We start from the raw sequence: 208859 nt of genomic DNA, 5'->3' as shown, positions 1-208859 counted from the left end.
TCAGCTGTGCTTTCTGAACTTATGCTTTATACTTGAAATACTTTCTGGCTCTCTGTTGGTTTCAGAGTCATATTTATCATCACTGACGGGATATGTCAGTCGTCTTTACCATGTTCGTATATAACTTGTTTAACATGTACGTTGCTTGTTCCATTTAAGTAAGAAACAAAACTTTTTATGATGCGCATTAAAGCAGGGTTGGCCAACACGAGAATTTCAGACCAAGCTTATAAAAAATCCACAACTTACCACATCAACGTAATCTTAAATATGCCCCTGGACACAAGGTTGATATAAAGACCACAATACAATTGTACCGTTACTGCTATAAGACAGTTTGGTGTGTACCATATAAAAATATTCTGCGAGCGCTCCTGTACGGTACGATATAACACATACCCAAATTTCAAATAACCTAAAATGGTATGCTGCTTTCGTAGCTATATACGGTGGTAGGCCGGCATGGGCATCAAATTCATATGTGTTCCCAGAAATTTGATAACCTTGAGGCATTACATAACTGTCGAATCTAATCGCGTGATCAAAATACCTTTTCAATCAAAAATAGCTTTTTTACAAAATTTGGTATTTCTGGAGAAGGGGCATCCCCCACAGTGAAGTGGCAAACACGGCGCATTCATGAACGTTAAAATTTTTCATATCGTTTACGTCACATCATTTTATGTGCTGAACATGACCGCTTTTATATGGCTGTTCTATCGGTGTCCAGCTGACCATGCCGTTTTGTCGTGACTCACAATCATCATCCGTTACAATGTTACATAACTTTTGCATTGATTGTCGGGCCTCGGGGCATCTACGAGAACGATACACTTTTTCTTTAAAGCTTTGTTATAATAGTGACCAAAAAAAGAGGATGTAATTTTTTCTACCGCCTAATATATTCTAACAGGTGAACAGGTAGCCTACCCTGATAGATAATCACAGAATGTAGTACTTGACCACGCATATGTTAGACTATAAGCTATGTCCAACTTTCGATAGCCCTTGATATGCAACAAAACAAACACAAGCTTGGTGCAGTATGTGTTTGCATGGCAATATGCAAGTCGTGTATATAAGAGAATAAAGAATCCACAATATTCACGCATAGAGATAAGGTTTACTAGCATCGAGGTTGAACCCTAACCGCCATCAACTCCATCCTTTATCTCCTTCAATAACAAAAGTGACAGATGCAGCCAAAAGTTGGCGTGTGCGTGTCGAGTGTTGGTGCAATAAGTTAAGCTTGTTCTGCTTGTGTAATAATAATAAGCATTCCTTCATTGTCATTACGCTACCAGTTCCCTGGCTATTTGTTCAGTCATGACAGTAATTTCCGGTTAAAGTTGGTGACTGATCCTGCTGATTATGTAAATATGAATAAATTTATACAAGTCAAAATAAATTAATATCATTTCAAAAAGGTTCAAATAAATAAATAGAAATAAAAGTAACGAAATTTTAAAACATTTTTAAAAATTCAAATAAATTTATTTACGTTCATGTTAATTAAGAAGAATAATAAATGTCAAAAAAATTGAAACAAATTTATAAAAACTAGAATAAAATTAATTAAGTTATGAGATAATGAATCTTTTTGCCCAACTTGTTTGAATCCTTTATTGCCAGATGAATTGCTTTCAATAGTCAGACATTGCTAGACAAACGCATTTTCATCAAAGTTATTGCGGCCTAGATTCGATTTCAGGGACCACATAGGCCTACTATGCTCTTCGAATGTGAATATCCGTTATTCATCATTTTGCTATAGCCTACTATGGCCTTCGGTACGAAAAAATTTACGATTACTCGTATCGAAGATTTTTCATTTGCACGAACATTCGGTAATTTGTACATAGATTTTTTTCTTCATACGAAGATATTTTTGTTCATATGAATGTTCGTGGATTTGCAGAAAATTTTCGTCAATCTGCCAAAATCTTCTTGAAAATTAACGATTATTCAAGACCATTCGTAACTTTTGACAAACATTTTTCCACCAGCTCCTATATAGGCTTGCAAACTCGACCATTGTGGTAAGCTTAAAAGGAAACGCTTGTGCGGTTGAGAATACGATAGGCCTACAGTGAGTACTTTGTCAATAATGGTGTTTCTGAAATTATCTTTTAATGAGGAAAGAAGCTACGAAGTTGAGGAAAGCAAAGATATTTGAGAAAAAAAAATAAATATCACTGCACGAGTTTTAGCCTATATGGGAAAGCTTGAAATATACGAAGTATGCAATCTGGTAAAACAAGAAATGCAGCCAGTTAGGAGTAGGGTGTAGATTTAACACTTGGGAAACCAACAGTTGTTCGTCAATAATGAGCAATATTCTTAACTTGTCGAAATAAGAATCGCATAACAATTCGCCGAACAAAATCATAAACACGAACGGTTTACGAATAACGAATTTTCATGTTCGTACAAAGAGCATAGATAAGCCCATGTGCCCCAGATTCGGTTTGGGTTCCATATGATGTGATGAAAAAATTGAAAACGGTGGGTTCCGGTTCGGTTTCCCAAAAACATCTGTTCAAACCAGTTTAAAGGTTCAGCTTTATTTTGTGTTCGACGCCCTGCACAGTGTCGCTTCCTGTCAATCGCCATCCTTTTTACAAAACCCGGATCTGACTCGTTACTGTACCAAAAGTTAGCGTGATTGAGTGACATGGTGTTTACGTAAAAGAAGATTGATCTAAAAAAAAAACGATAAGCAATTTTTTTTAAAAATTGTGAAATGTCGGCTTTGCGCTTCAATGTTGTTTCAATCTCGATGTTCTTTTGATCAAAGTTTGTCCGACGTGAGGTTGTCAGTTAGGCTGCACTTTGCAAGACCTAAGTAACTCGTATCGAATTTCAGCTTACCTCTTATTCGTTTTTCAATATGTTTGTAAGTATGTACCAGTGCCTACATAATAACTTTTAGCGTTTGGATACAAAGTCATTTTTTTCGCTCCCATCTGAAGCAGTTATCATCCTTTTCGTTACTAAAGAATGCCGTTCGTGGACATATTTAAGATTGCACTAAAAATGCCTAGAATCTTTATAGAGCAGAGCCCTACAACAAAATTAGGCGCCCATGTGATATGAATATTGTTTAAAATTGCTTTTCTGTTTTTTCCAATACACGGCCTGCTTTCCGTAAATCATTCCTTTAGGCCAGGGATGGGCAACATACGGCCCGCGACGGGATTTTGAGCGGCCCGCAGACAGTTTCCGGTCTTACATGATAATGTGGCCTGCGGCCACATTCTGCCGCAATCCCTGTATTGCGTCACTGAATAAGTCCAAGTTTGCCAACCTGAGAAAGATGGCCATAAATCTACTTGTTCTGTTCGGGTCTACATACATTTATGAGCAAACATTTTCGACCATGAACATTAATAAGACAAAGCTGCGTTCCAATCTATTCAGGAATCCGGCCCGCCAAGTACTTCATTTTCTCATATCAGGCCCGCCGACCAAAGAAGTTGCCCGCCCCTGCTTTAGGGCTTAGGCTGATAATACACTTCCGAAACCTGTTTAGTTTTAATTTTGGACTAGTTTTTTATATGTTAATGTCACTTAAAACTATTTTCAGAGTATTTTACTCAATGGCATTATTTGCTGACGGTTAGATCGGAGGAGAGGAGTCGGTTTCAGGTAGCGAGACGAAAAAAAAATTAATTGTGTCGTATGTCAGGTGTCAGACCAATCAGTTTTCAAAGTTCTCATAGAAAACTGCTTAACTTATGTCTTTTCTCCACTCTTTGAGTTGGGCAATTGAATTCATCACGTTAATCGATCAGAAATATTTCTCAAAACATGACGAAATAGCCTACTTCAAACATTTAAAGGTTTCACAAGTTAAACCTTGCAGGAAATTTCCCTTTGAGATGCATCAAGCTTAAATTCAGCGCCTGTCTCCAACATTGGAAAAGATAAGAAATTAAATAAGAGCCGGTAAGTTGGAGTTGCAAAGTTTTGGATTCACAGTACATTTTTTCACTTCACGCTGTGTTATTTTAGCAGTGAATTTGGTAATTAAAAAAAATGCAGCAGGTATTCACCATATCACGCTGCAAATACTGGAAAAATTTAGGCTCGAACCCAAACGTTATACTATGGCGAAGGTTAACGTTGTTAAGTTGTTCCGTTGCTGGCTACTGACTCAGAAGGCTGCTGTTTCAGTTGTCCATTAGCTTCGCTCATATATTAAAAGAAAAGAACACGACCTTCTTAATTCAAGGCTTTAATCGAACTGGCGTATTGTGCGCAAGCAGTGCAGAAAGAATAGGATGGAAAAACGGACGCTTAGTGTGGAAATTACCACGCGCGGCGACCAACGAAGAAGTACCCTACCCAACGGCCTTTAAAATACCATGAAAAATATCAAGAGTCATATGCAGTTGTGCGTGTCGTTTTTAACACATTTTATTTATTTGCGTTTCGAAACCGACAGTATTTATAGTTCAAAAACAGACTAATGTAAAGATTTGAATAAGTTGAGTTGTGTGATTTGACGATTTTATAAAAGCTAAATTTTTACTACATAAAAATGTTTTCAAAATTCGGTTTTTCATCGCATTCTGGATTTAGCAAAACATTCGACCGACTTAAATGCATATTGTCAAAAAATAACTAAACAATACACGACCAGTAAGTAAGTGTAATATATCGAAATTGGACCTTGATATCACATAAATACACTTAACATATCACAGTCATACCAAGTTTACAGATGATTAACCAAAATGGGAATACAATTTTACATATGAAACAATCATTATAATTTTGTGAAAAATTGCACGTACAAATTTATCATGTTGAACTTGTATTTGATTATTCAGTTGCACGCAATGAAAATAAACAACAATAACAATTAATTAAGAAAAGGCGTTTGTTGCAAAAATATGGAGAAATGACGATTAAAATTTAATCACCTACGCTGCAAATAAAAAGATTGCATAAAATTGAATACAACTGTCTATTTACACAAACATTTAAATACACAAAGACAAAAATTTCCATCATAAAGTCAAAAAAATTGCATAAATGGTAGTATGACTACAGCAAGAAATCAATAATCCATTTTGTGATCAAACTATATCACAGAAAAAATATACAATTAAAACAGACACTTAATCATAACTGAATTAAAATGAGTTTTTTCGAAGTGTTAGCTTTGCAGCTAGTGAATAACCAACAAATTGCTACCTCAGATATAAAAGTCCTTATAATTACCATTACATATAAGTTTAAAAGAATTTTATCACTAAATTAGCAATATCTTTATCTTCAACAGAAATAATGAAATTGAAACATTTATCTTGGCTTTGATACAAAGATACTGTGGCGATTTCTCCCAATTTAGATTCTTTTTGGATCACAATGTTGTACTTCTCCACAACTGTCTCATGTATGGGCTTGTCTAAATCAAGGGCAATACCATCTTTCAATGCACATCCAATGCATTCCAAAGGAAGTTTAACATAAAATGAGTTATTTGCATGTCCATTGTGATCTGTATCAGAAGCCACTACTTTTCTAGACCATCTATATATTTGTGCATCACTGGGAAATGCTTTCTTTGGTTTGATTTGTTGTGGAATCTCATCCAATAAACTTTTTGATGCAGAGTGCTCTTCTATGTAATTCTTAACAGCTGGAGGAAAAGGAGAAGATTTTCTAGTGGAAAGATCAACCATCACCATGTATGAAACAAATGTAGCTAACACCACATCGCTATGTTGATCTAACAGCTTGGTGCTGTATACAGCAGATGAAGTTTTGATTTTTTCCGTGGTGTGTATTAGTTTGATTGAGTATTCATGATTACTATCTCGATTCGATTTAATTTTTTCAATGAAAATTGGAAAGTTAGGTGTAAAGTAGGCCTGCTGTTGGACCAGAAATATGCTAATGCTATTTGGGAATGATTTTCCGTTTGCCTGATGGTATATAGACCCCGCTAATACATGCCGAGACAGTTCAAGAAGTTTCATCCATTTGGTCGGCATAGTTAGTTCTGTAAAACACAGTGAGCATAACATGTCTGGAAAAGAAAATGCACAAAAAACAGGATTTCTCTTCAAATGCCAACCTCTGTCAAGCAATGGATTTAGATCCATATTATGGATAATCATCTCACCAGTATTTCCACCAGTATAATGGACTTCCATGATTCAAATAAATTTGCACAAATCTGTGTAATACCAAAACTATGAACAATTAAATAAACTTTATTAAACAATGACTGCAAAACCAACACAAAGATTTGCTGTGTTCCACGCCTTATACAGGTATTATGTTGCTCTAAAACAGCAAATCTCTATATAACCTATTTAATTAATACGTCAGGAATCTGGCATCTGTTATAATGTTGAACAAATGTGAACGGAACTGCAATCAGACAGTTTTAAATGAAAATTATTACTTAAGTTAACAATTGTCCAGTGAGGAATATGCACTGCTTATCAAGTTTATGACATATTGGCATGGTAAATACATGAAACCAATAATTCAATATTTTATACAGTCTACATTATAAATTTATCTTAATCATACCAGTAGTTTAGCTTCAATGCGAAAACAATTACTGGAAAAACTCAACATGGCAAATGCACGGGACAAAAAAAAATTAAGGATGTGTCAAATAAAAAATTCATGATTTCAATGAAAAATTTAAGCTCTTAATGACATGGTATTTAAAATTCTAGACCAATCAGGGGGTTGTGTCATTGGAATTACCCTTTACTTTGAAAGTAACCGTTTCAGGTCGGGTGCAAGAAAGTTTAAAAATGCCCATGGAAACAGGTAATAAGATCAAATTTAACTAAAAGTGTTTGGTCGTAACATTAGGGTTCTGGTACAGTAGTTAGAAGTTTTGTTTATATTGCAACAAGTAACAAGCTGAAGAAGTGCCAAATTTTGAGGTAGCGTCATGTAGAATTACTGAGTATTGTAAACAGTATTCACTATACAGTTGAACAAACAAAAAAAATTGCCACATTTTTTAGGGTTCAACGGTCCACTAACAGCGCTACATAAATGTACCAAACACATATTAAACCACCAATTTAATATCACAAAGCACATTGCACGACATCTAAATGAAATAAAAACGCTTATATTTCTCTGGATAAAATATGATTGAAACACAGTAAAAAAGGCCTTATGAGTTATATAACAAATATGTTGCGGATAACCAAGAGAAATGTTTTTGCCAAAAACATTACCAACCATTAAACTAGAATGTTTTTAGCAGACACTTTTTCAGTTTATAAATTTAGCATCATGAAGTAACTCACTTCAAGTTTCGAAAAAAATTCATGCAAAGATAAGCAATATTCTTATCTTCAACAGAAATAATAAAATTAAAATATTTATCTTGGCTCTGATACATGGAAATAGTGGACATTTGTCCTAAACATGATTCTTTTTCAATGATGATATTGTATTTCTCTACAATTGCTTCATGTATAGGCTTGTCTAAATCGACTGGAATGCCATCTTTCAATGCACATCCTAGACATTCCAAACAAAAACCAAGGTAAAATGTGTGACTGGTATGTGAGGCATTCGTATCAAAAGCCACTACTTTTCTAGACCATCTATATATTTGTGCATCACTGGGAAATGCTTTCATTGGTTTGGTTTGTTGTGGAATCTCATCCAATAAACTTTTTGATGCAGAGTGCTCTTCTATGTAATTCTTAACAGCTGGAGGGAAAGGAGAAGATTTTCTAGTGGAAAGATCAACCATCACCATGTATGAAACAAATGTAGCTAACACCACATCGCTATGTTGATCTAACAGCTTGGTGCTGTATACAGCAGATGAAGTTTTGATTTTTTCCGTGGTGTGTATTAGTTTGATTGAGTATTCATGATTACTATCTCGATTCAATTTAATTTTTTCAAGAAAAATTGGAAAGTTAGACGTAAAATCTGCCTGCTGTTGGACCAGAAATATAATAAGGTCATTAGAAAATGGTCGCCCATTAGCTTGGTGGTATATGGACCCTGCTAAAAAATGCCAAGACAGCTCTGTAAGCTTCATCCACTTGGTTGGTTTAGTTAGTTCTGTAAAACATAATTTTATAAAACATAATTGAACAAATGTCCTAAATCAACGAAAAAAAGTGCATTTATGGATACAGCTTAGAAAAACTATAAATTCTACGACACTTTCAGATGTAATCTTGTACAAACAATACTAATGGCAACCTTTGTCTAGCAAGGGGTGCAGATCCATGTTATAGACAACCATCTCGGCAGTATTCCCACCAGCATAATGGATTTCCATGAGTAAAAGAAACTTGTTTTATACCAAAAAACTAAATTTCAAACGCTAGAAATCTTTAAATCCGTATTACATATATCAATTATTATTTTAGCTTAACAAACAAAACAAAAAATTTTATAGCCACCAACTCAAAACTTATTAAACTTAAAAGTTTGCTGAAAATGTGGCTGAAACTTATTAGTATTTTATAGATGCACTCTCATTTGTATTAATTTATTCCAACTTCAGAAGCTCCTAGAATTTTAAACATCGCAATAGTTTTTTGTGGGTAAGATATGCTATCAGTGCCTTTATCTTAAGACACCAAGTTTTTAATAATTTGCGGTCGCCTACGAAATCAATAAACAATAAAGAATTAACAACAAAGTGCTTTTTTACTTTTGCACGCCCATATCACTGTATCAGCGTCGAATATCGAAGAATTATTACGTCCAAATTATTTTGTACTACCTCATAACTCCTTTCCATTTCGGCCTTCAAGTTGGAGTCCAAAAGTACAAGAGATCCCAGTTTTTCGTACTCATTGATCTTGTGTACCACGGTTATACAGTAATTATACTGTGAGAAAAAACTTGGACATGCGCAGTTAAAATCTGTTTTATCTATGTCTAAGATCAAATTCGTGAGGAAAAACCTTCGAATTTTACTAACTACCAAAGTTTCGTTATTACTTTGCCTTCAGGGCTGCAACAAAGTTTACTGAAAGCCCTGAAGTTTTTCTGTCTGGCTGGCAACAGCCAACAGGCGAATACTGGAGTGCGACAAAGGGAATGTCCCTTTTAAGAAACTGATAAAGAATAAAATGAGCAAAAAGCAAAAACAGATTTCTGAAGTTACTGTATTTTTTTTCGTAAAAGAGTAAACATACAAAATTTTATCATAAATTAAATTAACTGTAATAATTCTAAAAGGGAGGTAAATTGTTTGCATAAAAAAATAGTAAAAACAGTCATGTTATAAATATCGGTAAATTGAACAATATTCTCTTATAATCTTTGTCATAAGTCCAAAATTGTTCTCAGAGAGTTAACAAGTCAAAATTGACTAAATGGAGCAATTAATAATCATTAATTTGTTTGGTCAAAACCATCTTACTTCTGATAGCCGTTATCGCTGTTTTCTATTTGTTTCGTTCAGATGGATGTTTGGTATTTAGCAAAAACCGTAAACCGTGACATTGGGGCGCTTGGTAATTGGTTGCCTCCAGCCTAAAAAACGGTAGATTGCAGCAAATATGTTAAATTTTCATATTTCTACCTGTCTTTTGGTATTTACCATCAATATGTTTAATACGCTTATACTTATTTTGTTTTTAAATCATGAATAGATATAAATATGCATCAAAATCACATTTACCTTTATATTTTCACAACTGACAGATGAGCAACAAAAGGTTGGCTCCGTGACGTCAGCAACCTACCACAAAAGTAACCACTCACAATGACAGACTTGGTTTATCAGTACACAGCTGAGAGAAAGGAAGACAAAGGGTGCACTCGGTGGAAACATTAATGGTCGGTGATACGGAGAACACGGTTAGAATTTGATGGTACCTTGCTTTCATTCTCTGAAGGAAACGTTGTCAAGGTATCCTGATTTACTACTAGGAGTACTTCATTGCAATCAACTCTTTGCAGCCTTACCCGACGATATTTTGCTTATGCTTACAAGATACAAACTCAGTGGTTGCTTTGTCATTTTCTTTAACTAGCGTAGGCCTGATTTTTAATTCTTTTCCAGCAAGCCAGACCATGGTGATATATATGTTTAGACTAAATTGTGGTTTAGCCACACTGAAATACCAGATTACGCCAGCTATATCTTTAAGTTTGCTGCTAATGCCAGCTCATGTCTTTAGGCTGTTAGGCTATAGGCTAAATTCAAAACAGATATCATCTGACTAAACGAGTAGGGTCATGGTATAGGGTAAAATAGGTCTATGCTAAAATGCAAGAAAGGAAACTTAAGAGGGGTCTCCTTTACTTTCACACTGCTATATCAGGATGAAATAGGCTAATTAAAGAATTACTCTGTCATAATTTCTTTTCTGAATTAGCTCTTAACTCCTTACCATTCAGGCAATGTACGGTTGCAAAAGTACAAGTAACCCAGACTGCAGAGTATGGTAGTTTTTGCCAAGATCTTTGGTGTGCAAAAGCAAAATTCAAGTGTGCAAGGAAACAGTCGGTGCACTGCAACCCATTGCCTAAGCACGTCCATCGTTTGTGGTGGCAAGATCTGGCTTTTTATAATAGAAAACAAAGAAAAGGATAAGTCCATTTTTTTAGTGAGAATGCTCCAAAAAATGTCAGATGTGCTACTGCTGTACTCTGCAGTGTAGCAAGAGACCGTTTAAAAGCAAAACACATAATTAACTAGTTTAGTTAAAGTAATGGTGTCTCTTTTAGGCTCTGATATTTAGATAAGTATTATATTTTTTTAGTAACATTAACTGCTTTTGCCTTTTTTGCCAGTAGTTTTGAAAGAACTTCTCTTATCCTTTGTGCTTCGGAGTATACTTAATTTGCTCAGCTAACAAAAGGTTCACTTAAAAGAATGATTTTGTTAAAACTAAGAGTGAACACTGCTCTGAATGTTCGATATCAAACATTTAACAGAAAGATATTTCATATTTAAGACAAATAATTCAAGTGAACACAAATGTTGGTTGTTTTAAAGTATATATGCTTTGTGTTAATGATTGCTTCACATTAACATTTATCTCTAGTAATTTTCTACTTCAGGTTCATTATGACATATTTGTCGATTGCCACAAATTGTTGCATGTTTAATGATTGATACAGTATCATTTGACATGTAATGATGAAGATTGGGCTTTTTAGGCCTGCTTTATGCCTTTAGGGTGGTTTTTATCAACCAGCTAACTTTTACACTGGTAGCCCCTCTATCTTTCATATTGAGTTCAGGGAAACTGGAGCCTTTATAAGTTACAATAGCATATGAATCACCATTTTTCATCAATCTTGTTATGCATTTTCTATCACTCTTTAGTTTCTCACTGGTAACTACCATCACTTGTAGATTCATAGACATAGCCATTTGGTTATGATTTTTCCTTGCAACCAAAATTCAACCTAACATAAGTAAACTGATCAATTAAGCTTGGTTGCCAGATGAAACAATCATGTCAGTTAAACTGCACAATGGCCTATTTGAACCCATTATTACTTATTTCAACAAAACACAAGTACTGAAAGGTTTAACATACTTAGCTATGTCATGTAAAAGTTTAACAAAGAAAGACTTAATTCACATTAATTCATAAAACTTGAGCTATGCCTAATCAAGCATATTTATGCCAAAACACCTTTTACTGAAGGCCACTTATCATATAGACTTCAGAAATATATTACTGAAAAGTATGGCAGTTTTTAATCAGAAAATTTGTCGACAGAGGCTCAGTTTTCAAGTGACAATATGCACTGAAGCTTTCATTTTTTACTTATTAATAATTATATATAGAATATTGTTTAAACAACCAAAATCTGATTTGTTTCTTACGAATCGGTGTGCAGATTGATCGGAAATAGGTGCACGAATCTGATTCTCATCTATCTATTATAATGGAGAACTGCAAAGTTTTTGTCAATTCATTGTCGTTAAATTTCAATGGCCAAACTACGTGCTTTTGGTTGGTGTGGAATACCCAGATGCCAGACCTCACAAAGTGTTTGGCTAGCAGAGTGTTGTGTATTCTTTTTGGGTCTTATGCAAAGGTGCACAACCAAATCAAAGCAGTAGTAACATCACAACTGGGTATCAAGGTCTTGTATAAATCACCTGGTCTTGTGTGCATTTTTACCGTAGATCCTTTTTTATAAGAGTTACGTTAATGACATTTAGCAAATTTGCTGGTAGTAGCCTCCTGATTCAAATAAGATACATTTATAATCATGATTTGCCTACTTAAATATGTTTGTGTGTGTGGATGGTGTCTTTTTGCTCGTAATGTGTGGAAATGGCTGTAACCTGTGTATGTAATTAAATTGACAAAACCAAGCCCATAATGAGCTTTCCAGTCTGGTTAAAAACAGGATGTAGGTTAACACTTGAATGCTCTAAAATCCATAAAGAAAATCTACTGTCCTGACTTAGTGTGTTAATAGGCCTCTGGGTCACATCCTGACCTCGAAGAAACAGGGAATGCATTAGAATTGACTTATGTACAAGGTCCTGCGATTTCACAAAAGACCAGGTTGTGTTATCTCACTGAATTTCTGTCTTAAACTCACCATGTTAAGTTGGGACAAATGTAATGTTGCATTAATTAAACTAGCGTTAGGTAAAACATTTTCACTCCATCATATGATTGGCAGTGTAATCTTACCTTGGAAGTTTTATTTGGTTTTGAATCTTTTTTAACCTACAAGTACAAGACAGGTGGTGACCTATGATGGTTATGATGTCAGAAAACAAGAGACTGTTTTATATTTGGCTATTGATGTTTCAATTTTGAAATATTTTATCTTGCAAATATCAATTTTGTTAGTGCTATATAAATATATATGTATGTATATTGTTTTTAACAGAATCATAATTTAGGTAATTTTGTCGATGCCTGTTTATGTGAGTGCTTGACATTCTGAACTCGTGAATAATTCCAATGAGAAAAGGTAAATTCAAAAGTTTTTTTTCATTGCTTTCTGTTGATTTTAGTATGTATTAAATTCTTATTTTGGTTAATGGGTTGTTCGCTAGTTGCTAATTAAACAGATTGGAAAATGGGAAATATATTTAAGCTGCGATCTTCAGTATATACCTGAGCAAAGCAAGTCTACAGATTTTTAGTCTTTTTCAAAATTTCAAAACGTTTCAGTATCGATAATCAAAATTTTTAAGTGTCGCATAATTTACTAAAATTAACATCCCATAGTAACCGTGTCATTTTTTTGGTCCTGCGTGAAAATGTTCATATACAGTACAGCCGACAGCTTCATTGTTTTCATTTTAGAAAGCATTTTAGTTGGTTTTCTACCTCACATGGTAAAGATGCGTTTGGTATTATTATTCTGTATATCGGTATATGTAGGAATATACATGTGAGATACCAAAATAAGAAAGCTCAAGACGCTCAAGAGTTATAGAGGAGATGGAGAATTGGGAGGCGGGTGGTGAAGGTGAGCTTAATTTTCAGCTTTATCACTTGTAGAATATTACATATACATATAATACAGTATACAATCAGGAGACAAATCGTCTCCAACATTTAAATAGAGATATTTTTTTTATGTAATTTTTTTTGAACTTTGCGTTAGTTTGCTTTCAACTGTCATAGTTGCTGCTGAAGAGGGATTTTCTTTTGAAGACAGTGATCGCTTTGACGAAGATTCTATATGCTCACTAGCAAGCGACCCGGAGAGTTTGTGTACAAACTGGCGAGGATGGAAAAGACAAACCAGTTCCATTGGTTATGCAAATGGCAAACATGATGGTATATAGGCTTAAATTCTATACTTCAAGTGACTGTCCCATAATTTTTAGAAATGCATTTATCTACAAACTTTAACAAGTTCATTTTTATTTGATTTTTACTGCTAACTTGCAATGCTTACTGTTCTGCTGTTTGGTTATAAAACACTAATAAAGTAGCAAGAAGTAATGTCACATATTGGCTTGTTTTACCAGGTGTTACCTGTAGTAGTTATTTTTTCAAATGATACACATTCTTGATTTTGTAAATGCTTAACAAAGGCAGTTAACACATTTTATCGTAATGGGTTGAATTGACTGATCACAGAAATATATATTCAAAACGAGTAGCTTACATCTGCAATGCAGTAGACTTTATAATAACATTATACCAACACTTTAATTGTATTAATAATATTATGAATCTTTCATCGCATGACCGCAGTGATTGTTTACTGTACATATGCGAGGAAATACATTATTTCCGTCTTAAACACCTTATATCATGCTTTACTGCATCCTGTTATGACATGCAGTTTAAGTCATACATTCACAAGGAGTCCCTTCTTTTGTGCTTTCCTGTTATCATTTTTTATGTTGTTGAAAGTATTCAGTTGGATTGCTGTTTTTAATACCATATATGCATACAACGTTCTACAATTTTTAGGTCAACATGTTTCATCGCTTATGGAATTGTGTTCACAAGCGGTTGCCCTCCATATTCCGTTTGAACAAGTGGAAAATATGTATCCTCCTGTCCCTGAAAATGTTCAACTTCGGATCGCATACTGGAGTTTTCCTGATAATGAAGAAGACATCAGGTGATTGGACGTCAAGCTTTTCTGTCTCTTTTTTTCCTGGAACTTGCCTCCTAGAAACACTCCCTACCTGGGAGTTTATAGCACAATTTTTTTGTGTTAAATGTCAGGCATTAATCCGCATTTCTTATAAAACGTTTTAGTTTTCTTATAAACGATCATGACTCCTTTATGGTGTGCATATTGCATTGCAAAATACTGCAATAACCTGATATCCTCTAAGTTTAATGTGTTAAAAGGTTATTTATAATATTTATCCCGCTCTTAATTTTGGGTGTTTGTTAGGCTTTATTCCTGCCTTGCCAATGGCTGCTCAGATGAATTTGCACGAGGCGAATACCTGTTGAAGGCAAAGTGTGTTTCCAATGTTTTGCAAATTGGTTTTCATCTATGTGGTAACGTCAACCCTCCTTCATCGACCATCAATAAGGTATTGGTTGCATTTGTATAAATTTCCCTATTAAATTACATGCCATTATATATGTGCTTACCATTTCCTGATGTACGAGATTGTGGATCAGAGTATATCATCAAGCGCCCATGGTTATTTCCGACCACCATCTAAAACAATAGGACAGACAGAGTTCTTAGATTCTTATGAAGGGTATAATCAAGCCATTTTGTTGATATAAAGACATGTCCCGAAATAAAGGGTCTAGTTCACTTTTAAACGTCAATATGAAGGCCTGAATGAAAAGGAGTTATAAAACACGTGGGGGAATAGCTCCCCACGCTCGATTGCGATATTAGTGAATTATACTCGAAAGTTTTTCATTGCTGTTTTACCAAGAGCTCATAGTAAATGCATTCGTAAACCTTAAAGTAATGTTATATGAAATGTCAGTGATATAAAATAAAGTTAGTTTTTTTCTTGAAATATTGATCGTTGTATAAATTTGAAATTTTTATATGGGTTATTATTAAAGCAACTGAAAGCTATGTATTAGAGAGCATATGATGGGATATTTAATGTTTGATATATTATTAAATTGGATAGTGAGATAGCCCTTTTAAAGTGATTTAAATATTTTATAACCAAGTCTCCTTGCTGTACTTCTCAGAATGCTTGCTCAGTTGCGGTGACTTTTGATCGTTGCCGAATAACATCATGCAGCTGTAACTGTGACTCAAATGCAAAGTGGTGCTCTCACGTTGTTGCATTGTGCCTTATCAGAATACAACAGGTAAGCAGATTTCATGAAAATCATTATAAGGTTGGCATTAGTTTTTTGTTAGAAATGTAATTCATTAGGAACTCATGTTATTGGTGTATCAAAGTACAATTCAAAATGCAAACCGAAATTTTTGTTCAATGTTTAACTGCTTTTCAGTTAAGCATAACTGTTCTTTCATTGCTAGTTAATGTTTAACAAAAAAAAACTTCCCCTATCTGTATTGTGTACAATTCATCGTAGTATGCCAATATGCCTAGGTAGGAATTTGTATGCGTGTCACACTGTAACACTACACCACCACCACCACCACCACCACATTTATCGGAAATTTTATGTAATAGTGGTAGTGATACATGCCAAAATGTCATTTTGGCCAAGTATAAACTTGTTTATATATATATATATATTATATATGCTTGATTTTTACGAAGTTGTCGGTTGAACCCTGAAATGCTGTGACATATTGTTTGGCAGAAGTTTTCATTTTATGTGTCTTTTATTTGAGCAATTTCTAATTTTTTTATTATCTTTTAAGCCCATGTCAGTTTGTCTGCGAGCGCCTGTCTCAGAATCGCTGTCACGGTTGAGGAGAGATCAGCTACAAAAGTTTGCTCAGTACCTCATTAGCGAGTTGCCACGAGAAATTTTACCCACGGCGCAGAGATTGTTGGATGAACTTTTATCATCGCAGTCGACCAAGATAAACACTCTTAGTGGTGCACCAGGTATATATGCATCTGATGCAAGAAATCTTCCTTAATTATACAGGCATTTGCCAGCAATCCTTTATTAAATGTAAACAATAAGGGTGGAATTGATTTCCAGCCGCATACAATTCAAACTGTTAGTAGATTGTGGCTGTGGTTACACAATCTAATTATCGCTGTTTCATGTCTCAGTTATTGGCAAGATACTGGAAGCTAAATTAATCAGTCTAGGCCACAAGACCAGTCATACCTGCAGCCAAACAAACCAAATTCTGATTTGTAAACACACAGATCCAACAGCTGGCCCCAGCTTGTCCGATAGGAGTTTATGGTTCCTTGATGAAAATGCATTGAAGGACAACATTAAGAAGATGCTAGGGAAATTTTGTGGCCCTAATCCAATTGTCTACAGTGACGTCAACTCATTATATTTATCATCAACTGAACCACCTGCAGCTGCAGAGTATTCTAGCCTTCTAAGGCCTTTGAGGTTGAGTTTACGCTGTTTTTTAATACTTTCTGCTATCTTAATTCCCATACTGGCATAATCTGAATCACTTAATGATAATCTTAAGTCTGTGCTTTTACAGCTGGTTTATTAGGTTTGATTCAGTGCTATTGATCAAATTTACCGAAGCTGTTAAAAATCCTAAAATGTCAAGAATTATTGTTAAATAAATTAATATTTATTTTATGCGATGCAGACACCTATGTAAGATTATTCTGGTGTGGGCATGTGTGCTTGCACCTTCTTGACATTTCTATAGCTTGACCAGCTGTCAACCCATCTATCTTTTTAATAACCCTAATTTTGTTTTTTTGCAGGGGGAGAGAACCCGAAGGAATATGGAATCTTCTAAGCATCGTGCGAGAAATGTTGAAAAGGAGAGACTCAAATGGCGTTCCTTTGCTTGACATTGTCACCGAGCAATGCTTGGCATATGAACAAGTGGGTTTGGTCCTTATTTTATAAAACCTGAAGTTTGTTTTATTTGAGCTTTGTACTTAAGACAATATGTAACTGAGTAGTAAGACTAAAATCAAATATTTGTGAAATTATCTTGTTGATTAACTCACTTTGTCCAAGTCGTTATGATCTTTGTTTGTATTTGTGTTCCATATTTTAACCACGTTAAAAGCTGTATTGCATCACTTGGTAAGAATGCCGTTTTCTGCTATTTTTCTTGTTGAAGTTATCGTATAATCTGTTGATATTTCCAAAGGTTCATTAAAGATATGAAAATAGATTTATACAAACTAGGCCTACTATTTGGGAAATGTAATCATAATATTGTGGTAAACGTTTTGGGCTACAAAATGTACGATAATATTATATATGTACTTGTAGGTTGCTGTTTGGTGGTATAATGTTCGAACATCATCGTCATACCTGCAAAGTGGAAGCAGTGGTTACAGCTCTCATCGACCATCGAACAATAACAGTGGTGAGATTGCTCAACATGCAGCTGCCAGCATGTGCGATGAGGTATATTGCTTGCAGAGTTTTTTTGGCAGATGTCTGCTGTACAACATACTCACTGTACATAAATATAGGAAAAAGAACTGAAGTGTCTTATTTTTAGTTCCATGGTATTATTGCTCCTTGCGTAGGAGGTGATTTTAATTATGTAAATTATGTGCTTTAAATATCTAGTTACTGGTTCATTTACAGCATTTGTTTATCTTTTGTATGTCAAACGGGTAAGTCTGGAGCCTTTAATTTTAAATTCATGGTCATGGTGATACTGTATGCCATGGTAAATTTCAACAATAAATTTTATTTATTTGGGATTTTTCAACTCATAAAAATCTATTGACAAAAAATTGAATGGTTAAGTAAAACTGTTTTATTACATTTTTCAACTGCTGTGCTGATTACATTCACACTAAATTAAAGCAACCAAGAATTGTTTGGTGTTCTTGTAAGTCACATCTTGATAAAAATAATTCCACCTTGGTTTTTTATATGAAACACTTGTTATCGATTTGTAGTGATACTTTATCGTTATTATTTTTAGTGATACAAAATATTGCTCTACCAATAGGGAAGAAAATTAACAGGCCTTAAGCTAGTTGTGACTGTTACTATAATTACAGCCTGCTAAGGTCTCCCATGAACCTTTAGATGCTTGTGGATATTACTTTGTAATGTTGTTTAGCACACCGTGGTACCTAGCAGCGAATCCCCACAAGTAAATCACATTTTATATTTGATAATGAGATAATGAGTCATCACAACTACTTTTGACAGATGACTCATCAATGATTTTACTCCTTTCTTTGTCATTCGTTCTGCTTCAGCAAGGCTCCCTGTGTTTTTAGTGGTTGATTGATGAGACCCAGCTTGAACTGTTCATCACCAATTTGTTCTTTTTTCTTCCAGATGGTAGCTTTATGGAGATTGGTGATCTTAGATCCATCACACAGTGTTGCAGCCAGAATGCATTTGAAATCCAAACTGCTTTTCTTTCACGATAAAACGCTGGAAATCATCAAACGTGGAAAGTACATCAAAAGTTTCTTTAATATTTGTGCATTCTGGAAGTGCATAAGCTGCTCTTATAGCGCTGTATACAAATAAACAAAATGTGAAAGTACCTGGCTTTTAAACTTATCGCTAATGAATGCTAACAGCTAATTTAGTGCCAAATATTACCATCTGTTTACGTAAGCCTTTCACATTTGACCAATTTTTGTTTTTAGATACAAAGAAAACCAACTTGCCTTGTTCCCTGGGTTTAAGCCCGCCATTGATGCCTGCAGCTTTGACTGGTGGTCCACTGAAATTAATATCTGCAGTCATATTGTCAGAAAGACTAAACAGACAAAGACAACTGGAAGCAGATTGTCCTTGCCTGCAAATATCAAACAAGATTCAAACATCAATTCAAATAAGAGTTTTACCGATTCTCCTGATAATTTACATGTACGTGTAACCTGTCATTGTAATAGCCAGAACACCATCAGGCGTTGCTTTGTCATTTAAAAATATTGGTGTGGTGGAATAGTTTCAAAATAACCAAATAATTAACTCTGTAAAATTCACATGGACAGAAAGCAAATTTTAGTTTTCTTGGTTTTGTTCACTATTAGGACATTTTGGGCAAAAATTTCCTCTCCACACCTGAAAGACCATCCCGCAGCAAAAACAAGAAAAACAAAAAATCGAACTCTTACTGCGTGTCACTCGCTAAGAAACAAGCGGATACCGGAAGTGCAAGTGATGATTCCTGTATAGAAAGAGACATTGAGAACTTGAATTTAGGTTTGTTTTGGGCTAACTTTATTTTAGCGTCGTCATATTTTTCAATAATAATAATTTTAACATTAATTCTAAACAAACACTTCTATCCAATTCTTCAAAAAAGTTCATTCACCACTTTCTGAATAACATTTAACATAAGGAGACTCATGTTGGGAAGTGTCAGAATCTCCGCTCGACTCCTCTGATGGTGGCTCGTCTCCATGCTCTCCAGTGCAGTTCATGACTTCATCCGATGATAATGACTCGAACCAATTCCAGGATGGCGTCACTTCCCCTTTAGGTACACTAAAAGTGCCAGATGGTTGGGGTGATTTTTCAGCATAGAATTATCTGAGCTTTTCTTGTAGAATCTAAAGGAGAAGCTCAGTCCAATGACTCATCCACTTTCAAATCAAATGTCGCAGAGCAAGCTAAAATACCTTGTCCAGGTGAAAACTTTGCTCACTTCTTTTAATGTTTTTACAGGTTATTAATTACCTGTCTAATTGTCGACATTGTCCATTATTCATTAGCAAACACTCTCATTGTGTTGTTAGATTCATTGAATCTCAGCGCATTGAACAACTCATCTCCAAGAAAAGTGAAATCGAATGATGACAAAGACTCTGAATTGACGCAGTATCGAATAGAGTTGGACTCATTGTTCACTAGGTACAGATAATTAAGCATCTTATATAACAAACAGGCATGTTGATCGTGCCGCCTGTTATGACGCAAATCATGAATTAAAATCATTTTTTCAAGGGCGGAGTCCCTTTACACTCACGGCCAAGCACGAGAGGCGTGTGATCTTGCCGTGAAGTTGGCAGAGGAAATTTTAAGTCGACCTGAACAACTTATCGATGAGCCTTTATCCCTTCAGGTTAGTTGCAGCACAGACGCCTGATATGATTTTTAGTGATCGATGCTGATCTGTGCAATCTCACACATTTTTTATTCGTTTTTCATTCATTTTTCTCTTTTCAATCAAATAATGATGATAATGATATTTTTATGGTTAGCCTTATTGGATATTAAACACACTAATGCCTGGGTATGCTGAGTCTGAATCCCATTTGCTTACAAAATTTTCTGCTCGTGTAAATTTAATTCTTTAACACTAATCTTTGTTAAGTCTACAGCTGTAGAATTGTGTGTGTTCTTGTGCAGTAAATTCAATCAATGACTTTCCTGGTTTTGAAAATTATTCAAACAAGTTTTAGAGAATTGTCCAGGAAGCATTTGAGTATATCCCAATTATATGTAAGTTAAAATACATGTTGTAACTGCTTGAACAACTCACCGTCTCATCACAGGGTAATCGAAAAGCTTGGCTACGTCTAAGTACCTCATACGCATGCAAGTCGCTGGAACGGGCCTTGTTTTTGTGCACTGTGTTATCAGAGCACCAGCGTCATCATACACTTGCCTTCCGTGTAGGACTCCAGGGTCTGGAACTAAAGCGTTTACCAGCTAGTAGCAAGACGCTTGAGGTTAGAATTATATATGGATTGATAAATTGGTATCGAGAATCTTTAGAATCAAAAGATTTGTTATAAGATTTTCGATTCCTTGAAACAACTTTTCTTTATAAATGTATGAGTTTGTAATCCAACTCAGTCTGTTGGTGTTTTAATCACAAACTACTAAAGATTTACCACACTGCCCATTATGTTAACAACCTTTCTGGGAGTAGTTGGTGTGAAAAAATGCACCCATTTTATCTATGAACGAAGTGATATATTTTTAAAAGTCAAGAATCTGAATAGGCACCAGCATTGTGTCGGATTAGCAATTTTTTATTGGTATTTTTGTCAGAGCCCTTAAAATATTTCCAATCTCATTGTAATTGGAAAAATTTCTTTTGACATTTTAGAGAAGTTAATATGTTTATTATGAACATGTATATATATATATATATTATCAATTTGTAAGAATACAACAATACGTTTCAGTCAAGCAAAACTGTCCTTACTACATTGCCACCATGTTGTTCTGCGGTTGGTTTCATTTAAGTTGTATTACCATTTACCAGTAAAGATTTTTAATGTGTGACAGAGTATGTACAGGAGACAATCGAGTAAATTATAAGACATCGCTCTAAAAATCGCTAAAATCTTAGTCTTAAACTTTTACTCATAGATCGGGTCATAAATAGCTTTTCCATGTACGTACTTGTGCTCTAATTACTGATGATTTTTGATTGATAAAATATTTATAAATAAAATAATTGTCAGGTCAAGCTTTTCTACCAACAAAATGAGCTGGCAAACTTAATGAAGCGTCTACCACTCGGATCAAGGGAAGTTGTTAAGCTGCGTGAGAAGGCTCATGCTCTTGCCTCATTGGATACAAGCTGCGAATTTCATCACATCTTACCGCTTATGTTGGCGACGTTTACTTTCGATGCTTTCTGTCATACAGGTAGATACTCCAAACCAGTACTGTATCAGCAAATAATCAAAAGTTCAAGACAGTCAAGAACTGAATTTTTTAATGTTTTTCGTTCATTTCTAATCCAGCTCTGCTTAAGTGTTCAACTCTATGTCAAATTTAAAGGTCTCAATTCTTTAGGGTCCTCATCCGGACGTAGCAGTGCCAGTTCATCGCGCAGGGATGTATCATCAGCAGATCAAGACGTTGGGTTTAGAGCAGCTGTTAATGCTTTGAGTTATAAGGTGAGCTATTGTTTAGATCTTTCTTTTCAGGGAAATATGGAAATGGTTTGCAATTGAAAAAACTGTTGTATTTTTGACTTAGTAGAAAGGTTTTATAAACTTTCCTTAAGTAACAGCATCATTCAACTTTTTAAATAGTTGGTTTTTTGTTTAATTTTTATTTGTTTTTCGTTTTATGTAGGTGCATGTGTCAGAAGCAGAACATCCTTTGCTATGTGAAGGTATGAGAAAGCAGAAAGGAGAACTTGCGATGCAAATGCTTTTGCTCTATAAAGACCAGCAGCATAAACTAAGGATGGTGGGTATTATTGGAAATGATTAACTGGTCTTTTTAAATATATAGCAGGTGTCAATTTTTGAAGTGTTTATCCTTTTAAAAGTTTATAATCTCAAACCAAAGACTTAACTCTATTATGTATTTGCACAGAAAATCTACGAATTAGACATTCTATTTAATTATCATCAAATTATAGTCATAAGTAAAATATGTTTACTAACGTTCACCATCTAACCCAGTTTCTTTAAGGCCTTTGGTTACAAATGTAGGATTTTACTTCTAGTTCACCGGCACATTTTTCTTAAAAGCGGTCATAGCTTAGTATAAAAACTATATGCACATCATGTGGCTAGTTTTGATTCGTAGGTTATTTTTTTAAGTTGTTTTACAATCAATTTCAGTTTATAAAAAGATTTGGTTGAGAAGTGCTGGTCTAACCTTTACTCATTTCCCTTAACTAGATCCTGGATAGTCTCCTGGATAAGTCACTTTCATCCAACCTCAGAGCATCATCCGCCTTTCCATCCTCCTCCAGCTCTTCAACCCGTCGACCAACGTCTGTTGCCATAGCGCCAGGCTCAAGTAAAGGGCTGCAGTCGCCATCCAGTGACCAACATAGCACCAGCGCTATGCCACCAACGGTGCGCCATTTAAAAATTTATAGTAATATTGTGTAATAATGTCTTATTATCATGTATAATAATCCCTTTTCATGATATTTAATCATGAAATGAAATTATCAGATTCACCCTTAACTATAGGGAAATCTTGAATTTTGCTATAGTATTGCATTTAATCATGAAATTCTTATCATCGGAGTAACTGTTCCCCCAATTAAATTTTAAACCCTATTTTTCTATTTTGGTTATCAGGGACATCAGCTAGGCCCAAGCTTGTCCATTGACGAAAGCACCGACGATGACGATTTGAGAAATGACAGATCACAAAACAGTGAGTTTTACTTTATGGGTGAAAGCTTTTTCACTAACATTAATGTGCCGTGTTCATCTTGTGTGCTGTTTCACTGTCCTCTGTATTTAACAACACATTCTTATCACTATTGTGCAATTAATCTAGTGCAAAGCTAGAACTAATAACATTCAATTCGGTTTTATGGCATATTATTTTATGATTTTAAATTGGCGATGTTATTAAGATATGTAAGTTCAATGGAAAACTTAAGTTTATGCTTTGGAAAAGATTGTTTTTCGGCATGAGGGTTAAGTGCTTGATATACTTATGCTTTGTTTATGAGATGATAAGTTGACAACTGTAGGAATAATTGCATTTTTACTGAAAGGCGTCAAAAATTTCAACCGATATTGTTTCTGTCCAGATTTTTACTATTTGTCATCATTTTACCCATCTCCAATTTCTCCAAACTTTGAAAAATTTCTTTTAAAATTTGGTTTGGTAAGCTGACAAAACCCATTTTTTGTGCATGGTGAAGTAACGACTTTTTCAGAAATTGCACGAAAACATTTGAAGCTATGATTGTTTTCGCTTTTACTAAATCCGGTATGCTTTGGTGCTTTGTTTTAAAATTTTGGTTTTGGGCAACCTCTTCAACATATCATTTGGGTGAAAACTGAATTTGATAGTATGATAAGAAGACTTGGTTCAAAATATTGAGGGTACTTGGAGACTTAGAAAAACATGAATGAATTTTTTACATAGTGTCGGTTTGCGCAAAATAGATTCTGGTGACTGAAACATGTTGGCAAAAATAATTTGAAATTGATCATGCCAGCAGTGGGAAAACAACTGTAGTTTTTTGAACTTATATAAATTACAGCCACTTGCTTTTGTACATACAATGAAACTATGTCCTACCATGTCGATTTTAATTATTAATGCCGCTAATCATGACAAAGTTGGTGGCGATGATATCGTCACAATGTGAAATTAAACTACAGCATTAGTGGTAGTCTGGCCAAACCATTTGGTTGAAAAATGACTCGGCTGGTGGGAAGTTGTTTATTTTCAGGATAGAAATGTTACAGGGGCAGCACATTGACCAGTGAAGCAGTTATGTGTTTTGCAATAACTGCTTAGCCACTGAATACTATTGAAAACTTCCTTTGGTGAGAGTTATTGAAATTTCTTATTTGATTTAAGACCAACTTGTATTTTTAAACTAGCCTATCAGTTTAATGCATTGGCAGTTTTAAAATAATTTTCATCAACGTTTTTGTAAATACATTAGGATTGATGTACTAAATGGATCTTTTAAAAATAATGTGATTTCATATTTTTCAAAAGACACATTCCATGGAACTTTACAATCAAATTTCAGCTACTTTCGTCACTGAATAATTTCCTCACACTGCAAGCTTTTGCTTTAAAAGTTTGTTAAAAAATGGCAATTTATTCTTTCTCAACATCCCATTTTAGCGAGAACTGAATCTGGCCATGTTTTAAGGAGATTTTGAAAAATATTTATTAACTTGGAAAGCTTTAAAAAAGATGAACGCCATCTTTTGCCTGATACAATGTTGCACAACTTTTTGTTGTGCACTGACTTTTTTGAAATATGGTAAACTTAACGCATATGACCAAAGCAAAAGTTTTGGAACTGATCCAAGTTATCACAATACTGGAAAGCTCCTGCTTTTGTCAGAAATCTATTTATGTGTAACTCATCTTTAAAAAAAATATTCAAAGGCACCATGGCACATGATTGGTATAATTAATAGACAGGAACTCTGCATGGCCATAAATTCTTGAGGTTTCATACTTTGTTTTGTTTATCAATAAAATATTACATATGATCAAATTTATTCTTCGCAAATAAGGCAGTAATGTGTGGTTATGTCTTGTGCTACATACTCTTAACTTGTTATTAACAAGTTATTACATAAATTATAACAAAATCAATAGTCGCTTGGCGTAGATTGGCGAAGACCTTGTGGTCATCAAGTCTGCTCAAGACTGTCAGATAGTTCAGACTAAGGCCTTTCAGCGCTGCAGTATTTCTTGTATATGCATATTACATATACATTTGGACGTATAGTTGGCAAAGTGATTTTGAACATCTTATAAGTGCATGTACAGTGTCAAGATTGATCATGTGACCACATAAATGAGAATTATTTTGTAGTTTTCATAAATTGTTCTACCATGGGAAGTCTTTTAATTCGGAGTTCGGATCTTATCATCAAGGTGTTCAAATGTTCAAATATACTCATACTGCTCGGAATAGCGTCTAGTACATAGGTTTGGCAAAGGAGGTATGGTGGATTAAGATCATTCGTATTGAGGTTGGCCTACCAACTGCTAGTTTATAATTAATTTGTTACTAACTCCCCGCTGCTTAACAATCATTTGTATTCTTTCACTTTACAGAGGTGGTCATCAATCTCACTTTACAATCCGTGCTAGTCTTATTTATTTTCATTTGCAGGCGCTGTTTTGCAGACTTTGTTTTGCTGCATCTACTCATGCACCGTCTTGATTGCGTTGGTTTTTCACTCACTAAGCTCGCCTCTTCATCGCAGCTAAATATTTCTGCATGCATTGCATTTCTGCGTCCCCAATATAAGGATTGGTTGCGACTTTTAGTCGAAGAGGTTTTTGGTTTTTAACAAACATATAAAGCTGTATGGTGACCTCTTGTTATTAATAGTTGTCATATCTCATTAAATTGCGGCGTGTTATACATAATAATTTTTGTAAGTTTTGCATTTGGTTCTACGGCTTTCCTTTTAGCTGATTTTAAGCCATAGCTATTGTAACGGAAATAGGTAAGAGAATCAGGATAATCACAGTTGTAGAAATTAATATTTTGCCAATGTTTTTATTTCCTTGTGCTACCTCCTTGTATTTGTACAGTTTATAACATGGAGAAGTTTTTGGTGATTACAACTCAGACTTCGCCAGTTTAAAAGCTACCTTTCAGTATGAAAATATCTGCTTAAGTACAACTTCAAACTGCTTCACTGCTATAGTAATAAACTCATCAACGTTGATGAAACGAGTCGGATGCCTTTTGACCCTGGAGTTCACATTATCTCAACTGAATTTTGCATGCGTCTTACTTTGCACCAACCATGGGTAACATCAAACACTGGAGTGGGATCCCAAATGCCCTTGAATGGTGATTGGCTCCATTGCAGAAAACCTCCAACAGTTATTAAGAAAGACCAAACGACTCGGTTCGAAAGCCTTTTCTTTTAGGACACAATACTCAATGGATGAGCCAAGATACGTGTAACTTCCCATCACTTTCCTAAAAACCGAGTAATTAAGTGGAACAACCATTGATTATATCTGTGCTGCCGGCCCAATGTCCAGTAGAATCACAAGTGCTGAAACGAAGCTCTATCTGCGGTCGTGACATGCTATAATGCTTGTGCTCATGAAAGTAACTGAGTTTTACAGCACTGTCGTGTACATGTAACACAACTCTTGTAGCTATTTGATTTGCAAGAACTGATTCACCTACTGACTTATCATCTGTATGCCCTCCAAAGGTGTATCAAGTTGGCAGGGTGCATGGTCTGGGAAACATTATACTAGATACATTTTGCCATGGAAGACCATTACAACAAAAGGAAACTCATAAGAAGGAGATACTGGTGACATGGTCTACATGCAAGACCGAGAGGGTCCTGCGAATACCTGCCGGAAATCTCACCACATAAAGAATAAAGACTTTTCAGATAGTAAAGAAGGGACCAACAGTGTATTTGAATCATTAAGGAAAAGGCCACTTTGTTCATTACAATTAGAAATGTCCTAACAGAATCATGCAATCACTGGTAGAATTAACAGGTTTTTGTAAAACAAAAAGTTCTACAAAGAACATCAGTTCAAATCAAGATGCCTCGATAGTTGGGTCAGTAACAGTTGGAGCATGTTGTCAGACAACACTGCCACAATATCAATGATGATTTGTTGACATAATATGTTAACGCTCTTGGTGATAATTTTATTGACTTTCTTTATGCATGTCTTGATACTTTGTGTTCTTTTGCACAGTTTTGTTTTTCTAATCTTGGCATTTTGGCACTTGTGTAATTCTTATTTTCACTTTTACAGCATTACTCATGCATAATATGGATTGCTTTGCTTTTTTTACTTAAATGCTCTTCCTAAAGGCCTCCACTCCGCAACTTTTAACTCTGCATGCTTCGCATTTCTGCGTCTTTGATATAAGGTTTGCTGCTGCAACTCTCGAAAGAGGTTTAGGTTTCTGAGGCAGATATAGGTACTCCATTTTGTCATACAGTAACCCCCTCCTTGTTGACATTATTAGGGATGTGCTAAGAGGAAAATTATTCGGGTTTGTGCAAACACAAATATCTTGGAAGTCGACATGAATGAATGCCAAATCTATTCGTTTCAGCAAAAAAATCAACTTTTTCCAAAAATTTCTCCAATTTGGCTTCTAATATTGTATTGTGCAAACTACTCAATTTGCTTTGTTTCAAAAATAAAACTAAGTCGCGGGTGAGAGCTGCATTCGTTTGGCAAAACTCAACTAAGCCGGCAATCAGTTGCACTAAAGGCCATAAATTCATTGTTAATGCTGCATTTGTTGGAGTCATGATTGTTGGTATTTGTGTTTGTCCAAATCTTTCATGCAAACGATATTTGGTGACTTTTTTCAAGTTTGAGTACGTATCGGCCCATTCCCATATTGTCCATTGTTAAACCTTGGTGTCTTATACTTACTGTTTTTATAACTCATATTAATATCGTGTTCGTGTTTGAAAGTTTTATGTCTATAATTATTATTGTTTTGAGTTTAGTCGACTATTTTTTTTAATTATAGTATGGTTAAATACAGCGTTTAAGTTTGGTATTCAGCGTTACGGCTTGCCATTACGATGATTTTATACTTTAGTTTTGTTGAAACAATTTGTGCTATTCTCTTAGGTGATGCAGATAACTCTCTCCCTGGTCCCCGCGGAGATGTGAAATCTTCCACTAGTTGTGATGACGATTATCCATCTTCAGCAACAGTATGCAGTCCGCCTCGTCGTGACTCCAAAGTCTCGTGGCGATCGCCAACAGTACGACCCAAACGAAAACAGCACTGTACGTATATGAACAATATTTGTTCAAGTTCCCAGTTTCTTGGTGTTTGGATATTGAGATTTTTAACATAACTTTAAAAGTATATTGTTAAAATAATTCTCTAAAACTCAGCTTTCTACAACCTGTTATGGGTGATGCTACCTTTAAATCTTTTTAACGCTTATGAAAAATTAAGCAATGTGACATTCGTTCATTGAACTCGCAAAGTCAGGGGAGACATTAAAATTTAATTTTTTTTGTTTTTGATTTTATGGCTGAATATTTTCACAGGTCTGACCAATGTGAATAGTTCAGCTTCAGAGGAAGCCATGCTTAGCGATACCTCCCCACAGCTGAGAAGACGAAACCTTGCACCGAGCACAGTTAGCAACACTTTTGCAGCATCCGGTTCAGTCTCCCAGTTGGGATCTGGTTGGGGTGGACAGAGGTACCCTTCAAGCCCCAGCAGTGACAGGTTTGTGAACAAGGTTTCTGAGCGGCTAAAATGCAAAAATTGTAACATTAATGGTAATGTTTGCAATTAAAAGTGATACATACAACACATGTGAGTACTAAACTTTTCTTGTATAATGTTTAAAAATATCCAAACACGGCAACACCTGATTAGAATGTCATAAAAAGTTTTCAAAATCCAGACCCTTCACAAACTTAACAAAAAGACTTTTCTCCTAAACTAGGCTATTCCATTTCTTTCACACAGTGTTCTCACCGTAGTAATAAATCTTGTAGTGGCAGCAGTAGCAGCAATGACTCAATTGGTCCTAGTTCTGGTGACAACAAACGTAGTTTCGAAAATAGTCGATCATCTCAGCCGACTCGTTCCCCTCCAAGACCCAACCTTGTTCCTCAAGCGCTTTCTAATAAATCCAGTTTTCCATATCGCAAGGTAAGTTACTGTCATGTCTTGTTTTTTAATAGGCTTTATGTGTTGGCAACTGTTATCATGGTTTAGCAAATTAAATTAAAATTATTAAAAGATCAAGCAGGTATGTAAAAAATTAAAAGACTTTAGAAGGATGGGGAAAATTTTTAATGCTGTAGTTACAAGTGCTATCCTCGTAATATGTTTTTTGCTCACCCCAACTAGAACAAGTTTATTAAAATACTTTGATCCAGTAATTCATGTTACTTACAACAGAATCGTGGAAGAAACTCGATCGCCGTGCCTGACATGCCAAACCAGCCATCGGAAGCGGCAGCCCATTTCTTCTTTGAGCTTGCCAAGAACGTTCTCGTGAAAGCTGGCGGCAACAGCAGCACTTCCCTCTTTATGCAGGTTCTTTGTGTTTGAAATAATAATGCAAATATATGATACCAATCATGAAATAATACTTTTGTTACTGACGTTAGTATATCATAATTGACAACTTAATTAGTATTTTGTGTCTACCCTCAGCAGCTTTGTTTGTGTTGCTAATGTGCTGAACGCAAGCGTAATCCTTCCGCATATACAGGAGAATAAAAGAAATTTGCTCTAATTTGGCTATCGTATTTTTTAGCAGCCACAAGGGAACAGCCAGCATGGAGTTCACAGAAATTTGGTTCTTGCCGCGTTTGAGATTGGCCTTTATGCTCTTGGACTGCACAACTGTGTGTCACCTAACTGGATGAGCCGAACCTATTCATCGCACGTCTCCTGGATTACCGGTAGATAGATTTAAAACCAAGACGCATAGACGCTGTGGTTACAGCTGTCTTGTCATTGACAGATATGGAATAAAAACAATTAGTGACGCTTCCGTGCTCTCAGCAACGTTGGATATTTGTTATTAACTATTGTTTCTACAATAACACAGTAGAATCATCGTAGTATGAACTAACAGTATCTGCAAGGCTGTAAATAAAGTAATAAATGGTGCACAATGCTAAATTTTGAAATGAAAAATACTTCTGATCAAAAACCATCTTCCACACCAAGGACAAGCGATGGAGATAGGAAGCGCAGCGTTGCACATCCTGGTCGATTCATGGGAGGGACATCTCACTCCTCCTGAAACAGCGTCTCTTGCTGATCGCGCATCACGAGGACGTGACAGTACGACCGTGAGAAGAGCGGCAGAGCTTGCGTTGAGTGTCCTTCCTCACGCACACGCTCTCAATCAGAATGAAATACAGAGGGCGCTGTTACAGTGCCGAGAGCAGGTAGAGAGAGCTTTGTTTCCGTCGCAAGAAACGTAGAAAATCTTTAAACAGTTTTTTTGTAAACGATTTTAATGCAGTCTCGTTAGTAATAGTTGAAATTGTAATCATGTTTAATTTGTGTGCGGTGTCAGCTATAAGCCTGTCACTTCATTTTACTCGCAGGGAGCGCCAATGTTAGAGAAAGCGTGTCATGCGGTGGAACAGGCTGGCAGGGGCGGTAATGTCTTCCCAGAAGTTCTTTTTGACGTCGCCAGGCAATGGGAATGGATACATCAGCGGGTAAAACGTCTTCATAAATCATCAGCGGTGATTGCAAAGTTAATTGCGAATACAAATCAGATTGCTAAGCTCTGTTGCCAGTACTCACGAGTAACGTTCCGTGAGTTTCATCGACAAAAGACTCCCGTATGCTCAATTGTTCATTCATGCAGGTGAACGAGGCTAGTGAAAACGATGCGCAACGGCCAGCAGCACAAGTCCAAGCTCAAACAGTAAATGTTCCTGCAACGTCTCCAGCCCCAGCAGGTAGTAGAATAAACATCACATTAAAATGATATCGCAATTATTGTTATCAGTTTGAGGAATGACTTTTTGCAAAATGTAAAATGTTAACCCTGTTATTTGACATGGATTATGTTTAAGTTATCCTGTGTTGCCATGAGTTTTCAATTTTATGTTAGCAGCCGTAGTAAATACTTCTCAACCAACCGTGGCGCATGCTGTGCAGACTCCGTCCATTCCAGTTTCAGTGAACGGTGTGGTACTACCTGGTGGTATGTTTGCTATCCAAGTAAGTTTTAAACATAGCTGACGCAAATGGTTATCCGTTGGTTTGTATTATAATTATAGTTTTTTACGCTCAATATTACCCAAATCCTCCGTCATTATTGATGTCGTTTGTTACAAACTTATTCAATGCATTTTGCAGGATCCTCGTTTCTCCATGCACCGGCCAATAATTCAAGGTTATGCCCCGGCGATGATTGACCCGCAGTTAGGTGCGGTTAACCCAGCCATTCCTGGGTTGCATCAGTACGCAGCGGTCCACTTGCACCCCGCTCCTATCAACTTGGTACGCTGACACAGATTGTGCGAAGAAAAGAGCATCTGCGCTTTTACTATTATTTCAAACCTTACCTTACTATTTCTAACAACTTACTGTGCAGGTCCCTATGGCGCCTTCCAACTTGCATGCCTTGCAGTACCATGCTACGCAAGGTGCTTTTCTACCCGACCCACATTCCTCGGCCTTACATCATCAGCAAAACGCAGCAGCTATTCCTGCTATACCAGCCATCAACATACAAGCCGCTCCTATATCAACGCAGGTATGAGGCATAGAAGGGCACGTTTTTGATCAGTTTGGTACGAGATTGAATAAAGAAATAGTTAAACTATTAACGCGACGAATCGTTTGCTTGCAGCAACTTAGAAATTCAACCCAGTTTTTTTGTTGATTCAGTTGCAAAGCGCGTTCCGAGTCGGCATGCTTGCCCTTGAACTTCTAACGAAAAGAACAGAGGACAGACCGAGCAGTAAATACGTCCGCAACCCACCCTATTCTAACGACATGAAGTGGTTACTTAAGTTCTCAATCAAGTTAGGTGAGCCGCATGCAGCTACACTCAGAGCAAATAAAGATCACATATTTGTGATTAGTAGGGTAATAAATTACACTTTACTAATTTACTCATCACGCAGGTATGCAGTACGTGCAGCAGTTCTGTCGAGCAGCGGTCGGAGGTGTTTCATCGCCATTCATTTTACAGGACATCGCTATTGAAACCGCAAAATACATGTCAGAGAAGAACAGCCAGGCTGTGAGTATGAAGTACCAACTTCGCGTACGACCCAGCACATTCTGTTTCATGTTGCATTGGCTACGGTCAGGTTTTTTGTCCAAGCTTTTCATTCAACGCTCCGCAGTTTTTATCGATAGATTAACTCGAACGCCGTATTGGGCATATTGGTGTGCAGAAGGTCTATGAAAATACTGATTGAGCGTCGTTGTTGGAACACTCGAACAACCACCTGTCATAAGTAATAAAACCGGACTAGTATTTACGTTCAATGCCGTTGTATTCGGACGCTTATTCCCACTGAAATATCTTTTTAGCTATTTGTGTCGGTTTTTGCGTAAATCGTTGCAATATTTTTTGCTAGTGCTTGAAAAGCAGTGGCTCAAAACTAAAAGGTCATGAGCTATTTTTGGGTCGATCATAGGTTTCGTGAAATGCGGTCACCCGCCATTGGCAATAATAAAATAGCTCAAACCGCAACTGGCGGAAAATAAAACACAACGTTGTCACAACTATAAATAAATTTTGATTTTGGGTTTGAATTGCGTAATAATGGGTCGTGTCGTACAACTGGCCGTTTATTCCGATACTCGATTACATAACCACAATATTCGCTTTGTTTTGGCAGCACATTTGACTAATTTTCACAAAACATATAATAGACATAACTATCTATAGACGCCGAAAATACAATAAAGTTAATCGGAGTGGTTAACGAACCAACGCTCCAGACATAGAAGTCATTGTCACAAAAAAGACTAAAAAAACATTAGTAGACCCACAACATACGGTTCATTTATCACGACAAGAATAAGCTATATGACATAACAAAATGTGTAGTTATAGTTTCAAAATTATAGGATTTCAGCTAGAAGCCTTTTTCCTTTTAGTTGGCTTTAAAGATGGTGAACATGTTTGAATGGTTATGTCGGTTTGGTTAATCCTGAAAAATTACATGCATGACTTAAATATTCCAATAGAACCAATTGTTTGGTTTGTGGTAGAGATTGTCGCTAAGATTCTTAAATGTTAAAAATTTAGGTCGCTTCAAAAACAGGCCAGACACTAACTTTGAAAAGTAATTCCAATCAGGTATGCTTGTAACTTACGTTTCAGGGAAATGTAAGAAATTTTCTGAAAGTTGTGATCAGTTGAACATCAAGTTTCTTACAAATCATTTTTTCTCTCATACTGCCGCGCTTGTCTCTCGCCGTAGTTGTTCGCGGACACATTGCAATAGTTGCAGCATCGACTGAAACGTATGAATAATTTTTTTCCATCGTTTTGGCTCTAGGTACTGCGTACCATTCGTAACTCCCAAAACTTTCAATGTGACTTTCCAAAAATACCAAGGTTTGAACATTCCTGTTGTGACGTCGCTTTTCCCACGCCCCAAATAGTTGCCTTGGAAGTGATCAGTTGTACGTTGCTGGCTTTTAATGGAACTTATTGCTCTGCCGTCTGGTAATCTGGCCATAACCCCTGTCAACTCGTCTCACATCTGCAGCTAAGGCCGTATTTTATCAACCGACATGGATCGTAGCCTAACCTCTGACGTTAATTATAACTATGGTGGTGCAGCTTCTTATATTCTCACACCACAGTACTTTCCATGTTGGCAGATAGCGATAGTGGTTTGGAACAATTTCTTGAATACTTTTTTGAATACATATACTCCCATTAAGCATGTTCTAAATGGCGAGGATAGTTCGCCGAAGGTGTTCGGTGAATTCAACCCACGGATGTTACTTGGGTCGTCCTGGGTTGGTACGTCCGTGAGTTGAATTCGCAAAGATCACATCTATACCTGTTACTAAACGGAACATTTTAAGATGTTGAAAAGGAATGAAACTCTCGACAAAAGTTGATTTTATTTCAAAGATTTGCACCAACCTCCGAGCTCCCTTCCTCCACCCGGTGGTAAGCAAGTGTCTGCAGATGTACGCGCACTTTATTCACAATCGTCTCTACCATGTCCACCACGCAAGCGATTACGATGAATTCGTCAATCTGGTGCATATGGCTCGCAACGCATTCTGCATGACTCCTGGCGGAATGCTACAATTTAATGACGTAAGAATTTATACCGTGGGAAACTTTTGTCTCCTGCACTTAGGCACGTCCCGGTGAGAAGGACAAACGAATGTTTTTCCGGAGATAGCTGCTACTTAAGCTATTTTATTGTGTCCCAACATAGTGAAATTCGGTGACTTAGAATCTGAAAACGCTCGCTGCTCAAACAGTTTACTATATTTTGGTCACAGCTCCCAGTACATTTAAACCTTGTGTGATGCAGAAATTGCGTCTTTTATTAATACGAACTAGGGTTTTCACCCTGACCACCTGGCCTCAATTGAGTCTCGGAATCTTGACTTTTAAGTCTGACAATATGATAACCAGCTTGCTTGAATAATGCTAACATTCATGTACATCGGCTTATTAGCGAATATGCCCTACACGTTACTAGACTAGAAGTTTTTTTGTACAACTAACTATATCGACTTTAAAAATAACTTAAGTAAATAAAATAAATTTAAATTTCATCAACTTTTTAAAAAGCGTTCTGAAAATTGTTTGGAGTGAAAATCTAAAAATATGGCTTCTAACACTGCTGTAACTCACAGGTACTCCAGAGTATTCGTCGTGCCAAAAGTTGTTCGAACGATCTTTGGCAGAAGATTAATGCCGGGCTCAGCGGCGTGTAAATAGTAGTTAGTTTATTTAAGAAAAAAATTTTTTCACCGATCTATGCGACTTTCTTTCGTATTGCTTGTTGTATGTATTCCACTCTATTTTTTCTATCGTTTACTTTTTTACCGTCAAGGGTAGGGCGAGCGATACGGTGATATTGCATACTACGTGCTAGCTACGAAATATTCCAAAGTTCACAGACGTTATTAATAGTATAAGTGAAATAGGTAATGCTATAACTGTATGGCTTAGCCTTATCAAGTTTTGCCTTAATCGTTATGTACGCTAACGGCTTCCTCGAAGGCGATATCGTATCCTTTAGTGAAGGTAGCGGTGGCGCATTTACTTTGTGAAGCCCATGATGTACAGTTGCCTTGTAGTTAGCTGGCATTTTAACTTGAAATGCTTTTTCGCTCAGGTCTCTAGTGATTTACATTTCTCAACTTATAACATTGCAAAGAGTTTCGCTCCGGTAGGGAAACCTGCGTTGTTGATTTATATTTCGGTTTACAAGTCAAACTTGTCGTTTTCTGTTTTATTTTTCCGCGTTTTCCGTATCACCAACTGGTGTTATAGTTTAACCAATGAATTGAACTTTGCCGCTTCATGGCGTACGCTCGAACCCTGTGATTTCGTCATCAAATTTCGAGCTCCCCGCTTACAGCTTAACCCAGTTAGTGAAGACTCTTATGAAAATGCTTAGGCAATTTTTCTAGGTTATGATTCCTGCAAAGATATTTGTATGTTGTGCTCCGTTATTTGCTGTTTGTCGTCGCTTTTGTAATATCTGTTAGGCCTTTAAAAAAAAAGCTTGATTTTTGAACACTCAAGCATTTATACATCAATGCCATACCAGAACAGTATCTTGAAGACTTAGAATCATAGGCACGCTGAAAAATTCATAAATGCACAGTGCTAGCACGAAATTGATATACAAACTGTCGCTGCTGTACAATTCTTTCCACACATTTCCCATCGGTATCTATGTACAGTTCATCATTATTTGTGTCGTTTTGTGCGCTTGTTATGTCGCTGTTATTATCGCTTTGGCTGGCAAAGGCTCGAGTAGTCTTGATCCCTGATTTTAAAATCCTACCTCCGGCTTCTATAGACTAGCAAAGGGGCACTGTGCCTGGTATGACACTTGGTTTTTCTTTTAAAGTAATTTGTGTTTTAACCTTATTTTTACAGTAAAAAAAACATTTAACTCGACCTTATACAAATGCGGCGTTTCGTTTGTCCAATGAGAATTAATTGAAATAAAATTTGGTCTACTGAAAAAGTTTTGCAGTTTGTTGTTTTTATTTCAGTGTAAATGCAACACTGCCCGTGCGTAAATGGAACGGTGCTAAACACTGTTATTATTGATATTATTAAACAGGAGCTTGTTCGTGGCCGATTAGGATTGACAGTCTTTTTTGTGTTGAGAACTAGCCCCCTACAACCCTATCATTGGTTTATTCATTCATTTTAGAACACAGAATTCAGCATTTTTCGCTTTGACAACCTCAGTTTCGGACGCAACTCGAAGCCGTTTTCTGTAAAAATGACGCGAGCTTCTGGGAAAAACCTTAGGAAGTCCAGCGCAAAATTACCTAGTGCTTAATCGACTGCTCTCGTTTGGGTAAGTTGTTCGAAAATTTTTGTCGGTGACGTAATTATCATGGCGGGAAACGTGATATGTCGAAGAAATTTCAGGCTCTGGCAAAGGCGATAGTTAGAATCACGTTTAAAGGTCGGGTGTTATTTTCGCTTGATTACCGGCTTAGACGACCTCCAGCGCGCTTTATTGAACACTTTCAATGGAAAGATCGCTAGAATTTGCCAAGAGTGACGATCGCAATGTTTTATTGCATACATTGCCTTTACTTCATGCCAAGCTTTTGTGCTTTTATTTTTGCAATGAAACAATTGGCAGATCGTGGAACACCTGCGTTCAGCTGACGTAGTTATTTACCAACCGCGGCTGTAGACAGATAAATACCGAAGCGAACCGCCATAACATTTGGTATTGTAAGTCCTCCCTTTAATGGAAACTTATCGTTCAAATAGGCTATTCATTCGATCACAACAATATTGACTTGCCACAGTTCATGGGAAAATTTGGATAACAAGCATATAGAACAGAGCTCGACCTTATTGTCCTTTTACGTCATTGGGGGCGATTGTTTATGTGGGAGGTGTGCTGTAGTGCTATAGCTTCTGTTCAAAGGGCGTTTTAAATCAATATTTTGTTAATTCTCAGCATATACAAGATTTTTTAGTTTAGTGGTGTCATTCTTCGACTTATTTACACCCAAGAAAAGGCATGAAAGAAAACTTACTATTGTAGTGTTATTAAATGTGTAATTGATTGATTGTTTTCTATTTTTACGAATATACTCGTTGACGTCACAATAACACTTGACGGACAAGACTACAAGTTTTATTTGGAAGATTTTGCGTTGCAAAATGCTCAGTCAGCTAGGGATACCGACACAGTTAGATGGTTTCACACAAATAAAAAAGGTTTGCTGTAGTAGGTCTATAAAGACTCTAAACATTACCAAAATATAGGTAAAAACACTTTGAAGAAGCAGTTACGTTACTTTTATCAACACCGCTACCATGCTAACAAAGAATATCATACAAACGTTCAAACATTTGTCATTTAAAAATAAATATTGTATTTGATACAAACTGCTACAAAAATAAACGCTTAAAAAACAACATGCACCAAAAATAATCATAAAGTTGCATATATCTTAAAGATAAATAGAGATAATGAACCACACCGAGTCATGCGGGGCATGCTTGAGAGACAGATCGCACACCGCACCTTTCATTTTTCTTTGCAACAGAATCTTGTGATTTTATTCCTGTGACAAAGGGGAAGAGCCGCTGTTTCCAGTCGGCATTCGAGCAAATTAACGCGATGAGATTGATGGCCAAGTTACAACCGTACACCGTGTGCCTGATGTAAGTCAACGACTCGTTATTGGCGATCGCGTAAATCGAGTTAAGAACATCCGACACTATGCAAATTGACGCAGTGACGAACGCTCGCTTGATTGCTGGCATCACTAATTTAGAGTCAAAGCCGTGATGGAGTGTGTTTCGTCTGTGCATTATCAACGGATAAACAAAGAGCCCTAACAGAGTGACTTGGAACACGACAGTGCTCGTAACCAGCAAGCCCCATTTGACGACTGTGTGACCCGGGTCCGGAAGCTTGACGCATCCCACCTCCTCAGTGATGTAAGGTGGTGATGTGAGAAAGGTCACGGAGTTCACGACGAACATAACTCCCAATATGATCACAGTTAGCTTGCTGATAATCCGCACGGAACGGCTGGAACCTCTTTTTATAACGGGGTGACGGTAGAAAATGGAGTAAACCCGGAACCAAAGCGCAAAGTAAACGCACGTTAGGATGATGATTGCACTAATGGTAGTAATCCGATGATTGATGACGCAATACGGCTCCTCCTGGACGTATATCAGCGGGATCTCCATAACGATGTAGAGTAGGTAGAAACATGACACAACCCAGATTAGTATATTAACCAACTTTGTTCCCTTGACAACGATCGAGCTAGTGTTTTCTTGTCTATCTGATGAATCTGCAAATAAATGTATAGCCTTGATTTATGCGGTAGCTTGGTAATAATTGAGTACATTTCAAGATATTTTATGGCCTGGTCGTAGTGGTTAAGGCGCTCGCATGGCAATCGTCAGATGCAAGTGGAATCCTACGCTGTGGACATTTCGAAAAAACCCTCTCAAAACCACCTAGGTTGATAGCATGGGTTGGTGTTTTATCGAAGGCAAAAGGCGGTCGAGAGACGAGCTATTCTCTTCTCATTAGTGCCTTTGGAATAAGAGATTGAGAACCTAAACTTCTCATCCCCCGGTGCTTGATGGCGTCGAGTATTGGACTCACCTTTTCGACACATTTTGTAGTCACTGGCCAATTCTCCCATTGTTACGACTTGTGGGTACTGTGTGATAAAGACTGAGAAACTGTAACTTGATAGCGACAGTCATAACCCACGTCATTTCTATGTTTAGAGTCTAATTGCTTTTGTATAAAGTTGCCATTTGTCTGGTTTGAAAATGTTGGTTTTGGTTTTCGTCATTAGGCTACAGTTGAAACCCAAACGAATTGAACGAATTACCTCAAATGCTTTGAACGTCATAGTACTTCTCTTGTTAGGACTACTGTAGCCTAATGTATTCGACCATAAAAACGGGATTCTCAAAACAATGAAAGAAACGTTTTAGCTGATGCGTTTATAGTGGGTGACGGTCTATCAGCAGAGGTCTTAACCTTTTTCCTCTCATTTACCCATACGCAAGTGTTCTACAGCAAGTTTACTCCCACAAAAAAGACATTTTTGCCGATTGTTTTAACCTTTCAACATTACATATTAATGATATTACACGTTTAAGAGTAGGCCTATATAAATTCGATAAAAAATGGAAACGTTTAAATGAAAGCTAATTTGATTGTTGTCTCGTTCACCAGCAGACTAATAACAAAATCCAACCACTCTAATTTATTTTTATCAAATTGAGATTATATTTTAAAAATTTTATATTTGCAACTATATTAAATTAGTAGCTTAAACTAACCCCTTGGATAGATGAAATTTACCCCAGGTCAAAAACTACTGACCTATTCTGAGCAACATCCACAAATAGGTATAAATAAAAACAAGGAAAACGACTGTTTTAGGCTTTCCCTTGTCAACAACTCACTTTTGGATGAGCAAGGTGTGTTTAGCCATGCGTGTCGCGAAGTCACAATAACAAGGTAACTGCCAACAACAGCCATTGAGACAGAAAATATGAAAGAAGTCAATCTCTGTGATTCGACTTTCTCCAAGTCCCAATCCTGGCCACCACTGCTCGTATTCTCCATTGATGTTGTGTTCGCGTCTTCATTCATTTCTACAACTGGTTATAACAATGCTCTGAGTGCTATATCTTTTCTGTTAAATCTCGCCTACTTGTGAACTTAGATGAGCATACGTTTGCTTTTCAGTCTGTTTAAAGAAATAAAATTCATATTTTACTGGTGGCAACGTTTACAATCAGAGTAGCAAAAACAAAAGCTGTTTTAATTTGATATTTTATAGTTTATTTGGAACATTTTGAAGTTAAAAATACTCTTTTCTGCCCCTTATAAAACTGTACTTCTTGCCTGAACCATTATAACAAAATTTCGGCTTTCATGAATAACCCCTTTCTTGCGAGAGCAGCAGTTTGAAATTATTTTCAGCTGCTAACAATTATCACCTTCCTAGTGGTCCTTGCTTTCACACCATGAGCGGCCTCAAAGGAACTTTTTTGCTTTTCTGAACTGGTCGGATGGACTCTTGTAACTAAGTAAACAAGCCATACCTGGATGCGTCAGTCTCAGCATACGGCCATTTGCGTTTTCAAAACGCAGGGCTTCGTCTGCGCCTTCACTTGTTGAGCGAAGTTATTTATTATGATCCATGGACTTTCTGTAGTGTTCCTTGTTTGCGTAATTTCCCTTTACGACAAAACGTCACTCGATTTGCTACTTTTGATGAATGGCCGAGTTGAGTGTTACCCATAACGCTTACAGCCCAGCAATTTGTGGGACGTAGCTTAAGTATCTAACAGCACTTCCTCTTTCTGCGACTAAATTCTTAGGTCATTAAATTTCATTTTACAGCTGAACGTTACTATATACCCGAATCTTCTGGCACAATATAAGCGACTGTAGAAAATTGATACGTAACTTTGTGCTTTCTAATAGTTAGTAAGTATCACGACTAGTGCTCATTCAGGAGAAGGAGCCATTTTCGACCCGGTTGTGTGTATTGAAATGATGGCGTAATATCCGTCCATCCATTTATAATAATACTCTGCCTTTTTCAATTTCCGTTAAAAACATTTTGGTTTGAAGCAACCACAGAAGTGCCAATGCTTTTGGTTGTTTTTTTTCTGTTTCTTGCATCACATGCACATTAGTGCCTGCTTATGACTCACAGCACGGGTATTGACTGCAGATCCAAGACATGTTTTTCTTCCAAATGACTCCATGAATACGTGATGGAACTGACGTTGAAAAGTTTTATTACCCTGAGCGTACGTGCACCCTTCGTTGCGGATCGGCATTCTTAATCTTGTACGTGCCTCAACGTTATTTTTTGTCGGTCTCGGTTGAGCGGTTTCTTGTACATTATATTTTATGAAATTTTGCAACTTGTGGTTGGGGTGGGTATTTCCAACTTTGGGCCAATTTAGGAAATACGCTTGGGTTGGCGCTGGCAAAAAACGTATCAAGCGCGTACCGTTAATCCAATTAATATATTTGTAACAGGACAAATATGTATTGAGAAACGGTTTATTGCAATGTGTTTCAAAACCTAAAGATATTCTTATATAACAGGGGTGGCCAAACTGCGGCTCTGTGAGCCTTTGGTTGCGGTCTTTAATGAATTCCAGTAGCATTGATGAATTAGACATGCATTTTCACGATCTAGAAGAGTTGTTTGATCAGATTATGAAACAATGCGTTCTACCACAACGTAGTAACAATGGATTCATTGTTAGCAATAATCAAATTACACTCCGAAAAGTACATTATTGTACAGAAGTGTGCTAACTTGTACACTGTAGTTAAGTAAACTGCCAGATTGAAGCTGTAAGTCAGGGCTGACCTAGTTTTAAGTCTTGGTTACAGTTATACTAATAATTGCAAAAAGAGTTGGTGAAGCCCAGGTGGAGACTCATAGTATCACCACGCAGCACTAATGTTAATCAATAGCTACACTTCGTTGTGAGTGAATAAATTCGTGTTTTTTATTGTGTTTGTGTTGTGGCTCTTTTAAAACTGGATTTTGTTATATGCGGCTCGAGCATGAAGCAGGTCTGGCCACCCCTGTTATATAACTTCCTGTACTCACATCAAAACCCACTCGCTCATGCTAAAAGTATAGACCTCACAGGAAAATTCGAATACAGACAAAACAGTTTCGAAAAGGACTTTTCCCGTAAGTTCATATGTTTTCGTGGTCAAAAACGTATCTTTTCATAACATTTACCTTTCACCGATACATCGGTTTCAGTTAAGTATAAACATTTTCGATTGTTGAATCATTTAAAAAAATTTAACTACTGCATACCAATCAAAACTCAGTCGATTGAAATTCCCCAATGTTGATTGAAACTTGCTGGAAAGCTAGCCATTGACAAGAACTGATACATCATATTAAAGCCTGCTGGTAAGTTAGTTATAACTCAATAAAATAATAATGTTAATTAAATGTTATTTACAGTCTTACATTGATACTCGAGGACTTGTCAAAAGGAATAAAACAATAAAAAGTTAAAAGTCACTGGTTTCCAAGAACAATATGGCTATTTTCATTGTCCGATTTCTTGAGATAAATTAACTGCAACATGCACAAGTCCTATATCTTTGTTATGTGTTATTAAAATATGTTATGTACATAATGAAGAACTATTTTTTATCCTTTATTGGTGTTTTGTGGGCTGCCTGTCCTGCTCAAACCGGTAACGAAAAGACAATCAAAACAACCCAATTGCATTTAACGCCAATTAAAGCGAAGGGTAATGCAAGTGTTTCTAATACATGTCAGACGGCGGGTCGAAAGATTAGGAAATTAGATAACGATGTCATTTCAAGTGTTTAAAATATGTTTTCATAAGGTGTATTAGCTTGAAATATCAAACGCGTCGAGCAAGAAATCCCGTACATTGAGTATGCGGCAGTAAAGCTAACATAATTACTTGCTGGAAAAGTGGAAAATACTTCATCATAAAAATATTTTCATAACCTCAGATGAGAAATCGTTCGTCGGATAAAAACTGTTCAGTTTTCGCTGCCGCTGTACTCTGCTTGTTCCGATTCAACCCGTACTGTGTGGTATCGCATTGATAGCGATACTGCGTTGACTTTTACTCAAATCCTCTGTTGCAGCATGCTGTAAGCAAAGGGCTTTTAAGCTTGTGTTCCTAAATATGCTGTTATTCCAAGCAGTATTGGGTCGTTTTTGTCAACTTTTGTCCACGTTACGTAGGTTACTTACCTACAGTATACCCAGAAAAGCCGACGGCACACGAAGTTTAGAGTGATGTAACTCTTTGATAGCGCTACCGCATTTAAAGTCTTACTGAATTAAGGAAAGAATTCATTGTTTCAATTCATATTTGTTCGATTCAATTCATCATTGTATCGAAAAATTACAAATATGTTTCTTGTAGCTTTGTAAATTTTTTAATTTGTCTATTCCATCGAAAATTTCAATGATCAAGAACCTTTTCTTTACAGTACTTGACTTGAACTCGTCCGTCTTCATCGATTTGCCATAAATATAACAAAAACGCATGCAATCGGGAACTGTTTTATTGTAAAGAGCTTTGAACGCACGATTTTTCCTGTGCAATACTGTAGTGCTACAGCCAAGATTTAAGGCCATTTTAGAAAAGGAACAACAGCAGCCTGTATCTAATCTGTGGAATGCTTCTGTAAGGCTAAATTCTACTGGTCGATTTTTTTTCTTTTCTTACGATACGGAGGCTCATTAAAACTGCGTTCAGACGTGGTCAGTAAAGTCGATAGTGAAAAGACGCAATATGTGGATTGTGGAACACTATATATAGTTTATAAAATTGCAAAGACCTTACAACGTGCTTTAATGAACAGATAAAAACTTTTCTTTATACTTTAAAGTGAAACCAATTCTTGGCGCAACTTTTTTGCGATAAAACTAATTTAGTGGTGCCATTTTTACGCGGTTCTTTATTCGTTCTACCTATACTCCTATAGGCTAACATGCAGTAAATGAAAAAACAAATATGGATAAAACAAAAAGATTTTGACTTATTTTATTAATGTTAAAACGAAGACATTTATCCGCAAAATATTGAATGAGTATGACAGCGTTTCCTTGGCGCAATATTTCAGAAGGGAACTTCTTTTCTAGAGGCACTTTTTAGAAGGCTTGTTATTTCTTCTACATACAGTACATTTTGTTTACAATAGCATTGGTAAATTAGTAGCAATGTTATCGTATTGTTAGATCTTTACTGAAACAAGAACGTTGTGTGAGCTCTACTGTATATACTCCAATTCCCTGTGTTTAAAAAAAGTCAATCCTCTGTATCTAATTTTATTTAAAATGAAAATCATGACGATATCATTCCTACTTTTTTTATTCATACTTCAAGTTTTGAGTTATTTACTCATGGTTAGACGATTCTGAAAGTTTTTCTTACATTTTTCATAGAAATGAGACGCCAGTAAACCTATTTCACAGGTAATTTAGTTAAGTTTTCTTGGTGAAATTTATGCTGAATGTCGGTTTATTGTTAACCGTGGCTTAGTGAGGTGATTAAATTTTGATTCGGATCCCAGAACGCGATGTGCGAAATACATCTTATGGCTTATAATGTTGAGCAGTTATACAAAAAAATATCTAAAAAGAAGTATTTGCCTGCTATGCAGTGGAATCCGCTTAATGTGACCACGGATATTATGACGACTGCTGTATATGACGTCAACTGCTAAACAATGACGTACTATATATGTATAGTACTCTATATGATCATTTTGGTACGGTCTCGAATTTTGCCATATAAAACTCCCCGTTTACTATGACCAGTCTTCGGATATTATCACCACTTTTTCCAATTTTTCAGATTTTTATATATCAATGTTTCGTGTCAATAATGCAACTTGACAGTGGCAATTGCGCCACTTGTATTCCCATTCATCTACTAACGTTCATTTTAATTTTAATGCTACTGTTCAACGTTATTGAAATAAATGATGAATTTGACATATTGTTATTTTACGTCATAGTCCATTGATGCTGGTGTGATTAAACAATACTGTGACAGTTTCCGTTATTGTGACGCCATTCGGACATTATGACCAAAATGGCCTGGTCCCAAGGTGGTCATGATAAGCGGCGCCTACTGTATTGGTAAGGTCTTTGCATTACTTCCTTCTTTGACTACAGTATGTGTTTTGTGCTGTTTACTTCAAAATAAAGACTTTGTGCTTATAAGCTGCAGGAGCCAAATAACGAGTTTGGACGCTTGAAAACTGTGTTATAACGTGGCAATACCTACATCTAAAAATCTCAGGTATGTCGAAATTTGCTGTTTGCTGTTACTTTTCGCATTCTTAATATTTTTCCCAATCAAAATATTAACGATGTATATGGGCCATAGGCGCCACCTTATTAAAATAACTGGACGTGCGCTGTGACGTGACGTCAAGTTTCGTGGTGACGTAACGTAAGTAACTCACCTCATGCGCAAACCAGAGCATGACATATAATATGGCATTTTGTTTGTTTAACATCAACCTACGTTTGACTCTGAAGACTAACGTTGCTTCTAACATTGGTATGAAGCAAAAACTTATTAATCTTGTGAACTGCTTTATTGTATGAAACCACTAATTAAACAGTCAACGTACTTTTAAGGTAAAGAGAAAAAACACACGTTGCGGGAATATACACGCAACGGTTCAAATGAAAATCAAGTTAAACTGAAACAGAATTTTAAAAATCATTGACAATCTTTTTGATCCAATCTTTGTAATAGTATACCTAAAAAAACAAAGTTTAAGTACTTGATTGTTTAAATTACTTGTTCAGAAAATATTTTGTAGAAATTTAATTACTTGATGCATTACCTATGCTTTTAGATATGCTGTCAAATAAATATGTTTAATGCTTATGTTCAAACAAGCATTTTATGAAGAAATATTTACATCTGTGTATACGCCGGGTAGCATAGGTCGCGCGCATCCAATTCCCCAGGAAACTATTCCAACCAATTCGTATCGTCCTTCGTCGTTTACGCCCACTAGCGGCCCTCCACTGTCGCCCTGTTTAATAAATTAAATTTGAAAAATAAGTAAGCTGAAAAATGTAAACAAGTTGCAAAAACTAAACAAATCCTTATGATTTGATTTTTCAAATTACTTTTTACCTGACAAGCGTCCTTTCCACCGTCTTCAAAACCAGCGCATATCATGCCAGCCAGGATACCGGAGAGCTTGGAAGAGCAACTCAGTCGTGTTATGATTGGTACAGACGCTTGACGAAGCACATTGGTTGAACCGGTTCCTGATCAACAATAAAAGTCTAATTAAAACTCTAATTTTAATAAACTAGTTCAACGATCTGCACGTTTTAATTCCAAGCAAACTTCAGCAATTTACACCGGTCGGAACAGTATTCACCTTGGGAAGTTCCCCAACCGGAAACAATCGTCATTTTGTTGTTAGGAGTCGGTTTGTTGGGAATACACACAGGTTGTATGAAATCGGTGAATTCTAGTGTTTCAGTAAACTTGAATAAAAATAAACAAAATTGTAAAAATAAACAAAATAGAAAATAAAATTTAACGACAATTAATGAGTGAAAAAGTATATTTCAAACAAAACGTATCTAAAGACTTAATTTTGGTCAATTTAAAATAAAAATTTGAGTCAACATTTTTCAATCAATTACTAAAGTTACCTTCATTAAAGTGATATCATTTTCTATACTGGCTGAGTTATAATCCAGATGCTTAAAAATTCTAGAAAACTCCAATCGTTTTTCCGAGTCTTCTCTCTGGTATTTTTGATGTTTTCCGACATAACCGTAGTAAGAGGATGGATTACCAGGACTACAAATGTGTAATAAAACACGAAAAGAGATAATAAACTTTAAAATCGCGTAGTTATTAAATAAAATCAACAGTAGTATCCCAAATGTAAAATGTAGCCTACGCCCGTGCATTCACTCGTACACACTATTTCACTTCACTCACTTTGAAATGCAATGGGCAGCGGTAATAATCCACCGGTTGCTGATAATCGAAGCGCCACAAAATAGAACGTTGTTGCCAGAGTAATGGAGTGCGACTTGCCACGGAAGGCTTCCCGGATAGCTCTCGATACCTGCAGAGAAAACATCAGCACACTTATGCTGTCTTCTCACAATTGGTTCTACGTTAGTACTCATTCCAACAAAATAGTTTGTGAGATTCAAGCAAGCTGCAAGTAACAAACTTGTTGCACACAGTAGGCCCAAATCAAATGACTCACCTCCGACAATTCGATAAGTTTCGTCAAGCACAATGGGTGATTTTGTTTTTCCACAATCAAGCGTTGATGGTTGAGGAGTGATATCTTTCGATTTTAAAAAAGTATTATCAATAACGGTTTAACTTAACTTCAACTCTTTAATAACTATCCAACCAAAATTTCTTGAAATTAACATTAAGATAAAAAGAAACGCGTCCTGATGATTGTTTAGCGAATCGGAGGGATTTACCCGAGCATATATCCACATGACAGAAGCTCCAGTTGATATCAGGGTTAGTGGTAAAGCACCAAGGTCTGACGTCGCCATCCGGGTTCCTGCAATAATTGTGATATCCCAGTCCCTTGCCAGGGAATCTTGACGAAGTGCTGTTACATAAGACATGGTTGAGAAAAAGTTTAAAAACTATGGTTATAGTCATAAAAAACAAAGTTATTTGTACAAACAATTTTATACTTGCATTTCGACCGCAAGTATGTCAAATCATCAAAATACTTGGAAACAAGAATATTAAACCATTTAACTTATCGCAGTAGAAAAAACATAGAATGACTTAATGAACATCACTCCTGATGGCCCTGAGCACTGACGAAAGTACTCGAGTATATTCTGGTACTAAAATATGCACTCTCTGAAGAGTGCATTTACTGTTGTAATCAGCATAGTCAGTCAGCGGTCTACGGTAAGTATGCTAGATTATTTTTCTCAAAAACAGGTTTTAACACTAAAATCCCGAAAGTTATTACTATATATGAGAATGCGGATTTTGTGAATTCCATATTTGGCACGGTATGCCATCTTCGGTTTTGTCCACAAATCCACGATAATTGGACGGATCTCGTTCATCAAAGCAATCGGTGGGACCCGTTGTTTCTGAAATAGTTGTGGTCGTCATCATCGTTGTGGTAGGGGTAGTTGTGGTGGTAATGGCTTCATGTAAAACAAAACGTTCACTTTAAAATGATAGTTACAGCATAGTAGCTTAATCGAGATAACAGAACCTTAGAACTTTGCTCAAGATAAAACAACATAAAAAACTTGAACAAGCTTGTTGCAAGTCACAAGCACCTACCGTGGCAAACTGGCACCTGGCAATACTCCCACACTGCTAATGTAGATTGTACAAAGCACCAGGGACGAGTGTCATTATCTGGACTTCTACAGAAATTGTGGTCACCCAGGCCTCCATACGGATAATACAATGGATTGCTACAAATAGAATGATATCAAGATTAAACAACGGACACAACTTGACTAAAAGTTATAATGTTCTCCGAGAATCTAAAGTGTTAGTTATGGGTGTAAGTAGCTATACCGGATTTTTGTAGTAGGTTAAGCCACAGTGTAAGGGACAATCAAGCAACACCCCATGTAATTAATGACTGAAATAAGAGTGATTTGTATGAATCAAACAAAGTTAAAACTTATAGAAGATTGGCGACAGACAACGCAAAACAAAACAACAAACGACCAACTAAAATGCAAGTTATTGACACAATGAGCAGAACGCTGTGATTAAGTCATTGTTTTTTCTCTAAGCATCCCAAAGCCAAGATAATATTTCGTTACACAAAAAAAGAACTTAAATGCCGTTTTTATGATAAAGAAAACTTACAAAATATGAATGTGAGGCTGCTGTAACAACCAGTTTTGACAGTCGTATCCCGATTGGGTATAGGAAATGAACCCCATATAAAGATTTGCGTTGTTCTTTTTGTAACATTCGACATATTCGCTCGCAACCGAGTTTGTGGTATTTGCTGGATATTCGGCATCAGTAGCGTTTGTAGTGCCACTACCTTCTATTGGGAAGCCACTGGTTTCTGCATTATTGTGTGGTGGTGGTATTGTCGTGGTATCTGCAAATAACTATTACACCATGTCTGGGCTTTAAGCACAATTTTAAGTATAAATTATTTTATATAAACATCATACCTTAAGCTTCAAACGTTTTTAATGTTAATGTATCCGTGCTCATAGATTTGTAGACTTACCACAGCTTCCAACGTCACAACTACGCACTTCCCAGGTGAGTCCACTGCATTTGCCTATCCCAGGTGTTCCTTCGGTACAGTTTCTGTATCTAGAAGTACGTTAAACCAAGAAAGTAGTCAGAACCTCAAAGCACGAAGCACCAAGTACAATCAGTATGTAGAAATAACTACGACCAAAATATGTTTCCACATACTTGTATTCTACTCCTTCGCCGCACGATTTCGAGCAAGGGGCCCAGTCCGACCATCCTGTCCACGATCCTCCCATTAAAGCCATCATCATGCTTGTAGCCTTCGTGAGGTCCAAACCTGCGATACATTTTTTATTTTTTTTAAATTTTACATTCTAACTGAAACATCCGATAGACACGCGTGGGTACACACTCACAACAGCATGATTTGTCGGCTCTGTAGCGGGGCGATTCGAGCGCTTTGCTCGTAATAATGCAGATCGTATCCTGTATCTATAAACGCGCTACTTTTGTGATGCAAACAAGGCACAGAAATGAACAGTGCTTACTCCGGTTTTGTGGTGCTGCTAAACAGCTTCGAATTCGGGCAATACAAAAAATTTAAAATCTAATCACAAAATGTGCGTGTCACTAAAACTTGCGCGGAGGCTAACTCGGTAGCCGTTCCTCAAGCGATGAAGATTCACAGCCGCGATTAAGTCGTGCAAAGACTTTCTTCAGTCCGAGAATAAAGTTTATGATACCATACCTTGCTATATCATATCAACATTTTTTTGAACCTCTTTTATTATGATATGTTTCTATTGGTAAAGCTCTTTACCTTTGTTTAACTTACTTATTATGATGATGATGAAAAGCGTTATCATAAACCGCACTCTCGTATTCCGCGCTAGGCCTGTCATGGTTATTGTCAAATTTATCCGGCGAATTGTCTTCTTTTATTAGACTGCTCTACCAAAATTTTCTGACATTTTATTTTATATATAATGAGTGGGTTAACAAAAAGAAAGTGAACACAATGCTTTGTCTGTTGTTGAAAATCTGTCTCGGGTTTCAAATAATTACTCTTTTTGTTATGGCTACTTATACTACTTTGCAAAGTGTAATCAATCAAATTTTTTAATTTGGTTAGGTAAACGCACAATTATAAACACAGATTTTGTTCATAAAAAGTCTTCAGATTTGCGAGAAGACTATAGCTACCTTCATATGTACTCGAGATGCGAATATCTGTCTAAAGTTACGATGAAATGATTTAGATAAACAAACATTTATATGGTTCATTTCATTAATGTAACGATAAAGTCACGCATATAACAACAATTGAACGCGTTTGAAAGCGTTTCCCTGGAGCAGTATTTTAGAAAGCAATATTTTCTTTCTGGTGGCACCTTTTAAACAACTTGTCATTCCGTCTACAAGCACAACATTTTGTCTGCAATGGCATTGGTATATAGATTAATAACGACATTATGACCATGTAAGATTTTTAATGAAACATTACTGTGTTTAATTGTAAACTGCAAACGAAAGTCATCTGTAAGACGATATTATTTGTAGTTGAATTTTTTCTGTTTATTTTTATTGTTTAGCAGTTGTCGTGAGATACTACAATATTATTAAAGCCTTTCTTGCGTTTTTCACCGAGAGGCAGTATTGACGTTTCGAATGTTTTCCATAACAAATAAATGTTTCTGTCGTACACTCTCGCACAAGTACACTCATAGCATATCTTTATGGTGTATATAATGGGTATAGGCAGGGTTGCCATACCGTCTTTATTTCTAAGATTTGTCCTTATTTTAAAGGTCCATGTCATAGAAAGTATGATTGTCCTTTCTTTCTAAGAAATTTCCTTATTTTCACTTGCGTCCTTAATTTCGTCTCATTTTTAGGGCAAAGGTTCGTATTTTGGGCATTTTCACACCTTTAGTATACCATGTTGTACCAAAGAGATACCAAAATTAAGAACATGCAGATAGTGTCTTGTTTTTTTTTTGTTTTTTTTTTGTTTTTTTCTAGGAACATTGGTTGCTTTCTCCTGTTGTGCACTGTTTAAGGTGGTATTCGTCTTTCGTTTCCTAGTCGTCCTTATTTTTGAGTTGAGACCGATGGCAACCCTGGGTATAGGTTTGTGAATTATTTATCATCGAAGTTGTTTTCTAATCATGTGAGTGGTTGATTTTTATCTCTTACCGTAAATCACTTGGCGCTTATCTCAAGACCCCCCTCCCAAAACATTCAGCATAAACGGCACGGAAACAGTTGTTTTAGCAAAACAAGACCAACAACAAAATATACCTAAGGTCCACAACACACCACCTGAACGTTAAAGGCATGACTTAGAGCAAGTTCACCGTCATTTAACGTTTTACCCAAATACATTGGGCCCTTGCCATCCTGGTCCTAAATTTCAAATGAACTTTTTGAGACAGGCTAGCTATTTCCAAATTCTCGCTAGCTGGGTCCAGCATAGGTCTACTACAATATAAAAAAGAGAAGTTGCCGTTGTCGTTGAATTTCTCCATTTGTTCATGAAAATTTAAAATGGTTCGCTCATTGTATAGGTGTAGATAAGTGTAAACGATTATGACATCATTAACGTACAAGCTCTACTTTTCCGAATGTCACCTTTCTCGCCGCTCTTTTTCTACTGCCACCACGCTGACTGGGGATATAACAACGCTAAAAGCGACGGAGACTGCCTGGCTTCCAGGGCAACCAACAACAACCTGAACTTTCTCTTCAACCCAAAGGATAAAGTAACATTTTTCTCTGGACGCTCGAGAACAGCAATAAACCCTGGTTTGGCATTAAGAAGGAAAATGATGCTGACAACTAACTACAAGATTGATATGTGCTTGAGAAGTTTAACCGGTTCTAACATCGACCCTTGCTGAACCACTGCTTGCGAACTCACGGCATCGGTTTCAAGCACCCCAGCGAAGGAACTTCAGAAAGGTCGACTGAAAATGCTTTAGCTTTATTTCCAACGGGTCCGCATCAGGTCTTTTATCACGTATTTCTACAAACTCGGATAAAGCTTACCAATATTTTTTAAACGTCTTACTACTTGCGCCAAGAAATGGTATCCCACGCGGCTACCGCTCTATTTACTCGCCGTGTTGGATTTCCGAGTATGAGATTTGGGTCATCAGCTCACTCGATTCATCTGTGCTTCTTCTCTGACATGTGTCTGACCTGTCAAGGGTAAAAACACTCGACGGTGAAAACATCTCAGGCGATTTTCCCCAGATGAGTTCGCGCTGTCTTCCATCAAACAAATCCAGATGAGGCTCTATGCCCAGAGAGCATCTTCTCGAAACCTATACTCAATGCTGGTCCGGCCATTGGCTGGCTGCATAGTCTTTTTTTTATTGCTTGCGCTATCACAAATTTTCAGAATTTGCAGAAGGCCCAAAGCTTCAAAAGTCACAAGAAAACCAAAACATTTATGGTTTTATATCTACTTGTGTGTCTCCTTTAAAATTTTCAAACGCTCGATTTTACGCTCCATAGCACCCACAATTAAGACCCTCTTCTCCCGGGAACAGGCGGGGTTCCGAAGTAAAAGTCAACCGTACAGCAGGTCGTAGGTCACTCATATGACCTATGACATCACGAACAGCTTAGAGGTTAAGGAAAAGGACGGCGCTGTACTGACAGACTTAGCAGCATGTAACTCCGGCTTTATCTGCAAGGTCTTCGGTCTTCGGTCTTCTCCCATAGATTACCACAGGTTATGTAGCTTGTCTATAAACGGAGCTTTACCATCACCACCGGCCACAGCCAGCGATGCAGGCAACGATGATTCAAGAATGGCGTTCGATTAGGCACAAGGATTGGTTTTGGCATTCCTCTATTTTAACATCTATGCCCATGACCTAACAGACACGATATCGTCTTAATATTTATATATACGCGAACGACTTAACGATCGTGTTCTCGGCAAGGAATCAGAGAACAGTGGAAAACACCCTTTGCCAGTACATGACTTATCGGCTTACTTACAGAAATGGAGTTATAGCTGCAAAGCCAAATCGAACTCGGCAGCCTACCAGCTTCCACCTAAACAGCAAGTAAGCAAGATAACGTGAGCTTAAAGTCAACATGAGCCTGTGCCTTTCTTTCAAGATCCGAAATACCTTGGAGTAGCCTTGGACAGATTGGTCAGGCTTTTCGACACCTCGAGTTACTACTCAAGAAACTTACGTCCCGGGCAGCCTTGATAAGAAGACTGATTGGCTCAGGCTGGTGTACTGGGGCTGCTAGTTTTCGTACAGAAGCTTTTGCTCAAGTTTACACCATTACGCACCTGTCATATGTCGTAGTACACACAGACAGAGCCATTCTCTCTTCTCCACTCAAATCTTTGTGTCTTTGCAAATGAACAAAGCCGACGACTAAAATTTAGACATTCTCAGGTACTTACGGTACTGCAGTTGCTAGAACCTGCCGAGAACTCAGGCTTCAGTGCGATTTGTTTTGGCGGACCACGTATGGAACGCGCACTGGCAGGAAAGCCACGCCAGACGTCGCAAATTCATCATCGACGACATCTCCCAGTACACCCTCATAGAGCTTTGCTGCCCAGGCTAGCTTGGTTACGGCTTATTCGCTTGTGAACCGGGTTAGGGCGCCTGTGATCAACTCTGTACAATTGAGGAGCGGCAAACTTCGGCCAACGTGAGTGTTGCGCGGGGAAGCAAACTGCAGAGACCATTTTATTCTATTACACACATTCAAAGCAGAATGCATGGCCTGCGTGTTTTGGATGACGACAGCACGATGCAGTTACTGCTCAACACGTGCCTGAAAATGTAGTCTGGGTAGCTGAATAAATCTGGCTCACACGACGACAACGATCTCACCCAGTTTTGCATGGACTTTGTACACATTACGAGATGTGTCAGTTTTAAACTTTTTTTACCCTAAGCGCTCAAAGCCGATCGAGAGCTTTATTTTTGATTGGTGGAAACAGCGAGCTCTTGACCAGGGACGACTAAGTTTGATAACTTTTATACTGCATGTCGAGTTGCGTAATTTATCGTTAAACATGGTGGTGAGTTGGTGAGTTGGTGAGTTGGTGAGTTGGTGAGTTGGTGAGTTGGTGAGTTGGTGAGTTGGTGAGTTGGTGAGTTGGTGAGTTGGTGAGTTGGTGAGTTAGTTCCAGTTTTTATCGTTGGATGCGATTTGATATTATCACGACAAAATGCATCTTACGGCTTAAAATGGCGCTATTGTAGCAAAAGTGTATAGAAAACTGAACAATAAATTTTGTGTGATATCGGCGAGAACTTTGCCATATTCATATTGGCGAGCACAATTTACTTCTTCGACTTGTGTAGTTGTATTTTGTGTAGTTTAGTCAACTTATCTACACTTATATCTTTCGCTTTAGCTTCAGCCGCCAAATGATGATATTAAATGCTTACGAGCTGTGTAATAAAGTTGCAATATTTATGTTCAAAATTTTTAAGCTATATATAGGCCTAGTGTTTGTTTTTACTGTCTGTGTTTTCAAATTTTTTCTCTCCATCTTTATTATATTATAAAATCGTTCAGAAAATGTAAAGCTGTTCTTGTTTGCTTGGCATAAATCTAATATTGTTCTTAATACCTTAACATTTGTATACAACAAAAACTTTTAATCAAACATTTGCAAGCAATGGATGTTTTATTGCAAGAAAGCACCAATTATAGGTTTCAAATGCATTTATGCGAAAGAGCACAACATACAGACATCACGCCTGCGGTCCTTAACCTTTTTCATCTTTTGTCCCATTTATGGCACCAAACCCAAATTTCATTTCTTTTATTTTTAACAGGTTTTGACCAGAGCTTCAGAAAACCTCTTTTCCACACACAATTGAATGTAACCAACCAAACACTTCAATTTAGCAGATTTGTTATAATCAAATCATTACAATTCTGATGCGTACCAAAAATGCAAATATACGCAGTTTAGTAATATATAACTCTTAAATTTTCTTAACATCAATTCAAATTTAAGTTGGCCACACCTCATAGGGATTTTTAGGCAGTGACTTAAAACTGCAGAATGCGTATTAAACAGCAGGCTAAGTCCTAGCGTATAGCCTAATATATATCATTTACGACAAAACTTCCTTTGTGGGTATGATTTATTTTTGTATACAAAAAGTAGATAGGTTAATTATTTCCTACCTGAACTTGCAAATTTTTACTGGTGGGAAATTACCTACCGGTTAAAAACCGCTGCATTACGAAAATGAACGCATCAGTGCAAATACATATGATGTTCAGTTAGAAATAGAACTAAAAACGCTGATTATGTCTTTAATCCAATTTTTGTAATAGTACACCTAGAAAAACAAAATACTCAATTGCTTAAATTACGTGTTCACAAAATGATTTAAAGAGTGTTACATTTGGAAGGATTACCTATTCTGATATAAGTATATGCTGCCAAATATAAACGTTTATTGCTTATGTTCAAACATTTATTTTATGAAGAATTATTTACATCTGTGTATACGCCAGGTAGCATAGGTCGTGCGCATCCAATTCCCCAGGAAACTATTCCAACCAATTCGTATCGTCCTTCGTCGATTACGCCCACTAGCGGCCCTCCGCCGTCGCCCTGTTTAATAAATTAAATTTGAAAAATCAGTAAGCTGAAAAATGTAAAAAAGTTGTAAAAATTAACAAAATCATTATGATTTGATTTTTCAAATTACTTTTTACCTGACAAGCGTCCTTTCCACCGTCTTCAAAACCAGCGCATATCATGCCAGCCAGGATACCGGAGAGCTTGGAAGAGCAGCTCAGTCGTGTTATGATTGGTACAGACGCTTGACGAAGCACATTGGTTGAACCGGTTCCTGATCAAATTTATCAAGAATCTTTTTTCAAGAAACTGGTCTCACGTGTTTGACTAAATTTACATTAACTTCAGGTCAGGATATTTTCCTCACCTTGGGAAGTTCCCCAACCGGAAATAATCGTCATTCTGTTGTTAGGAGACGGTTTGTTGGGAATACACACAGGTTGTATGTGGTCAGTAAATTCCAGTAGTTCAGTAAACTTAAATACAAAAAAGGGTAAAAACAAATAAAATATATAAAGCAAATCATAACATTATCAGTATATTAATAAAATTATGTTTAACGAAAATTAACTGAGAAGAAAATTTTTTATCAAAGAGCTTACTCAAAAAAACGTGAAACATCATCTGCGTAGATGATTATACATACCTCTCAGCTCAAATGTATTTTAAATATAGCAAAGGAATGACAATTACCATTATTAAAGTGATATCATTCTGTGTACTGTCTTCATTATAATCTAGGTGCTGAATAATGTAGGAAAAATCCAGTCGTTTTTCTGTGTCTTCTCTCTGGTATTTTTGATGCTTTCCAACGTAACCGTAGTAAGACGATGGATTACCAGGACTATAAAAAGTACCCAGTGAAGTATGAAAAAAGCCTCGCGAAACACTTTAAAAGCTATCAACAATAGCTTAAACGAGAGCAACGTTGATTTTGCAAACGAAGAGTGTGCTTGTGCTTGTATACACTCACGTACATTTTACTCACTTTGAAATGCAATGGGCAGCGGTAATAATCCACCGGTTGCTGATAATCGAAGCGCCACAAAATAGAACGTGGTTGCCAGAGTAATAAAGTGCGACTTGCCACGGAAGGCTTCCCGGATAGCTCTCGATACCTGCAGAGAAACAGCAGATTTACTTCAAACAAGTGCTTTATTATAATCGTTCTTATAAATGACTACATTCATAAAAGCTTTAAGTAACAAGCTTTTTGCACATCAATCAACTTACTTCCGAGAATTCGATAAGTTTCATCAAGCGCAATGGGTGATTTTGCTTTTCCACAATCAAGCGTTGATGGTTGAGGAGTGATATCTTTCGATTTTAAAAAAGTATTGTCAATAACATTTTAATTTTGCTTTGATATCTATTAATAAACTTTTAACCAATAATTGTTTCAAAATGAATTTGATAAATATTCAACCTCGTCTTGATGGCGATTTATCGCATCTACGCGATTTACCTGAACATTTATCCACGTCACAGTAAGCCCAGTCAAAGTCCGGGTTAGTGGTAAAGCACCAAGGTCTGACGTCACCATCAGGGTTCCTGCAATAATTGTGATTTCCCAGTCCCTTGCCAGGGAATCTTGACGAAGAGCTGTTGTATAACGTATTGGCAGAAAATGGTTTAATAAGTTTTGCTGCTTGCAACCTTCAGCAAGTATTAAAACGGTTACGTTTATCACAGCATAGAAGAGCATGTGATGATTTAATGAACAAAACCCCGTTGAATTACAATCTTTAGCAAGTATCGACCCCTTAAAGCTTATATAGATTACAGCAAAAACACATAAATTGATTCAGTGAGTTTACAGAATTTTTAAAAAGATTCTCAAGCCATCTGAGTACTAAAACCCTTTACTTGAGCAATATTTAAGTAAGTTACTTTACTCGAATAAAACAGTTTTGATAAGCAGCAAATGGTGTGCTCTTTAAAACCTGAAAGTGCTTACTATATATGAGAATAAGTGTTGTATAAATCCCATATTAGGCACGGTGTTCCATCTTCGGTTTTGTCCACAAACCCACGATAACTCGATGGATCTCGTTCATCAAAGCAATCGGTGGGACGCGTTGTTTCTGGAACGATTTTAATCGTCCAGTTGGTTTAACACAAAAACGATTTTTGTTAAATAGTTTTTACTTCGAATATAAAATTATAATACAAGGTGTCCAATACATAACTTTATAATTTTGGTTTCGTATTTTGTTTATATGCTCTGTAATCATTCATTTATTTATCAAAATCAAATTAAGGGGTTTGTTGTGTGTTGTGTGTTTGCAGTTAAGTATTTTAACATAATGCAAATACGCAAACCTGTTGGAGTACAGAACTCCTTGAACAGTGTATATTGTTTTGGTTCTGGTGTTCATTCTTTACAAAAACTTTTCAAAGAAAATTTAAACAAGCTTGTTGCAAGTCACAAGCACCTACCGTGACAAACTGGAACTTCACAAAACTCCCACACTACAAATTGAGATTGTACAAAGCACCAGGGACGAGTGTCATTATCTGGACTTCTACAGAAACTGTGGTCACCGAGGCCTCCATACGGATAATACGTTGGATTGCTACAAATACAACGATATCGAGGTTAAACAAAGAGCTTAACTTTAAGGCTTTGAGTGATTACAAAGTTATCTGCGAATCTAAAACTTTGACTATAATCGTGAGCATCCTATCTGTGCTCAATATGTTTCAGCAACACTATTAACTATATAATCAAGCAACAGGCAGTACCATTAATGACTGAAAATGCAAAAGAAATCAAAGAACATAAAGTATAGCTCACAAAGTATGACTATGAGGAGTCTGTGATAGCCAGTTTTGACAGGAATATCCCGACTGCGTATAAGAAGCCATCCCTCGGTAAGCAAAGGCGTTGTTCTTTTTGTAACAGTCAACATATTGGCTAGAAATCGAGTTTGTGGTATTTGTAAGAAAATCGAAATCCGTAGTGTTTGCAGTACCACTACCTTCGAGCAAGATGTTCACCATTTTCGCATTAACAATAGCTGATGATATTTTCGTGGTACCTGCAAATAATAACCACCCTCTGTCTAGGCTTTAAGAGTAATAAACTTTTAAGAATGAGATATTCTATAAACATAATGCGTTACATCTTTAAAGTCTTCATTGGTACTTGAATCCATGCTCATGATTTTGCAGACTTACCACAGCTTCCAAAGTCACAACTACGCACTTCCCAGGAAAGTCCGCTGCACCTGCCTATCCCAGGCATTCCTTGGGTGCAGTTTCTTGTTCTAGAGGTTCATCAAAGTAAGAGAAGTAACTAGAAATTTTCAGTACAAACCATCACGCATACAACGTACAAATTTTGTCGAAATGATTAATATCAAAAATTAAGCCTTATGCCTGCACTTACTTGTACTCTACTCCCTCGCCGCACGATGTCGAGCAAGGGCCCCACTCCGACCATTTAGACCACGCTCCTCTTCTTAAAGCCATCATCAACTCAGTAGCTTTCACGGTATCTAAGCCTGTGATAATAGTCTTCCGTCAAAATCGGTATATTACAAAACAATTATAACTCCCGGTAAACGCTAAAGACGTGTATGCTTATACACTTACGACAACATTCTACCAAATTTTTTCGCAACAAGATGCTCATATTGATAAAAGTTTTTAAAGTGTTTGACTTACTTATCACGATGACGATGAAAATTGTCACCATAAACCGTCGTGCATTACACACTACCTTTGCCATGACTTTCACGAATATTTCTCCAGCAGATCCTTGCACTGACGAAACTTTGTGACATTTCAATTTATACCCTGAGTTGATTGACAAAAAGTAAGCAAAATGCTTTTTCACCCGTCGAAAATCTGCGTCGTGTACAAAATAATTACTCATTTCGTTGCGGTTGCTTATACCATTCTGCTGAAACCTTTGCTAATGTATTTAAGTCATTCAATTGATACGCAGCAATTATACAGAAATTTTTGTCCATATTAGATACGATTTAATTCCGTGTGAAAATTTGATAATTTTATATATACTGAATGTTCGAACATCTGTTTTTTGTAATTATAATTATAGATTATATGAATTAAATGGATGAAAGTTTTTATGACCTATTTAAGTTAAAGTAAAAACAAAAGCATGTGTTCTAAAACTACTCATTGGTTTTAGAACAATCTCTTGCCGCTGTTTTTCAGAAATGCAATACTTTTTAGATGGCTCATTATTCCATATGTACATGCAATTGTATTACATTACGTATGTAATAGATTTTTAGCAACATTTTAGCAGTAGTGTTTGAAGGATTGCGTTAATTGGGAGAAACAATTTACAAAAGTTGGAACAAATTTAACATGCCTAAAATAAATTTTTAAAAATTGAAAGAAGTTCCAATAACATTTGAATTAATTTGTTTGAAGCCAAATAAAGTTCATGAAAAACTTGAAAAACATTTAAAAATCGTTAATATAGTAATATTTGTCATGCGAAAAAATCAGAAATTGCCCGTCAGGAAATTGTTTGTAGGTTAACAACTTTCACAATTTCTGTAGTTATTCTGTTGATCTCAGAAGCACAATTTTAGAGATGTACACTCTTCCATATCTTTTTAGAAAACGAAAGATGTAAAATCAAACAAATTTGAAACAAACCTTTATGGTCGAAAAGCAGTGGCTTTTATTGAAGCCTTACGAAACACGTATTAAAATTTGTTAATTTTTGAGTAAATTAAAAAAAGTAAATTTACTTTCGAAGTTACAAAAGACTTCAAAGGAGTAATTTAGTTATTAATTAATTATTGTGCCGCATGTTTCTGACATGTACTTGTGGTTACCTAGGTTTATTATACCTGCTACCCTGTCTAACATACCACTAGTTTAGAGTCCAGACAATTAACAACCAAAGTATATCATTGTTGAAAATTATTCGATTGACCAGAATTAATAACATGCAAAAGTTGACTTGAAGCCAACGTCAAAACAGCATCATATAGCAACGAGTTATTTTGTACGGAACTTATCAATGAATAATTTGTTCACGAGCATTGGTATTTTTAAGTTCACACAGTTTCGGAACTTATTGCATTAGGTATATTCTGGCATGTTCTCGTGTGATCGACCGTTGCTCCACCCGATTTAAACAATACATTTGATTTATTTTAAAATTGGAACATACTATGAAATCTTGTCACTATGCAACCAGTGTCGATTATTATTATATCTAAAGTACAATGCAAACGCGCAAACAAACAAACAGATGTATTCATGAGATCCGTCCTGCTACACATCCTGTTATGTGGATGTTTTATGAAGCTTATGCTTGCTGAATTACCATCTATAAATGAGTAGGTTGTACATGTTATAGCAACGTGCTTTGCAAGAAGGAATATAGAACTAGTACAGTTCAAAAGGTAAATTTAATGCTTCTGTAATTACTGTAACTATACAGTATAATGTATACCATTTTCAAATTACATCTATGTATTTTTGAAATGGTTTAGCAATTCTACAGATAAAGTTTTTTTTACTAATAAAAGCGTAAACTGTTAAGGAGAATTCACAAAATAATGACAGATAGTTAGATAGTTTCGCAAGTTAATACAAATGATAGCATCCGTCTTTGGGTTAAAAGTTGTAGCATCAAAGTTTGCTTCTAAAGTTAGCAGTTATCGTCTAGAAAAGTTGTCTGCTTTTACAATTATGCTGCGAATTCTTTTTCATCTTATTTACTCCCAGGCCGGCGTCAGTAAATTTATCACCTTTCGAACAAAATTTACATTTATTCTAATTGTTTCAAGATTGTTTAAGAGATATTTTGCATTTCGATAAAACAATGCAAGTCTATGAATAAAAACTAATCTTGTTATTGTGTCATTTAACGGCATGAATAATAACAAGCTTTCAACTCATTTCTAATTTTGGAAAGGTTATTTGTAAGAGTAGTAATATATGATATGAGGCTATAGAGACATTTTCCAGACGCAGCTTCGCAACTAACATTTATAAGCATTTTGCATCATGTAAAAATTATGAGCTATATAAAATCTTTTTAAATTTTGCAAAATATTTTATAAAATTAAGTTATGCGTCTGGAAAATATCTTTATGGCCTTATTTCATACACCGTACTCTCTTATTAAGGTTATTTGCGAGTTTCAAGTTAGTTAATTCAATCTTTGCAAAAGTAAAATTTACTTGAAGACTCAAGGATAAATTAATCCCAGGTTAAGAATTATTCCTTTAACACGAGTTACTGTTATGTGTTGTCACTGTTACGAGTCACCGTAAAGCAGCCAACGCGTTTCATATCAGCTTATTCCATATAAACTTCCGCGGGCATATTTTTCACTCCATCCTTCCCATCACTATGCGCAATGATCTCAGGACCCACAGTGAGTCATTTGCTGGTGACGCATTTCCAATTCCTATTTCTGTTTTCGCCCCACATTCGCTCTGTCCCATTTGCGCGTATTCCTGGTTTAAGCATAAGTTGCATGAAAGAGCACACAGCTAAAGACAATGTAGGAAGAAAGGTAGTTGATTTTAAATACCACGTGGCTGCAATGAAAGCAACGATTGCTGCAAAAATCATATTTATTGATAGGTTAATCTGACATGCTTGACATTTGATTGATTTTGCACCAATTATGGTATGTATGTATTTTTAAAACAACGTTCGACAAAATATGTAGGCAGCTTTAGTCAACAAAAGAGGATTTTAAACGCCAAAAAATATGCTCAAATAAATTACTGTTTTAATGAAACAAATCGACCTTAAACAAAAAAACGTATCTTTGCCCAAAATCGTTGCTTGACGCTTGCCGTTGTTTCTTTATTGTTAACATGTTGACTGCCAAGGCATGATTGGTTAATTAGGTCCAGCTGCCAAACAACTTTTGCTAAAAGTCGCTCTTTTCTATAATATGAATGTCGTTTAGAGCTTGACAGTAATTTTGGTGTGTCTTGTCTTTTTTTATCTGTTGCCACCAGTCTCTTCTCAGGGAAATCCCCTGTAAATTCTTGACTTGTTTATTTTTTGGGGTTTATTGGTAGTTCAGTTACAATACTATAAACTTAAAGACTACTACTATTTTACCGGAACAAAAAGGGCGTCGAAGCTATTTTTTATATTTTTTTGTTAACCTAACTTAAATGCTATAACATAGTAACCTAAACCTAATCTTAAATATCTTTTAATTAAAATATATCTCCAGTAAAACCTTAAATAGCTAAAATCAACTTTTTGCATACCCATTCTTCCAACCTAACCGCCTATCGTTAACAACAGGTTGCGTGACCTTTTTACGGTGAAATAGTCACTTTGTAATATAAAGCCATTTACGTATTTCTTTTACTCCTTATCATACATATATTGTATATGACGTTCTGAGTGTTTCAGCAGAAATCTGGAGAAATCTGTGTTTTACCGTGTGTATAGTAACCTTAGGATATACTAAGAGCAGCAAGAAACCCAGTATGTCATCATGATGAGGGTTAGTTAATAATCTCCGTTCAGATGCACTTAATTGCTGACAACTTTTTTAAAAACAAATGTTTTTTGGGAAAACCTTTAAATTATTCAAATGGGTGTCTGATAATTTTATGAATTGGTCGTGATACACTTGATGTTGCATTAGATAATCAACACCATAATTTGTCTTACCTTAGCTGGGAACGAAATCACGGTCAGTTTCTAAGCCGGAGATTCTGGTTTGACACTCCCGGTTCCGAGTTTAACATGCGGTAATTATTGCAAGCAGACAGTTTTATAGTTGTGGTGTCAAAAGAAAGTAAAACGAATTAAGTCGGGTTTTATCTTAAGTTAATTGAAGTTGTGAGATAGATTTGGTTTCGGTGTAAGTTAGTAGTTGATTCCTTCCTAATCAGATCAAAACTTAACTGGAAAATTCCTCTGAGTGAACAATTTTATCGCTAATATAATGGCAACTAAATTTTTTTTTAAAACTTATTATTCTATTATCCTATTTATGCTTATGAGTCATGACGTCGCATATATGACGAGGAAATAAGCTATGCTTACCACACAACATGCAATACAACAATAGACTGCTTCTTAAACTTCGGTTTCGAAAGCTTTCGTTCAATGTGTATTGTTTAGAAGATTGCAATTAACTTGAAAACTACTTAGCCACGTATGAGAAAAATAAATGTTTGACGTCATTTGCGGAACAAAGTGACTGATTTAGAAAACTATGATTTAAGTTGTTGTTATGCGAAGGACTTCGTGATGATCGGGCCTCTTCAAAGCCAGTGAGCGCACAGTGTTGCGTCACAAATCCTTTGGACGTGCCTGACGTCATGTAAGAAACGTTCATAACGAAGAAAAATATATTTTGAAACTGTTTTCAAATTTATTAGTGCTTTACATACTATTTCGGTTTTAGTTGACAGTTTAGAGATGGAAGGCAGTTTAAGTCCATTTTCAAACTATATAATCAATCTAGACAAAGATCGAATTATGTCAAAATCCATTCCACTCATCTTTTCATATACAATGTTTGAGTTTCTCTTACATAAATTTGTACGCTGAATAGAATATCGAACGCTTTATGACCAAAATTTTCTATGAAAAAATGAATTGTTCTCTGTTAACCTAGTAGTTTAACCAATGTTTAACGTCGGTGTTATGCAGCAACCAAAACAAGCTATATCAGCTTTCTGTTGCCAATAAAGGAAACTACAGTTAAGGCACGTAATCACTATTGGAGGAATGCAGGAAAAGTGTTGTTTTCACTTTATTGTCCATTTCATCTAATGAATATACTTCCCGGTTTCACTTTAGCTTTTCAGGCAATTACAAAACAAAGGGAAGCCAGTTTTATCTGAAGGTGCAATCAATTTCCTTGAATGTCGTCATAAGTTTTCGATGTGGGAAGTACTGACGCAAGAGCGGCACAGTTCTTTTTTTCCAAACAGTTTTGAACACAATCCGCTACCGTTATATACGCAGCGCCCAATGAATGGCACGAAGCAAATGAGTTGAGGCTTAGAACAAAAACATAGTGACGTATAATGAACTCAAGCTTAGCCTACTGTGCCCGGTTTTCTTCGTATGTGAAAGTGTTAGGATTAAGCGTGGAAAGATATATGTCCAACGCGTATAAAGAATAATCCAAATACTTGCCAAGTTATATTGAGAAAAGTTTTGTATCTTTCGTATATCGTCTTATTATTAAAATATTTTCTGGAATTTGCAAGGCGTTGTAGAGTTGTTAGAATATAAATAGAATAATTTGCAGTTATGTGGAGATCAACTACATCAGAGTTCATGTCGCGGCTCACGTTTGATGACGTGTGTAAGTTTCGATGACAACTTGTTTGCCGTATAGACAGATTTCAATCCAATATCAAAATACTTTGTCTGAAAATTAAAATGTCTGAAGATAGTTTGATATAATCTATAAACGTATTCTCGATTTGCGAGATATATAGGAGTAACAGAGATATTTGCTTCATAATGAGATTCTTGAATTGAACTCTTCATCGAAGTAAATTTGGGTATAAATTTAAAGGATATACGATAAGCCTGTGTTATATGCCAAATAGTTTGAATTCAGAGATGGTTGCTAAGCGCTTAATACTGAACAAATTGAAGAAGGCAAAGTTTGAAGAATAGATTATTTTTATCCAAAAGTATATTTTTTGACTTGTTTTAAAACTGTATAGTGTATAAGAAGATTGTTCGCAGTAATATCGATTCTTTCTGTCACACAGGAAAATAATTGCCGAAAAGTACACGGTACTCGGCCTGTTTGTTTTTAATAACAATTGGAAAAGATCCATAATGGAAGCTACGACACAAACAGTTGGAAATCAGACGTTTTCGAATGCAACTACATATCCTGCAGAGGACTTCGATTCAAATAAGCTGAAAACGGCGTCTCTAATATTTACATTTGTCGCTCTGGCTTTTGTATGTTATATCATCATTGCGATCTCGTATTTTGGCTTTACCAAGAAACTCATGATCGGTTGCGGAGGTAAGCAAATGAGCAAGTTGTAAACTTTAGATATTTCCGGTAGTCGTTGCGCCATACCTTACCTTGGGCCATAAACATTAGCCCTAACGTAGATTAAACTTGCTACCAATCACGTTGTTTACAATTTTTTGCCAGAACAATTACTTGTAAGAATTAATGTACAACCAAGTACCGTGCTAAGATACGAATTAACTGTGATACCAATCTATGCACATTTAATGAGCTAATACTGTAATGTAACACACATTACCGCGTCACTAAAACTGTTGCATAAAATGGTTAATCCGCATCCATAGCACAGCTTAATATTATGCATTAATGCTTAACTACAATGGTGCGTTATTTGTAAGTTGCTCACAACGATTATTGCGTTTTGCGTAACAATAACGCTAAGGCTGCTTAACGTTTTACATTCAATGTGATGATTATGTCTATCAATACTGGAATGAGGTAGTGTACGACCATATACATTTATAGTTGCAGGCTGCGGAAGTGATTTGTTTAAGAAAGATATTGATCATATCTTTACATTTCAGGGTCTCGCAGTTGGGAACAGAAGAATCGAGCACAATCAGTAGTAAACTTGATGATACTTGTGGCTGCGGTTTCTGTGCTTGTTTACGTCGGCATCGAAATACCGTTAATCGTGCCCCAAGTCGAACCGTTCTGCGCCGTTTATCACCGAATTAAGATCGTCTCTTTTGCCATAACGCTTTCGTCTGTGTATTTTGCGCTGTGGTTTCGAGTATACACCGCTTTCTACTCCAATTCTATTCTGAAGGAGATTATAAGCAGAGTGCCAAGAGTAATCAACTTTCTCACACTTGTCTTTCTTGCCCTTACGATCACCAGCAACTTTGTCTTGTTTTTCACCGCCCCTGCCTATGCGACGACGCCCAAGGGATGCTCACCAGTTCAAAACAAAGAAAACAATAAAATCAAGTGGGCTGTGTTGGTTTTGTGCACCACTGCTTTTCAAGTTATGCTTCTGTATTCCTTCATTTACCCTTTACGCGTTCAGCAACAGAAAATGCTCGCGAGAGGTTTTGACCCAAAGTCTACGATGCCCATACTGAAACGGGCTGCCATAACAGCAGTTGTGTGTGTGCTTTCGGATATTTTAAACTCGGTTTTCGCCATTCTTTACAAAAACCCAACCGTTTACATCAACCACATTGTGTTCAGTTGTAACTTGCTCATCAACTTGGTTGCCGTGGTTTTATCCGCTGCAAACTGGAAAGAGAAAATGGTTGCATGTCGGTGCTCGATTCACGTGGTGCCCGTGTCTGGACGAAAGTATTCCAGTCAAGCAACTGGGTCGACTGGTACCAGCAACCTTCATAGTCACAGCGTGGCAGCCAGTTCCCACAGCGGCCAAATTGCGTCGGTGGCGAAGGTGTAACTGTGGAAATGAAACTGCTGATTTGACTAAAATGTCGTTTTGTGTAACTTTACATTTCTTTCAATCTCACGAATAAGCAGAGTTTTGAGACACAAAATTATATGCTATTTTTCGTGCTTTATTTTATCATTGTACTTGGAAAATTTCATTATTCCACAAAAGTAAACAAAAATTAAAAAATGTTACCCTTCGTGAGAATATTACTCATTGTAAAGTTGTTTAAAATATTTTGCTTTTTAGTATCTTTAATGTCTTTTCTATGGTTGTAGTGCAACTAAGAAAAATATCTTCAGGTTGTATATTTTGCTTTACACGTTTAATAGGATTCGGTTTTTTCTTTTAACCCTAAACTTTGAGGAAAGCACGTGCAAATACAAATTTATCTCATGCCAAAAAGCACTATAACTGAATTAACTTGTATTGTTTTTGGCAAAACTTACCCCACCGCTCATTTTTTCAAATCTTTTTTCCAGCCTATTCAGTTATACTGTAGTGTTCGTTAATATGATGTGTACTTGTGTTTGCACTAGACTAGCTCAATGCATTGTGACGTCATCGTACGAAAGGCGGAAATAAAAATGCTGACTTTGTTTACAGAATGACTCAAAAGCTTTAAAAATTTTGATGTGATGATTTGCCAGCAGTGGGAAGCGAAACTTGCGTTGATTGCTTGTCCTGTTTTCATCGCATAAGTGCGCTTTTGGTAATTGAAAATTATCCGTATACTGATACCGTCTCATTCAATACCCGGTTTGCACTTAAAGTGAGGAGCAAGTTAAAAAGAAGTTAACCTAAATTTGTGGCGTACGCCGCAACCTGTCTCTTATTTTTTTACACTCTAAGATGTTTATATTCATTTGCAGTATTTATGACATAACTGGAATGCGCTTCGATCGCACATTGGAAACGACAGATTACACTGACCGCATCCGTGGTACCAACATAGGTTGCTATATATAGAACTAGTTATATATATGAACTATATATACTGTAGGCTACAAGTGATAGAAAGTGCATAAGCGGCTTTACCCGTATCAAGTCTCAGATAGTTTACACTGGTGACCCCCAAACCCGGTTAATTTCTGTTTATTTTTCACACAGCAAGATCGATTTCTTTCACTGGCTCGAATCTGGAAAGGTTCACAGCAGTTTTTTGATGAATTTAAGCAAAAAAATCTTCCAAACTCTAATTTCTTCTTGCGATCCAAGTGCCCAGTGCGCACACATATTACAAACTATGCAAGCTCAGATTTTTATTTTGCAAGAACAAGTGGAAAAACGGCCACGACTGTTTCAATTTTTACAGTGTCAAGCAGCATCGTCTGTTTCATCGTTGCGGCAACACGGAGGCTGTCAACTTTCTGCAGAAACGTTTGTTCCGCAACATCACCAACAGCACTTGCTGAACAAGCCGCCTCGCAATGGTAGTGACAAATGTCTTCAAACGCAGTGAAAAAAGCCACCCAGGAACAACCTTCTACCCACAAACGTTGCAGCCCGGAACAACGCCAGCACAAGCTTTAATTACGGTTACCACAAAACGTTGGCAAGTTGGCCAGAAAGCCTTCCCAAAGATTTTTTTTCTACCGCAACGATGAATCTTTTAACAAAAATGCAATCGTCACGGACGCCAATGTCTCGCCTTCCCACCAGTCACCTTCCAGTAAAGTTTGAAACGAAACTCACGCAAGTCATTACAGCTCTTTAAACCTGAGACAAAGATACGCAAACTGTACAACAATGTTTCTTGACGTGGGGCTTGGCAAAATGTTGGTGAAGTATGTGAATTAAAATTTAACGAAGAAATATGTAATACCTTTTTGCAACTTTCTCTTCAAAATTGAGCAAGAATGCTCCTGTACCTGTCTAATAGTTTATTTAGGAGGAGGGCCATGTCCCTACAGTCAACCCCTCATGAACCCAATTGTTTTAAATGCCCTTATGAACCTAATATTTGGGGGCCGTAGGCTTTTTCGCGTCTTTGTTCCTTTTTTGTCATCACATTCCCTTGATTGCCTTCGCTCACCATCCGGAACAACAAAAACTTTGTTTGCTTACGGGAGTCTGTTCTGAACCCTGCTGGATGTGTCTGGTGTATGTGATTACTGGATCGAAAACACTAACTGCTATTATTATCTATTACATTTTTTGCCGGCCATACACTCAAGCCAGTGTGGAAAAGGTGTGAGACGGGCCAATATTAGCCCGGGCCTACGATTTTTAACGGGGCCTGTTATTTTCTTTCAAACTTTCATTAACTTTCATTTTGCAGTGTGTAAAGAAAACAAGCTTTAACATTTGAGTGGTGGAAATTTGGCAGCAACCTGCATATACCTATAACCTGCATGATTTTACATTTATGTGGAGTCAATAGAAATGAAATTAAGAGCTAGCACCCATTTTTAATCAATTTTTTTTATTTACACCATGTTTTTAACGTCAAATGTTACAAAAACGTTTTTAAAACAAAAGTTTATAAAACTTTTACAGTAACATATTAAAATAATGCTAACAAGTTTAGTTTTCAATGAAGAAACATTGGACCTTTCGATTTTTTCTCTGATGTTAACTAGCACTGGAATAATTACGTTGTGATGAAAATCTGTATAGAGTGTAAATTGACAATGGTGACGACTAGCCGTTTATGAATTAGGCTATGCGTTTAAGATTTACGAATTTATCTCATTTTTGCAAGGATGTAGGCTCAAGGAAAAAGAACTTTCAAACACCTTTTTATGCGCTTTTTATTTTCACAATTAGATAAATATCTTGAAAACTTGACAAAGTCGAATTGCAAAAAATGCTGTCACTAAGTTTTTATCAGGTAACCTACCAATCTAAAAATTACGACAAAACCTCAATGTTTTACCGTATTTTAGTAAAATGTTGCTTTAGTTTGAGGTTATTACGGGAACTTTTGCATAAAAGCGGGTTTGCTGTAGTTTTTAATTGATTAAATTCTCAATAAGCATATTCGTGTAATACCTCAGAGAGTTTAAAAGAATGAAACACCAGTTAGTATAGATAGGCATATAATTCGTGACGTAATAACTTACAGTTGGGCTACCAATAACTAAGTCGCTTTGAAGGGTTTCAACAGTCAATTGCGTCAAACATATCTAAGGCAGTATACATTTCTCAAACGTTTCTTTACCAAAGCCTCTCAAATACGTTTTAATGGAAATATATAGAAAGGCGTATACTTACGCACGGCTCTGTACTCCACATATTTCATATCTCATGGTTTTTGGTTTATATGTAGGTTTACGACTGTATTTATGCTGAAAAATTTCAAAATAGTATTACAGTTCGCAGTGTAAATGATTTGTTGTAACTTAATTGCAATAATGACTGCATGATTCTGTAAAATATTTATTTTTCTTTTAATTTTTAATGGGAATTTGAGTTAGTGGACGTCTGTCTTTTTCGCATGCCAAGTTTTAAGCAAATTGAAAAGTGAGGCTCTGGAGCCCGTGCCCCAGTTGCCTTATTTGTCCCTTTTCGCTGCTGTCTTTACTTTCAAACGCAATGAGCACAACATTTTTCTTCTTGAAAATAATTAAAGAAATTACATTTATTCATAGATCAACGCTGTTGTCTACATTATATTTAGCTGGATACATTACGTAACATAATAGAATTAGTTGCTGAATGTTCACTTTTAAACTGGCAAAAGTGACTTTGATGTGTCTGAAATTTTAAGCTTGAGCGGCGATAACAATCCCTTTAAAATAGATCTCGTTAATTCGTGTTAGATCCTAGACTGAAAACGGTACATTGATATGACCATATACAGCATAAAAATAAAAACGCAAACAACACTCGTAACCAAATATTATTGTATAGTAAAGTAACTATGACATAAAACAAAAAATACATTTAAGTAAATCAATAAAATGATTTAAGTTTGAAAAGGAAACTTGAGTTGCAACTCCTTAATCGCCGACAAAGTTAAACAACAGCAAAGTAACTGAAATATCTGTAAAACCATACGAAGACCTTACCCTTATAACCCACATGAAATCCATGATCAGCCATTTTACGTTAATGTAAAGACATCAAAAACATTAGCAACAAAATCTGAAACGTCGAAGCAGAAGCAGCCAACATATGTCAACGAATTTGTTACTGACAGTTTAGTTCAGGTGAGAAGTAACTGGGGTGTCGTGATATTAAGATGGCGTTAAGAGGCGTCGTTACCCACAACGTTATGCAATATCAAACTACAGCGCTTTTTGCACTTCAGGAAGTTTGTTCAAAAGCTCTTCATTTATTATCGTGAGGAAGCTTGTGTATATAGTTTTCAAGAGTTATCTTTGCACTTCACTTGAAAATTACTCAAACACGCGGTTGAGGAAAAGAAACTTTTGACGTCATTGGCGGAACAAAGTGGTTGTCTTTCACAACTGTGAGTTAAGCTGCTATATACGCAAAGGACTTCGCGACGATGAAATCTCTTCTATAAAGACACTGGGCACAAGCCATTGGGTTACAAATCGTTTGAGCTTGCCGGGCGTCATGCGAAAAGAGTTCAAAACAAAGAAAAAGATATTTTGAAAAATAGTTTTAAAATTAATTTATTCTTCACCGATTATTTTGGTTTTAGCTCATCGTTAAGAGATAAGAGGCAGTTTAAGTCGGAAAAACTTAAGCCGTGAAAAGGCAAATGTTGACGCATAAATAAAAAATAAAATTCTTTGACAATTTATATTGAGGACAAATTGGACTTTGCATGTCGTCTTATGCTTAAAATATTTTCGTAAACGTTCATGGCAATGCCGGGGTCTTTTACGTATAAATAGAGTAATTACCAGTTACATATAAGTATCAATTACGTCATGGTGTATGTTGTAGCAGCTCACGTTTGATGACGTGTGTAAGTTTCGATGACAACTTGTTTGCCGTATAGACAGACTCAACCCAATATCAAAAGACTTTTTGTGAAAAGTGAAATGTCTGAAAATATTTTGATAATCTAAAAACGTATTCCCGATTTGCGAGATATATAAGAATAAAAGAGATATTTGCTTCATAATAAGACTGTCGGTTTGAGCTCTTCATCGAAGTAAATGTAAGTATAAAGGATGTATAAAGCAAGTGTTAAGGATAACACGCTTTTGTGTTCAAGGATGTTCGCATTTCTTTAAATCAAAGTCGCAACGACTAGAGTCCGTTTTTTTTAAAGACTTGATTCAATTCTTTTTCAAGAAAGTTACATAAAAGGTTTAACTCCAACCGACCATTGAAAAGACTCGACCTCGAATCGGTCTATTACGATTTTATTTTAGCATTGAGGAAATAAGAACTTCTTGATTTTTGGTCCAAACATATTAAAGTGTAACTAAAAATGAATTTATTTGTCTACGAAAGCGAACCATGCAACAAATAAAGCAAATTTTATTAAAACTCTTAACGTTCTTGTTCACAAAAATGATATTTTTTCTTTTTGTACAACTTGGTTTCTAATAACAGTCGAGTCGACTTGATTCGAGTCATTTCTTCCAAAAAGCTCGACTTAACTTGATTTTTGGAAAATAAATGACTTGACTTGATTTGCGAATCGAGTTTAACAACTTTTCTACGACTCTTTTTTTAATATTGATAAATTAACAAAATGTTTGCAAAGGTCGTGCGAAAGAGTATTCGAAGTTGTTTTAAACACAGACTGCATATGGAGATCGTTTGTAGTAATACCACTTTTTTCTGTCACACAGGAATATAATTGCCGAAACGTACACAGCACTCGGCCTGTATATTTTTAATATCAATTTAATATCTCTAATATTTACATTTGTCGCTCTGGCTTTTGTATATTACATTATCATTGCGATCTCGTATTTTGGCTTTACCAAGAAACTCATGATTGGTTGCGGAGGTAAGCAAATGAGCAAGTTGTAAACTTTAGATATTTCCGGTAGTCGTTAGGCCATACCTTAAAGCACTAAACCTGTTTACGACACATAACTATGGTGTATATCACACGAATGAAAAGTGAATCATTAGAATGAATCACTACTCTAGACTCTAGAGCATATGAGATTTAAGTTGAAGTATATTGCCTATGTATTGGATGAGGCAAAATAAGTTGGATACAGACCAATGCAGTTTGCCAAAGGTACTCCAAAGGCATCCAACTGGTCCACTATAAATATATCCGTATGCAAAAGTGTAAGACAAACAAATGACTACATATACAAAGCATTTAAAACGTGAATATATAACACTTGTTAAAACATGCATATAGAAAAATACTTAAAACACACACATGTAAATATTGCGGTATTAAGTAACAAACATAAAATGGACAATGTGTTTTAAGCAGACAAATAGGTTCACTCACAATTTAAAACAAAATAAATTATTTGCACATCCGTAAGGGACAGTAAAGGCTGTAAGAAGGAAATGCTACAAAACCACGAAGTCCTGGTTATCTAAAAATGCAAGCAGTAGATTCGAAGTTTACGATATAACGACATCAAACCAAACTTAATCTTAGAACAAATGTTTTCTCATAACAAGACATTGTTTTGTTTTGAACTGGCTATTACTGGACAGTGTCCTAACTTCTGGTCATTGCGCAACATCGCCATGGAAATAGCTTATTTTTCCAATTCCTGTCTGACATAATAACTGCAATCAAGTTTATAAGGAGGTCAGAAGTATAAATAACATAATTAACATAAGTTGTATGATGTTTGTAAAATATTGCGAAGAATGAATTTAGGATGTCCGAAAGTACACACACTCCAGCGGTAATGGCAGCTCGTTTTATGACGGATGTCGTAAACTTTACATCGAATCCTCGATCAGCCATTTTACGTTCATGTATACGTAAAGGATAAATGAAAGATATCAATAACAGAATCTGTAAGGTCAAAGTACTAGCAGCCAAAACAACCCAACGGATTTTTTGTTGACCAGTTCCTTCTGGTGAGAAGCAACCGACAGATGTCGTTACTAAGGTAGGAGATAACAAAAATATGATGCAATTCATAGGCACTATGATAAATAAAATTATTAGGGAAATGTAGTTTAAATATCTTGCTTTCTTAGCGATTATTGTTTTTATAACTGGATGGGAATAAAATACTGAATAAACTCTGTACCATAGAGTAAAATAATCTAAGAAAATTGCCATTGTAAAGCTGACAATTTTTATTTTATGATAATTGGCACAAAAAGGCTCTTTTTGAGGTACGATGAGTGGCAATTCCGAAGCGGCATAAATAAGTGGGAAAAATGCAGCAAGAAATGTTAAAAAATTGATGAGTGCTTCAGTTCCTCTTGTTTTGTCTGATACAACAACGAAAAGCATTTAGTGAACTATGTATAATTGAAGTTCGAAGAACAGAAGTGGTTTAACATCTGTCTATCAAGCAACAAATCAATAAGTAGCATTTGGGGTCGTCTCGCTTTTTCTCTTTTAGACTTACCTTTAAAACTCATTAACTTATTTTTGTGTCCGTAATATCCAATGGCAATGATTATGTAGACGAGTAGCAAGGTTGCAAAAGAAATGAATGTCATGGATGCAATCCTCTCCGTATTAGCCTCTTTTATTTCTAGTTCTGGTGAAGCGGTTCCGTTTGTAATAGGTAAAAAAGTGGACATAGATGCCAATGCAGACATAGTTGTTTCATTCGTAACCATTATAAGACTTTTACGGTTGCAAGTTGCAGGTCACACACTGAAAACTAAAAAAGACAATCTTTAACTTTCCTTTCTCACCTACACAAACTTTTAATTTGAAACATACAAAGCACAAGAGCTCTGATTTAATCTGAAAATTGTTTGTAGAGATCTCACTGCAAGCCGCATTAATTCTGAAACGCATTTTTCTCACGAAGTCTGTTAAATACTGTATATGGCAAACATCGTTGCTTTGAGAAAATCTTTGATGGCAAGCAGGTGACGATGGCACTCACGTCATCCACCTTCAGACTGCATGTGACTTTAAGACTAAAATTATGAAATTATGAAGACGTTTCAACAAACATTGGACGCCCTTCATACCTAATTTAAAGAATTAAAATCAGGATGAAAAAAGATAAAATCAGCTTCTCCGTCATGTTTAGTGATTTTATTAGGACAAACCGGTTTCATTAATTTGTTCACAGCAATTGCGCTGTCTCAGTGTATTTTTTTAATTGCAGTATATCTTAGCCATACTGACATCAAACTCCCCTAGTCTGCCGAAGGTAACTGTGAAGGATAGGCCTAATTGTTAATATCAATCCCTTACATAAACTAGCGAGCTGCTTATAATCTCAATCTTTGTGAAATGTTTTTCTAGTTTCAAAGCTTCGGACTCATTCTGGTTCAATTTGTACTTGTTTTCTAACCTTAGTGAAATTCGATTAATCACTTGATGCCTCCACAGACACGTCAATCCAGTAAATTTAACCACACATTTTGGAACACCTCCTACACTCAGCGTCGATGTGTAGGACGTGCTAATCAGTAGGCTCAAGGAAATTGTAGTTAAAATGCAGCAACCGTGAAAGCCAAGAAATTTACAGAATCTAACGTAGCCTGTCCTACCTCTTGTTTCTGTGTGGTGAACAATCAGACGAAAAAAAATTGGCAAACAGACTATTTGCAAAAATTGTTTCTTCAATGATTCTGCCAACTTTTCCAACGCTATCCTAGTACTGTCTTTTTATATACCCATCGTTGCTTTGAGGAAATCCTTGATAACACAGTATAGGCTGTGATGGCACGTCAGTATACGTCATACACCTTAATTCAGACTGCGTGTGATCTTAGGAATATAATTGCAATGAACAAACATCGGGTAAACGACTTATCTATATAATTTTTAGACATAAAACTATAGGATAGTCTTTCCGCGACGTAGTAATTTTAAAATGGCAAACCAGATTCATTGATTTGTTAATAGCAATTGCTTTGTCTCAAAATTTTTAACGTTTGCTGTATCTTAACCTTATAGGTATTATATTTGCATAATCGGTGAAGGTAACGTTTACAATTATCGTTAATATCTATAACATGCACATAACGTAAATTTTAATAATATAGTATATTTAACATCTATACACATACACTTTTTTGGGAACCCAATTTATTCCCTCAAGAGAGTTGTGGGGGCAGCAGCTTTTAGAGTTCCCTAAACATTTTTTTTTTACAAGGTTGAGTAAAGAAAAACTTGGATCGTGACCAATCCAGGTCAGTGATGTAGTTTTACCACCTAATTCTTGGGCGCTCCTTTGGTTTTTTATTGATCTGTTGGGCAAGCATGACTTGTTGACTTTTTCGCAATTCTTTCCTGAGGCATTTAAGTCTATATCAGGTAATAGAACTTTCAAACAACAAAACACAAGTTCGGGCAAGTCTTTACAAAAAACTGAACTGAGTCAGACTTTAACATAATGCATAATTTGCATTCATAAAAAATTTCATGTTTCGATCTTTCTGGAATGTTCGAACAATGACGATAGAATAAATGCTAATATTGCTCTACTGTACCGTCTGCAACATCGACCATGCGTTACTTTGTACCATGCTGAGGATAACAACCAATTAGGATTGCTGTAAATGAGATTAAGACAGTGAAAAGTGTTCAGAGTTCTGTGAGTGTTTGAAAGTGCTTAACAACATCTACGATGCAATCAGTGATAAGGACAATGTCAACTATGCCCGAGAAAAGCTTTGATCGTACCTATTTGACACATCACTACATCTAGCACTATTGGGCCATGGACCCCCTTACGAACCCAACGTTTTAGGCCGCTAATTTTTTTACGATTTAATTTTTCTTTTATCACATTTTCTTGTTTGCGACTGCTTATCAGCTATAACCTTTCGGAAAACGTATAATAGGCTTGAATACGGCATTTCAAAATTGTTGTATACAACTTTAATTAATTGTTTTACACGGCGTTTCAAAAGAGTGTATTATAAGCTAGCTGCTATTGGCCGTGTAAATATGAAAATACATTTCATTTTAGGGCATTTTAAAGCAGTTTCTGGAGCGTAAAAACCCAAAATCTTTAAGCTTAGCGTCTTTTAGGTGGGAAATAAAAACATAGAGATTTTAGACCCAGCTTTTAAAAACTTTTGCCTCCCTCATCGCAATCCTAAACACGCCACTGTATGTCACTTACGTTACACTTAAAAATTGGTATGATCAACAACCAGCTGAACTGCACAAAGTGGTAAAATCCATTCCGAAAGATTTTACGCTGATAATAATGGTAATCTATACTTGATCATTTGGAACAAGCGTTTATCCCAAACGTCACTGTATTTGTATAACATTCGCGACAGCTATTATACAGCTATACAAAGTTTCTCAAAATGCACATGTTGTCATATACGAACCCAATACATTAATGCTATATATTTTAATACATTAATATCATACATTATATACCTGATGTACAGTAGGTTATGACGTCATGAGGTTATGACGAAAGAATGACCAGATCGAATGATACAGAGAAGAATTTGGTCTTGATGAGGTCACGATTCAACATTCCAGAAAATGTACTCTGGCGCATGCCGCCATTTTTGACGCTCGCTTGTAACATTTTAGGTTGAATTGGGTATGAAGTTTAGTCAAATCAAGCAGAGTTTAGCGCGTCACTTGGTACCGCGAAAAACCGTTTTTCGCATTTCACCTTATCCAGAACTGAAAAGGTAGGACGCGACGGCGTGTGTTATCTTTTTCGATACCTGGACATATACTCAGTATGCATTTTTCGTGCACTTGAGTCGTATGTTTACATTACAATTACATGCCGTGTCGCTTGAAGCGTATGTGAGAAATATTTGACCTAGTAGTAAGTTTTAAGCACCCAAACCTTGTTATTAGATTCTTTTATGCACTACAGATGACCATATCAACTTAAATATGACAAACAATTGTGACAAAAAAGTGGTGTTAGTGCGTGTGGTTTATATTTCTGACAAACTCTTCTGTTTAAAACAATATATTCATAAGCGAAAAGGGTCATTACATTATCTTTACACATAGAAAATATCTAAAACTTTTACTACAGTAAAATACCTTGCTGATATTTCCATGAATGCTTTAGCAGTCAATCATGAAATTTGAAAACCAATATTTAGGAACTCGACTGATACAAATCCATTGAAAAAAGATTTCCCAAGCTGATAGATTAAAATCATGCCAATAAATTATTATCAATTAAATCATTAAAATCATTTACAGTATGGTGTCGTCACATGTAGCTCCTACCTGCCGGCAGACAGTGTGGTATGATAGTATGGCAACCGGCATGACCGTACGTGTGATTTAGTCAAAAACATACACACAACATTATACATACGCAAGTCACAAAGTCGGAGAGCTTCAAATACGTCTTCAGATGGTCATATCTCGCATTGTAATCGTTATATACAGAAATTATTATAAATGCTGTGTGTCACAATGTTAAACAAATGAATTAAATTTCGGTACTCATGTTCTAACACTAGCGATTGATGTTTTGATGATGATTGATGCGATGCAAAAAGAAATACTTTTCTGCAGACTTATTTGTCTTTCTGTCGTGGCACAGATAAGTGAAATGCTATGCTGTCGCAATTTAAAAACTTTTCAAGTTTGCATCATGACTTCTTTGATCGATCTTCCATGATCACAAAACGTGAAGAGCTTCCGGCCATCTGATATGGTAATTGCCATCGCCTTGCATCAACGTTTTAGCAAAAAAAAAGAGATTTTGCCATGTAGCACTGAAACATACAAAAAGAATGAGAGTAAAAGTTATTAAAAAAGTTGCAATATTAATGTTACCATGTTTAAAATCATGGAGCAGTACGGTTGACCCTCATGATATAGCAAATACGGTAAAAATACTGAAGTACATTACATAAATCTTACCCAGAATTACCGCCTTTGCAAACACGGACCGCTTTATTGTAGATTTGCATTAATTTTTCAACCAGCATAAACTTATCCAACGGTTAAAAACCACAATTCAAAACATTCAAACGACAAAATTAATTTTTATATTTCTTCAATTTCTCGAATCATTTTGAGCAATTTGTTGCTATACAGTGCTTCTTCTCGTCATCTCTATCAATATTTTTATCCACTGGCTCCACGAAGATGTTGGTCGTTTTTTTGCGATTTTCCGTGCAATAAGTTTAAGCTTTAGCATTTTTCTAAACTTTCTGACCGGTCGCCTCACCCAGCAGCAGTTATGCGCTTGCTGTTCAACCGAATATGCAATTATCCCCGAATTGGAGGAAAGTGTAATTGTAGTTGGTTTTACTATAATATTTATATACTCCCGGTGTGAAGCTTGTAAGTGTCGCTTGTCGTATATTTGTTTTTATTACGACTCGGATATCTAATCCAAATTATAATTATACGCATTATGTATGCCACAAATTTTTTATGTCATTGATTTAAACAAATCTATAAATAAATTTAATCATTTTCGGTTTAGGGCTTGAAAAAAGCGACTTACTAAAAGTTAAATGAATTTTGAATCTTTTAATTTGAAAAATTTGCAATAAGATGTACTTTTGAAGAATTTTTTATCTTTAAATTATACCGAACTAACTCTGCAAACGTAATCTTCACATAATACATAATTAGTAGGGCGACATATGAATTATAACTGCATCACGTGCGGGCTAAGTACATAAAGGAAAATTATATAGCCTAATAGCCTATAATTGAACATGGAAATTAATACAAACACGAAGGGTCATTTTCTCCTTAAAGTTTGCAAAGCAAAGCTTAACCTTCTACTGTAATTAACTGATTAAGTCACAAGCAAAAGGGGAATGAAGATAGCGCGATTATAATTGTGCCCAAGGCACAGCTGTTTATTTGTACTACTAATAAGCTATATCTTCTTTGTAAGTCCGATAATTAAGGCGATATTGTTTGCAGAAACAAACCGATCGAGATTTATATACACTCGTTGTCATATTTTCTCGTTTTGTTTATTTATCTCACGCCATAGGTATGTCAGGACACAAAAGGGTTTTAAAGTCGTTTCCATGTCCCCCAACAGTCTCAAGCGTGTAATTTGTTTCGGGGTATACAGGAGCCTTATGTAGATAAAGTTTTTCTAGTTAAAGTACAAGTTAAGGAAGGAATACGCCTGTCATACAAAGCAGTATAGAGTTGTTTGGTAATAGTCTAATCTTGTGTTTAGGCCTACCAAATAGACGTGTTTATACGATACGTAGGAAGCCAACGTATACATGTATGTATAATGTATGTGCCTCGGGTGATGACATTTCTTCTGACGAATCTGTCAAAAGATTAAAAGACGCCGCTTTTATTTACCACGGATAACATTCTCATGTTAAGGTTTACAAAGATAAACCACCATATAACCTTTTAAGCAACTTTTTCTAACTTTCAGTTAAGTTATTTGTATTTTCATGAGACAGGGTAGCTCATAATGTTATAGTTTGCACGGTTGGGAAAAGGACAACTCATTTGAAAGAAAGCAAGAATGACGTGGTCTCCACAGATCAATTGCTTTTGTTGGATTATGGTTTTTCTTTGCACTGTTATAACTGAGACCAAACAAAGTACAAGTAAGTACGATGTTTTTGTGCGATTTTAAATTGTTTAAATCTTGACAAATCTACAATGTTTGTTGTTTCTGTTGGTATAATGCAAAGCACGATCGATCGGTAATCGATTTATTAAGTTTCCAAATCTTATACTGTAGTAAACGTTAACATCACATTTCGCAAACTGTGACTGTAATTTTAACTTCTATAGTTTACTGTAGTTTACTGTAGTTTTCTATAGTTTGCTGTACTGTTTACTGTATTCTGTACTTGTTTCGAATACTGTTATTATGCGTATATCATTGTTTAAATGGTGTTAAACAAACCTATATGGAATAAGTTGTAAAGTTTTTCCTGTCGGCCACCATTTTAATGTACACAGCGAGCAAATATAATTGCTAATGATCTATATAAATATTTTGTTTTCAACCGCTCTCTTTCAACATGCAAGACTTCACGGAGATAAATAAAACGTGCAAAACCTGCATAATGTTGTGTTCCTATACAGTAATCTCACGTCAAATTATATGTATTTGTGGTATGTTAAAGGTAACGAAAAATTTTGGCAGTTCCCAAACAAAACTGAAGTATGTTACGGTGGTCGAAACGGCGAATACAAAATCCAAACCTGCTCTAACAAAGAGGTAAATATCCCCCTGGTAAATTATTGCTTTCCGCTCATCTCAAAAAGTTATGTTATGTGCAGTAATATTATCACTATCTAACGTTTTAAACAGTTAAAAATTTTGTTATGTAGCAGAGTCGTGATGTCGAGTCACTTTTTGCCAAGACTTTACTTAACTCGAGTCTCTTTCTAAAAAAGTGCGTAAAATGATTTGACTTGACTCGAGCCAATATTTGAAATGACTCTAGTCGGTTTGTTTGTAGTACGTTTCAGCAGATAAAACAAATCTCTATTTCTTGGTCTAAATACATTAAGGTGTAACTTAAAATGATTTTATTTGTCTACGAACGCGTGCGGGGCAACTAAATGACGCAAATTTTGTAATAATCTTAAACGTTTCTTGACTCGAGTTTTATTCACCAAATGACTCGAGTCAATTATACCAAAAGATTGGACTTGGCTTGAGTTTTAAAAGGTAAATGACTTGACTTGCGGCTCGAGTTTGATGACTTGCTTATGACTCTGTTATATAGTCAAAATACATGCAGTGACATTAACTAATGATAAAATTGCACTGGAAACTTTTAGGCTTAAAAAAGCACTTGGACAGCCAAAAATACAATAACCTTCTACCATTGCTTATGTATCGTTTACGATAACATTTTTACATAGGAAATGTGCATCACCACGTTCAGCATCAACAAAGGATCGACAACTATAGAAAAAGCTTGTGTTGAGGCAGAAACGTGTAGTAAGCTGGAAGGCCATAATTTGCGATTTTGCAAAAACTTTCGCACGGAAGTAAGTGGATTACTTTCAAACTAAACTTGTTAAATCCACAATGTGAAATATAAAATGTACGCAATGTAAAATTTTTTTTAAAAGGAAATTATTTTACTGCATAATCAACAAAATGTATTAAATTTAATGGATTTTTTTTAATGAATTCTTCATCGTAATACATACTTTTCTACAGTTTAATAAGACGTACTAATTGTATTTCATGGATATATGTAATAAATTTAATTTATAATAAGCAAACCATAATAAATTATAAATAGCGGGGCAAAAAGAATTTACTGTCACAATGAGACAATTTTTTTGCAAATCTTGATAGATTAATTCTTTTTGTTCTAAAGTTTCTAAAGTAACATTTTTATTTATTGTGAACGTATGCCCTGCAGGTACCATTACAACTTTACAAGCAGTGTATTTCATAAAGTACCTTTATCAACAAACAAATATGGTACAAGTTATAGGCTACCAACAAAAAATTGTTCTGTTATATAATACTATTGTATAATCAAAATTTTTTGATATGTAGGATTCAACTTGTCATTTTTGCTGTGTTGGAAATCGCTGTAATAACCTGGAAAAAATCGAAGAATTTGAACATGTTTACCAATTACTTTCAAACATTAGCTTAAAACATTAGCTTGTTTAGTTCGAACAAAAAAAACATGTGACATTTCCTAAGTTCTACTTAGCTGATTTGTCTGAGGCGTGACAAATAACTCAAAGAAATAATTCTGTTATGAGTCAACTGGCAATGCCCGAAGCTATCGTTGACTTTAGGATATAAATCTTTAGTAATCTTCTCTGCAAGTATTTGACATTTGACTTTTCGGTAATTTGATGCTTTTCCCCTTTAAGATAAGACTGATTTTTAGGCTATAGGATTATTTATATATATAGTTATATTAAGTTATCTTTTAATGAGTTTGAGGTACAAAATATTTCTAACGGTTTTATTTTTGAAAATTCAATTTTTATTAAAATGTTTTCTTGTACATAAGCTGGGTTTATTGCCGCCAATAATTTAGTTTATTCCTGTTCCATAATTTTGTGTCCTTATTTCCATGTAGGCCTACTTAAGTATTTTACGCTTTGCTTTGTGATAATAAACTCTCTCGATAATAAAACAAGTTGTGCGTATATGTCGAAGGTGTTTGAAGTACAACGCCTGAAGGGTCGCTTTGCTGTAATATATATTCGTCTGCTTGTTTGAATCAAACGAACGACGATGAAAATTTTTGTTTTGTTACGCATTTTATCAAGTAGCTATTTACTGCTTCTGTGTTACAAAATTCCTGAAAACTTTTCGTCCGCCACTGCTAAGAACAGCAAAAAGTAAAAAAATTGAAAGTGAGCTATAAGTAACTGCAAGAATGGTTGTGAAGCGAAAACAAGCTTGATACTATTTTCTTCCGAAATTATCCACTTTCTCTGTTGGTTTGCAGCTTCAGGCAACCCGTTGTTATTTGGAAGTTCGCTTTAGTGTTAAAGTTATAGAGTAAACCGCCGCATACTAGGAAGCGTAACGAAGAACTTCCACAATAACTTGCTAGTTTATGCTTATCCGCTGATCAACCTTTAATAGGACACTGAAGTTATTATACGTATTACAACGTCAATGTGTAGTGTAACATCGCCATGTTTATCTTTTTTACTTGATTGTGGTGTTTCCTGCCGGTCTCTCATTACAACACTTTTACAGATAGAGTCTTTTTATCACCGTTAGAATAAGAGAGAGAGAGAGGGGGTTTCTTCTTCTGGATTGTAGAAAAAAGTTTCATCTTGCCGACCCACTGGTTCAAAATCACTCGAGCATAACCATTTTCTCTCTTTCATTCTATGACTAACCAGTGATAAAAAGGTTTTACCACTTTTATGAGTGGTATCTATAACCACAATTCCATAGTGACGCAATAAAGTGGGAAGTGATGAGTTTGGAAGTGATTTACCTGTTCTAAATGATGAGATCAGTTGTTTGAAACTCCTCATTGCCATTTTATTTATTTATTTATTATATTGTTCGCCATTGACTGTGGGGAGCTGATAAATTTGTTACAGCAAAACAACACGAAAAGATGCTCACAGACAATCAACGAACGGGAAAATATGGCAAACCCCGAAAGCTTACAACGCGCAAGGTGTTAATTGCACAGTTGTGCTATAATGATGAGAGCACAGCCACCAAACCCAATAAATGCTTACATTGACAAAAATATTACGTAGTAACTAAAGTAAAGCAAAAAACTTTCACACACCATAACAACATCACAGAAAATCAATAGTTAAATCGAAACAAATAGAGATGATATAGGGATTGCTGATGTGCACATTGATGGTTAAAATAAAAACCACCAAAAGAAGCACCATCCTAGGGATCAGAATCCCTATTCTGTGGCCTTCAGGTGCAAAAAAAGCATGACAATAAAAATTATATTTTAAAATGTCATAATTCAACGTTCCCAAGAACACAATTCCATAAGCAAATAACAAAGTCTCAATAAATACAAAACCGAATATAATATGTTGCCATGGCAAAGTAAAAGACATTACAATGCTTTAGTTTACAGTTTTAAGCTATTTATCCTGCTAATGTATGAAAACTACCCTGTGTTCCAGGATAACTTGGTAAATGCGAATTATTTAAACGTGCGAACCCTGTATGTATTCTCTGCTTATACTTTAATGTGTGGAAAGAAACTAATGCAACTCTGTAGTGCCTACTAGTGTTCGATGCTGAGCGCCTTGTTAAAGTAAACGAAACTCCTTCGGTAATTGTACAAGCTTGTTTGCTGTCCAGGTTTGAAGTGCCTAAGACCGTTGCCAAGGTTCCCTATCATAGTCAGTAAACTCCTGTTGCACTGCTTATTAAGCGCTACGAAGTGGCTATTTCACTGTATGGAGGTCACGCGGTCTGTTGTGTTAGATAGGCGGTAAGGTTGTGAATAAATACAGCTTTTCTGCAGGATAGAACATACACATGGGGACGCCATATTCAAAACGGCCTGAAAACGCACGTTTTAATACAGTGACATTCGACATCAATATAAGTGTCACTCCACTTTCCAAAATAAAATAAATCTCTACATGCTTGAGATAATTATCCAGTCCTGCTGCCCGATAATAACATGATTTATAGTTATCACCGGGTATAGTGTAGTTTATATTATAGTATAAACTTTACACTGAACTGCAGTCCATAAGTAACTATAATTTCACGCTTTGTCTTACTATACAACCAAAGGCATCATTTTTTTTCGATGTATTACTTAGAAAATATTTATTAAAGTTGTATGTTTTACTTTTTTAATTTTTTACCTTTGCAGTCTCGTTTTTTATCGTTTGTGTGAGGTTTACGTTCTCTGGTAGACACGTTACGGGTTACGTCATAGATGCTATTTTTTATTTATATCACAGCAGTTGAGTAGCTTTGTTGCTGTTTATTTACACCTTACAGGTTCTCTTATACACTGAAAGTGATGCCATTTCTGGCAAAACTCATTCTACTACCAAATGTGAACTGTTTGATCCGACAATATTTGCATTAGTTTCTACGAGGAGAAGTCAAAAGATTTTTAAAAGTTTTGCACAGTGGTAAATCTACCGTTAACGGGAAGCTTGGAGCTTCTGCAGCATGAGTAAAAGAAAGTCCAAAATGGTGCACCACGCTTTGTTAGTCCATTGTTCGTGATATAAGTTTATGTAAATTTTTACTTTCCAGGACGACCATCAGATGTGTATTACTGACACTTTAACGTGCGATAGGCCTACATCACGATCGCAGTGAGTGAACCTTGCTCATGTCACGATATGTTTAGAGTGATCCTTTCTTTCTATTTTGCAGTTACCGCTCATTTACAAACAAAATTTGTGCCACTTTATTGTTAACCAACACACGACTTAGAGATTTCTGTCAAAATCGAAACTTTTAATTTTGTAAATTTGTCACATTGCTTTGAGGTCCTAAACTCATATCTTACTGTAAAAAGAGAACATAACAGCAAATAGAAATAGGGTATACAGTACCACATTATATTTAGCCTTCCCTTACACAACATAAAGTTACATAGCTTGGATACAGAGTCTAGACCGTGCAACGATTAACAACATAAATGTTCCAAACTAAACCCCTTAAAATAATAACCTTACACCATTAGACGATACGCAAACAAGTCAATAACTGCGGTCTGGAGAACATCAAAAGTCAAATGTGTAGAAATATAAACAAAAGTTTTGTTTGCATTTGCAATAGCAACTTCATACTCAATATAAAAGATACACAGATGTCACTGTTATGCAACATTAAAACTTGAATCGATTAATCAATCTCGTGATTTTCTGTTTGGCGAGACTATAAGTTTATAGAAAACCCGGGGCTTTGGGTCAAACACAAAAGACTTCGCTTTATCGTGCTACAGTAGTTTGCTGTAATAATGCATGATGTCAAGAAAGGAAATATTCTATCTTTTTATAACTTAGTATCGCTATGATTTTATAAGCAATCAAGCGTATATGATGTCTAGATTGTAAATTTCAGTTTTATCATAAATTTCAGTTTTGTGTCGTATGCCGAACTTTATTACTACAATTGATGTTATAAGTTATAACGCTACCCTTTTGTATTCGTTATTGCTTATGTGAACTTTTGCTCTAATGCTGTCAACTTTTACGAGAATTTTAATTTAAAAAGATTTGTTTAGGACATAGTGAGTCGGCTTTCTTTATTTTGCTTAACTACAGGATTAGCATATTTTTCTATCATCAGACGAGCAACGCGCCCAGGTTTATTACGATAAGAAAGAATTCGGTCATCTGCAAAATGCGTTGTTGTATTTTAAGCTATTGACTTGGTTGCTTTACCAGACTCCGTCGTTGAAGCCCAAACGTCACAATGTACATTATGCACATCGCAATGTGCACAACCTTATTTTTCTCTTTTGCATTTCTATCGAAAAAAAATAAATAAAATTGACGTCGTTTTAGTTTCTTAACTGTTTATACGCTCATACAAAATGCAGCAGTGAAGCAGTCATAATAAGTAATAAATGTTAAAGGAATTTATTTCGTAGTTTTGTAGGCCTGTATAACATGTCATATATGACATAAAATGCATGTGTTTCAAACTCAATACGATAAAACTTTGCAAAAATGAGATTTTAGATTAGGAACAAAGAAATCAGGTTATCCTGAAGCTTTACTATATGACTTTTATTACGTCATTTGGAGTTATATAACTCGACGTTACAGCATTGTTATTTCAGTGTGTCTGGCTTGCATATAATGCTACGTGATATACGTACCCTATTGGTATAAAATCGTTATTCTTGAAATAATGTTGGTCCAGATCTAGACAATACGCAAGATCAGCCGTCTGGAGTTCAAAGGTCAAACTTGCAAAAGACAAAACAGATTGTCTACGGAGCGTGCTTGCAGATACAACTTGGAACTGTTTTAATGCTTGTACGGTATTATAAAAAATTATAAATGCAAAACTTTAATCGCATCTTTGAATTACATGAGAGCTATCTTAACTGGTGTTGAGAATGGATTCAAAATAAAGATTTCTGCATACCTATAGATTTTTGTGTATATACATATATGTACTGTATAGTATATATATCTGTGTATAGGTATACTTGTATCTAAGTAAAGTATAGGTATATCTATATATACACACTTGTACTGAATATAGTATTGTATGCACGTATATGTTTCAATAAGAAGTGCTATCTTGTGAATGTGTGAAAAAAATATGTGAAAAAATGTGTGTTATTGTGAATTGCAAAAAACCTCATGAATCTCACTCAACGAATTTTTGTTGCTGAAACATCTCACGTTTCCACTTTTTGGGACTTGGCCCCCGACAGACAAGTGTCGATTTCTGTATTTTTTTTGTCGTGCTATTTTTAAACAAATTGCAAACACAACATAGAAAGTCTAAAAGCATATAAATATTGGGAAATTCACAAAATAAAACCACAGTCAGTCGAGGCATTAAAGTTAAGTACGGCAAGCAACTTAAGGCATTTGATCTGTGGTACACATGGTAACATGACAACACGACACCACAAATCACAGCTAAATTTACAAGAATGTAAAAGTGTTATGGGAGACACAACTGCTCTTTACTTACGTTAAGTTATTATCAGTTATTAACCATTATTGGGCAGTTTATGACCATCAGCTAAAGTCTAGAGTACAAAAGTTTTAAGAAAGTAATGAAATAATATTGCCTAATAACCTAATATGGTTTATGCTATGTTACAGTTATTAGTTTTGATAACCGAAATTTAGAAGAAGAAATAAAAATGCAAGTTTACTTTATCATGTGATCATAGCCATGTGTTTGCCACTTTACAAAAGAAGGGTTAGTTTTACTTCTTGTTTTGTATTGTAACAGGTCATAAACACTCTTTTTGTACATTAGACACTTATTTTCACAAATTATTTATAAATTCTGCCTATTTTCTGTTGGTATTTTTGAGACTGAAATAACAGTTTTGCCGAAATACTACATCCAGTGATCTAGAACCATGAAAATCAATGCAGCAAACATCACCAATGAGACTTTCTTAAACGCAACTCAAACGACGACGTTTGTTTCCGATGGCGATGCAATAATGACACTCAGAATAGTCTCATTGTCATTCAGTTTCCTCGGGCTGGCAATGACGTCATATATCATCATCGCGTTATCATATTTTGGTTTTACCAGGAAACTCATGGTCGGTTGTTTAGGTTTGTAAAACCCATACTTTGAAAGACCGGTGTCGACGTCTGTGTTTTACACATATGACTTGCATGTATTTTAGGCACAATTTTTTCATTACCTGATTCCAATGATAACGATACCTGATCGTTAACGAAAGTATCGTTTATTTCTATAATTTAAACAATTCATGTGTATAGTTATAATTGATATATGAATGAATTGATGATGATGAATTTATTGTTTTGCTTATTTTGCCTTACTATTTAATAACAAAATATTTATTTCAATACTTAGCTTCACAAAACAAGAGTAAAAAGAAATGGAGAGCATCGATGATTAACTTGATGACACTCATTGCTGCAGTTTTCGTCTTAATCTACATCGGTGTCCAAATACCACTGATAGCTCCAGTCGTTGAACCTTTTTGTGCCATTTATCTTCGAATTTTGTTTGTGTTTTATGTTTTGGCGCTTGCCGCAGTCTATATTGCTTTGTGGTTACGGGTTTACTGGTCGTTCTACTCAAACAAAGTTTTAACGAAAGTGGTTAACAAAGTAGCAAAAGTTGTTAACTGGACCACTCTGGCGTTTCTTTGCGTTTTAGTAATCAGTAACTTAACCATTTTTCTCATCACATCGCCGTATGTCACCACACCAAAAGGATGCAATGCAATGAATTCAAATTCAGAAACAGACAAAATTAAGTGGATTTTCTTAGCTGCGTCTACAACCACGTTTCAAGTTTTGCTTCTGTACACTTTCATTTACCCGTTGTGCGTTCAGCGTCGCAAAAGGCTCGAAAGAGGTTTTGATACAAAATCGACGATGCTTGTGGTAAAGCGGGCTGCTATAACCGCAGCTGTGTGCGTGCTTTCAGATATATTTTCTTCGATTTTTGCCATTCACTATGATGACCCAACAGTCGATGTTTATCACATGTTATTTAGTTTCAACTTGCTTGTCAACTTGTGTGGCGTGATTTTCTCCACGGTCGACTGGAAAAGCAAGATTGTGCCGTGGCGCTATTCCGTACCTACTCGACTAAAACGATCAGCAAATTAAGAAAACTATAGTTTATAAACATAGTTCTTCTTATTTCCATTAACTCTTTTACAATTTTTCTTTCTTCACTATTTGCATGGTAAACATTTTTATAAAAAAGTTCGCTGAATTTTAAAAGCGCTGAGTTTCCAGCATTTTGCATCGAATAAAATAATAACTAAAAGTTTTGTAATTGAAGTCACATACACATTTAAGTAAATGAGACTATAATTAGCATTTGTAAATGTAAATCTCTCAAGCCTAAATAAAAATTTTAAAAGGCATTGGTTAGGCCTAAATAGCTAAGACAATAACATTGTTAATAAAAATAATTTACATGATGAATCTTGTCATGATACGAGTTACAAAATTTTGGGCGGTATTTAAAACTTACTTTCAAATTCAAATAAAATAAAGTTAAAAATTTCTTTGTAGTTTATTATTATTTGATACTATTACGTAATTAACTTGTAATGCCAACAACAATCCTGTAAAGTGTTAAGCCCCAATTTTATTTCAGAAGTACTGAGGCAGACCGAGTCTGTTGCTCAATCATGCATGCTTCAGCGACATCTGGTTACTAAATTCATGTTAAATTCACAAAAAGCGAACAAATGGCCAAGCCCCAGAGATTTTGTTTCATCGTGTAAGTTGAAAACGTTTAAAAATAATGCCAGATTTTCCAACAAAATAAAAGAATGTGGTACCTCTCTTCATATAACTTAGTACAACAATCATTAAATTAACAACGTTATATGGCGCCTATTGTTCTCTTTAATTGCTACAGTACTAGGTCTACTACTCTACAATGTATCATGCTGTGTTTATGATTAGACAATGTTTGAGTCAAATAAACGCAGGTTTGGAAATAGAAATGCTTATTTGAATACGTAATAACTAATAAGCTAAATGCATTGGCTGCCGAAGTGCAAAAATATGCTTTGAATAAACACTCGCTTTGCTTGGAGTTTTGGACTAAAACACGTTGCAAGAATTATCTCATAAGCCTGTATTTTGCGCAAGTAAAACGAATGAAGTAATTTGGGGGCCGTTAACTATTAGAGAAAAAGCTAATTATAAGTTGTAAATGTGATTTTACTATATTAAGCAGTCAATCTTATTAGGACAACATTCAGACGTATTTCAAAAAATGCATTCATTTGTTGGTATCTTATTCTGTGATGGCAAATGTAAAGTAAAGAATAGAGACAGCGATATGGAAATTACTGTTGCAGTTGTCCAACACCAGGTGATTGTAAAAAGTGTCAAGCGACGACGTACGCTTTTGATGACATTGGCATATTTCAACACTTAGAACAGCTTTTTACTAACATTTTATGACTATATTTATATTTATATTTATATATTTATTGACTACACCAGGATACTCAAAATCTGCCGTGGCATATAAAGTATTGCTTATTTATCTTTATTAATTATTGTGCTGTTTTTTTTAACAGGAACATTATGTTGCAATTAATTGTAAAACTAAACATTTCAAATTTAATAAGTTAAGCTTATTCCATAACTCACATCGTGTGAATATTTAAACAATTTTTTATTATTTGATTATTATAATTAAGTCGGGTGCAATTTGAAAATTTGTTTAATAAATCGTGCTTTAACTTTTTAGTAGTTAGTACCATTGCTTCAACCAAAAACTTTGTCATTAAGCGTTACGCAATTGTTCATGTGCAATATCGATTGCATCCCAATTCCAAAGTTTCCAAACATATGAATTGAAGATAGGACATTGAAAAATTCATTGAGATGCTTCATACAGTTTTTGCGTGGCACTAATTATATTCCAGTTCTGGAAAGGGTTATCGACAAGCAGCGTTGCGTTACAATTATGCGGAACTTTCAAGGTATGGCGATTAGAAGATAGCTTGCTTAAACCTTTTCCGTGTAAGTGTCACGAGAATATCTTTTCACACCTGGTTCACAAGCACTGCATTTTAACGTTGTAACACCCGGTTTGTAAAGCACTAGTTTACGGTGTAAGCTGTTTATGACTACTTAGTGTTTGTTTTATATTTACTACCCCGTAAACGGTTAGGGAGTTTTTACCTTAGTGTGTGCGTGCACTGTTTTTCTGCTGCATTATATTATACAGTAATTTAGTCCAATGTGTGTGTGTCAGCCGTTTTTATAGATGCTGTTCGTTACTTCATTTATGTGTACTTGCGTATACTTGTCGGTTTTCATAACTTCTCTCGCACTGTCGCACTTCTTTACTATTTACACGTGCAGGGTTTTTTTAGCTTGTTTCTCGTTCCGCGTCACCGCACTACCCCTGTAGACCTATTTGGTAATTAACGCCCCACGCTTATTCCCTTGCTATGTGGCCAAGATTTATGCTGTGTTTTGGTTGAGTTGAGTTAGTCTACTTTTGGTTTTAATACAAGAAAGACGTTTGTTTTTATTAAAAGAAAGACTCATAAAAGATAGGAGAGCAGAAACTGGCTAAGTGACTAGCCGTTAAGCGGGAAGATTCCTGGCTAAGGAAAATCTTGGTTACATAAGCATGTTCCATATACGTGCTTCAGAACCACTTGCCATATTACGTCATGTTGTTTTTTTATGAATTGTTTTAAAATAATCCATGCCATCGTTAGACTCAACGTTTTGGCCAAAGAGTATAATGTGTCATACATCACAGCAAATAAAACTTTTTTCGTCATAAAACGTGCTCAGTATTAACGTTACCAACAATTTGCAGTAAGAGCTCATTATGAAATGCCATTGTCAAATTCTCATGTCCTGTAAATATTTCCATTAAATACACGAAATATTGTACATTAGATATTTTGATTTGTAATTTTGATTCGATTAAAAGGACTATTATAGTATTGTCTTGTTGTAATTGTATACACTGTTGTCACATTACTGTAGTCTAGTCGCATTATTGTAAATTGCTGTATACTGTATATGCGTTACATACAGGTAGAGGTAGTCAGAAAATTTCTAATTTCTATATAGCGGTAGTTAATTTTAGCATATATTATTCATAACCTTTACATTGTCAAAGTCCTGAAAATGTATTGGTTGATGACGGAGATTTTGGAATACCAAGAAATTGTTTTTTATTTAGTTTATATTATTGCACAACTATCCATATGACTCACTTAACGATTTTTTATTTACATCTCACGCTCAAGCTTTTTTAGGACTTGGCCGTCTTCACGAGACAAACTTTGACGGTTGAGCGTTTTCGTCAAAGCCATATTTGTGCAATTCAAAAATATAACATGGAGATTCAAAAAGCAAATGCTATAAATATACCACAAATAAACGAAGAAAATCACAGTCAGTGGAGGAATCAGAGTCTGACGACCGTAGGTAGGCTAAAGGGTGTTTCAGTAACTGCAGTGCAAGCTTTAAGAAGGCGACAACACAAAGAGCTGAATATTCTTTGAAAGCACGTTTACTTTTTCGTTGCAATTATGACAGATTTTGACCATTAGCTTACACGCAAAAAAGGAAAGTTTTAAGAAAGTTATAAAATGTGATGCTTGTTAAATATAACCCCTTACCTAGAGCTTACATATTTTAGTCTAATTAACGTTATCTTTCATATATTATGTTATCACTGTTGGAGTAAAATTATAAACACTGGAATAATACTGGAATTACTAAATAGATTAAAATTAACAGCTTATTAGCAAGTTAATAACTTATTAAAAAACATTGGTGAGCTTTTTTCTGTTCAGGTATAGCTTAATTATTTTAGTTATTTTGACTGTGCTCCAGTAATAAATCATACTGTTTACTGATACAATAACGTGTCTTTGTAAAAATGTGTCACGCAGGGTCTTAGCATATGATTTTAACCATATTTTGCCATCATTGCCACTGTATTTTTGTAACAAAATTTAAAAAGAGAGTTTTTTTCTTGATTTGTATTTTAACAGATCATAAAGATTTGATTGTAATATGTAGGTAGTTATTTCCACAAATAATTTTGCACAGTTTATGGTGGAATGTTTACCATATGAAATCACAGTTTTGCCGAAATACTGCAGCAATACAACCAATACCATGAATATCACTGCAGCAAACATCACCAATGAGACTTTCTTAAACGCAACTCAAGCGACGACGTTTGTTTCCGATGGCGATGCAATAATGACACTCAGAATAGTCTCATTGTCATTCAGTTTCCTCGGTCTGGCAATGACGTCATATATCATCATCGCGTTATCTTATTTTAGTTTCACAAGGAAATTGATGATCGTTTGTGTCGGTATGTTAAATTCATTCTTGCAAAAATCATTGTAAATGGTTGTGCTTTAGAAGGACCATTCTACATATCAAAATGAAGCAAATGTAACTAATGTAACTAATACAACTAATTCAATTAATGTAACTAATGTAGCTAATGCAGGTAAAAAATATCAAAATGTAGCTAACTAATGAATTTAAGTTAATGTAACTATTTATTACCAGAATGTAGCTAATGTCACTACAAATTATCATAGTTTAGCTAATGTAACAAACGTAGCTACTATTATATTTTAGGCTAAATTTATCCAACTATTTATCTATTTATGCTATTGTATTGGCTTGTATTAAAATGGTGTGTGTTTTACCGCTGCGTGAGGTACAAAAACCACAAATTCTGTCGCGAGTGTTTGAAATCGTTGCGCAAGTTAGATCCGTAGCGTCGTTTTGATCAAAATATGTTATTGGACGCGTCACATTGAGCTGTGTGGGAGATTGTGAATTAAGTTTACTTTAATGTTCTATAACCACTGTAATGCAGCAAGTGTACCACATAGCCTTGTTTTGTTTATGGTTCGTATTTCGATTTAATGATATGGATATGTTTATTATTCAAAGCTGAATAGAGTATAAGATGTCTATGTAGTAGCTTTAAATACGAATTTTGAACATTAGCTATATTAAATACAAGGTAGAAATGGTTAAGTACAGAAATTTCTGAGTTTCACCAGTTGTGCCTTTGAATTAATGTTAATATGTCTGGTTATAATGGTTACATTTTGGTATTTAATAGCTACATTAATTACATTGGCAACATTTTGGTATAAATATATATCAAAATATAGAAAGATTCTATAGAATGGTTGACTCATGTGAATTTGTTTAGTCACATCATTGTCATTGACCTTATCCAATGCGCAACTCTGTTCAAACATCTAGAACTACATGTAGGACAATACTTTGATTTTTTGATATGATTACTGATAATTTATTTTTGCTTGATTGGTGTTAATATTATAGTTTTGTTTCATTTTGTGAACATATTGTTTTTAAGTATAAAATATATGTTTCATTGTTTAGGTTCACAAAACAAGAGTAAAAAGAAATGGAGAGCATCGATCATTAACCTGATGACACTCATTGCTGCAGTTTTAGTCTTTATCTACGTCGGCATAGAAGTACCATTGATAGCTCCAGTCGTTGAACCTTTTTGTGCCATTTATCTTCGAATTTTGGTTGTTTCGTATGGTTTGTCGCTTGCCGCAGTCTATATTGTTTTGTGGTTACGGGTTTACTGGTCGTTCTACTCAAACAAAGTTTTGACGAGAGTGGTTAACAAAGTAGCAAAAGTGGTAAACTGGATCACTCTGGCGTTTCTTTGTTTTTTAGTAATAGGTAATTCAGTCACTTTTTTAACGATACCGCCGTATGTCACCACACCAAAAGGTTGCACTGCAATGAATTCAAATTCAGAAACAGACAAAATTAAGTGGATTTTCTTAGCTGCGTGTACAACCACGTTTCAAGTTTTGCTTCTGTACACTTTCATTTACCCGTTGTGCGTTCAGCGTCGCAAAAGGCTCGAAAGAGGTTTTGATACAAAATCGACGATGCTTGTGGTAAAGCGGGCTGCTATAACCGCAGCTGTGTGCGTGCTTTCAGATATATTTGCTTCGATTTTTGCCATTTTCTATGATGGCCCAACTGTCGATCTTTATCACATTTCGTGTAGTTTCAACTTGCTTGTCAACTTATTTGGTCTGGTACTTTCTACCGTTGACTGGAGAGAAAAAGTTATGCCATGGCGGCATTCTGTTAGCAATCAAGCGAATGGTCAGACTTAGTTTAGGAATAAATAACTAACTAGTAACATTTACTGCTATTTTTATTATTTTTGTCAAGTTATTACGCAAGTTTTTTCATTGTGTAGTTTTACAGTGAACATTATTGTTAACGAACCTGGCCCGGTATATTCGCAGCGCTGTGTTTCAGTCATTTTGTTTGCATTCATTTACAATAATAAAAGCATTTTATTTCAATTTATTTCCATTTAATTTTAACCTAGACACTTTAAAGTAGTTGAGAATAACTAAAATCTGTAGCTTAGTGCCAATTTGCTAAATCAGCAACCATATTTCGATCTAGCTATACTTAAAAAAGCGTTTACCTACTTGTAACACAAACACGGCACTCGCATGAAAAGTTGCACTTACAGCATTTGTATGTTAGGCATGTTAACAGTCCAACGTACTTAAAAACTGTATCATCGATCCTCGAAACGTTTTAGGAAGTCATCCTCATGAACGTCTCATACGTTTTTAAATTACATTTCAGGAAGCCGTAAGATGTCAGTGTGGTGCAACATATTGTCAAAATTAAAAATTGCTACTTCATATATATTTTAATTTGCGTTGTATCTTCAAACGTTTGGCTGATAAATATATTATGTTTGAGTACGTATTCGCTCATCACACGTTCCACAACTTATTTAATTGTGCAATTCATTTCATTACTGTCACAAGGGCCCACAGGTTGTCACTCACAGGACTAAATAAAGAGATAGAGAATTTAAGAAATACACAGTTTACTGTATACTGCCTTTCTTTTCAAACCATAACAAGCATTTTGAAAAACACTTTTTTCTTAAATGGTTAAAAACAACTATAGCTTCGTTATAAGGATTAGCTGAGTTGTCATAAAAATAACTTCACGAAATCAACTTTGTCATGAAATGAGTAATGTCGTTTTCAGCGTCATTCAGAACGTACGTCTACAGAGTAAAATCTGATTATAAAAAACGGCTTGTTTTTCATGTATAATTACCCGAAAAGATAATGGAAAACTTGTTTAGCCTTACTCCACCTCATAAACAAGAAAATATATTTGTGGTATAACTGCTTCTTTACAAAGCTCAAGTGCTGCTTTCTCGAAACTCAAGTTAAGTTTTGGGACTTCTGATTGAAAAAAAACATTGGTTCCAAAGCTTGCGTACATAAAGTAGTCATGCGATGCAAGCCTTTAATAAAAATTGAATATATAGACAGATTTTTTCCAATAATAACAGATGTTCCAACAACCCCATAACTTGATATATAACCAAAACTCGCTCAGAAAAAGGACTTGTTATACAAATGACAAGATAATATAAAAAAAAGTATACGTAAAGGTAAGATAAAGTTAACCTATACTTGATCTCAAAGTGTAAACAAAAAAGTATCAAATTATTGTATGCTAGGCTGCAAGGCGATAGTCATTCATAAAAAACTGAAGCTCATTTTAAGAATAGTTAAAAAAATAACAAACCACTGCTTATTTATATACCAGTACGTAGCCTACATTGCATGGCTAATGACATTATGTTTAACGTGAAGCAAACGATGTCTGACACAGATTGAGTCATTTTTACCAGAGATGATGCGCAATGGACTGGAATATTCATCAAAATAAAAGGTTAACCGGATGAAAAGCCATAAAGCTAACTGGTAAAGAATGCACTGAATCGAGATGTGAGCTTTTATCATCTTCAGTGCGCATTTGTGAGCAAAAAGTTAAGTGAGTTAAGTTTACTGAGTTAAGCAAAAACAACTTTACCAAGTCAGTTAAAAGGAAGAAGTACCTTCACTCTGAATCACTTTTTCAGACAATTACTCGAAACTGAGATACTTCAAATTCGAAAAAAGCTAGAATGTATGAAAACCCGAAACGAGCCTGAAACGTTCCGTTAACAAGTGCAGACTATTGGTCGTAAAACAAGATCAATTTTTATAAATTGTTCATTACGCGGTTCTTTTGTGACTATACAGATATAGTTTTGTGGATTGTGTGTATTTGTATGATTTCACCATAGACAAACATTTTTGATGAAACGTTTATTGTGTTAACATCATTAACATGTAGGCAACCCATCAAGGTTTCGCATAGAAATTTCTTTTCTAAAATGAGTTCGCAGAACAAAAAAGTTTGAAAAGTCCTGATTTAGCGTACCGTAGACTATAATGACTACTTGTGTACAACCCTGAGGTTTTTACTTTATTCTGTCGTTTCTTGACGTGAGGGATAGGCCTATATACTGAATGTGCATTATACAAATAGTTGTATTTGATTATTATGTTTGACAAATATCGTTAATCGCAATTTTCTTATATCACATAGGCGATATACTGTACAACGCAAATAAGTATTTCAATTGAATCGTCTTTATTTTCTCGAATAATTTTTTAACAGCAACGTTATTCGCCAGGTGTTCATCATTTACTGCAATTCGGATTTTTTTAAATTTTTTCATATAAATTTTCGAGATGAATTCTATCACAATGGTATAAACACTCCTTGTTTTCTTGGGCCAAGAAACAAACGTTTATGTGTGAAATAAACCTGGGAGTGAACTTCCAACCAACCAAGTTTGTATGATTAGTTGATTACATAAGATACTGATTTTCGGACACAACATTCTGGCTTGTGTCCACCTCAACCAAATCCCCGTCTGCAATCATAACAAATCTTTTAAAACACTGAACGCTAAATGTTAAAGATTTAAAGAAAGTTGTTTAAATCACTTTCGTTCTGTTTATGTTAAATAAATCTAGGAAAATTGTGCAAGTAAAGTAGAAATGATGCCAACAGAAGCAAACACACACGTTACATGGAATTCTTCAAACCAATTTAATAAAACAACTTTACCAAAATTAGATGACCAAATCAGAGCAGAGAGAAACGCTTCCTTGATATGTGCATTTCTGGGAGTGCTTGTAACCATGTACATTATTGTTTCGATGGTTTATCATGGATATAGGACGAAACGTTTGTGTAGCTGTGGAGGTAAGTTTAATTACGTTACAGGGTATTATAGGGATATGCTACTAGGTAATAATCAAATGACAACAGTATACAACTTTCCGTTTTATCCCGAGCAAATAAATGTTAATAAGGTAATAATATATGTTTTATTTACGGGTAACACGTCTTATCTATTATATATCAATCCCAGGAAAGCTCAAAAAAAGCAAATCTTCACACATCGTCTATGGCTTGATGTTGTCTCTGTCGTTCATTATGTTATTCTGTGTAACCTTGGACTTGGCATTGATCGTTTCACAACAAGAGCCTTTCTGTGAAATTTTCAACATGATGAAGGCTGTGTTATATAGCATTTCTCTCTTTCTTAACTATTTTACTCTTTGGTTTAGAGTACATTCCTTGATTTATTCGCAACCGATTTTGAAAAAAAAGATAGCTAAACCAGTATTGTACATAAACTACTTTACAATCATACTTCTCGTGGTGGTGGCTCCTATGACTTGCGTTGTATTTAATTTAGCTCCCAAACTAAGAACGATTCCATCTGTCGGTTGCATGTCTTCTGGACGAAATGAACATTATAGAACTGCATTTATTAGTTTAGTTGTTTGTACTTTCACTTTTCAGGTTTCGTTGTTATTCTGCTTTATTTATCCTCTCCACTTGCACAAACATAGAATGAACGGTCATGGTATTGATGTTGTGTCGATCAGACGTGTTATAAAACGTGCTGTTGTCACTGCTGCAGTTTGTGTAGTTACCGACATTGCCACATTAATTTTTGTTTTGATGTATAGGAATCCTACAACCTACATTATAATTATTGTATACAATTTTGACGTCATCGTCAATACCATCGCTGTTATTTCATCATCCGCTGATTGGAAAGACAAGTTTTTTCCATGGAAATGCTGCAGTGCTGGAAATGAACTAGAAGTATCCAGAAACACTACTTGATACTACTTACATTTACAGTACTTAGGTATTTTGTCCTACTTTTTTGGCTTGACCTTTGTACTGTACATAATGTATTATGCTTTGTACTGTGTATGGTTTTCTTCTCACATCTTACTTTCTACTTGCCTCACAGTATTGTAATAGCCTACTGTACGATTTGAACTCATCTGAGACAAAACCATATTGAAAATTGAATACAAAGTTTCTTTCAGACTGTCTTAAAATTCATCCTATCAACGTGTTTTAAAACCAACATTCATTAAGCAAAAGGTCGATGTATAGCCGTTCTCAGTTCCAAAATAACAGATTTGAAGTTTAAGCGATGATTTTGTGTAATATTATTTATGTCTTATCTGATAAGTTTTATGATATCACGTTGACTTAATTTTGACAAACATCATGTTTCCTGTCAGTCATTAAAACGTGACATGAATAATTAGATCTTATAGGTTATTAAGTTCTCAGCGATGTGTCCATAATGTTTGCTGCAGTAGCCTTCTGAGTCAATTTACTGTACCAGAATTATTAGTCTGAAAGTATTCCGAATTCATTTACTGTGGTACGCATACCATTAGTGGTATATGTGAGAGCTTTTCAAGCGGTAGCCTACTTGAGCAGCTTCGAGTAAAATGCAAAATTTATTATCCAATAGATTTTGGGAAGTATATTATTGCAACTTACTTGAGCTCTCTATAGTAATCGTAGGCCTAAGTAAAAGTTAGAACGTAGTTATTGTAGTATAATAGTAATTAGAAATACAATTAAGCATATTAAGTTTTACTAAAGCCAGTTGATGCACAGTGTGGTAAGAAAATCACTATGGGTGGTACGCGATGATAAAAAGGTTGAGAAACATTGAGTTAAAAAATCATGATTCTACCAGTTTTAACCATAGCTAATAGCGGGTCAGTACCACGATGTTTTAATGAATATTAATTGAAAGATAATTGTCATGTAAAAATATAACTCTATATATATTCCTCGGAGTATGCATGCAACGTCGTATACACAATGGTAAAGAAAAACATTTGTAAATTTTATGAACTTGTAAAGAGTAATATGCTGAGGATAGAAGTGGTTGATCCTTTCAAATGCTCTACAAATAATATGGTTATGAGATGTTTATTATTCAAGTTTGTGGTGAAAGTTCGACGTTATTTTATCAGTATACTTTGTAAAAAATATTATATTTCCTCTGAAGCACACTGATAAATTTCTACTGCTGTATTAAAGCATTTCATTTGCCTTCATAACAATTGAGCAGCTAATTGAGTTATGACTAGTTATGACTGCTGTTTATTTCATTGACCGCTTGTGGCTATACCGGTAATTAATAAGCATCTTTTCAACCGAAATATGATTATGTATAACTACTTGCAGCAAACGCAGCCTTCAAATAAGTAGATTGCATCGCTTCAAGAGACCAAGTACATGGCATAATTTCACGCTTCAGTGATTATTATCAAAATGTATTTTGGCATGCTGACAACTTTGTTGCTTCCTTATTGCTTTAAACCTTGTATGTAAATGTGGATAAATTTTTTTGAAAGTGACTATTTCACCGAAAGTAGGTCAAGCAGCGCGCAGTTAAAGGTAGGTGGATGGGATAAGAATGAATATGTTAAAGCTTGTGGTTTGCTATTTAAAGTTTCGTTACAGCTGGATTTGAATTAAAATGTAGGTTTAGGTAAGATATAAGTTACTATGTTATAACATTTAATTAAGTTAACAATAAATCTGTAAAAATATTTTCGAAAGAACAGTTGTTTTCGGTAACAACGTTTTTTGTGTGTGGCTGTCCAAGGTGATGACGTCATTACCATTTGTTTACCTTGAATGGAATGTAGCCAATAAGCTCGTGTCAAACACTTCATAGCAGGTTTAAAACAAGCAAATAAATCCACCGCCAACACGACAGAAAACCGCAGATTAAAGTGTAAAAGCGTGAGTTTGGCCAAGATGCCTGGTGTTTTTCAAGCGATTGTATCTGTTTATTGCAGGTGAATACATATAAATGTTGCAAGCATTCTCTTTCGTTCTGCTCGTGTTGAATAAATCTGGGAAATTGTTCAAGTAAACTAGAAACGATGCCAACAGAAGCAAACACACACATCATATGGAATTCTTCAAACCGATTTAATGAAACAACTTTACTAAAATTGGATGACCAAATCAGAGCAGAGAGAATCGCTTCCTTGATATGTGGATTTCTGGGAGTGCTTGTAACCATGTACATTATTGTTTCGATGGTTTATCACGGATATAGGACGAAACGTTTGTGTAGCTGTGGAGGTAAGTTTAATTACGTTACCGATTTTATTAACGGATACCACGTCTTATCTGTTATCACTTACAGAAAAGTCAAAGAAAAGCAAATCTTCACACATCGTCTATGGCTTGATGTTGTCTTCATCAATCAATACGCTGTTCCTTGTAATATTGGACTTGGCATTGATCGTTCCACAACAAGAGCCTTTCTGTGACGTTTTCAACAGGATGAAGACTGTATTATATAGCATTTCTCTCTTTCTTAACTATTTTACTCTTTGGTTTAGAGTACATTTCTTGATTTATTCTCAACCGATTTTTAAAAAAAAGATAGCTAAACCAGTATTGTACATAAACTACTTTACAATCATACTTCTCGTGGTTTTGGCTCCTATGACTTGCGTTGTATTTAATTTAGTTCCCAAACTAAGAACGATTCCATCGGTCGGTTGCATGTCTTCTGGACGAAATAAAGAATATAGTATTGTATTTATTGGTTTAGTTGTTTGTACTTTCATTTTTAATGTTTCATTGTTATTCTGTTTTATTTATCCTCTCCACTTGCACAAACATAGAATGGCCGGTCATGGTATCGATGTTGTGTCGATCAGGCGTGCTATAAAACGTGCTGCTGTTATTGCTGCAATTTGTATGGTTACCGACATTGCCACAGTAGTTGTTGTTTTGATGTATAGGAATCCTACAACCTACATTATATTTATTGTATACAATGCTGACGTCATGGTCAATACCATCGCTGTTATTTCATCATCCGCTGATTGGAAAGACAAGTTTTTTCCATGGAAATGCTGCAGCGCTGGAAATGAACTAGATGTATCCAGAAACACTACTTGATATACTTACATTCATAGTTCTTAGATATTTTGTTGTGATACTTTTTTGGTTTGAGCTTTGTACATATTATGCTTTCTATATGGTTTAGTTCATACGTTCATATTTGAACAACGGTTGAAAGCACAAATTTATTGCCCAAATTTGTCTTCTTTTGACAAATTTCAAGCGTTTTCTGAAATTTGTATCAGACTGAACGAATATGCCAGAAGTGCAAATTTCTGCTGCAAACTGAATTAAAGTAGTGACAAGGCACAAAAGAAAGATCCTATAGGCAGTTTACTAGGGAAACGATGGCAAGAGAAGTGTATATGAATAGCACCTAAATACTGTAGAAAGGTAACAATGTATGTGAAGCACGCACATGACAGTGGAAGTAACTTTCAACCACTACAGAATGATTTCAATAAAAGCGATTGCTACAGTTACAAAATTAGTGTATTTACAAGTGAGAAAATGCTTTGTCCCTGTTAATGGCGAAGTCATGTTTTGCCAAAGTCATGCATGAACCTATTGACTGCAACCTTCACTTGAACTCTTTTCACGACGCTATCATGCTTGGCTGGCTAGGACTCCTCTACACGTATTTCAGGATGCTTTTGTACGATTGTCATGTCTTGTGTTCTCATCGATCATCAAGACAATGCCTTCGGTCTTTGATGCTTGTTGCATCAATTTTTATATGTAATGATAATCGTAATACTGCATTATTAAATAATACTGTAATAATGCTGCAATACTCACCGGATATCCAATATCTATCGTCACAAGAACTGGTTGTCGTGGCTGCGACTTGGCAAAGCGCTACAATTTTCCGTGTCCATCAGTTTTCAGGTATTTATCCTGTGGAAAGGGCCGGTTTAAGACTCACAGCAAATATTTTTCTCTTTTCCTCTTTTCCTCTTTTCCTCTTTTCCTCTTTTCCTCTTTTCCTCTTTTCCTCTTTTCCTCTTTTCCTCTTTTTCTTTTTTTCTCTTTTTCTCTTTTTCTCTTTTTTCCTCTCTCTTTTTCTGAAACTGATTTTACAAACGGAACGAAACATTCTTTTCAAAGCTCTTTCTTGATGACTCGTCAGTGGTAGATTGAAGTTGATTTGTAACCATGTATTGGCCAAACAGTCTGTGTCGTTTTCAAGCTAGCGTTTCAGATATGACAATTGTCTTTCAGCCAAAGAACAATTGTTGCATGGCAAAATGATACTGTATCCCCTTTTTTTAGAAACGTCCCAAGTATTGGTATTGTCAACGGAATAAGCAAGATGGTTTGAGTCTTCGTTCTCGACAAAGTCGTGATTGAACATTCTTATCCTCTGTTCATGCAAGATGAAAAGAGATAAGATTGAAAAGAGTATTGCTGGCACGCACGCAGTAAAAGCCTGCCTGTGTTAGAGCGGGTTTTCTGCACTTACTCATATTAAAGCAAAGATGAGAACATGTCTTCAGTCTGAAGATAACTTGAGATAGACACTGAGCAAAATTGCACAAAATTCTGACAAAATTGTAGAAACAATACAAAATCAAGGTACATATGAACTAAATTCGGACTTTCCTGTGTATGTTAAATTGTCTTACTTGTGTGTCGTTTACTTTATTCTAAAAAAAAGTTGTGTGAAATGTAGTTTGGGAAATAGCATCGCCAAAGCTTCGTTATTAACTTACACTTAATAATTGGGTCGCCGAATGAAAAAGGTTGAGAAGGACTGCTATAAGTGAAACCTTCTGAATTGTTGTTCTTGCATAGAAACACGACATTGCATAAAAACAAACAAAGCTACGTGTTTTTCCCTGAACAGGCAGGCCTTGTAGGGTTGCCTACAAAAGCTTGAAATACCTAATCTTTGTGACGTTATTCTCGATCAATCAAAAGCTCTATATATATATTATTGTTTTTATCATGTTGTTTGAAGTATAAAAACAGCACCAATACAACACGTAATTTGTTAGAATGTCATATGATGTTCTGTGCTCTGTACAACGCCCTTAAAAACGTACAGTGTTAGTATAAGCTTACTTCACTCTAATACAGCCGCACCTCAAACCTTTTCTAGATTTGACAGATTTTACAAGCGTGGCGTGATACGAAATGTGTGGGGGTGCTTTGAGTTTTATTTCCAGTTAAGTCAGATTCCGCAGCGTGTGTTACGCACGTGATATGTAAATACATTTGTTTCAAGTATATTTATAAATTTCATCTCACTTCAATAAATATCACCAAATTACACGAACAAACGATAAATGTATTGTAATATTTTTAGCAACGCATTTATGTCAGATGTTGTAACATATGTGCCCCATAGTTCTTACCGTTATGCTGTGTATTAGGCATCCTTATCAAATTGTGTAACCTATTTGCCTTTCTGTGCGTGACTGAATATACTTTGCACAAAATAAACCTTCTCTTGAACTTACTTTTCGTCTTACTGACTTATATACTGATTGATATCTGAGAAGAAACAAAAGTATTACTAATGGAAAATAACGACTATCAAATTGTTTATATTACGTGCCTGGCTGCATGCGTTTACCAGGGCAATTATGGTCTAAAAAGTAAAATTTGGCTTATTTTACAAAAATACATGACTATATTTTATTCACCGACCATACTAGCACCATATAAGAAACAGACATTGACAAAAGAAGATAATTATTGGTAGATACAATGAAAGAAATTCAAACAATTGCCACAGTTATCGTTATCTTTGATGAGGACGACTTTTAAGTCGATGGTTAAAAAATGTCACATGTGGGTTAAAACAATATTTAGTCATTTGTATCTTTCGATTTGAAAAGGTTCAAATTTATTACTGTGTAGCTTTTCCCTTCTTGAAATAAATGTGCCGACAATAAACCGGACTTAGTTGTTATTCACTATGAAAAGTCAAAAGCAGGTAAAAAGAAGCATTGTAGAATGGCCCATGCATTAAACATAACCATCTGTGTTCTGATTGTAAAATATCTTCAAGTAAAACGTACAATCAACATAAATGATTCCGAGTACAAGATCATAAAAAATGCAATCGAAATCTCATTAAGCATGAACATAGTCATAATGCTATACATTATATATAAATGTTTTCCATTTAGTTTAAACAAGGCATGTCCACGGAAAGAGCTTCTCTTTCCAATCAGCCGCTGATAATATAACAGCTATTAAATTCATGAAAAGGTTTGTGCTGAATACTATGTGGTAAACGTGAGTTGTAGGATTTCTGTAAAGTATGGCAAACAGTGCGTTCAATATATCTGAAAACACACATACCCCCGCTGTAACAGCTGTCCTTTTTATAATAGATATCGTCACGTTCGTGTCAAAACCTCGATTTGCCATTTTTTGTTTATGTTGACGAAGCGGATAAACAAGAGAAAGCCATGATACAATCTGGACAGCTACCGTGCACACAGCAAGCATAATCCATCGGATCGTTTGGTTTTCAATTGAAACGTAAGCGAAACAGCCGCTAGACGTCGTCACCGTCGAAGGAGACAACAGAAATATAATGCAAACTGCAGGAAGCAAAGCAAGGAGTAATATTAGAGAAAGATAGCTTAAATATCTTGCTGCCTTGGCTATGCTGTATTGTAAGATAGGGCTAGAGTAAAAAACAGCATAAACTCTACACCAGAGAGTAAGATAGTTGAGGGCTATGGCTAATGCAAAAGTGATGACCCTTATTACGTCACGAACTGCACAAAATGGCGGTCGCTGTGGCACGACAAGCGGCAGCTCGGAAGCAACGTAAATGATGACGAAAAATGCAGAAACCATGGTCAGGTTATTGATGACTGAAGAAAATCCGATTTTTCGTCGTTTTCCTGTTACAGAGTTTGAATTGAAGATGATTTTTGACTTAAGGTTTCAAAAAACAATTTACTGTAAATTTACTTTTGACTTTTGGTAATAGGCCTATTAAACGTAACTTAAACATGACGTTTAACAAACTTAAAAGGTCTGATTTAGCTTTTACTTTTATGATAATCAGATGTTTGTGATATTTTACTTTATAACTTACCTTCACAAGAAAAAAGTTTGTGTTTACATCCATAACGGACCATAACAAAAAGTATGTACATGGCGACTAGTGCAGCAAGAAAAGAAAAAATTAAAGAGGCTAGCAATTCTTTTGTTATTTCATGATTCGCTGCCGGTAAACTAGATCCGTTGGTAAATTGCAAGAAAGTGGCGGAATTGGACACGGTCGTTCGCTTTGGAGCCATTAGTTTATGTGCACAGTTTCATTCAATATGAGGACAACTGTATATCACTTGTGCTAACCTGCATAGAAAAGTGTGATGTAAATTAATGAAAATGTGTATTCTTAGCTGCACAAAATTACTATTCTAGTAAACCTCTTTGAAGTGCAAATGCTGAAGTTACTAAACCAAACTGAAGTAGTTTTAATATATGCAAATAATTTTCTTTATCAGCCATCATGACAACACTCAACCACACTTTTATACTGTATAGGTTACTTGTTATACCAACGCAGTTTTCTCTCAAATGCATGATATCAATGCATTAAAACTAAGGTTGAAGACTATATATTTCTACTTATAGTTTTTGTAATGCTTGTTCTCGTTTCATGCATCATTATTTCATTGCTTCAAGTCATCGTCTCCTGATACACGAAATCAACTAACTGCGGTTAATGTTAACCTGTTTTATATAAGCGCTTTTCTTTACCTACAGACAGAATTCTTAACAGTCTACAGTAAATTTACTTACCAGAAAAGGACAGAAGTCGTGTCACGTTAATAGATCGAAAGGAACCAGTTCATGAAAGGTCGTAAAGAAAAGCTGCAAATTGTATTAGTTTAAGTTTCTGTGCATTTCCTTGTAAGGAATTCAGGTTTTATACGTCACAAATTATTGCATTTTATCGAAACAAATCTTGTGATGCACATTTCAATTCAGGTGAAATCGAATGCAGTATTGTTATTATTAAACTGCGTGATATTTTAAAATTCTTTTAGAAATATGTTTAAACAATGTAAACGTGATAACAAAATATAGGTTGAATTTCTAGTTACAACGCTTCCAGAATAATTAACCTGGCTGACGACTTATTTTTTGTCAAAACTTGGCGAGTTTTAGGGAGACCACTTGCAGCAAACGAAATTGTATAGGAACATTATATAAAATATTTACCGGTTTCGTTCTTATCTTAGAAACATTAATTCACTTTGTTATTGAAGCAATGTTAGGTTTACAAGCGTGAGTAAAATAAAACACGAAATAAACTTCACACCAAAGAACAAAGCGATTCAACAATAGTAAAAACAGACTATTTTTTGTAACTGGTACTAAAAGGTTATTTCTGAGGTGGAATTAGAGGAAATATTAAAATGTTTTAAATTTGTGGAATAAAAGTGAAAAGGATATCAAATTGGTGATGGTTATCACAATTTCTTCGCTATGTCTTGTTATGTCACATCAATTCCAAGGCTTTGCAATTTAGCGCCTAATATCACTTTTATGAGTCTACTTACGGCTTAATTGCTTCGATAGCCCTTATAAGTAACAGGTTGTGATTGATCTTCGTACAATAAAGGAATTAACATGGCCACGTCGAGAAGGTTCACAACATGAAGTTTAAGCATCAAGACAAAAAAAATATGTAATCCTTGCATTACCAAAGCATTTTGAAAAGAAAATCAGGTCAGTCACTGTCAAGATGTGCAGCGTAGGAGTGGGTTAGGTAGTTGCGTTTCTCTTGCCCCCTCAAATACGTCATCAAACTTGGGATGTTTATAGCACGTAAGCCTCAGCAATCTTATAAAATCTCAAGCTTTTATTTTGATGCGAGGTATGGTAGGCTACGATTTCCCATGTTAAAGTAGGAAGTCAGACAAACTATAGATTTTACTGTAGTTATCTGAAATATTTTTGTATTTGTTTCCAGGTGTGAAGTCTTATAGTCCAAAGTCTTATATGCAAAGCAAAGACTTCTGTTATCATCAAAAAACATTGGCAGCAATAAAGATGTGTTGCAAACACAAACGCCATGTCAAGAAATTCTCAAGACTTAAATTTTTATGCGCAGAATACCGTTTTACTTTCAAGGAGTTGAGAGTTTTAAGTGTAACGTAAATTTACCCAGTGGAAATTTTCTTCGGGACCCTTAAGTTTATGAAGGACGTTTGAGATAATAACATCGTTTTGTGACACTTAAATATTAATTTATGTTTTGAGGTATTTTCCAAAGCTTGATGCTAACAGGACCCTAACAGGCGATATTCTACTTGTTAAAATTAAATTTCGTCATGGATCCTACGGTGGAAAACTTACTTGCTGTGGTGTCACAAACATTTGTGACTCAGTAACAACCTCGCGTTAATGAGTCAGTTTACGTTAACTCCTTTGCAAAACGAATTGCTTCACTAACATTCAATTTTGCGGCGTGTTTCTTTTTAATATACTTCATGGCAGCAATTGCGTACCGTAAAAGAGTTTATTGTAATTTATGCATTGTTTTCTGTCGTTTATAAAAATTCTACCGCTTATATCAACCACATAACCACCAGTACAAATCTCGTCATAAATGTAATTGCGGTCATACTACTATCATCTACTAATTGGAAAGAGAAGCTTTGTCCATGGAGAAACTTTTCTTAAAAAACGTCACGATTATTGACAAACACTTGCTGCCCAACCCAAACTCAAAACGGACTTTAGGATTTCTGAAAGCGCAAGAATCATTTGCTTCGTGTTTATTTATCACCAAAGGTCTTGTTATGTGGTTTTTATTTTATTGGTATTTCTAACACTGGGATGCTGCGTTTTTGTATTTTCAAAGCTTGTATGTATACACTTGTGAATGTATTACCTGTTTACACAACAATTGTACTTACGAACGTTTTGCTAAAACTTTGGTCTACATATATGTGCATGCCAAATAAGCATAGTTTTATACAAAATAGGAGAGATATTTGTCTAACTAAACTCCTTATCCTTACCAGATCCGTAATCCCCCAAGCTTTGTGGCCAGCAGCATGAGAATGAATAAACTAATAAAGGAACGCTGAAGTTTTTTCAAGTTAAAATTAAGGGAGGAGAACAAAATACAGTATTAATATTTCATATATAATGCTGATCGAATCTCGAATTACAATTCGTCATTCAAGATTAGTTTTAAAACCTAACTTAATTATTTTTAGTGGCGATCTCCAATCATAATTAAATCAAAATACCTTAAATTTACCGGCCTCAAATACCTCAAATACCGGCCTGAAGGAAGGAGGAGCGCTAATAGTTGCGCAAGTGTGAAATGGCGATAAACGGACGACAGACTTTGCAGTTATATAGACTATGACACCGATGTGCGATAACTTAACTCGGTAAAGGAAAGGGCACAGCTTGAGTTTAAGACTATAAGCGAACAGCAAATGAGGATTAGTATGCGAGTACATGGTAACAAGGACAAAGTAAAATTACGGTGTTAGTTTTGTGATAAAACCCAAACTCCATTGACCGACATAAAGATTCTCACTTATACCGTGAAAACTACACGCTAACAACTAAAGCAATCTAGTTTGCGCGCGTGCAATGTTTGTGTATACTTTTCACGTGGTCATGACATGCCTCTGCGAAAAAAGCGCGAAGTTTGCTTTGTATCGGGTGATTAATACGTATATATACCGATAGCTACAGGTCATAGTGCTGTGACTTGATTCATACGTTAAACAAATCCTAGAACCGAAACAGTAGAAAAGCGTATTGTTGTACTTGTACTCATGTTTCGGTCGATGCACTACAACCATAACAGTACAAACACTTGGCGATTATTTTGCGATTGTCTTGTCATGATTTATATTCAAATTCGCGTTATACGATTTCGTGGTATAACAGTTTCACTGTGCTCTAAAATACTTTTCGGAGCATTTACTTTTAAAATAACGGCTCTGTGACGTACTGAAATATGACGTGCCTTTGCATTTGTACAAAGTCCTTTTACAACATTTAGATATAACTTAAATATTTTCTGTAACGGTAACAAAAATCTTCTTTACAATCATTTCAGGCCCAGACAAGGTTAATAATATTATTTTTCGCACACATAGCAAACACATCGTGATTCGTGAGAGCATTTAATATCGCGAAAATTACTCAACGGTAAAGTATCGCCTCGTTTTGATAGCTTTGAAGGCCGCAGAAACACGTCAATAAAGCTATCATAAAACTTCGCATACATGACAAGCTATAGCTCAAGCATATGATAATAATATTTACAGTCCAACTTCCTTGTAATAGCATCGTGAGTATAACCACGTATAAAGAGATACATTAAAATTTTCTGGCATATTTCCCATATACGTAATCACTACAACGAAACTGTCATGGCACAAGCGAAACTGGAGATCTATGGCATAAAATGCTTTTACAAATTATACGGAACTAAACTGCCTATTGATTGCAGATAATTGATGTATCAGTATCAGTTAGAGGAAGAGGTGCTTTTATACAGCAATGGTAATTTTTAATTTTCCATTGGTAGTTATGCTTTTCTTAGGACTATATAAGCTTCTCTATATAGGGTGATAGGGTCAAATATTTACCAAAATAGCTAAATATGCAAGAACGTGCCAAATGCAGCTCACAAAACTGTTGTAAGGTGCTTAATTCAGAGAGAAAGGAAAGAGGGAACAAATAGGATTTAGCCTGTTGATTAATTGAAATTGTAGTATTTCAGTAAAAGTCTCATACTTCCCAGTCACTTTAGAAGAACGTTGTGACAACAATAAATAGGCAAACCAATAACAAAGACTCAATTTGAGTTTAGACTGCATACAGGAAACGGCTTCTGGCAACTCTTCGTATTTGAACAGGTTTTAGTTGTTAGGAGACCATCAGTCTATTGATACAGCTACCATGCTGCTTGATTCTCCAGTCCTCGCGTTGAACAGCTGTTTCAAAACAACAAACAGCAACCTATGCGCCCCAAAAAACTTTGACCATTAACTGGTTTTTGATCCACAACCCATGTTGAATTATAAGAATATCTTAGCGATATGTTTTGTAGTATATAATAGAAATGGTACTGGAATAGGTCTTACAATTCCAAATTCTTGACCATCTAACATAACGCAACAAGTTTTCATGGGATGTGTGTTAAAGCTAATGTTGCAAGAAGCAGAATCGTGCAATAGCACTGGGAAAGAAAAATAAGAAAAGCAGCATCAGGCCGCCTATTAAATGTTAACTGGAATTGATTAACAGTTTCAATAAACTAAAGTTAAACATTGGGGTGCTACACTATTCTGCTTTTTCATTAAAGATAATTTGGACATGCAAAATCAAGACGACGTGTTTTTCTGCTCTTTTCAGAAATTACGGAAGTATTTTTGCGCAATTGCTAGCACTAATACTTTATTTAAGCTTTAGAAGACGGACATCCATAACTATGACCACTGAAGCAAATGTTGGGGTTACCCTTGCTTCGACAACTTATATCAACGAAACTTTGCCGTTGCAATTTACGGACGTTCAAACTGATTTCTACGCTAGCCTAGTCTTCACCACTATGTGCACAGCCATTGTAATTTACATCTGTGTTTCTATGATACTGTTTGCCTGTAGAAAGAAATTCTTCTTATGCCGACAAGGTAAAATAGACTATAACTGGTACTAAAAATTGACTAAAGACGGAAAGTAGTTTGTTGTCATAAAAATATTTTGCAAAAGGTAGCTGTATGTACAGTATACATAAGTCTAATGTACAGAATAAAAATAAAACTGATATTGAAACATGTTTGTCTTTGCTAGCATTACTCATTAATAGTTATTTTACTTAACTAACCCTCGCTCACATTCTGTTTAGAGCAACGTTTTTCAATTACAAACGAGAAAAGCAGGCGAGATGGGGCAGTGCTGACCATGCTTGTGTTTGTGACCGTCATCTCCTTCCTGATGTATATGTTGGTAGAAATGCCTTTGTTCTGGGGAGTCGAAAGCCCGTATTGTATGCACTACCATCGCACTAAAATAGTTTGTACAGCCGTCGGTTTGTTTTCAGTTTACTTCGCACTGTGGTATAGGGTGTATACTGTCTTCTACCTCAACCCTTTATTGCGATCGACCACAAGTAAACCTGCCAGGGTTTTAAACAGACTCACTTTGGTTTTTCTCTTCTTTATGACCATCGTCAATATGACAGTGTTCCTTGTATCACCATTGTACCAAACTACTCCAGTAGGTTGCCTCAAGGTTCAGTCTAAGAAAGGTGCTTCGGTGAAGTGGGGTCTTTTAGTAAGCACTACCATTACATTTCAGTTACTTTTGTTGTATTCGCTCATATACCCCCTGAACGTACATCGGAAAAAGATGCACGATCGCGGATTGGAGGGCAAAACCACTTTTCCTCTCATCAAGCGAGCTGCTATTACTGCTGGCGTTGTCATTCTTTCTGATACGTTAAACGCAGTTTACGCGTTGGTAAATAAACAAGATATTGTCTATATCAGACACATTGTTTACGGCACTAACATGTTGATAAACCTCTTGGCGCTCCTCTTTTCATTTACCGATTGGCGAGAGAGGATATTTCCCTGGAAAACAGCTTCCGATGCAGATGAACGTCAAATCACCAGTTTCAGCAGCAAATCGTCTCGCCCAACGACGAGGCTATAAAGAAGTTAGATGGGAGACTACACCCGTTGATAGTGGATCAACCGAAAATCTTTGTGCAATGGCTGTTGGTCGAGAGACTTCATAGATATAGCAATGTAGGCCTACTACATTCACATGTTTCACTTTCAGGGCCATGCGTTGCTGTTTGAATGTTAATAAATAACAAGTGGAATTTTTTAGAATATGTTGTAGCGTTCAATTTTAAGCGCGTTTTATTTACAATAACAAGATACTTCTTAAAGCCAAAGTTTTGAGAAACCTTCGATTTTGTTGCTTTGATCTACGTCAACGGTGTCAGATTATTGGGTTCATTTGGAAACGAAGAGTGCATAGATTGCACGTTTGAAAGTAACTGACAAATTTGTATTTTTAACCTAATACAAAGTATTTTTACAATTACTCTGTAAAATATATTATTCTGTTTTGTTATATTTAATAAGTGGTAACAATTTCTCAGACTGTATTCGCCCAAGAATGTTTAGGTGATAGGAGATTAAGGTGCAGAAAACTAATAGTAAACAGCGTTTTTGTCATTATCTTCGGGATTTAAAATTTAGGTAATTGGTTACAAATATGTTTGTTGGCCTTGCTGGTATTAACACATATCCTGTAAGCATATACCATATATCATAGCTGCTATGTTAAACCTTAATGTAACGCACTTTAAAAATAGTAGTTAAAGTAAACTCTTTGAAGGAATTCCAGTTTTTAAATTCTATATAAAACAAAGTATTCATAGTTCGTTATCCACCATGACGTATGCAATGGGAATTTTTCAAAATTACACTACAAATTTCACCACAAAACTCGCGTTCCTTGAAGGAGTCACAGCTAGTTCATATATAAAATAGAAACATACAAGCAAAGGTTACTAAGCATAGGCTATATCCTTTACAAAAAAGCTGATTCTAACTTGACAACTTAACATTTTCCTTTATACAATAACGTTCATTTTTATCGGCAGTAACACAACAGGGGATTAAGAACCAAATCTGGATGTGAAGGTTCCCATTTTGCGGGAGCGCTCTTTAAATTAAAATCTTCCACACTTTACTAGCAGTTTGTACTTATTTCAATTGGCCTGCTAACAGAAAATAGGGAATGGCCAACTTTGAGCTAAAATAGAGATGGAAATTAAAGCCAACTGATGTTGTTGATGTCAATGAAATGCCCCAATAGGGGGATTTGTCAGAATGTTCTGTTGGTTAAAATTTCCATCTAAAATGGATCAAACAAATTAACGAAATAGTTTCTTTTTTACAAATTTCGTTGTTGGCTCTCATAAGCCAAATCACAAAAGTTTCGTGTAACTTACTGTATTTCGGCGTATTACGTATTACGCATTACCGTATTACGGCGCCCGTATTACACTTTGTAAATGTTGTGTCAAGTTGTTAAATCAATCCTGAAAGATTATGAAAATATCCCAGTATTAAAAAATTCTGCATTCATATAAGCATGTTATGATAGTAAAGTACAAAAAGGAATATGAACTAATATGACAGACTAACGCAATAACAATAAACATAATGTCATCTTCTTTCCGTTTCAATTGAGAATTGCTAAACTACATTTACAATTCATACATGTCGTTTCATCACTTTTTGAAAATACTTTTCCTTGTAAAGGAAAACTAAGCGAAAGATTGTAAGTTGGTTACATGAACAAGGCTGTTCGAAAGAGCATCAGAAAACAAATCTTTCCTTATCAATTATAATGACGAGTTGTAACAGGATGATCCGGTGGGGTTGAGAGTCGACTTCGGTGATGTAAATTGCGAAGTCTGGCGGAATTTTTCTGCCACGTTGGGTCCCATTTGTGTTTTGCCCAACGAGCTGCACCGATGTTTGAATTCTCATCGTGTTCTAATAAGTTAGTTGCAGTGCGGCCAAAACAAATGGATGTCTCGATATCATTCGTCGAGCTTGCTTACTTTCTGAGGCAAAAAGACTTAAGTGGAGCAGATGGAATGGCTCCTTTACTGAGCGGGTAAAAGAAAGAATAATTCTATCGCCGCGAAGCCCAAAAGTTTGAATGGCGACAAGGATGGGAAAGACGTCCATCGATGTAGTTGTAGGCAGGGCCGGCCTTGGGCCGATGCCACTGCATTATAGGCCCAGTGGTGCTTACAATCTAAAGAAAAATAACAATTTAGCTTCTATTTCGTGCAAGTCTCAGTGTTATGTTCCTATGTTTTTCTCGAATGAGAATGTTGTGGTGAGAATATATTACGAAGCAAAGCTTTGCTGATACCTAGTTCGAACAAAGTTATTATTTGGTGCGCGTTTTTGTTGATATTATTGAAGCAAGGTACTTAAAATCGGCAAACAACCAATTCGACATCAGCTCTTGCATTGGCCCCTGCGCTTGCTTGGGCCATACCTGGATGTAGGATGCGGACATCCGGTCACAATACGCAGGACGCCATTTAAAAATCTGAATGATATTTATTGAAAACAGAATTTTATACAAGGGGGAGGGAATGTTACAAACCATCAGCCACAACCAAAACGAAAAATTACGATTATCCATACGATAAGGAATGTCACATATTGTCAAAATTATAAGTAGTAAGGGCAGTCTTTGATATTGCAAACACCTTTGGTCAATTTCTGCATTTTTTGTTCACATTACTATTTGATTTAAGTCGCAAAAAAGAAATTTCGTAATATACAAAATTCAAACACACACCATAAAGTCAATCAACAATGCCAAATGTATCGCCAGCTTCTATTACAGCACCAAGCACCAAACTTGGCACGGTAAAGGTGTGTTACTTCAAAAATGAAATGCTACGTTGTGCACTGAGCTGAAACAAAAGAATCACGGTAAAACTAGATTAACTTGAGAAAATTATGCGACGTGTGTATACATGAGTTGGTAAACATGGTAGTGTACATTCAAGTGCATGTAAGAAAGCAGTGAGGAAAAGAAAATGATGGCAAATTTATACAGTACATATACAAAAGCTTTGGAGTGTGATTTCAAATGCCCTTTTGCCAAAAGATTTGGTGCAGATCAGAATCCTGTGTGCAGGGATATCTCCCTCATTTCATCCTTTTCGTCACGATTAAGTCTAAATATGAACACAAATGTTACAGTGATGGAAACTTAACAACAGACAATAACATTAGTGCATACGGTATAACATTCTTTATTCAAGTATTGAAGAAAGCGTTCAAACAAGATGGCGCACGTAAACATCGAAAACACGGACACGTACATAATATACATGTTTGTGTTGTTGATAGTCAGCACATTCTCAGAGATGCTATTGGCCTTTCCGTGTGCTTTCAAGGCGGTAGAGACAATCTTATTGAGGCCAGCGGTGGACAGCTCAAAGCACTGGCGTGGTGTGGTAGTGGCGTCATCCCCAGCAAGAGTAACATGTTGCTGTACTGTGCTAGAATGTAAAATATGACATAAGCCTATTCTTTTCAACAAACCAGTCACACAAACCCTTTGCAATTTAAAACATGCCGTGCTTATTAAGATCTGCAGTTTTTTTAAAGGTGTGTGTAAAATATAGTTAACGCGTTGATAACACAGTATTGGTACTTACAAAACTTTCGGTGGCTTGTTGATAAAGAATTGCACGAAGGCAATGTAGCTTAGATTTGGGACATCATTAATCGCCAAAGCTTCATCAAGTTCAAAAAGTGAATCCTTAAGATTAACTCCCCAACACGTCCCTAAAACATTAAAACACTTTTTTTTCTAAATAGCCAGCGCCACAAAGGGTTAATTGTTATCAAACAAGACTCTGCAGGACAGTGGGACTGACCAAACACGACGCGAAATATGTCCAAGATTGTGTTGGTCATGTCAAGCGGGGAAGAACTTGACGCGTTCAAAATGACAGGAACAGCAAGTTCTGCTGCATGAAGAAATGGTAAAATTATTCAGCTATTACAGAAAGTTTTTAGAATTGTTAAATTACTGTATAGATCGACGAAGTCCAACCTTCTTCCGAGTTCAAGCTATGTAGCTCAGAACTGTCCATTTCAGACTGACTGCTTTCAAAAAAGGAAACTTCATCTCCTAAATAAGACGATTGTTGCAGATCAGACAGAAATGATAAAGAATAAAGATAAAATATTTTACAATGCCTTAATTTTTTACTGCGTTAAGTTTAGTGAAGGTTGACGCGACTGGTTTGTTACAAGTTCTACAGCTGCGTATATAATTATTTGCCTTCTGATGATTTCTTGTCAGACACTTTAAAAAGTTTTTTCAAGTTAGCTGTGAATCATAAAATTTAGTTCATTACTTATGTGACAAGAGATGGTTTATTGCTATTCGTCTACCCTTAATCACTAAGCGAAACAAAACTATAGAACAACCAACCCAAAATATTTCAAACTGCTTGGACGTAATGATAAAGAAAACAAACATTCTGGCAAAAAAGCAACTTTGAATCACCTGGAAGCTGTTTAGCTTTTACAGTAGATGTGAAGATGTTGGTATTAACTTTAGTTGGACTGGACATATCAGCACTAGATGATGAGAATGACATATCACAAAGATTTTCATTCTGCCTACAAAAAGCAAGCATAACGTGATCAGACTAAGGGTTGTGACTTGTACACAAAATAAATAGAAGGGATAAATTATATTTTACTGTACAATATTGAATGTTATCAAATGTGCAGAAATGCAGTATATTTCAAGCAAAACGTCTGCTGATAAACGTTTTTTAGAAACTGTGGAAGCTCGTTAATTTGAAGTTGAAGACACGGATTAAATTACTTCAAAGTGAACCGTAGTTACTAAATTTAATAGCTAATGTCCATGAAAACAAAACTATACAATGATATAAACACTTTTGCTATCAATAAACCTGCGTTTTTGTTTCCTAAATCTTGTAAAAGATTCGATTACAATGTCCTGACAGGTATGCCAATATAGCAACAATGCCAATAGAATATGTTCGTAATCAAGATACTCTTTCTAACTATAAAGTAATACGTTAACCCATTAATAATAATGTGAGATAAATGGCCTAATTATGTCCTATAGACAACGAAATTCCACTTGGATTTAACCAAAATATGGAGATAATGAGTTTTAAACCAGCGTTAGTTGTTTACATGCATTTTGTTAAGCTATTGAACTGGACCGAAAAAAGTTGCTTCTTGTTTGCGAAAGTTAATTTAATCAGCTTCCATTTGGCGAGAAAACTCAATAGGTTTGTTTTAAAAAAAATTTATTTCCGTTTTTATTTTTTATTTTTTTTTTATTTCTTGCGTTATTTAAATACCATACAATAGAATTGCTTTATGTAGGCTTGAACATGCCTATCTGTTTAATTAAAGAAAATTCATGAATCATTTGTATGCTTTCAACCATTGTTCTATGCTACTTACTTCCACACTAAAGCAGCTCTGTATTTCGAAGTTGCATCCTTTTTTACCAAACTTGGGTCTTCAAGTAAGAATCCCATCTGAATGGATAAAACATGATGATGAAATACTAAAAAGTAGCAATTCCTACAACAATTGTAGTTAAAAACATATTATATTTATACAATTGCTGACTAGTTTAGGATAACAACCAAATCATTACTCATCAGAGCGTAAGTTAAACTGAACGGAATTTAGAACAACAGAATATAAAAAATATATACAACTGCATAAATATTGTAAGCGAAGAGATCCAAAGCCATTAGCATACTTGCTCTCACAACTACAAACTATTTCATTTGCATGAGGGAAATGCATATATTCCGTGTCACTAGACAGATTTTACTGCTCAGATACGTTTTGTCAACAGGTAATAGCTTTTTACAACTGAAGGTATGAGCTTAAGAATCAACGCATAGCCACATACTTTGTACTTGTCTTGACACAAGTAAATCAACCTACATGGTCACTTCATGTGTTTAAACAGCAAATGTGTTTGATTAGTTCTGCTTACTTGTTGAAATTAAAACAAAAAGAACGCATTGCTTTGAAGTAAACGGCACGTGAATGAGACCTTCCCAACTCAAGCAACAGTGGATTAGATGTCCGAATATACCAACAATATCTCGAACATCTTTTGGACTTGGAAAATGCAGTGGTTTGAACGAACGATAACGCTTACCCTTTCGCGAACACGAAGTTCCGTAGAAAGATCCTTTACTTCATGCTTGCCCATGGCATCCTGGTAGGCAGTTATGTGGAAGTAAACATTATCTTCAGACTTTGAAAAACCGTCCATAGTAATAAATCCAAACTTGGCTTGAACACTATGCAAAGTCCCAAGCCCTACAAAGAACTGTCGTTGATTATATCGGTTGTGTAGTTCGTAAACGTTTGTAGAGAGTTCTTTGACGATGCGATATACAAGACAAAACTAACTTCTGTCAATGTTCTATTGAAGTATATCATATGTTACATTAATTTCGTCCATAAAATTGCTGAAGTGGAAATGGTTATTTCTTGAATTGAGTTTAACTTATTAGCTAGGATAAATTACCCACTGAAGACTTTGTAATAACTAGCACATTGTCATAACGCAGCCTTGTCACTGTGTTTTAAATATGTAACATGTTATTATGTAACATTTAGCCATAGCCCATATGCACACAAAGCAAAACCTTGAGTTAATGGCTTTTGACCATTTGTCTTGCCGGCTGTTGAAGTAGACACTTTTTTCAACAAGCTATCATTGGCATTAACAGTATATCCGTTGGTAGTAGACTTTCCGAGATTGTCTTCACGGCTAAATCTTAAGTAAAAACATGATACCGAAATTTCAACATCGTAATATTGCATCGACAAGGTATATAACGTGCAAAGTACTGTACATCATTTCAAGATTTACAGACTACTACCACTTGCAGATAATGATCATACCATCTGCTTTGAGGATATGGATGGATAAAGCAAAGCTGAAACCCAACTTTTATTGAAAATTGTTTATACTTACTTCCAAACTTTTACAGCTCGGTATTTGGACTTGGTGTTTCTTTTCACAGAACCAGATGGTTCAAGAATGTAGCAAAGCTAAATAGATGACAATTTTCTTACTTGATAATATTTATTCATATTAATTTATTAATGACAATTATTATTATTACCGCATTATTATTTTATGTAATATATGTATTTATGTGATGTTTTACCTTTTCACCAACTTTTAGTTCTTGGGTCAAGTCAACATTAGTACTTAAACCCATCCCAAGCTGATATGCTTTATTATCAAAGTAGATATTTTCTTCAAATGTATTGCTTTGTTTCGTTATAAAACCAAACATTTTCTGCAAATTGTGATGAACACAGCCCACACCTTAAAATGAATAACCAAAGTGTTTAAAAGAAAGAAAAGAAACAAAAACAATTGCAATTATCATCCAAGATAATCAGTATAAAAAACAAATGTATGTTACAATAATTACCTTGTGCTTTGTCCTCACTCGACTTTTCAACAACTTTCTTATTTTTTAAGGGTGTGCTAATTCCATTAGAAGGCATTTTCTTTCCAACTACAATGTTCCAATTTCTACAGATAATGTTAAAAATGTAACAAAAATTTCAGCAAAAGCTGCAATAACCAATCAATATCACATAGATATTTACTCGATCACTTATCGAACAAATAGTAAGCACTAAGCAGATGTTGCAAATACAATTGAACAACAACTGCTATTAACTCAACAAGAAAACGGAATACAATACAAGAAAGATAAAAAATCATTTAGTAACTAATTAACTTACAAAAAATTCAAATTTTTTTGTCTATGTTACAGTCTATAGATAAATCGCAAATAAAAAGATTATTGTAGGAAATTGTTGTATTTACGTCGATGATTCTTCGTTATCCGTATGTTTCTGTACCACTTCATATTGAGTACGAAGTGCAGGAAATGCTTCTTCACTAATACTTGCAGGAAGCGCAGGAAATGCTTCTTCACTAATACTTGTACTACAACAACAAAAACATGTGGAGAGTGCTTCTGCTAGAAACACTTGAAAGTGGTTCAATTAATAATAAAAATTCAATATTTCAGCTGAAAAACAAGTGACCGTGGTCCGAAAACCGAGGCCACAATTACTAGGAGGTAACTCTGCTAGAATTTGCACTACTTAAAATAGATAAAAAATTGAGATGAGGAAAAACTAAGGCCGTCTAGTTATAGAAATGATCTTCAACCAAGGTTCTCGATGCGGTTTTTAATGGTAAAAAAAATGTGAATTATGCTTGGGTACATACAGTAGGTTAGCAGCACAGAACTACAGTTGTATTGTCTAAGCGTTTGTTAAACAGCCACATAAATGTTATAAGTAGGCTGCTGTAAACATTGAAAAAGTCAACAGCCTTTGCCAATATCATGGCTCAGAATGACGGTAACAGTAGGTTAAGTTTCTTATAACCAACCACACAAATTAAAACAAAATGTTTTATATCCTTACATGTCACTCATCCCACTTGTTGTAAAGTCTGAGCAGGCGGAATTATGTCGTACACGATCGGCCAAAGCATGTGTTCCGAGTGCTGGAAATCCAGAATGTTGCATTTCACTTAGTTTAGTAACTGAAACAGCACGCCATTTCGATCTGTGGTTGATGGTCTGGAGGGCACGTCCATAGACCCTGCATAAAATGTCTGATATTTCTAGCGCATAACTTTAGAAGTGATCAACGAAACGAAACTTATAAAAACTACCTCTCTCCCTGAGAAAAATGCCTAGACAAATCATCATCTTGATTTAAATCACATGATTCTGTGTTAAAAAACACATGTTCAGACTCATCGAAAGGAGCATCATTTCTTCTTATAAAACCAAAGTAAGAAGTCGTGTACAGAACAGAACCTAAAAATTAAGAAAATATTCTACAAATGCATCTCTAAAAACCTTAATGACAAGTTTGTCTCTTTGTTTGTGTTTGAATTGGTAACAGTGATATAATACATGGTATAACATCAAAAAATATTCTAACTAAATAACTATTATGTTAAACCAGTCTGTGAAATGCATGTTTGTACAGTATATGCACAGATGCTAAAGATACATTTGACATCTGAACAATCTCGCGAACTGATTTGCTCACACTTCTACAACTTATTAAATAATGTGATATCAACCTACCATAAAAGGATAAGCCTTCTTCACCACGTCTGATTGGGGAAACATTGCTACGCAAGATCTCCAATGTCCTGGAGGGCGTCCCAAGCTGTGAGCCTGTCATATGCAACAAGCCAAGTCATTCTTTGTAAAAGAAGGCTACATGGTACTAATAAACTTTGATAACAATGGAAAATCTTTCCTATAGGTTTTGAGACTAAAATAAAGTTTTTTCAACTGTTTGCATCATCTTTATTATATTGCTATTTCTTGTCAAAAGTGCTTTGTTCAATTTTTTGCTTTTAGCAAATATTGAGTACAAATAATGTACAAATATTTAAAAGTGTAAATTCAATTGCGTATAGGCATTTAGACTGATAGATTTTTTTAAATAAGCCATGAAAATGAACAGAAATATTTCACTCATAAGAAACAACGTAAAAATGTTGTGTAAAATTAGGCGAATCGCAATGACAGCTTCCGAACTACAAAACATTACAATTCACGCTGTAGCTTGTTTTGTGTTGCATTATACTACTCACTAGCACCACTAGCAGTTCCATATGTCAGTGCCACTTTTGCACCCTTTCCTCTAGAATGCTCTTTCTGGACATGTGTCTGAAAGTTATACCAACAAACAGTTAATGCATGTCGCATTGTATGTTATGTTATACTGTTATGTTTTATGTTCCACACATACTTTACTATAATAATACAACCAAAACAAACATGTTTTAAAAATGTAGTTGAATGCTTTCCCAAAGCATTGTTCAGTTTGTATTAGGATTTCTTAAGGTATCTTGTGAAAGCCTTTTATTATGATATAACAATTTCATACCTTTAATTCTTCTTCTGCTTTAAAAACAGCTTTAAAGATTCCATGACAGCAATCTTCACGGCAAGCAAAGTGCAGATGATAATGATGATCCCATAAATCGTTAATATCACTATCATTATATAAGGTACATATAAGTAAGTGAAGTATGTACAGTGTAGTCTAAGGTGGTTTTTAAACATTAACTTTGGATTTTTACAAGGATGTTTTACAGGAGTCACCAAACTACGGCCTGCATTATTAATTTGTTCGGCCCGCCTCACTGAATCACAAATGAGCTTATTGAGAAGTAGCCTATTGAACAGAGCAGGAATTTGGCCCACAATCGTCAGTTTTTATGATTATCTGGTCCTTTGTGAAAAAAGTTTGGTGACACCTGTTCTAAGAGAAATAACAGAAATCGTTGATGTTAAACGTTTTAAAGAAAATGAAATTTGAAATAGAACCTTTCATAAAATGGTATTGCAATGACACTAATCTACTAATTATGCAATACAAAGTAGTTTTCATTTCAGTTAATTTATTTCATTACAATATTTGCATTGGTGCCGAACTTATACATTTTTAAAGTGCAAAATGTCACCAAACCTATACATTTTGCTTCATGCGATCTTAGCAATGCAGCACCACTTACACAAATAGAACTGCTATAAAATTTTACAAACTACGTTTTTACCATTTGGAAAATTTTTGAAAGGAGTTCTATAAAAAAATTAAAAACTTATTTATTACGAACCACCTTAACAGTTTATAGAATAACGAAAAACATAGCATAGAGTACAACATCTACCTCAGGAATGTCTAACTTTGTTGTAACGAAAAGTCTTAGTGGATTATTAATTTCCTTAACGAGAAACTTTTGCAATTAATATCTGCTGGTAATGGTGTAGTTATAAGTAGAAAAGAAAAGATTAAACCATGTGAAAATCTTCGCAAAAGAAACAACACTATGGAATCAGCCCATTACTAATTTTATGATTGAAACGGCTGTGGGCTGAAGAAGAGTTTTTCATATGAGCACTAACAAAATCCCATAAATGCAAAGGACTTAAATGGGAAAGACTTGTGACTTTTTATTTGTTGTTGTAAAACACGTCACCTGACCAGAGTAAACTAATGCTGGGTTTATATGACGCATTTTAAAGCTTAACAATGATAAAATATGCAAAAGTATATAAAAAATGGGATAGTAGGCAATATAATTTTTTATCATTTGTTTCTTCAAGGCACAGGAAAAACTCGGTAGCTCAAAAGCTGCCCTCAGGACAACTTTCAGCATCTCACAAGACAACGGTGGCCATTTGTAATTTTGCTCATCTATAACATTTCATTAAGAACACAATCTTTTATATGGTAACTACCAACTTTGTACTTACGCATAAAACACATAGTTAGTATCATCACATAAGTGGCAGGAGCAGTGATGCTGCTGTAAATGGCGAAGTAGTTCATCATTATCCAAGTATCGGCAATCACAAAACCTATAGCACATTATTACAAGTTTAGAACATTGTATATTGGGGCTTTTAGGCAGAAGACGGACCAAGATCAGCAAATTTTTCCCTAATTTCATTACAGAATATTGATCGGACTTCAAATATTTCTGTAACTATCACATTTTAAACAAACCAGAAATAAGGTCCCAGTCCCAGTGTGTTATGGAGTTGAGATGTCAAAAAGTTGTTTTATTTGTGTCATAAAGTTAAATAACGTACTCACTTGCACAATGGATGACCCTTGTGTGCACTTCCTTCACCATCATCACCTTCACTTTTATGCTTCTCTAGCTCAATAGTCGAGTAGGTTATACGCTCGTGAGTAAATTTCTGCAAAAAAACAACAACTTCTAACATAATGAATATTAGAACAACTGCAAACACATATAACAATTTCTAACTACTACTTACAATATCTTGATATCAAGTTACTAGTCGTAATATATTAGTTATAAAGTATTGTAGTTAGGAAATATTTACATGGTTACTAGTGATTGTACTGTATCAACTCAACAATCAAGAAATGCTTACCTTACATTGCCTAAGACAAAGCTTACAAAAGTATTCCCCATGTTTTAGTTGTAAATGTGACTTCAAGTCATCAAAATCTTCAAAGTTTTTACCACATCCTTTTATTCTACATTTGTGCTCGAGTAACTTCCTAGAAAATAACCACCATGAAGCATGTTCAAGTTTAGTTTACCTTAAATATTCAAAATTCAGTTATGGTTGGTTTAAATAAACAACAGTATACAGTCTGTAATTGTTGATACAGACAACTTTTATTACTTATTCAGATAATTTTTATAAAAGGCACAAATATCTCAAGATATCTCGTTCCACAAGATACAACAACTGATCCAAACTTATTATCTTACAACAAAAATAAATGAAAATCTAACTGATCAGTGAGTTATAAGTGAGTGACTGACCCGCAAAAAAATACATGTATTTGTTTACAATATATATGCAAATAATGTATAATTTATTAATAGCAAAAATAAAAACAAAAAACTTTTGAGTTACACTTGTGTTACTGCTCTTTCCCTCATATGTCAAGATGTTTCCCACAACTTACCTATACATGGTACGTATTTGCTGATTCTCTAACAAAATACCATACTTTTGTTCTTTGATATAGCTCTTTGTGTTTAGTTCATCGATCGGCTGAAGCTGTTGAGTAAACAACACCTACAGTACAAACAACAACAATATTAATAATAATAATATTAACAAGTAACTTACATGTATAAAATGAGGCTTAAGCACATGTATTCTCAGCACAAATGAATAATCAACAAAAATAAGTTTAAAATATGACTTAGTAAAACAACTGCCAGAAATTATTAGAATTCATTGATACAGTATGGCATACAGCTTATCTAAATTTCAAAGTAAACATACACAAATACTTAAAACGAAGGCTAGATATTATCACTACTAGTGTACATATGTGCACATATATTAAATGTCATATGGGTGGTTGTTAATTGCGGGTTTGTACAGTAGGATGCATGAAGTTTAAATTTTAAGAAATACCACCTTGCTATAACAATAAATGAATTATATTATTATCAACATCATTATAGGAAAAGAGATACAGTAGACTCAGCTTATTATTCTACTGTATTGTAACAAAAACATTCATATTTCTGGGAAAATTAGTTTCCTGTCAAAAGGTCTCATGATACAAGAGATAAGTAATACTTTAGTTTTGCTCAAAGAAAAACAAATCTTTGTCTTGGAAAAGAACCAAGGGTTTTCCCCTGGGAAGCCTATTCAATATTTACTAGATGCAAATAAGACCTATTTCATCATCTAGATCAAACGCTTCCTGTTAGTTTAACATGCTTAATGTCTATTTTTATTGCCATTTCTACAGTATTGCATCATGTTAGAGTTATATTGCTTAACCATGAGTCAAACAAGGTTATCCAAAGTACAGGTAGAAAAACCTTATGACATAATGTACATTTATCCATTCATTATTATCGATACAGAATTATATGATACTTATTTCAGTAGCAATACCTCATTAAGCTCTATACGACAAGTTGGGCATTGTTTATCATCACAAAGGACTCTTAACTTCGTTGAACACCTTCAAAAATAATTTGCACACTAAAGCAGACTTGGTATTATGTTGGTAAAAGGTGCTTAAAATATCATATTACTCACTGCGATTGTTAGGTAAATATGTCATTAAACAGATTACTCACTATAACGATTGTGCTCAGGATATCAATAAAATGGCATTTTACAAAGCATGTTAACCAAAGGTCAGTAGCCTATATTATTACATAAATATCACGTCTATTACCAATTGAGGCATTTACATTAAATATGATTGTACATAATGTATAAATATTTACAATAATAATCATAATACTGAAATAAACCAGTCATACTTGTGGCATATTGGATGAAAACAAACGCCAAAAGCGTAAAACTCAAAATCGTCAGAACATACCATACAGGATTTTGAGTTTAGAATGTCGTTTTCTGTTTTATTAGAGATAAAATAATAGTTTAGTCTGTAAGATACTTTAGCATAATTAAAAATATATTGAAAAAAAGCTAAGAAAGAAAAAAAAATGCTAACAATAGACTCACTAATAGCTTGGACAGCAGCCTTAGACGGCTGCTTAAATGTAGAAGTAGACGATGGTGGAGGTTGATTTCGAGAAAAACTTCGATTTGAAATCGCTGCATTTGAAGCAGCACCAAGGTTCTGAACTGGCAAGACATTTCCATCAATTATAGCAAAAGCATTTGGATGCTTAATTAAAAACTTCTCGAATCCCACCCTCTGCAAATACATTCACAGTTCAGTTAGATGAACAGAAACAGTATAACAATGTTTAAAAATTAAATGTTGAAAAAAAAAACCAGACAAGAACACTCATTTCAAGCCGTTGTTGCCACAAACACCATAAAATACAAGTACCATAATAAACATAAAAAATGTATGTATTTGTACTTTAACCCAGAAATCTAGCAAGCTATTCATATTCCAAGTATAGTAATTTACCTTAAGATAATTTTTTTTCTTTTTACCCAAGTCACTAAGGTGGCTGCCCAAAGAAGTGACTGGAAGACAGTCACCAATCTGAGATTGAAGAACTCCTGTCAGATGTTTAATAATTGCTTCTTCCATAATGTCTGATAAATCAACAACAGCAAAATCTTTAGCCTAAAACTTAAAAATATCACCAAGCTTGTAGATAAACTGAAAACTGAGTGTAAAAATAATTCAGTTAAAATGGATCTGAAACTATACAAACTACAAAACCAATTTTTTTAGTAAACGATACAGGTTATGTTAATGCCGTATAATGTACTTGTACATATAGGCTGAAATAACGATAAATAAAAAGTCTAACTATCAATTATTGAAATTTTACACCCTTTTAAAATAATGCTTTGTATTGGACCACACCTCAAAAGTGAATTGCATTGGTTAGTAAGTAGTTGTATACACAAGGGCTGCTATGGGTTTGCAAAACAAACAAGACAACTTTTCCAAAAGAACTTAAAGTCAGCTGCAACTTAGTTTCTATAATTAAAACATATGTATGGTATGGCAGTTTCTTAAATTAAAATAATAAGACAAAGCTAAAAAGAAAAGCGATTGCAACGAGAATTAAAACAAATAAGCCTACCCATGAGTGAATTCTGGACCCCATGCGGGCCATGCCCAATTAGCTGCTAAAAGCCTTCCAAACAATTTCATCAACAACAATGCAATTGAAAAGACATTTACTAAAGTGGATTTCACTTTTAAAAAAGTGTGTAGGCAACAGCAATATTTGCTCGAAATAAAAATTTACTGAAACGAAACCACCGAGAACGGATTATTGTAGCAGGGCCAGCGATGCATACTAGGAGCCCGAAAAAACTTTTTAGTCAACCAGTCTAAAACGCAAATCAAAGAATCTAGCTCCTAGCTGAAGCGAGTGCTAGCGATATCTGCCTAACCCTGAAACGCAACACACTGCTGAGGTAACGATAGGTCAAGGTTTCCTGACCAAACTATCCTACTTAACGCACCAGTCCACATGCAGGTTAAATCCGTTTTCTTGGTTTGCGCTGAAAAAGCGAAGAATATATGCTGATTAATTATTACACCCTTTTCCCTTAGGGTAATCACCCAAGTACAAACCACCTTCTTGTTTTCTTTCTTCTTTTTTCTTACGTCGGAGTCGCTGAAGCGTAACAGAAAAACAAAGAACAGATTTGCTGGTTGTTTATTGACCAACATTTCAAAGATTTGCCCAGGCGAGTAAGTTTAAGGTGACTTTAAGAGAAGTTTCAATGCGTAATGTTTGCATAGTTCAGATTAGCTTTCGTAATTGCACAAAACACCTGCGCATTCTTGTCTGTTTGCTTTGTCTTATTTGAGGAAACACTTTTGAATGGTGCAATACAGTTCTCATACTGCACAATTCATATTTGAAACGATCTATCAAAACCGTTATGACCATATTGACCACCAAACCATATTCACTTCACCAAACGACTGACAGCGTATAAAGTTAACTACAAAAACAAGCTATTCCGTTAGCGAAGTAATTTGGACTATTTTGAACATGTCTTTATTGCGCAGATGGTGACGTTCAACTAATGCTGATTTACCTACGCGTTGCTATTGCACCACCTCCAAACAAAAGAGTAGGATCGTGTGGGTGTGTGTCATATCAAGGTAGTGATAGGGCGACGTTTGGTTGCGTCATAACTGGAAAAAGGTACAGCAATGGTTAACAAATAAAGATCGAAAGTGGGTAGATGACTATTTCCGTAGCAAGGCACTTTCATAGCATAAGCAGTAGGAATGCGCCGCGATGATAAAAATTATTCGGGTTCGTGCGAATCCGAATAATTGTGCGAATCATAACGTTCGACATGAACGAATCCTGAATAGATTCATATCATCACCAAATGATAAAATTTCACCAAAAAGTTGCCAAATCTTACTTGTAACGTGATGAAATTGCTAAAAATTAATGACCAAATGACGATACGATAAGCAAAATTCTTAAGTGATTGACCTTCAGCAGAAATGTTGACTGTAGTTTAGCTAAGCCAGCAAAATCGATCATCATTATTTACCAAAGTCGACAAATTTATAAGTAATGATGATTCGGGTTTGCATTTTTTAGTATTCGTGTTCGCCAGAATCTTCTGCACAGGCGATATTCGGCGAATCTATTTGGTTTTCGGTACTTATCGGCCCATCCGCAATCGGAAGCAGGTACCATTATCGGCCAAAATATTCTTTGTATCTGCAATATATTTTGTTACTGCTGTTACCTTCAGTTAAAGGATGTTACGCCTGTGATAATAAAGGGATATTATAATATACAAATCGAATATAATATAGAATTCTTATTTTCAGACGTCTGCTTTACCAAACATTACGTCAATGATAGATAACATTGCGTACCGATAACTTTTTGTTTTCCGTTTGAAGTTGTGTCTTGTGTGAGTTATGAACAGCTGTTCAATGCATTCTTTCTACTAAGATCAACCCTATACCATGGACGTCTTTATGCTGTTGCTGTGCTAATGCTTTGTCTAAATGTAATTGTTCAAGGAAACTTCAATATTATCAGTATATACAGTTGTCATTCCTATATAACCATTGTTGAAGTCTATTTCAATAAGTTCAGTGTTAAGATATAAACAACTTTATTGTCATCTTCACATATAGTCATATAATATAGCAGTGGAAAACGAGTCATTATAATATTGATCACTGCTAATTGAAGCTAGTCATCAGACAATAAGTCGTCGAGGTGAACAATTAAATCTGTGGGTAAGAAAAGTAGACAACGACCTCATGAGTCATGAGATTCATATATCATCACTCGCAATAAACATTTCACGCCTAATAAAACTGTATATAGTTGCTGAGGACTAGGCTTAGACTAAGTTAGATGTCGTTAAGACGTTAATCAGACGTGTTTTTGCAAGCTGTAAAATACACATTCCCAAATAGGTTACACTGTTTTATTAAAATACAATTTAGTTCTCTTTCATATGTTCAGCAAACAAGTTATCATCAAAAATGGTAAAATATTCAAATTTTGGTTCAGCAGCTAACTTTTCTGCTTTCTGTTTTTGGTCTAGTTGAATGTTAACTCGTTGACGAGTATTGTTCATTGTTTCTCCAAATAATGTATTGTTTAGAAGGTTAAAGACCGTCCGTCTGTCAAACGTGGTGTGCCGCAATATACATGCTCGCATGATGTGAGCTGTACTAACATTGGTAAGACTGAACGCATTAAATTAGAGCATTAAAGCATACGCGCTTAGATCGAGCAGGCAAATCCGTGATCAAAAACTATATTAAGAATTGCCCATCGTGCATTAAATTAAATCACGCGGAAAACTAACCTAAGTTTTACACAAATACAAAACAGATTATGAATGCAAGTTTCACGAAGCACTTTTTATAAGCAATTGAATCCAATCCTTAATAAACAAGCTTACGACAATGGTTTATCGTTTTTAGTTTTTATTAAAAGTTAATAATTCTTAATAATTGATCTGACTGTCCCACGCCAATAATTACCTGTGTTTCACAATCTCCATCGTTACTCGATTAGTCAATGCTGTTTATTTTGCACCTTGCCTTTCGCAACGTCTACTACCACCACAGCCTGTTATTTTGAACAATGCCTTAGCCCCTATTATTACCGTTTACTGCATCGTCTTGTCTGTAAGCTCTAAATTTCGTGTCCTTTTTCCTTGAAGCTACATCCGTAAATGGAGTCGTTATAAATATTTACACAACTTTGATTTTAACATTTACGTCTGTTTCCTACTACGATGAAGGACATATGTTCATGTCCGAAACATGTTAGTTCTTGTACATTGCTAATAAATTATGTTTCTTGCACTTGTTGCTTTGTTTGCAACGTTATAATACTTACTTTTCTTCATTATTTGAAAAACGTTACAGCTTATATTTCTTTCTGAAAATGTAGCATTCGTACATAAATGTGCATCGTAGCATCGACAAATATGAAACACAATAAGAATAAATTTAGAAATTTAAGATTACCGGCTTAATGAGCAGCTCGTCTAAATTTTCCAGTCGAGTGAAAATGATCACGAACTTCTGTCTAACCTTCTGTTATTGGCTTTTGACAAATGTGACAATTGGTTTGGTTTTTACACTTATGCTCTTCTTTAGATGTAGCCTAATTATCATTCATTTGGTTTTTGTACCATTTAAAAATGGTAAAGAAAGTCAGTGAATACAACCATGCTGATTTAAATGTTGTTATTTGTGGTCTGATGATCCACTTCTATGAGCAGAGAATATCTAACTTTACTAACAAAAGTAATGTTTGCTTTAATGATTAATGTGATAGATATAATGGCTTAAATGTGCTACGTTTTATATAGATATAGCTGTTCTTTATGCTTATTTCTTCTTTCAGTAGTTGCTTACCAGGTTTGCATTGTTGTAGGAAAAAGCTGCCACAATCGATAAAAATGTGAATTCCAAACGCTTATATAAAGCAGTTTGCACTTTCTATAGTGAATACTTTTTTTCTAATTGACACTATGCCGAAATGGTCAAGTCAGAAAAACAACGAATGTAGGTAGGCCTATAAAAAATATAAAATAAAATACAATACAAAAACTCCCAAATAACAAAATTCCTATTTTGATAATAACCCCGATTAATATTTGTGTTTTTAGTAGTCCGGGATTTTGCAGATTTCCTTTGAGTCTTAACAGGGTTTTAAACTTTCAGCATTTAGTCTAGTCGGGATTTCGTTCAAACGAGAACATGCCTTCAATGTGGTGTTTATGGACATTGTTATTTAGTTTTTGATTTACAGGAACTAGTTAGACATATTGGCCTACGTCAACTCCCTTGTACAACGTTTCGATTTCAGCTATGTAAGCAGAAAGTTAAGGAGTTTTCTATAGCCTACGTTTAAAAACATTTAAAATACGTGTTTAAAATACATTGAATAAATTAGAAAACGACATTGTCAAAGATAAACATGCTTTCATCAAACTTCGATTGAAATGTCTTTTCATTTGTGGTATTAATCTTTGCTGGCACCAAACGGTTGTGGTGGAGCCGTTTGCTTGCCTCACTCACAATGATTGGAACTCTTGATCGATACCCAGCGGTATACGAAGTCCTGGCTCAAAACGCTAATATCGATCATTTCTAAAATTTAATCGTTTTTTCTCTGACCAGTTTGCAACTTAATCTAAAATTCTATCCGACACTTCCCATGATTTTTTGAATTAGGCAACAACGACAACGACCAAAATATAACCTTATTGAGCTCTGGTGGAGGTCGGCTAATAAATAATCATAAAATTAATAGCGGTAGGCCTTATTATATTTGTTAGTACGTACATGATTATATTTCTCAACGGCTATCTTCAGCAAAACGGATTTACGTGTCTAAGAATGTTACTTTTTGCTGCATTTACCACAACGCCAGGTGATGCTGGCATTTTGCAGGGGACCGTCTAAAAATAGCGCAGGAAGTAATTTGACGAAGAAAAATGAAGCGCAGGGTAACGCGAAATTGAAAGGTAATTGGATTTGAGTACTTTAAAAAGAGTTTAGTTTAAAAAATTACTTAAGTAAGTTAGATAAGTATTCATTTACTCTACGTATGGTTTGATTCATATTCTGTTTTCCAGTCAGCTTATTTAAAGATAATTATCAATAGAATTGGATTAATATGCACAATAATTAGCTTAAATTCATTACGTAACCCAAAAGTTGGTACCGGTAGTAACAATTAAGCCTATGCGATCATATGCAAATAATTTCGAAGAATTTGTGTTTTACTTAAGCAATTAAAACATACTGTCAAGGCTAAACAAGATTTTGCAGAACTGATTGCATAGTTTCGATTTTATTATTTTACCTGCTGCGCAAAGAAGTACACACGGTTTAGTAGTAACTGTAGTGCAACTGTCATTAATCCGGCGTTATTGCTTTTTGTAAATATATTACAGTCTATTTGATGGATGCAAAAAGTTTACGAGGCAGTTTTACTTCCGCAATTAGCATTTTCTGTTTTAAAACTGAATGATGCCTGTTCTTTTAATAAGCTATAGCCATATTCGATATCTCACTAACTTTTTTTGATAAAAAATGTTATAAGATCTCGTTTATAGACAAGAACTTTCTGTGACCAATAATGTCATCTAAGCTATGCTGTAGTCTACGTTTCTTTTAACATACTTGTTATAATTGGCGTAAATACAAATTTCTTTTAAAATAAGAAAGTAAAAGCATCGTTATGTTTAAACCTGTTTTTTTTTCAGTAATAGCTCTGAAGTAATTTTCTAAACTTAACATTGTGTAAATATCAAAACATGTGCCTACATGTCTGAATATTTATATTTTCCTTCTAGCGTATAAGTTGTTGTCTTTTTGATATCGAAACAGTTTATCAAAATGATTGGGCCAATTGTTGGCATTGCAATAATTTGCATGACATGCCAGGCTATGTTTGGTGTATGTATGACTCAACAAATGTCATACAATAATGCGGAAGAAACACATGCACAAGGTCAGCAAATTATCATAACGTATATCTCCTTATGTTTAATTTATTTGTTTTGTTAAAATGTGAAATAGATCTCAAGGTTTTTTTATCCAAAAACGGAAAATCTAAAAAAAACAGTATTTTAAGTATGAAAGCAAGATTCTCAAAATGTATGAAGATATGATTTGTTACTTGAAATACATTTTAAATAACGTATTAAATATTGTTTAATAAAATCAATTAAATAAAATATTTAATTAATTCTTTTTCTCTCAGTGCAACATCCTTTGTTGACTTCATTAAAAAATTTCCACACGGTCTTTGTGCATCAGCTTGAAGATAAAAATCATGAGCGAAGATATTCAAACATCGGCTCAAAAATGAAAACTGTAAGCAAGGATTTTTATCCTTTTCAATAAATAATGCAAACTTAACAATCTCGTGTATTTGTTAGCTGGTAACTGCTTCGTGCATACCGGTATGTTGCAACTAAATATTAACAAAATGTCTTCATTATGTAGGATTGTAGGCTTGGGTTAGTTGGTTAAACAGCTTGCAGCAAAATATATTACCTTATAATTTTAACAACAATATAATACACATAACGTAAAATGTTTTTATTTAGTCTGGATGGACGACTGATCTACAACATTTTTTCAGGATACCCATCACAAAGAAAATGCTTACTTTTCTTTCACTGTGGAAGGCAGGAAATATGTTCTTGATCTTGCGCTAAATAAACAACTTTTACCCAAAACATTTTCAACAACAACTTTTTCTGACACAGAAAATACAAATTTTCACAACCCTGCAATATCAGTACGTATACAACATATAATATTTTGTTGTGACAGTATACAATTTTATTTACATTAAGTAATAATGTTTTATCAGTAAAATATGAGAGATATTTTGCAGAGGGAAAATCACTGCTACTATCAAGGAAAAGTTCGTGGTGTGGAAGGGAGTCAGGTTATAATGAGCACATGCAATGGACTAAAGTATTCAAAACCTTTTTTACTAGAGTTAAAGCTGTGTAATTCTAAGACAAACTGATTGCATAACAGCGTTGCAGTGTATCAATTAGAGAAAGCATTGCTGCATTGTGCAAATTTCTAGATGAATTTAAAATTAGATTAATTGCCGTATAGCTCTAGAGTCTAGGCTAATAAAAATTTATTTCTTTCAGAGGCTGTATAATTCTCCCAGACGACTTCCTTATTATTGAGCCAATTGCAGGCAATATTGGAGACGAATTTAAAGACAGCAACCACATTATGTATCGCCCAAATGACTTAAAGCAAAATAAAACTGCGGGATCATGCGGAAATCAAGAACTACATGTTCTTAACCAATTTATGAAAAAAGAAAATGGCATGTTGCATCATTTCAGCTTATACTTTTCATAAATTTTGTTTAGTATTTGTAGTAATTGACTCTATAATTTTTATCAATACTTCAAACTAGGGAGCCAAAGCATAGTTGAAAACGTTTTATCTCTGGTTTAAATTCTATAAGAGTTCATTTTACTAGTTCTACTCTGATTGGGATTTGGATTAGATGCATTTACTCAGTTCCTTGTTCAGGTTCAGCAAACTTGCACATTCTCTTTCGCTTTGGTTTCAAATAACATAACTTATTCCAGATAAAAATTCACTTCGCTCTGCATTGTCGGAGTAGTAGGCCTACCACGTTACCGCAGTGAATTTTATTAGCAATGACTATTTCTTAGCTTTTACATTTAAAAATTGGTATACCGTAGTTGGTAACAATGAGAACCACGTTTTCAATAGCTTTTCAGTGAAGGTACGACATTTAACCAGGGTTCACTGACAAGAAAGGTTCAATTCTAGCTGGAACTAAAGGTTCAGATTCGGTCCACGTTCATAAAAATTGGACTATGGTTCCAGTTTAGTTTCTCAAGAATATCCGCTCCAATCACTATAAACAATTAGATTCTGTTTTCGTTAGACACTTTTTGTGCAAATAGATTTTGCTTGAGCTAGTTGTTTTTGATACTAAATTTTTTACTATAAAAACGTGTACAGCGGTAGGTAAAATATCAGTTTTTAACAAATTACTTCTAAGGTATCATCGGTAAGACATTGAAATATTTTGGCATCATATCAAATGCTATAACATAAGGTACCCATAATAGCGCTTTGTACTTTCTTCCAGGAAACACCATGCCAAATCCTAATCAGTTGCGATTCAAAAGATCACTTGGAAGCGAGCTGTTGTACATTGAACTGCTTTTAGTAGTTAATAGTGAGGAGGTGAAACATCTCTATTAAAGTGCATGAAATCGTTAGCCTAATAAACAACATGTAATACCACATCAATCAAGTTTGTAAGAAAGATTGTTAAATAAAACGGCAAAGCTAGTCCAGAGGCTCTAAAATCTCAGCAGTAATTGATTGTATAATGTACATAAATTAAGCAATCAATTAACTAAATTGATGTATGCAGACGCAGAAGTTTTCAAATCAAGCTGAGTTGGAAGCGCACGTTAAACAACTTGTAAATCTAGCAGATGCTTTCTATCATGGCCTTGGCATTCGCATTGTGTTATCACACATGGAAATTTGGAACGGTACTGACCAAATACCTCTTAAAACAAATGCAGATGAGGCAAGCTTTGATTCATTGCTCTACAGATCGATCAGATATATATTTTTTCTAACTCCTGTGCTTCTGGATAATGATTATTTTAAGCATTATGTTTGTATAAGAATGACTTCTCACAATTAAATGCAATAAAATCTATTTTTTTATCTATTTATTTTAAAAATCATTTGTATTTTTGCCAAAAAACATCATATAACAAATCTTAATGGTTTATTAAACTTGGGAATTTAAGACATACATGTTAAAAGAACAAAGCTTATTTTTGAATAAGATCTTGCTTGCCATGAACATACATGTTTTGTAAAAACATTAGGTACTTGATGATTTCCTTAAATATGTCGAGAGAAAAAGGTCATCAGAATCACCCAGGTCTCCATGGAGATACGCCGACAACTATCATTTGGTCTATGGTGGTGATTTAGATGGCACAACATTGGGTTTGGCTGTGTCAAAATCTATGTGTGGACCAACATCTGCTGGGATTAGCCAGGTTACTGCTACATATTTGCAAATACTAGTATCCTAACCACAAAGTATACCAAAACAGCTTCCCTTTTTATCAGTTGGTCTTATAACTGTATTGTTATTTATTTGTAGGATACTTTTTCCAATATCATTTTTACCGGTGCCACAATTGCTCATGAGATTGGCCATAATCTTGGGATGTTACATGACACCAGAGATTGTGTTTGTCCATCTACAGCATGTGTTATGGAAGGGTCAACATCGTAATATATTGTTCTAGAACATTAAATACAATAATGCAACATTCATAAGTTCCTTAACATTCAATCTTTGACGTGACTTGTTTCTTGCACGATTTCTAAAACTAAATCTAAAACTTGTCAAAATTCAGCCAGAGTCAAATATATCATTTTTTGCAAAATAGAAAAAAACACTAACTACTCAACACACCTTTAAAACAAAATTCTTGCACAATGTAGCAATGTTTTCGTATAGTGACACAAATCAATATTCATGATTAGGTGATATTCCTTACATTTCCACAATGTTTTAAATAATATATTGGTTCATAGCTTTTATTAACGTATTAAACTTGTGCTTTCATTCCCAGTGCTACACCAGCTGCTAAGTGGTCAACGTGCAGCAAGTTGTACTTGGAAGCAAGTTTAAATTTGGGCTTGGGCAGTTGTCTCTTAAATGTTCCTGAACCTAATCATATACACTTCGGTTCAGAATGTGGCAATGATATTGTTGAAGAAGGAGAAGAGTGTGATTGTGGTCATGACTATGACTGTGTTAGGTAAAAAGCTGTAAAATAAAAAAATTCATGTAATGCTTGTAATAAATATTTTTTGAGAACAATCTTTGTAAAAAGTTTCATCTAATTCCATATGTAATTAACAAACATATAAAGTTGTTAACAATTTTATATTTTTCTTCAGTAATTGCTGCAATGCAACCACATGTGAATTGCTTCCTGGTGCACAATGTGATGTTGGGCTTTGTTGCTTTGAATGTCAGTTTGTAAGCGCCAATACTGAATGTAGAGTCGCAAGTAATGTTGCTTGTGATGTGGCTGAATATTGCACTGGCAACTCTGCAGATGTATGTTGACAAGTGAAAAATTGTTTTCTTTTTTGTCTGTAGTATGTACTGATGTATTTTGGCTACAAATCTATAGCAATTTATGCTTTATGGTGTTACTAGTGTCCTACGAATGCTTTCATTGAAGATGGTACTTTATGCAATGAGCAATCAGCTATTTGCTACAATGGTGTTTGCCTTACGTATGACTTACAGTGTGAACTGGAATGGGGAGAAGGTAAAGCATAAAATCTATCATTGTAGCTGATTTTGCTTTTTGCTTGAATTTGTAAGAATAGCAATAAATTTGAATTAACATAGTTGCAATCACTGTTTTAATAAAAAATATGTAGCAATGCAAAAACGTACATAGTAATAACAATAATAAGTAAACAAAAATATCCAAATAAAATGAATAACAAAAGTGAAGGTATGTAAACTTAATTCATACAAAGTTTGTGCATTGCGTTGTCACTTTTAGGAAGCAAAAACAGTGTTGAACCTTGTTATAAAATTGTCAACCGGTTGGGAAATCAAAATGGTAATTGCGGTTTGGATGAAAACAGAGACTATATTAAATGTTCACCCGAGTAAGATAAAAAATTCAACTCACAAGTACTATTTTTCTTAAGTTATGCTATGTAACTCATGAGTTAACCATACCTCTATTTACATATTTGCTTTAACCAGGGTTTCTGCATGGTATGATACATAATTTCTTTTGTCACAAATCAAGTGCATGAATTTTACCATACCACACTACTTCTCCATACAATCGATTCCAGGACAATAGTTATTCATAGGCCAATTAATGTTGTCCCATCTAAAACCTAAAGCATTGTGTGACCTGAATGCTGTTCAGTTTATATTTGATATTACTTCTGTTAGCAGAAAATTTTTGTTTCATTTCGTATTTCTTTGTAACCTAAACTTTTTGTCCAACAAACTAACATGCATTTTTAAGGTTAACTTACATAATTGTTGTGTGCAATCACCCGTTTAATAGTTAAATTAGAGTGTTGACATACACTCCCAGCAGAAAGATCTGCATTAAGGTATACTGCACTAAAGTGAGATTCACTATACCAAATAGAATTAATTTACTGCCAATCATTTTTCTTAGTGTGTAGTGTAGTGTGTAGTTTGCTTAGTATTTTGTCTTAGTGTAAACAAACACTTTTATTAACATTTCTTAATCTAAAACAAATTTGATTTAGGAATACGCAATGTGGTAAATTGTTATGTCAAGGGGGGAATAAACTACCACTGGTCGGTCAGAATCGCTATGCTCTAATAAATACTCTAGCTACACCAACCAAAAAATTCGAATGCAAAGCAATCGCATCCGATGATTATGCAATTGATGTTAATTATGATGGCTTAGTAAAAGATGGTACACTCTGTGATACAGGAAAGGCATGTTGTTCCTTAATTAAAAAGGCTAAAATTTAATTATTTTTACCACTCAAATTTTACTCTTAATGCAAATGAAGTACAATAAATTTGCTGGTCATATTTAGATTTGTATGGAAGGAAAATGCATCCCATTTACAAAATCCAAGTGCAAGTCACACTGTAGTGGCCATGGGGTGAGTATAATATGAATTTTTACTGTGATTCTTAAAGTCAGCATTGTTGCACTTAAGTACTCAAATACAGTATTATGTTTGTGTAAATATTGTGTTATTTGAAAGTTAATATATTATTGAAATAGTATATGATTTAAAATATGCAGCAGCTGCATATGTTCAAGTTTGATTCTAATCTTGCATGATTCAATTTTTATCCGTGTCTTTTATTTGCTATTTTCCTTTAGGTTTATTTTTTTTATGTCGGATTTCATCAAGCAGTTGACAGATTTTTCAGAACATTAACTATTTTCAGCATTGCACTAATCTGGGACACTGTCATTGTGATCCAGGGTGGGCTTCTCCTGATTGTAGCATGCAAGGTGTCAGTGATTCTGAATGTGGTAATCATATTGTAGAAGAAAGAGAAGAATGTGACTGTGGACATCCTGACGAATGTGAAAGGTATGCCTATACCTTGTTGTTGCTGTAGTGAGATTCAATCTATGTAAACTTACAATGCAAAATCTTCATGATTAGTAATTGCTGCAATCCCTCAACCTGTAAGTTTCTGCCAGGAGCGATATGTGATGTAGAGGCATGTTGTGCAAACTGTCAGTATGCCAGACGTGGGGTTCAATGTCGACCTGCAGCAGACCAGTCTTGTGACATAACTGAGCATTGCTCAGGTAATTCAGCTAAAGTGAGTAAAGCAGCTGAGCTGTAGGATAATAATTTGACGAACACTGAATATTGTACTCAGTTCAAAAAATGCCTGCTATCCCGTTTAAGTGACATTGCACTGTTTTACAAAGTAAAAATGCAACATATTTGATATATCATGATCCAGAGTTAAAAGTGTTATAAGAGATATAAAATATTGACATTACCGTCAAAATATCTGCAAAAAATTGGAGTATTTTTGCAGTGCCCTGAAGATGCTTACATAGCAAATGGCCAGCCATGCCTTGTTGGTAGTGGAACATGTTATGAGGCAAAGTGCATTTCACATGATGCACAATGCCAAACTATTTGGGGTGAAGGTATGACTTTTACATCATAAACTGCATTAAAACATATCAAAATTATTTCATTAAGTTCATTTCCTTTGTGTTTTTCTCCAAATTTGAAAGTCACACTTTACTCGACTTGACAAATTTGTAAAACTTTGTTTCATTATAGGTTTTCTGGATATTTTGCCAGAAAATTGTTTCTGACATTTCTTTATTCCGTTGAAAAAAGTCATGTACCACATGTCTGCATTCTTCAAAGATAAAAATATATTGCATGTAGACTTTAACGTTTTTATTTACTTGGAAAGTCAGTAAGATAAGCAAGCAATGCTTGTATCAGAGGTAGGCAGCCACTACTAAAAAGGCTCCAGCAATGGTGATGCTACTTATTTCATCAAGTTATTTATTAGCTTCACAACTAAAAAAAGTGATGCATTACTTTAACAGTGTTCTACTGACAAACTCTGGCTGGTAGGAACTGAATTTGTGTGCACTGATTTGTTGTTTAAACTTTACCACAGAGGCCGAAGGAAGCGTTGATACATGCTATAGGTTTCTAAATATCTTAGGAAACAATAATGGTAACTGTGGACGTGATGAACTTGGAGAATACATAGCATGCAAAAAAGAGTGAGTACATGAACAACATTCTTTTAACTTATTGGCAACTAGTATCCTTCTTCCTTACTACAGTTATTAACTGCATTAGTCAAATGCATCTCATAACCACTTTAACTTGCCATACCAAACGTTTTCTAACTTACCTAGTTAAAGGATTACCATTTTTACTCTATTTCAGAGATGCTAAATGTGGGAAGCTGGCATGCCAAGGAAACATTTCCTCTCCAGTGTCAATGAAGGCAAAGTACGTTTTCAGAAATGAACTAAACCTAAGAAGTGGGAGCAAAAAATGTTACACAGTCGCCCCTGATGAAACTGATAATGCTAATGAAAATTTCGGTTTATTATTGGATGGATCACTGTGTGCCACTGGAAAGGTAGGGCTTGGTGTTTCAAATCAGTGTTTCATGCGTTGACGTCAAACTAATTTCCAGATATGTAAAAAGAGAAGATGCGTACCAATTTCAGTTTCATCCTGCCCATCAGATTGCAGTGGTCATGGTGTAAGTTTAATTTGACGTATGTAATGTTGGTTCAGTTAGCTTGGGAATATTCTAAATTTGAAGATGTTCCAAATTACCATTAACGCAGCATTACTCTGATAAAAGGTGGAGTGAGAAAAATAACGTGATGTATATCACCAGTCAATACCAATAAACTTATACCACAGATTTGCACAAACCTCGGCAACTGCCATTGTGATCCTGGCTGGGCATCGACGGACTGCAGCCATGCTTCTGCAATTTCTAATTGTGGCAATGGAGTTGTAGAAGATGGTGAAAATTGCGATTGTGGTCAGTTGGGATTTTGTGAAAAGTAGGGTGCTCAATGTTTCTGTCATCATATTACTTCACGTTTCCAATGTAAAAGAAAGTTTAAAGTGCCTGTTGGATGAGTAAACATCACCTCTTTTGGGGTCTCTTTTGCTTTTGCACTCAAATATCGGGATCAAGTATTGAAGAATTACTGTGTAACGTCATAATTTCTTTTCTATTACTTCATCCTCTTATTTTCAATCGAAGTGCAAAAATACAAGAGACCCTTCTGTTGTACTCAGGCTCCTAACAAAATGTTCACAAAGTAGGCCTACTATACTAAATAAAAAGATATAGTATAATACAGATTGTAGTTATCAGATAGTGTCTTCCAAGTCGACCACAGTGAATACATTCTGTAATTTATGAACAATTTTCCCTATAAAACGATTTTCGTACGACTTACAACAGCCTAACTAAAACCAAGCCAATAAATTACCAGAACAAAATTCCTTATTACTCAATAGTTCTTGTTGTAACGCAACAACTTGTCAGTTGATTACTGGCGCCGAATGCTCCACTGGAGAATGCTGTGTTAACTGTCGCTTTGCCAGCGCTGGCGCAAGGTGTCGAAATATAGAAGATTCACAGTGCGATTTGGAGGAATATTGTACAGGCTTCTCAGGAAAAGTAAGCAATAGTTCAACTATACCACATCTGCCAAGGCAAATATATCAACACATGCGTCAACAATCTGATACGTCCTGATATGTTTTTGCCATGCTTTTGCAGTGTCCCCAAAACTTGTACGTAGAAGACGGCACTTCTTGTGCAGGCAACAACGGTAACGCGTCCTGCTATGACGGCGTGTGTCTCACTCGCGACACCCAATGCCAGGAAATATGGGGAGAAGGTCGGTTTTATCATGGACATCTCACAACAATGTTATTAGTATGCCATGATTTTGATGTTGCGCGTTTGTTAAATTTACTTTTGTGACGTTATCAAAGTCCAAGGACATTACATATTATTATTGACAGTACACATGTATTTGTTACATAAGTTAAAACTGCGATTTCAGAGCTACAGTATTTGCATTTGTTTGTAATGCAGGAAGCCATAGTAGTGAAGAAGTTTGTTATATCGCCGTCAACAAATTAGGAAACCGCAATGGAAATTGTGGTCATGACAAAAAGAGAAATTATAGAAGTTGCACTACAGAGTTAGTTATATTATTGTTGTTATAAGCTATGTTTTGTATTGTCACAGTTACTGGTTTCTTATGTACATATATATACTTACGTTCAAAAGTAACTTCTCCAAATACTATTTTATATTAGACGCTAAAGTGTAATTTTCTTCGATTAGGCATTCTATGTGTGGAAAACTGCAGTGTGATGGGGGCAATCGTCGGCCAGTTGACCCGCAGTTTAGTTATGCATTTCGCAATAGAATAATTGTCGGAAACGAGGTCGTAAAATGTTTCACTGTTGCATCCAACGATGCACCAGACGATGTGATTCATCCTGGCTTAGTAAAAAATGGAACGATGTGTGGATCGGGAAAGGTAGCCTACATTCTTTTTTGAAGATGCTTTATTTAGTTGCTCAATATTAGTTCTGCCTCTAAATTATTCTGTTCTCATATTAAAATATTGCGAAGCCACTTATTAACATTTTCGGTACATAGGCTACAGGCCCCGCTTTTTCTATTTTTCACAGATTTGTGGCGATGGGTACTGCTTGCCGATGTCACCGTCTTCTTGTACCTCTCGCTGCAATGGTCACGGGGTAAGCTGCTTTGTAGCCTACAAAATACAAAAATATTCCATTCACCCGTTTCTACATTATAGGTTTGCAACAACCTCGGTCACTGCCATTGCGCTCCCGGATGGGCGCCTCCATTTTGTAATGTCGAAGGCAGAGGAGGTAGCACTGATAGCGGATCCAGCAATGAAGAGTAATCGCATTAACCGCTTCTGCTGAAGATATCAGAAATAACTAATCAGGCAGAGTTTAATTACAGGAAAAAGAAAACACTTTCTTATAATTAAAAAATAAGTGTTTGGATAGCATTCTAATAAAACAAAAGCTTTTGTCATTCGCATTTCGTAATTAATTATATTGGCAAATAAAATTACTTCTCATAACGACATTCACTTTTGAATCTACAGTATAACATAATACATTTCCTTCTGTAGGAAACTAAAAACTTTTTCGGAAATTCTTTTGGATGCGGTGTTGCTAGATCACTTGAAATTTTTTCAATGAATAATATTTGAAATTGAATACAGTGTTGCGGGAAAAAATTTATAGCAATCCTATTGGTAATAAACCGGATTCACTAAAAACCGAAGCTATTATATGAAGGTAACAGTGGGGTCTTTGAGTTTGGAGGCGCCTGAGGCGAGCAATGGCGTGACTTGTGATTGGGGATCCCAAAATTATGGAGGATGTAGCAGATGTGTCCTGGGGCATGCTATTAGCAGGCGTTAACACACCTACACAGAATTCCAGTGATTGCCAAAGAGGTAATTGCAAAAATTTTAATTTAAGTCAAGGTCAGGTGACTAACCTCAATTCCAATCAAAAAGGGTGACAAAAATATTAAACCATTAGCATAATGCTAATAGCTTAACACGAAAATAGCATGAACGAAGACAGCAACATGAAGCATGATGGTGTTAAAAGAAATTACAAAAAAGATTCTGTATTATGAGGTGTAGAACTTCAAGGGCAATCGCCCAGACAAAAACAAAAATACGAATTGTATCTCATCTTTCTCGCGACTACCCTACGTCGTGTTATAAAAATTGAATTAGGGCAGTAGCCCATGGGTTATTATCCTTGTATCTTGCGGCGAATTCTATCCCAGTTAAGATGTCTTCTTATTTCTTCGGGATGCCTTTCGTCTCTTTTTTCATGTGACTTCGACATTGCGTGCTTTGCTGATTCTTTGATAAACATTTTTGCCTTTTAAAATTCCAACAAATCTTGATATTACTTTCGCGCTTAGGATAATCTCTCTGTTGAATTTTACTTTTACATTTGTGTTTGGTTTGCTGGATCATAGTGAATTCTGGACAGAATTGCTATGAATTCTTGAACTCGATAGAACCCACTTTTGAGTTTGAAGTAACTATTAATTATAATTATCAGCGTCATGCTTCTTCATAATTACTTCAAACTCACAATTAACGTTTCACAATTGTTATTTACAGGAAGTAGCTTTTGCTGCCACAGCAACTATTTCGTGCTATGTTAGATCCACGTGCAGATATCCTGTATTAACCCACAGTTTGTGCATACAAGGAACTGGAAGACAAACCAAGCTAAAAGAAATTTTCTGCAGTTTTGCGGGAAAGGGCTGATGGCGACAAAGATGACCTAAGACTTTCACCGTTAAGTGTCTTGGATCGTGAAGGTGACTCACGGTAAGACTTCCTCGGTTTTGAATGTGATATTTCAGATATGACAGAATTCATTTCTGTCGATCTTTGAAATCGAGCATGGTCAAGCATTTCCGACTTTTCAGGAGATCTGGATAAATGTCGTTTTCTTCGCTTGGTGTATTGGCTAGATTGATCATCATCATCATCTTTATAAACTCTTTTCATCTCTTTCTTAAGAGTCTCGTCTTCTTTCACATCATGTTGCTCATAATGGTGATATGGTTTCGAATTCATTGCATCACCAGCTGATTTTTGCCGGGCATGAACGGGAACTGTTCCTGGGTTATGCCTAGGAGCTGTTCCCAAGAGCCCATTGCCAGTTGGTGTCTTTGAGGTGTCATCTTCAGCATGTTTGAATTGCTGTTTCGATGAACTGCCAGATTTGGAAGAGTGTTTTTTTTCCACACCCTTCGGTTGTTTTTCACCCTTTTTTAGCTCCCATACCTTCAATGCTGCCTGAAGGGCTGGGTTGCTTACGAATGCCTTTGCAATTGGGCCTAAGGATCCTCCCTTTTTTAAAGCATTGAAGATTTTCTTCTCGAGCTTTTCTCTGATTTCTTTTTCCTCCTTTATACTGATTGATAACTTCCCATCAGTTTCCTCTTTTTCTTCATCCTGACAATCATTTGAGACTTTGCGCTTTTGAACTTGGCGAACGTAGTTTTCCTCTAGCATATGACACAAGATATAAATTGAAAGAAGTTGCCATAAAATCAAGATAAAGCTAAAACAACTTCATTAAATAGTAGTTTCGGAACGCTGTATACCGGTATACCTGATCTGGTACTAGAGCTGGGATGTTTTTCTTCTTTGCTTGTCTGGTCTCTTTCTCTTCCTCTCCTGCAAGACAGGAAAACTGGCTGGTTATTATAGCAGATATCACAGAAAAGTAACAAATAATAAATACATAAATGCAATACAGTTTATGAGTGAGAGCAAGCATACACTATACCAGTTGACTAGTTAAATTAATGTAAATGTGAATTTCCATTGCCCCTGCAAAACACTTAAACAACTCACCTGCTTCTTGTGTCATCATGTCTTTCTGACCTATCAAAGGCAAATAGCAATTAAAATCTCTGTTGTCATAATTGCACTTTTGAACAAAAATAATTTAAGGGAATTGTCAATGTCTGTATAAGAAATATTTGTACAAAGTCAAAAACTTTGCAAGAAATTTCAAGTCTAATGCCATGAAATGTCGTGGCACATGGTAAAACTTAAAAAAATTAGCTTTACAACTTTGATTACAGGAAAGAAACACATTTGAAAAATTTAGAACTGATTTTAGAATATGATTTTTAGAGTTTGTTTTAAGAAACAAGACTGTTTATGTGTCTCTATTGGTGTCACATTTTTGAGGTCAATAAATATTAATTCAAAGTTAACAACAATACACGTTTACAAAGAATCCACGAAGGTCATTCAGCTACACTTGCAAAGATTACACTAACTAACATATTAATTATTATACACAACATCAGCTTTCTTACCTGCTACTGTCATCATATTTTTCTCCACGCTTTCGGGCGCCATCGTATTTCTCTGAGCTATAAACATAAAACAGTAGCCAACAATAACACAGAAGTTATCTGTTAGCTAATAATACAAACTAACTAAAGATGCAAATAAAGCACACAAAGTATGTGGAATGCACAAACCAGTTCATGAATTAATGAGCATCAGTATAATTATATATTTAAAAAAAAACCAAAACTTTTACTTTGTCACAACAAAGATCAACTTTAACTTTTAATTTATTAGTACTCACCTGTTCCTGTTGTAATCATATCTATCTGATCTGACAAAATAAAGTAAAAATTTACATTTTAGCACAACTGAGGTTTTTTGCGTTATACAGTAAACTTAATTTAACAATAGCGACAAGATATACCAAAAATAACCGATTAACATGTTACAACAGAACCGCTATTGAATTGAATTAGAAAGCAATAGACAATACACAGGTTATGTAATATGTTTACTGAAATAACAGAATTTAGAACCCCACCTATTCCTATTATCATACTTTTCTGGAAGTGTTTGGTTGTCATGATTTTCTAATCTATAAAAATAAACCAGAATTTAGTACAATAATAATTATTCAATTCAAGTTTGCATAAAGCACAAGAAAGATCAAACATGACCATCAACTGACAACACCCAGCATTGTGTGATACATAGTATATATATAGCTGAAAAGCGAAAACGTAAACCAATACTTTTGCAGAACCAGATGGCCTACTTACTTGATTCTTAGGTCTGTAAATCTTTCAGACCTGTCAACATAAAGTTGTTAAATATAAAACTTTCGATACAGCTTTACAGCAAACCATAAGCGTAAATCATGGAAAAATAATGCATTGAAAACCATTTTCAAAATTTTGCTATTTTTGTCAACAAACTGAATCGAAATGCTTACCTAATACTGGTACCGTCATGTTTTTCCAAGAAGTTGTGACCGTTACCGTACCTTTGTGATCTATCAAGAAATATCAGCAGCTATTAACAACAACATCTAACAATAGGCAAAAAATAAACAAATTTGAAATATTAAACATAGTACATTCATAAGATAGAAAAAATGAATTACCGGTAAAAGTGAAACACAGTGAAAGAAAAGCTACTTACTTAACCCTGAAATCAACAAATCTCTCCATCCTATCAAAATAAAATGGTAGCACATAAACTCACACTCCAACCAGCAAAATTACGCAGATGGTGATCAATACTATGCATGGAAATCAGTTTTTATCAAAATAAATTAAACCACTTACTTATTGCTGCTGTCATCGTACCTTTCTGATCTATAAACAATTACATTAAACATACATTAAGCTTTAGTCATAATAGTGATATATGGAGTAATGCTTTAAACTTCAACATATTGCATTGCTACAATAGGAAAAACATAACCTATTTAAATGAAAGACTTCAAACACACACTTTTAAGTAAATTATGTTATTTTACAACTTTTTTATAAAATAAAGCATTAAAAAATATTTCGCTTAACAACAACATTTACCTCTGATATTTTCGGTCCTTAAATCTCTCTTGCCTAACAACAAAAAAATAGAGATAAGTAATGGCCTTACATCAAAGAATGACCAGCAGACGAACAAGATAAATGCCGTATAGATGCAAACATATGAGTTGTTAACATGCTTATCAGAAAGCCCTAGTATTTCCACTGATCAATTCTAAACCACTGGTAAATAATTTTGATGCCAGTATCAAATCAGTATTTCAAATGTGCTTGACTGAACATTACAAAACCAAGTTTGACCTTAGCAATATGTACTTAGTCTGGTCTCTTCGTAAATGACTGAATAATATACAGTACATCTCAATATGCCTGGAGTCCGATCACCTTAATCTAGCTAATATTTTAGCTTTTACATGAGATTTATGTAAACAAAGTCCAAAGACAAACAAATAAATATTACGGCAACTAATTAATTATGTGTATTTAATGCAATCTTCTTTAAATGACTCACTACATTATCACATTACGGTCAATAGTCATTATAGCAAATAAATGGTTTTCTACCTTTCAGTAATGCCAAGTCTAATTCTTTCCATAGACAAGATTTCCACGCAGTCAATTTCAAGCTTTAAAAAGACAGTATAAACATTAAAAACATATCTTTTATGAAATATATAGTACAGTAGTATCATGCTATACAAAATGAATTAATATATTGGTTACAGACAACACTAGCTAGTGTGACAAATTTACATCTCTAGAGGCTCTTTCCAGTCTTAATTTCACTAATTCTTCGGAAGATGTAAGTTGTCTGGATCCAACAACAGATGACAACCTTAGAAATTCATTAAACACCACAAATAAATGATGTAAAGTATAACTGATTTAAAAAATTTAGCCACTATAACTACTCCACACAAAGTAACGCACGTTTTGTTACAAACAGACAGTCATACAATCATAATAACAATTCATAGAAACCTCAGAAGGCTTTCCTCTGTTTTATTTCTCTCTTCTACAATCATGCACAACTTCTTGCAAGCTTCGCTGGACATATTCAAAATAACTTCATAATCTACAGTGGAGCCTTCATAGACTTGTAATAGTCGCTCGCGATATTGAATGTCGATTGGTATTTTGGTATTTGATGGTATGACTCTCATGGTATCCAGCCTGCAAACACAAAATATTGCATGAAGCTAGTGGTGTAGTAGAAGAAATTAGTTAACTGCTTCAATAAAAGCTAGCTACCTTTTCCTCTCTGCAGAATCATAGCCCTGTGACGAAACATCACGCATAACTCCGTAATCCCTGAATCTACTTGATCTTTCATTTCGTGAAAGATAACGCTCACGAAAACCATCGTGATCAGCAGGATCATGAATTTCTTCGCGAAAACTGTGATTAGTTTTTGGTAGCTTATCAGATAGTTGCTCTCTGTCCAATGAAGAACGGTGAGATAAATAATCGCGACCAGACATCCTTAGTGAGTGTTGATGATGACGATCATATGAAGCTTTATCTTCAACTTGAGGAGAACGATCTCGTGAAAAGTTGCCCTGATGAGAACGATGACCAGAAAACTGAAGATGTGGAGAAAGGTCTTTAGAGAATGAGTCATGCACTGAGCGTTCACGTGGAGAATGATCACGTAGAGAACGTTCACGTGGAGAGCGTTCACGTGGAGAAAGTTCACGTGGAGAGCGATCACTTCGGCGGCGATCACGAGACAAGCGTTGACTGGAGGGGTGATCACGAACAGAGCGTTCCCTTGAGCGGCGATTTCGAGAGGTGTAATGACGATCATCACGTTGTGAGATAACAATCGACAAATTTTTATCAATGTAGTCTGGATTAAAACCAGACCTACTTTGATGATGCTCAAATCTCTGTTGCACTGTAAAAAAATAAACTTTTGTGAGTTTACAAAAAACCAGTCATGAACCTGAGTTTATGATCTTCAATTTATCATTATATGTTGCATCTTTTTATATTAATTTCTCAGTTAAGCATATATTTCTCAGTGATTCATCTCATGGTGCACAATTTCTGTTTTAATCTTACCTTTACATAAAAAAGGTCGTTAGAAATAACGCTTATTTAACACTACAAAAGATTTTGCGCTGACAGAGTACATGCATAGCAGAAATTGCATGGATAAGTTTGTGCATAGGTGCAATTACAATATTTGCACAGGGGGGCAATCTCTCTCTTCTGAACCACTGTATGTTTATAAGAATGTTAAAAGTGCAGCAGCTTCTTGAGCTCCCTAACAGTTGGCGACCTTTCACCTCAACTAGCAATTCAGTTAAAGGAGGGGTATGGGTCAAAAATAAAATTTTTCTGATTTACGTAGGACATACCTGTCTAGCATAACCAGTAAACGCATCATAAAAAGAAATGTGTATGGCATTAAGTCGTTGTAATTTTACTTAATAACATACACTACAATTGCGGACTATCCATCAAACCTTTAGCTTTTTCGAAAAGAAATCTCTCTTTTTGTTTGAGTGATTGCTCCTTTTCTTTCAGTCTTCGATCTTTTTCCAGCAGTTCCAAACCAATATCTTTACTATTTATAAAAATTAGGCATTAATATTCAGTTATTGAAAGTTTTAACTGATTGACCTAATCAGGATCTCACTTGTGAATGACAGAACTACGATTACAACAACGACTGGCTTAAAAATGATTTCATACAAAATAAAGATACAAAAGAAATGATACCTCTGCTTACTCACAGCCAGTTTGCTCAAAGGTTCTGCAAAACATATAAAATTCTCACAATTCTCGACATAACAGCAAAATAAACACTCATGCAGTGTTCTTTTAAGATTATACAAATAAGGACAAGACTGTTTAAAATTGCGAAGTGCTGATCAAAACAGATATTACACAACGAAATAATCCTCTATAGATGTTACAAAGCTCTTACCTTCTTTCACAGGGGCTGGTCGAATCTTAAAAAGAGTAAAATAATAATGAAATGTCCACTATACAATACCACAATTACGTATAAATAAGTGAAAGTTTTTATGTACTGTTATTCTAAAAAGCAAAAATAGGCAGAAAACAACTTCGGACAACACAAGATGTACAAAATTTGATTCTCACCTCAATTTTTCCTATTCCCTTAGCTCCACCAAGATCTTCCATAATTGTTGCAGCATGATGCTTCACACGTTTGCTCAAACTGCTACTTTTCATAGAACTGTAGTTTGGAAACCCAGTTATGTCACAGTATGTAGGGAAATGGTGTTCTTTCTACAAAAAATATAGATACTTTTACATGTATTACAAAACTCTGTGTAGTACAGTTCATCGTACATGTACAACTATACATTGAAAGATACAGCATGGTAATATTATTTTAGTAATGGTACACAGCATGGTAATATATCCATATTAGCAAAAGCCCATGATAGTCATAGCCCATGGGCCATGAGTTAGTAAATCAGTCAATCTAGAAAAACTTTGACGGGTTTTCCCGGGCTGGTGGTATTGGGGAATTTTCGGAAGGGAAAACTAGGACGTCATGTGACCTTTGGTAACTATGCGGGATGAATGCCAAAATGTGTTGCTCAATTACCCAGCTAGAATGCTAGCATCAACCAATGCACAAAATCAATATTGAAAACATGTCAACAATTAAAGGGCTTTGCTTTGTTTGTTTGTAATGGTTCAGTCAGTGAACAGTTTGTTGTCATTCCAAGCGGGGTTGCTTGTTGTTATTATGCTAGGATTAAGTCTTTGTCATACTGAAATGATAGGGAGTGTATTTTTATTACAATTTGAGCAGGATGGCTTGTGCAGTTTTCTTAATTAATGCTGTATTACCAAAAGCGACCAAAGTCAATCACATAATAGAGAAGCGTGTTGCAACACTCAAACATTCCACCCTACATCCGCCACTAAAGTAAACCTATCCAAAATGACAGTGCAAATTTACAGAGCGTAAATATTACAGGTAACATTATCCACTAACAGCCATTTATACAAGGTATACTTACTAGGTATTTTAGCCTGTGCCTTTGACCGCTAATGTGACTCAAGAGTGTTGTTGTATCAGCCCTTGCCTTGCAAAGTTTGCACAAATAGAAGGATTCAACACTTTCAGTTGCTTTGAATTTGATAATATATTCAACACCTGTGATCATACATTGACAAAAAATAAAGCACATTTTTATAAGCACAAAAATAAACCTTTAAAATATTCAAAAACTTCGGGTTCATTTAAAATAAGAAATATTTTTGCTGCTATAAGTATTTCATTAGATTAACCAGTTAATTATTAACTATATTATTAAGTTTCATTTAAACAGATGAGTCATTTCTATCTGAACGTAAGAAGCGCAGTTAAGCACAAGCTAAGGCGCTAAAATATACTTAAACAAACTGCCACAATTGTCAAGCACTTGTTTGAACTTTCTTTGTCCAACTTTATAAATCTGTGTTGGATTTGCAATGTGTAACAAGCTCTACCCACCTATCACTGGTTCGTTTTCGGCATATTCTATAATTTCCTGTCGCATTCTAATGTCTTCATCCGTTTCAAGAGTATCAATTTCTGGACTATACAAAACTATAAAAAATAGTTACATTTATCTGTTAGATCATAATAAAAGATTAATTAGGGCATAGGAGAGACCGAAATTAATAGCAGTTAGCGCATTACCAGTTAAATGACCTATTCTAGTGAACTATCTTGCTTGCTATTCTTCTATAACTTGTTAGCGAGCTAGCCACTGCAAATATTATGCATCAAAGCAAAAATGAAAAATAAATTGCTATGAAGGGTATGAAATAGATATCAAGGTATTAAGGGTATACATTTGTTAACAAGCCATAAAATTTAAAAAAAAGATTGAAATCTCAAGAAAGTTATCAATAACAAATAAACATAGATTATATGATTATTGTAATAAATAAATAATCATAATTATATAATTATCATAATTAGCATAAATACATAAGGTAGTACGGGTTGATGTAAGCTATGAATGGCATGCAACTCCCAAGCATTTATGAAAAAAGAAAAATTGGTACAAGAAACTAGATCCACATGCACAGTTAATATTTTGCTCATGTTTGTCACTGAACTAGAGTGAAACTTCCTTCAATGATAACTAAATGAAACTCAAGTAATTTTATGGGCCAATTGTGAGTTAATGAGCTTCGTTATATATTCTAACAGATTAATGACATCCAGTGTAACCATTTCTTTAGAAATGGTGCCAAATATGTCCTTAATAAAAAACTATTGCTTACAAACTGTTCCAGAAAACCACCAAGATTAATTGTGAGTTAGACATGACAAATACTGAATGTGATATACTTAAGAGAAAAGATTGCAAGAAGTACTATTTTTAGTCATTTACATGCAAAATTGCTATGCATATGGTTGCTAGAGAAAGCATAATAATGATTATTATTCCTGACATAACTTAGTTTTAATTGAAGGAAGCTATCAAAGACCAACAATTGTGGAGGACTCATCACTCATAAAAAGATTGAGAATCGGACTTGACTTGACCGTTGAAGAAGAATATTAATCGTTAAATCTGCAACAGTACCATTCAAACTATTGCAACAACCGGCTGCCGAAGTGTTTCTTAAGAAACAAATTGAAGACTGGTTCTGAAAGAAACTCATCTTTACTTTACAGCACTTGCATTTGTAATGAGTATAAGGTTTAATTGGCACTGAGATCACACAGATTTGAAGCCCAACATGTTATTTCCAGTTTTGCTCAACCAAAGGAATTGAGATGCTCAACCACATGCACAGCCAAGGTGACAATGAAAAGTGTTAAAGTCAATATAAAACTGGCAATGATTGGCACTACCATCATCCCTGAAAGCTAGCTATCAAGTCGTATTGCTTCAAACTATGTATATCAAAATCAATCGCTTTACTAAGCCTCCCAGCCGTCATCGATCACACAATGTTTTATCATAATATAATCAAGTTACAGTCATATTTTCATAGATTTCGATAAAATGGACTTCACATTTTAGTCTGGTCTATGATGCATGTGGTTGAAGCATCTCGGTATACAGCGGCACAAAATCAATGACTAAGTCAGATTTGAGGAGTCTTCGCCAAAGTTAGATTTCTGTACACGACCAAGACGCTGAAGAGAATGACTCCGAAACCATATCACTTACATAATAATTTATTTATTTTTAATAAAATAAATAAACTTTTATGCACAAATTAGATGTTCAGTGGGACAGCCAATTACTCGGTAGACAGCATCAAAAACAAATTATGCATTTCTCCATCCAGCATTATTCTGTGTTACTGGTGAGATGTGCAGTAGAGTAAATTTTCAGAAATATTATCAGCATCAGGCTCTAATGGAAGATTACCTTGTTCAGGTAAATAATAAAACAGTTAGGCTCATCAAGTTACTTACTCATTCCATGCTCGGCTTTTTTCACCATCTGCAAAACACCATAATATATTCTACTTTGTCTCTTGTACACCATCCAGGCTACTATGATAACATTTTTAAATGGTGACAATTCGTTGCTGGATGCTAATTTTCTCATATATATATGATATATATGTATATATACATGAAGTAATGTATGGAGGTTGTTTTTGGGGCTTAAGCTAAATGAAAATTAAATAGCACAAGACTAAACCCTAAACTGCCTTCTATACCTAAATTTTATGGCAGTAAAAAGAAAATACCAACCTTAATGTGTTTTTTCCCTTTCAGATGAGAATCAAGACAGGACTCATTGGTACAGGTTACTTTGCAAACCTTGTAAAAATACATAATTAAGCCTATTGACTACATTGTTTTGAGACAATTTTCAAGCTGTTTTTTTAGTAGATTGCTGTACAGTAGATATAATTTATAGCAAATATACATGAAAGCACATGCTGAGTGAGGGCTGAGAAGTGAGTAAGCCCAAGCTCAATATTTTTATTGGATGGGATGTAATGCAGATCCCCCCATGTCATGTTTGATAAGATTTGGAGATGGAAACATATTTCAAATTACGATTTATGTCATTACAGACTGTACTGATGTTTTACAACAATCTTTGACAATTCCCATATTCCCAAATCTTCGGGAATTCCCATACATCTGCACCCATTAACTTTTCCACCCTACATTATGTAACTTCGGCATCTATGATTACAGTACAATGCGTTACCTAAAATAGACATTAAATTAATTACACTTGCGAAAATGAAGTCAGTATCTCATTGTCAACTTCACCGTAGCGGTTGACATTGCTCCTAACCAAGGAACATACAGTCAAAGACGATAGTGACTGATAACATTTAACGACAGGGGTCACCTAACCACGGCTCGTGAGCCAGATCTGGCCAACAAGAATAATCTGTCTAGCACACCTCACTGTGCTACAAATAAGCTTACTGTATTGTACTCTATTGAACAAAGCAGGTAGCTGACCCACAATCGTCAGTTCTTATCTGGCCCTTGGTGAAACAAGTTTGATGATGCCTATTTAACGGGTGAATTTTTATTTATGGACAATAATAATAACAATAGAGAGACTTTTCCTAAATTCACGTTCCCCCCAAGTATTGATAAGTTTTTCTGTTGGTGCTATGATACCGGTTTCCAAATAAACTAAAAGTAATAATCTTTTATATTTGTATTGTTTTTTGCGTAGATACGATACGATTTTTTACAAGATATTGATGTAGCTACCAGTGCTGTAACCAAGTTTTTTTTTTTAATCGAGTCAAGTCAAGTTATTTTGGAAGTTGACTTAAGTCAAGTCGAGTCAAATTACTAGTTGGATCAAGTCAATTCAAATTATAATATAATGCAAATCAAATCAAGTCATGTCATTGGCTATACCTTTAACCAATCGTTCGCAACGAAATCAAATGTCTGTAATTTAGTCGATCAATAACTTAACAACTAAGATTTAATGACTTGCATCAAGGTACTGTCCAAGACTTGAGTCAAGTCAAGTTATTTCAAGCTTTGACTCGAGTCAAGTCAAGTAATTTAAAAACGTGACTCGAGTCATTACAACACTGGTAGCTACTGTAATTACACATGGCTATTGAGGTAAAACTATTCTGACTTACCTAGTAAGCCGTAACTGATCATATCGTTTATTTTTCACCATTGGTGTCGGGAGCAAAAAGGATATATGATAATAACCACATTGTAGACTGGTTAAATAAGAAATACTCTCACAAGTAATCAATGAACAAGCTCAATCGATTGAAAGTAAACCATAAAAAACATCGCTAACCTGGCGCAACATAGCCAGCTAATTTTTGACTCTGGGAAAACCATAACTTTTTATGGCGAAAACGATACTCAAATAAACATATTCGAGTTTTTTGATATTCAAATGGAATTTTTTTGCATATAATTAGAACACATAAGTAGCCTACATCTATAAAATAATAGTCTTACCATATGAGAGAGCATCAAAAAATTAATATTTGCCAACAATCTTCATGTTTAAGCCAATTTGCTAGACTGGGCAACCAAGTTAAATAAATGACAAAGCTTTGCAATTCTTATTTCACGATATAGATAATTTCGGTCTTTGGATTAAATGAGGGGGTACAGCAAGGTTGTTTATTTCATCACAACTTATTTTTGCACTTTCGTGTCGGTGCCCTCCAATAATTTGGACAGAATTCCGCCACAGTGAACGCATGTAGACTCTAATTTACCCTATCTACCATTTACTCATATCCTTTCTGAATCTATGCCTTGCAGTCCTCACAAATTTCATGAGAAACCAACCAAAGAAACTTTTTCCTACAACTTTTTCTACTTCTTCTTCAATTCACATTGTGATTCCATTGTGTAACTAACATTGAGACAACATGGGTTCTAAGATTAACAACAGATAAAAAGCCCAATTTTTACTCCAGTATGATTCATAACAGTTGTCTGATCATTATGAAATGCAGACCAGATGATAATAATTGATCCTCAGTTTTAGCATCTGTGACCCAAATTGAATAGAAAGCAGCAGATTGTTGAACGTACACCAAAACGATGCCAAATTATGACAAAATAATCATCCGTGAAAATGCATTTAATTAACATTTCTTCCATTTTTATAGTTGAGATACCGCTGATTTGGGTGTCAAAAACGAAATTATACAATGGGTTTCATTTTCAGTGTTAACAGCAAAACTTTTAACACTTGAATTTACAATTTTTGTCAGGCAGGTATATGATGCTATTGATGCAGATGTGTTTGTATTGCTTTAGTTTCCAAATTTACAGTTAACTTGTCCAAAACAAAATCTATATACTTTACAGGGGAATCTAATCAATATCATTGACCCCAAAATAACATTCATTTTCTGCTGACTGCTATCTGCAATTGCATATACTAAAACATATCATACAGAATCAGATGGGCATAAAATTCCAGTTCTGCGCTTGAATACGCTATAAAATTTCGAATTTGATTCAACACATTTATGGATGAATCAGCTACATGACAAAAAACACGTTTAACCTTTTTATGAAGTTTTTTCAAACAATGCACATAGAAATTTGGCTCTTATAGTGAAATTTTTCTAGGACCTTTTGGAAGACAATAAAAAATAAACATCTTAACTTCATTTTATCATAAATACTTTTATTTTTGTTAAAAAGTTGTTTGGCTTTACAACACAATTTAATCAAAATAACATTATCTTAAAGATCCCAAAAACTTAAATAAATGACAAATATAGCAACTTGAGTGAATGCTAGTTACAGCGCAAGAACACTTAAACAACAGTTAATGCTGGAATACGGTCTGCCATCCTGCAAAAGTATCTTTCATATTCTTTATTTCAATTCCTTATATTCAAGTATTAGACATAGGAGTTCCCACTAGTCATCTGTAATCTGTTTACATTCTGCCAATTTGTACAGCGGATCAGTTAGTAAGCTGAGGCTCACACAACACACAGCGTCCTTTACTTCTCATGAATGCTTCAAGCTTGCTGCTAGTCTTTATTGCCTTGCTAACATGACTCAGAAACATACAGCTACGACAGCCACTGCAAATAGCTTTCAGTTTTAGATATTTTAGTTTTTATTTCATTTTCAGCATTTCTTTAGTTGTATTTTCTAACAAACAATACACAGCAGATATACAACATAATTATGTGCCCGCAAAATTATGTTACATTTAGCCATAAGACATAAATTGGTTCAACAAAACACAAAACTTACAGCACAACGGTAGATGTCAGTTGGATACTCCAAGCTCACATTAGAACGTTTTGGCTTTGAAACAATTCCTTCCATTGAACTAAGACCTTCCCAACTTGCATCTGAATTTTCATAAGATTGCTGCTATTAATTGTCTTTTATGCTAAAACAGTCTAATTCGGAATAAACTGTGGGTAGAAAATGGCCGAATTTGCAGCTTGTACCAACAATACGAAATAAGACAAATTACAAAGACTGACCTGTTTAAATAATAGCACAAGCGACCGCAAGGTCAAGAGACAAATAAAAACAAAACTGCATTTTCGTACAATGCAATAAAATAACTTCAAGGTTATAGCCGTTGAGAAGATGACATCTGAAAAAAGAAAACTCACCGGTGAAGATGGTGAGTTTTGTTTGCTCACATGATGGTGGCAAGTAGTATTTATCTTTTTCTGCCAACAATCGCTTAAGTAACCCTCCAACTGCCTTCGGATGGGTTGGTTTTACTGCAATTGCAAACTACTTTGAAATATCAACGATATACAGTAGAAGCGAAATGGTTTTTAACTGGTAAGACATAACATATGGTATGGAGAGATGTGACTTTTGTCAGAAATGTAATGTTACTAGTGTATGGCTAATACAATGCTACATATCAATTCAACGTAAAATTACAGCAATACAATATTGTTACAAATATATTTTGCAACATCAAATTTCAAACCTGGGGCATCATCTTGCGAATCGTTGTTTTTTTCTAAGGAATAAGATCAACAATTCGATGAGATTAAGGATCAAAACACTGATCGATGAACAAGAGCAGGAATAGCAAAATAAATTTTTTTAATGGACATATGAACTGGCAAGATTTACCTGAGTTGTGTTCCATTTTTGAGTCATCTTTTGAACACTCTGATTTTCCATCTACATCATCTTTTTCCCGTGTTTCTTCCGTGTTCTTTTTGCTATGCCTATTCTCCTTGTCTTCTTTCCTAAATCGTTGTTCTTCTTTTTCCTGTTTCAGGCTTTCTGTTTCCGATTTTTCACCAACGCTGTCTTTTCTTGACTTCTCATCATTGCTATATTTCTTCAATTTTTCAACTACAAGTGTTATGTGCAACATTATTTTCAATACATATTCAAAATAAGGTCAGGTTTTACATATGCCAATTCACAGGCTTTGAAATGAAGTGAAGCAATGATTCAAATCATCACACCTGCTTTGCGATCTTTGTCTTTTTTTGCTCTATCACCTGTGACCAAAAAACACAGTGAGTAACTTACTATTTAAATAGCTTTCATATCATGAACATCTGTAAACATCTCGATGACTAAATACAAGTTTTGTTGCTGCTAAATAATGTTTTTTTATTATGACATCAACAACAATATGTCTTGCATGCATGTAAATTATTAGCAGTGCATGCGGATTGTGTCTAAACTGGAAATGAAAACGCAACTTCAAAGAAGCCGGACAAATTTTTCTAAAATGAAGGAACTGTGATTGTTATAACAATTTTTAACATCACACCTGATTTATATTTACTCTTCTCTCTTTTAAAATTCTTTTCATCTTTCTCCTTTTTCCTTTTCTTATCTGTGACAAAAAGTTGACACATAATATGGCATTTTGTTAATTTATGAATGGCTCTTTCAACCAATCAAACGGACTTGTAATGTCACACAAATCAGTTATAAGTAATTTATAATGAATAAAAGAACAATTTTAAATTTTTTACCGCTGTTGTTTAGTAAGCAAAAAGTCAATTAACTACAACAGTACATGGATCATCGTTCTTTGCATTCAATTTAGGAAATTTATTTAATATAGCTAACAAAGTGGTTGAATAACATGGCTACGCAGTAGTAAAACTTCTGGGAAATTTGGTTAGAAAAATATTGAAAATACAGTGTTTGAAGTTTTTGATCAGTTTGCTATTTAAATTTTTAACAGTTTGTGGTTTTATAACCAATGCACCTGATTTTGAGTCATGCTTTTCTTTTTTCAATTTTTCATCCCTTCTCTTGCTATTTTCCCTGCTCAATTTTTCATCTGTGGACAAAAAATCTGCAAGTTTTGTATCACGCTGTTTGTGTCACCTTGTTTTGCAGACCGCAGAGTGTAACTATTCTTACTTTACAATGTCAATAGCAATACCATATGTAAGCTTACCTTGGATAATTACATGCATTACATGGATAATTACATAGCATTTCTTAAATTTAGCAACATACCTTCCCTGGACGAATATTTTTCTTTTTTCCGTTTTTCATCAGAATACTCATTTCGATACTTTTCTTCTGCAATCATAAGAGAAAAATTCTTGTTAACAATATATACAATAGTTCTTATAAATATATGCGTGTTGTAGAAAAAAAAAAGTTAACCCTATAGAATGTTGTCCAATATTCTGCTTTTTATTTCGCTATAAATGCATACTGATTATACACTGGGTTAACATGGTTCAGCCATCATCAGTCATACATACAAACGTGTGTGTGTGTGTGTACATATTATATTACATGAAACAATATTAAGTTTCAGCACACGCTATGAGTTTGAAAAAAAGATATTGCGCAACTTTATGAAACACCGAAACCTGATTTATGACTACGTTTTTCCTTCCGAGTCCTATCTTCCTGTCTATCTTTTTCATCTGCAAGGAAACATAACATAACTTTGTAAATTACTCACATTACAGTCAAATCCGGTTAATTGCATTCTGGATAATCGCATAATTCGTTTTATCGCATAAAGAGCGCAAGTCCCAAACCATAGCTTATCATTTGTAAAGATAATACTTCGGTTTATCGCATAGCGGTTTATTGCATAATCCGCTTAATTGAATAAAAATGAAGGTGATTTATTCGATTATTCAAAAGTTTTTAAAAGATAAAATTGAAAACAACGCGCATTGAGAGCGCACACGCAATGCGTAAGCCTTACGACTTGTACTGCGCTTTGTTACAAAACGATCAAACAGACAATGCCCAATTTAAACATTAACACGTGGCTGTCAATACGCAGACATTAACATTCGCACTGTTTTAGTTTCATTTAAGCGTTGCGTAAAGAAAGCATTGCGTTAAGATGATGCCGTAATATATGAAGACGTTTTACGAAACAAACAAGTTGTAAAAGACGACAACAATAAAGAAAGCTCTGGTGAGTGGTGACGCAAACGAAAGCTCTGGTGACGCTGTGACAACACCGAAAAATAAAGAAGTACTGCATGCACTTCATACAATTCGCCGACGACTACACAGTTTGAAGGGGCGGACATGGCCACATTTGTTCGTTTAAACACACAAATGCAAGAAAGCATGTTTTCATGTTTTGCGTGCTTGAATGAATGGATGATCGCAATACGCAATAAACGTTAGTGTTTTGCGTGTTGACGTCTTTACACGTGACCAGCTTCGCACGTCAAGTAAGAAAATAAGTGGAATTTGCACTTTCGCATAAACGCATAATTCGTTTAATCGCATAAAAAGGCTTGGCAAATTGACTATGCAATTAACCGGATTCGACTGTATATGCAAGCTTTTAGAAGACACATTTGTCTTTGGTTTTTTTATATTATCATACCTGACTTTTTCCTGTCCTTTTCTTTTTTTTCTGAAAAGAAATATACATTTTGTTGCCAGCTTAGATACATGATTAAACATAAATGAATAAACAGTCAGGTGAACCTGAACAGTTTTGAAACTACAACTAAATATAAATAAGGTTTGCGCAGATGGTAATTTTGTTAAACATAAAACAATGTTTTAAGTTGTTGTCAAGTGTTGTTGATGACTGTATGCAATCTTTATTTAAATTTTAATATCAGATTATATTATTAATACTGATAACACAGATATATTATTGTTTATACAGTATTAGTCTAACAAGTATGGAATATCTTGTATCAACAGGTTGCCAATAACATTAATTAAAACAACAATAACAGTTTGTGTTCACAGTAATCTGGATAACCCAGAGTTATTTCAAAATCCTGTTCCGCAGAACAAAAATTTAGTTGGCAAGTTTTATACATCGCACAATGTTCAAATCATTAAGTACAATATTATCGTGTGGAACACACGTGATGGTGCTGGGTAGTGTCCGGTGTATAATTTATGTCAATCAAATATATGATGCATGATGATTGTTGTTGGTAAACTAATAGTAAATATTATAAACTGTCAAAGCACCATAGCACACTTCTTGTGTCCCCAGCGTTCAGCTATGCAACAAAAAAACTATTTTTGCCATTATGTTCTCAAGCAAAGTTTAACAGCGTATGAAATGTTTTGTTATTGTGTAAGATGTTGCTTTTTGTCGGTCAACGTGTAGATTGTATTATTCTAGATGAAAAACAATTACGGTTTGTGAGAGTGTTTAGAGTGACATATAAGTAGCCTAAATTGTAGCGCACTTATGAATGCAAACAGTTAATTTGCACTTTCTTTGTCATTTTAATTACTTTTATTCTTTTCTTATTCTGTAGAAGACATTTTTCTTCAATACAGACATGAGATGTGTAGTTCTTTTTTGTTTAAAGCTTAAAGAAATTTTATTTCAATATGAGTAAACACTCTGTTAAGAGAGCTGATAAAAGGAAGAAAAGCAGTTTCAGAAAAATGTTAAAAGTTAAATACAAAATATCAATGGATGCACTGAGTAGTCAAAAAGAGCGGATGCATCGGTAAAGTGGCCGATAGATCAGTTTCATCAGTACACCTCTACCATTTGCCTACCTTTGCTGTCCTCACTTTTGCTTCGTATGGAAGACATGTTAAGTATTATATTTTAAACACAAATCTGCAGCAAAATAAAAACAACCTAAAAAGAATATGTCAATGCTGAATTGTTGATATTCATTGTGATACTTCAGTGTATGTGTACATATGTATACATATTAATGTTATGGCGTCAACTGAGTTCTTGAGAGACATATGATAACAAGTAATTTAAAATAGAAAGTAGAAATACATAAATTTATTTCATCTAATTAGACTGAAATAATGAAATAACACTGAAATAACACTGAAACACTGAAATAATGGATATAATGATTTTATTTATCATTTTAAAAAGTAATTGGCCTAAAGTAATTGAGACGACGAAAAGCTTCTCTTATGTGAGAACATGTTAAACTTGTCTTTTGCTTTTTTGGCATTCCATGAGTGGCTGTCTGCAATAGTGTTATATCTGGTTCATACGGTTTGCAGTTTCTTTCTTGGTCATTTTTAACCAGCAATGCTGCATCAACAATTTCTGCAACCAAATCATGGGCGAGAAATTCAAGTGACTCCCACCCAAAATGGCTTGGTTGCACTTCTACTTGTAATAACACCTCCTCAAACCAGTTATAAAATTTCATAGGTTTTTTAGCAAAAGTAACACTTCGACACTCAGAAAACAGAAGATATTCGTTTGTGTTCATATCTCTTGTTTGAAATTCTGCTCTCGCAAGACGTTTCAATCTCACAGGATCATTGGCACCACTATTAAACATTTCATTCAAATTTGCCTTTGGTTTTATACATTGCAGAAACTTTCTACATATTCTTATTCTTTTGTACGACTTATCAAAAGTTTCTTGAATATCATTTAGTACCAGATCTTCATTGCCAGGTTCATCCGTAAATTTGCCTTTCATGTCTTTAAACTTGAGGTGATTAAGATATCTGTTAAGCTTGCTTTTATCTGGTGTAAGAAGGTATATGACGTCCTCAATTCCTATAGATTTTGATCCTCGCTTCTGGGCAGTAGCAGAGACCATCATAATAATGTCACACATTTTCGCATGAACTATTTTATGAACCATGACTGCAGTTTCTTCAAGAGGTTCAGCTACGTCTCCAAATCCATGAAGCATACACTGAATCTCTTTCTGAAATATTGGTGAAGAACTAGTTTCACAAGAATCAGCGAGTTCCATGGGCATCTTTTCTTGTTCTACATCGAGTTTTATTTTCTTAGCAGCACTCATACTAGCTTTACACAACTGAATATTTACAATCAGTTTTCTTTGTATTGTATCTGTATCAGATTCATTGGTTGAAAGTAAGTTGAAAATAATAATAAAACGCACATGCAAATTTGATCACTAATTACCCAATTTATTTACCACAACGTCATAGACTAAAGCCTATCACCTTTGTAATCTATAAAATATGGTCAATGGTCTGTTGTATGTACAAAAAATTTCAGGTCTAGTGCAGAAGTGCACAACCAGATGGCGTCACAATTTGAGTAGCTGGGATCTAGAATGCAAAGGCATCCAGTGGTTGTGCACTTCTGCCCTAGACCCAAAATTTCACAACCAAATAGACCAATTCACTATCATATTTCATTGTTTGTGGTAAAGGGTTGGGATAGGAAAAAGTGACAAACTAGTTACATAGCATTAGTATTGGTGGAATTAAGGTTTGATTCACTTAGTTCAGGTGACAGATTTGAGCTAGATTGAGGATTGTATGGAATGACTTTAAATTTGTATAGCTACTGTACCAACTAAATTGAAGAAGTTACCATGTTCTAAATTGAAATTTTTGGATCATTAATACTTGCCAACACGATGGCATGGACCTTACAGTCCAAAGGCTGTATTTCTGGGCAGCTGTACACCCGAGATAAATTGCAAACACACTTCACTTTGTACAGACAAACGGCCGCCTAACAGTGCAAAATGTGAAATACGATTTTGCATTTCTGGTACCTGATAAAGCAAGACAACACAATGCTTTGCCTAATGTATAAAGTAAATACATAAGCTAAACATAGTAGGGAAAAAAAATTGCAAGTAAATTTTGCAAAATGTTTATAACTATCGAAGCATGATGAATGAGCACAGCTGGCTTCGTACATTTAGTCATAATGATAGGCCAAATTTCCAATAGCAGTTTTAACTGAGTTTGTGCTAAAATTTTCTCATGACTTCACTAATTGCAGTGTGCTGTCTTTGAGTAGCACCCGGACCCACAGGATTTTTTGTTAAGGGGTTATGTTAGGATAGATACATTTATAGCTTCAGTTATAAGTATTAGCCTGGATTTGAACTGAATAAATATAGAATAGACCTAGGTGCATACTTGGCTAGCCGTTACACATCTGCACACTTGAGTCACGAGGTCGGCACACCCGAGATCTCGGCAAATCCTGCCTGGAATACAAATCGGCTTCTATACGTGATAAGTTGTTTCAAATAGCATAAAGCTACTTCTATGCGTGTAGTGGAGTACACTATTTAGCCTAGGCCTATTTATTATATTTTACAATAACAATATTTCTACTTGTGTAGGCTGGGCTGAAGCTGGTATGGCTACTTTAACACTTCAATCTGCCACCACCACAGCCTAGTATATGCATCAAGCTAGCAGGTACTTTCTGGCAGAATTAAGTAAGCCAACATTCTTTTAAGATAACGGTAACCTTTAAATGCATTAAACATGTGTAACAAAAATTATACAAAATAAATTATTATAAAGACTATACGCAATTTCTGTCGACTAACACCCTACGGCCTACACGGTAAATGTGGTCTGCAGGCAATCTTGGGTATCAAACAAGTTTTACGCAACGGCAAACTAGCTGTATTTGACACTTAATAATTGTCCTCACGTCATGTGAAGGTCAAAAAAAATTTTTAATTCGTGAACGATGATTAAATTTAGCATTGAAATCTACCAAAATTCGGAAAAATTGCAAAAAACCGCATCGCCTATGGACGCAGGAGAGGGAAAGGGAACCCCGTCATGAGTCCAAGGTAATCTGACTCCAACAAAAGTTTCGTGCTGTTCTCTGTTAGCTCTGCATGTAGAGCAACGTTGCCAACAAAAATGAGAAACGTTGATAAAACTTGTATTGATTCGGAATAAGGCGAATTGAATCAAACAAACCGAATTACTTTCTGCACTCGACGCATTTGTGAAAAGTCTGTTGTCCAACACTAAACCAAGCAATTACAAGTAGGCTACTGTACACATGAAAATGTGAAGAATAGGCTACCAGTGTTAAAGGGAAATTCCCAACTGGCACGACTGTGTGGCATTACACATAACTACCAAAACATAATTATCTTAAATTTCAATCAATCAAATAAAAATCATTTAATTATTTTCAATCATCAAATCTGCACGTTACTTTCTCACTTTCGTTGATTAGTGTTGTTACTTCTGCAAATGTTGACTAATCTTTTTCTATCAAACATAAACTGCCTGTAATTGTAACTGGTAAGTCGACACCAATGGCCTACAGTCTTTATAGCTGCCATTTAGCAACGGCCTTTTTTCTTGCTACGCAACCTGATCAGTGGCCGCCGTACTGGCCAGTCATATGATATTGGCTGACAAATGTTGTTTTCTTTTTTATTTCTTATCAAGTTCCAAAATAGGCTATATTCTTTTTTACATGCCCTAGGAACTACCGCGTTGCTAGTTGCGTGTGAAATTGCACCAAGTCGGTAAATAACAATATTGTAAATAGGCATAATAATAGTCATAAACAGTCGGCACAATGAAGCGTTGGTGGTGGCCATATGAACACCAGAGCGATGATGGTGGCTAAAAGTGTCCTCTTTTTTAGTTTGGCCCTCACAAAAACAGTTTTTCAAAGTAGCCGTGTGAGCAGATTTAATATAGTTTTGATGAAAAAGAAATTTAACTGCCGAAGAACTGATGTTTACGTAGGCCCAAAGAAATACTGGTACTCCGGTAGGCCAGCCTATTCTGGTATATACAATTGTATCGATAAAGCATATTAGAAGCTACTACTGCACACTGCTACACCTGTTACTGCATGTTAATGAGGTGAGTCTGTCAACATATCACCAACTTTGTTGCTTTTATCTTTATCTTTTATCATTCATAAACTGTTACTGTAGTAGATTGTATAGAATAGGCTAGATTGTTATAGCAATTACATCAATTTTTGCAGCTTATACTTTACAATAAACTTCCAGTATTAATAAGAAAAGCTTGACATTTAAGTGGACTTGACCTATAATTAATTTTGCCCAATACGAATTTGCACATGCAAAACTCAAACTTGAACTCGGCCTAATAAAATTTTTGTGAATTCGAACTTGAACTCAAACAAAAGTCGACCGCGTTCGCAGCCCGAAATATTTTTTCTAAAAGCTTGTGATAATATTGTGATAATAACCAAAATTAATATACAGACTATGTAGGATTTACAATTCTAATATTTATGTGTCGTTTTAGCAAAGAGTAACACGAGCCACAATCATTTCCTGTACTATTGTTGTGACGTAATATTTGTGCCTTTCTCGCATGCGTTTCGTTTGCCAAATGTTACTGTGTTAGCGTATGGCAGTACGAAGTAACAAGTTTGTGAATAATCAGCAATCAGCAATTTAATGCAGTTGAATATAGCTAAGCCAAAATGCTATTACATTAACTGTTGAATGAAGTACTGTTGATGTGCCAATGTTCTGTCAATTTGTAATCGTATAACGAAGAAACAATATAACCAGTTTATACAATCAACAAATTTGTGCAAACTACTGAACAGTACAACTTAAGTTAAGCTCAGTGTTAAGTCAGACAACTCTGCTTGTCGGCTTCACAAGACAATCAGCTTTTAGCTGAACAATCGAGTCTAGGATTGATTAAGCAAACAACGATCTTGAGGCTCATTATATCGAAGACAATAAACATTCAGACAATCAAAGATTGTATTGGAGTGACTGGTACAGTCAAGTTCAACAACAATAACCAATCATTCCATTACAAGCTCTTCGAAACTTTAAAAACGAGCCGTATATAGGTATAATAATTGATTTACAGACCAATTGATGGATGATGAAATATGTCTAATAGACCTTATTAGCCAACATTATGACAGAGGTCTCTCAAGTAAGTTTGTGTAAATCTCGGAGCCATTATATAGCCTATAACTATTTCTCGCCAATAGAAATAAAACAAATGTATAAATGCGTGGATCTGAAATATAAAAATCCTTTTCCTCCAGTTCTTCTGTGTAAGTTTGTTGTTCTGCAAGTTTTCTGAAAATCAATAGGTGACTTTCAACGCTTTATGTCTACAAGCTTTAAAAGTACACTCGGCATTACAAATGTTTTCAAAATGTGCACTATCTTGAGTTACTATACTCAATACAATTTTAACCAGTTTTTATAAATGCATAATCAGCGTAGTTATAGACTTAATAGAGTTACAACATCTTTATATACAGTATAAATAAGTCGGTATCTATTGGCACAATACTCAAGATTTTAACACAAAGTTGGCAAATACTGTATTACTTTTATCGAGTCGTATATAATGGTAATAATGACAATTTTACCAGCTGTAGGCAAGTGTAAGTCTCTAAACCGTTGTTACCTTTTACACTCCGCTGTTCTGTTCTCTACATCTTCTAAACTTACAGTTTTCGTTTCCTTGAATAAAAAAGATATAGCTTGTTACTTTTCGTGCTCAGCTGCTTGAATAATTGTTTCGATTTTGCTTACCAGAGGGTTTGGAATGGTGGGCTCTAGCGACGAGTTGAATTCTTTTAGTTCACTGCCATATGGTACTATACATTAACCGTTGCACAACAGGCTATTTAAAATTATTGTCCAGTGCAATTTTTGCATATAGGTTAAATCTAACGTGGAAAGAGTTTTTTGAGGCGTAGACATTTTTGCTTTGGGAAGTAAACTATCAACATCTTACGTTGCACATTTCCTAAGAGAGTTCTTTGTACTTGCTTCTTCTTGTTGCAATGGAAGGAGCACGCCGTCAAGTGTCTCTATTTCAGTGCTTTTTGTGTCCAAGATGTTTTCAAGCTGAAAAAAGTATTGTTTGGTAAACCCGTATTAACCTTAATTGATTAATTGCAGTGAAATGGTGGTTACGTTCTACAGTATACTTCACATACATCCACGATATGTGCTTGCATTTCAGCAGTTCTTTCCTTTAGTTTATCAAGCTTACTGCGATTGATTGCGCCGCGCGAAAACTGTGTTGCAAATGGAAGTGCAATGCACAACACCAAAACAGTTTGCTTCATCTTTTTGCGTTCAGTTTCAAATCTTATGACGTGCATAGGCATTCAATATGTCATTAATGTATAGAAAAACATGTTACGTATAAAAGTAATAAAAATAGCTCCACGCACCGGGTCGTATCCATACAGAAACGCTACTTTATATTTTCATAATCAGTAAAATAATCTCTTTCAAAGAACAACCTTTCACTGTTTTTCGTAAAACGCTTTTTCTTTACACTGTTACATCAGCTTACTGAGTTTGGAAAACTATTAATGCAAGCAAGACAGATTATAAACTTTTCATATAACTTCCTCACTTGTTCATAACTTTTCCTGGAAACAGTTTGCCCTGACGTGCGAAGCATATGGAACTTTTGACAGATTGGAAGAAAATCTAAGCACATGGTCCAAAACAAGCGCTTTCCAAAGTGGTAAACGCATTCGTTCACACTTCAGCAAAAATATGCTTTTAATGCAAACGTCATAAATTGCTGGAGATGTAATCATGCAAAAGAATCCTATAAAATTTTAGTTAAAAAACTAAGCCGGCGTGCACAAGCACAAAATAAAACCGACAAAGAAAAATGTGACTTGCTCTTAGTATAAAAAGGTATATATATACAAGTAGGTTACGTTTGTGCGTTTACAACAACGTTTGGTGCAAATGTAGGAAAGGAGAGATAAGGGCTGATAAGGGAAATTCTGGAGATATTAGGTCTGGACAAGACAAGAAAAGCAAGAAATAAGTTTTTATTGACAACTACCCCAACAATGCCCAACATGTTGGTTATGTCTGTAATGACGTGAGATGAAAATAAGTACGGTAGATTAGGCTGATTGGGGAATGTCTCGACATAAATACGACAAAGTAATAAGATGGCAATTGTAAGCAGTAAAAACAGCAGGATGATTAAGCAAAACCACAGTGCAGTACAGATAAAGCTAACATAGGAAACAATGGCAAGCGACTATCCACTCTTAGCTTTTATCGCAATCATTTTAGAAACATGTTAGCTTAAAGGTGGATAAAAAATTGTTCCCCACACCTGATGCCCTAATCGTAAACTTTTGACATGCCAAGTTATCTTTAGTTATCTTTAGTTATCTTTAGTTATCTTTAGTTAGGCTACATTCACATAGAGAATAGTAAATTACTATGGGTTGCCATACCGTCCGGAAAATTCCGGACATGTCCGGAATGTAGGGTTAAATTTTGCGTCCGGGAGGAATTTAAAAAAATGCTCAAATGTCCGGAATTTTATGATGGGCGTTTTGGGGGAATTAGAATTGCGGGAATAATCCTGTAAATCAGGGGTGTCCAACACGTGACACGCGACGTGTCTGACCTAGACCCTAGCCTAGAGATCACCATAGCCTAACCCTAGCCTAGAGATCACCAGAGGTCAAATCAGAAATAGCCCAATAGCCTAGTGAATTCACGACACTATGTTCAAAAATCCACTCCGGTATACAATGGATAGGCAAAGCATTGCTAGTGTGACGTCATATTGACAGACAATGTGTTCATACCTCATTTTTAAAAACCGCTAGTGGGCACTAAAGAGTGTCCGGATTTTAGGCCACGAAAATATGGTAACCCTAGACTCAATAGTTATACCCAAAAATGTACTTGAAACACTCCCGGCACTAACATTGTCTAAACCGGTGCTGTATAGGAATAAGCCAATCGTATAACCATAGTGAATATCGTAGAAAATATGGAACGACTCAATCTCCTGAAAATTGTAATCATCTACTCAATATTTAATGTGGTTTTCGTCCAAGGTTCTGTTAATGAAATTATAGAAAACAAAGCGAAAATAATGGTAAAGAAACAGAAGCAAGCCGTCGATGATGTAAGTTTGTTGGCTACAATCTAAGTTATACGACATATAGCCTGGTTTATTATTTAGTGTAAATGTTTATGCAAATCCCAACGCTCTGTTGAAAATGACTTGTACTGTAGAATGAAACGTAGCGTTACACGAAAATTAGAATAATTTTGATTGCTCTTAAATTCATTATTCTTATTATATTTTTGAAGCTAGAAGATGATCTTTTTGAAACCAATAAGCAAAAAAAGTGCAATTGAAGAAACCATAACCACAGTTCGAGGAAACATCGTAATGCTGAACCATGAACTTAAAAAATGTAGAAGGTAAAAATTATTATAATATATCATTCGTATTGAAATGAAAAATTTTTCATATTCGGTTATGTTGATGTTGCCTTGGAATTCAGAAAAAATAAACCAGAAATACTCAAAAATTAAAAAGGATTTTTTAAACAATTTTGTGTTCGGTGCGAATGTCTTCCGAATGATATGAAAAATGACTAGAAACGAATTACACTTTTTTGTTTTTACTTGTTTACCAAAGTGAAAAAGAAGAACAAGTAGCAATGATGAAGTCGATCGATAACTCGACAGCCAAAGAGGCTACGGTTTGTTTTGTACAGCTATATTTCGCTAACACAAGGTGTCAGAATAGACCTATTTTAAGATATGTGTTTGTGGCTTATGAAGCTTGCCGTTTTCTGTAAAGCCCGAACCTTTATCATAAGCAATCTTTTGTGCACGTTTTGGCCCTTTAAGCCTTTGCCACTTCTTTCTAGTGCATAAGTACATGCTGTAGTGTAGAGTGTAGACAACCGCTGGTTTCAATTAACGCAACTAGTGCGGAAATCATATTTATTTACAAATTAATCTGACACGTTTCAGAAATAAACATTTGGCTTACTTCGAAGCAAATATAACGTCCTTCTTCTGCAATATATATGTATATAAGTATAGGAGTACTGTTATTTAATTGCAACTGCGTGGTACTTCAAGAAATTTCGGATTTTTCAACTTTGTATTTTTATATGTCATATTAGCACCAGCCATTGTTTAAGATATTTAAGCTTTTGACCTGCTTTATTCCTAACCTACCAAAGGGGTTTTTGCTTTTAGCTTATGCCTAGTCATTGTAAAAAATGTTAGATTACAGAATTGTGTTTATGATTCATAGATTACATATGTGCGTATTGAACATCATAATGTACAAGTATAGTTTATACTAGTAGACCTACTTAGCAAATACATATTATTGTTACTTTCATGTAGACCGAAGCAACCACAGCATTACCTGCTACAACCGAAGGTAAAAAACATAAAGTTTAATAAAATTTAAAGTTAAATGCCTAAATGTTTGGAAGATTATGTAAACACTGAAACGTTTTCTTTAAACGTATAATTAATCGTGAGAATACCTTAGAGCTTTGTGATTTATATGTTGCACCGTTTTTTGCTTAAAAGTCCGGGTTTTTTATTTGTAGATCCTGAAATAATTGCAGAATTTATAATTGCGGAGAACACCTGTTATAGGTAATGTCTAAACAACATTTTCAAACAAAAGTTGTTTTGCTAAAATGTGAAAGAAGAACATTTATTGATAGCTGCAAAACGGCTTTGTGGCTATTCATTAAAAAAACGTTGTAAAGAAAACGCATGTTCTTTTTCAGAGAGTTAGACTTGGTCTCAAAGAACACTCGCAGTCTGGAAATCAGTGTAAGTGGAACTGCTGGTATTGCGTTTACAGTTTAAGCAAAAAGTCGAATTGAAAAAAAATATTTTAATGAATTGATGTCACAAACATTTTTGGTTCTTTGCCAAGCGGGAGAAATCAGTTACAAAAAACAACGCCTACCAGTCGGCTAAAAGTACAATAGAAGAAAATATACGGAGAGTAAGTTTTTCTGCAATGCTTAAAAAAGAGTATTTTAGTTTAACGATTATTGTATCGCCATTGAGCAATTTGATATCGGGACCTCCAAGGCTTTCTTCAGTAACACCTCCATATGCGTTTCTTAGACAAGAGTTTGTCAAAACCCAGAGAAATCTGGGAACCAAAAGAAATAAGATTAACGCGTCCCCTCTATAACAAGCCGGAATCACAGTAAAATGATATTATCATTATATTATGGAAATAAGGCTTGCATTTATTTCAATATTTCTTTTAGATTCGAGAGGAAAAGAAATTCCTTGAAAATAGGGTGAACGATAAAGAAGAGATGACCCGTGATCTGGAAGGTAAGACATTGTGAACGGCAAGAGCCTTTGAATACAGTCTATATATACCACTTATTTCTGTAAACAGATAATTTCCTTTCGCAGAAAACAAATCTTAATGACTCAATGTGATCTTTCGTTGTCCTGTTGATACTTTTATGCATGTGGCAAAGTGAATTAAATTACTTACACGTAGGACTAATTTACTCATTTCAGATATTTTAAGTTAGGGCTCGTGGCAGTAATAGGCCTTTGGTTTCTTTATTGCTGACATTTCTTAATTTATCAAAACATGAACTTGTTTTTAACGTTTAATTTGTCAAATACAAAAATTCTTTTCTTCTTTCCGCAGAAATTCGAATCATTAATGAAGTTTCTTATGAATGATTTCGTATAAAAAATGTATGTAGTTTTGAATACGCACAATTTTGCCTCAACCTACATAACTTCTTTTCTGTATCCAGATACTCTTGCGGAAGCAACGACCAACTACGAAAAGGCAAAAGCAGAGTTGAAAGCCAACTTGAATGAATTGAATGAAATGTAACAGAAAAAATATTTATATGAAGTATTTCATCTTCTGACGCGACGCGTTTTATTCTTTTTCCAACTAATATTTTATTTAGATTCTTTGACATGTGTAGACAGAAACGCCTAATAAAAGCAATATAACCGCACGTACAATATATAACTTAGTAGTTTATACATAGAAATTACTGTGACATCGTACTTATAGTTCCCTCGGGGCCCAGTCCTCCAATGAAGGTACTTTACATGTCTCATACCTTTGTAAAAATGGTTTTGGTGAGTGAAAAGCTCTTAGTCAAATGGTAATCAGTTTGTGATGCTTACAAATTATAGTAGGTACTATTAGAGCGAAATAGGATCATAAAGATTGTTTAGGGGTCAGTACAATGAGGTCTTTTTTTTCCTAATGAACAAAGGTTATTGCATATTTTTAGTTCATCACTTCTTCAACCGTCAGGTAAATTGAACTTTTGGTCTTTTCCTAATCTATACTGAGCAACATAGACGAATTTTTTAATTGTAGTTATACAAAAACATTGATAATTTACTTAAAACTCTTTAAATGACAATTTCTTGTTTTTTTTTGTTTGAAAATTTTTTCAAATACCTGCAAAATACTACCTCTTGCAATGTCGTTTTCTATAAAAAGAATCGCCAAATTATTAATTCTCTCTTTTGGACGATATTGTTGAGCGTACTGTAAATACGTTTTAACCAGTTTCAGATTTAAAGTGAGGGACAAGTCCAAAACAAGTTCATCTTATATGAAAGAACACTACACACTCAATATTCTGGTAAAATATTTTTGAAAACTTTTCGTGGTTAGGCAATCATAGGCAAAAGCAAATCACAAAATTGGCCTTAATTGTGACAGAGATCGAAGCTTACTCTCATTGAAAGTTATCAGAATAGGATTTTCAACCCTTCAATTCCTTCAGCCAGTAAATAACCATGAATATTCCTGGTAGTGTTCGTAACTACTAGCTATTACTAATCTTTCATAAGATTTTATTAGATCTTTTATTTTATTTTACTATATAAGATCCATGCAGTACACCTGAAAAAGCAAGCTTATACTTGCAAAAACTCGTGTGGAAAAGTATAAAGTTAACCTTCAGAGTGCCAAACTATATCCTTTTTTTATTTTAATCCTTCATAAAGAACATTATTTAGTATTTATTCGCTTGGTCATAATACTGTTTTGTGCCTGTTGTTCGAATTACTGCGCAACGTGGAGCAAATTAAAGTTGTTTCATGCTCTGCTCAAGTGAGTGCGCACTTTGTTGCGCTGGGCCCAATTTCAAGGAATCGGTAAAATCGACCTAAACCGGCCCTGGTCCCTGAGTGAAGCTTTCTTCTGGCTGAACGTAGGCCTAACCAGTTACTTTCAACACCACAGCAGGCTCATTTAAAACCTTGCCAATAGGCGAACGCACTAATTGTAGACAGCACTTTGCTTTTCGATTTCCTAAGCATTGCAATTCTTAAAATGGGTGGTTTTAAACAGAAGTGCACAACGAAATGACGTCTTACTTTGGGTAGCAGGGGTCTAATATATAAATGCATTACCTGATTGTGAATTTCTGCAGTAGACCCAAAAAAAGTTAATTGCGTTTACTGTACTTAGCATACCGGTATTCAGTAATAATTAATTATTAAACAAACACCTAACCTGGCGAATCCACCTAACATTTTTAACTTAATAAACAACTTTTCGACAAGCATATTTTATAAACCTTATCTAACGATCATAATGAAGATCAAAACTAACTACGTCAATTTGTTGGAAGACCAACTTGCGGTAACCGCAACAGCCAACACACGATACCGCAACAAAAAGCTTTTTTTGCAGCGAAAAGGAACCTAAGTGAACCTTGAAGCAGCAGAACGATCTGATTGACTAGTGCAATTATGTCTGAAGATTTATAGTATAATTTACATTCAGTTCCTGGTACTTTTAAGTAAATACATATCATACGCACATCACGTCATACATATCTACGTCATATTAGCGTTGGCGGATGTGCAGTCACACGCAAAAAAACGTGCTTTGTTGAGTGTGTTATGTACACATACCATTCGTTTGTTTGCATTGGCGCCTGTAGTTTACCGACGTTAGATTAATTATTTTTCACAAATCTGTACTTTGGCTGTAACAAAAAAGAAAAACCAAAACCACTAGCTACACGTTCACCTTAGGTCAGCGTCGCCTGCAAGTGACGGCAGGTGTTGCTGCAGTAGCCAATTTCAGTTTTAGTTTAGCAATCTGAGCTCTTAATTAGATCAATGCGAGTAGCATTGTACCTTACAGGTGCTTACATGATCATTTATATGAAATAGGGCTTAATTTCAAGTGTAAACTTTTAGTCTCAGTTAATCAAGATCAGCTTGGTACTATATGTACTTCAGGAACTTAAGTCACCATTGACTTGTTTTGATGTTTTAATTTTAGTGCTGGGAGCTTAATTAAATTTTGTTTACTCATATTGCGGAACAACGTCCTCGGCGAGAAACAGTGAACGTACAAATTCTGGTATTTTTGTCTGCTGATATTCTAGATACAACAAGAATTCCTTACTCATTGTTTAGAAAACCTCAGTATCAGCCAAGCTGTTTACGTATTGTTAAATTATATCTACCGCTAAGACGCCATAGGCAAATATAACCATTAAACCGTTTACGTCAGACTTAGTTAATGACGTTTTAACAAAGAATTTTTTGCGTGGTATTTCTATGACATTACGATCGTTATTGTTTTGTTATAATAACCCCAATTTAGTGACAAAAATTGGGCTCAATTCTTGATATCGATTCATCGTCAGAAAAAAACGCGCGTTCCATCTGCCTTTGACTGGTGTATGACGTAATGATACACTATATCACAGATACAGTGGCAGAATGGCCGAATACATTTTCTGGAAATTGCAATAGGCTAAAACAATCACCCTTGTGAACCTAAGCGAAATGTAGATCGTAAGCTACAAAGCTTTATTTGATGCAAAGCGTCGTCTAACATGAAATTACGCAGGTATCAAACTTTAGGTAAGTGTACATAATTTTCGCTTGAGTAAGTTGCAATATCATCCACTGTGATCGGCATCACATCTTAGAAGATGTACCCAAGCGCGCGTAACAAATGTACGTGAAGCTGTCTTTGCACTTCACAAAATCAGTGTAGCGCAGAACTAAAATAATATACCAAACACACCAGGCAGGCAGGTCAGGAGGTCTGTTACACCTTGCAGCGAAGTTATTTGAAAAAGTCATTTTGAAAACTGCAGTTCAACTAAGTTAATGCTATGTATTTCGATGGGATCTGGTCTTGACTAATCATTTGTGATTTGTGAAGAGTGATAAAGATATAGTGAGTAAGTTCTACAAATATTACATTTGTGTTTCACAAGAAGTGTAACTATGGCGACCTTTGGGAAAAAATCTGAAAACGCTCTCTTGATTAATGGGGCTTCTAAACATGACTTAACCGACCGCAGACACGATGATCCACAAAGTGAGCGACGTACGTACGCCAAATATCATCCTTTATTAAACTTATCCTTAATGTCAAATATTTGCCAAATAACGCTTATTGCAAAGATCGTAAACTTCTAAAACGTCGATTTCTTTGACGTTAGGCGAAGTAATATTGGGATTTACCAAGGTTATTGTCGTTTGACGCAACTTTACGATTTTCACAACAGATCGCGTTTCAGACATGGAAAGTGCTTTCAAAACAATCCTTCATGAGGTTGGCGAAGATCCAAATAGACAAGGCTTGCTAAAGACACCGAAACGAGCAGCGGAAGCCATGCTTTTCTTTACCAAAGGCTACAAAGAAACGTTAGAAGGTACAGCAATATTATTGTAAACCATAAACAAGCAACGGCATGTGTTTACACAAGACTTTCTTTAAATTGGTTTCGACGAATGTCACGCTCTCTACGCCAGCTGATCAATCACATGATCTTTTATCCACATGCAAACTACACCTCAAAATGCCGTAAATATGCTCGCCAATTTTGCAGGCAATATACTATATGAACAGGACTAAAGATCTGGTTAACAATTTCGTTCTTACAACAGATTCGAGTGATGTGTTGATATGAATGGCAAACGTTTGTATGGCAATTGTCTTGTTAGCGAGCAATCTAAAGTTTGTATGTATAATTTACTTGAACAAAGACTATAGACGCAAACTCATGTGCTGGTACTTCTTAGGTCGGGTATTTCATAATTAAAAAGTTGCTTGCTTTGTATACATTATATATATTTGTTTAAAAAACTATGTTCAACCTGCTGCGACCCATTTGAACATTTTTTGGGTTTCAGTTGAAGATGTTCGTTGTCGTGTAAGCATAGATTAATCACACCTTTATAGTTCTCATTTTGGTAAGCAGAAACAGCGATTCAGAAAAGTCTGGCGGACAGAAACTGGCCAAAACGAACCACTTTTGTTTAAATTTGAAACAACGTGTTAACTACTAATCTGTTTTGTCGGCAAGCACTAACTGTTGCTCATTCTAACTCTAAAACTTGCTTTCCTGTATTGATTTTTTCTGTTAAACTCTTGTTGACATGATTATGTATAATAAGCTATTTAATGCGCGGCACATTTACAAAGAAATATTTGAGCGTAGGTAAGTGTGTGGTATGCATAATAACATTTTCTTTTAGATATCGTGAATGACGCTATTTTCGACGAAGACCATGACGAAATTGTTATTGTAAAAGATATAGAAATGTTTTCGTTATGCGAACATCACTTGGTCCCCTTCACCGGAAAGGTAGGAATCGTCTTCCTTCTATGTCTATAAGGACAAGTTGAATTTATGCAAAACTGAAATGCTGTAACTTTCAGTAATGCATATTCTTCCTGTCGATCGAACGTTGATGACAGATGCCCGCATAACCAATGTATAACATTTGTATTATGCTCTGGTATCACTTTACCCAGTTAAAATCACACGTTCAATGCTACGTTTTCGGTTCCTTTAATATACTTAACTCAGACGTTGTAATGTAATTATCTAATTCTAACTTATTCTTTCTCATTTGAAATCAACTTCAATTCAACGTTATTTGACCAACTAAATAACTGTTTACGTATATCCATCATGTTAGCTATAATCACTTGATGTTGCGTTTTTTTTTCTATACAGGTTGCTGTTGGTTACATTCCTAATAAAAGGGTAATTGGTCTTAGCAAGTTAGCTAGGTATGTACATGAAGTATAAGCATAAGCTTTGGTTATTGATTATTATTATCTATTGAATGAAAATGTTACAATCAGGGTATAAGTTAGATAAATTGTTGATGTTTTTTTCTGCAGGCTGGTAGAAATGTTTAGCCGTAGATTGCAAGTGCAAGAAAGACTTACAAAACAAATTGCTTCAGCGCTTGTGGAAGTTCTCGATCCTCATGGCGTGGCGGTTGTCATTGAGGCATCGTAAGTTTTTTGTGCATCGCATTCGAAATTTATTGCTGTGATGGATAGGCTACATCAACCTTACCATTGTTTCCTAGGCACATGTGCATGGTTATGCGGGGAGTTCAAAAACCTGGGGCGAAAACTGTTACCAGCAGCATGTTTGGTGTTTTCAGGGATGACCCCAAGACCAGAGAGGAATTTTTGGTTTTGTGCAAATGATCGTTTGCACTTTCGATAATTTGATAATTTCTACATAATTTGCAAAAACCTTGATTTCGTTTAATGTTGAAGTACTTTTAGTAGGTAATGTGCAATACCTGTTCGTGAGCACTGGGCATAATGACGGATAATGTTGATAAACATATTTTGTCAGGTCTCACCGCACATTCGTGCTTATTATACTTAATCAAAGACCATTTAATATATAAAATACATTTAAAATTATGCTTTACTCGACATTCATCAGCAAATGCCTGGAGACCCACATTTCAAAGGTGGAAGATGATTTCAGAAACGCTGTTTTAAAGTGTTACAGGTTACTCAGAGTCATAGACTATAGGAATTTTTGGTGATCCAACAAAAAACCTCATGTGTTTAATTTCTACTTTTTAAAGCACAGTTTAAATTTTGTACCATTTAGTTTTGTTTTGCTACGTAGGTAATTGTCGGTGGTTGTTATTCTATAATATTTCTATTTCATGTTTTTAGGGTTGACAAAGTTTATGCGGTAAAATACATTCCTTTCTTCTATGTATGTGGCACAGCTTTCACTATAGTCGCCATGAGCCTATTTAGTTGTCATTAAAACCCAAGAAACATGCGTTCAAGCGTAAACTCTTAAGACCTAGTGTGGGTATGTTTTTTTGCTACATGTAATCAATTGATCATTAACATGAGGGACTTTAACCCTTGCTCAGCCAGCTGCTATACAAGTTATGTTTGAACTTATATGCGTAAACTTCAGTCGAAAAATGTTTCACCTTCAATCTTTGCACCCTTATTACATAAGCAACTGCTGATCATTAGATTTTGTTGCAGAAAACTAAGTCCAGCATGTCAATACACCGAAAACTCTTACATGCATTTTATCGACACAACGCAGTCATCTGTAATGAAAATTTCAAAACGTTTACCTCATAATAGCGTTCTATTCCTCAAACTAAATTAGAAATCGTGCTTAGATTATCTCACTTGCTGGTCTTACCCATCTTACTGACATCCGTTTTCCAAAAGTGTAAATATGAATTATAATTAATGGTATACTGTAATACAGAAGGTATACATATTGTTCGTATCGCTTTATAATAAAGATTTATGCTGGTATATATGGCGTCGATATCGATCTAGGTGCTTTTTGTAAGTGTTTTTGACCTGGGTAATAAGTACCCAATATAGGTACAGCATTGTCTATTTACTTAGTTATATCAATTAAAACAGTGTTTTGGCCTATATAGACAACATACCGTGTTGCATCGTTCATTCATGCGCAAATGCAAGGAAAGTCAAATGACTTTGGCATTTTTCGTGCTGTACCAGGCACGTCACATAAAGTTGCTCGACAATAAAATGGGACCTACAGAAATTTACGATGCAGTATTATATAACTTAATTTTAAGCATGAATTGGAGATCGAGCAAGCCGCAGACCATGTCACATCTGTTAGTCTCATCCACCACCATGCGCCCCATAGTTAGTAAGCGTTGGATGACAACACAACTCTGAGGCTGCTCGTATCGAGCGCCAACATCTGGAACGGATGGCCGAACAACATCAGTTAATGCGAGTATTGCATATACGCTGATGGCGAAGTTAAAGCTAAGTTAATGACTTGTTTCGTGTCAAGTTTATGGAAAGGTTTTATTTGTGTTTTAGTGCTTAAAAGACTCGTTGAAATTTCGGTTGACTTGACTCGGTTCAGAAAAATAAATTATTTGAAATCGTTATAGAATCGGATTTTATATTTTGAAAAAGTTTGTTGAAAATCACTATGAAATGCCTTCTATTAAATGTGCAAAAGCGTCAGAAATAATTAAAAACAAATTTGTTACTTATATTTACATTAAGTGTATTCAGAAAGTGGTTTATTATCGACCTAAAACGAAAGATAAATCGTAGATAGTGACTTGGCCCATGTTAAGATTTAGACTTGATAAACGTTACTGACTCCACTTGGAAATGTAATTAAAATGACTCAATTTGTGTCACGACCATTAATACTTGTTTCCATCACTGAAAGTTTGTCGAAAGGCGAGGCCATACCTTGCTGTTTATCGCATCGACCCTGCCTTTGTTAAATAACATTAACTAATGACGTGAGGCTACAGGGTCGATTTTGTTTGCACAAAACGCACTACGATGTTTCGTCTGATGCTCCTGGGGATTTCCAACAATTAAACTTCACATTCGTTATACAGTTATAATAAAAGAAACTGAAAAATCAATTTTGTTACGAAAACCACTGATTTTTAATGCTTTTAAGAACATGGTCATAGAGGTAGTCTTTATTAAATGCCCCAGGTTATAAGCTATGAAACGTAGATAAACGAAAAACGGCATAATGGTTAATATGAAAATCACATTGAAACAACTGTAAGTTTCGACAAATTTCAGTGCTTATGGAAACACACGCATCGACCATGCAGTTCCTGAACAGGTCTGTAATTATCTGCCAAATGTAGATCCTTTTCACCCTTGGCATTCATACGGAGACTCCTAAAAGCAGCGATCTGCAAAAAAACAAAATACATTTTGCAGATGATTTTCATACCCTATCTACGCGTTCACTTATAACTAGCCTATAGTTTAAATAATGGCAAATAACTAAATAATCACGCGAACAGGAAAGTAAAAATACACGAACAACACACAAAGTTGCAAAGCAGTGACACGAAAACCTAAGATTTTGGTAAGCGCCATCTACATAAAAATTTCCGAAGTCAACCTACGTGCTTCTTTGAGATTTTCACAGGCTCCAAGAGATTGACCCATTGCACACATTCGGATAGCGGCGGAGTGGTAAGGGAGCCGTCGTAGCACGAGACAAAGGTTTTACCTGGCGCGGTAAGAAAATGAAAAAGTTACTAACGTGGAAATGCAAATCCTTTAAAAAAATACAGCATCTTTTCGTACGTACTTTCGGGCAGCAAGGACCACGCATCGAAGCCACCGTCGAAGTTATGCTTTTCACCCTACACAAGTACCAACCACAAGAAATATATTATTTACCTAGGATGCCTATGTACATATGGCATTAGCAGAAAGAAAGTTTACCATAAATATTATTTATTTTGAAATGCATCATCGTGGAAAAAACTAATCACTGTACCTTAAACTGGACAGTTTTCAGTAGTTCCGTTAACTTGTCATAAGCCGGGTTCTCAATGCCATCGGAAACCTGTAGAAAAAAAACAATTAGCAGGACATATTTTAACATTTAAAAGGAATTAAGTAAGATAGATAGGATAGATGTAAAAAAACCTTAGTTATGAGTTGCCTATACTTGAAAATTTACCCAAGCTTATGTGACAAATTAATGATAGAAATTTACCTCAAGAAAAGCGCCAACCACACATAGACCATCACCGTGATCTAATGCCTTTTCAAACGTTGGGTACTTTGTGTTTTGATGAACCAAATGAACCTTGAATATATTTTAAATTCCATTTTCACCTTGTTACATTAGCCACAGTTTCTGATTTGCACATGCTATACTGATTTTGAATCATAGCGTATCGTACATAGACACACGCATATATAAATGCACAAAAGGTTGATACTAACTTCAGCAGAGTAATGCTTTCCATTTAGAGTGTGTTCCGAACCACGGTTGTCTTCGGAACCCCAATGAAAATGAAATTGAACGAGTTTGTGTTCGTTCTTAAGAGGGTCGCCACTGATCACTGGGTTATAGTGAAAAAAAAAACGTAAAAGTAAACGAAAAAAGTTGATTTAAAAACAGCAAAACGCTAACACGTGAACGATTTCCATTGCACAGCGCAGCTATGTGCACAAGAATTCGGAAAAAAACTTTCAATAATACGGGTGGTCTCCTCTACACAATTTGGGACTACTGTATTTGAGTTTTCGATGCGCATAGAAATAAACCTGTATTAAAGCACCAAGCAATTTCATGCCTACCTATAAATACAGATAACATTTACCTGAACTGGCCCCTTCAGCGACAAAGGTGACAGAATGGCCGTTGTTGTTGAGACTGGTAATCTCCTTCGGGTTATACTTGGCAACCAAATTATAATTCACTTTCTTGTCCTAATGTAAAATATATAATAACACGACAAAAGTTTTTTTCTGTAATAAGGTGAATATAATCAAAAATTACTTTGAAACTAACATGAAAACAGTGAAATGTGAAAATGTTTCCCGGCGTGTATTGTAAAGGTGAACAACGAGGCAGATATAGTATTAAAGAAATAAAACAAAAAATTACGCGTGTGGTTTACCATGTTTGACGTGTCAATGTCGATGGGGGACTGTCTGCGACCTTTGCCAGCAGGATACAATAGGTGCCACCTGTTGGGACCTATGGAAACAAAGTGGTCTTAAAAGTTAGGCGGATTTGCAAGTAGTAGAAGAATTGCTGAATTGGTTACCATTCACGTTTGTAATAGTATGGGTTTTATTATTTCGCGATATATTACCATATTCTCCGGTATAACCCCAATGCGCAGCCATTACTCTGCTTGCTGTTGAAATTTCCTGCAAAAAACAACTTAGGTTTAACAAAAAATGAATTAAAAAAACGCATGAAGGGTCAGTGAAATAGCCGCTGTCACGAAAATATCGATACGTTAACGTCCAGAGCGAAAGTACGCAAGGGTTTTATATTGCAAAACAATGATGAAAAATTGCTATCCCATGCAGAAATAAAACAAAGCCGCAGTGATTTGCAAATTAAACTTGTTACGCAGCATTGTTTTGTTGATAGATAGGATTACATTTTTCTTTGGGCGTCCCCATGTTAGCGCAGGTGTCACCGCATTTGCCAGGAATTTGGTTCGAGAAACTGTAGCGAGTACGTTGATGGAAGACCTCCACATGATGCCATAGTGTTCAGTGCACAAGAAAATTAGCACATATTTACTGACATGCAGATGTTATTGACATTTCATCAGCGTTATCTACATTGGTGAGAAATCACAAGCGATCAGGCCATGCCAATGCCATACATGTGACTAATAAAGCCGTAACAATCCTTACCTGCCTTGCTGTAATACTTTCTACGCTAAAATTAATCTGATTAAACTATAACTTGTTTACCAGGTTACTATGTAGTACTATGCCCGTGAGTCCTGACTATATGGTTAGTAAACCGCTGGCTGCTGGATAAGTACAGTATATAATCCCACTGCCAGAGGCTTGTAACAGACTAAACTACGTTAAGTAGTATAGCAGATCTTCTCTATGAAATATCTCTACGAGTCACTAATAATGGACTTTCTTAAATCTGACAATAATGAACGTTTACTGTTAGTTACCATAGTGACGCAGGTTGAATAAGGCAATCAATAAATAACATAAAAAATTAAAAACGCCAGTTTGGGAGAAACTTACAAGCAACCTAATAAGCTGCAAATTTAGGTTGTTTACAATCGCAGTATGCCTTTCATGGTCTACTTAACACGTTGTGGTAGTATTATCCTGTGACCGTATTAATACTACTGAACTACAAAAAAGGCACAGCGCGCTTCAATGGCGTACACGTGCCAATGAATGAGACGTTGTAGCTGCTTTCTGGCACTGAATGGGCATAAGCATTTAAATCTGTTTTGGTAAAATGTCTGAGGTCGGCATATTCTGACTCGATTTCAAAAATACTAACGTCAGTTTCATGACGCTTTCGGTCTATATCTGTGCTGCCTAATGCCTATGACAAATATATCACTATGAAAGAAACTGCTCATTGCTTTATATGCGTTAGTTTGTGTTGATCAAACGGCAAACATTTTAACTTCTGTGCAATCGGTCAGCTACATGTGCAGGCTACTTCAAAACAGAAAGATGTTTACACATCCCTGTGTCTAATATCGCCCACTATTCAAACTACTGATCACACACAGAATAAACAAACCGACCACAAGCTGCTTGGTACTTTATGCCTTTGTCAGGAAATAAATACAAAAAAGAAAAAGAAAGAGCGGGAGCACTCAGGCGGAACCAATCAATTGGCAAGAATGCTTTTCTCTTTTTTACCCATGGGGTTAGTGGTGAAGAATTATAAAAGCTACATGACACATTGGCACCTTAGGCTTAGTTAATAGTAACTAAAAAAAACAACCCCAAAGGCCAGAACAGCTAAAACGCATTCCCAGCAAATCTGAATCGTTTATAATTATTGAGCAATATTAAAAAGTTACCACATCAAACTCTGTTAAACGGTTTCTAAAACAAGTAAAACTTTAGCGTATTCGTTGATGTTATATTCTCAAGTAGACTGTGCTCAGTTTTATATGTAGAAAACTAAAAGCATAATAAAAAAGGATCATAAAAGTTGTGTACTCAGTACTCACCTTTGCAGTACAGAAACTGACCAACTGTAGTCAATCACTTATTTCGTAAAAGATACAGATGTCAACCTGCAACGTTTCAAAAGATATGCATTTAACATCTTTCAGCGATTAACCTTTTTAACAAGTCGTCAGTGAATCTTATGTTAGACTTTGTTTAAAATAGCAAAACTTAGCACTTGTACAACTCGCCCTGCTACGCTTGATTCTGACGCTTAGAAACAGTTTGCGGTGCAGAATTTTTACGCCGCGGAAATCTTTTGTTAAGAACTATTCTGTCACTATAACTCGATTCACTCAACCAAGGTTTTTCTTTGCACTTCTTTGGTTGCAGTACGCGAAAGCCAACTTATCCACCTTGTAAAGGGAGTTTCATGAGAACTGTTTAGCTTAGCGATTTTGGATGTATGCTCTCTCTATTCAAAAGCATTTTCTCTTCATCTAACAATGCGCAACTACCGCAGTTGTTTGCCGTGCCTTCGTGTTTGCCCTTCTTATTTTGCCTTATCGGATAAGGACATAATAAAGTCATATCTTGGATTAATTAATTACAAATAAGACATCGTTTGGCCTGAATGTAGTTGCTACGTGCCCAGGTATGGGCTAATATTGCCGGGAAACAGGTATATATCAAAAACCTTCAAGGTCCTAAAACACTGTATTCTGGATGAACATACAGGCTATGTCATAGCTAAGTGGGAATTAAGTTCAAAAAGCTCTATTTTAAAGTTTTTAACTCAAAAATCCAAATATGTAGGACTGTTAACATAAAGTAACGTTTACATGTGAGATAATCGTTTAGCAGTCCACTGCACGTAAGTTGCATTATCACATTTCCTCATTGAGCTGCATGCCTATCAGTTAGTTCTTCGATCGTTCCACATCTACTGTACACGCATCTTGCTGGGCAATTTATAAGGAAGTTCAAAAAGTTGTGAAATTGTCAGCCATTTAAGTATTGAACTGCCGCTCCCAAGCTTTTCATTGCTTTGCACGGTTCGCTTCATTCATAGCATTAATATCTCGGTGTAAAAAAAAGTCAGAGATATGAAGCTAAGTGTGAGGAGTTACGACTAATACGCAATATAAAAACTGAAGCCAAGACAGTAGAGCACATATTTAAAATTAATTCATCGTTACATCCACAATGTTGCAGCATCCATCGAAACGTTTGAATAATAAATACGTCTGCTTCTTTAGTAGTGTATTGGCTATACCGCTATAGTCTAGTGTTCGTTCTGCATAAAATTGTTTCTCAACGGGGTGTAATACAGTAAAAGGCCGTGCGCCTCAAAAAGGCAAGAACTTTCTCAACTGTGCCGATAATGGACAAGGTTGGAATTTTCCGTTATAAACTTTTAAGCGTTTTTATTAACGCATCCATTTTGGCAAAACATTCTTTTTTATTTTAACATCGACGTCTTTTTCGTGCCCCAACCCTGGCTACAGGCATGGGATTCCCATCCTTGGTTGTTTTTTGGGGAGGAATTTATTTTAAACATCCATATACCTAACAACAATTCTTACTCGATAAACGTAATGATTTAGAGTGGATTTATTTTCATATCGGCGTATCAAGAATGCCTATGTATTTCTTGTACAGTGTTTTCTCCTTTTAATCATACTGTATATCCTCAACTTTTTCTTATACCCATTTTGATATAAATACAGTATTGGTAGCCTCATGTGTTCCCCATGCTTTTGTTTTTAATTAGTTTTTATTCAGTATAATTAAGAGTAATCGTAAACGCATTCTGAATTTGGTTGCTATGATAACTTTCTACCATTGCAATAGTACTGTAGTTAAAACCTTGCATAATTGTCTGTGAACGCATTTCCTGTTTTCTTGCGCAGTAACAAGGTAAGCCGTTAGCACCAAAGTTTTGGCCAGCAAAGTCAATGATCGATTAAAAAATATGAATTAAAATAACTCTTCTTGCCGAAAATGTACATAGACAAACGTGGTAAGTTACCAGGGCTTGAGCGGAGAGAATTCAATCAGTATTGTATCATGCCATTTGTTCTGACTCAATTCGAGTCGAGTCAATGAGAGCTGTGAGCTGTGACTGGAGCCAACTCAAATCAATGCATTTAGCTTAGCTTACCTTTAAAATTCTCTTGACGTAACACTGTACGTTCCGTTAAATCTTTTATCATAACGTCGTGGCGCCTCAAAATTAATTTCATTGGTATTTTTTTCCAAAAAATGATTTTTTAGAAAAATATTCGATTTTGTTCGCAAAAGCTCCATTTTTTGCCGTCAAGACCGTCATAAAGTGACTCAGGTTATTTTGGACCCTGACTCGAGCTAAGTCATTTAGAACATTTGATTCGAGTCAACTCAAGTGACGAAAAATGGGACTCAAGCCGACTTGAATCAAGTCAATAGCTCGAGTCATTACAAACTAAGAATCATCATCGTTGTGTAAGTGGTGAAAAGACTTTTCTTAGCCCAAAGAAATTTATTGTTTTGATCTTATACTAATGTACAAATCCGACGATTGCGCAACGATTGATGAAGTTAGTAAGTTATCTTTGATAACCGAACTGTTTCAAAAGATACCTGTACTTACTTTAAAATGATAGTAGGCTAAACATAAAAAACGGCAATCAAGTTCGGATATTGTCCTTGCTCAATGTTTGCTATTTGCAATTTGTCTATTACTATTACTATACTCCTGGGGTGTCAAACTGGCGGCCCTATAAGGAGACTTAGAGGTCAGCCAGCGAAGAAAGTCAATTTCAGTCATACTAAAGTGCTCTACTGACTTAATAAGAGTAATTTCAAAACGATGGCATTTTATCAGCGAGAACTGTCTTTCCTGTTTTTAGTACTACCTGAACACCATGTCTTTTTGAAATTTTTTAATGGTTTCCATTTTCTTTCAATTTACATAACTATCTGCAGTAGCCTTTACAGCAGGGGTAGGCAACCTTTTTGCATGCTTGGGCTAAATGAGTTAAGTAATATATAATATTGTGGAGGCGGGCCGCAACGATGCTCATGCAGTAACATAAGAGTAGGCGAACTTAACTTCAAGTATTTGAACTCGTATTTGTTCGATATGAAACCCATTCTCGTATCAGACATATCTAATCATTGTTAACCAATGGCCCCGTTTCGGAGCCATCGGCGATCGGGTTCGACTCTCAAGATCCAGTAAAGAGGGACAAGGACTACCGGAACCAATGTGCAATCTGGGAATCATGTTTCTCCCAGAAAGCCTACGCACTTCAGTAGCTATGACACAGTTCCAATGCATGCACAAGAAAACACACACGCACACCAATTTTGTCTTTGTACGTAACAATGCTTATTCATAGTACTAACTAGGCTACTAAGTCTGTATCAGTGGTTAATTTAAAAACTCTTTTCGTATGTAGTCTGAAAAAACAAAACACGTTGGTACATAAAAAGGATATACTGCATAAATTGCATCTGGCCGAGCAGCAAAAACACCAATTTTTAATGCGGTCACGGACCGAATACCTGGAGCAGTCTTGAATGCTGTCGCGGGCCGGATCCGGCCCTTGGGCCATAGATTGCCCACCCCTGCTCTACAGCATTAGCATTTTAACAGGCCTGCGTGACCTACTTTCGGTGAAATAATCACTTCCTCAACTTTTTGTGCTTACTCCAAAAAAGTTTATCAGTTAAAACATTTCTAACACTGCAAAGCATTCCTCTTTCGAATTGTTATTTGGTTTTGTCTTATCTAAAGCGCAAAGCGAACATTTACGTATACAGTATATTTCCTACATTCCTACCATAAAACCAAAAGTACAGTTTGCAATCATTGCTATGCTATAGGCCTATTCACATTTAAGTGACATTTCAATTGTGACGTCGCAACCACCAACGTAAAATAATAAACAATCGTTAGCAAAAAGTACGTCAAATAAAAAACATAAACTGTATTACGAGCAGGAAAATCTTTGCAAATTCAGTTCAAAAGTTATTGATTTCCTATAGCCTAACTTTTAAAAACTCTAAATCAGTCCTTTATTTACATTTCTCTTATATTGTGTACTTGCATACAAACTAAAATAAAAGCATATAAAAATATTATAAAACGCCATTTATAATAAACAATAAATATACTACAAATTAACTATGAATATGCAAAAAAACTCAGAATAAATTGGGAAAAGCGAGGTATCTTTTTTATCATTAATAACTTCATCACGTTCGTTTATAAAAAAGGATTCAATGAATTTACCTTTTCAATTATCTTGTTCGAAATCGAAAGTATGCGCGTCCTTCCGGTTAATGGCGTGTTCATGCTCCAAACATGTCTACTCAAACAAGTTTTTTCATGTGGAATATTTGAGATATCTCCTTTATGTTCTTTCATCCTAGTTATGAGAGAGCGTTTGGTTTCCCCAATGTATGTAGAGCTGCAATCTTGGCATGCAATCTCATAAATCGTCCCTTGTCTTTTGTTAGATGGTATACGGTTTTAAGAAGAAAAAAGTAAATTACATATTTTCACAGCAGGCTGAAATACCTAAATACTTAGGGCTTAAACACTTAAATTTTTCTTAGGTAATGCGGCAAATTTGTAACCTAGCAATTGGTATTCTATAAATATTCGCCAAATTTTAATTTTATGCTTAATGCCCTGATAATTAAAAGTTAATCCGAAAGGGTTAATAAATGTCGGCAGACAATAAAGTTCTGTTTTTCACCAGTTGTGCCTTATATTTGATGATTATCATGCCTGATGGCACCCATAATACCAACGATATAAAGAATATAAAGTTCTTTATATCGTTGATAATACAGCAGGCCTGTACAAAATAAAAGCATGTTCGACCCATCCAAGCGTGACAAACATCTTCGTGCAGAATTAAAACAAAACAAACACCGTAAACCTCAACAGTTTTGTGCTTTCGTGAATGAGTTAGGTGGTTGGGTACGTGGACTCAGGAGTGTATTTTGAAATGCCAATCGTGGTAGCACAATTAGTCTAACCATATGCTACCTGTGGCTGGATTATCCAGCTGTTGGTCTTTCCGAATCTTATTGCCACCTTCGTTGTATCGTAGCATTCGAGATTCGTTGGCATAATTTTGTCACCTGGTTAAGTGCACAACCACAAAATGCTTACGCATACTAGACCCCAGCTACTCAAATTGTGACGTCATCTGGTTGTGCTTTTCTTCACTAGACCCATTTTGTCACTGACCAAACTTTGATAATTCTGTCAACCCTGGGACCTGCTGGACTCTATGATACAGATCATTAACAACAGTATCTACTGTGTGAGAAAGACTTGAGTTTGGTTTTTTGAAGTAAAGTGATATTGGCCGAGATGGCATATTCGTAGTGTTAATAGGTGATGAGGACAAGATGGAGAACTTGTTTTATATGAATTTGCATTGAGTACTAATGGACTGGCTAGCATATAACTCTAGTTTTACTGCTCTGTTTAACAATTTAAGTTGCCATTTTGTGAGGTTTGAGTGATACATTATATGTTTGGCCCTATGCTGGTCTATATTTCATGGTGAGGTTTTAGCTCTGCCGAGATCTTAGGTGTGCAGGTTTAGGCTAGAACGGCTAGCCTAATGTGCACTTTTTTATTTTTCTCTAGTGCATATTTGGCTGACACTTGTAAGGAACTACAACTTTATGTTAGCCTAACACCCAAAATCAAAAATTTCTTTGGGCTGGATAAATTTTCCTCGTTGTTTGTTGAAATTTGGCCAATCAGATTAGGGGAGTGCAAAATGGTGGCAGACGTCATAGATGTACCGATTGTGGAAGGGGGAATCTTCACTAACGATCAGTTATAGACATTAAATTAAACTGTATCATAACGAGAAAACAAAGCCACATGGTTACTATACTCGGTTTGTGTTTTCTTGTATTATTTATATAGTCTTGTATGTAGTTACTTTGCGTGTTTATAAGTTTACTTGGTTAACGTTATAGTTTTAACACATAAACAAACTCTTTGCTCACAAGCTGGAAAGTTTACGTTGGTTGTGCAGCTGCCACGAAATACAGACCGGTCCCTAGGCATGTTAACAGTGCTCTATGTTGTGCTAGACAGGGCCCTGATTTCAGAAATTTACTTTTTTAGTACTGCTTCACACTTGTCATGTTTTGAGCTAATTACAGTTTTACTTATAATTGTTTTGTCAAAGTCAACTTAAGAAATTTTAATTGTTTCAATGGAATATTGTTTCATCCATTTCTCATTTTACTTACTTTGCCTTAATTTTGATTTGAGTTTGGCCCAATTGTGGAAAGAGCCATTAAATGTGGAATATTTCTCTGGTAAGTATGATTTATCTTAAGTTAAAGTGTAATGGTTCCTTTATGTTTTGTGTTAAAATGCCAACCAGCTGAATTTTAGTAACGAGAACCAGTAGGTAAGCTATATAACAACTTTATTTTGCATGTTGCAGTGAATGAATTATAACTGCATGGCTTCTAATTGCGTATGGTTGCTTTTCCTTAAAATGTTTCTTTTATAGAATCCGGTACATATCCATTGTTATCTTCACTGAAAAAATATCGCATATTTATTCCAAATCAGTTTGAAGATGCTGATCACAGCCGCAGAAAAAGAGAAATTAAAACTGAGATTCAAAATGTAAGTTTTTTTTTTATCAAATTCTCTGTTTGCATAACTGCATGCATAATCTTGTGTTACATTTCCTCTATAGGGAGTGTGAGCTACAGTGTTAATTGTAAAAAATTATACAAATAATCCCAATTGTCTTTGATCCTAAAATATCTGAGGTGGTCGGCTGTACAAATGATATACCTTATCCAATTCTTTAAAGTTGAGTTGCATTGATTCATAAATCCAACAGACATTTTAATGTTGCACAAGACTATTAACCATTTTTGTCATTGACCTTGACATACAAATCTGAATCTTGCAAGCAGATTGGGGTTGAAATCATTCAATATGAAGTGAGAAATCAATAACAAAACATTCAAGTTTTCAATTGTTTTATTGATCGTAAAGAGATCGATTTTTTATTCACCAACTACGTGACAAATTTGCGCACAATCTAAAATCCAAACATTTTTCGGTTTGATACATTCCTTGGTCATATCTTCAAGCAAGGTCTGTAAGTTGCATTTCTTTGCCTCAATTGTTCGAAGTATAGGTACATGACTAGAGAGAGCTTAACATTAGTGTTTAAGTTCTGATTAATTGATTTCGTTTATATCATATTATGAGCTATTTTATTTGTAACGTTATGGGCCTACTTTTTGCATTACATTGCTGGAATGTTAATATTCACCTGATTAGTGTACTGTGCAGTGATCAGCTGCAAATTATGGAACAAAGCTGACAAGTCTTTCACAAGCATCAGCTTGCTTCATCAAGTGTACTATTAAATAAACCACATATACATATATATATGTAATTGTGACATTAGATCTACATCCATTTAAACATCCAAGCAATTGAAAAGTACTTTGTGACGGAACAGAGTGTGTAAAGAACGCTTATAAAATTAAAATTAACTGATAGATGCAAATTATAACCAGTTAGTAAATAGATGAAATCGGGTATTAAGTCATAGCACAGGGGTGGCCAAACTGCGGCTCTCGAGCCGCATGCGGCTCTTTGAGCCTTTGATTGCGGCTCTTTAATGAATTTATCATTGTTGAATTAAACATGCATTTTCCCGGTCTAGACGAGTTGTTTGATCCGAATATGAAACAATACGTTCTGTCACACGTATTAACAATGGACTCATTGTTAGTAATAATCAAATTACACACCAAAAAGTACATTATTGTACAGAAGTGTGCTAACTTGTACACTGTAGTTAAGTAAACTGTCAGATTGAATCTGTACGTCAGGGTTGACCTAGTTTTAAGTCTTGGTTACGGTTATACTAATAATTGCAAAAAGAGTTGGTGAAGCCAATAGCCAAGGTGGAGACTCATAGTATCACCACGCAGCACTAATGTTTATCAATAGCTACACTTCGATATGAGTGAATAAATTCGTGTTTTTTATTGTGTTTGTGTTGTGGCTCTTTTAAAACTGGAATTTGTTATATGCGGCTCGAGCATGAAGCAGGTCTGGCCACCCCTGTCATAGCATATGTTATTAAAAATCAAAAAGTAATTCCTTATAAAGTCTCATAAAGCCAGCATCTTTGTTAAGGCCATCATAAATGTAATTAAAGAGACAAATAGTACGCTGTTCCTTGATTCTGTGGCCAAGGTGCTTGTTGGAAATTAATTTTTGTGATACGGTGATGCGTAAGGCTTTGGTGTTATGACACTGAATTGAAATGGTCAGTTACAAACAAACCATACATCATACAAACTTTAATAGGTGATGATGTTTCATGATAGTTGATGTTCCTTTATGGTGTTTTAACTCGCCACCAAGCTTATATTGTTTATTTTATTAGAAACATTTTTTTGCGTATTTGACATCTCTCATTAGAAGTCCATTAGTTAAAACCAAACGCTAATTATCTTGTTGTGTATTGCTTGAACACTTTTCAGTTGTAGATCATAAAAGCAGAAAGTCGTCAAAAATACATGAAAAGCCTCAAGAAAAGATGTGTTATAAGTATTTGCATTTGTTTAGTTAATTGTGTAAATGGAGCACCTTTAATGGGGATGTTTACTGTGTAACTTAAATTTCAATGTTAACATTGTATAACAACTATTATGGTAGCTATTATTGTATAATGTTCTATCTAAATAGGCAACTGGAGTTCATTTTCAAGATGCTTACTTTACTTTTGACTATGATGGAAAAGAATTCATCCTTGATCTATCCATTAATCAAGAGTTGTTGTCACGTTCTTTCACCACATCAAGCTACTCTAAACATGGACGATTGCAGATGCATAAACCTACAAAAAAGGTTCAGAGTTGTGCGAATAACAAAAATTTATTACCTATAATACCTTACTAATTGCGTTAATTTTCCTGCACAACATGCAATAGTAGCACATACAAGATTGTAAATTTGGTTTTATATAGTGAATATGTATTTTTCCAGGACAGAAATAATTGCTACTACCAAGGTCATGTACGCAATATTGACAACAGTCAAGTCTTTATGAGCACCTGTGATGGATTAAGGTAAAATTATCATGTGATAGTTACAAATCAAGATTATTTTTAAGGTTTAAATTTAAACTCATGTCATGTCAAAAACTGTGGTATTGTAGTTCTTAACTGCAACAAGATAATGCCTTTTGATATGTTGTCTAGTTACTTTACTGCCAAAATTTTGCGTATGTACACTATGATGTCATCTTATGTAAAGTAATGTTGAAATTTGTGCATAGTAATTTGTATACAACTATTTTAGCATAAATTTTCCTTGCAAAACTGTATGATATTTTAAAATTGTAACGTTAATAGTTTATTTTTAAAATCAGTAAGGGTTTTGCTGCTGGGGAACATGTTAGAAAATGTGTCAGTTCAGGCCACTTGTCTTTAACAATTGACCAACATGTACACAGTTAAACTAGAAATACCTTGAAACATCTATTCAAACCAACTACAGACTAAATAGAGTATAGGAGGTTGTTATGGAAGAATGTTGTTTTCGTGTTTTCTGAAGCATGTCAGTCCTCACATATAAGAAAACTCGAAACCATCCTTTGAGTGAAACGCCTGGTTGTTAAACATATGCTGAGAGAAGAGGTTGTCTGCTTGTGGGATGTTTGATCATGTGTGATCTTTGATTGTTTTTTTTTGGTTTATGTATTCTTTATGATGTCCAATTCTATTATTTTAGCAATTTTTTATGCTTATATAATTTTGGAATTTTAATTTGAAGTTACACTGGTAGCATTATAACTACATCATTAACTTTGCTTATAGGTATCAAAACTGTAATTAACTCCACTCATACAAAGTACAATGTTTTGCAAAATCTACTGCTTAATGGGAAACTGAAATAACAAAGAGTAATTTTTCAGCAGTTTATTGAATTTTGAAACATGATAATGGTATGACGTACTGTAAGACCTACTGGTTACCATGTACATACTTACCCATGACTCAGCTACTTCCTGCTGTGGTTTATCTTATTTAATCATAAGTTTTCTTGCTCGCTCTGGTTATTGTTACGTCACTTTGGTCGTCATTTGCACGTGTTTTCCACTTACCTATTAGTTCCTACCATCCACCTTTACTTGACATAAATTTGTCACCAGATCTTGATTGTGTTTGGCACGTTTGTTAATATATACATGTATGATGTATGGAGCAAGAAATGGTAGAAGTGCTTTCATTGTAGTATGCCACTGGTTGTTGCTACAGGTTTGTCACAAGACCAGATAACACCAAATATAGGCATGATGAACTTAGTCAATTGGCATAAATGCTGATATTGCAAAAATTTATTGAACATTTAATTTAAAAAAAACAAATTTTTGTTGGCATATTTGCTGCAGTGTAGCACTTACTAGTACTTTAGTTGTTTCTTCCACCGGTACAGATAAGGAAGTTTTTCACCGACTATTGCTTTTTAGTGGTTCCATTCTTTTACCTGATGACATTCTACTGATTGAACCACTAAAAAACAACAAAGGCCAAGCCATTAATAACAAGCATGTTGTCTATCGCATGGATGATACAAAAACAAAGCATAACATATCTTGTGGAAATAACAATGAGATAGATTATGCTCTTGCCTTTGCTAATGATCTGAAGAAAATGTCTTTTATGGGTAATGATATGGCTAAAGAATATGTCTAAAGTATATATTGCATATTGTATTTTTCATGTAATTGTATTTCTTATGAATAATATACATCTGCACTCTGTATAGCTCCATTTCTGTATGCATCGAAGAACATGCTTTAAATAGCAGTCTTTCAATTAAAAATTTAGAGTTACATTCTTTTTATATCTAAAATTGCAATGTGTAATTCTTTTGTTCGGTATATATTATTTTACACTTAACACATACATATTTCTTGTTGCAATACAAACATTTTTGTATTATATATATATTAGTTTGTATAAATGATGTTTGTTACGTTATAGAATCCAATTATGATGAACAAACTCGACACAAAAGGCAGACAAATGAGGAAAAGAAATTTGTCGAAATGCTTGTTGTCGTTGACAATGCAAATGTATGTTTTTGGTCCTTCAAGTTGATTTTATTTTTCCAACATTTTACCATTTTTTGTCTTTAATGCACAATTTGATTCTGATACCTATAGGGAAGTTCTTAATCTGAGACATGTTTAGATTGCTCTTTGTTGACATTTCAGGCAAAAAAATTTACTGACCGAATTGAACTCGATGGCCATGTAAAGAATCTTGTAAATCATCTCGATGGCTTTTATCAGAAGTTGGGAATTCGGATAGTTCTCTCACATATAGAAGTTTGGAATCACACTGATCAAGCTGAACTTTCCACAGATGCCGGGGAGGTTAGAAGAAGCCTAGCATATCTTTCTCCTTCTAAACCAATCCATTACAGTGTAAACTCATACATACTCATCATTTTCTGAAGGAACCATTTAAATTGCTCTGGTTTATGATTAACATAGAGTGGGATTTTGTTAATCTGAACTATTTAATCCCCAGATTATTGATAAGTGAGTTTCAGATAAATGAGGGTTCCGGAGTAGAGGAATAGGATACAATATGTATTGAATAGATTGCAGAAAGTTCATTCTTAGATAATTTATGCCTGATGGTGAGGTTTTTTTAAATGAGATATTCTACTTAGTAATACTGTTTGTATATACAAGGTACGAGTAAGGTATATGCATTTTATTCAGTGGTGGTAAAACTGATGTTGTTTATAGGCATTTCGTCAGTTAAGTTGCTTATTGTTATTCAAAATTTTTAATTGAGAATAATTTACAAAATCGGGTTTCCATTGCATGTAAATGTGCAATTCGTAAGTCACCAATAAACTCCTGCTGTGTTAAAACTCCATTCCCAATTATTATATCGCGGAATTCTTTTAAGGCCTTTCAATAATAACTTCAAGTAAATTTACCAGGTCCCTTTACCTGTATTAAATACAGGTCCTGGATGCCTTCTTAACTTATCGTCATGATCGTCTTTCCAATGCACCAGCGGATTCACCATGGAGATACACAGACAATGCACAGTTGTTGTATGGTCGTGACTTTGATGGAACCACTATTGGAATGGCATCGGTCGGAACGATGTGTACAAGTCGTTCCGGCGGTGTTAACCAGGTAATAGGTTAAACCAGGGGTTCTTAAACTTTTTGGCACACGCCCCCCTTGACGGTACCTAAAAATTTCGCGCCCCCCTCATTGCAAAATAAAAAAGCATTAAACAAAACAACAATTTATTTTCAATTAACTTTCATTAATGAGAAGGATGTAGTTGTTTTTGGGAAACCAAACGATTAATTCGAGGCTTTTTGGAAGATAATGCACATCTTAGGTCGGCTGCACAGTCAAGTTTGTTCCTAGGTTTTGTCTTTATATTCATGAAGATGACGCTGCAAACGACGGTTCCACGACAATTAACCGTGGGAAATTGACCGCGAACAAACTGACCGGGGACAACTGACCGGGGGACAACTGACCGTGACGTAAATTTACCTAGAACCAACTGACCTCAAATCATATTATCACTTAAATCATATAATTTGAATAAACAACAATGCTAATTTCTGTAAAAAATAAAAATAAAATGCGTAGCGGTTGATTTGTGTCGCCGGCCAATTTGTTGCCGGTCAGTTGACCACGACCAATTATCGCCGGTGAATTTGTTCACGGTCAATTGACCCAGTATTTTTATTGTTGCCAATTTGTTGCCGGTCAGTTGACCACGACCAATTATCGCCGGTGAATTTGTTCACGGTCAATTGACCCAGTATTTTTATTATGTGTGGTCGACACTGCACACAAATTTTCAATCGTTAATGACTCGAAAATTATATGTCGTAAACTGATCGGATATTTATAGCTTAGTAGCAAAAACATCTGACTTCCTGTATACATCATAATTGTAAAACTAAAGTAAATTAAGTATTTCTACAAGTGATACATTTGTAAAAGTTTTTCTTGCTACCCCGCCCCCCGTTGTGAGAAAAAACAGGTCACCGCAAAAAGAGAAGACAAGAGAACAGTTAGTCGAGCTAGGAGTGCATGATTGAGTAAACGAAAACGATACGCTTCAATGAGGAGAAACACCAAATATTATGACGTAACAATTGACGTATTTAGGAATCCAAATTTCAAAAATACGATTGCCATCGTGACACACTTTAAAATTTTAGTAAAAATAACCTATAGTGAAAGTCAAGAAAGCATGTTTAGACATAGCTCATATACACCTTGTCATCTCTCGCGCCCCCCTTACGAATGTTACACGCCCCCCAAGGGGGGCGCGCCCCCCAGTTTAAGAACCACTGGGTTAAACAGTTACCAGTAACCTTTTAATTCATTTAACATACTTCAGTATGTTATCTTAAGGCCAACCATTTCCATTCAATCTTAAGAATGCTTAATGTTTTTATATTGTTTGTTTATCAAAACTCATATTTCAATTCATTACACAAAGTTTGGAATGATGTTTTAAGGTTAATTATTATCTTCATTCAGTTTTAAGAATAATTTAATGCTTTTAAATTTTCCGTCTGTCATTTGTTGATTGTTTCCTTTTCCTCATAATTTAATGACAGAATTGACACATTTAGTCTGACATCTATCTGAAATCAAAATCATGACATTTTTATTCTATATATAATGTAACACAACATGCCCCCATTACACTATAGTTCTTTTACAAGCAAAACTATTTCTCTTTTGATAAATTTACTTCCTTGTAAAGTATAACCTGGGGAACTTCAGCAAAACTTGCTGTAAATTAATTTTATGTTGGACAATTTAACAACTTATGCACATTACAGAATTTATATTTAAAACGATACTTGCAACAAAGCATATAAAAGTACAAGCTAATTATGCAATAATTATAATTTACATAACAGCTATTTATTTATGTAATGTTAACTTTGCAACATATAAAGGATCATGGCAAATCAAGCAGTGATGTTGTCTACGCTGCTGCGACAATGGCTCATGAAATGGGCCATAATTTCGGCATGCAGCATGACACTACAGACTGTGTGTGCCCACAAGATGCACAATGCATAATGTCATCACTGATTGGGTAAGTAAGAGTTTTAACACCTGTGATGAAATCACTAATAAGGTATGTAGTTCTAATTATTATTGTTATAAATGAAACATAGGTGGTAACATATTGGGTAAGTAAGAGCTGTAACACCTGCAATATATTCATGTATTAGACTTTGATTGTTTCACTGGATGGTATACTTGCTTTTAATTTTGAAGTTAACTAACGTTGAAATTAATTTTATGCTGATGTCTTACTAATTGTTTGTTAATAAGAAGTTGTTTTGTTGTAAGCTTTGTTCTTCATTGACCTTGGTTTGACATCTGTGCCACATGCCTGAAGGCATTATCAGTTTCCCATAAACTAGAAGTTGATAGGGAAGGTTGTTCGATGCTGTCATAAATAATAGTGAAGAAATTTTACTTGTTTGCTCAGATACTCAGATCGTATTATTAATATTTTTCATGCTATTAATGTATCATAGTCTCGTAAACATTACTGCATTACTTTTTATGGATGCAATAATTTTTATTTTACATTTTCTAATTTGGAAACCTATGTGCCACGATTGCATTACATTGATTTTAACCTAAAGTCAAAATAATCAGGTTTGGACCCACGAGAGATTGGTCTTCATGCAGTAAAAGCTATCTTGAAGACAATCGAAAGTTTGGTGGACAGAATTGTCTTGTCAATGTACCGGAACCTGACAAAATATATGGTGGACCAAAATGTGGCAACGACATAGTTGAAACTGGTGAACAATGCGACTGTGGACCACCTGAACAATGTGAAAGGTATTTTATATCCTGTGTGTGTATGTGCAGTTGTACAAAACTCAATTTATTTAGACAGTTAGCATGTTTAGAATATCAATATGATTGATGTATCACATAAAAACTATAAAATTTTAACATCAAAATAAAGTATTTGTCAGCACATGCTGCTCAGTAAGCACCGGTTACAGTTGCAAGGAGTCATTCGTTTATATGAAACATGTTATACACTGAAACTTCAGTTGCATAGCGTTTTTGATATAAATCATGGTTTTATTACACTGGTTTACCATCTTCCATTTTCAGCCGATGTTGCAATGCTACTTCATGTATGCTTCTACCTGGGGCAATCTGTGATACCGGTACTTGTTGTGATAATTGTCAATATACAAGAGCTGGAACAGAATGTAGAAGTATCAGTGGCAATACTTGCGAGCTTCCTGAATACTGCACAGGAAATTCTCCAAATGTAGGTGTGAAAATAACATGTGATGTTCTGTATAATGTGCGTCCATACAAAATATGTATAAATTGCACTTGATCATGATGATGGTATTTGCTTGAAAGAGCATTGACTCGTACTATCAACTTCCTATGCAAGCACAAACTGACTTATACCACCCTGCTAGAATTGCACAGCATTATACGGCAAAGATGCTGACATGTGTAGCCATAGACCAGAGGTCGGGAACGTATGGCTCGCGAGCCAGATGTGGCTCTTTTCATGATGACATCTGGCTCGCAAATAATTCTAATATGGCATTTCTCAGCACGATTGTTACGAATAAAACCTTTTCTGTAATTTTCCATAACGCATTAGCAGTAAGAAGCATGTTATTAAAGAGTAATTTCAGACATTTACCGTTGTCTAAAATTGTTGGTTTTGCTTAAAAATGCACACGTTAGTTGGATTAAGTGTTGAAAAATATTATATGGCTCTCACAGAAATACAATTAAAAATATGTGATTTTCATGGCTCCCTTAGCCAAAAAGGTTCCCGACCCCTGCCATAGACCATAGTAGTAAGAAGTCATCCCACTTTTTAACAACAACAACAACAACAGCCTACCAACTGTAACTATTTTCTGTTCAGTGCCCTGGAAATATGTATGCAGAAGATGGAACGCCTTGTCTTGGGGGAACAGCTGCATGCTATGAAGGTGTTTGTCTTACGCACGACATGCAATGTGAAGTTACCTGGGGTGAAGGTAATGTTTTTGCCTAAACACAATCTTCTACTTCGGGAGTTCATTGAAAGTTATACAACTTTGTTTTTTAGGAAGTTCCAATGGTGTTGACAAGTGCTATACTCTAGTTAATAAGCTAGGAAATGACAATGGTAACTGTGGTCTTGATGGTGCTGGAAACTTCATTAAATGCACAACTGAGTAATTTTTAATCTAAAACTTGTTTTAACGGAATGTTACAACCTTCTTTAGAAATATTTATTTTGTTAATAAATGATAATAATTAATTAATAACACTGAGTAAAAAATTGCTGTTGTGCAGTGTGCATTCTTTGTTATTTATATAATAAAGATTAGGTAAAACAAAGTAAGTAAAAACAAAATGATAAATCCTCATCAGAACAATATCTTTTGGTGATGATGTTAAATTTAACGAATTGAGTTAAAAAAATTTCTGTGTGCCTTGTAAAAAAATGTGCGTAAAAATTTGTAGAAATGCAAAATGTGGAAAACTACAGTGTCAAGGTGGAAACACTAGACCTCTGATTGGTACAACCCGAGTGGCGTATCAGAACACTATATCAAGTGATGGTGTACAAAAACGATGCAAGACTGTTGGATCGCTAAATTCTACTGATGTTAGTGACCTTGGCGTGGTTCGACCAGGGACTATGTGTGACACAGGAAAAGTAAATTTATCATTTTACTGAAAAAACCCAAGAATTCTAACTCGTTGTTTAATTGTTATATTTTAATTCAGTTTTTTTTCTTTACTAACTTGCTAGTACGTTATATTTTAATCAACATTGTCGTTTTGGTAAAGGTCTGTGACAGTGGAGAATGCAAAACATTAGAACCTCTTGTATGCACAAAGAAATGCAATGATCGTGGGGTAAGCTAAGTTTGATTGGCACTAATCAAACCACCTAAATACTAAACCAGCGGTTCTATTTTAACTATTTTAGACTATTAGCCTAAACTATTTAGACTTTAAACTATTTTAGATTCTTATTCATTGTTCAATCATGACTAAAAAACATCAATATTTGTCAGGTGTGCAACAATCGTGGACATTGCCACTGTGATTGTGGATGGTCGCCTCCAAACTGCGCAGTCAAGGGTGGTGGTGGGGGAAGTGTTGATAGTGGGCCTGCATGTGCTAACAACAGTAAGTGGAGGACGCATTATGTTTTGGTCTCAATGTTTCGGGTGTTTCCCAGCTTTATATTAGGTTTCACAGGCTCCTGGTCTTATCGTAGGTTTGTTGCAAGATGTCGTTTTCTTAGTGTTGATGGTTATTTGTTTTCAAACCATCTGCCTATTCATCTGCTGAAATATGGTTTGTGTACTTGGAGAATATGTTTTAAAGAAAGCACATTTCAGGGCAATCAATGGTGTATTAATTTTCGAAATACAATATATAAATTTTTATTGTTGTAAAATGATGTGTTCACAAGCAAAGTGTTATTCGGTAATCCCATTTATCACCATTTTGTTCTTGGAAATTTTTCAGTAATAATACTGTTTCATGTTCACCAGAAAGGTTGTTAAATTTAGGTGTATATCTTTTTTGCTGAAACAATCATAATCATCTTTTTCCAAAATTGTTGCAAGTTGTTCAGGAAAAACTTTACGGGACAAATTTACTTGTAAATATAGGCAGTAATCATAAATAGTTATGTTCATTATTATTTGGGTGCAAGCAAACATCTTACAAGTTACTTTTGATTATATTATAGTTATATAGCTATTATTTTCAGTATTTATTTATATTAACATTATTATTTATAATTTAATAATTATTTTCGACTTCAATAAAATAAAATCATGAAAAGCCATTTGACTAGAATCCATCTCACTTATTTGAAACATAATAATAAGAGTTTTCAGCAATCTCTGATGGTAACTTTGATTGTTGTATCATACAGCACTGCAGGAAATAATGTTACCACTTCTTTCGCCACAACTTCATCGGATATAGTAAAGCACAATTGTGTGCAATTGTGTGTAAATGTCACTGCACGACTACAATGCACAATAAACCACTAAAATGTTTCAACATCAGCATGTTTACCGGCTAAATAAAACAAATTTTCTTTTAAATTTTTTTGTGAATTTGTTTGATTGTAAACAGCATTTGTATGAATTGATGGATATTTTGCCTTGAATATTTTCATACCACAGAGATGATCAAGCTGTTATAAGATCTTTCATAATTTTATATAGACAAGTTGATAGAGTAAACTTATTTGTCATTTAGAGGTGATGTTTTTACAATGAGAAAAACCAGCCTGCAATATTATGCTCTCCAACTGACTCAAATTACCACACTAAAGCAACACTAACTCATCAACCACACTAAAGCATGACTTTTGTGCTGTGCTGAATGCCAGCAAAATATATTTATAAAACATTCTTTAACTTTTTTTGTAGCTGATGTTCAGATGATTTTGCTGATAGTGCTGTTGGGCGTTGTAGTTCCACTTTTAATCGGAGGAGGAACTTATCTATGGTATAGATTCTTCGGAGGTGACAGATATGTTCAACGCATGAAAGCTAGCAGGTGACATTGTGACAGATTTATTGATTGTGATTGTATGAACTACTTCAACAAACCACACCAAAAATTTCTTAAGTGTGTTGCACATTGGATATTTGCATGTTTGATTGCTTAAAAAGACCTTGGTATTATTTGCCAAATGCTTCAATTATTTAATTATTGGTCTTTATAATTTGCATCTCTGGCCGGAATTTATTTGTGTATTTTGTTTATTGTTTGAGTGATTGAGTATTAAACTGCAAATCCGCTGAAATATTCAGAGAGCAAAGGTTGAAAGAGGTAAGAAGGAACAAACGTAACGCACGAAAGCAAGTGACTGCTACAAATGATGTGAACAACTCACAGGAAAATCTGTTTGAAGAAGAGCACCCAAATATCACGTACTTGCCAACCAATCAAAAGAAATATGACCCATGGGAAGACGACAGTGAGTGTTGTAAAGTTTTCCTGTCATTCCGGTTTTTATTACTTTCCTAATTTAAAAAACAATATCAGACAGGATAGCACATTGATATATAGTTTGATAAAATGCTGATAGTTGCAACAATTCTTGTCTTAAACACAATTAATATTAACAGGCATACCAACGTGGAATGGTACTGGACCATCCAACCCAATTCCAACAAAACCCGCCCCACCTAAAGGTCGGCCACCACCACTGAGGCCCCTCACAGCCCCAGCAAGACCACCCGCAGTAAAACAACTTAATGCTCCCCCTCCTCAGCCACCCAGCTGGGGTCAAAATCAACCCAAAAGACCACCACCCCCACCAGCGAGCAAACCCCCAGCACAAAATGGTCCGGCTCGAGTAGCTCCCCCTCCTCCTATAGTTGTAAACAAGGTAAAATGCTTCTGACCATATATTCATAAATAAATTTTAAGTTTGTAATAATACATTATGTTTTCTTACATTCTTTCATTTTGACATATGGCTTATAATTGCATTTGACTTGTTTGTTTATTAATTAAACATTTTTACAATTATTTATTTCGCTTTCACCACTACTATTTACCAAAAATCCCAAGTTTCCACCCGTCCCACCCAATAAACCTGCAACAGCAAGTAAACCGCAAGTTCCAGTTCGTCCTGCACCGCAGCCATATTCAGGAAATTCATTTGATAACAACTCCAATCAACCAACGGAACCAGAAAACTTGTCTGTTATGGAGAGAGCTAGAAGATTTAATGCAATCTGATCTGTCCCAGTGTATTTAAATGAATGATGTTTAAGCATCTGTAGATACACTTGATTTTAACCCATTAGCTTCAGTGTAAGTTTCCAATTAAGATTTTTGTGCTTGTTTTATCATTGTTAATATCTGTTTTTTTTCAACCCCCACAAATATGCATGTGTTATCCACTCAAAGATTTAATTTGATATTTAGTAATTCCATAGTCCACTTCCACGTTAAAAGTAGTGTTTTACTTCAAATTCTTTAGCAAGTTTACAATCCACATTTTCTTTTTTCCTTTGGTGTACAGTCCAGCAATGAGCAGAAATCTCTACCAAAAAATTTTTTGCTCCAATGCTCGACAATGGCTTTACACAATTTATGATGGTGAAATCTCATCTTTTCATTAGATATAGTTTCCGAATATTTTCATTATTCTTTTGCATGCTCACGAGCTAACCTGCAATGCGTTGTTGTAAGATGTTTTGGCTATATGTTGGGGTACAAAGAATTTTAAAGTATTGTAGGCTAAACCTTGTATGCACTTACTTTCTCAATGTTATTAGTTCAGTGTCTAGTGTTCATTTCATGATTGTATTGCAATAACAACTGCATTCCATCAAGTGGGCGAGCGGATCGTTTGCTAATGTCTTTGACTTGGTTTATCTCCCATAATTTTTTCCAAAAATTTCAGTTGACGTTGCAGTCAACCAAAATTTATTGCGTGGAAGCTTTGCGACGGTGTAATAAGCTGGCTCTATATTCCTACTCGGTTGAAAATTTTCTGCATTGTCTTTATTTTGTCCAAGCTATTTTATAACGATATCTGAACTTTAAGCTTTTAACTAACTGGAAGTGCCATCAAATTGTTCCTAAACATATGTTATCAATAGATTAGTTTTATTATAATGATATGATCTGTTTTGATGAAGGTGTAAATGGTTCCTTGGAATTGCACACACGCGAAATGTACACATTCTTATGTCATTAAAAAACTTGTTTTGAAACAATAGTTATAACCAATAAATTAAACAAAGTGATAATAATAATTTAATTGCAGCTAAACTTACTAGGAGGCACCACAGAACATATTATACCCATGGGTGCAATACCGTTGTCTGCTGTGTAAATATAACTTGCCTCCTTAGCCTTATGTTGTAATTCGGACTGCTTCAGTCGTATCGTGTGTTTTTAAGTTGCCAGTCATTGTTCTAGAGTTTTTTGAACTACTTTTCTAATGCTGCTTTTTGACATAGACTTCGTTATTATTTTTATCCATTCGCGTATGGCATATGACTTAGAGAAACTCGATGCTCTTTCTATGCAAATATTGAGCTCGCTTGGTTGAAGCGATTGCTTAAATGTATTGCATTCGGTCAACAAAATTCGTCGCCTTTCCTCAAATAGACAACTGCTCCCTCATCGCACAGGTGTTAAATTCATTTTTGTCAAGCACTTTAAATTTCAGCAACAAATTATTTTTAACTATAGGTGACCAAATGCAGTTCAACACAGAATTCGGTATGCCCATTTTTGATATTTCGTTTATATTCGTGATTTTATATCTCATTTGTGCATGAATCGTGTTTCATATTGCATACTTACTGCTTTATTCATTGCTAACCACATCTATAAAATATAGGCTTCACTAAATATAAGTTGGTGTGTGCCTGTGGTTTGCAGTTAGACAGTTGGGTGGTTAGACAGTGACGATTTTGAGTAAAAAGCTGATGCGACCGACATAACCGATTGAACCTCAGGAATGAAGCAATGGGGAAAATGAAAATGACCAGCCATATGAAAAATACATATGGCTCCAGGTTTTAGGCTTGAGAGGATTAAAAACCAATTCGATTTTTTCCGGAAACCTTTTTTAAATTTTAAAAAACAATTTTAAAATAGCCGTCTATTTCCGATGGGCTGATTCCGTTCTTTTTGTTTTACTTTTCCTACAAGCTAAAAACAACATAGGTTGGAATGTTATCCAGTTCGTTTGAACTTCACATGTAGACAGTGGGCAACTTATTGTATTGAAACTATAATTTTTGTGACTCAGCATTGCACGTTACCTCAAATAGAAGTCACACCCGGTCACACCACGCCGCAAGGTGGTTAAAT

At 35.1% G+C, this 208859-nt stretch overlaps 25 protein-coding genes and 1 long non-coding RNA gene across 46 annotated transcripts; 13 read left to right on the top strand and 13 right to left on the bottom strand.

Annotated features, from left to right (window-relative positions):
* Positions 1 to 4866: 4866 nt before the first annotated feature.
* On the bottom strand, positions 4867 to 6222 carry LOC143471099 (uncharacterized). The gene is made up of 2 exons (XM_076969451.1): positions 6089 to 6222; positions 4867 to 6013 (listed from the first exon to the last, which is right to left on the bottom strand). The coding sequence occupies exons 1-2, from the start codon at positions 6165 to 6167 to the stop codon at positions 5244 to 5246; spliced, it is 849 nt and encodes a 282-aa protein (XP_076825566.1). The 5' UTR covers positions 6168 to 6222; the 3' UTR covers positions 4867 to 5243.
* A 19-nt stretch (positions 6223 to 6241) lies between these two features.
* Positions 6242 to 9011, bottom strand: LOC143471100 (uncharacterized). Its single transcript, XM_076969452.1, has 3 exons — positions 8744 to 9011; positions 8215 to 8305; positions 6242 to 8070 (listed from the first exon to the last, which is right to left on the bottom strand). Exons 1-3 carry the CDS (start codon positions 8759 to 8761, stop codon positions 7292 to 7294), a joined length of 888 nt encoding a protein of 295 aa, XP_076825567.1. The 5' UTR covers positions 8762 to 9011; the 3' UTR covers positions 6242 to 7291.
* A 721-nt stretch (positions 9012 to 9732) lies between these two features.
* Positions 9733 to 36578, top strand: LOC143470601 (zinc finger SWIM domain-containing protein 8-like). Of its 4 annotated transcripts, none has more exons than XM_076968844.1 (39): positions 9733 to 9880; positions 12857 to 12927; positions 13344 to 13431; positions 13590 to 13745; positions 14391 to 14544; positions 14827 to 14971; positions 15603 to 15725; positions 16252 to 16441; positions 16715 to 16913; positions 17249 to 17372; positions 17772 to 17909; positions 18807 to 18928; positions 19127 to 19349; positions 19517 to 19688; positions 19828 to 19968; positions 20036 to 20116; positions 20225 to 20339; positions 20433 to 20550; positions 20984 to 21160; positions 21905 to 22091; positions 22242 to 22345; positions 22527 to 22643; positions 23084 to 23263; positions 23495 to 23573; positions 28503 to 28664; positions 28935 to 29118; positions 29394 to 29550; positions 29803 to 29940; positions 30167 to 30311; positions 30583 to 30806; positions 30969 to 31085; positions 31238 to 31331; positions 31487 to 31596; positions 31735 to 31878; positions 31973 to 32134; positions 32269 to 32410; positions 32508 to 32626; positions 34487 to 34678; positions 35230 to 36578. In XM_076968844.1, the coding sequence occupies exons 3-39, from the start codon at positions 13404 to 13406 to the stop codon at positions 35308 to 35310; spliced, it is 5244 nt and encodes a 1747-aa protein (XP_076824959.1). In that variant the 5' UTR covers positions 9733 to 9880; positions 12857 to 12927; positions 13344 to 13403; the 3' UTR covers positions 35311 to 36578. The 4 variants fall into 4 exon arrangements, with proteins under 4 accessions (XP_076824959.1, XP_076824958.1, XP_076824955.1 ...); XM_076968843.1 differs by having other exon boundaries at positions 30164 to 30311; positions 31490 to 31596; XM_076968840.1 differs by having other exon boundaries at positions 30164 to 30311.
* Positions 36579 to 37705: 1127 nt separating this feature from the next.
* Positions 37706 to 41149, bottom strand: LOC143470602 (uncharacterized). The gene is made up of 2 exons (XM_076968845.1): positions 40037 to 41149; positions 37706 to 38898 (listed from the first exon to the last, which is right to left on the bottom strand). Exons 1-2 carry the CDS (start codon positions 40224 to 40226, stop codon positions 38075 to 38077), a joined length of 1014 nt encoding a protein of 337 aa, XP_076824960.1. The 5' UTR covers positions 40227 to 41149; the 3' UTR covers positions 37706 to 38074.
* A 4557-nt stretch (positions 41150 to 45706) lies between these two features.
* LOC143470600 (plasminogen-like) lies at positions 45707 to 50389 on the bottom strand. The gene is made up of 14 exons (XM_076968839.1): positions 50187 to 50389; positions 49574 to 49688; positions 49380 to 49468; positions 49001 to 49244; positions 48458 to 48594; positions 48132 to 48315; positions 47617 to 47753; positions 47388 to 47471; positions 47111 to 47240; positions 46816 to 46966; positions 46536 to 46644; positions 46283 to 46419; positions 46062 to 46178; positions 45707 to 45897 (listed from the first exon to the last, which is right to left on the bottom strand). The coding sequence occupies exons 1-14, from the start codon at positions 50251 to 50253 to the stop codon at positions 45850 to 45852; spliced, it is 1749 nt and encodes a 582-aa protein (XP_076824954.1). The 5' UTR covers positions 50254 to 50389; the 3' UTR covers positions 45707 to 45849.
* Positions 50390 to 55017: 4628 nt separating this feature from the next.
* Positions 55018 to 59847, bottom strand: LOC143470599 (plasminogen-like). The gene is made up of 14 exons (XM_076968838.1): positions 59610 to 59847; positions 59332 to 59446; positions 59121 to 59209; positions 58738 to 58981; positions 58380 to 58516; positions 57898 to 58024; positions 57406 to 57542; positions 57174 to 57257; positions 56929 to 57058; positions 56634 to 56784; positions 56308 to 56416; positions 56078 to 56214; positions 55857 to 55973; positions 55018 to 55695 (listed from the first exon to the last, which is right to left on the bottom strand). The coding sequence occupies exons 1-14, from the start codon at positions 59818 to 59820 to the stop codon at positions 55633 to 55635; spliced, it is 1851 nt and encodes a 616-aa protein (XP_076824953.1). The 5' UTR covers positions 59821 to 59847; the 3' UTR covers positions 55018 to 55632.
* A 5103-nt stretch (positions 59848 to 64950) lies between these two features.
* Positions 64951 to 67926, top strand: LOC143471149 (uncharacterized). Its single transcript, XM_076969526.1, has 2 exons — positions 64951 to 65925; positions 66462 to 67926. Exons 1-2 carry the CDS (start codon positions 65730 to 65732, stop codon positions 67325 to 67327), a joined length of 1062 nt encoding a protein of 353 aa, XP_076825641.1. The 5' UTR covers positions 64951 to 65729; the 3' UTR covers positions 67328 to 67926.
* A 5471-nt stretch (positions 67927 to 73397) lies between these two features.
* On the bottom strand, positions 73398 to 75327 carry LOC143470691 (uncharacterized). Of its 2 annotated transcripts, XM_076968957.1 has the most exons (3): positions 75134 to 75327; positions 74761 to 75021; positions 73398 to 74620 (listed from the first exon to the last, which is right to left on the bottom strand). In XM_076968957.1, the coding sequence occupies exons 2-3, from the start codon at positions 74975 to 74977 to the stop codon at positions 73887 to 73889; spliced, it is 951 nt and encodes a 316-aa protein (XP_076825072.1). In that variant the 5' UTR covers positions 74978 to 75021; positions 75134 to 75327; the 3' UTR covers positions 73398 to 73886. The 2 variants fall into 2 exon arrangements, with proteins under 2 accessions (XP_076825072.1, XP_076825071.1); XM_076968956.1 differs by having other exon boundaries at positions 74761 to 75327.
* A 5312-nt stretch (positions 75328 to 80639) lies between these two features.
* On the top strand, positions 80640 to 84218 carry LOC143469992 (uncharacterized). Its single transcript, XM_076967817.1, has 4 exons — positions 80640 to 80875; positions 81404 to 81498; positions 82152 to 82280; positions 82804 to 84218. Exons 1-4 carry the CDS (start codon positions 80791 to 80793, stop codon positions 82912 to 82914), a joined length of 420 nt encoding a protein of 139 aa, XP_076823932.1. The 5' UTR covers positions 80640 to 80790; the 3' UTR covers positions 82915 to 84218.
* Positions 84219 to 89091: 4873 nt separating this feature from the next.
* On the top strand, positions 89092 to 90098 carry LOC143470991 (uncharacterized). The gene has a single exon (XM_076969300.1). It carries the CDS (start codon positions 89316 to 89318, stop codon positions 90042 to 90044), a length of 729 nt encoding a protein of 242 aa, XP_076825415.1. The 5' UTR covers positions 89092 to 89315; the 3' UTR covers positions 90045 to 90098.
* A 3860-nt stretch (positions 90099 to 93958) lies between these two features.
* On the top strand, positions 93959 to 96277 carry LOC143470866 (uncharacterized). Of its 2 annotated transcripts, XM_076969154.1 has the most exons (3): positions 94246 to 94269; positions 95134 to 95194; positions 95328 to 96277. In XM_076969154.1, the coding sequence occupies exons 2-3, from the start codon at positions 95161 to 95163 to the stop codon at positions 96089 to 96091; spliced, it is 798 nt and encodes a 265-aa protein (XP_076825269.1). In that variant the 5' UTR covers positions 94246 to 94269; positions 95134 to 95160; the 3' UTR covers positions 96092 to 96277. The 2 variants fall into 2 exon arrangements, with proteins under 2 accessions (XP_076825268.1, XP_076825269.1); XM_076969153.1 differs by lacking the exon at positions 95134 to 95194 and having other exon boundaries at positions 93959 to 94269.
* A 2580-nt stretch (positions 96278 to 98857) lies between these two features.
* Positions 98858 to 100001, top strand: LOC143469990 (uncharacterized). The gene is made up of 2 exons (XM_076967815.1): positions 98858 to 99065; positions 99235 to 100001. The coding sequence occupies exons 1-2, from the start codon at positions 98858 to 98860 to the stop codon at positions 99999 to 100001; spliced, it is 975 nt and encodes a 324-aa protein (XP_076823930.1).
* A 1164-nt stretch (positions 100002 to 101165) lies between these two features.
* Positions 101166 to 103367, top strand: LOC143469991 (uncharacterized). Its single transcript, XM_076967816.1, has 3 exons — positions 101166 to 101594; positions 102002 to 102293; positions 102358 to 103367. The coding sequence occupies exons 2-3, from the start codon at positions 102089 to 102091 to the stop codon at positions 103122 to 103124; spliced, it is 972 nt and encodes a 323-aa protein (XP_076823931.1). The 5' UTR covers positions 101166 to 101594; positions 102002 to 102088; the 3' UTR covers positions 103125 to 103367.
* Positions 103368 to 106190: 2823 nt separating this feature from the next.
* On the bottom strand, positions 106191 to 107387 carry LOC143470903 (uncharacterized). The gene is made up of 2 exons (XM_076969197.1): positions 107131 to 107387; positions 106191 to 106933 (listed from the first exon to the last, which is right to left on the bottom strand). Exons 1-2 carry the CDS (start codon positions 107333 to 107335, stop codon positions 106206 to 106208), a joined length of 933 nt encoding a protein of 310 aa, XP_076825312.1. The 5' UTR covers positions 107336 to 107387; the 3' UTR covers positions 106191 to 106205.
* Positions 107388 to 112364: 4977 nt separating this feature from the next.
* Positions 112365 to 114132, top strand: LOC143470483 (uncharacterized). The gene is made up of 2 exons (XM_076968649.1): positions 112365 to 112720; positions 112936 to 114132. The coding sequence occupies exons 1-2, from the start codon at positions 112519 to 112521 to the stop codon at positions 113742 to 113744; spliced, it is 1011 nt and encodes a 336-aa protein (XP_076824764.1). The 5' UTR covers positions 112365 to 112518; the 3' UTR covers positions 113745 to 114132.
* Positions 114133 to 116171: 2039 nt separating this feature from the next.
* On the bottom strand, positions 116172 to 129169 carry LOC143469989 (uncharacterized). Of its 4 annotated transcripts, none has more exons than XM_076967813.1 (27): positions 128787 to 129163; positions 128156 to 128286; positions 127738 to 127933; positions 127533 to 127626; positions 127156 to 127225; positions 126203 to 126315; positions 125656 to 125785; positions 125348 to 125454; positions 125005 to 125109; positions 123632 to 123740; positions 123336 to 123411; positions 122818 to 122910; positions 122394 to 122541; positions 122141 to 122320; positions 121530 to 121652; positions 121126 to 121229; positions 120853 to 121016; positions 120657 to 120733; positions 120325 to 120455; positions 119829 to 119992; positions 119111 to 119187; positions 118167 to 118282; positions 117708 to 117785; positions 117529 to 117618; positions 117307 to 117436; positions 116968 to 117147; positions 116172 to 116820 (listed from the first exon to the last, which is right to left on the bottom strand). In XM_076967813.1, the coding sequence occupies exons 1-27, from the start codon at positions 128788 to 128790 to the stop codon at positions 116763 to 116765; spliced, it is 3048 nt and encodes a 1015-aa protein (XP_076823928.1). In that variant the 5' UTR covers positions 128791 to 129163; the 3' UTR covers positions 116172 to 116762. The 4 variants fall into 4 exon arrangements, 3 of the variants coding, with proteins under 3 accessions (XP_076823928.1, XP_076823927.1, XP_076823929.1); XM_076967812.1 differs by having other exon boundaries at positions 117529 to 117621; positions 128787 to 129161; XM_076967814.1 differs by lacking the exon at positions 128787 to 129163 and adding an exon at positions 128564 to 128717 and having other exon boundaries at positions 117529 to 117621.
* A 5363-nt stretch (positions 129170 to 134532) lies between these two features.
* On the top strand, positions 134533 to 144953 carry LOC143471228 (uncharacterized). Of its 2 annotated transcripts, none has more exons than XM_076969631.1 (28): positions 134533 to 134690; positions 134943 to 135055; positions 135327 to 135485; positions 135585 to 135667; positions 135856 to 136040; positions 136845 to 136942; positions 137136 to 137297; positions 137608 to 137784; positions 137892 to 138022; positions 138370 to 138558; positions 138701 to 138863; positions 138966 to 139080; positions 139324 to 139432; positions 140060 to 140258; positions 140363 to 140431; positions 140727 to 140875; positions 140951 to 141113; positions 141339 to 141453; positions 141945 to 142053; positions 142223 to 142421; positions 142479 to 142547; positions 142715 to 142860; positions 143327 to 143489; positions 143592 to 143712; positions 143913 to 144021; positions 144168 to 144366; positions 144521 to 144589; positions 144652 to 144953. In XM_076969631.1, the coding sequence occupies exons 1-28, from the start codon at positions 134576 to 134578 to the stop codon at positions 144760 to 144762; spliced, it is 3789 nt and encodes a 1262-aa protein (XP_076825746.1). In that variant the 5' UTR covers positions 134533 to 134575; the 3' UTR covers positions 144763 to 144953. The 2 variants fall into 2 exon arrangements, with proteins under 2 accessions (XP_076825746.1, XP_076825747.1); XM_076969632.1 differs by having other exon boundaries at positions 134672 to 134690; positions 135292 to 135485.
* A 375-nt stretch (positions 144954 to 145328) lies between these two features.
* Positions 145329 to 164247, bottom strand: LOC143471229 (uncharacterized). 2 transcript variants are annotated; one of them, XM_076969635.1, is made up of 35 exons: positions 164161 to 164247; positions 163007 to 163036; positions 162018 to 162074; positions 161653 to 161718; positions 161396 to 161470; positions 160949 to 161014; positions 160635 to 160670; positions 160291 to 160518; positions 160142 to 160174; positions 159810 to 159923; positions 159436 to 159536; positions 155941 to 156009; positions 155656 to 155683; positions 153724 to 153819; positions 153248 to 153384; positions 152352 to 152501; positions 152173 to 152197; positions 151965 to 151998; positions 151709 to 151809; positions 150941 to 151134; positions 150489 to 150880; positions 150219 to 150410; positions 149991 to 150072; positions 149802 to 149863; positions 149277 to 149309; positions 149028 to 149057; positions 148882 to 148911; positions 148673 to 148732; positions 148500 to 148529; positions 148262 to 148315; positions 148022 to 148051; positions 147744 to 147800; positions 147271 to 147300; positions 147026 to 147090; positions 145329 to 146918 (listed from the first exon to the last, which is right to left on the bottom strand). In XM_076969635.1, the coding sequence occupies exons 1-35, from the start codon at positions 164195 to 164197 to the stop codon at positions 146131 to 146133; spliced, it is 3612 nt and encodes a 1203-aa protein (XP_076825750.1). In that variant the 5' UTR covers positions 164198 to 164247; the 3' UTR covers positions 145329 to 146130. The 2 variants fall into 2 exon arrangements, with proteins under 2 accessions (XP_076825750.1, XP_076825749.1); XM_076969634.1 differs by having other exon boundaries at positions 150489 to 151134.
* A 3-nt stretch (positions 164248 to 164250) lies between these two features.
* Positions 164251 to 165568, bottom strand: LOC143471234 (transcription initiation protein SPT3 homolog). Its single transcript, XM_076969643.1, has one exon. The coding sequence runs from the start codon at positions 165396 to 165398 to the stop codon at positions 164493 to 164495; it is 906 nt and encodes a 301-aa protein (XP_076825758.1). The 5' UTR covers positions 165399 to 165568; the 3' UTR covers positions 164251 to 164492.
* Positions 165569 to 168834: 3266 nt separating this feature from the next.
* LOC143471236 (uncharacterized) lies at positions 168835 to 170530 on the bottom strand. The gene is made up of 5 exons (XM_076969647.1): positions 170309 to 170530; positions 170104 to 170216; positions 169899 to 169950; positions 169771 to 169826; positions 168835 to 169433 (listed from the first exon to the last, which is right to left on the bottom strand). The coding sequence occupies exons 1-5, from the start codon at positions 170480 to 170482 to the stop codon at positions 169265 to 169267; spliced, it is 564 nt and encodes a 187-aa protein (XP_076825762.1). The 5' UTR covers positions 170483 to 170530; the 3' UTR covers positions 168835 to 169264.
* Positions 170531 to 171584: 1054 nt separating this feature from the next.
* Positions 171585 to 175144, top strand: LOC143471237 (uncharacterized). The gene is made up of 9 exons (XM_076969648.1): positions 171585 to 172275; positions 172464 to 172577; positions 172798 to 172861; positions 173523 to 173559; positions 173735 to 173783; positions 173921 to 173966; positions 174073 to 174144; positions 174419 to 174488; positions 174932 to 175144. The coding sequence occupies exons 2-9, from the start codon at positions 172471 to 172473 to the stop codon at positions 175012 to 175014; spliced, it is 528 nt and encodes a 175-aa protein (XP_076825763.1). The 5' UTR covers positions 171585 to 172275; positions 172464 to 172470; the 3' UTR covers positions 175015 to 175144.
* LOC143471238 (uncharacterized) lies at positions 174016 to 177142 on the bottom strand. 6 transcript variants are annotated; one of them, XR_013119510.1, is made up of 3 exons: positions 175320 to 177035; positions 175198 to 175252; positions 174016 to 174989 (listed from the first exon to the last, which is right to left on the bottom strand). XR_013119510.1 is itself a non-coding variant. In XM_076969649.1 (3 exons), exons 1-3 carry the CDS (start codon positions 176623 to 176625, stop codon positions 174102 to 174104), a joined length of 312 nt encoding a protein of 103 aa, XP_076825764.1. In that variant the 5' UTR covers positions 176626 to 177093; the 3' UTR covers positions 174016 to 174101. The 6 variants fall into 6 exon arrangements, 1 of the variants encoding a protein (XP_076825764.1); XR_013119509.1 differs by having other exon boundaries at positions 174016 to 175252; positions 175320 to 175398; positions 175603 to 177032; XM_076969649.1 differs by having other exon boundaries at positions 174016 to 174297; positions 176565 to 177093.
* Positions 177143 to 178324: 1182 nt separating this feature from the next.
* LOC143471235 (GTP cyclohydrolase 1-like) lies at positions 178325 to 181743 on the top strand. Of its 3 annotated transcripts, XR_013119506.1 has the most exons (7): positions 178325 to 178512; positions 178694 to 178840; positions 179667 to 179776; positions 180152 to 180207; positions 180322 to 180438; positions 180516 to 181273; positions 181459 to 181743. XR_013119506.1 is itself a non-coding variant. In XM_076969646.1 (6 exons), the coding sequence occupies exons 1-6, from the start codon at positions 178410 to 178412 to the stop codon at positions 180637 to 180639; spliced, it is 645 nt and encodes a 214-aa protein (XP_076825761.1). In that variant the 5' UTR covers positions 178325 to 178409; the 3' UTR covers positions 180640 to 181743. The 3 variants fall into 3 exon arrangements, 2 of the variants coding, with proteins under 2 accessions (XP_076825761.1, XP_076825759.1); XM_076969646.1 differs by having other exon boundaries at positions 178706 to 178840; positions 180516 to 181743; XM_076969644.1 differs by having other exon boundaries at positions 180516 to 181743.
* Positions 180816 to 181743, top strand: LOC143471240 (uncharacterized). The gene is made up of 2 exons (XR_013119514.1): positions 180816 to 180955; positions 181129 to 181743. It is a non-coding gene; the product is annotated as an uncharacterized LOC143471240 (long non-coding RNA).
* A 1163-nt stretch (positions 181744 to 182906) lies between these two features.
* On the bottom strand, positions 182907 to 187032 carry LOC143471232 (carbonic anhydrase 2-like). 3 transcript variants are annotated; one of them, XM_076969641.1, is made up of 10 exons: positions 186948 to 187032; positions 185079 to 185136; positions 184881 to 184960; positions 184581 to 184689; positions 184201 to 184319; positions 183968 to 184060; positions 183746 to 183814; positions 183554 to 183608; positions 183366 to 183472; positions 182907 to 183146 (listed from the first exon to the last, which is right to left on the bottom strand). In XM_076969641.1, the coding sequence occupies exons 2-10, from the start codon at positions 185110 to 185112 to the stop codon at positions 183027 to 183029; spliced, it is 786 nt and encodes a 261-aa protein (XP_076825756.1). In that variant the 5' UTR covers positions 185113 to 185136; positions 186948 to 187032; the 3' UTR covers positions 182907 to 183026. The 3 variants fall into 3 exon arrangements, with proteins under 3 accessions (XP_076825756.1, XP_076825757.1, XP_076825755.1); XM_076969642.1 differs by lacking the exon at positions 186948 to 187032 and adding an exon at positions 185638 to 185908; XM_076969640.1 differs by lacking the exon at positions 186948 to 187032 and adding an exon at positions 185376 to 185586.
* A 5812-nt stretch (positions 187033 to 192844) lies between these two features.
* LOC143471231 (disintegrin and metalloproteinase domain-containing protein 12-like) lies at positions 192845 to 208399 on the top strand. Of its 2 annotated transcripts, none has more exons than XM_076969638.1 (20): positions 192845 to 193230; positions 193431 to 193549; positions 195647 to 195808; positions 195947 to 196029; positions 197433 to 197629; positions 197950 to 198041; positions 198183 to 198344; positions 198951 to 199127; positions 200936 to 201078; positions 201654 to 201842; positions 202128 to 202290; positions 202915 to 203029; positions 203101 to 203209; positions 203502 to 203697; positions 203832 to 203900; positions 204062 to 204176; positions 205442 to 205571; positions 205829 to 205995; positions 206147 to 206409; positions 206586 to 208399. In XM_076969638.1, the coding sequence occupies exons 1-20, from the start codon at positions 193125 to 193127 to the stop codon at positions 206763 to 206765; spliced, it is 2937 nt and encodes a 978-aa protein (XP_076825753.1). In that variant the 5' UTR covers positions 192845 to 193124; the 3' UTR covers positions 206766 to 208399. The 2 variants fall into 2 exon arrangements, with proteins under 2 accessions (XP_076825753.1, XP_076825754.1); XM_076969639.1 differs by having other exon boundaries at positions 192849 to 193230; positions 206595 to 208399.
* The last annotated feature ends 460 nt before the right edge of the window (positions 208400 to 208859 follow it).

Source organism: Clavelina lepadiformis, chromosome 9 (genome assembly GCF_947623445.1).
Source record: "Clavelina lepadiformis chromosome 9, kaClaLepa1.1, whole genome shotgun sequence".
NCBI classification, from domain to species: domain Eukaryota; kingdom Metazoa; phylum Chordata; class Ascidiacea; order Aplousobranchia; family Clavelinidae; genus Clavelina; species Clavelina lepadiformis.
Note: the sequence above shows the minus strand (reverse complement) of the source record. Positions and strands in the feature narration are given on the sequence as shown.

Bases quoted from the DNA above. Each gene is read 5' to 3' on its own strand.
- LOC143471099 (XM_076969451.1), bottom strand. From the start codon at position 6,167: ATGGAAGTCCATTATACTGGTGGAAATACTGGTGAGATGATTATCCAT. The intron at 6,014-6,088 runs GTTGGCATTTGA...TGTGTTTTACAG, and splicing joins AAATCCATTGCTTGACAGAG to AACTAACTATGCCGACCAAA.
- LOC143471100 (XM_076969452.1), bottom strand. The intron at 8,071-8,214 runs GTTGCCATTAGT...TATGTTTTACAG, and splicing joins GCACCCCTTGCTAGACAAAG to AACTAACTAAACCAACCAAG.
- LOC143470601 (XM_076968840.1), top strand. From the start codon at position 13,404: ATGGAGAATTGGGAGGCGGGTGGTGAAG. The intron at 21,161-21,904 runs GTTAGAATTATA...AATAATTGTCAG, and splicing joins CTAGTAGCAAGACGCTTGAG to GTCAAGCTTTTCTACCAACA. The intron at 23,264-23,494 runs GTGCGCCATTTA...TTTGGTTATCAG, and splicing joins CCAGCGCTATGCCACCAACG to GGACATCAGCTAGGCCCAAG.
- LOC143470602 (XM_076968845.1), bottom strand. From the start codon at position 40,226: ATGAATGAAGACGCGAACACAACATCAATGGAGAATACGAGCAGTGGT. The intron at 38,899-40,036 runs GTGAGTTGTTGA...ATTTATTTGCAG, and splicing joins CACACCTTGCTCATCCAAAA to ATTCATCAGATAGACAAGAA.
- LOC143470600 (XM_076968839.1), bottom strand. From the start codon at position 50,253: ATGACAGGCCTAGCGCGGAATACGAGAGTGCGGTTTATGATAACGCTT. The intron at 46,967-47,110 runs GTGAGTGAAGTG...ACACATTTGTAG, and splicing joins GCTGCCCATTGCATTTCAAA to TCCTGGTAATCCATCCTCTT. The intron at 46,645-46,815 runs GTAACTTTAGTA...TTTTTATTCAAG, and splicing joins ATGATATCACTTTAATGAAG to TTTACTGAAACACTAGAATT.
- LOC143470599 (XM_076968838.1), bottom strand. From the start codon at position 59,820: ATGAGTAATTATTTTGTACACGACGCAGATTTTCGACGGGTGAAAAAG. The intron at 57,258-57,405 runs GTAAATCGCGTA...TAAAATCGAAAG, and splicing joins TGACGTGGATAAATGTTCAG to ATATCACTCCTCAACCATCA. The intron at 56,785-56,928 runs GTGAGTAAAATG...TACTTTTTATAG, and splicing joins GCTGCCCATTGCATTTCAAA to TCCTGGTAATCCATCGTCTT.
- LOC143471149 (XM_076969526.1), top strand. From the start codon at position 65,730: ATGGAAGCTACGACACAAACAGTTGGAAATCAGACGTTTTCGAATGCA. The intron at 65,926-66,461 runs GTAAGCAAATGA...TTTACATTTCAG, and splicing joins ACTCATGATCGGTTGCGGAG to GGTCTCGCAGTTGGGAACAG.
- LOC143470691 (XM_076968956.1), bottom strand. From the start codon at position 74,977: ATGGTTACGAATGAAACAACTATGTCTGCATTGGCATCTATGTCCACT. The intron at 74,621-74,760 runs GTAAGTCTAAAA...TTGTTGTATCAG, and splicing joins TAAGTTAATGAGTTTTAAAG to ACAAAACAAGAGGAACTGAA.
- LOC143469992 (XM_076967817.1), top strand. From the start codon at position 80,791: ATGACGTGGTCTCCACAGATCAATTGCTTTTGTTGGATTATGGTTTTT. The intron at 81,499-82,151 runs GTAAATATCCCC...ATTTTTACATAG, and splicing joins AAACCTGCTCTAACAAAGAG to GAAATGTGCATCACCACGTT. The intron at 82,281-82,803 runs GTAAGTGGATTA...TTTGATATGTAG, and splicing joins GCAAAAACTTTCGCACGGAA to GATTCAACTTGTCATTTTTG.
- LOC143470991 (XM_076969300.1), top strand. From the start codon at position 89,316: ATGATTAACTTGATGACACTCATTGCTGCAGTTTTCGTCTTAATCTAC.
- LOC143470866 (XM_076969153.1), top strand. From the start codon at position 93,999: ATGGTGGAATGTTTACCATATGAAATCACAGTTTTGCCGAAATACTGC. The intron at 94,270-95,327 runs GTATGTTAAATT...TTCATTGTTTAG, and splicing joins ATTGATGATCGTTTGTGTCG to GTTCACAAAACAAGAGTAAA.
- LOC143469990 (XM_076967815.1), top strand. From the start codon at position 98,858: ATGATGCCAACAGAAGCAAACACACACGTTACATGGAATTCTTCAAAC. The intron at 99,066-99,234 runs GTAAGTTTAATT...TATCAATCCCAG, and splicing joins ACGTTTGTGTAGCTGTGGAG to GAAAGCTCAAAAAAAGCAAA.
- LOC143469991 (XM_076967816.1), top strand. From the start codon at position 102,089: ATGCCAACAGAAGCAAACACACACATCATATGGAATTCTTCAAACCGA. The intron at 102,294-102,357 runs GTAAGTTTAATT...TATCACTTACAG, and splicing joins ACGTTTGTGTAGCTGTGGAG to AAAAGTCAAAGAAAAGCAAA.
- LOC143470903 (XM_076969197.1), bottom strand. From the start codon at position 107,335: ATGGCTCCAAAGCGAACGACCGTGTCCAATTCCGCCACTTTCTTGCAA. The intron at 106,934-107,130 runs GTAAGTTATAAA...ACTCTGTAACAG, and splicing joins CAAACTTTTTTCTTGTGAAG to GAAAACGACGAAAAATCGGA.
- LOC143470483 (XM_076968649.1), top strand. From the start codon at position 112,519: ATGACCACTGAAGCAAATGTTGGGGTTACCCTTGCTTCGACAACTTAT. The intron at 112,721-112,935 runs GTAAAATAGACT...CATTCTGTTTAG, and splicing joins ATTCTTCTTATGCCGACAAG to AGCAACGTTTTTCAATTACA.
- LOC143469989 (XM_076967812.1), bottom strand. The intron at 121,017-121,125 runs GTAATTATTGTA...ATTCATTTTAAG, and splicing joins GAGTGAGGACAAAGCACAAG to GTGTGGGCTGTGTTCATCAC. The intron at 120,734-120,852 runs GTAAAACATCAC...TCATCTATTTAG, and splicing joins AACTAAAAGTTGGTGAAAAG to CTTTGCTACATTCTTGAACC.
- LOC143471228 (XM_076969631.1), top strand. From the start codon at position 134,576: ATGATTGGGCCAATTGTTGGCATTGCAATAATTTGCATGACATGCCAG. The intron at 135,668-135,855 runs GTATTCAAAACC...TATTTCTTTCAG, and splicing joins AGCACATGCAATGGACTAAA to AGGCTGTATAATTCTCCCAG. The intron at 143,490-143,591 runs GTAAGCAATAGT...ATGCTTTTGCAG, and splicing joins GTACAGGCTTCTCAGGAAAA to TGTCCCCAAAACTTGTACGT.
- LOC143471229 (XM_076969634.1), bottom strand. From the start codon at position 164,197: ATGTCTTCCATACGAAGCAAAAGTGAGGACAGCAAAG. The intron at 149,310-149,801 runs GTAGAAAACCAT...TTTTGTTGTTAG, and splicing joins AGACTTGGCATTACTGAAAG to GCAAGAGAGATTTAAGGACC. The intron at 147,801-148,021 runs GTGAGTACTAAT...TTATGTTTATAG, and splicing joins TATGATTACAACAGGAACAG to CTCAGAGAAATACGATGGCG.
- LOC143471234 (XM_076969643.1), bottom strand. From the start codon at position 165,398: ATGAGTGCTGCTAAGAAAATAAAACTCGATGTAGAACAAGAAAAGATG.
- LOC143471236 (XM_076969647.1), bottom strand. From the start codon at position 170,482: ATGCCTATGCACGTCATAAGATTTGAAACTGAACGCAAAAAGATGAAG. The intron at 170,217-170,308 runs GTATGTGAAGTA...TACTTTTTTCAG, and splicing joins TGCAAGCACATATCGTGGAT to CTTGAAAACATCTTGGACAC. The intron at 169,434-169,770 runs GTAACAACGGTT...ATTGATTTTCAG, and splicing joins AGAACAGCGGAGTGTAAAAG to AAAACTTGCAGAACAACAAA.
- LOC143471237 (XM_076969648.1), top strand. From the start codon at position 172,471: ATGATCTTTTTGAAACCAATAAGCAAAAAAAGTGCAATTGAAGAAACC. The intron at 172,578-172,797 runs GTAAAAATTATT...TGTTTACCAAAG, and splicing joins GAACTTAAAAAATGTAGAAG to TGAAAAAGAAGAACAAGTAG. The intron at 172,862-173,522 runs GTTTGTTTTGTA...ACTTTCATGTAG, and splicing joins CGACAGCCAAAGAGGCTACG to ACCGAAGCAACCACAGCATT.
- LOC143471238 (XM_076969649.1), bottom strand. From the start codon at position 176,625: ATGCTAAGTACAGTAAACGCAATTAACTTTTTTTGGGTCTACTGCAGA. The intron at 175,253-176,564 runs GTAATGCATTTA...ATTTTTACAAAG, and splicing joins CTGCAGAAATTCACAATCAG to GTATGAGACATGTAAAGTAC. The intron at 174,298-175,197 runs GTACGATGTCAC...TTTGGTTCCCAG, and splicing joins GGGCCCCGAGGGAACTATAA to ATTTCTCTGGGTTTTGACAA.
- LOC143471235 (XM_076969644.1), top strand. From the start codon at position 178,410: ATGGCGACCTTTGGGAAAAAATCTGAAAACGCTCTCTTGATTAATGGG. The intron at 178,513-178,693 runs GTACGTACGCCA...TTTTCACAACAG, and splicing joins TGATCCACAAAGTGAGCGAC to ATCGCGTTTCAGACATGGAA. The intron at 180,439-180,515 runs GTAAGTTTTTTG...ATTGTTTCCTAG, and splicing joins GCGGTTGTCATTGAGGCATC to GCACATGTGCATGGTTATGC.
- LOC143471232 (XM_076969640.1), bottom strand. From the start codon at position 185,477: ATGTGGAGGTCTTCCATCAACGTACTCGCTACAGTTTCTCGAACCAAA. The intron at 183,473-183,553 runs GTACGTACGAAA...TTACCGCGCCAG, and splicing joins GTGGTCCTTGCTGCCCGAAA to GTAAAACCTTTGTCTCGTGC. The intron at 183,147-183,365 runs GTAGGTTGACTT...GTTTTTTTGCAG, and splicing joins TGAAAATCTCAAAGAAGCAC to ATCGCTGCTTTTAGGAGTCT.
- LOC143471231 (XM_076969638.1), top strand. From the start codon at position 193,125: ATGGAATATTGTTTCATCCATTTCTCATTTTACTTACTTTGCCTTAAT. The intron at 203,030-203,100 runs GTAATGTTTTTG...TTTGTTTTTTAG, and splicing joins TGAAGTTACCTGGGGTGAAG to GAAGTTCCAATGGTGTTGAC. The intron at 206,410-206,585 runs GTAAAATGCTTC...CTATTTACCAAA, and splicing joins CTCCTATAGTTGTAAACAAG to AATCCCAAGTTTCCACCCGT.